At 38.3% G+C, this 248,189-nt stretch overlaps 2 protein-coding genes and 2 long non-coding RNA genes across 12 annotated transcripts; 1 reads left to right on the top strand and 3 right to left on the bottom strand.

Moving 5' to 3' along the window:
* Nucleotides 1-13,257: 13,257 nt before the first annotated feature.
* Nucleotides 13,258-160,904, bottom strand: LOC121314110 (MAGUK p55 subfamily member 7-like). Of its 5 annotated transcripts, XM_041247021.1 has the most exons (21): nt 160,687-160,903; nt 126,714-126,792; nt 115,568-115,737; nt 91,688-91,806; nt 79,624-79,701; nt 76,617-76,697; nt 68,259-68,390; nt 63,798-63,879; nt 63,351-63,436; nt 62,892-62,966; nt 59,970-60,166; nt 59,380-59,444; nt 46,061-46,081; nt 45,951-45,962; nt 41,325-41,366; nt 32,777-32,947; nt 25,423-25,503; nt 22,493-22,586; nt 20,354-20,462; nt 17,727-17,870; nt 13,258-16,576 (listed from the first exon to the last, which is right to left on the bottom strand). In XM_041247021.1, the coding sequence occupies exons 3-21, from the start codon at nt 115,602-115,604 to the stop codon at nt 16,397-16,399; spliced, it is 1,806 nt and encodes a 601-aa protein (XP_041102955.1). In that variant the 5' UTR covers nt 115,605-115,737; nt 126,714-126,792; nt 160,687-160,903; the 3' UTR covers nt 13,258-16,396. The 5 variants fall into 5 exon arrangements, with proteins under 5 accessions (XP_041102955.1, XP_041102959.1, XP_041102956.1 ...); XM_041247025.1 differs by lacking the exon at nt 79,624-79,701 and having other exon boundaries at nt 160,687-160,904; XM_041247022.1 differs by lacking the exon at nt 45,951-45,962.
* Nucleotides 160,905-167,030: 6,126 nt separating this feature from the next.
* Nucleotides 167,031-173,308, bottom strand: LOC121314108. The gene is made up of 3 exons (XR_005950077.1): nt 172,162-173,308; nt 167,222-167,339; nt 167,031-167,073 (listed from the first exon to the last, which is right to left on the bottom strand). It is a non-coding gene; the product is annotated as an uncharacterized LOC121314108 (long non-coding RNA).
* An 18,254-nt stretch (nt 173,309-191,562) lies between these two features.
* Nucleotides 191,563-198,111, bottom strand: LOC121314107. The gene is made up of 3 exons (XR_005950076.1): nt 196,964-198,111; nt 191,740-191,857; nt 191,563-191,591 (listed from the first exon to the last, which is right to left on the bottom strand). It is a non-coding gene; the product is annotated as an uncharacterized LOC121314107 (long non-coding RNA).
* A 42-nt stretch (nt 198,112-198,153) lies between these two features.
* LOC121314106 (WW domain-containing adapter protein with coiled-coil-like) lies at nt 198,154-246,506 on the top strand. Of its 5 annotated transcripts, none has more exons than XM_041247015.1 (15): nt 198,156-198,430; nt 198,627-198,660; nt 199,402-199,597; nt 207,306-207,415; nt 221,695-221,810; nt 221,915-222,030; nt 222,469-222,780; nt 234,379-234,621; nt 237,459-237,581; nt 239,368-239,510; nt 239,617-239,732; nt 242,452-242,638; nt 242,749-242,876; nt 244,921-244,954; nt 245,220-246,506. In XM_041247015.1, exons 1-15 carry the CDS (start codon nt 198,390-198,392, stop codon nt 245,244-245,246), a joined length of 1,926 nt encoding a protein of 641 aa, XP_041102949.1. In that variant the 5' UTR covers nt 198,156-198,389; the 3' UTR covers nt 245,247-246,506. The 5 variants fall into 5 exon arrangements, with proteins under 5 accessions (XP_041102950.1, XP_041102949.1, XP_041102948.1 ...); XM_041247014.1 differs by having other exon boundaries at nt 244,918-244,954; XM_041247013.1 differs by lacking the exon at nt 244,921-244,954 and having other exon boundaries at nt 245,220-246,505.
* Nucleotides 246,507-248,189: the final 1,683 nt, after the last annotated feature.

Here is a 248,189-nt window from a genome sequence, read left to right as displayed (position 1 = left end):
TTCTAGCAGCATGCACCCTCACATTGATTACTAATCAGCTGATTAATGAAACACATACCGGACGCGGATACGCCAGATGCTAGTTTGTTTGTTAAAACTGTTAAAATGGAGAGAAAACAGAGTGGTACATTTAAAAAAAACCGTAAACATTAGAGGTTAAGAGTGTGTTTTTTCCATCATACCCACCCTGGTTGACAAAACTCGGTAGACTCTATTATTACCGGTGTAGTGTTATTTTCGCGCACTGCGCTTCTTTGCGCATGCCTAAACAATGCATAACTTCCGCTAAGAAAACAGGTGCAAGTGCCCATTTAAATCTGTTACGTTAAACTGTTTTTGATGTTTTACGTCTTTTTAAATTTAATTTATCATATTTTTCCACCTTTAAGAAAATAGTATGCAAATAGTTATCATAAACAATACATTGTCTTCTGTATTTTTTTTTTTTTTTACTTGTGCAATTTGCAGTGGACTTTTCATTTTGTCTTATTCATCGTGAATTTTCTGTTTAGAGAAATTGATTGTCTGTTTCCAGTGTAAGTTTGCAAAAAAAAGTATAATTTAATGGTAAATGTACCTCTGTTTGACAATAGGAAAACACCCATCAGGTTGCACCTGGACCAAAAAAATCTGACAGCGCACCACTTACAATGTGACAACATATTGCTTTCTGACGTTACATGGGTGAGGGTTTGGTACATGTACCACATCCTGATGGTGTACCACTTTCTAACGCTACATTGGTGTAACATCAATTTTTGCTACCTTGTCAAAATCTGCTCCCTGTACCAAAAATGTAATCTGTAGCTCCACAGTTTTTTTTTCTTTTGTTTGTTTGTTGGGTTTTTTTTTTTTTTTTTTTTTTTTTTTTGGGGGGGGGGGGGGGGGGGGGGGGGGGGGTGTTTGGTCAAGTTAAAAACAATCCAGCAATTCATCTAGGTGGTTATATAGAGAGCAGTTTGAAAAGATTCAAAATAATATATTGCAGAACTAAAATAATGTTATATAATTAACATTACTTGTTTTTAAACTAAAATCAACAACATGATCGGAATTCACACAAAGACATATCTCTAATAATACTGGGAGAGGGATGGGATTGTACTGTAAAATGCCTTGCCAATCTCAGTTACTTAACCAGACCCTTAATTGAGCTGATCATTTGCTTAATTAAACCTTTTTAATTATTTTCAGTTCTTAAACGTTGCAGAGTTCAAGTTACTTCCAAAATGTTACAGCTAACTGCAGCTACACAGACACATCCATGTAAAAACATCGCTTTAAGGTTTGAATATTGTTTTTGCCACCCAGTGAACTACAATGCATGCTACAGGCTGTTATGCAAAACACAAACGCAAGCGAATGAGAAAAAAAGGGGTCAAATGTTTAGCAAACATTCACTACACTGTTTTGAACCATAGCATACTACACCTGTAAATCAGGTCAGCGTTTTAGGAAAAACAATGCATGCTACTTGCTTTTGTAGTGATATATAAAAGAAAAATCAAACTGGTGTGAGTCAAACCAGAGACAGAAGTTTGGAATTCAGTCAAAGAATATTTGAAGATATATTCCAAAAACAAACTGTATACCAAATTGCCACATAACAAAACATAGTAATTGTATGTTCATCTGCAGGGTGACCCTGCGGTGGCAGGGTGTGCATGAGGAAACATGCATATTATTTAATTCCAACCTAGCTGTCCTGCAGCTGCTTTTTCTTGGATAACTTGAAGGAAACCATGAGCTGGCAAACATGTAAGTGTAAAAATATTTTACTCACAACTTAAAAGTCTTTGATTATGCCTGGAAATAAATCACAAAATATCAGATTTGACATTTTGTACACATGTTATTATTTATATGCCTCTGTCATAAAACTCACACACACACACACCACCAGGACAAAAGAACACATACTTCTTTTTCCTTTCAGTACAATTTGCTACAGTTACATCTTACTAGCATAGAAAAACAGGCATAACAGGTAGCAAAGTTTTTTTTGTTTTGTTTTTGAATCCCCAAAATATTACAGAATGCAGGGATTTTTAAAAGTGATGCTGTAACAGTTAACCATGACTGTATTTAAACACATTGCATTTCAAAGGCATTTCTTCCTTTTCCTGTTGTTGTTTGTTTTGTCTTATATATGAAGGTAAAACTTAATAATTGATAATAAAAAAAAGGAATTTCTCAAGAATATCCAAAGGTACTATGTATTGTGAAATATAAAATACAGTATTATGGGTATAATTATACAGTTATAAAGTATAATTATAAATCTCGAAAAACTACTCACTTCTAAATCTTTTGTAGTCATTTTTGTATTACTTTAGTATAAATACATGTTACTTTGGATTCATATGTTGTTTTTTTCTGACTTTATGTGAACGAAAAGACACACATTTGCCCATTTTCCCATTGGAAATAGTGATATTTTGAAATATCACTGTCCTGGTCACAAAAGCAAAGTTTGTGGGGAATAATAGCCATTTTCTATACTTTTGAGGCATAAGCAATTAGGAAATAACACTTACTACCCAGGAACAAAAAAAATAATAATTTTGTTACACAATGTTATCAAGCCAAGATTTCTGGACAAAGCCATGAGAGCACTCCGGAATTGAAAAAGAACATCTCTGGCTACAAATTAAAGAGGGAGCATAATGTGGATGGGCATGTCAGCAAGCCTGCATTACTGTGGTCCCTCTTATTATAGTTTTCCAGTACGACAGGGATGTCCTTTCAACTGCACGAGAGAGACAATGGGTTGCAAACAGCTGTCCCAACATGACCTCTGTGTGTTTCTGGAACCCACTGACGTCCTGAGATTTTTGGGCCTTCAAATCTGGGTTTGCTTAATTGTGTATTCTTCCTAGTTTGGACAGGATACCATATCATTGTACACAGCCATGCTTAATACAGTGCACACAAACAATACCTTTATCCGGTCCATTAGCACTACATTTCAACTGAACACCATGCAGCATTCTTAACACCTTCACAAAGGCTACCTACCCCTGTATAACGAGGCACATTGCCCTTCATAATCACGTACAGTGAAATGTATTGCATGTTGTGTAGTGTTCAGGTTTATTAACAATGATGTCAGTACCATACATCCCCCGGCCACTGCTGTAAATACAAATCAGAGCGATTGGTGCGATGAAAAGCTGATGACCGTGACTTATATGAGCAGTATGTACAGTAGGGTATAGAATAAGAATTAGCAGTTACATGTTTAATCCCACTTTGATTAGATATGTACAAAAGTGTATGTGTGACATTCTGACAAATGGATGAATAGACAGTCACCTCCATATATCCCCAGAATCAGCTACTCTCAATAATTTTTGCAAAATAATGTTAATACCAAGTTTCATGACAACTGGATAAGCAGTTTTGCAAAAATGAGTGTGTGACAGACAGATGGACGGGTGTATGGGCAAACACCTCCCCCTCTACAGAACTGGATATTTTCAATAAACTTAAACTAAACAATGTCAAAGTTTCAAGATAATTAGATAAGCAGTTCTCTGTGCATATGTAAACATGTGAGTGTAACAGACACTGGGGCAAAACATCAGCAGTCTACAATATGGTCATCTTATAAACTAAGAATTGTTTTTCTACTCTGAGACATACTGTTGCTCAATATTACACTACCATAGAAAGCAAACGGTGCTAACTGGTTTACATTCCCCAGAGGATTTCATTGCAGCCATCCAATGAGATGTGGCATTGTTCTGTGATCCCTGCAGTAGTGCACAGCTGCCATAGTTTAATTAAGCATCATACTTTCAAGACAATAATGCACATCTGCCAACCTCTCTACACTATTGGTGTGACACATCCCATTGCCAACCTCTCTACACTATTGGCGTGACACCACTTCTGTATTTTTGTGCTGTCAAATATATGAAAGATTTAAACACAATACATGTTGTAAAATGTAGACTGCCAGTACTTCTACAAAAGACTATAGACTACCCCACTCAAATCCATTAACAACTGGGATACTCTCTAAATCAAACGAACCATAGTCTGGTGCTCAAGACAGCCACCAGGATCTACATATTAAACCATGTGCAGATGCCTATTCCATTCAAATTCAGTTACTGTAATCATATTTCTTCCAATAAAATAATCATCAAATTCCACAATAATTCATGGGAAGAGCTTTATTCCAACCATTATTCATATGACCTGCAATTTACTGCAACGTGACAGGATGTTTTCTTTTGTACGTATCACTTTACAAAACTAAGCAAATGGTCCATGATGTGTATTACTGGAAACCTGGATCAGTTTCACTTGCACAAAGGGTTTCTTTACAAAACAATCTTTAGCATTCTGCTTTCAAGCTTCAAGCAGGTACACAGTAATCAGCCTATTTAACTGTGTGGATTGGATTACACACTTTCTCCCAAACTAAATGAAATCAGAAATTAAAATTACTGCTGACTAATTTGCCCTCTGAGTTGGAATATGGAAATGGATTAGCTTTGCTTTGTAAAGATACCCTGTTGTTGAGTGGTGGCTTTCAACGAAGCCTGCAGTAGCAACAGAACTCAACACTGGCAGTAAATGAAGCAACTCCAAACATGCAGGTAACTTCAATTTGTATGCATTCTAGAAAGTGTTTTACCAGACCATGATTTATTACTGCAGCACAGATATGTTTTCATTCAATTTGAATAACTTCCTTTTATCTCGGCTAAATGAATTGCACAATTTGCATAAACCAGCGCTGCCTTTCATTGTTTGGCAGTCTTCACTGGTGTCTTGTGACTTTGCTGGAATGACAGCACACAGTATTTTGTAGCCAATAAAACTAGTGATTTCCTAGATCTCGCTAGAGTTTATATCCCTTCTTTCTCCCAGATGGCCTATTATTCAGAAAGTGGGTTCTTGATGTCTTTTCGTCTCCTGCACCACAGCGGGTGGAGCTATTTTTAATCTATGAGTCTAGGATGAACTATGCAGGGCCATGGAAATCAGTCATTTTGAACCCCTGGGGGAAAGAGACAGATGATGGTTGAAGTTAAACTGCATGGATATAAAAGCAATGCATGTGTCCTTGTTAAGCTATTTGAGGTGTAGCCGTTCAAATTTAAGAACTGTGGAAACACTCCAAAGTATTTTGTTAATTGAGATTCAATTGTTTTTTTCAAGGTGTCGTGGCTAGGGGAAGTTTACAGCAGTGTTTTCTGAAGTAAGAACTCCATGTTAATGTAAGTAACAGCTTGGGAGTGCTGAGTTACTAGACTGAGAATTATATGATCTAATTGTTTGGTTTTAGTTTTCTAAAACAAGTGTTTTTTTTTTCTTTTCACAGCTTACAGGCCTACTATAAAATACATTTCCTTATCTCTTATAGAAGAGGGCACTGATAATAGGGCTTTTATTGGCTGCAAAATGCTTTTTTTAAACTTTATTATTTTATTCCGAAAACCTTTACTGAATATGGTTTTACAGTGTAAACTCATAGGTTAGTTAAGTCATGGAGATGTATATGCATCCTCTTTGAGCAGACAAGGTTACAAAGATGATGGCAAAGTTTTTGCCAAAAATAAAACACAAAGAAAACAATTAAACTAGACTTGTGTCTTCTAGTTCCAGTTATTATAATTATTATTAAGTGATAGAATGCAGTTGTGGCTAATTTGGGGTTAAAAAAAAAAAAAAAAAAAAAAAAAAAAAAAACATTTCTCTCAATGTCTGACAATCTTGGAAACAACAATAAAAGACCAGGGAACACTCATTTACCTGCCACTAACAGACAATGAGGCAGACTTAACCCTTTCTACTCCAAATCACCCTCTGAAACAACTCAGTCATTTCATTTAAGGGCTTTGAAGTAGCCTTATGTTTTCTTATTGGCTTAAAATGAGAATTTATGATGTATTTGTTTAAGATGTTTGTTTTGCTGATATCCATTTGGAGTGACGTTGAGTATCTTGCCCTGTTCTTTCTGGGAAGTAAAAACCAGCAGGGATTCCAAGAAGTTAGTTGATTGTCATCTTCAGCCGACGTGGCACCTTCTGTGAACTGCTCTCCTTCACTGTGTGTCAAGAAGCTAGTGGACATTAGGTGGCATTTAGTAATATAATTCTATTTTAAGATGAATATTAAAACAAGCCATAAATAGAAAAAACACACACACATAAAAAGATAACCCACCTTTAATCAATGAAATATGCTGTATCCAAAAGAGATAACTTTCTCTTTTTTATTTGTATTTTTGCATCAAGGTAGTAGAAAGCTTTTCAGCAAACATTTCCTATTTAGCACTACACATTTAGTTTGGAATGCTGACCAGGGTAAAAAGATACACAAATGTTTAAAAGATACAGTAGTATCGCTAGTTAGTTACAACTACTATTGAAGAAAGCCAATCAGCTGTCAGGAATTTAAACGAGTATCATCAGCAAGCCGGTGAAGTGTCTGGTTTGTATGAACACATTCTAGTTTATTTAAGAAGGTATACACAGTCCAGAGATAAGGGGTCAACATGGTTCAACATGACAGTAATGCCGTTATTTGGTGGGGATATAAATTCACTACCAAAGGAATGGTTAATCCAGGCACCTGCCACGGCAATGTAATGGAAGTGGTGTTTTATATAGTAATACAGGAGCTTTGTTACGTTGCACTCCAATTGTGCAATTCTGATTTTTCCCAAAACATACAGGCTAATTTTCAATCATTCTGCACATATAGGAAACAGAAAATGCACTAGTAGGGTAGCATGAGAAGACTTACTACTACAGTAAGATTGAAATACCTTAAAATTCCCCCCCAAGTTATGTTTTTTATTTGGAAGAAATCAAAGCCGTAGTTTAAATATTTTATTGAAATTGAAATGATTCCTTAAAAAAAAAAAAAAAAAAAAAAAAAAAAGCAGCTTACCATAGCGATAAAATAAATGGTTTCCATACCTAACCGGTTGGAAATGTTTTTTAACTATCAATCAATATGATGTTACTGAGATGCTAATGCAGCCAGCAATTTTGGGAATAAAACACTATATATATATTTTTTCAAAGTCCGGTGCCAATGATTTCTTTGGAGATGCTTATTTCTGGTCATATACAAAAATCCAAACTGAGATTTATGCTTCTATGCATTTATGGAAAAAAACAAAAAAGGTCTATATTTCAATATGTACTGCATGACAATAATTGTTTTGAACACGCAATCAGTTTACCATTGCACAAAGAGAAGACCGTTTTGGATGAGTAGTCACAGAGCTTGCAATCTCATCTCACCTGTACTAGTCAGAATCCGTGAGAGCACTGCGTCACACCCGATCCAGACAAGACGTGGCGGCTGTCCAGGACCAGCGAAACCAACAGAATGTAACATTTAGAAAGGAGCCAGCTTTGTACAGAGAGTAGCGAGTATATGGAATGAGATACTGAGCAGGCTGAAGGAGCCAGCTTTGTACACAGAGTAGTGAGTATATGGAATGAGATACAGAGCAAGCCGTTGATGCTGAATGATTGGGATCCTTTAAGAATCAACTAGACAGGTCAATCAGCTACTAGGACCAGAAGAGCACCAAAGTCAATTGGCTTCCTGTTGTTTGTTATTTATGCTCTTATTGGTGTATTTTTTCTTTTACAAAAAAAAAAAAAAAAAAAAAACATTAAAAATGCAACAGCCCAAACAGCAATATAGGCCAATGCTTTAAGTCTGGTCTGATCCTATTCCAATTTCAATTCAACACTGCCTGGAGGTAGCAGCTGGCACCAGTATTCCAAAGGCAGTCATCATATTTAGGTGCATTAAAAAATATATATTACCATTATTCTCAAGCAATTTCTCTATCATCTATGTCATTTTCTGTCACTCTCACTAACACCATCAATGTTTTAATGAGTCTAGACTTCTGTTTTATAACAGTTCTGGAACACACAACTGAGCTCTTTATTCATACAAGAGCACTCCATTGCCTGGCGGAAAAGGTCCTCTGTTTGCCTATCCAGGAGGTCATGCTCAGGCTGAGACCAAGCCAGCTCCTTGTACACACGCTATGCAGACAGAGACCAGGCCAGCTCCTTGTACACACGCTACACAGACACAGACCAGGCCAGCTCCTCATACACATGCTACACAGACCAGGCCAGCTCCTCGTACACACGCTACACAGAGACCAAGACAGTTCCTCGCACACACACTATGCAGACAGAGACCAGGGCAGCTCCTCATACACATGCTGCACAGACACAGACCAGGCCAGCTCCTCATACACATGCTACACAGAGACCAAGACAGTTCCTCGCACACACACTATGCAGACAGAGACCAGGCCAGCTCCTCATACACATGCTACACAGAGACCAAGACAGTTCCTCGCACACACACTATTCAGACAGAGACCAGGGGAGCTCCTCATACACATGCTACACAGACAGAGACTAGGCCAGCTCCTCATACACATGCTACACAGACCAGGCCAGCTCCTCATACACATGCTACACAGACCAGGCCAGCTCCTCATACACACTCTGTTATGACAGCCTCAATCCTGAGAACAAGGCGGCTTCTCAGTCTTCATCACTGTCCTTCAACATTACCAGCATACAGTACTTTTGTTTTTAAGAATATTTGGTGGCAGTGTTAATATAAGGTAAATAAACATTGTGGTTTCTGTGTGTTACAGGTGGTAGCAGTAAAAGGTAGTTAATCTGAAAGGTAAAGGGTCTATGTAAATGGCTTCTAAAAATGTCTTTGGTTGGGGTTAGCGAGGAGGAACGAGATTGTTCCAACTACTGCTACAAGCTGGACTGGTCTGAGAGATTTTTAAAAATGCTGTCCAAAATGTTGAACTGACAACTACCATTTGTAGTGTTTTGCCTGGGAATATAGGAAGGGAATGACCTTAAAGTATATATTTTTCTATAATTAGAACATTAAGGCTCGCCCAGTGATTAACCTAAGCCATCTACAGTGCGGGAGCAAAACACTGGAAAGAGTGTGGTTTTACGGTACTTTGTTTTGTCTAGAACAAACGTGACATGGGTGACATATGACACTGATTGGGTAGCGAAGTGCCAAGACATGCAATCTCCAAAATGCAATGTGAAATTTCCACTGGCTGTTCCTTTGAGTGGGACTGAACTGCTGAGGATCACTTATTATGTACCTTTTTATTTCCAGTCAACTGACCCATTTTTTCCTGTGCTCTTTTCAAGCCCCCTCAAACACCAGTGCCTCATAGCAGCACCTGCAAATAGAAAGATTATTACACAATTCATTCTTTTTAAAGTTACTAGTTTCATACCATAGTTCACTAGACGCATCATTTGGCACAGCTTTCAGTTAATTCAATATTTGGTACATGCATGTCTGTATACAGATTGAACAGCAGAGCTTTATTCAGCAAAGAGAAAAATACAAAGATATTGCTTCCTAACTGCCCGTTTGTCCACTATGACTTTCTCTTGATCTGTTATCCTCTCCTCTCACGCTCACAAAATCTCTCATTAGCACCGCTCTACCCCTCCCCCCTATCCTCTGCTCCTTCCTCCTTCTCTCCATCTGGAACTGCCAGTCAGCCTGCGACAAGGCTGACACATTCTCTGCCTATGCCTTTCCTCTCTCTCTCTCTCCACTTTCTGGTCCTTACAGAAATATGGATCACCCCTGAGAACACTACTACCACAGCGGCTCTTTCCTCTCTCTATGTCCTCTCCCACTGCCCCCGCTCCTCAAGACAAGGTGAGGAATGGGATTCCTACTTTCTCCATCCTGGAACTTCTCGATTGTCTCTGCTCTTTCCTCCATTTCTGTCAGCACTTTTGAGTTTCATGCTGTTGAAGCGCATTCTCCCTGTCATCTGCTGCTTATTGTTCTCCATCGCCCTCCTGGTCACTTCCTTGACAAACTTGACTTCTTCCTTTCTTCTATCGCCACCTTTATTACTATGATTTTGTTAGGCGATTTTAACATCTCTCCAACTCAACTCATTCTGCTGGCTTCCTCCCACTTCTTGACACTCTCTCTCCAACCCTTCCCTTCTCATCCTACGCACAAAGTTGGCTGCCAGCTGGACCTGAGTTTCTCCAAAAACTGCTCTCCTCCTTCCCAGACACTTCTTACCCTACTGACTCATTCTCCAAGCTTTCAGCAGACTGAAACTATGACTTTCTTCTTCTCTCGCCGCAAGTCGTGACTTCTTCTGTCCTATCGTCTCCCGCCCTGCTCTCCCCTCCCCAGCTCTGGCTATCCTTTACACTCCGCTCATCCCATGAGCAGCTGCAAACTGCTGAACAGAGATGGAGGAGATCCAAGCCACCCTCTGACTTAGACAACTACTGCTCCCTCCTCTCCTCCTTCTCTACAGCCCTCACCTCCGCCAAACACTACTACCATCAATCTATGTTCATAGTATATGTAAGCCAAGTAATAATAAAAGGATCAGTCATATAAAGACAAAATGGATCCCAGAACAATTGATTTTGAGGCACTTAAATACAAGTGTTCTGCACAGCAACCGCTCACAGGGATTCTTTACAAGTACTTTTGTTTTTACTTTGATTTACCTCCCTTCCGATCAGTTGGCCAGCCTGCACCACTGGACTCACAGCAGACATGCACCGAAGCTGGGTCAAGCCTGGCCGAGGTCCAAACTAATAACTCCCCACCCCAATCTAAAGACTTCTATGTAAGCACATAAACATTTGGTTTGTCTCACTTACAGCTGCTGCATCTCATGATTTCCCCCCCCCCCCGTGTTCATCAAGATGCGTTAGCTTAAACAGCGAAAGATTTCAAGTTCTGTCGCCCCAAAAAGCCATGTGATCTAATTCAGAGACAATGTCCACTGTACCACAAAGACCATATAACCAACTTACATGTAAACCAACTGCATTATGCACTAAAAACTTTTTATCATTAAAAAAAAAAAAAATGTACTCATTATTACTATTAACATATATACTGTACATCTAGGAACTAGACTTACAATTTTACTATATATATATATATATATATATAGACACACACACACACACACACACAGTATTATGCAAAAGTTTTAGGCAGGTGTGAAAAAATGCTGTAAAATAAGAATGCTTTAAAAAATAGACATGTTAATAGTTTTTATTAATTAACAAAATGCAAAGTGAAGAAAAATCTACATCAAATCAATATTTGGTGTGACCACCCTTTTCCTTCAAAACAGCATCAATTCTTCTAGGTACACTTGCACACAGTTTTTGAAGGAATTCGGCATGTAGGTTGGCCCAAACATCTTGGAGAACTAACCACAGTTCTGTGGATTTAGGCAGCCTCAGTTGCTTCTCTCTGTTCATGTAATCCCAGACAGACTCGATTATGTTGAGATCAGGGCTCTGTGGGGGTCATACCATCACTTCCAGGACTCCTTGTTCTTCTTTACGCTGAAGATAGTTCTTAATTACTTTCGCTGTATGTTTGGGGTTATGCTGCAGAACAAATCTGGGGCCAATCAGATGCCTCCCTGATGGTATTGCATGATGGATAAGTATCTGCCTGTAATTCTCAGCATTGAGGAAACCATTAATTCTGACCAAATCCCCAAATCCATTTGCAGAAATGCAGCCCCAAACTTGCAAGGAACCTCCACCATGCTTCACTGTTGCTTGCAGACACTCATTCGTGTACCGCTCTCCAGCCCTTCGGTGAACATCTGCTACATCCAAATATTTCAAATTTTGACTCAACAGTCCAGAGCACCTGCTGCCATTTTTCTGCACCCCAGTTCCTGTGTTTGTGCATAGTTGATTCGCTTGGCCTTGTTTCCACGTCAGAGGTATGGCTTTTTGGCCACAAGTCTTCCATGAAGGCCACTTCTGACCAGACTTCCCCGGACAATAGATGGGTGTACCAGGGTCCCACTGTTTTCTGCCAATTCTGAGCCGATGGCATTGCTGGACATCTTCCGATTGCGAAGTGAAGTAAGCATGATGTGTCTTTCATCTGCTGCAGTAAGTTTCCTTGGCCGACCACTGCTTCTACGGTCTTCAACATTGCCAGTTTCTTTGTGCTTCTTCAAAAGAGCTTGGACACCACATCTGGAAACCCCTGTCTGCCTTGAAATTTCTGCCTGGGAGAGACCTTGCTGATGCAGTATAACTACCTTGTGTCTTGTTGCTGTGCTCAGTCTTGCCATGGTGTATGACTTTTGACAGTAAACTGTCTTCAGCAACCTCACCTTGTTAGCTGAGTGAAGTACTTGAAAAATAGATGGTGAGTAAGTAGATTCAAGAAAATGCACAGAGTCCTTTTCTTCAATCAGTTGCCAGGTTTATTGAAATATGCAGGGAGTCTGGTCCCAGGTACAGGACAAACAACACTCAAAATTACAATGTTTGCGTGACATTAAATACCCTTCTGTATAGATGGTCCACCTCCCCTTTCTCTGACATTAACCAATGGTCAAGGTAATTTAATTTATTGTGTGAGTGTTAATGTGTGTGTGTCTGTGTGTGTGGTCTAGTGTGACAACCTCTGAACTCAGTGCATTCTTCACACTCCTGGAGACAAAAGGTCCATACATCTGCCTTTTGTTATCTCCTTGCGACCCCCATTGATGCCAGTGGGATTATCTCTTTTGATCTCTCTGAAGTCTAGAGCCTGTTCCCTTCTAGTCCACAGCATTGTTATCTCATTAGCTTGCAGTCATTGTTGGGCAGTTTGTAGACGCATCGTCTCTATCAGTGGTTAGCAGTACATGCAATTTGAACCAAACAGTCTGCTATCTGCAATATTAGTCTCTTTTCAGAAAAGAACACCAGTATAGCTCTGCTAGTCCACATGCGTAGCAAACCCCTAATCAATTCTCAATCCATGTTTTCCAACACTGAGTTTGGCTGTTCCTCACCCAGTTTTATTCCTCCTACACAACTGTTTCTGTTTCAGTTAATGATTGTGTTTCAACCTACATATTGAATTGACAATCATTAGCATGTTTGGTATAATTGTTTAATCTTACACCTGACTACATGCCTACAAAATCCCTGACTTTGTGCAAGTGTACCTAGAAGAATTGATGCTGTTAAGGTAAAGTTGTAAAGTAAGGTAAAATTGATGCTGTTTTGAAGGCAAAGGGTGGTCACACCAAATATGGATTTGATGTAGATTTTTCTTCTATTCACTCACTTTGCATTTTGTTAATTGATAAATATAAACTATTAACATGTCTATTTTTGAAAGCATTCTTACTTTTACAGCATTTTTTCACACCTGCCTAAAACACTTGTGTGTGTGTGTGTGTGTGTGTGTATATATATATATATATGTCAATTGTAAATCTAGTTCCTGGATGTACAGTGGTTAGTGTTTGTTTGCTTTATCTGTTCTGTTTTGGCCAATGTGCCCTTTTCTTTACAACATGTTTTGTTTGGTTAAATCATTTTGTTTTACAATAAATCTGCGCACCAGTGCATTGACTCACAGTACTGTGTCTCTGTATTTCCTGGTCTGATGTCACCCATCAGCCATCCTTACCGCACACAGATTAGCATATTTTTTGGACTAGCTAATGTTACTTTAGATAAAGTACAGTAGTCTCTGGCTAAGAAAGAACACCAAGAAAGAAAGTGATGGGCAGAATCTGGACTCTGTCATCACCCTTGTATGCAACGTCTTCTAGCTTCACAATCCTAATTGAAATATGCAGGTTAAGGTAACATATCCTGCAGACATGAGGTAATGGGCATTCTAATTAACTGGAGACTGGGCAATCCAATAACATATAGTACTTATACATATAAGAATGAATTGGGTGCTGGAAAACCCTGTAATGATGTCTTTGTTCTGTAGCCCATACAGAATATTGATACCTCACTTTAACATAATTAGTCCTACATCTGTAACCGTGGTGATTTCCTTTAACTATTGCGAAGGCTACACGTTGAATCATAGTGAATGGCAGGCAGGGTTTCCTTGCAATTTAAAAACTCCAGATTCTTTCTGCATTGTCGTGAGAATGTGATGCAGCAAGTACCTTCCTCACGCTATATGAAGGGCGACACGTTGGTACGGCTTTAAAAAGATGGATAAATCTCCTGATCACACTAAAAAGCTGCGCAAACCGACCAAAAATGATGTTTTAGGGGTTTTTTTTGCATGGAAACGTGCGAAAGCTGCACCTTCTGTTCACAAGACTTCAGCAGTGAAGATCCCTTTTGTGATGTAACCTCGCTCAGCTTTATACTATAACTAAAGGCCATACCAAGCAATTCTTTATTAACTACTGAGATCTGCTGGAAGTAGCCCTAGCAAGATTATTTGACCAAACAGGAAACATAAGCATACAGTACTAGGGGTTTAGTCCTCTTCATTCAGTGTTTTTTTTTTTTTTTTTTTTATTTATTTTTAAGCACTGCTCACACTGTTCACCACAAAGTCCCGGCCAGCACACTCCCCCAGAGATTAACACTATTCAGACTCTCAGGGTGGCACATGCCAAAACACAATAAAACAGAACAACTAACAATCTCTGATCTACATCATGCAACAAACCAATAAATGCAGCCACAAATAACTATTATGAACTGAAAAATACAGCAATATTTTCCCCGATACACCTTAGTCCCAGCATCAATTTAAATAATCTGCATATTACTCCTGGGTTTTCTCAGGAGCTGCCATAGAGAAAGCGCAAGTGGAAACCCAAATTACCCAAAAGGTATGACAAAAATACAGTGAGAAAAACGTATTTGTTTTTTTCATTGGAAATCCCACCACCAACTCAGCAGTGTCCTTATGAAAGGTAAAGGAAACCACGGTTACATTGATTTATACAGTTAATGATTTAATGTACTTTGTGAAAAAAAATTAATCTGCTTCTCCAGACTTATTGTAAATACAGAAAACTGAGTACAAAACAAGGGACTGTACTGTTAAAGCAACAAAATCACAAAAAATCATTAATTCCAGTAACATGTTTAAAAGAAACTGCACAATGAGCAAAGGAAGCAAGTTTAATCTGAAACCTCAAAGGCTGTACAGTAGATAAGGTTAACATTCCTTGTTAACAGTGATGCAAGATGGATTTCCATATGCTCGGAAGAAGTACTAACAGTTTAGCTGTCTAACATTATAATACAACACTCAGTTAAAAACACAATGTATAATAATATTCATCATCTGTTCAAATACAATTACAGTGCACCTGCTGGTGTGTTGACCTGCACAAGGAGAGGTAAATATATACATGGAATGCTGAGCATGACTGTACAAAGCCAACATCTAGAACAGACACTTCTAGAAACACACACAAAGAGATGCAACTTTCCCTGTTGCATCGTTTCAGTTTTTCACTAAATTCTTCACTTCTAGGTGTTGCAGATATACCTAACTGCATACTACCCCCCCCCCCCAGCCCACCACCAAATGACCAACATTTGAGTTCTGCATTTTAAATAAAAAAATCACACCCTGTTGCATCAGGAGTCACAATTAAACATTTGCTTCAGTAGTAAATCTGGACAAATACAGCAAGAAAATTCAACTCCACCCTAACTATACAAGTTTCAGTAACCCTCTACGAAGTAGTAGCCAAAGCCAGATAGCTTGTCCAGACAAACTGTCTCACACCCTACAAGCAAGGTGGAGTTCTTACACTAGGTACTGGGTGCATCATTACCTTCTGCATGTAACTTCTTAGAAATGCCGCATTTACAAAAAAAAAAAAAAAAAAACGTTTTTTAAAATGCCGGTAATAGTGTATTTTTAAAATGATCTTAACAGCAGTGAATTTATAAACCGCTGCCCTCAAACTAGTAAACCTACTGTAATGAGAACTGTTCCCCACTGCAGTTTTATTGTGTTTAATAATGTTGATGATAAATATCACCACTGGACCAGGGGGCATTTACTGTTAATCATTCAAATACCATTAGAATATACAACTATATAATCCACGTACTAAATGTGATTGTCAAAAAAAAAAAGCGCCAGGTTGCTGCAAAATATGCATATGTAGTTTTAAAAAGCAGTTGATTAAAATAATATATTAAGTTTTCATGTTTAAATAACATTAATTAATCTGTTCTTTATATGCAAAAAATGTACAACCTTTGACATTGCAGAAAAAGAATCCCTTTGGTTTCTAAAACTAATGTTAAAACAATACAAAGAAACAAGACCACACTGGCACAGTGCTGATTGGCAGTTAAACTGGTTAGCACTCCACTTGACAAGATAAGTTCTGTATATTTAAAAAAACAATCTAGTGTCAGTAACTGAATTCAGGTTAAATAAGACAGTAACAAGTTAAGGTGTTGTTTGAATGTTTTTTGAGCTTTTTAATGCCTTGAAGTAAGTGAAACGTTGCATGCATTTGAGAAAGTGAAATGTTGCATGCTTTTGAGAAAGTGAAATGTTTGTTCATCCCTTTTTGTTAAGAGTGCATCCAGCTCACTGGGACCCAGTGAGTCTCCACTTCCAGCTTTTTCAACACAGTCTTCATCTCATTAAAGGCTGTCACTAGATCATCGTTCACAATGACTTTTTCAAACAGATGGCCATGCTGGTTCTCCATCATCTGTGCTGCACTGATCATTTCCTGAAAATCTTCCTCCTGCAAGAAGCACCGTAAAAACAAAACAAATCCAATTACAACACTTTTCTAAATGTGAGCTCTCACACACATGCTGTTTACAGAAAAAAAAATTCCATGCAAGGAAGAAACCTCAGGGAATGTTTATTATTTCCTCTGAGGATTCTGTGCCTGGCTCAGGCTTGACTTTGGTTGGTTAGCACTGGTGCCAGTAATGCCTTGCTACTCTGAGATCAGACTGAAATGAGGACTGGCAGTGCTATTCAGAATACTTGGTTGATTCAAATAATGGATTCAATTATACAGTACACTTAGGTAAGGCGGGGCTTTGATAGTTTAGATCTCAACCAAGCTGACTGGTTGTTGACAGGACAGAAGCCAGTGAGGGGGTGGGGACAGTTTCATCCTTCCAGGTGAATTGACCCAGGAAGTGCAAGACAGTGAAAGCATTGTTTGCAAACAGAAATCTCTTTAGCCTAGAGTACTAAGATATCAAGTTTTCAAATAAAAATACAATTTGGTAAAACACATGTTTTTTTTTTTTCAAAACTGTACATTGAGAACTACATAACAAATGGATGCACATGGGGTAGAAAATGAATGGAACTAGTTTGTTAGCTATAACTAAATAAACTAAGGAGACAAAGGTTTTTATTTCTGAGATAGTTACACTCACACAGTTCTCAAACAAACTAGGTCATCTGTATTAACACAGCAATGTGCCCCCGAACGATAAGCAAAACCAGATCTGACTGACTCAAATAATGTTCCGTATACACACAAACTAGATGTTACAAGGAACAATTTGCATGTTATTGTTTTCTTTGTACTAAAGAGTCTTGTCGTCTGTGTCAGCATCTAAATCACACTGCAGTTTCTACTGAAAGGAAACATCTGTTGTAACCATGCTTGGCCCTGTCTGTCTATCTGAAGATGATCTTTTCAGGGTTGCACATGGCTTGAATAAATGAGTGTCATCTGGTTTTAACAGTGTAACCTCAACCATCACACGACACAAAAAACATGTACAGTTGCTTTCTATTTCTACCTAAAAGGATACTGCTAAAAAGAAAACTTAAAAACACCTGACACTGATCTTTTTTTAAAAGGAGCCCGAAAATCTGAAAAGTTCCTCCTCCCCCACCGGCTGCACCACGGACGGGGTTTTTACCGTGAAAGACTTTGCAGAGCCCCTGTCGTCTTTGCTGGAGATGACCTTGCCGTTTTTTCTGGTTTCTCGCAATCGTTCGATTGGCGGTGGCTTCACAAAAATCACAAAGGGTTTAAATTCTGATGTCCTTAAGTGTTTTATCGTCTGAAAATGAAAATATGACACAGTGTTAAACATGAACCAAGTTTTAAAGCAGCACCCATATAAACCCAGAGTTTGGTCACGCATTCAAATGCATCACACATGCTGTCCCAAAGGGTATCCAGTGAGCAAGTCTGAGGTCGAATCCTCTTCCTAGCTGCCACCCCCCCTCATATTTCCTTTACACTTCTACATGGAATAGACAACAGAAAGCCTCACATATTTCTGGTATGGAATGATGCCATACAAGCTTAGAAGGCAAAAATGTGGAAACCAGAGGCAATTATATTTTATATATATATATATATTTATATATATATATATATATATATATATTTTATATATATATATATATATTATATTTCTATGCAATTCCTGTTGCATAGGAATTTCACACATTCCAGGTTTTACTAGGAGTTTAATCAAACTTATGCAATGGAAGCCTTATTTACACCACTGTCTAGGAGTTTATATCTGGCTTTAAAATGGTTTGGGGGAAATCACTGTCACTGCATCTACATTTTGGACATTTATTTTATAAGAACGATTTACAGTGAAATATGCTAATTATGCCCTATCTGTTTAAAGCAACAACATGTTTAATGTTTAAACTGTTAATGAAAATAGGAAACCTAAATGGGCAAAGCATTTCAATAAATGAAAATGTTCTGTTTTATATATTACTGAAAATGAATAGGACAGTTTAAACATTCAGTCCAGGGCTCTTCATCTGGCAGCCCACAGGCTACGTCGGGCTTGCCGACAGTCAGCAAAAATGAACTAAAACAGAACTGGAAAACAAAAACAGCGATAGTAACCTTGTAAATCAATTTGTGATTCAGACGTGTGTCTGTCTTATTTTTGTATCTAGCAAAGCAGCGCGCAACACACCACCTCTTTCCAGTCACGAAGCCACTCTGCCAGTTCCACTGGGCTCTGCTTATTCTGCAGGGGGAAGGGGGGATTTTTGTTTTTTACTCCTGTTTGTATTAAGTTTTGTTTTTTTTCTGTCATATTTTGAAAGTGATATAAAACGTGTCTCGCTCGACTCTAGCTAGTAAGAACAGAAAACTTGATGGTAAAAATTGTACATTCAACAATGAGTGGACCAATACATTTTTAATTTACCAACCATTCGGAACGCAAAGCCAATGTGCTTCTCGTGCAGGGAACATGTGTCAGTAGTTTAGGAATACAATGTGATTAAGGTGGCTCAAGGAAAGAAGTGCAGTTTTTCGCACTGAAACTCATTATTAACTGTTACAGTATAGCAGTTATACTATTAACATGTCAGACACAAGCAAGGGAGCTGGTGCTGAGTGAATCTCGGATTGAACAACAGAGAGAGAGAGACAGTCACAACTCGACTGCTGTGCGTATGGGACAGGAGAATGTTGTTTACTTTTTTGTTGTGCTTTTATTTTTTTCATTATGCATTCATTTAAAAAATAGACTGCGAAATTGCACTGCACTGTCCTATAGACTTTATTCTGCATTCTATGCCTACACACACTGTACAATAGAGTACTTCTTGTTAAAGAAATGCCAGTTTAATGTGCATACATTCATGTAGATTTATTTTCCTAATCCATTGTTTTTTGAAGCATCAAATGTCACGAGTTGGGCAATTAACCAAACATAGAAACGTGATTTCATTGATTTCCCATATGCTACTGCTATCCCTTTCCACGAGACGAATCTGTTTGTTTTTACTTATTCAAGTTTTCATTTTTGTGTCAGAGGTGGATTAGAAACAAAGACAAGTTTATTTGCTTCAAGTGGCACACTCACATATTGTGTAAGGAATGTTGTGTGCACATTTTTACTATTTTTTTCACTCAAATTCCCTTACAACCACATTGAGTTATCACTCTATTATATTTAGTGCTATATTATAGTATATAATAGTATAACAGTTACACTATTAATGTCACTATTAAAATGTATGTAATGACACTCTGTTGAATAGTCACATTGTTCTATTATTAAATCATTACTCATGTGGTAAAAAGTGTAACTCTTGTTCAATATACTAACATTACATTACATCAGCCCTGATTTAGTCTATTAAAAACTTACAGCTTTAAAAACGTATTAGAGAGACAAGACGAGGCTTCTGGTCTGCAAAGCGCTGGAATTCCTGCAATCTTTACTAGAATATATCCAAAACTCAGCAGCCATGAAATATGGGACACTTTGAAAGGCCTTCATTGCCACCCAGATGTAGAAAGGCCAAAAAGGAAATTTAAAAATATTTTTTAGAAAACATTGTTTAACATCTCAACCACCAATCTATACCAACAACCAAAAAGAGCAACAAAAAAAAAGCAATTTTCTTAATGGACATTTCAAAGCAGATCACACATTGCAATAGGCAAAAGGAAGCTTGAATCAACCAAAAACTGTGAAAAAAATGTTTAAAAAAGCCATTCTGTTGGCCATTAGTATTAACGAAGAACAGAGGAAAACGTTAAGCTGTTTCTTACATGTGACTGCACATCCAACAAGCACACCTTGTTCTTCATCAATACTGAGCGAATAGAGTCAAGGCTGGTTCCATAATAATTTCCTTTGTATTCACCATGTTCGATAAACCTGTGTAAGCAAATACACCACAGAGTCAGTAATGCGTCATTCTAGCAAGTTTACTATGAAGACAACATAATCTGATGCTGAACACTAAAATAAATGTGGACAACCAATTAGACATGGCAGTTACTGTGGTACCAAAACATTCAATTATTTTTGAAGTGGTATGTGCTGCAATAAAGACCTACAGAAAATCACATGATCAGTTTGTTTTTTACTGAAATAAATATCTGCCGTTTTTCTGAAAGCTGGTAAATGAAACTCTAATATTCCCCTGGTTTTGTAAGCAATACAACATGCACGAGAATAAGCAATTGAAACATGAACACGTTTAAACTTGAAGCCCACATTTGACAACTTGATTTAATATTTTAATTTGATCCTCTTCTGGTTACCTCAGTGCCAGTGAGAAAGGGTTAAACACAGACCACAAATCGAAAATACCACAGCCACGAGTCATTTCTTTAATTAAAACTGTACTCTTTTACTATAGGCAATAATTAAATAAAACCAGAGATTTCTGTTATCGGAAACATCAGGGTATAGTTTCCTAAGTTGTAGCATATTTCAGTAGAACACAATTCCAGACATTTTGGCACAATAACGTTTTATGTAATCTTCTACGTTATACTTTAAATCAGTAACACCTGTTTGTTTTAAAGGTAAAAATGCAAATGCCAAGGCTGGCCTAATGCACATTTCCTGAATGAGTTTAGGCAAACAAATATTTTTCCATCACATAATCTTATTTATACAAATGGATGGCTGTAATAAAATATTATTTTCAAATCCCTGTGCACAATATTGTTTTCTGTACGTGCCCAAGCAGGACCATACATTAATATATTTAAAATATAAGGCTGATGTATGGCCAAAACCATGTACCATATAAACCTCTGAAATAAGCAGAAACCCGTACCGTGGTTTTATCCACCTATTATTTTAAATGGTCAGAAAAAGATTTACTGTAAAAAAAACAAAAACAAAAAAAAAACAAAACAAAAAAAAAAGGGTATGCTTGTTTTCTTGTTCAAAGATTTGCGGTTCATTTCAGAAAACACTGACGCAGTCACGCAAGATATGTGAAATGGAAAATGTTTCAATTGGCACAAGGACCAGTGACTGGCACAAGATTTTCCTACTTCAGAAAGTTGTTTTTACCACAGTATGGTGCAACAACTTGTTGTTGACATCCAAACAGATACAAGCTTTGCATAAGACTTCGTTCATATGGAGTTCCATACGCAATAGCCCATAAACACATTCTATGCATATTGCAGACATTACATTGTAGTCATTGCATCATCTCTTTCTAGCAAGTCGACTGTATGCCAAGAATATTATTATTATTATTATTATTATTACGGTCGGCAGTGGAATAGCCTGTACTCCAACCGGTGACCTCCAGGCTATAGGGCACTCCACTCGGAGTGCCTTAACCAGATCGCCTTTATTTTTTAGGAATACTGTAAGTGTCGCAGTGTTCAAACCTCCTCTCCCCCTCCCCTGGGGTTTGATGCCAAGCTTTGGATACAAGTAGTTTTAATTGTCTCAGTGTACTTCCTACATGTTGGTAAAGGGTAAAGGCATTGTTATAGTCTTAAAAATGAGAATACACTGTGGCTTAAATTAAAACAATTTTGGAAGCTGACATAATTAGAATGCAGCAAATAAACCAGGACCCAGGAGCAAAACGTGAGATCAAATTGTTAAGGTAATCAGTGGCAACTGGAAGCTTTAAAATCAATTCCGTGCCAGTGTACTGTACGGTTTCTAAAGCGGGATTGATATGTTGAAATCCCGACAACAATAATAATAATGATAATAATAGGGGGTCGAAAGAGTTATGCTGTTAAGCACAAAATATCTTTAGCTTTCAACCGCAGAGATGGCTGCGCTCCAGTGGGTTCACTGATTTAGTTCAGTGTTTAGGAAGCCATTTGAGATCCTTTATTAATGTGGCACATAAATTCAAGTTCACTGCACTCCGCTTGGGCGGTAAGCCGTGTAGGCTGGGTGTGGTGTACAATGCCTACTTGTTGTTTTGTATATCTGTCTCAAACAGGTGCTTGGAGATGAAGTGGTATTCCACACCGTCAGTCTCCTGGCTCCTCTTTGCTCTCGTGGTGTCTGTGAATCAAATGGAGAAAACAAAAGAAACTGAGGGAAACACAAGTAGTTTTGGAATAATACAATTCAATACACACTGTACAGTAAAAAAAAAAAAAAAAAAAAAAAGATAAAGTAATTCCATCTGATTAGCATTGTGCTGACATTCAAGTTACTGCCATGTATAAAATACACAGATATGTGCTGGCAGTCATAAACGCAGCTGCAGTCACTCACTGTGGTTTAAATGGCCTACTTTTTCTTACCAATTGAAGCAAACACAAATATATATTAAAAAAAAAAAAAAAACCAAACAAACACACACGCTTTTCTTTTCAAGTAATACAGAATGAACCAAATTACACCAAGAATAAATACTGTATCACATTTGCAAGTGATTAAAACAGACCAAAAAAAGAAAGAAAGAAAAAAACAAGATTGCAGTGGTATTTCAATGCAACTTCGCTACATCAAAGGCTGGACTTGGAATGACCCATATCCACTGTGCACTCACATGTAACAAACACAACACTGTTATTGAAACCATTAGGACATATTTGCACACAACTTTCTAAATAAGCAATTGCTCTGTAACTGAATTACATCAAATCAAATATAATCAAATGTAATTCATTTTAGCATGTCAACCTTTTAATTTTTTTTATTTTAATTTTTTTTACAAAAATGTCACGGCAACTCTCGTGTCTCTTTTCAGTACCACTGCTGGATCTCATTTAGAAACATGGCAAGCTGTCATTTGGTCCTTGCAGAAAAAGGAGCTGCTTTGAGGCCCAGAATATGAGGCAGTGGAATGGCATGTAGTCAGGGGTAGAAAAACTATTTCCTCCATCAAGCAAGACTGTCAGGCTGGCCGTGAAAAGCTACAATTATACAAGAAAAGAAATAAAATTGTGCTGGAAAAGGAAACCCTCCCATGCTGGGAGCAGCTCTTAAGAAGAAGTTGCTGACTGTTAAACACTGATCTCCTCCCAAATTATTTATACTTCAAATTATCCACTCTGATAAAAGAAAAAAATACAAATTAAAAAAAATTACAATATTAAACCCGTTGGTACAAAAGCAATGATTTTCCTCCAAGTCTTGGCTGATTTAAACACTGTAGGGCAGTAACTTGACCTCTTTGCCTCCAAACCAAGGTAGGGCACACTGTGTGTTCAATGTCTGTTTTAAAATGTGATGTGTCCGTGGCCGTAACTAACTACGAGGGCACCGAGGTCATGTCCTCAGTTGTTTCTTTTTGCATCATCAATGCTAATGCGCATGTAAAAATTCTGGCAAAGCACAAGACACTCAATTTTCTCTCTTGGTTTGCTCTGTAACATAGATTTGGAGGTTAAAAGTCAGTACCAAGCAGTCATATAAATACTGCCAGCTATAGCTTGAAACCTAAGTTTGACCTCGCTAGAATGTCAGCTCTGGTGAAGACTGGATGTGTCTGAGTTTGGTCCAGCGGGTAGATTTTTTTCATGCATAGAGAGGTGCACTAATGAGGGTGGTTAAAGTAGTTTACTGTAGAAATGAAGCAAAAACAGTACATATAAAAACCATCATACAGGGTGCTGTACAAATAGAAACTACGACTGTGCATATTTAGCTAGTGTAGCAGGCTATTAATCTGCAGGCTCTAGGACATTGTCTAATAAGGATCAGGTGGGACTAGTTAGGATCCTATATATAACATTTTCTTTAATTTAGTCGTTGCCAATGATTTTTACCCCATTTTTCTCCCCAATTTAGAATTGCCAATTGTGTTATTATTAATCCATGTTCACTGCTGCAACCCCACGGAAAAACTTGCGTCCTCTGAAACGTGCTCCTGCCAAGCCGTCTTTTTTCGCGCTGCGGATCCACAGCGAAGCCATCACACCTGTAGTGTCGGAGGACAACACAGATCTGAATGGCTGCACTGCACACCCACAGGCCACAGTGGTGTGGGCTGAACCGTGGACTCCCTGGCGACCCAAGCCCTCCCTACACACATACATACATACATACACACATATATACGTACATACATACACACACACAGAGCATCAAAATAAACTTATCACTATTATAACAGGTATTTTTGAAAAAAAAAAAAAGGTATAAATAATAGACATTGACAAAATGTTTTTCGTTTCTTCTTAATCACTCGATCATTTATCCTTGACCATAACATGCTTGAGTGACTGACTGAAGCAAATGCACTTAATCACCTAATTAGTGAGATAGCTGATTGGACACTGGATATGGAGTAATTTCGGCTGTTTAATTCAGAGAAAATCAGGAGGAAAAAAGCCTGTCAAGCCTGTCAAGAGAGCAGCTCCTTCGTGCAATTGGCATGTTGGAGGCTGGACTAGCGCAGCGTACTGTGGCTCGCAGTCTTCGATGCTCACAGCCAGCAATTTCAAACATGGAGAGACTGTATAACCAGACACACTCTGTCAATAACAGGCCACCAACTGGGAGATCAAGAGCCTCAACACCTGCCCAAGATCGACAGATCATTTTGAGCATCTTTGTGATGTCAACTGATAATCAGCACAATAAAAAAAAGTCACTACCTGCTCTACAACAGTTTGTCATTTTTCGATCACCTCGATTGAATTTTATCGAAATATAAGTGATAAGTTTCTTTTGATACTCAAATATAAGTGATATGTTTCTTTTGATGCTCAGTACATAAACACACACACACCAGCTCGGAGCCATCATTTTCTATAAAGTAAAACATACTGGACATGCATAAGTTTGCAGTGCACTACATGTCAATTGCAATTAATCTTTTTTTTTTTTGTCACCAGATTTACAAAGAAACATGTTCCAGCTATTGGAAAGTCTAGGTGATACTCACGTGGCACTGTCACTCCGTAATGCTGGGGATCGGAAACCAGCAGTTTCCTTTTCAGCTCATTCAATCCCACTCCCACAGGACCTGGAGGAACAAAACACTTTTCACAGCAAGAGCGTCTGTTGCGGGGAAACATAGCAAATCAGGGAAACATACCAACAACTCATTTGTCTGGTGTTTCATGCAGACTTGCAAAGTTAATGCCTACATTACAATTTTTTTTTTTTTTTTTTTTTTTTTTATAAAACTCCTGTTGTTTTTTGCATCAAAGTGACAGGAAATCAACATGCTGTTTATTCCAGATGGCTAACTAAGAAGTGAGTATATAATATCGCTGATTTAATGTCTGAGTAAACACACTTCTATGTGTTGTCAAAATACAAACTTTGGCAACAATAGATTGGTCTGTTTTCTGACATTTCAACTCTTGAACCCACTTATTGAAGCAGTTATAAAATAATCTATCTGACATTTGTTTGGTGGATACCAATTTCTTCAATATACAATACACGGGTGAAAGTGGCAAATGATCATTTTGACTGAAACTCGTGGGACAGGTGAGTGTTTCATTCTAAAAGCAGCACAACAATTCAGTATTTTAATCAATGTCAGAAGCAATGGTCAAAGAATTTTGCGTTTCAGTCATAGGCGCCTAACTTTGTTAAACAGTAAGCGGCAAACTGAAGGTTTGAACTGCTGAGTTTTATTTATTTTGTTAACAATTAAGAAGCTCAAGAAACCAAGCAAACCTTGCTGTTGTGAAATTACAGTTTCAGTGCAAACCTACAAAACTGGGCAGATGTTTCACCATAAAATGTATAGTATGTATTACTGAGCATGTATTAAATGCAAATGCATGCAAGTCTCTACACAGTGCTAGACCTAGAATCCCCACATGTAGTTTATTAAAGGAAAGTATTAAACAAAGAAAAGCAAGTACTGCTTGTTAGAAGGTAATTATATAGGCAGTTCAAAACACGTGCCATGTCAAAAAAAAAAAAACTGTTTTTACTATATATATATATATATATATATATATAAAAAAAAAAAAAGACTTCTCTGAAACAAATGCAAAGAATAAAATTATTTTTTGCCGAATAAAACCATTTCAACAGTATAAACTTAGTTGCAGGAAGGACCAGTCAAGAGTGGTTTCTTGTTTCATACCTTTGTGCTTGCTTCTGAACATGGTCCACTGAGTTAAGGGGCAAAACAATAATGTAACTGCTGCTAGTGCAACAAGTCATTTCTTGCTAGTTCTAAAATATTTATATTTTTACTTTTAATATTCTGGCAAGTTGTACACTTGGTACATTATTTATGTATTTAACCATTGCTAAACAGCAGGGAGAGTACAAGCAAACATTTTAATTACCTTACGATTCAGGTGTGTGCCTTTAAAGAGTCAACTACTGTCATTATTTATACACAAATAAGCTTACCTGACTTGAAAAACGTCTCAAGCAAACGTCTTTGCTTTAATGAGTAGTACACAATAAGCTTCAATACGAAAGCTGAAAATTAACTTTAATAAAGAAATACGTTTTTAGTGAAAAAACAAAACATTTCTAAAGTGAAAAGGGGATTCTGTTATTTTGCAATAGCACGGCTTCAGCGTATTGCCAGTGTTTAACCTCAGTAACATTTCATTTAAACCCGTTCATGGCCCTGCAGCAACATGAACCTACTAACGTCCTTATTTAAAAATAAAATACATAAACAACCGTCAGAATATAACTTAATTAATAGAGAATAAAACAAACTAAACTAAGAATTATCTGGCCTACATTTAATTCATCATTTTTTGGTACTATCCAAACTGCACACTTCTGTTACAGTCACGCCGCTACTCAAGCTCAACTATGGTGGGTCAAACCAATGTTTGTGTAGGGGTCATTTTATTGTGGATTTTCTTTTATTTATTTTTAATTTTGGACTTATGGCATCTTATGAATGACTTTCCTTTTTTTTATTTATTTTTTTTAAAACAGTTTATAGGCAAAACCATAACAAAACACTGAACAACAGTGTGTTTACACCGATCTAAAAAAAACAGGAGTGGCAAAATATACCGTTTGCCTCCCGTGTGCCCTTTGGGTTAGTCGCCTATGGTCTCAATCAAGTTACAGTTCAACAGGACAAAAATATACTAAAAGTTCCCAAGTACATGAGAAACCATTACCCCCTCCTCTCCCAGATTTTTTTTGGCGTTTCTACACGAATCATTGGAATGGATTTGGGAGAGGCCATTTTCAGGCAATTCCGTCTACAGACAGAGCAGTTTCACCCATGACAATACTCTCTACACACCATGTCAAGTAACAGCTCGGCTCTGCATAAATGACATGTCGTGTGCATATTCAATCGACTGCTTAATTATTTCCAATATACAATTGTTTTCACTGCCATTTTTTTTTTTTTTTTTTTTTTTTTAAAACCCTAAATTGTTAGGGCTTTTCACGACTAGTAACAGAAACGGGACTCCAGTTACAATCTGCTACAGGTATGTATTTTTTAATCTTTGGTCCTCTAAATTCTGGGCTGTCCCGAGCTGTACAAAGTCCTTGATGACATGCACATAAAGTGTAGCCTTGGCCCACATCTCTGTTGGGCTTTGAGATGAATTTACAGCATTGGCTCACTTTATAAAACAAAGTTCATGTTCACACAAATAGCTCACAGCTACATAAAGACAGCAATCAATCTTCTTGAGTTTTTATAAAGAAATTCAGTACAGCTCACACTTGATTTATTAAGAAAAGGAAGTGGAGTTCATTTAAAATGTGTTTCAAAAAGACCACAAGGCATGTGGTGCTACTGTACAAAAATGCAATGCATCACGAGCAGCAGGGCTCTCAATGTTGTTCTAGGTGCTGCGCTCACTCAAGCATGTGAATACATGTTTGTATGACCCCTATCTCAGCAGGGGACTGGTAGGTGGCTGCACTCAAGTGTTGTTCATGCGACACGTTTGTTTGTTAGAAACAAAGCTCAGCCGTTTCCGTGGACATGGCTCTTTTCAAGGCTGATATTAAACCACTACCGAATGACAAATTACCCACACTGTGACACAATTGTAACTTCATTTAAATATAGTTCCAGTTTAAACATTTCTCTAATGATTTTTTGCCACTGCAATTTCAGATAAGACTGTAAACATTCTTAAAATTCCATGAAGTTGATTTATGAGGATTTCAAAACATGCTTATTAAACTATTCAGTTAGTCAGACCACAGTCCATTTTGAAATGTGCATGGAATGTTATCCGTAATAACCAAGTAGGTATCTGGAAACTTATTAGTACAATGCAACATTATACCATAGTCTGTACTCTTCCTCCTCAAAAAAGAAAGTGCAGTATAAAAATCAAACAACAAAAAGGGTTTTCTTGTTTTTTATTTTCTTATACTGCACTTTTCTATTCCTGGGAATTTAATACGTATGAGTTGCTGAGTAAAACAACTGCCAGTAAAAGCGTCAAACTTAATTTCTGTACTCAGAGGGATTTGCTTTAGTATTTGGATTTAATAACTTCCAGGCTAAGTGCTGAACACATCAGGTGTAGTTACTTGTGAGGGTCTGTAAGAAGTGTTCCTCTTCTCCAGTAAACCTTTCAGTCACAACTTCAAACATCTCCTCAGCAAGGGCCTTTGAGGCGAGCCTGCTCCGCGAAACTTCAACTGCGAGTCAAAACTGAACCCAGAACAAGAATGACCGGCTAAGCCCATTATTATCTGAAGAAATGAAAACTGTATACATCATTCATAAGATGTCACTTCCAATAAATCCTTGTTTCATTTGCTAGTCACAAATCCATGAACACTATTACATTAAATAACAAGGTTGCTTATACAAAGGATGGGAGGAGTTTTTTTACCTCCACAACTTCAGTCTATTTAAATCAACACATCTGACACAAGCTATTAAACACTTTAGATATTACAGTGCTGTGTAAATGCTGACCCCAACATGACTGCTGACTTGCTATGACAGAATCCCTGCAACATACATCTCTTCAGTTACAATGAGCATGACAGCAGCTATGACAGAGCAGTCACAGAATTCCCTGAAGGATTTAAATGCACTGAAACCATTGAATGGTGAAATATCACTTACACAGGAAAAAATGTAAAGACTTTACACTTGCAGACTCCTCACTTTGAATCAGTGCTAGTAACTTGGCTGCCACTACCGACCATCGTGCACTGCTATACACAGTTTGAAGATGCTCTAGTTTAGGTACCATTATTTATTGATTTATCTTTATTATACACACACAAATATATATATATATATATAATATATATATATATATATATATATATATATATATATATATATATACACACACAACACACACACACACACACACACACACACACATTTCAAAAAATTCCTGGCCTCCTCAGTTTCCATTTTGGAATGTAAAGCTGAATGGAAAACTAAATGGAAAGCATGCTGGCCAAGCTAAGCTAAGCACGGCCTCTCCATCGTCATCTTCAGATGAGTACTCCCTGTTTCTTGGCCCATTTTCCATCCTGGAATTTAAAACAGTGTGGTGTCAAAAATGACTTTGCAAAGCCAGAGCCCAAAGGAAAATAAATACCAGAGATATATAAAGCAGATCATTCTTCTTTCATTGTGTTGGGTGTGACAAAGCTACTAGGTGCTCTCAGAGTTACTTATTAAATTAAAATGACAGTGAAGGCGCTCCATGCGGTTGTGTCCTATAGCCAGGAGATTGCAGGTTCGAATCCAGGCTATGTCACTGCCGACTGTGACCGGGAGTTCCTAGGGGGTGGAGCACAATTGGCTCAGCGCCGCCTAGGGGGAGGGAGGGAGACGTTGGCCACGGTGTCCTCGGCTCACCACGCACCAGCGACCACTGTGATGTGGCCGGGCACCTGCGGGCTTGTATGTGAGCTGCCCAGAGCTGCGTTGCCCTCTGACACTGCAACTCTGGATAACTGTATGGTGAGTCTGCAGTGTGTAAAAGATGCGGGCGGCTGACGGCAGTGTGTAAAGGATGCGGGCGGCTGACGGCAGTGTGTAAAGGATGCGGGCGGCTGACGGCAGTGTGTAAAGGATGCGGGCGGCTGACGGCAGTGTGTAAAGGATGCGGGCGGCTGACGGCAGTGTGTAAAGGATGCGGGCGGCTGACGGCACGCTTCAGAGGACAGCGTGTGCTCAACTTCGCCCCTCCCGAGTCAGCGCAGGGGTGGTAGCGGTGAGCTGAGCCTAAAAATAATTGGACGAGTCTAAATTGGGGAGAAAATAATAAAAAAAATTAATAAAACTGGCGACGACTAAATTAAAAAAACCCCAAAAAAAGCAAACAACTTAAATCGTATCGCGTAACAAACCGAGCATAGTCTGGAACCATTCCCAGCTGAAGCACAAGACAAAAAAAGGTTATTTTTGTTCAGTTTGTCACCTACCACAGAACTGTATCAGAGACGTTTCTCACCTGTGTCAGTTCTAAATGTCTCTCTATTGCTTCTCATTATTTTACATGTTAAACTATCCTAACAGCTGCGCTCCTTTTAGCAAACTGTATTGTAGCAGGGCAGACAGGGCTTGTTTAAAGTGATCACCCGGAACTATACATGAGGGGTGTCGAGTTCCTAAGAGGTGAAACAGCATCAGGATTCCTGAAAACAAGGCATGGATACTGGTGTACCAAACTTTCTATAACCTGCAGTGGTACCCGATATATATTTTGCTATATTGGTGCTTCTTTAAAACTGTGAATCTGAAATGTACATATTGAATAGAAGTGCTTACAGATACCCTTAGGATTAATGGACTATATTAGCTCTATCCCTTTAAATACACTGGAGGCAGGATCTGTTTTAGTACTGTAGGAGGTGTCAACAAGCTATTGAGCCAAATGGTACTGTGACTGTTAAGGGCGATGGCCATTGCTGTGGGTTATTTTACAAGGAGCACCTCTGCTCATGTGACCTCACTTCAGTTTTACTGAACAAAACATTTAAAAACAGCTAAGCCTTCCTATCAGGATCACAGCAGAGGAAAGCAAACCCTCTAAAAGACAAATGGGTTCCCCCAATACGTCACCCTATTGCAGAGGATCTGACAGTGGTTTCCAGTTCTTAAGTCATTGTAGTTTACATTTGAAATTTCCACCTACTCCATACTTAAACAAAAACATGTTTTTGTAATTGACACTTATAAATATCACACTGTGGGTCCTGATGTACGTACAATGTTGTCTAACAAAAAAAAAAAAACATTTTTGAAGAGAGGGAGCATTTACCAGCTACACTTGTTAAAGCGATACTGTAACTTATAGTAAATGCATTTTGTTTCAGGCCCTGATAGGTCCTTTAAAAACAGATACCAGGCAGCCGTACACAGTTGATACTGCATATGAAGCAAGTGTCCACTGACTGGGAACCTTCTATAAAAAACTCTACCAACAATGCCATAAAATCAAGAATAACTAAGTAGCTACAGAGGTAGCATCTACACCAGGCAAGTGCCCAATCCTTTTATCTGGGCAAGTTCACCAAACACCTTTTTAATATCAGGAAATTGTGATTCACACATCATACTTCAAGGACATGTCCAAAAAGCCTACAATGTAATAATAATAACAACTGTACAATTAAATACATTTGATCAAAACTAAATGATGATTAAAGTGCAATAACGTAGTAATTGCTTTGAAAAGTCTTGGTTATTAGGGGTAGGGTTCAGTGAAGAGCCTATGAGGTTTTATTTAGTTATTATGAAGCACGAGACTTAAGCGACACTCAGAATCTCTCTAGGATTTGTCTGTATACACAGTACATGCTGGAGCAATGCACCCTATTTATCATGCACAGGAAGTTTGCTGAAACTTTCCTGCTGTCTGTGTTGTTAGAGCCACGCATGCAGACCACTATTTTTTGTATTGATGAAAAATAAGCAGAAAATTTTGTTTGTGTAATTTTTCCAGGTGTAATGCATTCTGTCACTTCTATAACAAAGACATATTTAATATACCATTCCTGTTATACCATACTTACACCTAAATGATAGCATTTCTTTCTCTTACTTTCTTCTTTTTGAAAATGGCACTGGGGCCGTGGTCTCTACATAGGAATATATAACAGGACTATGTTTCTATACACTGTCAGGTCAGGCATTTATATGCCAAATCTATCAGCTTTTGCACTCTGATTTGATGCCTTGCATTACAATATTTTTTTCAAGCAATAAACCATCTGTATCAGTACAACCCTAACTCCCATCCAAGGCCCAGAAAGGGATTTCCAGTGTGTTGGAATAATGTGCTAACCCGTGCTGCATTGCATTCCTCTCAGAGTACCATCACAGCTGACCATGTGCTTACCAACCAGCACCACCAGCCTGTACTTGTCACTGGACTGTCTCCGGTACGGGGTCACCTCTTCGTATGTCGGTACATCAGCCATGTCGTAATGCTCGCTCTTCTGGCACTCGTACATCGACTTGTTTGTTTTTCTGTCTTTTCTGCTGAGTCGAAAGCTTCTCCGTAAACCAGCTGCAAAATAAACATAGTTTCAGAGTCTTTTGAGGACAGCTAGAACGTACAACATTACAAATGAAAAAACTAGATGACCACACAAAAAACATGACCCACTTAGAAACTCGCAGTTCAACTGCTTTTCAGTAAGGATCTGGACCTTGGTTGTATCAGACTGTCTACTAAGTTTCAAGTAGTTTTGTGGAAATGTATTGAAGTTATTGTGGTAACTGTCAGCAGTAACAGATTTTTTACCACTTCCAACAGCTTTCCAAATGGGGTCTAAATGTTGGTTCTATAGTATCTAACTTTCTATTAAACACAACTAATGTACAGTATACTGTGGTAACATCTCTGGCAAAAGGATGACTGGTAGAAAACACAGCGATTACTACTGTATATAGAAAACAATTTATATGAATGGCAATAAAAACAAATTATGACAGACAACAGGGAAACAATGGCTACAGTCAGCTTTCTTATGTCACTCTGCTATGCTATTGTAACTCTGCTATTATATTATGTCACTCTGCTATGATATTGTAAAGTTACTTGAATTTCAGGAAGCCAGATCTTTACCAAACTGCTCTTGAATTCACACTTTGACTGCTCTACATTTGGTTGACACTGCTGTAAAATAGAGTTGCTGAGGCAATATAGAGTGATACAGCATGTGCAGGAAAGAGCTATGACAAACAATTAACCACAGTAACCTTGTAGTTTGTGGTTGGTTGCACCTGAGAGAAGTAACATTACTATAATTAACACTGACAATTGACAATTCTAATTCGCAACGTAATACAAACAAACTGTAGTCACAAACGCTCTGAGCCAACTAGAGTATAAAAGACTAGGCATAGAGGTGGCACAGACGAGAGAAGCTCCCAATACCTCCAGATCATCAGGACCATGCGCCTGAGGCTTTCTCCAACTGAACATTGCCTTATCTCTGTTAATGCTAGTGGCACGTATTGTATCTAAACAATAATCTTCAATGCAGTATGTAATATTTGGTACTTTTAACTAATAAATGGTAAATATTGTTAAGATTTGAAAAATAGACTGGTCTCACCCTTAGTGTAACAAAGTACACCACCCCTTGTTATACTGCCCCTCGCTATACTGCGGATTCGGACATAAAGCGGTCCTGGAGTTTTTACAGCTTTTATACAGCTCCCCATTTTTACAGTCTAACTGCTCATGCCTTAGCTGCATTATACTATATTATAGAATTACTGTTTGTTTTATTTCGTACTGCACATCAAACAAAAATATACAAAACAATTCAAAACAAAGCATTAATATTGTACTGTTATCATACAGAATGCAGCAGGTTTGTGCATTTGAGATAGGAGAGAAGACTCATTAAATGAACTGGAGACTTAAGTTGATGAGAAGCAATTACTCTCCACAGTACAGGGTGCTGCTTTTTATATGAAAAATGAGAAAAAGTGAGCTGCGTAGAGAATTTATATTAGACCCTGACACCCACAGTAGAAAGAGGGAGTGGTTGTAGTATTTGTTAGCCTATTTGTTTTTCTATGGGTCTCTCGCTATGTCACAGCCATCGATATATAGCGGATTTGTATTGGACCCCGACACCCATGATATTCTGTATATAGTGGGTGGTGTAATTCATTCCATGTTTACCTTAATGTTTAAACCTTAAAACATTAGATGGCACGTGAAGATCTTGTATTTGTTTATGAAGGTGTTCTTATAATCTTACGGTAAACAATTAAACACATTTCAAATAGCATTTTCTTGTTTTGTTACTGTCTCCTAACTTTGTGGTTCTTATCTTGGTTACTCAAACACTATTTTAAATAGGCTATGCTAAGGGGCTTTGACTAAGATTACACAACACACTAAGATTTTCTATTAGTACGACAGCAAACATGTCAACCTGAAATAGAGTTTTTGCAACAGTCAGTTTAGTAGTGTGACATTATATTGGGTCTTGTGAAATATGCATCAAATAAAGCTAAAGAATAAAACAAGGTTGAGGACAAAATGACGTAAAATGTTCCGAATGTTAATAAAGAAAATGGATTTGCACTCTGAAATAAACATGCCTTCTGAAGATATTGACTTACAGTACTGAAAAGTCCAGGTGTCAGTTAAAATAATAAGACACTGCAGTTGGTCACATAATTCAGTTGAGGTGATACATGCTCAAATGTTTCCATATCTTAGAGAAACAATGACTGCTCTCTAAGTACTGCGGCATAAAAGATGGAAGGTTGTGACAGACCCAGAGGCAAAATGGTAAATTTTTAGCAGTATTGGTTTATAACAAAAACAAACAATAACACGGCTCACAACAGACATCCCAGGGCTCCTCCCCCTCTTGCTGTGGGTGCCGCCATTGTGGTTGCTGCTGCTGCCTCCCCATTTTCAGTGTTTTTTTGTTTTTTGTTAAACCTTCTCACTTCCAGATCTGTTGGGCTCCCTCTCCCTTATATATTAGTGACGTGACAATTAATCAATAAATATCCCCACATTCCACATGTGGACAATTAAACACACACACACGCACACCGTCACTAAGGTATACAAGGTTTGACAAATAGCACTATTTAAAACCACTGCATTGTGTTATGGCTGGTGACAAAAATATTAAACTTGGGCTACAAAGAGAGAAACTCCCTCCTCGTTATTCGCCACTTGCTTTGAATACAATATAACACACTATAATACTATATAGAAATTAAAACTTTTGACTACAACCGTATATATATTACATACACTCACTCCAGAGCCTTTGCCATTTTCTACTGATAATATCTTACAGCCACGTCAGAAATTGAACATGTGTGCAAGGCAAGCACCCACAGGCATTTTTCAGCTGGGAATACTAACTTCCTTACTTTCCTGTTTCTAAAAGTTTGACAAACAGTGTATACACGACACTGCCTAAAAAAAAAAAAAAAAAAAAAAGATTACTTCAAGTACTTGTGGATATCGTCCAGGCACCATTCCACCTCAAATAACCGAAGCAATTAAAGGAAGAAATAATCAAAACTTTAAACACTTACATACTTTGACTTAAACATTAGCTTCTGCCTATAAATGACATCATTCAGTATCAAATAATGTTCAGTCGCCATAAGAACGCCAAGTGCAATACACACTGAGTGCCCCACCTTTACAGGTCTGTGGTCAGAAGCCATAGTTATGACACAGCACTCTGTACGCCCACTGTCCTAGAACGGTAATCGCCAGTATTTTTTTTTCTGTTTAAAATATGGATACTCGAATGTGATTCTCTCCACCCACCCCCCATCAGAAATTATCTTGAGCTACATATTTTTATTCTTCCAAAAAAACATCAGTTAGTCCCAAGCAACGACAATTAATTCATCATAAGAAAAAACAAACAAAAAAAAACAAGGGTTTATATGTTGCTTGCTGTTGAAAGTTGAAATATTGTGCCAGTTTTGTGAGAAGGTGCGGAACAGTTTGGGTTTTTATACCATATAATATATACAAACATTTTTATATTTCAGGACAACTTTGGAATGTTTACCATTCATTATTCAATAGTTGATATAAAGGAGTGACTAAAATGCATACGTTTTGCTCTTTTTCTGTAAAACTAAGGCTTCAGTAATGTTATAAAAGTACTGTAATCAGATTGTCAAAAGCTCCAGCTGGTGTGTGTGTAATTCAGACCGCCAGGTGTTCCTCTGCGTGTTCTCTGCAGACTTGTAGAAGACATCTGTAAAAAGAGTTTAAGGGTGGTATGAAACCTTGCAAGGTATTCCTTGGAGGACCAACAGATCACAGGTTAACCACAGCACTTACGCTTTCTTCTCTCTAATGGTATTTGAACATGTTTCTAGAAAGAATGTCCATCTGAACATCAAAATCACCACTGTATTGAAATTACCGGAGGGATTGTGTAATGTGGTTTTTAGCATTTCCTGTTGAGCGAGATATCTTCTTTCTGTTAGGTTCCCCCTTTTGAAATATGACTCTTCCTGACCTAACACCGTACACAGAAATCCAGAAACCTGCCCCTGCAATGAAATTGTAAGTATGACCTGTAACATCCACACATGCAACACTAATCTTTAATGTATATGGCTCCTGTTAAAATCCCATCCCTACAAAGTCCATGGGGCCAGTGTGTAATTGACAATCAAGTTGCAATTACAGTGATTGCATGAATAGGCTTTTGTTCTCATTGAACTGTTGTGCTCAGTTATTTTACATCCGAAAGTAGCACTCAGCTCCGTCTTGTTTCACGGTACTGTTTTGTTCTGGTTCATGATGCTTTAGACTTGACCTGTATGTAATGTGTCTGAGTGGTTTTGGACTTATCCATCTCAGCCACGACACCATCAGAACCAATTAAACACTATTTGAAGGACCAAGACCAACTTCAGCAAACATCCCCAAAGAATTATGACATCACTTAACGAACAGCTACAAATAATATCAAAAGAGGCAGTTTTGGCACAAAATGCAAAGGCAGCTATTTATTTCTATGTCTCTCTCTTTGAAGTTGCCATAAAATTAGGACTTTTATCAGGACCATTTGGGAACCCAACCCCTCTGCTCAAAAAAAAAAAAAAAAAAAAAAATTTAAATACATTTGACCACCTGTTTTTCAGCATCTGACAAATTATAAATAAAACAAATCACAATAAATCACAAACACACACACACACACTGAGGCACTACATAGTCACACACACACACAAACATTTCAATTTAAAAATGCACCACAACAACAATGCTCCTGCAATAAATACAAGTCATGTTGACTTTGAAATTCAGCATTTCCTTAAGAAGATCCTCGTTTCCAGCACCCCAAGGCATCAGCAACAACAGAAAGGAGAAACCTTAAGCAAATGCAGGTCTTCTTGGAACATAAGGAAATATTTAAATGTGAAATATGTTACCAATGTCTTGTTTCATAGCTTGATCACAATATTTCATGTATGGTTTCTAAACTACGAAACAAACTGAAGTTGTTTTCCTCCACATATTCTTCTGCTTTGACTGTGCACCTTTCCTTTTTTTCTGCTGTATTTTCAAATCTGAATCATGATCTAAAGTCAATATTTAAATAGAAAAAAAAAAAAAAACAACATGCATTTGAGTGTGGTTTCCTCCCTTTGTCAGACAATGAAGCGGAATGCAGCAGACTGGCTAGAGAAACCCTAACCCACACTTAGCCTTGGCTGACTACTTATGGAAAAGCAATAAAGGCCACATGGAGAAAGTGGAGAAAGGCCTGCTGCCTCACATGGACCTACAGTACTGTAGTAATCTGTAAAAGGATAGTCCACAGATTGACATCATGGCAGATTCCCACCTCATTCCTGGCTTCCCAGCTCACAATGACTAAAATGTCAATCACAAATAAATCCCCATTCAAGGATAATGTATGAACACCACATTCTAGTGCAGGTTTTGCTATCATGAATAATTAAGTCACCATGACCAGCATCCACAATACTAAGAATTGCACATCATTTATAAAAGATTTCCATGTGCCAAGTTCAATAATGCTAAACAAAAACAGACGCGCGCATTCCAAAATATATCCTAGCTTGAATAAAGAAGGCAAACATGTGCTAAATGAACAGTAAATGGAATAATATCTTGATCCATGTAAAAGTATAACCCAATTAGGGCAAGCCTTGAGGCAATCCTCTCAAGACAAGTTTCATAAAAAATGGATCAATGGCTTTCACGATGTAGTGAATGTACAGAGTAAGCTTGCCACTTTTATTTAGGGCACTTTCATACCTAGTTCACTTGCAATTGATTTGAATCGTGGTTCACTTGCAAACAATTTTTTTTTTTCAGTTAGTATCACAATAGAAAAAACAAAGCGACCTTGAGTTTCTTTTAAAGTGCATTCCAATTGGTTTGTTTGAATCACTTGCAGCTTCATCCAGACTACAGCTCTATTGGTTTTGGATTGCACTTTCCAAACACACTCGGCTCTGTTGCTGATTGCGAGTGCAGAAGTTCTCTCTGGAAAAGCTTTTTCCATCATGCTCAACATGGAGAATAATTTACGTGGATGTGGTTGTGCTGCTGTCCTGCTGTCAGTGTTATTTTGGTTTATTTGGTGCTAACAAATCATTGCCAAGTAACATGTCGAAAGAGCGTCAAGTATTTGTCGGAAAAACACTGTTCTTTAGGAGGAAATGCCGAAGACAATCATGATTAAGAAAAAGATGGACATTCAACCAACTGCTAATACTGATGATGATTATTACTACTGTTACTGATTATTATTATTAGCTTGTTGTAAATGTTGTACAAGTGACAGTGTGGTGAGATACATACAGATGCAACAGCAGCTGGTTTACTAAACTCAGGCAGAGCGGCTCAAATGCTAGTGACTAATGTCAGTACAGACAATACTGCTTTGTCTTGGCACAATATTTCCCTGAGAGTGTATGTGGCACAATTATAACAAAACCAGATGTAATACATGTGCTAACTCCTTATTCTTTTTCATACTTTTCTTGGCTTGTGACAGTTTTGCTACTATGCTGGAAGAACACGCTTGCTGCAGTAGTTATTAAATCTCAAACACTATTAGCGTAATTTCATTGAATAACCCCAGGTTGCACCAGTTAGTAAATCAGCCCCATGGTATTTTTTGTGATGTGCTGTTGTGTACATGTGATATTATGGTGTTCTTGTCTGGTGTGTATGTGTGTGTTTTTTGACAATCCCTACATTGTGTATGCGAGACAAGGGGAGACGCTTTCCTTGGTGCTTGCTGAAGTGCATCACTTCCACGATTTGCTTCGTTGTTTGAAGCGGTTCATTTCCAAGTGAATTGGAATACGTTTTATTTCACATTGCAAAAAGCTGAAAACGGAGCAAAGTGGCAAATGTACCAAGTCCACTTCCAAGGGAACCGAGACGACCATTTCAAGTGATCTCGGTTCACTTGGTTAGATGCGCATCCTGGTGCGATTACATGGCTCTCAGAGGTTTCACATCTCACTCCAAGAGAACCGAACCACACTCAAATCCACATCAGAGAGTCAAACAAAACAGGTGTGAAAATACCCTAAGAGTCTACCAACTGGACAAGAATTGCCACAATCCGATTTATAACAATTTAAATGTATTATCAAGATCATTATCATTCAAGAAAATGCATGACCCTTCATATGTGGAGACACACGCACAAACGCACACTACAGAAGGACACTTTTTAATGGGGAATTCTCCAAGAATGGGGAAACAAGGTAAATGTAGTATCTAGATCGTATCGTCAAGACAGCTGAACCTAATATTGTTGTACGCGCTTTTATAAAATGATGTACTGTACTAAGAATGTGAAGGTCACTACCTGCAGTAACATTACTGGGGTTTGGATTAGTGAGAGCCTAGTAATCAGAAGCAGTGATTACTCAAGGCGTGTACCCCAACAGCCCCAGATTAGCACTAGTCTTACCTAAATTGACATTGGGCAGTCCAAGATTAGTGCTAATCTGGGTCTGTGAAACCAGCCAAACATGTACTGGGGCTATGGAAATCCAACACCATTTGTACAAAACACTGTCAACAGAAACGATAAATCAAATCAAATGAGGCTTGAATGAAACTGCAGAGGGAAAATATTATAAAACAAAATTGGAACTCTAGTTCATTACTGACCACTCCTTCATACAAGACACTCTAATTAAAGGCTAAGTAGAGGGGAAAGTGCATGAAAAGATCAAAACAGACGCAAAAGCAGAAATGACTAAAAAGAAAGGCTTGTAATATACAGATACAGTATATTTATACAAACAAAATGTGTCATTTAAGCAAAGTAGACATGACAAACCAAAAAGGGTCCATTAGAGGTTTTTGTGGTATGAAGAAATTCACTATTCTGGCTTATTTTCCATTCCAAAATTCAAAATATAATCACCTTAAAATGTATACTAAAAGCAACCAAAAAAAACTTAAATACATACATTGATAAATATAAATCACGATCAATCAGATAAAAATGTATAATTCTATACAATGTCCTGGGAAAAGTATTGGACGATTAGCGCTGTTTTGTTGTTATTTATTTAATTATTGTCAGACTCATTATTTAATATTTTGGTGTCCCTGAATAGATAATGGGTCTCCTCTTCAAAAATATGCACAAGGTTTTAAATGCAGAATGACTGATGTTTTAATACCCAAATACCTTCAAAACATAAAAAACACACACATACAGCAGCAGTAAAATAAATCATGAATTAAAAAGCAAAAAGGCTAATAAAAATATATTCTCTTTTTTTATAATTGATGGAATTCTTATCTAATAGCATCAGACAAAATAAGTCACATTTACATTTTACCTGTAAAAGGTGTTCACAAGCAGGACAGCAGAGAAAAGAATAAACAGACAGTGTGGAGAAATGCTCACCTATGTAGAATCCGTTTACATGGGGACCACTTTCAGCATCTTCTGGTTGAAGTGTACAAATCACACACAGAGGAACAAAGGCCAGGAAAAGAAGCAGAAGAGTTAGAAGCCCAGACACAAATGCATAGACACAGTGAGCACCCAATACAAGTATAAGCAACAGACGTGTACTTCCCTCCAAAAGGCACGTTGGCTTTTAAATTTGAATCTTTGGGAAAGCTGTTTGTTACACAGTTACTTCAAAGTAACTGTAACATCTCGGCAATCCAGTAAATTGCTTGTTATGTCCGCTTGCTCACAGGATCTGGCAGGACAGTATATACTGTACAGCACACACCTCTAGATTGACAAGGGTATATCCAATTGTTGTTGATCTGCTGTAAGTGCTGCTGCTGCTTAGAGCAGTGTTTCTCAAACTAGTTTACCGATTGTGACCAACTCTTACTAATGTGCACATCACATAGTAAACCAATAAGCAACGTACGTCAGAGATGGCAGAAGACTTCGTCCAATAATATGCAAGCTTAAATAAAAGGCACCAGTCACATAAACAGCGTCTAGTAGAAACTGTGACATGCCAGGACGTGCCATCAGTAAGATTAAGGTTACGAAGGTGCATGGTAATAAAAAGAAAAAATACATAATAAAATAAAATTCGGAACCTTCTCATGCACCACCCCCCCAGGTATATTATGCACATCCCAGTTTGAGAACCACTGGTTTACACTCACCAGAGAGGGTTTGAATAATGTAAAGAGCTCAAATAGAAATGTAACTGTCATGAAATGGGATATAACCTCTTCTAGCCCGAAGGACCTGAGCCCTGTGTGCATCAGGCCTGCCCAAAGGATCAATACGAGTGACGCACAAGGCTCAGCGCCAGCTTCTTTCAGGCCTGATGCGTTGGAGTGAGGGTAATCGTTACATTTCTATTTCGGGGAACCAGGGTTATGAGAATAACCCAACGTGTCCTTTCAAGTACAAAATGTAACCAGTACCAAATGGGATACAGTGCCCAAGCCTTCCTAAGCACCTGCAGGAAGATAAACTGCCTTCAGCATTCTGGCTGAGGACCGATAAGGGTCCATGGCATATAGTCCACAGTACAGTGTATATGTTGCAAGGGTACACTGAGTAACCTTAGGATTTAACACCAGAAGTCTGAAAAGGGTGTATGGCTAAGTACCCCAGTACTTAATGTGGAACACGATAAAAATGTGTTAAAAAGCCAAGACTGCTCTTAACACTTTGGTCCCAAAAACAAGGTTTTGCTGATTTACGACACTCAGGTCGGTAGAACATGGTAAAAGTATGAGGTGTGGCCCATACTGCAGCATTGCAAATGTCTGCAACAGATGAGTCTTGGAATAATGACCAGGAGGTTGCAAGGCCTCTTGTGGAGTGACCAGTGATCTTTTCTGGTGGGGGCAGGTTGGCTAGATCGTATGCAATCCTGAACGTGTCGGCAGTCTACCTCGACAGCCGCTGTTTAGACAAGGCTTGTCCATGGAACTTAGACCCCAAGCAAATAAACAATTGCTCGGATTGCTGCCAACCTGGGTGCAGTCAACATAATACCCCAGTGCCCTAACTGGACAGAGCGTATGGAACTTTCTCTCCCTGTCAGACTGGAAAGGAGGTGGATGGAAGGCCTCCAATTCCACTGACTGGTTGATATGGAAAGCAGAAATGCTTTTAGGGAGAAAAGCTGGTTTATTGCAGAGCACAACCTAGTTCTGGCCTACACAAAAAACAACAGGCTTTCCCCACTGAGAATGCTTGCATTTCACATACCTGCTTAGCAGAGGTAATAGCAAGGAGGGAAGCTGCCTTTAAGGACATTCTGAAGCATCTCAATGACTTTGTCAGATAACCCGAGACGGCTCAAAAGTCTCTGTTCAGGGGCCTGACCGTAAAGCAGCAGAGCTGTTGGTCTAGATGCCAAAGAGTCCCTCGCTCCTGGCTCAGTTTGGTTGCGATGGGCCGACAGCTCCCACGGCTGACCGAACAGGAGATGTCCCAGTGTCAAGAACCAGGTTCTCCTGGGCCACTAGGAGCACCCAAGCCCGATCTTGCTGGAGCTTCTTCACGCACAGTGGAAGCAGTGGCAATGGTCACAGCGACTCCGACCTCTTCAAACGGCCTCGGTTGGGTAATGCCTTCACGAACACAGTCTTGCAGTGGAAGGGTTTCATGTAGTAATTCTCTCCATGGAGCGGACGCTCTCCTCCTCGATGTCAACACAGCAAGCTTTCGTTCAGCACCCGTCTGTATGGCAATGGCCGTGCAGTAGCCTCGAGCTGTGGCACAGAAGCCTTTTGAACTGTGTGCAGCCTCCCAGGGCAAATTCCTAAGGCTGCTGGCTCGTAGAGCCTGTGGCTGCTGCTTATGAGCAGGGCACCGATAATTCGCTGATCTTTAAGTTGCACACCATGAAAATGGTTCTGTGCATTAGCTCTAGCAGGAGCTGCAGTGGCCCAAATCTGTTTCTTGGGCCGAGGGTGCCTGTTCGCCAATGTTTAGCCGGCTTACGGGGAGGAGGCGTGCCAACTCCTTGGAAGACTCCAGAGTGTTTTAGCATCCACTGCCAGCCTAAAAGTATGTCCAGGTGTTACAGGTGCATCCAGTAATGACGCTTTGTCCTGGTCAGGCACTCGAGCCTGACTGATCCTGAGCAGGCCAGAGCTGCCTTCTTGCCACCACCAATGCATCCATGTACCTTCACAATGCCTGCCCATTGTACCAAGACCACCGGATCAGGTGGTTATTGACCAGGCTCAGCTCGTCTAACTGGAGGGATGAAGGCCTATGGTCAGGACAGAGATTGAGGCAGCATGGACTGGTAAGCCACCAGTATGCTACTGTAGCTACCAAAATGCAGAGGCCATATTTTCAGCATCATCTCAGTGACACGGGATTGCTTACTGGGACATGGAAACCTCAACAGGTGGTAACTGGGCAAGGCCCAGCTTATCTGCATTGTGCACCCTATAGAAACTGTCTTCGCACCAGCTTCGACAAAAGGGACTGCCACTGGTTCATAGCTTCAAAAAGCCTTTCCATTTGCCCTGCAACCTGGTCAGTACCAGAATGCCTGCTGTGGTGGCTCTCTGAGCCAGATGAAGAGGAGGAGGATTTAGAGAAGCACAGGCTCTTAGTCAGCTCCTACCCCTAGATGATCGCTTCCTAGTAACAGGGAGTTGGGACTCTGCTGACCACACAGTACGGAACGAATGGGGCGAGTCATGCTGCGCTGGTATCAGAGATGCAGAGCAATCCCTGGAACAGCGGGCCAGCCTGCTTTCCAGTGTCCTCTTTGCAAAACGAACGCAAGGGCTGCAAAAGCTGTGGTCCTTAACTGCTCTTCCTAGGCAGTGGGTGCCCCTGTAGTGCAAGGGTGAAATCCAGGCATTGTGCCTACTTTGGTACCGATCAGTTCAAGAGTACAGGCTCTGGTACCGATCAGGTCAACAGTACAGACTCTGGTACCGGCTCTGGTACAGACTGTCCAGATCACTGGTACAGGTTCTGTAACCAGGACAAGTGGCGTGCAGATGAAGACCTGAAAAAGCCACTGGCAACTGCAAGCATGCACTGTTAAACGGACAGGGGTTGTAGATCGCCTGCTACTAGAATAATCTTGTAGCCTTCGTTGTCAAAAAGCAGACACAGCAACAGTCAAAAAAGCCCTTAACACTGGCCATGTCTGTAGCACAAAAGCTGAGCAGGTCCTGTCTGTGTACATAAACAGACGCGCATTGTGTTTCTTAAAGAAAAACTTGATAAAAATTATATATAATATTTATATAAATAAATAAGTAAAGGTGCTAGCAAGAATTATATCAACTCCCAAAGAGCTGAGCAGCAAGGGAGAGAGTGTGGAAGCTTAGCTGCAACAAGGGACTGAATCCCAGGGAAGGGACGGGGGCGAGTCGCTGGCTTCCCGCGGTGCACAAGGCCAAGGAGGGGACTTAATCAGTACCCAGGCAAATAAAACAATTATATGGATACTTTAGATGCAAAATTATTTCAAATTATGAAATGAGAGAGAAACTGAATATCGACTTTTCTCCTTAGTTTTGACAAGGCCAGAACTCACTCCTGTCTCAGGTGAGCTGAAAGAAGAAATGGCGCCGAGCCTTGTGCGTCACTTTCCTGTGGTCAGAGACGACATCTGACATATACAGTGCTCTTAAAAGGAGCAGCTTTGACTGAAGTCCTCAGGTAAGTCAGGAAATAAGAGATTATATCCCATTTGGTAATTACATTTCGTACTTGAAAGGGAACTACAAATGGTTGATCAAATCTTTACATATTATACAAACCTCTGGGAGTCTAGTAAAAAAAGTTTACAGCAACACCCCAGTTGAACACGTGTGATGCATTTTTAAACATACAGATCTCTATCTATACAGTATGAGATTTTACCAAGTGCGACAGAAAGACAAACAAACAAACAAACCAACCATGAGAAATCATGAAAGAAGCAACACAAGACAGCAAAGCACCTTTTCAGGTTTCTGACATACATGAGAAGCACTACTTCAAGACTATGGACATTTGATCCCAAACCAGTGGATTGTTCTCTACATGTCTACTGGGTGAGACTGGATGAACAAGCAGTACCTTCCATTTCTTCTGCGAAGCATATGGAAAACAAAATGAAAGTCATTAAAACAAATGTTTAAATAATACTGAATTAAAACAATGAATCAAAATAAAAAAATGACACCTACCACTTTTAACAGTCCCCTCGTCTTAGAAAAGCAAGAAAAAAAAAAGTGTTTTTGTTAAAACAAAAAAAACATTACGCAACAAACAAAACTAAACAAAAAAACACAATGGACAAATTTAAAATAATCTACCGATGCTACTGTAGATTAGTGATTAAACTCATCTACTTTCCACCCAATTACAAATGAGAGTAGAAACCGAATGAAAATCAACCAGGCAGCGGCACACTTGTGGAAATTCCCTCACCTTTACAAAACAGATAAAACTGAAAACAATAGGCACCATGGATGAGCTTCACTGCATGTAATAATCAAGGCTAAACTCCTGCAACCCATTACTGCTCAACCTTCAGCCCTGTCAAATTGGTACCATGCATCAAGCATTCCTTCCCCTTTTGTCTCCATTTAAATTATCTGCTGAATGTGGCACGCCAGCTGCAAGATGCTACTAACTGAATAAACTGGGTTACATCTTGATTGAATGAATAACATTTGGCTGCAGTTAAAAATGTCCTTTTGTTCATGTGCTCCCAATTCCATGAAACAAGCTTCACACTGAAATATCTTTTGTTGCTGTTGTTTTAGTTCATCTCCAAGATTTACTGCTTTTAGGGCTGCTTGCAGTGTCACCTGGTGCCATGATATCAACCAGAACCATCGAACAGACTGCATTTAAAAGAGAACAAAACTGTGTTCCCCAAACTACATCCATCAGGGACATTGCTGGGATGTCAAAACCCCAGATCTCTATCTCTAACCTGCCCGCCACCCCAGAGGTACTTATAAATAAGGCTTCTGATTTTCTGTGTTTTACCCCAATTTATCTATTTTAATAATGAAGCCACTTGTGAATCTCAATCATATGTTAATAGCAAAATTGATTTAATTAATGCTTTAATTTTTTTTTTTCAGTGAAACTAAATAGGCTTTTAAAAAAAATCAGCCAAGCCTTAATTTTTCATTTACAAGCAGAACGTACAAACAAGATTGCAGCATGTTAAGCGACCAAGCTATTAAAGCTATAAAGAACAATAAAGCATTTTATGCTGAACACACTATTACAATTTGCTATGTGTAACTGTATTTGCATTAATAACGTTGAGTTAAATGGGCTTTTACATCGAAAAGCAGAAGTAGTTGTTTAACAGAAAAAAGCATAAAGTAATTTTACTATTAACAGGTTCCTCAGTTGTGATTGAGATACAAGAATGACTTAACTAGTATCAACTGAATTTTTAAAAAGGACAGTAGAAAAGTGGTAAAACACTGAAAATCAGACACCCTACTTAAATAAACGCTCAATTCCACTTCATAGAAGTTTAATAGATTGTATTCAGTGGAATTGCCCTCTGACGTCACAGCCCGGATGTGTGCAAAACTGAGCAAACCGTGTTATTTAGGAGTACAGAACAACATGGGCAATGTCTCTGAATAAATTGATCATGTGACGTACAATTAACATGGTTTTCTAGGAAATCTTTATATGATCTGACTCCTCAAAAGTTACACTATTCTAAAAAGGCAAACAAGCAGAAAACACTTTAAATGCTATCTTTCTTTTAATGGCTGTACTTCCTTGTTCCTCAAATTATAAATGTTACTCCGGGCTCCTGGGGATTGGTGGCTTAGGTTGGCCAGGGTGTCCTCGGTTCACTGCGCACCACCGACCCCTGTAGTCTGGCCGGGCACCTGCGGGCTTGCCTGTAAGCTGCCCAGAGCTGTGTTGTCCTCCGACGCTGTAGCTTTGGGCTGGCTGCATAGCAGGCTTGCAAAGTGAAAAGAAGCTATCGGCTGAATGCACACGCTTCAGAGGACAGCGTGCGCTCGTCTTCGCCGCTCCCGAGTCAGTGCAGGGGTAGTAGCGGTAGGCTGAGCCTAAATGCAATTGGGCATTTCAATTGGGTATTTAACATGTAAGGGTCATGTATTTGGGGGTCCCTGGTATTAAGGCACTGGCTGTTGATGGAGTTACATTCTTTTATATGATCCAACATTCATTTCAGTACCAAAAGGCATATTTGACCCCACTGCCACATGAAGGCTGAACAGTTCCTGACTGGGTTAGGCACTGTGGACTGCGACCTGGCCCTTAAGCACTGGGCAGCCAGTTTGAATTTAGCTTGTTTCACCAGTGGAACGCACTTGTGAATTCAGTTAATGTAGGACCTTCAGGGCATCGCAAAACCACAATGGAATTGTGCAAAATTAAACACAATGACTGCATCCGTTTTGAAAGAGAAGAGGGCCCCATACTAAATATGCATTAACCCTGGCTCACCATCAGTGGCCAAGGCTGCTCCCCAGGGAGGGGCTTAGGTACACTGCCAGGGCGGTGTGGGGGTGCGCAAAACACTGGCCTGTTGTTCATTTGGATTCAGTCTTTATTTAACTTCTGTATAAAAAATACAAATAAAATAAAAAAAAATAAAAAAATTGGATGTTTCAGTAGGCGCTGAGAGAATTGTTAAACTGTTTAACAAATAGCAAATGCCAAATGCTTTTTTTTTTTTTGTTTTTTTTTACTGAAACAAATCCATATTTTTTAAATCAATGGTGTTATATTTATATTGCAAAAATAATAATAAACAAGTCTACAGACGTGACAAGTTGAGCCTGCACTGTGTTTAAATTGGTACAGTACGTGACCCTTCCTCAGTGATTACAGAATCATTCATACTGTGGCAGTGTAACATATTGTGCAACTTTAGGATTCTTTTAAAGTTTTACAATCTGATTGTCATAAAAACAATGCATAAAATAAAGTAGAAATTAAAGGTTTATAATAAAACAATAAACTATTACGTCACGTGCACAAAATGAAAAATAACAAGCAAAAACTACTTTGCTACAGCCTGCAGTCTTTTTTTGTATTTTGAAACCAGTTCCTGGCATCTTTCCAGAGACATTTTGCCCATTGTTCACACATACAGCTTTGAGTTCTGCAATAGACTTTGAATTTCCTTTTTGCAACAGCAGCCTTTAAGTGAATCCACATCATCTCGATTGGACTGAAGTCTGGGGACTGAGATGGCCAATCCATAACTGTAACCTTCCTTTTTCTCCAGAAATTCCTTTGTAGACTTTGCAGAATGCTTAGGGTCATAATCCTGCTGGACTACAAAGTGTCCAATAAGCCTTCTAGCACTGGGTAACAAATGAGAGTGCAAAATGTCTTGATATTTTGCAGCATTCATTAATCCTTCTACAATACAAAGGTCGCCAGTGTCTGAGGAAGAAAAACAAGCCCATCCCATCCCATCCCATCACACAACCTCCACCACACTTAACACTGGGCATGATGAACTTTTCTTTAAATTCTTCTCTCTTCCTCTAAACATAGTATTGCTTTTTTAGTGAAAGTTCGATTTTGGATTCGTCTGACCATAAAATTTGGTTGAAGAAATCATGAGGCTTCTTCAAGTATTCAGTGGAAAGCTCCAATCGCTTTCTTTTCTGTATTGTTTTTAACAAAAGTTTGCATCTTGGTTGTCACCCATGGAGATTCATCTTGTTAAGGTATCGTTGAATTGTTGGCTCATGAATTTCTTCACCATCTTCTCTCAATTCTTGTGTCAAATCTTTTGAAGTAATCCGAGTATTATGCCGGGCTGCTCGAATGATTCCTCTTCAAGATTTTGAAGAAATCTTTCTTGGTCTTCCACACCTGGAGCTAGTTGCAGTAGTTCCTGTTCTCCTGTGTCTGTCAATAATAGCCCACACAGTGCTTTTTGGTAAGCTGAGTCTTTCTGTTATTTTTCTGGTAGTTTCTCCTTTTTTGTTTAGTTTTATCACTTCCATTTTGAGATCATTGCAGTACTCTTTAGGTTTAACCATTTGAAATATGTTTATTGCCCAAATACTTGTCAAAGTATGAAATTAGTTTTTGCATGTTATATTTCATTATGCATGTTATGTAATAATGGTTTAATTGTATAGCTGAATCTTTAATTTATATATTTCAATACAACAATTAGAAATTATAGAAATCACTTGCTTTGTGGGTTTTCTATTTTTTTTTTTAATACTTTTAAAAATGCTCAAATACTTTTGTCTTCAACTTTATGTATGCATGTACTGTATGTATGCATGCATGTATGTATATGTGTATGTATGCATATATGCATGTATGTATGTATTTATAAAATTAGAGATCGGCACAGGTACACGGAAACCTGGGTTTTAAATTACCCAATGTCACCTGGGTCTCTTTTTACTACCTGGGTTTTGATTTATTAATTTCAGAATTTAAAGAAAATGTAGAAAATATGACAATACAGTTGAACTGCAGGTCTCTGGCCGGCATAATAAAGACAATGTTAAAACAAGCTTTTAATGCATTAACCCTTTTCTTAACTGATAGGATATCAATGTTTTACAGAAAACAATAAACACAGCGAGCTGCAAGTACACCTCAATAATAATAATAACTGCTGCAACTATTCTCAGGAACTAAATTGGATACAAAACATCAGAACAGGGCTCTACAGTGCTGCTAATTTGGTCACATATGAGAAAAAAAGGTTGACTACAAAAAAAAATGTCAATTGTTTTTAGCTGACAGTACACAGAACAAACAGTCATAGCTCAATGGTAATGCACTCTGAGAATAGAGTTTACTGGTGTCCACTGCCCTCTGTTAATCACACATTAACAAACCCCACACCCTGCCACTTTCACTGGTTTATCAGTGCGATGGCTACTCGTTTCCAGACAGTCTGAAAACCTGTCAAATCAAGATAAGGAAAATAAACTATTTTCATGGGATTGGAGAAGTTTCAAAAGAAAACCGCATGAACAAAATTCAGATATGCTGGCGTCTTAACAAGAAATGAGCCATGAAGGTATTTTTTTATTACTATTATTTTTATTATAATTATTTAGATTTTTCCAGTACTGAAAAAGGTTACACAAGAAGGGTCTAAATGTACCTGTACTATATAGTACTTACATTTGTATCATGAACATATGCGATTTATTTTTAATCAGTACCCAAAAAAGATCAGGGTACCCGGTTCTGGATTTTCTACCTGTACCGACCTCTCTCTCTTATATATATATAAGAGAGAAAGAGCGACTTAAGATCCTTTAAACATTCCAAATAAAATCCAATAAAATTCAATAAAGGTAAAACACAACCAAAATTAAGATTCCTACTGCCTCAGCAGAATTAAAACATCCTAAAATACATCATGTTCTCCTTAAAAACAGATTTTAAACAGAATAAAAGGATCATAAAAAAAAAAAATCAATAAAAAACAGTGTTTTCTTTCAGTTAAAAACAGATTAAAGCCAAAATTAATAAAAACACTTGAAAACAAAACAAAAACATTTAAATTAGAACAAAAACTGGAGCTCCCCCTCCTCACTCACATCACACAAGGCGTCTCTCACACACCACCTCTCCTGGAAGTCCTCCAGATTATTATTTAGTTTAGAAAATTAAAGATCCACTTTCATCCGGCTGACCACCAACACCCTGAACTGCAGCATGGCATCAGTCAGCCTGGTCCCTGAGATCCTGTTCTTTCTGGACTTTAAAATGGCTAATTTTGCCTGACCCATTATAAAATTAATTAAAACACACCTACCTCTCTTTTTAAAACTGTATGGAACCCCAAAGATAAAAAGCTGTTTATTGAACTCCTCACCCAGGTCCTGCAGGAGCTCCTGCAAGAGATGGAAGAGTGGTCCTAGCCTAACACACTTGCTGTACATGTGGAACACTGTCTCCTCTGCAGAGCAGAAACAGCACTCTGAGCTATTACTGGAATCAACTCTGTGGAGAAACCTGCCGGTGGACACAATATAGTGCATGATCCTCCAGTACAGGTCCCCCCGCTTTCTTGGTGAGGGGCAGTTTATACAGCACCCTCCATACTGGCCTGTGCCCCTCCTCTACCTCCAGACATGCCCTCCACCTTGAATCTACCAACCTCTTCAACTGGTGAAAATGTGATATCTTCACACACAACTGGTAGATTTTCTTACTCCCTGTTGTGTCAAGAGTTAAGTCTTTAACTGTGTTAAAGTGGAGTAGCATTCCCTCATTCCCTCCATCCCCCTCTCCTTCACCTACTGCTGGACACACTAGCAACCTTGTAAAGATGAAGTCTTGCCTCTGCCCTGTGCCGCTGGACATCTCCTCCCTCAAAGCCTCCCTGAGCTCGGGGGAGAGAGAGCTTCTCAACTTATTAACCATTTTCTCTGCCAGCCTCTCAGAGTGCCAGCCCAGCCGCCCAGCCAGCTGTGTAGCAGTTAACCAGCAGGAGAGGTCAAGGTTGATCAAATGGCTCAGTCTGATCACTCATGCCCTCACAAAACCGGCACAGAGCGTCACTGACTGAAAGAAACGCACAGGGAAGAGCGGATTGAAGAATAAGGGCTCCTCCAACAGGACCTTGCCTGTCAGAGACCCCTCATCTCTCTCCATCCTCACTGCCCTCCAGGCATCTAAAACACTCAAATAAAAACAAGGGATACCTATTTTAGCTAATCCAGTACTCTCAATTAAAAACAGGTGTTTGCCTATCCCCAGCCCCCCTACTCTGCTGAGAAAAAAACAAGCCAGCCCCTTCCACTGAGCCTCCTCCCCAGCTTACAGGAGCCTCTGAACCGCCTGCGGTCAGAAGGATGCTACCCTGCTGGCAATGCTGACCAGCCCCTGCCCCCCCTTCATGAGTGGGGAGATACAGGACTGCTGGCCACAACCAATGTCTCCCACTCCAGAAGAACTCCAGCAGTATTCTTTGGAACTCTTGCATCATACCACAGGGAGGGTCCAGACACACCAGCCTGTGCCACAGCATGGAGGCCACCAGATTATTAAAACACCAGGACCTTTCCCCTAAAGGACAGCTGGGCTAGCAGTCCCCTCCATCTCTGTAGCCACCCCCTCACCCTGTCCCACCAGGCCCTCCCAGTTTTTCTGCACATAAGTCTCCACTCTGAAAAACACACCCAACACTTTTACACCAGGGCCAAACCCAAAGGCTCCCAGAGTTTTAAAAAGGTATGTGTGGTTGACCCTGTCAAATGCCTTCTCCTGATCTAAAGAGACCAGCCCAACATTCAAATCACATGTATTAGTCATTGATAAAAAGTTTCGAATTAAAAACAAAAATTATCAAAAATGGAGCTTCCCGATATACAGTAAGTTTGGTCCATGTGAATTACAGCTCCAATACATTTTTTTAATCTATTGGCTAGTCATTTTGAAATTATTTTAAAATCATAACATAAAAGCGAAACAGGTCTCCAGTTTTTTAACAAACACAGGTCTCCTTTCTTGGGCAGTAATGTGATTACTGCCCTCCTGCAACAGAGGGGCAGTTCTTTATCCCGGAGGCTCTCTCCCAGCACCTGCAAAAAGTCCTCTCCAATCACAGTCCTGAATTTTTAAAAAAATTCAGTGGGCAGTCAGTCAATGCCAGGAGCTTTTCTGTTTGAAAGCTGTGTAACAGCAGTGGTCAGCTCCTGATATGGTAGCGGCTTATCTAATTGATGTTGTTCTTCTTCTCTAACGGTGGGCAAATCCTAAGCTGCAGGTCCATATCCTGTTGGTCACATGGCTCTTTACTATATAATTCAGTATAAAATTTTACAGCCTCTCCGCTAATCTCCTCCCGGCTGTACAGCTCCCTGCCGCAAGGTATCGGGATGCAATGCATCTGCCGGCTGTCTGCTCTCCTACTTTCCAAGCCAAAAAAGAAACTGGAGGGGGTGTCCATGTCTTTCAGTTCAATGAAGCGAGAGCGCACCAGCGCCCCCTTCACTCTCTCCTTCAGCAGGCTGCCCAGCATGTCTTTCTGCTCCCTCAGGATTTGCAGGGTCTGCTCCTGGTGGTCTATGTCCAGGCTGCTCTCTAACTGGAGAATTTTAGGCTCCAACTCTCTCACCGCTGCATTCAATGACCCAGTTGAATTGAGTGTGTATTGCTGGCAAAAGATTTTAATCTGTGTTTTGCCAATGTCCCACCACTGCCTCATATTTTTATAGTGTTTTTTCTTTTTTCCATATGTTCCAGAATTGCTTGAATTGCTTTACAAAAACTGTGTCCTGTAATAACTTTACATTAAAATGCCAGTAGGAGGTGCTGGGAGAGTCAGTGGTAGGTATTACTGTAACTAACAGGCAGTGGTGGTCAGAAAGGCTACTGGGAATGATCTTGGCTTTAATGAATTTATTCAAATGAGTGTGTGACGTGTAGAAGCATTCTAACCTTGCTCTATATATTTGTTGTGAGCGACAATGAGCCCAGGTGTATTGCCTTGCATTAGGGTGCAGACACCTCCAGACATCAACCAGACCACTGAACTGAAAAACTGCAGATAATTCACTGGAGGACTGGGGATTGGGCTCCTCATTGTTTCTATCCATAGTAAAATCAAAAATGGTGCAGTTAAAATCCTCCCACTACCACAAAATCATCATTATCAACACTTGAAAGAGCTTGCTTTAGTTTGGTAAAAATTAAAATACGTTCCCTCCCCTTATTTGGTGCATAAATATTAATGTCACCCAACCTTGCTCTCACTTTTAATAAGCTCCCCTTTTCAATCTCTTCAATATCTAAAACTGTTGCTCCTAGGCTGGGCTTAAATAAAATTGACACTCCTGCACTAGTGCTTGAGCCATGGCTCAATACACATGACCCCTTCCACTCTGCCAGCCACGCCGCCTCATTCTCACTGTCTGAGTGCGTCTCCTGCAGCAGCGCTACCCCCGCCCGCTTCTGCACTAAAAACTCACACAGCTGCACTCTTTTAAAAGACTGTCTGCAGCCATTCACGTTAAAAGAAATAAAAACGCACTTTTCCATAGCGGCTAAAAATATTAAAACTGACAGCATAAAACAAGCAACAATAAAAAAATTCTTAAGAAATATCCATTAAAAATATTACTATTTGGCAACATTAGCGATCTTTTTCTTAATTATCTGAACATATTTTTTAAGACGGTACCTTTTTTGCTGGTCAAATTCCTCTAATGTTTCCTTTCGTGTGACGATGTGTGCTAAGTGGAGGAACAATCTCAGATCTGGGAAGAAGTTTTCAATTTCAACCCCCCTTTTTCCTTTTGTATTCTCCAAGAACTGTTTAAATTCATCCAGGGTACAAACTTTTTTCCCCCCTGTTAACGGGTTGGCTATTGGGGATGTAAGCGAGGAGTCCGAGAGCTCCCCCTCCATTTCCTCTGCTCCGTCCTTGCTGTCTGTGTCGCCATCCACGACTGTCCGTTCCTTCACGGCTCTCTCCACCTCCACCGCCCGATCTCCTCTTCTCCTCCCAGCACAGCCGTCACCGCTAATTCTGCCTCTGTCTCCACTTGCTTGGGTTCAGAGAGAGCTGGGTTTGGAGCCTGTCACTGTGCCACTCCCCTCTCCCTCCATATCAGGAGGAACAGAAACCCCTGCCTGAGACTGCAGGCTCCCCTCCAGCACAGACTCGAGGCTCTGCTCCGTTCCCCATTCGCTGTTAGGCAGATCTGCAGCTTCCTTATTTTTTTTTTTTTTTTTTTTTTTTTTTTTTTACCATGACTCATCATTTTCATTAACTTCATTTTGTGAAGGACCGTGGCTGTGGTGTCGGCGGCTCCATTCGATTCGGCGGCTCCCTGGTCTCTGCAGACTCCGGCTGCCGCTGCGACGGTCCTGCTCACCCCCAACATCCCCAGCCTCCTCCCTGCCATCAGTACCCTGCTCCTGCCTTTCCTCATTTCTATTTTTTCTCAAGCAGGCTCTCCTTTGGTGTCCCTGTTCCCCACAGTTAAAGCACCGCATTGTGCCTGAGCTGACAAATACAACACAGCCCATACCCTCCACACTGAAGCTTCAAGCGACATCAATCACCTGCCCCGGGTTATTCAGCAGTAAAAACGCCTGTCTCCGAAAAGTAAGGACGTGCTTAACATTGGCATTTCTACACCCTAATGGAATGTTTTTAATTGGGGACACCAGCTTGCCATACCATGCAGGTTCATTCTCCAAGATCTCATTTTTTAAAAACAGCAGCACGTTAACCATAATAACCTTGGTAACAGGGGTTACTAAGGGAGACACTTGAATAAAATCTCCTTTCACTGAAAATCCTTCCTCCACCAGTTGATTGACCAGCAATACCTCTTTTAAAAAGATAACAAATCTCTTATTCATATGGGAAGCCGACACTATGTTTTCATAGCAGACTACCTCTCCTACTGCCAGCAGGCACACCTCCACCGACACGCCGGTATCCGGCAAGCAGCTAACCCCATGTCGGTGGCTGAGAGACCCCAGCCCGCCAGAGTGAGATCCCATAACGGGATCTATACACACACACACCACACTACTCAGTAAGCAGTAAAATGCAAACCAAAACAAACAAAACAAAGATATATAAACAAAGCTAAATGATTAACAAATAATTATAGAATATTGCAAAAAATGTTAGCAAAAAAACACCCTCCTACTGCACCAGCGTTCAAACGCTACTGCCTCCCTGCAAGCTCTTCCCACAATCCTCCACGAGAGACAGAGAGAGAGAGAATAACAGATGGTTTCAGTGCGTTAAAAGGAAAATAATTTCATCTACGGTTTCTGTGAAGTCATAAACTACGAGATCGACTGTGTAAAAGTCGCCCCCCACCCCCCCTTTTTGAGACAACAATTTCAGGAAAAAGCCTATAGATCACACCGGTGTATAAGTCTCTCCCCCCTTTTTAGGACCCCCTAAAAATGCCTAGAAAATACTCACACAAAGGTTTTTACATAATTTAAAAATTGCCACAGAAATCCAAGATGGAATTATTTTCCTGCAACTCACTGAAGAAGCCCATCTATTATTTTTTATAATATATGGATACCTTTGTGATGCTAATATCAAAGATGACGAGGTTTTTTTTTTTTTTTTTTTTTTTTTTTTAAACCACCACAAAGTCAGTGTCTGTAGTACAACAATAGACAAGGAGGCTGTTATGCTGTTCCTCCGATGGTACGAATGTAGAAAAAAAAAGTGATGGTCTCGAGGAGTTGAATGGGTCATAAGTTCATATATATATATATATATATATATATATATATATATATATATATATATATATATATATATATATATATATATATATATATATATATATTATATATATATAATATATATATATATAAAATTTTCCCTCCCCAAGGAAAGAGCTTGGACCTTGTGTTCCTAAATACAGCAGTCTTGTCCAGGGATCCCAGCACGGTGTGAAACAAGCACATCAAATAGATTATTATATATCTACTTTCTCTTCACTCCTTGCCCCCCCCACCTTCCTCTATCTTTGACTCTTCGACTTTGCCCACTTCTCCCCCAAAATCAATGATATCCGCAAACTCTTCAATATCTCGGTATCTGTATTCATGTTTTTTTTAATTTAAAATCGCTCTTACCCACTTATAGTACTTACTACATTCTCTTATTGATAGTTACTCTTATAAGCTAACACTTTTACAACAAGTCTACTGCTCTTTGACTAATTCGCTCTTAAATGTATATATCTACTGTATTCTTTACTTTGCTCTTATTTGAATTTGAACTTACTTTCTACTGATTTTACTGTACTTTGTAACTGCTCTTATCTATAGTGTGATATTTTGTAACAACTGTAAGTCACCCTGGATAAAGGCGTTTGCTAATAAATAAATAAACAAACAAACAGATAAATAAATAACAATGTGCATAATGAAATTCTACTGAGGTGTATTTCAATAATATATTAGTCATGTCTTAAGTTTGAAAACAACTGGTCTATGTAACCTTTAAAGGACTGAAGTCCAAATCCATTGTGTTCCAATGGTATTCTCTGTAAACTGAAGTTAGTAATGATGAAATCATCTGCAATCAACCACTAATGTCCCTTTATAATCAGAACTGGGTCCATCAATCCTAATTTAGTATAGTTAAAGACACTGATTTCCACATAATCAACAATAACGTTGCAATGCCAATATTCAAAATATTCCCTTATGTTCGACACAAATTAAGATAAAGATGCAGTCTGTGGAACGATTTCCACTTCCTCATCTATTGTGAAATCTGAAGACAGATTTATTAGTTCAGTATTAAACAAAGAAAAACATACTTATTCACATTTTCTATTAAGTTATTTGTTAAAATACTGCTGTGTGTGCAAATAGGACTAAATGTATAAAAACACATGATTCTGTTGGAATGTCAATGAAAACATGGTCACCGTCACCAGTGTCAATGACAACAGTAGTGCTACTTTGGCATGTCGCTTTGTTAACCCACTTGACGTGACAGGGCCTTCTTTTCGCCACTGCCCTCCGTGCGAGGTGGTTCTTAGCATGAATACTGGATATAAACTCTTCCAGAAGCTGCTGTCTAAAACAGACTAAAGAACGTAGGAGAGCGACTGGCAGCTGACCAGGACCCGCCTGTCTGGTAAGCTTTGTGGCATTGTTAAAAAACATTTCCAATAGGATGTCAGACAGCAAAAACACACAAAAACCAAAACAGTTTCTACCAAAAACAAAACAAAAAAAAAAAACACATGGGGGGAGAGAATAATACACTAACAGGACAGCCATCACTTGAAGCATCAGATTGTCTGAAACTATGCAAATATCCTTAAAAACCACCTTTAAACTCCATTTACCAGTCATGAAATTTCCTAACTACAATGGTAAATGCAATGAGCTTAATGATAGTACCTGCCTTTATTACAATCACATTCTCGCTGGACACGTGTGTTACTGTACACCTAATAAGCAGAGCACATTGACGAGATGTCCTGTTAAAGTGAACACAATGAGACATGGTGGTGTGCTAAAATGTTAGCCATACAGCTAGAAATCAAGCAGGTCTTGAATAATGGATAATGTGATATGTACAATTAACATTTTTTCCTGGGGCATCTTCATATGATCAAACACTATACAAGAGACACAATATTCCTAAAAAGCAGCCCAACAAACACAACTTTTCATAAATTAAGGTGTATATATAAACGACCATCTCGGATGAAATCCAATTGTATACCAAGAACTGCAAATTTCAACATTTTAAAAAATATAAAGGAAGCGATAACAAATAAAATTGTAGAGAGTCCACATATTTTGCTACTACTTTTCTGTCAACAGTACTTAGATGGCATGTATGGTTCAATGCAATGTGCTTTAGGAAACCATATGAAACTGATCTTGTTTGATATTAGGCTATCTACAGGTTTTGCCAGTATCTAGACTCTCCTCTAGCTCTACAGAGGTTACACCTGCACTTCTTATGGGTTGTGGTAAGGGTCTAATGGGACGATTAGTATCCCTGTCAAGTAAAATATGACCTTACATAATCTTCTGTTTGAATTTCTTTGTGGATGAACAAGGGTTACGGGCCTTCTCAGTGCAAATCGCCTGGAGGAAAAACAAGAGAGCACAATAAAACCATCAGTTTTTAACAGCTTCCTAGGGATTAATAAACACTTTCTGCTATGATACTGAGAACCTTCTTAAATATTCAAAAAAGCTAAAAAAATAAAATAAAAAAAAGCTACATAGATAGATAGATAGATAGATAGATAGATAGATAGATATAGATATATAAACAAGGCACAAGGCTTTTTATTCAGGAGCCACCAAAATAAATCTGGATGACTGAATTTTCAGTCACCCAGCCATGCCAAGAAACTGCTAGAGCCCTGAGCAGATTAAGCAGACACTGATGTGCTATTTTCCATGTTCCTATTCCAAAGTGGATCAGTACCAGTGCTATCATTTTCTGTCATTACTCATTTTAAGCCAGACATGCAAGGAAATCCAAACTATTTTGGCAGAGGGATGCAAAGCTCATTCCTCATATTGACAAGTGGGGAAGGGGCAGAGGGGCTGGGCCCTTGTTTGGGAGTGTGTGTTTTTAGCATCAGCTCCTCTGTAGCTCACCTCTCCTGGAAGTGTCTGGAAGGGATCAGGCCTGCTCGGGCGTTGGCATCACCTTCCAGTTTGGCCTGCCACCAGGTTGCATCATCCAGGCTCATGATCTGAAGGACATCTCCCTTTTTGAAAGGAAGCCCAGCTTCTTTACATGGGATCGCTTTGTCCTCATTAGGATCATAGTCAAAAAGGGTTCTGACAAACATCTGGAAGGAAAACATTTCTTACATTACCTACAGCCTTCAAAGCACAACAGATGAAAGGTTCAAATTCTGTTGTTACCACTATTATTGCTACTACCAACACAAAGACAGTGATTTTTATTTATTGTATTAGATAGAAAGGTGGTAAAAATAGGATTCACTTTCTGGAACGCTGGGAGAAAACAAGACTCCAAAAATGTAATTAATACAAAAGCATAAAAAGTAATTTTTATTTTTACATTGAACCGTTACTGTCCTCAGTAACCAGGATAGCGGCTCTCTGCCTTATTTAATTCGGTTCATCAGTTCATTCCCCTTAGACATGACAACATAGAACCATACGAGTTTACATTTATCAAGGTCTCTACAAAACGTGCAATTTGCAAATGAAGAATAAAACTGTTACTGTTAATGTTACTCACGACAAAAACTAAGCCACACCTTAATGAGTCCCTACATTACCATTTTGAGCTGTTTGTTACCAGTTTTGTAAAATTAAATATGTTAAATAAAAAGAAGTAATTTGGAGAAAAAGTTTTGAAAACTCTGACTCAATACACAAGTGCAGTTTAAAATAAATAAACAAAGTTTATAATAAAATACCCAATATGTTTTTTATTATTTAAAAAGAGCAATTCAGTTGTCAAAATGTTTGGCTTTAAACCAGTTTTGGTCTCAACTGAAAATCAAATGTTCATGCATTCCGCAACAAGGGACAAACATCTGCAGAGGACTCTGTGCCAGACTCCAGCTCTGAGGAGGGCTATTTGTCTCTGCTCCACACTTCAATACTTGACCTAATGTTACTTTTGACACCTTGTTGTGAAGATAATTAGGGGTAATTTATGATAACATCTGTGTGAGGTAAATTCAAACAGCCTCTGGTGAATAAAACAACAGAAAGTGATATAAATATAATACCATAATCTCCAAGATATAACATGCACTCGTTTACAAATACTGGCAGCATTTATATACAGGCTGCATGTTGTATATAAAACATGCAATACACTTGGGTAATAGTACACTATACAGTACACATACTGTTTTCAGGGATGTAACCCAAAGCATCGTAGTGTTGTGTTTTTTTTTTTGTTTTGTTTTTTTTTTTTTTTTAAATCAGATTCTTCTTATGATGCAAGTGCTTTATCCAAGCCACATACACAATACTGTATGTTTATGACTTCAATGAATATCCTGGGCCCTCCGATCACTGTCCTGAGCTACAAAGCACAGCTTATCAAAGAACACAACTGAGAGAGGTTCCACACAGCCTGGTGACTCATCCCTGCAAAGCATTACAAGAGCACCTTATAAAATAAAAGCTGTTCTATTTCTAAAGCTAACAATGTTTTAGAAAAGCTGTATAAAAGACTAAAACAATATTTGTGTTATTTCCAAAAAAGGCAAAAAAAAAAAAAATTATTTAATGACATGCACTGGAAGCATTTTATACTTCAAGGTGTAAAAATGTAGGCCCATTCAGAAAAAGGACAGTGTGATTTGATCAAAACAGCCTGACAGTGTTTAGTGCATATTTTAAAATAAACTGCCTCAAACCTTCTGACTTTCACCCGTTACTTTCAACTGTGGGCATTTTTTCCAATGATGCAAGCCAGAATCATCTAAAATTAGGCATCTGCTGCGCTTGGTTGGGGAGATGTCTGTTGATTAAACCTTTGAAAATAAAGTCCAACTCACTGCCAGTTTCAGTGGATTCATTTTAAATAACAACGTTGGCAGTCAGGCTGAACTATAAAAACATGTTAAGTTTTCGAAAGCAAGTTCTTCCAAAAGAAATGAGATGCATATCAGCTTTCCAGTATTTTTTTAAAATCTACAAGCAAAGGGAAATGTCAAGAGCATTTATTGTTGTAAGTCTTCTCCATACAATTCTCAAAACATGTGGAGACCCAATTAATTTTTAAAAATTTTAAATTAAACATTTAAGCTTATACTAATGTTATGCCAAACCAGTCATATTCCTGTAGACAACCAGACTTAAGACGGCAGCAGTGTCCCAAATTAATTGGAGGACACTTTAGGAGGCAATATACAGGGCAATACCAGCTTGGTAGACAGACAGATAACTATCCAACTAGATAAACAAAAATTCAGGACACAGACTAAGATTTTCAGAGCTCCACTTTGAGCAATGCCTCTGAAGCACAGTAGATTAATTTCTCCTGTAAAGAAGCATCACATACAATGCATTGCTGTAAATCGGATTCCATTTTTCAGTAACGGTACCTTTTTCAAACAGGCAGCTAAATGTAGGCAAATCATTTAGAGTAGCAACATCAAAAAAGGACTATGTATTACATGTAAAACTAGAGAGCGCTTCAACAGTGCAAGTCAAACCCACACGTCACATGAAAGAGCTTTTTATAGCACTTTACTAGAAAATGGTGTCAGGAGAGAGAAAGAGTCGGTTCGATAGCTGGATCTTCAAATAAGATTTCAAAGTGCAGCCAGACCACACCAAACAAAAAAATATATCCCTATAAAATGTAAACTGTCCCTGAGAAGTAACTATTTGTAACTAGTTACAGTTTTTAATGTAATAAGTTACTATAACTAGTACAACTCTGTCCAAGTAACATGCAACTGCAGCAGGCAGACCATTCAACTCCCAGGCACCGGAGGCAGGGGGTAGGAGAAGAAGTTGAACTGCATTGTTTAAAAATGTGTGCAACACAATCAATATAATCTCTCTGGCAGGAAATACCTTGGGCTCCTTGCTGTTTGTGTCCTCGTTGATGCCTGGTATGATCTTAAATATTATTGCCCCTTGTGACTGGGCCTAACACAGGGAAACAAAAAGAGGGCAATAAAGAGGATTCATTATCCTTAATGTAATGATAGAAAAACTTTGGCAGCAACAAAAAACTACTTTCTGTTTTTGTTAAGATAACAGATTAACTGCCATGCATTTCACAAAGTGTAATTTAAATAACAGTGCCTTGAACATTAACGACCCCTGACTTGTTTCGTTTGACAAAGTTTTTTCGAATGACAGTAAATCATGTAATAAACTGTCTGCCTTACACAACTCAGCAGAGCACTTCTGGTACAGGGCAACCCAGACACATTTAAAGCAAATGCATGCCACTACAAACAGATCAATCTAAAACTGAATAATAAAAACAGATCTGAAAGCAGCAGGTGAATAATAACTTATTCATACCAAAATGTGAATGATTTCCTCAGGTTTCTTATCCTCCACAGGAATTCCATTCACTTCCCTCAGCTCATCCCCCACATGGATTAGACCTGCAATTCAAATAAAGAAAACAGCAACACATCCAGAAATTAAAAAAACAAACAAAAACAAAACAAGAAAGAATAGATCTAAGATGGGAAGAGGTGTGCTAATAATATTCCACTCATTACACAGTACTGCTTCTAGATCATTTTATTTACAGAAATCTTTATTTACAGCTAGTTTTAATTTGGATGTCTGGCCCATGCTACACAGCTGTATTTCATTTTTTTTGCATTAGAAATGTTTGTATGAAGTAGTGACAGGCAGAATCATCACCCGAGCACAGCCTTCTGGCTACTTTACAAATGAAGATATGGGTTAATGTATATTTCAGTATGTATATGAATGAATGAACGAACGAACACATACCACTTCTGTCAGCGGCGCCTCCTCTCATTATTCTTGCAACAACAACAGCTCCTGTGTTTTCAACTCTTTTTATTGTTGCCCCCTACAAAAAAAGAGAAATAAAATAATGGCTTCACCTCTGCTCCCGAAAATAATTCCTACCCACAAAAAACTGCATTGACCCTACAGCACATTCGCCCATCCCATCTCTTACTAGAATGTGTTAATCTTGCTATAGACATGCACAGAAAACTCCTCATAACCAACTGAACTTCAAGAATTGTTCAGCCAGGGAGGGAAAAAAAATCAGTCTAATACAAAAACATGGGAAAATCCTGGAAACTTTCTTTTGAGCACAGTGGGGTCTATTCAATTCTTAAGAGTGTGCCATCTAGATCAATTGAATAGACTTCAGTACCTCTAACGTACGCGGTTAATTTAATAGTCCCGTGGCTGCTTTGTGGGGGGAAATGGGAGGAATTTGTATAAAAAATGTAAAAAAGCACAGCCATTTTTTAAAATGCTACTTTGCCGATAACGAACCCCACCCAATCATATGACAGGTAGCCATGATAAAAAGTAAATGCAAACACACAGGGGTAATCAATAAAATGAATTCTTCTAATGATTCCACCAGTGTTTAGCCCAATTGAACTGACCCACCACTACAGAAAGTGTAGACTGTGGTGTCCTTTATGATCCATAGGGTATGTTCCTATCATCTGGTGCTTTAACTTGCAACCTTCACAACAGATATGCCTAAAATGTTAATCCACAACAAGCCAACCAGATGGTTTATTAGTTTCTAGTTCCTTTCATGGGCACCACAAAAAAAAAAAAAAAAAAAAACACAACATCCTTGTCACTAAATCCTACAATACACAACCAACAGAGAATGTGTTTTCAAATAGATAATTTATTTTGCAGACTATGCTGATGTAAATGATGTACTGCATTCCATGTCAGCGTCCTTCAGTAAATGCTCATTGAAAAGTGAGTAGAGAACCAAGGGGAGTTTTAAATATGGAGATCAATTATCCACAAGTAATGTGATATCAAGGAGCTATGTACTTCCACGATCAGTTCCATATGCACTCATTACTGTAAGACTAAAGTATACGTGCTCCTGAATGTTTTTTTTTTTTTTTTAAACATATCTTTACAGTGAGAAATACTCTAACAGTGCACTTCAGTACTGGACAGATAAATCTAAGACAGGTAAACACCTCCAGCACTTCAGATGACAAATAGCACATTATTGCACTACAATGGCGGGGGCATCCTCTGGACAAATTTAGATATATACATATCACAAGCTAAAAAAGGCTATCCACTCTGGTCTTCACATCACAAGGGATATTTTCCAGGACACTGACAGAAATATATATTCCTGACATGGATTCTCCCGAGGGAACAGAGACAATCTCTTTATATGTACATGTATGTGTCCTGTTTTACCCCACTCTGACCATTAACTTACTAAATAGCTAAAAAGATAATCTTCCGCTCATCAAATATATGAAAATGACTTTAAAATGACCAAACTATGTAAAAGGAGCAAAATGTTACCCATGTTCTATTTACAATGAATTGTGAGTGGTCTAGTAAACCCCCAAAACGCAGCACCAGTCCTGGCCGTAACCACTGCAGAAACCCATTATTTGGGGCGAATAAAGGACACATCTTTTTTTTTTTTTTAAAAGATTTTAAATTGACATTTAACTCTAATAACAGAGCTAAACTAAATTTCAGTTCATATTCTGAAAAGTATCTGGGTTGTATTGTACTACAGTTTGTTCAGACAGACAATTTTGCATAGTTCTAATTTGTTTTATAATCGTTCCAAGAATCTGACTGACAATATTCTCATAATCTTCTCAATCTGCTTCTTGCTCTGCTCACTCGCTCACAGCAAACACGTGCAAGATTACCAACTCTGTTCTCATTTACTGATTTTTGGCATTTATTATACTTGCATTAATCACTCTATACAGACTATTTCGACATATTATACTGGACAGAACTTGGGCTGCGCACAACTTTGTGTTCTAATTTAATGTAGTCATTCGTAAGTTAATCAATAACACATTATTGTAATAAAATATACTACTATTCCTTTATTCTGCCTGCTGGACATATGTTTATGCCCATTCGGAAGATAATTATTTCATTCTCTACATTTTATCAAATAAATCATTCAGATCTAGTTTTGGGATGAAAAGAATGGAAGTTTGAGTAGAGATCATGGGGATTTAGTTCTAGCGTTTACAAAAATATGAAGTCAACGACTGAAAAATGATAGCAATTAATCAGTGCTACCACACACAATCCATCAATCTAATCACAATAAAGTAAATAGACGAATCACTGAGAAACGAGGCAATCTAACCAAGATCCCTGAGGAGGCAGGCAAGTTATCTCAATCTCCAGAACGATGCCACGAGTTTCAATCTGTTCAACATAAATTGCTTTGCCATTCCTTCATGCTTTTAACAGGAGGAAATCAGAACATTTAAAAAAGCATGTCTCTTTAACTGTGTGTGCTCTGAACTAAAATGTACACGATATTAGGTGAACAGTACAGTCAGTTCTTACAGTAGCTGTAAAGGTATTCTTGCTAAGTGATTAGCTTCTGGACTTTCCACAGTTTTCATACATAACTGATTTGGGTGCAGTAATAAATTCACCAGCCCGCCTCCCTTTTGTGTTAATGATATATTGTCATCCATTTTATCATAAAAGGTTACATGTATTTATTGTTATACATTTATCTTTCAGGGCTCCCCTAATTTAAATGTTCATAACACAGCGTTGCAGTATACATGGAAAGTTTGTATAGAGAAACCAACACAAGTGTGCCAAAAGAAGACTGGCTAGACTACCAGTAACCATGTTCGTGTTTTGTTTTTGTTTGTTTTATAATTAAAATTGGTTACCAATGTAATGGTTTGCTCTAGTTTGCATCTTTGATTCCTTGTTTGTTTTCAAAAACTGCACTCACTAAATAAAACTGAAAGCCATCCTACATCCCCAAACAGTTATGTTATTTAAAGCTGCTACATTTCCCCTCTCCCCCTTCGTACACATACACACAGTGTAGTCATTGGTAATTACGCCTGTGGGGGCCAGTTTAAGTCATTTCACCAACTCTGATAACCCATGTTAAACAAGTGCTGTGCTCCATGTCTTACAGGGAGGGGCATGCACATTGCATCATCTTACGCTTGTCAGTAGTCCTTTATGTGTTCACCCTCCAAATGTGGCTCAACAGTTTTTTACAACATGAAACCAGTGAGACGTAACAATTTACTTAAATGTGATTAAATGCTTTTTGCTTTTCCACTGAGCTTTAAAAACACAAAACAGATCACATTAATCATTGTCTAAAACATTTTCCGACAGATGTTCCAAGGTGACAAAACAATTGTTTTAATATTGCACTAAATGTTTCAGTGAGACTTGACCTTAATCGCTGCCTGGCACTGTTTTGGCACAGGAGACACTATGGGTCTGGAAAGTCTCTGCTCACGATGCTTGAAATACCTGCTGTACATAACACTCTCTGAGAGCTCCAGCGTCTTACTAGGCAACAGTTTTTAAGTGATACATTGTGAATAGTTTGTTGAAACATAGATATGTTAAGAAAATGGTGACAGGAACAGTCTATATTTGCTAAATGATGATGCTGTTAAAAAAGTAGGAGAGGTGTTTCTGAAATGGCCAGATTGACCGCAGCTTGACCACAGTTGTACTGAACTCAGAGACCAGTATCTTGGAGGCCTGGGTGATCAGCATAAGCCCTTGTACCAAAACATGATGTGGAAAGAACAAAGCAGAATGATAATTACCTGTTTGATTGGCATCTAAAGACTTGCTTTATTCTTCTGTTCAGCATGTTTGTTGCAATATTTTATAAATAACATTTAAAAATGCCATTTAAAGAAAATGTAGCTGGCGTCCGATTCACATGTCTGTGTGTGTGTGCGTGTGTCCGTGTGCGTTTTCGGTTGAGTTTGGAGTGTACTCTATATATGGATTTTCTGGGGCTTTGGTCATAATAGTAGGATCTATAATGCAAATTAGGATAATTACTGAATTCATATTTTGAGTGCCTAGTATATTTTGTAATTAACTACAGCTGAAGATATAAACTTTCACAATTCAATAGTATTTTTTCCCTAGCAAAAAATAAAAAATAAATAAATAAAATATGTTTTTCTACAGTGTTTTGCGATGGTTTAAACCTAGCTGCAGCAGTACATGCACTATTTACATGAGCTATTTTACATTTTTAACAAACATATTCTCAAATTAAGGCTCCTTTGTGGAAAAACACTAGAGCCCAAATGGCAAAGAACAATACTGTGCATCAATACATGTAAAATGACTTTGGATATAAATTGGTCAGGGGCTATGGTAAGAGTCGATGCAGTTAAAAGCTACTGTAACTTGATTAGTTTCTAAAACTTGAATCTGAATTACTAGTGGCTCCTTATTCTTGACCAGGCGGATAATCTTCACTGAATCTTCATCATCATCAATATCATCTGGCAAAGGAGGCAATTCTGGGTCATAGCTCTTCTGAGCTACTGTGTCATGGACAGAAAGCAAACTCTGGAAAACAGAAATCTTTCTCGTTTTCACAATGTTTATCATACGAACAAAAAATATATATATATATATATATATATATATATATATATATATATATATATATATATTATATATATATATATATATATATATACACACACACACACACACACACACACACACACACACACACACACACACACACACACACACACTATATGTATTACAGTTTGTATTACAGTTCTTTGACTAGGAGATTAGGAGCTGTTTGATCAGCCAAGGTGTCTATTTTAGCAAGAACTGCTGCCCTCTAGTGAACAGTAATGCACTGCCAGCAAAACAAAAGCAACCTTGATCGAAAGTGGCGGATCACTGGATCTTACTTCTATTAAGGCACTTTGGCTGATCAAGCCCCTGTTACATTTCTCTATGGCAACGTCTGAACACATGTGAAAGCACCATAAAGTAGTAAATTGCTATAAGAACTCAGAACGGTTGCAAACTGCACAAAAAGGTAAAGAGTCAGTAAAAAATAAAACAAATACATGAAATGTAATAATTTATTATTAGCTTTCTATATGGGTAATTCATTTCAAAAGCACTCGTTTACTGCAATAGGTTTTAGAACTGAATCAAAGTATATTTGAAACCTGTTTGTTGGTGAATATACTGCTGATGCATTGTACACTCAAACTGGTAACTCCAAAACTCCATTAGATTTTATATATATATATATATATATATATATATATATATATATATATATATATATATATATATATATATATATATATATATTTTTTTTTATACTACTTGAAAAAATACTACTTAAAAACAACTGATGATAAAAAGGCTGAAATAATCCTATTGAATCTTTATACCTTATTCTGAGGTTACTGATATTATAGTAAAAACTTCAAACCACAAAATGAATTCAAGCTGTATTATTTTAGAAAGCTACAACTCTAATGGAGAGGTAAGGGTGGAATTTCCAAACAACACAGACGAGAAGTAATCCTCCATCCTCTTACTGTACTGTAGCAGGCAAGCAATGCAGAACAAACACAGCCCTTTTAAAAGCACTCCTGGTGATGCAACAATGTTATTTGACAAGCCCACTTCAATACATAACTACAATTCGGCTTCACAGAAACGCCAATCACCCATTACCTCTTTCAACAGCAGAGTCCCAGGACTGTGTCAGAAGAGAGCGCTTACACGGAATGCAACCAACCTTCACAGCAGGACTTCTGTTTGACAGGCCCTTTTCCTTGAGGTTAAGGAGCGCCTGCTAATGGCCTTTTCAATTAACCCCGTACTTGCTTGTTTGTTACATCGGAAGCTGTCCTGCCTTGATCACATTTTTTTAGTGTTCCCCCAGAATAGGTAATATACTATAACAAAAAAAAAAAAAGAAAAAAAAAGAAAAATAGTATGGGGCAGAGTTGTGACCTACTTGTTGTAAGGTAGTATACAACTATGGGCAAAACTTCTGCAACACCTAGAATTATAGAATTGAGATGACATAATAATAATAATAATAATAATAACTCAAATGAATCAGAATTTGGATCTTTTATTTAACATCATGTTGTCAAAAAAAATACAAAATGATGCCGCACAAGTCTAGCGAGTGTTACTATTAGTGCAGTATTTCATGTTCCACTTCACAATGTCACATTGATTTGTCACTTTTTCATTAAAATATATGGAAAACTACAACAGCGGTATATGAAAGACTTTCTAATGGATGCATGCTCCTGTTCCAGAGAATGCTATCCACTTTGACCTGGTTGAAACGTAGTGCTCCTCATGCACTATATCTTTGTTGATGGCTGATCTTTTTGATACATTGAGGTGATTGGGATTTATGATTTGCTTTTGACTGCCATTTCTCTTTGGCAAGTCTCTCTTGTAAAATCAATTTTTCATGCGTTTGTCTCTCCCCTGTGCTTCAGCAGGCTTGGAAGTAAATTAGTAACATGAATCATATGTACTACTCTGCGTTTATGGGGCCGATTGCAAATGAAATATACTGTATATATACACATATTTGAAGGCAGGACAATTGTCTCCTCAGGGATACCCAGATATGCAGAGGGCAAAGAAATGCATGTGGTAAAAGCAAGTGTGAAAAAGACTACATCTGATAAAGTACCAGTTACCAGACCATCTGGGAAGACGGTTTATGCCTTTAAAAATGTTTTGAGAAGACATGCATGTACAGGTGATCGGCTGTCTGATACAATTTTTCTACATTTTCTTTTCACCATTGTGTTGGCCGAAGTAATTTCACACCCTTTCCTTTCTAAGAGCGTGTTTTATGAAGTGAGTTTCAGAACTGTCCAAATCAACCTTTACTTGATTTAGTGTAATATAGTTTAATGTGCCTTTTCATATTCAAGTAATGTAAAAAACTGTTTTTGTAGTGCGGTTTTCTTTTTCATGCCGATAAATGGCCAATTTCAAATATAATAAGACTGATACTGTTACTATTGCATAGAGCTATTATTCAAACTATCCATCTGCTTGTGTTTTATTTGATTGAGATATAAAAAGGCCCTTATATAAAGTGCCAGTCCTAGGAGATCTTAAGTTTTCCCTCTATTCCAACGGTTCTCAGCCAGGGGAGCGCGTCAAACATTAAAACGGTAAGTATTCAATTAATAACAATAATAATAATAATAATAATAATAATAATAATAATAATTTTGAAGACTTTAAATGTGATTCCTACAAATTCATACTCATTATTCTTACTTAATTTTTATTTAACCACATTTAAAAGCAGAGAACCAATTGAGCGAGTTTAAGTTTAAGCATTAGCTACCCGCCGCTTTGCACACTGTTCAGTACACAAAATGGATCATTTTGTGGTGCTTGAAAAGTGCTTTGTGATGGTGGTCCACTATAAAAGCCACCATATAAAAATAAAGATGATTATTATAAGCAAGAACAAGTATTCCACAGTGTCTGCCAAGTGTCTGAAAGCTTCTTATGTCGTGTCATACCGCATTGCTAAACTTTGCAAGCTGTACACCATAGCTGAGACATTTGTTCCATTATGTTTGGGGAAAGCTCTGTCCTGCAGGTTGGTGAAATTCTGTTTTCAAATGATACAGTGAATCACCAAATTTCAGAACTTGCCAGTGATGTAAAATCTAAACTGCTTAACTACATCAAGATGAGTAGATTTTATGCCATACAACTTGACGAGACAACGTATATCGCTGGAGCTGCACAACTGCTCGTTTACATCAGATTTGGATATGAAGAGTCACTTATGGAGGAATTTCTTTTTTGCAGACCTCTTCTAAATCGCACAACCGGCAAACAAATATTTGCAATGTTAGATAATTTCATTCGTGAAGGTATGCGCTGGGATCAATGCATTGGGATTTGCAGTGACGGAGCTCGATCCATGACGGGGAAGCAGAGTTGTTTAGTCACTCGAGTTCAGCAAGTGGCCCCCGTGCTAAATGGACACACTGCACGATACATAGAGAAGCCAAATAATCCATTTTATTAAAGCACTGCCACTTCATGCACGTTTATTTTCGGTTCTGTGCCAGGAAATTGGATCTGATCGCCAGCACCTACTATTTCATACCGAAGTAAGATGGCTATTGAGAGGGAGGTACTTCTATGTCTTTTTGATCTACGTGAGGAGGTTAAAACCTTATTAATTGATGCCCAGTCTGATCTTGTTAACCACCTTCATGATTGTTCTTGCTTACTTTGTAGATATATACATATTTTTTAATTTAGTAGTCGCCAATTAGTTTTTTGTTATTTTCTCCCCAATTTAGTAGTGTCCAATTATTTTGGTTTAGCTCAGCTCAGCGCTACCACCCCCTCGGGAGGGGTAAAATCGAACACACGCTGTCCTCTGAAGCGTGTGTCGTTAGCCGTCCGCTTATTTACACACTGCAGACTCACCGGCCAGACCACAGGGGTCGCTGGTGCGTGGCGAGCCGAGGACACCCTGGTCGACCTAACCCTCCCTCCCCCGGGACGCGCTCCACCAATTGTGCGCCGCTCCCTGGGAGCTCCCGTACTCATTCAGCAAAGGAATAGCCTGGACTCAAACCGGCAACATCCAGACTATATTTTTGACCGTCTGAACTCATTAAACGCGTCAATGCAACACAAGGACCCAAATATCCTGCTCCTTACAGACAAGGTAATAGCTTTTGTTTAAAAAAAAAAAAAAAACACAACTGGACATTTGGGCCAGTCGACAGTCGGAAGGAAATTTCGACATGTTTCCTACGTTTTCAGATTTCATCCAGGATTGTGGCGCCAGTGTGGATTACAATGATCTTAAAGCCCTCATTGATGAACACGTCACAGGACTGAAACAACTGTTCAGCAACTCCTTCCAGGAGGATGGCAGTTCACTTGTCTGGGTTCGTGATCCGTTCGTCACTTCAGTTGGTTCAACCAATCTTTCCAGGGAGATGGAAGAACAGTTTATGGAGCTGACATGCAACAACATACTGAAGCTAATTTTTGGCACCTGTTCTCACACATTTCTGGCTCTCAGTTGCACAGGAATTCCATCAGCTCTTTACTGCAGCAGTAAATGTGCTTCTACCTTTTGCTTCCTCATACTTGTACGAGGGTAAAAAAATTGTTATGTTGGGGTGCGAGTTAAAGGTTGAGAACACCTGCTTCATTCAAATATTTTTCTAAATGTTCCTATTTCATTACAACCCTGAAGGAAAACTATCGTGACTCTCTTTCAATCAATATTTCTTCTCGGCTTCAAGGGAAACTTCATCTTACAATGTTGTTTCTCCAGCAGCCACACACACATATTTGAGTGCTGGCTAGGAAGCCATTTAGTAACTGCTAACTGTATAGACTGTCAGCACCCCCAGCACTGTAGAGGATAGAAGGTGTATCTGAATGTACCCAGACAGCTGCAGGTGGGACCAGTTAATTGAACAGAGCAATGTGCTTGAATGCTATCCAACACTTTGCTATAATTGTTACTGTGTCTTCTAGTTTGTGGTTTAAAAGACTTCAGTACCAAACTGTACATCAGACTTCAAATACAATAAGCCTCACTCATTAAACTTTGTTCTAATAAAAGTACAGACTTGGGAGATTGGGGAGAATACAGATTTGTACAAATCACACAAGCTCAAGCTTAGTTCCTTTTTACAAAGGCAGAGCAATGATGGATCTGAGGCTGGTTTCACAGACCCTGATTAGCACTCTTCTTGGACTACCATAGTTAAAGTAACATTAGTTAGTCCAAGCCGTGTGCTAAATCTGGGGTCTGTGAAACGAGCCCACAGTGATTGACAATCAGCTTGTGAAACAACCCATAACACTTTGTTACTACAGTGAACTAATCCCTTGATTACACTAGATTTTTTTCTAAATCAGTATAGTCCTGGATCTTTTTCAGGTAGTTTACTACAGCCTCAATATTAAGGAACACCATAGTCAGAGTATAATGTGTACACTTTTGCAAATATTAGGAGCTATACAAGGTGCACAGTATACACAAGTTAAAGTATTCTATATAGTCCACTGTGGTGTTTTTGCTAGGGTAGTACAGATGCACTTTATAGAAAGGGATGCAACTCAAGGATGCTGACAAATGCTTGTTCAACAAAAGGGTGTGTGCAACACTAACCCATTCTGATCATGAGTGGAAAACAGTTCAAAACAATTATCCGTACAAAAACTGTAATTATCACCTACATGGAGGCTTGGTGTTTATTGCATCTTAGGGTGGTCTCACACAATGGGCTGCAGCTCAGCCCTGATTATATGCAACAGAAGCCAACAGACAAAATGTAATATGTTGGCATAATTAAACTGAATTAGATTAAATGCATGACCCTGACTCTTAGGATTAAAAACTCCACTTTTGTGTGGTCTTACACTGAATCAAATGCTATCACTGGGTTACACCACCTTACACTGCAGCATGTGATGCATTACTTATTGACTGATTACAGGTGCTGACATCTTCCAACATAACCTTGGAACATGTTTGTGTTTAGTTTAAAATGAGCTGTTGAGCAGCACAAAGCCTAACAAAGGGTAAACCAAACCTTCTGCCAGGCAGGGGGGTAGATTATTTGAAAGGAGTCTAAGCTCTGTGGATTCATCAATATCTTCAATATATATATATATATATATATATATATATATATATATATATATATATATATATATATATATATATATATATATATATATATATACACACACACACACACACACACACACACACACACACACACAGTACTGTGCAAAAGTTTTAGGCAGGTGTGAAAAAATGCTGTAAAAGTAAGAATGCTTTCAAAAATAGACATGCTAATAGTTTATATTTATCAATTAACAAAAAGCAAAGTGAGTGAACAGAAGAAAAATCTACATCAAATCCATATTTGGTGTGACCACCCTTTGCCTTCAAAACAGCATCAATTCTTCTAGATACACTTGCACACAGTTTTTGAAGGAACTTGGCAGGTAGGTTAGCCCAAACATCTTGGAGAACTAACCACAGTTCTTCTGTGGATTTAGGCAGCCTCAGTTGCTTCTCCTTCTTCATGTAATCCCAGACAGACTCGATTATGTTGAGATCAGGGCTCTGTGGGGGCCATACCATCACTTCCAGGACTCCTTGTTCTTCTTTATGCTGAAGATAGTTCTTAATGACTTTCGTTGTACGTTTGGGGTCGTTGTCATGCTGCAGAATAAATTTGGGGCCAATCAGATGCCTCCCTGATGGTATTACATGATAGATAAGTATCTGCCTGTACTTCTCAGCATTGAGGAGACCATTAATTCTGACCAAATCCTCAACTCCATTTGTAGAAATGCAGCCCCAAACTTGCAAGGAATCTCCACCATGCTTCACTGTTGCCTGCAGACACTCATTTGTGTACCTCTCTCCAGCCCTTCGGTGAACAAACTGCCTTCTGCTACAGCCAAATATTTCAAATTTTGACTCATCAGTCCAGAGCACCTACTGCTATTTTTCTGCACCCCAGTTCCTGTGTTTTCGTGCATAGTTGAGTCGATTGGCCTTGTTTCCACGTCGGAGGTATGGCTTTTTGGCTGCAAGTCTTCCATGAAGGCCACTTCTGACCAGACTTCTCCGGACAGTAGATGGGTGCACCAGGGTCCCACTGTTTTCTGCCAATTCTGAGCTGATGGCATTACTGGACATATTCCGATTGTGAAGGGAAGTAAGCTTGATGTGTCTTTCATCTGCTGCAGTAAGTTTCCTTGGCCGACCACTGCGTCTACGGTCCTCAACGTTGCCCGTTTCATTGTGCTTCTTCAAAAGAGCTTGGACAGCACATCTGGAAACCCCTGTCTGCCTTGAAATTTCTGCCTGGGAGAGACCTTGCTGATGCAGTATAACTACCTTGCGTCTTATTGCTGTGCTCAGTCTTGCCATGGTGTATGACTTTTGACAACTGTCTTCAGCAACCTCACCTTGTTAGGCTGTTCCTCACCCAGTTTTATATTTTATATTTTAAAGATTGTTCATCAACCACATTTACCCACACGTTTGTGTCCATTTTAACTTCATACTTCAGAACTCTTGCTTATTTCTCTCGAGCTAGATAATAATCTCATTGTATAAGCATGGGTAGTCAGGAACCCTGCAGTCTACAATCTCCTTAAGACTGCTGTGTCTAATCCTCACTGGCTGGACGTCATTATAATAAGAAGCTCAGACGACAAGGATAATCCTCATTTATTACAGTTCAGGAGTACAGCGCTACCTAATTAGCTGCCTAATATATTTATTATGATGGATTAATACAGTACACAAACCTCATCCTACTGACTGCAAGGGAAATCCTTGTAAAAGTAATTGTCATATATTCAGAAATCTAGGGGAACCAATTCAGAAGCGCATTAATGGTATTTATTTATGAAATGGATAGGATTATTACCACAGCTTTCATTCTTGAATATGAACCAAGGCTAAGGGCAGCACACATCACTTGCAAGAAGACAGAGGACAGGACTTGTTGGACATGAATATTGTAAATATTAGAAAAGAGGGATGCATAGCCACTGTCTACCCAACGCCTGTTACTAGTTTACTGTAAGTAGACTTTTGAGTACAGTAAAGGCTGCCACAAGAACTGACCTCTGGTCATTTTCCCATTTGTTTCCCATTTTGCATGTTTTGTGTAGAATGCCTTTCCTGATATGGCAGAGTGTTTGTCACTGTACGTGCAGCAATGAGGGTCTCCTCACCTTGACATGCGGTCTGGACAGCAACTTCAGCAGCTCTCGAGTCTCGCTGTCCATTGGCTTGCTCTGCAGATCCTCAGCCAGCTGTGAGAGAGATTGAATTGACACAAAGAGCATTAGCGGGAGCATTGTTTTACCCAGTGCGTCACTGACAACCCAGAATCTATCTTGTTCAAGGTTATTACTTTCCAGTGTGTTCAAACAGAAGCCAGCATGAAGAAAAACAGACCATCAATCACGGCTCTTCTCTGCTGGCCCTCAGTGGACCCGATTTAAGACAGGGCTTTAGGCTCAGACTAACCACAATAATCATATCTGGCAGAAGAGACGTCCAGATCACAGTCTGATTTATTACAGCCAGGGAAAATCCCAGCACTGCATTTCAACGAAGGGCTGCTGCCTGCAGACAAAGACCCACTTGTACAAAAACAGGATTGGAACTTTTGACACCGTCTGTGTAGAACAGTTTTCAGCAGGAGGTGGTGAAAATAAGAGGGGAAGGAAAAAGGGCTTGCAGTGGGGAACAGGCTGCCACCTACTAGCCCATGTCAATAACAATAGCTCAGGGCAAAGGTAAATGTAAAACAGTAAATCAGTTCAACTTGCACTTTTGCATATTACAGGAAAGACAAAGGCAGATTCCAAATAAAGGTTTTTTAATATATGATCATACTAGCCATTACATCTGCCCATCGCTGCCTCCAGTCTACATTTGGGGGTGACTAATTACTCTGCTGAGGTAAGACAGCCGGTTTAATGAAAGGTACAGCTGTGACTCAAAACCATCATCCACCTTCCTTCTCCCCGTCGCTGCAGCTTGGTCTAGCTTTGTGTATTTTTCCATTTTCAGCATTCCTCAAGCAGACAACACACTGATTGATGCCCACAGTGGCACAGCTGATTCTGCACTCCCTGGCAACCCGCTCCCCAGTTTATCAAACCTCGGCTGCTTACACAAGAGAGGCGCTCGCAGAAGTCATTTACAAGAGCTTTTGGTGGTGGCAAAAAAAAACATCTAAAAATGTTAGAGCTGTGTGAAAAAAAAGTATTTCTTCTTCATTTTATTTTATGGGTTTGGTTCAGTTTTTTTCTTCTAATGGTGAAGAGGATTATTTGAAATAGACGTGGTTTGTGTACTGGGCTGCAAGCCTGAATACGCTGGATTGAAGCCCCTCCTCCCGCCTCGCTATTCACTGTAATTGGTCCAGTTTAACCTCACTAAGAATGGAGAGGGGCCAGGATATTCGGGTATCCAGGTATACACTGCATTAGGGTCTGTCTGGTGCACCAATGTCAGTTGCCCACAGTCAGAACCACAGAAACATTATCCAACAGGAACTGGCTTATGACAGCTGGTTAAGGCTCACGGCAGTCTACATTTTATATCTGGAAGCAATATCATATGGAATGCATTAAACGTAATACATAGTCATAAGGTCCTCAAAACTGTGGCCCAACAGCCACACCTGCTGGGTGGAGATGGGACTGGACGGGCTAGGAGGAGTTCACCTGAACCACTTTGTGGCAGTACTGCATCGACAGACAGGCACTCCATTACACTCCTATAATTCAAGCTGCACACCAGGGTATTTGCACAGCTCGCAGCGTCAAAACCGGCTCCAAATATGAAGTTGTATACTTAATTCAATGTGTGCTGCATTTTTCTTTTCTTAACCTGTTTTAATCAAATAATGTTTTGTATTAAATAAAACAAACATTTTTATCTTAGAAAACCAGTTTAGAAAATTTTATGAACTTAGTTTAATCAATCCAGCCTTTACAATTCTCAATCTCATCATCATCAAGGTGTTCAATGTTTAAGCCTATACCGTTATTTGACAGCGCACAAGCTCTCCCTTATATGGCTTTGGCCATAGCACAGAATCTAACACTGGTTACACTTGAATTCATTGGCTTTCTCATAACCTTTAATACAGTAAGCCTCCTGTTGCGACACAAAAGAGCTGTGGAGTTGAATACTGAGCACCAGTGACCTCTCTCTGAATCTCTTCTGATGGAGTCACTCTCCTGTTGGTCCCTGAATGCAAGTCTAGTACCTGTATCCCACATACCCAGGTTCAAAAGAAAACATTGACTTTCCTTTGAAATATACACTGGCTGCCCTTCTATAAAATCCACAGGCCTTTTTTTCCATTTCAGGCCTAATTATAATGATATATTACTGTACTTTCGTAAAAAAGGAAAGACATCCTTTTAAGCACTTTGATTACAATAAACAGACCCTGGGATTTTTAAACAACCACAGATCATTTAAGTGGTGCCTTTCCCCTTCCTACCGAGACTGTCCTGTGGTTTTTACATGTGCATATGCAATAGAACAGAATTTTACATGCACCGAACAGTGAGTACAACAGAGATATGGCAAGTCCATCTTTCTTTTTGTTTTTTTTTTAGGGGGAGATAGGGATGGGCGAAAAATTATGGTCACAGGAAATGAACCACTTCATCAATGCTGGCTATTTCAATAATTTATTTAAGGGAATATGAAGTAATTTGGAAAAGCCTTAAGTATCTATAAATCACTCCAGTTCAATATTACAGGTACTGTACAACAAGCCCTTTCACTTTATTTCATGCGCCTCATTTCTTTTGTGTTTTTTTCTCTTGTCCAGTCAGTGGGCTGGTTCCCCCATCCATCTTTATTTTTCTTATGCATTCCTCTGGACTTTGTTGCCCAGAATACCACTGGGTTGACACTCCTACTCTCCCGGTGGAGTTCTGCCCTGGATTTTCTACTACAGAGCTGCTAAAGCTGAACAAGGGCTCTCTAGATGCAGTGTTTTTGCAGCGGGCAAGTAATCAAAGTCGACTAAAGTCAACAGCCAGCACCAACAGCTGCTTTTGGAATAAAAATAAGTTATAAAATGTAAAGGAAGCAAACCCTCATATGACTGTGTTCATTGGTTGTGAACCAGATTTGAAGTTTGTTTGTATTTTTTTTGGCGGAGGGGGGTCGGGGGGTACAGTGATTAAAGCAAGGGGCACTTACATCATCCGCTAAGGAGGCTGCAGTGTGAAGGACAGGTGATGGGCATTGCTTCTCAAACTGCTGGAGCTTCTCATGAATCTGAAAGGCAATGTAATATTATCATTTTTTTTTTCAAGTTCAATACCCCAGTGGAGAGAAGGTTAGGGAGTCTGGTGCCGTGCAAATGGAAAGTGTGGGTAGCTGGGGTATCTGTTAACAAAAGAAACATCCGCTTGGAAAGCTGTCAAGGGCCCTGGCTCATTAAAGCAATTGATCATTTAAACATCAAACAAAACAAAAAAAAAAAGGATTTGACTTCTACAAATACAGGTTCAGACAGAGAAAATGAGTAGTACATACAGAGGCTTGCAACAGACTGCCCTGGAGGGAAGTATCGCCTTTCTTAATTTTTTTTTAATATGCGCCTGTAATAAACTTTCCTCAATAAATGTATATATATACAGCCACATAAATACAAATGCAAATGCAGGAGTTTTATCTCCCCCTCCACCCCCGAGAGGAATAAGATGGCATAAACATCAAATGTTCCAATTGTTTTATCGCTCTCAGAAAATGTACATTTGCATTTCACAGCAGGGCCCTGTGTTTTAAATAAAACAAACACCATACCCATACATTAATTGGTTAAACCTCTTGAGATGAAGAACCTAGATTGAGAAGAACATCCATAACATGTACACACCCAGAACACAATGACTTACAAAAGGAACATATCATTTTACACAGGCCACCCCACTACTCACATTGACTGTCAAAGTTCAAATACAAATTCACTTAAACCTTAGAATTTTTTTTTTTTGTGGCAATTCTTGTATGCCAAAAAAACAGTGTTTCAGGTAGCCTGAACTTCTGAGAAACACTGGCTAAGCTAGAGTGCAGCAACAGTGTTCAAATCCCAACGCTACGTCTTTACTGCTCTAGATATAAAACATTAAGCATTATGTTTGTCATTCTCTGAATGCTGAGAAGCTGCCAACCCAGACAGTCCATATACAATGCCAGAGCTAATCTTGGTAAAATCATTAATTTAAACAGCTACTGGCTTTGATGAAAACAGAGGTCCAATTCAGATATCCAAGACAACAAACATGTGGTAAAGTCATCCAGTAATACTAAGGGTACCCCAGCGTGAGTCGCACAGGGCTCCGTGGCAGTACTGCTTGCTGGGATGGGGGAGTCTACTGTATGCACCCTTTAACAAATAAAGTTTTGTTATCATATCAGGATTATAATTAGGCTTAACACTGCAAGCTGCGAAACACAGTCCCCTCTTATAAGGGGTAATGATAAAAACTGTTTCAAATCAGATCAAATTAAAAGAAGCTATGGTGGTGGGATCTAATCCAGCGAATGACATCTGGTTTATTAGTTTCAAAGTGTCTGGTTAGTTACTGTGGAATTTTCTTGGACGATGTTAGATTAAATACTTTATTGACTGCTCCGGATAAAATCTAATAGACAGCCTGTCTGTTAAAGAATGTGCATATCTATTTAAAAGCCATTACTGAGTTTTTTACATCTCATAGCACAGATTCTTCAGGCCTCCAGTGACAGAATTTTTTGGCAGGGTCACGAATAAAATGGAAAAACTACACTTCACTGGAATAAAAAGGGAGTCAGTTTGTAAAAGCATAAAAGTGAGCGTTAAAGAATGCAAACGCGAATGAGGAAAGATTAATAATAACAGTAATGTCATAAACTGACAGTGCCAAGTTTATTAAATAGACAGTTGCTTATTTTATCCAGAATTTAGCAAAGGTTTGGATGGCTCTATTCTCCAAGTGGACATGTCACAAATGCCAGTATTGCTGCAAACACAGTAATCTTTAAAGGTTTGAGGCACACAAGAGGGCTAGTAGGAGAAGACCCAAGCAACATCAAGCTGTACCTCGCACTCTGAGAGATGAAGACAAGCACTCGAAAACAGGCAGGTCTGCAAGCACCGGCCAGTCACAGGTGCGCGTTGAGCCAAGGATTCCCCAGTCGACCTGAATCCTCCTTGCCCAGGCGGCGCTTGGCCAATCGTGTGCCTCAGGGAACTCCTTGGCCAATCGTGTGCCTCAGGGAACTCCTTGGCCAATCGTGTGCCCCAGGGAACTCCTTGGCCAATCGTGTGCCTCAGGGAACTCCTGGGTCACAGTCAGTAATGTCATTGGCAGTTTGAATCTCCCAGCTACAGGGCACATCCTGCACTCTGCGAAGAGTGCCTTGACTGGATGCACCACTCGGGAGCCCACTAAGCTACTGTATTTTTAAATAAAGATTTTAACTAACAGTGTGCTAGGTGTGAAACAAAAAACCACTGAAGGTAAGGAAATCAGGGATATATATTCTACCATAAAAGACAGTCTTCTAGAAACAAACCAAATAATTAAATTTGACTTCATGTAAAGCATATCTTAAATATCATGGCTGTCTCCTGTTTTATGTGTGTGTGTGTGTGTGTGTATGATTATATATATATATATATATATATATATATATATATATATATATATATATATATATATATATATACACACACACACACACACACACACACACACACACACACACAGTACTGTGCAAAAGTTTTAGGCAGGTGTGAAAAAATGCTGTAAAGTAAGAATGCTTTCAAAAATAGACATGTTAATAGTTTATATTTATCAATTAACTAAATGCAAAGTGAGTGAACAGAATTAAAATCTAAATCAAATCCATATTTGGTGTGACCACCCTTTGCCTTCAAAACAGCATCAATTCTTCTAGGTACACTTGCACAGTCAGGGATTTTGTAGGCATATAGTCAGGTGTATGATTAAACAATTATACCAAACAGGTGCTAATGATCATCAAATCATTATGTAGGTTGAAACATAATCATTAACTGAAACGGAAACAGCTGTGTAGGAGGAATAAAACTGGGTGAGGAACAGCCAAACTCAGCTAACAAGGTGAGGTTGCTGAAGACAGTTTACTGTCAAAAGTCATACACCATGGCAAGACTGAGAACACCAACAAGACACAAGGTAGTTATACTGCATCAGCAAGGTCTCTCCCAGGCAGAAATTTCAAGGCAGACAGGGGTTTCCAGATGTGCTGTCCAAGCTCTTTTGAAGAAGCACAAAGAAACGGGCAATGTTGAGGACCGTAGACGCAGTGGTCGGCCAAGGAAACTTACTGCAGCAGATGAAAGACACATCATGCTTACTTCCCTTCACAATCAGAAGATGTCCAGTAATGCCATCAGCTCAGAATTGGCAGAAAACAGTGGGACCCTGGTGCACCTATCTACTGTCCGGAGAAGTCTGGTCAGAAGTGGCCGTCATGGAAAACTTGCAGCCAAAAAGCCATACCTCCGATGTGGAAACAAGGCCAATCGACTCAACTATGCACGAAAACACAGGAACTGGGGTGCAGAAAAATGGCAGCAGGTGCTCTGGACTGATGAGTCAAAATTTGAAATATTTGGCTGTAGCAGAAGGCAGTTTGTTCACCGAAGGGCTGGAGAGCGGTACACGAATGAGTGTCTGCAGGCAACAGTGAAGCATGGTGGAGGTTCCTTTCAAGTTTGGGGCTGCATTTCTGCAAATGGAGTTGGGGATTTGGTCAGAATTAATGGTCTCCTCAATGCTGAGAAGTACAGGCAGATACTTATCTATCATGCAATACCATCAGGCAGGCATCCAATTGGCCCCAAATTTATTCTGCACGACCCCAAACATACAGCGAAAGTCAATAAGAACTATCTTCAGAGTAAAGAAGAACAAGGAGTCCTGGAAGTGATGGTATGGCCCCCACAGAGCCCTGATCTCAACATCATCGAGTCTGTCTGGGATTACATGAAGAGAGAGAAGCAACTGAGGCTGCCTAAATCCTCAGAAGAACTGTGGTTAGTTCTCCAACCTACCTGCAGAGTTCCTTCAAAAACTGTGTGCAAGTGTATCTAGAAGAATTGATGCTGTTTTGAAGGCAAAGGGTGGTCACACCAAATATGGATTTGATGTAGATTTTTCTTCTGTTCACTCACTTTGCATTTAGTTAATTGATAAATATAATCTATTAACATGTCTATTTTTGAAAGCATTCTTATTTTACAGCATTTTTTCACACCTGCCTAAAACTTTTGCACAGTAGTGTGTGTGTGTGTGTGTGTGTATATATATATATATATATATATATATATATATATATATATATATATATATATATATATATATATATATATACACACACACACACACACACACACACACACACACACACACACACACAGAGCTGGCAATTTAAAGACGATTGTTTAGCTTTAGCACTTTAGCACTGGAGCATAAAAGGGGGCATAAATCGTCCAGAGGGTCAAGGGTTTAACTAAACTAACATGCACCTGGTGAAGTTGCTAAAGGGAGATTACAGAGCAATATTGTGTTACTGTGCTAAGAGGGCCTGCTCAGGAGCACTGAGGCCCTGTTTATTGTCCCACCAGACAGATTCTTTTGACCTTTCTGTATTGCTTCCATCTGGCTTTTCTAAGCCATATCCAATTTCTCCACCGACTGGATTACTACTGCTAACCCATAGCACCTCATTAGAAAACAGACAGTGACACGCTTCCATTGCAAGAAAGCCTGTCACTCCTATCAGCTGCCAAATCTGGAATAGAAAACGTAATGCAAATAAAAAGGCAAACCAGTGGAGGATGCAGGTAGTGTGTGTAGAAAACAGTTATTTTACATTTGTTGATAAAAATTACAAACAAAACGATGGTACCGCAATAGGATCTAAATTAGGAATGCATTTTGCCAGTACATGCATGGGGAAATGGGAAGAACAATTACTTAGAAAATCAGAAAGAGAACCTTTAGAATACATTCAGTTTGTAGATGATATTTTTGGGGTTTGGACACATGGAGAAGAATCTCTTTTCCAGTTTCATAAAATGACAAACTAAATACACAGTAATATTAAGGTGGACCTTCGACGGACAAGGAAAGAAATAGAATTTTTAGATACCGTAGTAAAACTTGAAGAAGGTTCAATTGAGACTGACCTCTTCTATAAACCTACTGACATGCACCAGTATTTACACATGTCCTCTGCACATCCAATACACACTAAAAGGGCAATCCCAAAGGGGCTAGGAATAAGAATATGAAGAATATGCTCTAAAGAAAGTGACTATGTAAAACAAAGACATGTATTAAAAACAAATCTTAAAAAAAAGAGGATACAGAGAAAGAATTATAGAGACAGAGTTAAGAGAAGTGGATAAACTAAAAAGAGATGATCTACTATATTACAAAAATAGAGATAAAAAGGTCAAGAGAGTCCCATTAATAATGATGTACTCTAAACTTTCGCCCAATATTTCTAAGACAGTTTGGAAACACTTGTGTATTCTACATAATTCAGAAAAGAAACAATTTTTTCAATTTAAGGCCCCAGTTGTAGCATTCAAAAGAGAAGCTAATTTAGGTGATATTCTAGTTCACAGTAAACATAAAAGAATAATTGACAGAATAGGTTCTACAAATACTTGCACTAGTACATGTAAAGTTTGTAAATACATGGGCAAAAGTAGAAATATAATTAAACATAAGAACACCACATATCCACTAAAAACTAATACCTACTGTAAAAATAGCAATGTTGTTTATAGAATAGCCTGTGAAAAATGTGATGAAATAAAATATGTTGGAGCGACTGGAACAACTTTATATAAAAGAATTCAGAACCACCTTTCATTAATTAGAAATAAAAAAATGAATGAGCCAATAGTACAGCACTTCACCAGTCAAGGACATGACATAAATTACGTCAAGTTTGTAGTATTAGAACAGCTAAAATTAGACAATGCGACATATAGAAGAATAAAAGAAAGTAAATGGATAAATAGACTGAACACAATTAAGCCAGCGGAACTCAACAGAAAAGAATGAACTAATTAATTCCAATAAATATATAAAAGTTAAGAATAATTAAATAAACAAAATTAATTCAAAAGTTGTGCATGCTGATACGCTGGGGAGACCATATCAAGGCTGATCCTCAGAGCCAGCATTGCATGATAATATAAATATAAGTTTATATAAAATAATGTTAATTAGAATTAATATAGATTTAAAGATAAGTAAAAGTGATGTCACATATAGAACACCATTACATCATGTAAGAATAAATCATGGATTTGAATATAAACAATAACAAGTAGTTGTCATGCCGTCAAACACCTATAAATACCTCCAATGTTTTGATTCAAACACAGGCTCCCTTGAGAAAAATATGTACAACATATCGAAACATTGGGCAGCTGGCTCTGAGCTATTATTTATATATATATATATATATACACACACACACACACACACACACACACACACATATATATATATATATATATATATATATATATATATATATATATATATATATATATATATATATATATATATATATATATATATATATATATATGTGTGTGTGTGTGTATATATATATATATATATATATATATATATATATATATATATATTTTTTTTTTTTTATAGCCTTAAGTTTTACACAGTCCAGGTACTGTACTGTACATAGCAACTCAAATAAACATGTTCAATTACAAGGACATCCTCTCTTACTCTGCCAAAGTACGCTCTGAAGCTTTTAGCATAATATTACAACACAAAATGACAAACATTACCGAAAGGGTTTTTTGTAATATAAGCATGAATGACTGCATTTGTTAGCTCATTCCCACCTAGCTGTTTGTCTGCAGCATACTGCACAGGAACCAATCCCAATGTTGGCAGCAGTTTTATCAATGTCACTGGATAAAGCCAATGCTTAGTGAAGGATTTGGTTGTACTTGTTGATTCCAAGCATCATTAAATTTACTTTTTTCTTTGGTCAACATCAATGAAGTATAATCCTTCATTACTTCATCAGCTTACTAATACACAGAAAATGTCCTTTTTGAAGACACTGTGTTGAGAGAAGTCTAGTACTCACACAGGGCTTGTACCAAAGTTTAAAATACGAATGGAAAATATTACAACGCATTGAAAACAGGCTAAATTAACATTAGAAGAAATAAAATACATAATTCTGGTGATGGGCACATCATAAATTGTGGAGTTAAGTTTACTTAACATAGCCTTGTTAAAGCAACTGCAATTAATGCGAATTTTCTATTTGATCTGCACAACGAACAAGACTGTTGTACTAAATAAGCACCAGAATGTCCAAAAAAAATATAGACCTGCTCTCCCAGTAGTCTGCTGAAGTAAAAGTGAGTCTTTCTTTTTGGTGTTTCAGTCAGTAAAAAGCCTGAGAAGGGGGTTATAGGAATGTGGTTTTCCACGGAAAAGCGGACACAAAAAACCCCTAACATTACCCAACACATACAAAAAGAGGGACTGGATTTTGTAATTGAACACAAACACTGTCTAAAAGATGCACAGGATGTGATTTAGCTTGTTTGAATTTGGATGGTGATCTTTGTATTAAGGCATCTGTGCAGATATTCCTCTTATAAAACACAGTCCTGCTCCTTGAGTACCTTACCTGACCTTGCAAGAGGAGTTAAACTTTCCCCGTAATGATGCAATTTCCGTCACACTGCACTCCAACAAACTGTCTTGTTCTGCAATATCCCTTTGTCTACAGCTTTGTTTTATAAAGAGCTTATTTCACTGGTCAATGCTCAGTTCTTTTGTTTCGGTGGTTCTTTTCAAAGTTGGCAATCAAAAGGCAAATGGTTAAAGTCTAAGGCTTGTAACCAAAAGGTCACCGGTTCAAATCCCACCTCTGCCACTGACTGACTCACTGTGTGACCCTGAGCAAGTCACTTCACCTCCTTGTGCTCCATCCTGCAGATGAGATGTCAAATCAATGTCCTATTGTAAGTGACCCTGTATATAATGCACAGTTCACAGCCTACCTCTATAAAGCACTTTGTGATGGTCCATTATGAAAGACGCTACATAAAAACATATTATTATTATTAATTATACGCAAGAATCACTAAATTCTGTACAATAAATCTCTCGGTCAACTCAGAAGAGCTTGAAAAACAGTTTGCAAGCACACCACTGGATTTGGCAATTTCTGTCCAAAATTGAATTTCATGCCAATAACAAATCAGGATTGCTGCGTGTACTAAACCAAACATATGCTTACATTTAATTCCCACAGAGGCTCACTATAACTTATTTATATATTCTTCATATAGGGTCTACTGAACAAACAAACATATAGATACACCGTGTGTGCCAATCAGGAGAATCAATAAGTCCCATTTCTGCAGTTGGAAATCTCGGTCTTACAGATACTCAGGTAATGTGATAAGGAAAGGCTGACGTAGAAACCCAGCAATACCCTTCGTTGGTTACACATTACTTAAACTACTTATCTGCCATCATCTGCATGTGTGAAACTACAGTAAGCATATCTATCTAGTCTTACGAATCTAAGTGGCAAATTATATATATGTATATATATATATATATATATATATATATATATATATATATATATATATATATATATATATATATATATACACACAATAAATGGCACTGTGAAACTGACAAGAGTTATAAGTGTATGATGTTTTTTTTTTTGTTTTTTTTCCACGCAACTTTCAGCATGTAAAATGCACTTTTGGGAAATCTGCCCGGCAGATTTAAAGCAATGAAAGTGTTCCTACCTGTGTGTGCTCTTAAACATTCACCAGCATCATTTTAGCATGGGGTTGTGTTGCTGACATTTTTATTCACACATCAAGGGGTAATAAAAGAATTAGAAATACATTTAACAACATTGCTTGACTTGGTTTGTCAGGTAGAAGCAGAATTTCTCTCAGGAACATCTTAGTGTATCCACCTCATGACCCTTCCTGCAACAATGCTGGTGCTCCGATAGAAACAAATGGTGTGTCATGGGAACAGAAAACTACAACACCGTTGCAGGAGGGAGCAAGACCTGGATATACTCTTTCTCCTGGCGAATGCTCTTGAGTAAAAGGGGATGCATGTATCCCCCAGGTAACAAAAATATCAACCAGGACTAGGTTTTAAAATACAATGCTGCAATACGGACAATGTGGGTTACAGCAAATCATGTGTTTCTAAAACACAGCAGGGTGTTTCTAACAATTTATAGCAAAAACTAGAAGAAACTAAATCAGGTAGACAAACACTGAGTCTAATGTCTTCATCATCTGTATTTTTACATGACTGTCCTGCATTATAAAAAATGTTAAGAAAGGTTGCAACCAGCCCCAGCGTGCAGTTTGGACTTGATACTTCTCTATACAGTACGCATTTGTCAAAACAGATCAAGACAAAACGAACAGGGATAGGGTGAACATGGCAAATACTAATTGTGTGTCTGGTCTTACACATGCTTATGTGCAGCTGTCTGACACTTTCTCTTGTCAAGCCGTCCTGCCTGTGGTACTAGCAGTACAAGCATGCAGGATTGACAGGGGATTTTTCAAAAATTAGGAAGGTGAACACTGACAGCTTCTGTATGACTGGCTGTCCGTTTAGCATGTCAGATCACTCCAATATTCTCTTTATTAGCATTGAATGAGTCTATTGCACAGCCTTGCAAATGCTTCTGGAATTTGAGAGCTGGTTTATTATTTATAGTGTGAGGCTGATGTAAACCATGTACACCTGCATGCTTAATTTGTCATTCTGCCACACAAGGTACATGAACTCTGATACCCAGTAATTGTTTCCTTTTAACTGAAATGAAGATTCATTTACTACTGACACGGTTACTGTAGTTTCATATTTACAATCAGTTTTTGTTAAAAACAGTTAAACAGGTTGAACGCTATTTCAAAATAAAAAAAGAAAAGCTGTCTATTTACCATACCAGTTACCAAATTAAAGTCTTTAGTGAACAAGATCCGTACATAACTCTATAACATTTCAGAGATTTTAAGATTCTTTCATGAAATATTGTAATCTTTCAGTTCCCATATTTATACCATGCAGGACTTTTTAGTTTATTACCTCCACCATTCTGCAGCTGGCAGAGTGTGGTTTCTGACGACTGAATTCTGGTATTTCCCTCTCATTTACTCTCTGATTCCTGCTCCCTAACTGCAAGCATGTGCTAGACTGTGCTGTGTCCCAATTGGCTATGTTGCTCTAGCCTATTGTCTGGTACTGTCAATTGTGGCTACCCAGCTAGTCCTTTAACATACCAGCACCCCTGTGTTTGGCACAGTAAACAACAAAATACATTCATTTTACAACCTTTTTCTGTAATAATGTATATTACATCATGTACAAATCTAATTGAAAGCAGAAAAACAAACTCACGCTGGCCCATATTCGCAAAACTGAACGGCATGTTAAATCAGACAGGACCGTCTTATCACCATAGTAACAGATTGTGCAGCACTGCCTTATTCACCAACTGTCTTTACGGGCTGGGTTCAAACACCAGAGATATACACAACAGCACCTTGTGCTTCCTGAAGGCTTTTACCAGTACCGTCCCAATATTTTCTTTTTTCTTTTTAAAAAGAACCCTTATTCTGAAAGCTTTTGCGGCATGAAATGTTGCCTACAGGAGATCAATAGGCTCTGTACAAAAAAAAACCCAAAAACAAACACAAAAACAATACACAATACAAATCTGCTGTTATTTCAATGCTATCACAATGCTTTCCACTGCATCCCGATTCATGTTTAACATGGTACTGTAAATGTGTGCAACATTATATTAGGCCTCTTAACAGCAGAAGCACTAGTGATGCATCTTGGAACGTATTCCAAACGTTGGCATATGGCAGAATCACTGATAAAATTTTGTGAATGAGGCCCCATGTGTGGGTGTGTGTGAGAAAGAAAGAAAAAGAAAGAAAAAGAGAAAAAGAAAGAAATGCAACAAGACACTAATCTTGAAATTAAATGGTAGTGACACATATTCAACCACAAGTGTGTAAGACTGCTATGAATAAGTTAAATACTGTTGGATTGGTATGAATGTGGACATTACTTTGGTAAGACTAAAAAAACACATTTTCATTAAAATAATCAATACATGTTCTAATGTACAGGTTTGAACCCTGCTTACAATAATAATTTGCTGAACGGCTGTCACCTTTAAGCTTGTTTGGGACATGCAAAGTTGAATAACCCCATCATATTAACAGGCAGATCCTTCCCTCTGCAATGCCCAGGATAAATTATTCTGTCTCTTATCTTAAAATGAGTTAATACAATCAATCAATAAATCAATAAATAAAATAAATAGACAGCAATGGTCTACATGCTGACCTAGACATTTCAGACAGAAAATAAGCATATTCATTACACCTGGGAAATGCCAGGGTTAAGGTCGGAAAGGGTTAAATTGTTCCTAAAGAACATTTTAAAATTGCAGCGAGACACCAGGTTAACAAGTTTGTGAAAAGCCGGAGCAAATCTTTCTGTAACAACCAACCGCAAAAGGAGGTTAAAACGACATATCCAGGAATGCAAACACTAAGGGAAAAAAAAAAAAACGTCTTGCTTCCTCCTCTGTCAGCCTTTTTAAGTATTCTGTAATTTTGAGGTCTCTCATGCACTCCTAGTTAGTGGCACGTTATGACCTGAAGTCAGCTTTTAACAAGAGTGTGAAATAAGAAAAACACTGTTTTAAGTAAAGACTTAACCAAAGTTGGTCACTTCATCTGGTTCTTTATCCTATTCTGAACACAAACATTGTCTCGTGCAACAACAATAACAGCAAATTTAACCACGGAAAATCTTTTAAATCAGAAAGTGATCCAAAAGCCACTCCCTGCTACTGTTTCTGAAGCACCACCAGACAAGGGCACACAGCATGTGTTTGCATCGTTAGTACACTTTGCCAGAGTTAAAAGCTATCAAATGTGATCACCTAGGTATTTTTGGATCTACTTGAGCAGCTTCAGCCAAAGGAATGCTATCAGTGGCGCTACTGGAATAAGGTGCCGTTGTTTGTGAGGGAACGAGAGGCTGGGCACTTTGCTTGGTAGACCGTCTAGATGATGCTCCATAACACATTTTCCACATATTTGTTCTCAGAGGGCAATGGAAAGTAGGGTTACCTTCATCAGGGAATGGAGACTTTTTTCACCAAACATATCTCGAAGGAAGGTCTGGTCTTCCTGCCTGTCCACATGTGGCCGGAGCTGAGAAGGCAAGGCAGCCAGCAGTTCATACAGATCTGAAAAAGAAAAATTTTAAATGTAGGCGCACTGACCTCATTCGCTTGAAAGCAGATGGTTTGCCAAGAGTCATTTGTAATTAACAAGAAAGATCTAGGGAGGTCTCATAGCAGCCTGTTTTGGTCTTATTTAAGCTGTGTATTACACATTTGAATTAAATAGCTAAAGCAGAGTTGCAAACCATCCTTCCCTGTCAATACACAGCTCTCTGGCGAGACTGCACTAGAGTAGCTTCTATAAGCTGTTGCTGCTGTACAGTATGTCATGTCAGAACAAAACGTTTCCCGTCATTGTTTCAGCTTTTCCTTTACATGTTTCTCCAATTGTAAGGATTTTGTACAGTAAGTTTTGCACCCAATCTCACCAATTCCTGTTTTGACTTTATCATCCACCACTACAACAGTCTTTTTTCACAATTTGATCATTTACAGTTACAGAATAATTGTACTATTCTATACTGTAGCTGGATCCTTTACTAATTCACTACTCTCAAGCAAAATCAAGAGTAGCACACCACCCTTCCCTCCATATGCAGCCAGTGGGTACATCACCTTAAGACAAACATTTTAAAAGTTTTGATGTCTGTTGGTTGGTTGCTCGTCTACCATACTTACTAAACCTGCAACCTCCACGTCTACATGCATGGCTCTTTTAATCCATTATGCTTCTTGTACATTTCCTCATAGAAGTACCAATCTTACCAGACCCAACCTGCTTCAGGCTTTGAATCCAAGGTGGCACTTTGGCTAAAGTGTACTTTGCATGCATTTTAAAGGGTTTTGGATAATATAGTCAGCCCTGTACTACTGTATAGGAAACCCAGAACTGCACGGACATCTGAGTGGGAATCGACACAAGGGAGAACGCAGCTGTGATGCATATGCTTTCTTCATTCATTTACAGCTCTGAAATCTGGAGAACGTGTGGCATATTCTAAAAGATTTAGGGGATACAGGACGATGGGGAGCAGAGGTATATGGAAAATGTATCTCAACAGAATCTCATAACCTGTTATAGGTGGGCTGTGTAGCTCAATCTCACAATTTTACTACACACCACAGCTGTTAAGTCGTGCACTTTATTGATTCCACACATTAAAAACAAAATCTACACAACTGTATATGTTTAACAGAAAACAAAAATTACTGTTTAAAACAGCAGAAGCCAGTGTGACCTGCTGGTTAGATTTCCTCAGGCAATCCAGGTTTTAAATGATATCAGTTTCTGGCTCGTTGGCCAAGTAAAATTAAACTTCACCCCCTTATGCCTCAACTAAAAAAACAAACAAAAAAAAAAAAAAACACAGGAAAAGCTGGGCTCACCAGCATTTGTAATGGAGAATAGTTGGCTATGTTTGAAATTCAAATAGATAAAAAACAAAAAGTAATTTAGTCAGTGGGCGTCCACTGATTCCACATACAAGCCAATATCCCAGAAGCTCGAGAGTGGATGTCAGGGAGCTACCAGCCTGCAGGAGGACAAAGGCACCAGGCGCTCCCCTGACTGTATGATTAACCCTGTGCACCACACAGCCATCTCTTTCCAGATGAGTCTCTCAGAGACCCCAGCTCCTATATTTCTTATTGCCATTTGTTATTGTCAACTGAAGCAGCTTTCCCAAGCAAGATCATACAGTACTTACTGAGTTAGGAAGCAGTTGCACCAAGCTGCATTTCAGCAGGGTGTCAAAGTCACACAGATAATGGACTTTCAGATGTCACAGGGAAGCAGTAACCTACAGTACAGCACAATAGTGCCGGGAGTTGGGTACACAAAATAGCACACAAATACTGTACCGATCTGATATTCTTTGTTTTTACGCACCTGCAGCAGGTTGTGTTACTGTAAAAGGTACTGGGACTCAAGTGCTATTTAACTAACCATGCAAACTGAACTGACAACAGTGATACGACACTAACTTGGAAGGCCATGGCCAAGTAAGTCTCAAATCCTGATTGTGGACAAAACACACACACACACACAGTATTGATTTGGTTATCTTCATTGGTGTTCTTTTAGAGTCTAAAAGGAAATGATTGGACCAACTGTAATGGAAACTGAAGTTGGCTAAATGCACAAAAAACACAAAAAGAGCCAAATTATTATCACGGATGTAGGAAACATTTGGTCTCAGGCACTGGCCAAATGAGGCTGCAGCACAGCCCGCACCAGGAACGTGGTGTGCTTGATTCTCCAGTGGGATTAATCCACTGTTCACTCCTGTCTCTCGTCTAGTAAAACATTCTGCTTTCCCAGGACTCCCCTCTCCTCTGTCCAGGGAGCTGTTATTTACAGTGTAGCTATTATTACCAATTTAAACATGCGCTGGTCTCCATCATGTTAACAGATTAAGCTGATATATTTAACGTGCAGATTGTACTGTTCTGGATAACAAAGGAGTCATTCACAATTATGTACTCCAGTGTTCTCTTGCTAAAAAGAATGACGAAGCTGAATAAAAAAAAAAGGACAAAGCTGCAGACAAGATGAATATTTTAAATTAAATTATACATTGTGTATGAGGAAAAAAACGCACACTATACATGTCAACTTTTGAAGCGTGTTGCAAGACTAATATAATTTTTGCTAAAACTGTAAAATGAGCCCACAATAAGGATGTAAAAGAATTATATTTACATCTTTTATTCTATTTCACAGTCATACGTAACATATACAGTACACTACATAACTGCTCAAAACTGACAAGAGGATGCCAGTGTTAAAAAAAAATCTATTTTAAGAAATCTAAAGAGAAAAGATAACTACTAATAAAAACAAAAGAAATAAGCAAGATTGGTCCCAACATACTTACTGTATTTAACAAGGAAGCCTGTGACAGTTACTATTGTAAACAAAATGAAAACATTTGAAAACAAATATACCACCTATTCAGGGATACCAAGATATTTAGTCAGCAAGCGGCCTGAACAGGGTATAACAGGCAACAAATATCTCACGCCCAAGCCACACAATCCAGCAGAGGTGCTCCAATAATTTCTGGAGCCACTGTTCAGTATACATGTTTAATATTTTAAATGGTAAAAATGTCGGTATAGTGAAATACTCCCCTCAGAAATATTTTCCAGGTGGTAAAAATCATACTCCCAAATGATTTAATATTTTGTCTGTGACATTGTAGCGGAGTAAAAGAGAAGAAACTGATCTAACTTAGCATGCAGTCTGCAGGTGCTGAAGCAGTGATAATAATCAGCAATACATCTGTCACGCTTTTACTGAGCTTGGACTTCCTTAAAGTGAATATTTCATTTGAATGTTTGTGCTTAAATGTATCTGGACAGTTTAAATTGCAGATCCCATGTCGATTTTGGATTCTATGCAAGACAATGTCACTGATTTCATCATTGAGATAAGGAATTAAACTGGCCTGCCAATTTGGCACAATACGTAAACACCCAAGTGCAAACAGTAAAGCTGTTAGCACCTTGGATTACAGGACATGTGTAGGCATTTAATTACATTGTAATAACTGGGTAACAAACAGTGGTTTCAGTTTTTACACAGTAACTTATGCAATTACATGGTAATAGTGTTGTGGACAACATGGTAACCATGTGTATTTGGCCATTTTGTCACTCCACCAGTAGTTTCCTTACAAGAGCAGGAAGCATTGGAAGTCAGCAAGTTGTTACGTCCCATGTTAATGTACACGTTTATAAATATTTGTAAAGTGAAAGCCTTACTTTCCTTTTTATTAACACAAGTGTATTGTTCAGTTGTCTTGTCTATTCAATCCTGGGTCTTCTCTAGAAGGCCACCTGAAGTAAGTTCAATTGCATCGAATTGATAACCAACATTTAAACCAGAGACCTAGAGGTGAAAAGATTTCTATCCAACTGCCAATCTGCTCAGCCATCCAGCCCACTGGTTTGTAGATACAACTCAAAGGGTGGTTCAAACTGAGTAGTTTCATAAAATTACAAGCCCCGAGTGTATAGGTATTGAATGGTCACTGTAGCCTTAACAACTGCTTCTTTATAAGAATGTGTTCTGCAAAGCACACCGACTTGTGTTGTAATTGGCGTTGCTTACTAAAGCACTATCATCGCATGAGCTGTTTTGTAATTATTACAGATTTAAAAGCAGCTGCTTTGGTTGTAAATTGCATCTCTCAACATCTCACTTTAAAGACATTGCACTTCAAAAGCAAAAAGCTGTTTTACAAAAAGTTTAAAAAAGAAACTCATGGGAATGCATACAACACACTGCATAGCCATTTTTACTGAAACTTCTCATTTTAGCTGGCAATTGGTAGATCAAGCATATCGTTGTACTGAAATAGAGAACACTACTTGTATTTTACCTTTCATTGTTGGAAATGTTATTATTGCAATTTAAAATAACTTTCACCCAAGAATTAAATCAATAATTGCAAACACATATATATGACAGACTAAGCAAAGAATATTGTGAATAGTAGTGGGCAGATTTATCAAAGTCTAAACATCAAAATATGATTTGCATTATTTATTTATTTTTGTGAAAGCTAACCTTTACTCTTAAAATTGTGAGATAAACTGCACACTCTTGGTTCTTAAATTAACATTCTGAGTTGCTTGTTCGTAGAGTTAAAACTAACAGTTTTGTTTCTAGACAGAAAATGGTGCAAACTGCAATTCAGTGTAAAGCTCCAGGAAAGTCAGTTAACAAGAGACAACAACAAAGATACCTCCATACATGTGCGAGAAAAATAACTAAACTAATATATGACCGAAAAATTGTACTTGTATTCTCAAAACCACATGTTACAAGCTTGTATAGATATGAAAACAGTATTAAATTATTGTTTGCTATCCTCAATTTCTATGTCTTACAGATGCAGCAGACTACTGCAAAACTACTCTATGGTCCAAAATTCCTAGTGGTGCCGAGGTGCAGCACACCAGATTATATTCAGAATCGGGCACCTTGTACTGTAGCGCTGAAAACACAATCGCTGTCCAAGTGTCCTGTTCAGTCTCAAGAATAGAATCCCAAATGAGATCTAACTCATTAAAGTAACAGAGCGTTGCAGTCTGTGACACATTGCAGATACTTCAAGATATTAAATTACGACAGTATTATTAGTGGGATGTTCAATCCAAAGGATGGCTAAAAAAAACAGGACAAGGACAATTATATATTGCACCATCAGAGGAAAATACAGGAATTCTGTAAAACTGCACTGTTGATATAATGAGTAACTGTGTGATGTATACTGTGCTTGTGGCTTTCTGTTATTAAAATGACATGTCCTGGACAGCAAGCTGATTGAATATAGTACCCAAGAACAGTAAGCCCTTGAATTGACTGTCACTGGAACCAAGTGGTCACCTGCTCTAAACTCAGAAATGAGTTTGTTTTTCAATACAAGTAAACGAAAAGGAGGCACTTTGAATGCACAGCCACCTGTCTTCAACAGCAACAAATGCACCAATGTTCAGTCCCTTTAATGACCAGTCAATTCATGCCTTTCCAAGGGTGACATCTTCCAATCCAATGTTTTAATACAGAAGTTATTCTTATACCTTTTAATAAGACATCTTTAATTAATCTCTCTCATTTATATATATATATATATATATATATATATATATATATATATATATATATATATATATATATATATATATATATATATAGACACACACACACTTTAAACTAAGTGGAAATTTTCATTCTGATGTAATTGGAAACAGGGATCTTTTCCAGTTGCAACAAATTCTTGTGTTACAGTACTGTATTCTTATGGAAAAATGTTAGTTCCTGGGAGGAGAATAAATGGCTCTAAATCGATAAAAGTGCTCCCGTTGCTATGCTCACTGCAGATTCCAGATGCTCAACATTCTTGACATCAGTATGGAAAAATTTACTGTTAGTCTAGAGAAATTTAATATCACCATTCTTGTCATATCCCTCATAGCTACATTATTAGGACAGGTCTGTGGAAGCTATGAACCAGAGTTAAATGAGAAAAAATATGGAGCCTGGGTTTCATTATTGTTGCTTATTATGAAACAATTACCTTGCTTGGAGTAGGAGGAAGGGAGGCTAGAAGGGGCTACAAAAACGTTACACTTGTTTGTGAGGATGTCTGGAAAAGGGTTTTTCTTTGGGCTATCTATTCGTCTGTCTAGTACTCCAGGCTATCAAATGCAGGGCTTGAGCCCGATCATTTTACTGCTAAAAGAGCATACAAGTATGGCCCAGAATAACATTGTAAACTTTTACAGGCTTAATAAAAGCGGGACAGAACCAGCCTTTAAAATCCCCCTTGTCGAAAGGTAAAGCCATCAAACAGGTTGCCTTCTGTTTGTCTTTGAAACGGGACTTGTACAGATCTATACTATGACTAATAGAAAAAAGTAGATTTACAGAAAATACAGCATAACACTGGCTCAGAAACAGCCAGACAGAACACAAAAAAACAATGAGCCAGTGAATTGTATGAAGTGTTGCTAGAGTAAGTCACAGGACCAGGGGTATGTAGGGTAACAAACAGGCTTCTCTCAGTTAGCGTGCAGTTGCAAGCACTCTCTCACGGTTAGCCTCTCATGTGGAATAGTTATTTGTTCCCATTCTATTGCAGTTTACACTTTCTGAAACCAGAATCATGGGCCAACTCAATTAACTAAAACAGACTCCTGTGTACACTAACTCCAGGAGTTCATGTAATCTTGAGATTGTTACAAGTATTAATGGAACAGGTTGCAAGAGAAGCCTGACTGCAAAGCCCCTGGTTTCCCAGTCCCAATGGTGGAGCATTTTATTATTTTTCTTTTTTGCCTTACATTTAAACTATTTAGCTTCCTTTGTTATAGTTTAATTTGTTAAAGCTGTATTTTGGTGAGAAGAGAACCATTAAATAAATGTTCACCAGCATACTACCAACACCATAATTATTGATTTCAAAATGAAAACCAGTTAGGGATTGTTTTATTTGAAACAAGTTTAGGATAAAAATGAAATGAAGATAACAGTAGTCTGATATTATTACTACTGGGGTATCATGCACTTAACCCTTTGCATCCAAGAGCACGGATCAATTCATTATGTGGCCTAATTTTGATCAGGAGATGTTTTAATGTGTGCCCTGTTATTTACAAGCATAATAATGACAAACAGAGCGTACTGAGCATTTAACATTTGCTCTCTACACTTCAGTAAATGCAAACATGACAAGCAGCCCCTTGCACAGTTAGTGTGCTGTGAGCCCATCAGTATTTTACAGTCCCTACCTTTCGAATACCCTGCTTCCAGCCTATCCAGTAAGGTAAAATTATTTTCTTAACAAACATTAATTAAGAAGTGCCTTGTAAAGGTGCTGAAGAGCAAAGAACCAGCAACTCCTACAGCACAGTATAAAAATCAGCAGCTCTCGCCAGCCGCCCCATTGTCATAATCTCCAGGACAGCAATATTAAAACCACAATGGTAACAGCCATGCAAGAACTACTGAAGCAATGGCATCTCTACAGGCACAGCAGACTTCACAACATTTCTACTAGGAGAACTTACCAACAGGAACATGTGGTCTTGAATACTATATTACACGGTTATGAAACTTCTCTTTTAAAAGAGACAAAGAGCAACATGTGTGCAGCAGAGTGTGCCCTGGCAACAGGCGGAGTTATCTTCAACTGTGCTTTTAACAGCTCTCCCAAATGCAAAAACGACAGTATGGTCTACCACAAGAACTAAAGCAAGCTACAAAAACAGAATGTAAACGGAGCGGTATCAGTTCTCACAACTCCAGTCCAAACTCTGGATATTGAAAGCAGCAGACAGGCCTGCAAGCTTTTAAAGTCACCGAATTGTCTGCTCAGACTAACCGTAAACCCCAGGAATGTCAAATCGAGAAGGTTAAACACAGTGGTGACTGGTGAACTTTGGATCAAGTGGGGCGTTGCAGAAAAAGTTAACAAATGCATACAGTACAAGCCGTTTTCACATCGATTCTTTCTTACCATTGAAATGATTAATATGCTTTGATGCTATGTATAGCCAGTATATTCGCATGTGGTGAATTAATTTATTTATTTATTTGTTTACTATGTAATTTAATCAGCTAAATGTATCTACATAGCTCTATGTAGAACGTATATTAATACGAATATATTTTAATTAACAAAAATAGAAACATCATACGTATAATTAAATGAAGTAAAGCGGTTAAATAGACAGCACTGGCCTACTTATACAAGAATTTTGATCTTTAAGGGCAGCTATCTTCTCAATGGTTCTCCTGTTGAAGTCTGGTATCTCGTTGATCAGAATCTCTACCGACAGAATCGACCCTGGTTCATCGTGTTTCTTAAACGTTTTTATCCCCTTTATTTGCAGTAATGTTACAGTTTCTAAAAATGTATCCTGCAGATTTAAGGAACTGAAATAGTGCCATGGCACGACTAGCACAATGAAATTTTGGCTTCCTGTATATAACAAAGTTCAGTGCATAATCTTTCTTTATTAAGCACCGGATATGCTTACCAGTTAATGCTTCATTGGAAAGCATTGGTTGCGTCTTTCAAGCAAGTCACTTTGCACTCACCAGATGGTTTGCGAATGCAAGGCATTCCTTTGAAATTGCACTGACTATTAGTATGTCACACATTTCATTTTAAACCCGATCGTCAATGCATTCACGCACTTTGTTGATACTTCTGATAAACTTGGCAGTAACTCTCTCAGCGTAGATTGTATCAGTGTGTTGTTCCTGGAGCCGACCATACAACACGTCAACATGGGGCATTATATCGCAAAAAAGAAAAAGGAACTCCCTGTCTTCCAGTATCCAAATAAACCCCCTGGCTTTGCACTGGACTCAAAAGCCCCTGAACTTTTGATTGTCTTCAAGCATTGAAGGAAGTCCTCTCTGTGCTCGTAGACAACATTATCTGTCTGAATACAGAAATCCCATCATGTTGCTTTCCCTCTCGGAAGCCTCCTGCTTCCTACGGCATTCAGTACCTCGGCCCTCTTTGAAGATGCACGAAAATACAGCTTTCTCCATGTTTAGGTTTAGCTAATGGGCATAAATTCACATTAGGAGATCTGTTCTTCACCTTCCTTTGAACCCCGCCAGTTTCTCCATGCAACACACTGCTACCATCGTCGCTTTGAGCAATCAGCTTTTGTTTATTACAGTGCTCCAGGAAAACCAAAGTCAGTTGATAAAGTAAAGCTGTAGCAATTGATTCTGCACAAGTCTTTTAAGTCTTTTTTTCCATCAATATACTGATAAACCAGTACTGACTGACACGCCAGTGGTATCGTCAGCTTGTATAGCCACACATTCGGTGCTTGTCAACTGCTAGACAGTGTGCTCCCTAATCACATCTAGCATACAGTGGAGCACTTCATTCTGAATGGGTTCCGAAGTGCCCTTAAACGCTGTGTAGTTTTCACAAGCTTCTCCATTGCACTGCCTACATGGATACAAAATCCACTACACCCCTAAACACTTCAAAAGATGACTTTCATTATGACCACGTAATTCAAAAAGCACCACAAAACCACAGAATCGATTAATTTAGACAGAGCGTACCGATTTCTTTCAACCACCTCGTTAGGCTTTCTTATCCCGATAGGACAGCTTTCGTCCAACTGTGTTGTAATATTTACACTTAACATCGCCAGCTTTATTATGTTGTCTAAGTGGGATTTACATGATTCGTGTTTTAGTTTTTTCGGAAAGAGTCATTCACTCCTATTTGCGTCCAAGTCACTTCACCACCAAACATCAAGCAGGGAAAGCAGAACAATGACTCGAGAAGCACTGCCACAAAGTCACTTTTTTTGTACCAGGGAGCTGCAAACTGCCAAACATGCTCATTACCCCTGTCTTTTGAGGACTGCTCCAGGACTAAAAACAGAACGATGAGGTCTTAATCTTTTCACCTGAAGCTTATCTTCATAACTCAGTCCCAGGAATGGTTTCATGAATAACTAACTGTATTCATCTTGTCTACTGGTACAAATGAGCAAATGACAAATATATATATATATATATATATATATATATATATATATATATATATATATATATATATATATATATATATATATATATACACACACACACACACACACACACATATATATATATACATACATACATACATATACACACAGTGCCTTGCAAAAGTATTCAGACCCCTGACCAATTCTCTCATATTAACAAATTACAAATGGTACATTGAAATTTCGTTCTGTTTGATATTTTATTTTTAACCATTGAAACTCAGAATCAGTTATTGTAAGTGCTGGAAAACATGGATTGAGAATTGATTAGGAGTTTGCTACGCATGTGGACTGGCAGAGCTATACTGGTGTTCTTTTCTGAAAAGAGACTAATATTGCAGATAGCAGACTGTTTGGTTCAAATTGCATGTACTGCTAACCACTGATAGAGACAATGCGTCTACAAACTGCCCAACAATGACTGCAAGCTAATGAGATAACAATGCTGTGGACTAGAAGGGAACAGGCTCTAGACTTCAGAGAGATCAAAAGAGATAATCCCACTGGCATCAAAGGGGGTCGCAAGGAGATAACAAAAGGCAGATGTATGGACCTTTTGTCTCCAGGAGTGTGAAGAATGCACTGAGTTCAGAGGTTGTCACACTAGACTACACACACAGACACACACACATTAACACTCACACAATAAATTAAATTACTGTGACGGAAAGATGAGTTCTGGTGATAAATCTTCCTCCCAACCTGTGAGGGCGCTAAAGAACGGGAGGAGAAGCATCTGGAAGGGCTGGCCTGACAGTTCGTTTCCGGGTCAGGGAAGTGGGTCAGCCTGGATGGAAGCGCGACTCTGTTGTAAGACCGTATTGATTTGAGAGATAAACGAGAGGCAGCTGCAAGTAATAAGGCAGCTGCAACCGTTTATCTCGATATCATGCGGGATTACATATAGGGGCCAGGGTAACGCTGGTCTTCTCCTTCGTTTGGGTAAATGTGCGGAGAGAGAAGGAGCGAGAGAGGAGCTCTCGTTGTTGCAGAGAATTACGTGTTGTGTATTGTTGTGTTTGTTTTGTAATTGTCTGCGTTTTGCACCACCAGACAGTTAACTCACCTATCCGGAGCTGTCGACCAGGGTCAGCACAATCCGGATCACCACTGCACGGAACCGTCACGAAATACAGTGTCTTCACCCACCACAAGCACGTCTGCACTCACCCAGGACTGGTGACCGTGTGTTCGTTTTGTTCGGGACTGTGTCTGTGTTATTGCTATCCCCGTGCTTTACACATTGTTGTGTATAGCCGGGGATTTATTATTTAACGGTCACCAGACCTGGATTATAAATAAAAGCACCTTTTCACTGGAAACTGTTGTCTGCCTGTCACTCCTGCATCGCATCACCGTTTTACCTGTTCCCCTCCACTAGCCACTTTGCCACACGTGGTGTCAGAACACGGGACTATGGACCGCAACGCGCTGGCGGAGTTGCTGCAGGCACTGGAGACCAGACGGGATGCAGAGGAGAGACGGAGGGAGGAGCGCTATACGGCGCTCATTGAACGGGTAGGGCTGATCGTTGCTGCAGGAGCGACCCCTACCGGAACATCATTGATGTCGGCCCCGAAGGCACGGGCCATGAAAATGACGGCGGAGGATGATCCGGAGGCATTTTTGGTGGCGTTCGAGCGGCTGGCAACCGCGGCGGGATGGCCTCGGGAGTTCTGGGCAAGCCAGCTAGGACCTTGCCTGATCGGGGAAGCGCAGGCAGCTTACCAAGCCCTGAGCGACCAGTACGCCACTGACTATGACCTAGTCAAGCAGGCTATCCTCCGTCGTCTCAACATCACCGCGGAGACCCACCGGACGCGGTTCCGCGAGTACCGGAGAGCCCCGGAGACACGCCCCAGGGTGGTGGCACAGCGGTTGTGCGACCACATGGTCCATTGGCTGACCCCAGAGAAGAAGACCGCTCAACAAATGGGGGAAGCCATTGTGGTGGAACAATTCTGCCATGTGGTCGGCGCCGAAACTCAGGCGTGGGTACGGCGCCACAACCCTGACACCCTGGAGGAGGCGGTCAAATTGGCCGAAGATTTTGAGGACTCTTTGACGTCAGCCCGGGTCGGGATCCTGTCAGCCCCTGCCCTGCTCAGGAACCAACCTCTCCCTCCCTCTCCTCCAACACCACCACCATCACCCTCGGTCCCGGCACCCAGACCTCCCAGACCGCCGACCCCGTTGGGCCCCCTTGCCTCCCCCCCATGGAGACCGAGGATGGCCCCCAGCTGGGGTAGAGGTGTTGCCCCTGCCCCGTTGCCCTACCAGCAGCGGGACAGATATTTAACCTATGCCCCCTCTGTCCCTCCACTCTGTTTTAGGTGTAACCAGCCAGGACATAGGGCCAGGTCATGCCCCGCTGCTATGGAGTGTGACGTGGCTGCATGCAACTGGACACCTGGAACGGGTAAGCAGGGGGAAAACGGTTGGGAGGGGCCCTGTCTGATTGACGTGGTTTTAGGGAATGTGAAAACCCACGCGTTAGTGGACACAGGGTGTGAGCAGACCTTGATCAGGACAGCTCTCTTGGGCGGTATGTCGTGGCGGCCACAAGGTCAGGTGGCCATCTCCTGTATCCATGGAGACACGGCGGCATACCCCACCCTAAAAGTATATTTATCGGTAGGACCGATAAAACGTCACCTTGTAGTCGGGGTGGCGGAAAGGTTGCCGCACCCAGTTATTCTGGGCCGAGACTGGCCAAAATTCAAAGAATTGGTGCAAATAATGGCAGTCTCAGCCACACACGTAAACGTGGCAGAAAAAGGGAAAAAGGAACGGATTGGTGATGTGTTTCCTTTTCATCCTGAAATGTTTTCCCCTCTGTTCCGTCCTAGAAAAACAAATAAGGAGAGACGGACCGCGAAATGGGAGGGAGCGTCTTTGAGACAAGGCTGGGGTCTGGTGGGAGAGTGCTGTAATGGTAACAAACGCCAGTCGAAGGGAGTGGGAACGCAGTGCGACCGAGAGAGCGAGGTTACTGGGCCGACTAGGGCAGAGGTTATTCCAGCCCCTCTCAATATACCGGACCCGTGGTACTCAAGCGCGGACCTAGTGTGGGGCCAAAAGAACGACCCGTCACTGGTGCACGCTTGGGGGCAGGTCCGGTCCATTGAAGGTAAGGATGTTGATGGCGCTGGGCCGCTAGTATATCCACATTTCAGTATAAAGGGGCAATTACTATATAGGGTAAACCTAGCCGCGGGCACAGGACAGCCTGTAACACAATTATTGGTTCCCCCGTCTTGTCGGACCGAGGTCATGAGGCTGGCGCATGATATCCCTTTTGCGGGGCACCTCGGAGCCGAGAAGACGAGGGAGCGAATATTGGCTCGATTCTATTGGCTCGGTCTTCATACTGATGTGTCGAAATATGTAGCCACATGCCCAGACTGCCAGCGAGTAGCGCCAGGTCGAGTGCGCCCCGCTCCTTTGGTCCCACTGCCGATTATTTCCACTCCGTTCGAGCGCATTGCAATGGACATAATGGGCCCTTTGCTACCTTCTGACTCTGGGTATACGCATATATTAGTAGTGGTGGATTATGCAACGCGATACCCAGAGGCAGTTCCATTGAGGTCCACTAGTGCAGCTGCAATAGCCACCGAGTTAGCGCAGATTATGGCTAGAGTAGGGATCCCCAAGGAGATTTTGACGGATCACGGAACCAATTTTTTGTCCAATACGTTACAGCAGGTGTACAAAATATTAAAAATACGTCCCATCAGGACGTCCGTTTATCATCCACAATCGGACGGTTTGGTTGAACGTTTTAATCAGACCTTAAAGTCGATGCTGAGGCGATTTGTAACACAGGAGCAGAAACATTGGGCATCGCTTCTTCCCTACCTCCTTTTTGCGGTGAGAGAAGTGCCGCAGAGTTCAACGGGGTTCTCCCCCTTTGAGCTCCTGTACGGCCGGCAGCCTCGCGGCATTCTCGACCTGCTGAGGGAGGGGTGGGAGGAGCACAAAGGCTCGTCTAAAAATGTAGTGAAGCATGTGCTCCTACTAAGAGATCGCCTGGATTTGGTCGGTCGTTTGGCCCAAGACAACCTCAGATCGGCTCAGCACCGACAACAGCAGCATTACAACAAAAATGCACGGATTCGAACCTTTCGACCAGGGGACAAGGTAATGCTGCTACTTCCCTCATCTGAATCGAAACTGTGTGCTAAATGGCAGGGGCCGTATGAGGTGATTCGGGCTATAGGGAAAGTAAATTATGAAATTAGACAGCCCGATCGCCGAAATGAACGTGAAATTTATCATGTCAATTTATTAAAGCCCTGGCAGGCAAGGGAGGTCTTATTTATAGCCCCAGGCAATATGGAGGATGATTTAGGTCCCTGTCCAGAGACCCCGAGCACAAGAGCGATTTCTATGGGGGAACAATTGGTTCCGGATCAGCAAAGAGAGCTGCGTAAGCTTATTGAGGAGTTCAGCGATGTTTTTTCTGACGTGCCCGGCAGGACAAACTTAGTTGAATATGACATTATCTCTCCACCAGGTGTCACAGTGCGAGAGAGACCGTACCGGATCCCGGAAAGTCGACGAAGTGGCGTTCGCAAAGAGGTATGGGATATGCTCGAGCTTGGGGTGATTGAGCCTTCCAGGAGCGAGTGGTGCAGTCCGATCGTCATAGTGGCTAAGAAAGACGGCACCAACCGCTTCTGTGTGGATTTCAGAAAGGTGAACGCTATTGCTAAGTTCGATGCATATCCCATGCCTCGGGTCGACGAACTTTTAGACAGACTGGGAAAAGCGAGGTTTATTTCCACTCTGGACCTGACGAAGGGATATTGGCAAATCCCTTTAACCCGCAGCTCCAGAGAGAAAACCGCATTTTCAACACCAGAAGGGCTGTTCCACTTTAAAACCATGCCGTTTGGGCTACATGGTGCGCCCGCTGCCTTTCAGAGACTGATGGATCAGGTTTTACGCCCACATCATGAATATGCAGCAGCGTATATTGATGATGTGGTGATTTACAGCTCCACCTGGCGAGAGCATTTGGCTAGGGTTGCAGCCGTTCTTCAGTCTCTAAGGGCAGCCCGGCTGACAGCTAACTTGAGGAAATGTGCGTTTGCCAAAACAGAGACTCAATATTTGGGATTTTTAATGGGGAATGGAAGGGTGAGACCTGTAGTCACCAAAATCCAGGCTTTGGTTGATGCAGCGATCCCCAAAACCAAGACTCAGGTGAGGTCACTACTGGGCTTAGCCGGTTATTACCGCCGCTTCATCCCCGAGTACGCCACAGTGGTTAACCCGTTAGTCGACCTCACCAAAAAGAGTGCTCCAAATTTAATTAAATGGTCAGCTGAGTGTCAGGGAGCGTTTGATACTATTAAGCGTACACTTTGCCAGGCCCCCACTCTTATCACACCAGATTTCACCAAGAGATTCATCCTCCACACCGACGCATCGGATGTAGGTTTGGGTGCAGTCTTGTCCCAAAAAGTAGCTGGAGTAGAGCACCCGATATTATACCTCAGTAAAAAAATGTTACCTCGGGAACGCAACTACTCCGTAGTCGAAAAAGAGTGTTTGGCCATTAAATGGGCTACTCACTCTTTACGATACTACCTGCTGGGACACTCATTCGATCTGGTCACAGACCACGCCCCACTCAAGTGGTTAAGCACAATGAAGGACAGCAATGCCCGGATAACTCGGTGGTATCTGGCATTGCAGCCCTTCATGTACCACATGGTACACCGTGCGGGGAAAGACCACCAAAATGCGGATTATTTTTCCCGGGAGGGGGGAGTAATGGGGAAGGTAGATTTAGCCGAGTGTTCCTTCGGCTCCACTCTGAGCGGTGGGATATGTGACGGAAAGATGAGTTCTGGTGATAAATCTTCCTCCCAACCTGTGAGGGCGCTAAAGAACGGGAGGAGAAGCATCTGGAAGGGCTGGCCTGACAGTTCGTTTCCGGGTCAGGGAAGTGGGTCAGCCTGGATGGAAGCGCGACTCTGTTGTAAGACCGTATTGATTTGAGAGATAAACGAGAGGCAGCTGCAAGTAATAAGGCAGCTGCAACCGTTTATCTCGATATCATGCGGGATTACATATAGGGGCCAGGGTAACGCTGGTCTTCTCCTTCATTTGGGTAAATGTGCGGAGAGAGAAGGAGCGAGAGAGGAGCTCTCGTTGTTGCAGAGAATTACGTGTTGTGTATTGTTGTGTTTGTTTTGTAATTGTCTGCGTTTTGCACCACCAGACAGTTAACTCACCTATCCGGAGCTGTCGACCAGGGTCAGCACAATCCGGATCACCACTGCACGGAACCGTCACGAAATACAGTGTCTTCACCCACCACAAGCACGTCTGCACTCACCCAGGACTGGTGACCGTGTGTTCGTTTTGTTCGGGACTGTGTCTGTGTTATTGCTATCCCCGTGCTTTACACATTGTTGTGTATAGCCGGGGATTTATTATTTAACGGTCACCAGACCTGGATTATAAATAAAAGCACCTTTTCACTGGAAACTGTTGTCTGCCTGTCACTCCTGCATCGCATCACCGTTTTACCTGTTCCCCTCCACTAGCCACTTTGCCACAATTACCTTGACAACTGGTTAATGTCAGAGAAAGGGGAGGTGGACCATCTATACAGAAGGGTATTTAATGTCATGCAAACACTGTAATGTTGAGTATTGTTTGTCCTGTACCTGGGACCAGACTCCCTGCATATTTCAATAAACCTGGCAACTGATTGAAGAAAAGGACTCTCTGCATTTTCTTGAATCTACTTACTCACCATCTATTTTTTTAAGTTACTTCAGTAAGGTGACATTGGTTTTATGTTGGGAAATATTTTTAAGAAAAGTAAAAAACTGAAATATCTTGCTTGCATAAGTATTCAACCCCTGTGCTGTGGAAGCTCCCAGTTTGCACCGATGAAAGAAATTGCCCTAACGAGGACACAATTACCTTACCTTTGGCCTCCACCTGTGAACCATTAAAGTTGCTGTCATATTTTCTGGATAAAAACACCACTTTTGAAGGATCATTGGTAAGGCTGTGAATCTGAAGAAAAATGAAGACCAAAGAGCATTCTACAGAAGTTATAGATAAAGTAATACAAATGCATAGATTAGGGAAAGGGTACAAAATAATATCCAAGTGTTTGGATATCCCAGTGAGCACAGTTGGATCAATAATCAGGAAGTGGAAGCTGGATCACACCACCCAGGCACTGCCAAGAAAAGGACGTCCCTCAAAACTCAGCACTCAAACAAGAAGGAGACTTGTGAGAGAAGCCACAGAGAGGCCAACAATCACTTTGAAGGAGCTACAGAGTTCAGTGGTTGGGCGTGGAGTAATGGTGCACCAGTCAACCATATCAAGGACTCTGCATAACACGCCTGTATGGGAGGGTGGCAAGAAAGAAGCCGTTACTCAAAAAGTACCATCTGAAAGCACGTCTGCAGTTTGCCAGAAAGCATGAGAGTGACCCAGCTGCGATGTGGGAAAAGGTTTTGTGGTCAGATGAGACCAAGATAGAGCTTTTTGGCCAAAACTCAAAGCGCTATGTGTGGCGTAAACCTAACACTGCCCATGCCTCAAGACACACCATCCCTACAGTGAAGTATGGTGGTGGCAGCATCATGCTGTGGGGATGCTTCTCATCAGCAGGGACTGGGCATCTTGTTACAACTGAAGGAAGAATGGATGGAGCAAAATACAGGAAAATACTGCAAGAGAATCTGCTTCAGTCTGCTAAAAAACTGAAGCTTGGGAGGAAATTCACCTTTCAGCAGGACAATGATCCCAAGCAAAGGTCCAAAGCAACATTGGAGTGGCTCAAGAACAAAAAGGTGAATGTCCTACAGTGGCCCAGTCAAAGTCCTGATCTCAATCCCATTGAGAATCTGTGGCACTATTTGAAAATTGCGGTCCACAAGCGTTGTCCAACCAACCTGAACAACCTGGAGCAAATCTGCCAAGAAGAATGGGCCAAAATCACTCCGACACTGTGTGCAAAGCTGGTACATACTTACCCCAAAAGACTTAAAGCTGTTATTGCAGCGAAAGGTGGCTCTACCAAATATTAATGTGTGGGGGTTGAATACTTATGCAAGCAAGATATTTCAGTTTTTTATTTTTCTTAAAAATATTTCCCAACATAAAACCAATGTCACCTTACAATAATTGATTTTGAGTTTCAGTGTTTTAAAATAAAATATCGAACAGAATGAAATTTCAATGTACCATTTGTAATTCAGTAATATGAGAGAATTGGTCAGGGGTCTGAATACTTTTGCAAGGCACTGTGTGTGTGTGTGTGTGTGTATATATATATATATATATATATATATATATATATATATATATATATATATATATATATATATATATATATATATATATATACACACACACACACACACACACAGATGCACAATGAAAACACAACAGTCTAAGTTTTACATCAATGGCTAATTGAGCACATACAGTTGAGAGAAGTTGCCCAGAAATTAGATGTTCTGCTTCAACAATCAGCAGACTAGTTTAGAGAAACCAGGAAACCGGCTCTGTGAGGGACAGGTCAGGTCCTGGAAGGCAGAGGGTCACATCCGACCGATCTATCTGCGTAATCGTTTTCAGACTGCCGTGGCTACAGCAAGAGTAATTTTAGGAAGTAGTAACCCGCGCATCATCAGAATGACTGTAGCTTGCCACCTGCATGAAAATGATTTCAGGGGTAACATGTTGACAGCTGACAGAGGAAATCGGCATCTTCTGTGGGCTACAGAACATCCGAGGTGGCAGCAGAGGGAGTGGGAGTGTTTTATTCACCGATGAATGCCGGTTTGCCCTCGACAGACCTGACGGAAGACAACGTGTGTGGAGACGTCATGGTGAGCGTTATGCTGACTGTTGCGTTGTTCAAGCCAACCAGTGGGTCGGTGGAAGTGTGGTGATGTGGGGAGGAATCTCCTTTAACACAAGAATGCCTTTGGGCCGATTGAGAGCAACCTTACTGCTCAACGATACATTGACGAAGTCCTTGAGGGAACAGTTTTTCCGTTCCTGCAAGCCAATCCAGACGTACTGATTTTCCAGCAGGACAATGCAAGACTACACAGTGCTAGGATTACAATTGCACGACTTCAAGAAAACAATGTCCAGGTCTTGCCATGGCCAGCTTTTTCTCCTCAACTGAGTCCAATAGAACATCTGTGGGACGCAAATCACCAGTACCATCCACAGGAGACTACCGCAACTAGCCAACCTTCACCAGCTGGCTGCAGCTGCAGAGGAAGAGTGGCAGAACATCCCACAGCAGTCTATCTAAGAGGCTGAGCAGGTCTGTGCATCAGCACTGCCAGGATTGTGATAATGCTCATGCCCGATACTAATTTTATAATGTTTTAACTTTGAGTGTCACGTTTCATACTAAAAACGTATGATTCTTTGATCTGTATTTTTGTTCACATTTTCTGTGATTTTGTTTGATAGTGTCATTTCATAAAGCGCTTTATGATGGTGGTCCACTATGAAAGGTGTATATAAAAATGTATTATTATTATCATCATTATTAAAAATATTTGATTAAAACCATGATACCCAAGTGTTGCGTTTCTTTTGTGAATCAGTGTGTGTGTGTGTGTGTGTGTATATATATAAAAAACGTGGAGGGGAGACACCCTAACACCATCTATACATGAGCCACCACTTAAATTCATTCCGCTGGTCCACAAACAGCTGGACTTCATGCTGAAAACAACATGTTCCTAAAATCTTTTCAACATTTTCGATATGGGGTTTCAAACCGACTTCATCTCCTGGCATTTCTTTAATCTCGAGTTACATTGAAAATGACGGCTGAAAATATACTAATAATTTAGTACCAAGTCGAAATTGCTTCTGCAGGTTTTTCTAAAGAATTTATTCCTCCTTTTGTCAAAAACTAATGTTTAAGTACTTTCATGTACAGTTAAAATGAAATTTATAGTATATGTAACAGTTTGTACAAACTGGGTCTTGACAGGGTAAGTTTTTGTGCCAGAAGTCAACCACTGAAGTCATTAATATGAAGGAACATATATTAAGTGACATGCACTTTGTAAAACATAATTTTCATATGACAAGACTGACTGATTAGCAGAAGCCTTTGTTCTAGTAGTAGCAGGGGTAGTATTATGACCTCTTCACACTTGTTTCGTTTGACACTTTGATGCAGATTTAAGTGTGGTTCGGTTCTCTTGGAGAGAACCACGTAATCGCACCAGGATGCGCATCTAACCAAGATCACTTGAAATGGTCGTCTCGGTTCCCTTGGAAGTGGACTTTGTACGTTTACCACTTTGGTCCGTTTCAGCGCTTTGCAATAAGAAACCAAACATATTCCAGTTCACATGGGAACAAACCGCGCCAAAGTGATGTAATACTTTGGCAAACACCAAGGAAAGTGTCTCCCCTTGTCTCACATATACGCAATGCAGGGCTTGTCAAAAAACACACACAAACACCAGACAAGAATACCATAATGTGGCACGTAGACAACAGCACATCACAAAAACAAAATACTATGGGGCCAATTTATTAAATGGCTTAGCCGGCGCTATTCAATGACATCACGCGAATACCAGAGTTTGAGATTTACTATTACACCATACGCGTTCTTTAAGCATAACAGCAAACCTGTCACAAGGCAAAAAAAAAAACATGAAATGACAACTGAATACTGATTTAGCACATGCATTGCATCTGGCTTTATTAGAATTGTGCCACATACACTCGCAGGGAAAACATTGTGTCAAGACAAAACGGTACTGTCTGTACTGACATTAGTCACTGTTGCATTTGCACAGCTAAATTGCAGTTGAGAATGTACAAATATATTTCATAGTCATGATTATCTGACATTTCCTCCAAAAGAACAGTGTTTTCCCAAACGCTCTTCGGCATGCTATATTTCTGCAATGATTTGATGTTGTGAGCACCAAAAAACCAAAAGAACACAACATCAGCACAAATGCAGCATGTCAAGTATTCTCCATGTTGGGCATGATGGAAAAAGCTTTTCCAGAGAGAACTCCTGCACTCGCAATCAGCAACAGAGCAGAGTGTGTTTGGAAAGTGCAATGCGAAACCAACAGAACTGGAGTCTGGATGAAGCTGCAGGTGAACAAACAAAGAAATTGGAATGAACTTTAAAAGAAAAGTTTGAATTATTCTGGTGCGAAATGAACCGAAGCAGACCTGAAAATGTTTCAATTCGAATCACTTGCAAGTGAACGAAGGGTGACAGTGCCCTTAATGAACAGCTCTGCATCTCAGGATTTAATAAACCTGAGTGAACTGAGATCTTGTACCCTGAACCAGATTACGCTCGTACAGAGTCTTTGTTAACCCTTATAACCGACATGGTGTCTGCCGATTCTAATACACGCTTTGTAAAATGCATTGGTAATCATATGAAAGAACATGTGCTGGTAATGTCAATCCAGTTTGCTGGCGGAGAGACTGGCATACGCAGAGTTGATAAGGTAACTCCACTTTGCTGTAAGCTTAAAACAATTGCATGGGAAGGAATGTATGGGGAACAATAAAAATATGGTAAACAATTAACCACAGAAACCTTGTAAAATAAAGTAGTTTGTGGTTGGTTGCAGTTGAATGGAGTAACAGCTGAGTAACTAATTTATATTATAAATAGTAAGATAACAGAAACAAACTGAAGTCATGTAGTCTCTGGGCCTACTGAAGTATAAATACAAGCTTTAGTGGCATACACAGACAGAGAAGCTCCCAAAAGCTCCAGGTCACCTGGACCATGAGTGTAGCACCTAAGGGCACTCAATTGCCTATCTCTGTTAATGCTAGTGGCACGTATTGTATCTAAATAATACCACTTAATGAAGAATGTGATGTGGGTCTTTAGAAATAATAAATGGTAGGCATTGTTCATTTCAAACATGGTCTGGTTCATCCTTCCAGCGTAAGTAGTAGTTAATTTCAGGTTTACCTACATTTATTTAATCTTGCACATTAACGAGTCTGGGAGTTGTCCAACATGGCCCTTGTAATGAGTTGCCAAGACATACTGAAATCTCCCATCAACCTTTGTTTTAACTAAGTTCTTTTTATTTTTATTTAAATACAGTTCATACTGTTTCATATAGATGATTTAACCTTCTAAATGCTCACATGCACTTTTAATAATTATTCAAAATTATAAAACCCAGAATAGACTCTTCAGGTGAAAACATATACAATTACTTTATAAGTTTTAATGGGGGACACCAACACAGCACATAGATCAGAAATGTAAACAGTAACTTATGTTGAAAAGTTTGTAACAAGCTTCTTTCTAGTATTTCACAAATGTGTGTTTAAAGTTATGGATGCATTTATTTAACAAAAAAAACAAAAACACTGGAGCACTAAATTCTGTAGCAGTTCAAACCTGTTGGGTGTTTAATAAAAGTCTTGCATCATGTTCACACATACTATAGTCACCTGTAGAAAATGTGAAATGTAGTTTGATGACTACAGGGGCAAGAATTACAGTCAGTAAAACGAATAAAAAGGCAGGCATTTACAAGTACATGTTCTGAGATTAGACATCCTAACAGGACTGAATGGATATACAGCACATGGTATCATTACTGCTTCGATCATTCCCGGAACTCCTCAGAACTAAAAAATATAATACATTTCAAGGAATATTAGGTCTGTTTTATAATAGTTTGAAAGGGAACACTGAACGAAGACAGGGAAGATGTTCATATGCAGAACAACAAAATCCAGATATGTCCATGCTTCATTATTACATTTCCTTACTGTTTAACTGCTACATCTTACACCAGCTAGTTGAGAGCATCAAAAAAAAACGTTGTGTCGAGATGACAAGAAAATTTCTCTCAAGTGATGACTTCCGTCTCCCTGACATCTATTTGGTTTCAATGATAGCTACAGTATGTGTGTTTCTGGGGGAGACGTGAACTTTCACCGCCCATCCAATAATTCCTGGGGTGTGTGGGAGGGTTCATGAGCACATAGTATTAAGAACAGTTAAACCTGAATCCTGATTCCTGGGCCCCTTGGATATTAAATGCAGAACTCAATGGGTTCTCATCCTGGTTAAACACTAAAGAATGTAATTGAACAGGACTTTGTTCAAGATGACCACAAAAACAGATTTTGCTACACAGGAAAATTGTTTTGTTCAGTACTTTAATCTGCCATTTAAAATGTCATTATATCATCTTCACGCTTTACTGTTAGACAGATGCCTTAGGCAGACATAAACTGGAATGGATGCTGCCTGTCTGAATGCATTAGTCATCTTAAGGTTTGACAGATACCGGTACTATTAACTAAAAAAAACACAATGCAGTATGAACTAATACATCCCATCACAAACAGTCAACCAATTATATTGTCTTGTGTTGCAGATTTGAACCTTAATCAAACTCTTCTTATTAAAATGTTTCAACTCAAATGTTGTAGTCTGCTTTACTGAATGTATGGATGAAGGATTGATTCATTTAGTTAGGAGATACTTAGAAATCATGAAAGAAAAAGCCCATAACATATACTGTACGAAGTTTGGTTCTCAAAGGCACACGAACAAGGAGCAAAGCAGGGGAGAAAACCTGTGGTGAAAACAGGGCCTGGACTCTCCTTCAGTGCAGACAGAGGCAGTTTTAATGGCTTCCAGCAGTACCCTACCCTCTGTAGAAAGACATGAGGCTGACAGAGTTTACAGTACCTGTGTCATTTCCAGGTCCAGTTGATAACGCTGGCATGATTCCTGCCTGCGGAATATCACACAGGACTGCCAGAGTAACACTCAATAGCCAGAAAGCAGTATTCAATTTCTGTTCAACCACTCTTCGCCAAGTTGTCTCAGCGAAGATTTAGGCCATTTGCAGCAGCCCCCTAGAAAAAGAGTAAAAACATCATGTAACAAAAATACAGAACAAGAGCTGCAGCATTCTGTCAATGTCAGAGCTCTTCTTCATCCTGGGTGTCAAAAGAAGACTGTGTGTTCAAACAGCTCTGGCCTTTATTGCAAAGAAGAAACGTCTTTTCAAACCAAGCTAATAAAACCACTGCAAACCAGCTTACCATTAAACACTATATACTCTGCTTCCTCAAGATATTTATCTCTACAAAAACAAAAAACCTCTTCTAATCTAAATGAGGGCCAGAAAATCCTATAAATGTGCATATCTTGCTGTACCAAGTTTTATGATTTTTCTTGGATTCAGAAATTCTTGAAGACAAAACAAGAAGAAAAGGAGAAATTCTGTATTTAGGAAAAAGCAGTAGGGTGCAGGAATGGCCCAGGATTCCAGTGCCTGAGCAGCCTGGCCTCTCACCTCTGCATGAAAGCCAGCCCCTGCAGGCGGTGCTACTGTATTGTGAGGCTGGGTGAGGACTGCACTTCAGTCAGGCAGGCGAGGCACAGCACACCACACCTTCTGTGACTCACAGAAATCCCTTACATATGACTTTACTATCACATATTTCACTACAGCACAGCATATAGAAACACAGCATCTGGAGCCAAGAGAATTCCTTGATTTTAACAAATACTTTAATTGCGTTGTCTCCCTAGGCTTTATTAAAAACTGAATTAAAATAAAAACTCTTTCTTCCCCATTTCCTTATTAATGGCTTAAAAAACCAGCATCATGTCACAAATCATGCTACCATTATTTACTGCTGTATCTATTTTAACTTCCCAGCATTTCCCCCTCTTGAGGGAGCCCACACTGTTTTTAGGTTACACAAATCCTATAACATTAACAATGCATTTAATTTACTCAAGCCATCATCGGCATGTTTAGAAAGGAAGTAAAAATAAAAGCTGGCTTTGTTCCACATCAAAAACATTAAAAATGATTCATATCGATCGTAAAGAGATGTCCTTATTATCAAAGTCAAGTTTTAACTGGAGGGATGTAACTGATAAAAGGTCAAGTAAACTTAATATTCTTTATCTAATCATTTACAAGCAAACCTAGAATATTTTTTCATGAAGAAGTTTAAATCTATAAAACTGAAAAAGGACTAAAAGCCAAATAAGACGTACCCCTTAAAGCAGGGTGGAACCTATTTTTAATATAACCCCACCCCACCGGTGTCCAGTAAGGAGGATTTTTTACAGCCTGCAGTATGAATCGAACACCAAACCACAACTTGAGTGGCTCTTCTTTGCTGTAGCACATGTGCACACAGATGTTATCACTTGCAGCAGGCACTCTCTCTGTTGCAGCAGCTATTCCTTCTCGTCAGTCACTTCCAAACACTGCTTCTCCTGCAGCTCTTCAGCACACCTTCCATCACGAGAAAGCATCCGCCTGTCAGAGGCAACAGCTCTTCCAAGACTATCCTATCCATCAAGTGTGCTGTACAGTACCTACACTTCCAAGAAAAACGATCCTTCACAGCCTGTGAAACGCTCCAAGAACATCTCCAAGGAAATCCTTCAAGGAAAATGTAGCCACCATTACAAAAGTATCCAGCTGTCAAAGGTATCTCTCACATGACACAAAAGACATGGTCTATTCAACTGGTCGAAAACAGGGACACATCCAAATACAGTATTGGCAACCTTCAATATCACTAAACAGAACTCATAACTGAGGTGTTTCATATCTTATACAGACAGAAATGGGACTCATGTGCACGACCTGAGGTTTGAGTTTCATCCCCCTGGAACAGAAATTTGAAATGGTCTCCGTGCCAGGAATTTGATCCAATTGAACAGACCCTGTTGGCTAACATGCTGAGACGTTACCTTGAAAACAACATTGGAGTCTTAAAGCTATGGCTGTGCTATCTAGACTGTAGTAGTCGAAAGGTCAGCCTTGAGGAAAGAACTTTCTACTGTACTGTATCATGTGTACCTTTCGACTGTACTGCATCATGTGTGCCTTTCTACTGTACTGTATCGTGTCCCTTTCTACCATACTGTATCATGTGAACCTTTCTACCGTACTGCATGAGTGACAAGTATGGCGCCTGGATTTCTCACCAGATTCTGAAAGAATGATTTTGTCATAGTTTTAAACAAAGGGTAAGCGATTCTCCAGCATGGTGTGCAGGAATACAAGTCTGACATATGCAAAGACAAGTCAATCAAATACCCATCGCTGTTGATATGCATTCTTCGTAGTGGTTAAGATTGTTCAACCAAATAATGCTCATCAGGTTTTTCACAAGCAACATTTAATTTTCTATTACTGCATTGTGGTCTACTTGTACTGTGGCTGGAACGTGGTTAGTTTGTGATTATCAGCAATCAATTATCTTTGAATAGCACGCACATTATTTTCAATATCCACAGGAATGTGTACTGTACTTTGTTGCACTAACCAAATATTATAGCAGATCTATTAATCCTCATTAAATAGAGTAGTAAACTTACTGGCTGTCAGGTGAAGTTATAAGCATCTTTCTCATTGTTACAGCACTGCTCAAGCAGCAATACAAGGCAGTGCTTTAAAAGCAGAAGTCCTTCTGGCTCTAGAAGAGCAATAGAACGTCAACAGATATCACTGACAACCTGTACAGTCATACAGAATACATTTCCTGTTATTTATTTATGTATTTGTTTATGCTGTATCGGCTATATTTAAACAAAATATATAGTTTTATTTACTATCCAACCTTGCCTCACTTATTTTCTTGACCGATTCCTATATTAAATACGTACTGTAGACTGAGCCATAGTGAAAAATGAAATGCCCCTCAGGCAGACTTGTTATCTCCAGGGTGCAGTGCCCTCAGCTTCCCTCGGGTCAATAATTTTCTACTACAGCCCTCCTCTCCAGTCCTCTCCAGTGTGTGTATGTATGTATGAGATTAACAGGTACTTGCAAATGTGTTCCACATGTAATTTTCCCTACAGATGATGTTTCAGTTAGCCTGTATTTGACTTTGCACCAAACCAAGTCAATTTCAATGACCTCATCTGGCAACACTCCACGCTATATTCCCTTTCAGGCCCGAATGCTCCACAGGGAGTGCAATTACAGTAGCTGACTTACGGTTAGGGAACCAGGCTGCAGTTCACAAGGTCATCATGGGTGGATTTGAGCACTAGCACAGATACACATCACAAGCCTGCCTAACCTCTGCTACAACTCTGGAGGAGAAGTACATAGATGGGGCAGAAGCTGACCATCACACAAGGAACAACCGATTCAAAAGTAAGTGCACTGTGAAACTGCAAACACACATTCTAGTGACAGAACTGTATACACAGAATCTAACAAAACGCCTATTTGTTGTTGCTTAAATTACATCCCAAAAGCTTTTTTCTAGCAATATTAAGAAACTCAAAATTAGAAGCAATGCATTTTAACAAATGGGGTTTACAGAAACCTTTACTTGACAATTCACAGAAAAAAAGAATTGTAATAGTAACAGCAGCAAAAGTAAAAATGACAGTAACAGTAATAGAGAAGCAGCTAGCAAAGTTTATGACTATCCAAGACAACACTTTCTCAAGCAGACTGTGGTTGAATACAAGCCAAAGACGCTCCTAGCGGTAACTCAAAGAAATTAAAAGACAGGAGCATGTCTCAATAACTTGTGCTTGACTCAGGGAGAAAACATGCCAGGGACAAAGCATTGCTGCAGAAACCTGCTTTCAAAAACAGCCAGCTTTTATCATCTGACAGGCTCAATTACTTGTATTCTGCTTCAGTTCTTCTGAAATTAAAATGTGTGTACCTACACCTAAATACAAAGACAGACATACTTTTAGCGCACCAAGTGAATGGCAGATATGACAGAATGTGGTTTGGAATTGATTTGCCGCAATGCAGAAATACCAGCTGTTACATTGCATCCTCAGAGGGATTACCAAATATTCAAAAATTGAAGTCCAATACATCTTTCCATAAAGAGAGGACCCTAACAGCAGTATCAAGAGCACCCGAGACGTTTGCAATACCCAACTGACCTGTAACAACTGGCCTTTTTTTTATTATTAAAAAGGCATCTTTCTAAATACCATTATTCCAGTTGTACCTTGCTTCTGTATATAACAGAGACATCTGCCATGTGGAAAACTTGAAAGTAATGCAAGGTATTTTTGAATTTCCACCAGGCCCTTAGTAACCTATTAGCCTCCTGTTGTACTGTCGCCATCTAATGGGTATACAAGGTACTTCACATGCTTTTCAGCTATGTTCAGGTATAATATGTTTTCCTATAACAGAAAAAATGGTTTAGTCTTTTGTCTATTGTAGGTGTGTTTGAAAAACTTAGCTGGTAATCACCTCTAGAAAAGGAGTGAAAATCACAATCTTGAAATCGGGTGTTCTGCTCCCAAAAATGCATTAATAAAAGCAACAGGGCTCAAATTCCACTGAATCCTAATAAGACATAAGGCAAACATTAGGCATGGTAATAATGACATCTCTTCAGAAGAACTCTAACCCCTTTTACATATTATTCATATAATTTATGTATTTAGTCATTTTTCAACGGTTTTTTTGCTTGCATTATAAATTGTAGTGATTAAAAATGGGTTATTTTTTTTTTAAGTTTTACTACCACCCAAACAACCCATCTCCTACTACAGTATACTCCTGAAGAAAAAAAATACTTGTTAAAAAACTGTGTTCAGCGCTAAACTACTTCACCTTAATTACACAATGTATAAGTATGAACCTTCAGTTTAGGTCATTTAAAATAAGTTTCAGTTATTGTGAATTTCCTTTTTAGAGATTATATATATATATATATATAGACACACACACACACACACACACACACAGGCTCTCAAAAGTATTCACCCCCCTTGGACTTTTCCACATTTTATTGTGTGATAACATGGAATCAAAATGGATTTAAATGTTTTTTAATTGGAGTTTTTGCCACTGATCAACACAAAAAAAATACATAATGTCAAAGTGAAAAATAAAATCTACAGATTGTTCTAAATTAATTACAAATACAAAACAGAAAATAATTGATTGCATAAGTATTCACCCCCTTGAGTCAATATTTGGCAGAGGCACTTTTGGCAGCAATTACAGCCATGAGTCTATTTGGATAAGTCTCTACCAGCTTTGCACATCTGGATACTGCAATTTTTGCCCATTCTTTGCAAAAATGCTCAAGCTCTGTCAAGATGGATGGGGACCTTTGGTGAACGGCAATTTTCATCTCTTTTTCCACATAGTCTCAATTGGATTGAGGTCTGGGCTTTGACTGGGCCACTCCAGAACATTTACCTTTTTGTTTTTAAGCCACTCAGTGTGGCTTTGGCTGTATGTTTGGGGTCATTGTCCTGCTGGAAGATGAATCTTCTCCCAAGTCCCAGGTCTCCTGCAGACTTCAGCAGGTTTTCCTGCAGGATTTCTCTGTACATTGCTGCATCCATTTTGCCCTCTATCTTCACGAGCTTTCCAGGCCCTGACGCAGAGAAGCATCCCCATAGCATGATGCTGCCACCACCATGCTTCACGGTAGGGATGGTGTTCTCAGGGTGATGTGCGATGTTAGGCTTGCGCCAAACATAGTGCTTAGCATTGAGGCCAAAAAGCTCTATTTTGGTCTCATCAGACCATAGAATCTTCTTCCACTTGGTCTCAGTCTCCCACATGCCTTCTGGAAAACTCTAGCGGAGATTTGATGTGTTTTTTCAACAATGGCTTCCTTTTTGCCACTCTCCCATAAAGTCCAGTTTTCTGAAGCACCCAGGCTATTGTTGCTGTGTGCACAGTGTCTCCCAGCTCAGCTGTGGAAGACTGTAACTCCATTAGAGTTGCCATAGGCCTCTTGGTGGCCTCCCTGACTAGTGCCCTTCTCGCCCGGATACTCAGTTTTTGAGGACGGCCTGTTCTAGACAGATTCACAGTTGTGCCATATTCTCTCCATTTCTTAATAATGGACTTTACTGTGCTCCGGGGGGTATCCAATGCCTAGGAAATCTTCTTTTATCCTACCCCTGATTGGTGCTTTTGAAGAACCTTATTCCGGATTTGCTTTGAATGTTCTTCATCTTCATGATGTAGTTTTTCTTAGGAAATGTATTAACCAACTGTGGGACCTCCCAGAGACATCTGTATTTAACCTGAAATCATGTGAAACACCTTAATTGCACACAGGTGGACTCCATTCAACTAAATGTGACTTCTAAAGACAATTGGTTGCACCAGAGCTTATTTAGGTGTGTCATAGCAAAGGGGGTGAATACTTATGCAATCAATTATTTTCTGTTTTATATTTGTAATTCATTTAGAACAATCTGTAGATTTAATTTTTCAGTTTGACATTATGGACTTTTTTTGTGTTGATCAGTGGCAAAAACTCCTAATTATATCCATTTTGATTCCATGTTATCACACAATAAAATGTGGAAAAGTCCAAGGGGGCACAAGGGTTCCATACTTATGAAGCCACTGATGTGTGGGTGTGTCACCACACACATGTGGTATATATGTTATATATAATATATATATATAATTCATGTTTTTTAATGCATTTCAAAGTACATACCATTGTTTGTTCAAACTGTCTTAATGGGTAATTTCACAGTAAAACAGATTTAAAAAAAAATAATAATAATTTATGCAATAATTCCATCAATTTTATCAAATATAAAGTTCATCTCCTTACTTGTTTCACATAAGGATTGGTTGAAATACTGATTCAGGATGGAAAAAATAACCCTTCTGTATGTATTGTATTTAATTAATATCAATTAGGTATTTATATTCTTATAATATAAATACACCTGTCTTCAAATCAAGCTCAACCACACAAACAAATATGCTCATACTAACTAGCAGGATTTGTATATGTGGAAAATATAATATTAAATAAAAGCTTTGTTCACTCTGCTTGCCCAGGGTTTCCTGCTAAGCTCAGTTAGTTTGTGAGATTTTACGGCTGCCGGATGAGTCTGTCTACAGGGATATGTCAATGTTCATGTGTCTCCTTCTCTAGTTGTGAACTTTATATAGGATTGGGGTTCCTAAATAAAATGCACTGGCTTCATCTGTATAATGTTATTTGCTTGGCACAAAGAGGACTATTGAGACTTTGAGCTTACACTGCCAAAAAACAAAAAAAAACTAATATATAAGCCCACGTGGTGCCACAGTGGCAGTGCTCTATTAAATTACCCATGTCACTGTGTGTACTTTCTGGTGAAAATAAATACTGTTTGTTTTTTTTCTAAACTATGATAAGAGAGCATTTAAACATATGTTAATAATAAAAAACGTCATGCAATTTGGAAGGGTTTATTTTATTTTATTTTATTTTATTTTTTTTTAAGAATGCTGTAATCCTGTTCTATATACAAATTAAATCTTTGGTGCCTGTTAATTCATTTTGGGAACCAGAACAGCTCCAGCCTGAAGAATGCAGTAGCAGAAGCAGTATATGCTGGTTGCAGAACTGTATGAGAAAAGAAAGCCAGACCATTTACAGCAGCTCTGACAGCTGCACAGACCTGACGGAAATTGGAAAATAAGTTGGAGTGTCTCTTCCAAGATCTTGCCGAAAAAAAAAAAAACAGAAGAATTAGAAATTAACAACATTGCTCTTGTAAAGCGAAGCTTGATTGGAAGCTTCCACGCGCAGCATAAACACAACTGCAGATTTAATTTGCCAGAGGGATACCATGAAAGAGAACTGCAGAATACAAAAGAAATCCAAAACAGATCCTTCACCCTGTAGTTACTGTACACGACTCCTCTCAGAACCACTGTAGTGCGTTCAAGCGGTCAATTGAGGTCAGCTTGAAACATCACTACAGCATGACAGTCTTTCTGATTGCATTGTGCTCTTCACAGCTATTTGTAACATTGAAAGCAATTTAATGAAGGCTACTCCCTAAACGGGCATGAAAGAAATATATATTGCCTGCATGATGCGATCTCTAAATCGAAAAATGTGACCTGACAGATTAACCAGATGACAGTATATTACAACTGGGTTTTATTCAAGTTTGAAATACAGTAGGGTTAGATGAATCATTACTAGTTTATTTGCTTCTCGTGGGAAAGGTTGAGCTAGGCATCAGCATCCTTCCTTACTCAACTAAAACCAGTGAGGTGGTTTATAGAGGTGTAGCAGACAATTAATACTGCTGCATGTTAAACCCTTTAAGCAAAATCTTGTTAAACAACCCAAAATCCAGCATCATATAGAATTCTCTGGCAACAGCAAAATGAAGGACTCGTACAGATAGAGCTCAACAAGCCTCAACACTACAGGCATGGGTTATAAACATGTCAAACACCTTTGTTATAAATACTGCACAATTAAATGAAACACACACATATACATATTTAGGTTACATGTTTGGGTTATTTTCTAGACTAATAACCTGTGTGGAATTTCACAAGAGTTCTAAAATTCTTTCAGTGGCAATCTCCGAAAGAACCATGGTGTCTCCCTGATTGTGGTAGAACGAGGATTCCCTGCAGATGACCTGCAGAGCTACTGGAGTAAGGTCAGTCAATATAACTCCAGGTATTACAAACACAAGACCCAGGGGCTATAAACAGGCTCCACTGATTAAGCTCTTATTCATCTACTGTTGTCTGGTCACCACTTTCATTCTGCATGGCTTTAATTGCATGAAGCTTAGAAACTCAGAATTCTCTCTCCACTGTCATGAAAATGTTGACAATGTGCCACATGCCCAGCACTCCTCACGGTATAAGTGCTGAGCCTTCAAGATGAAACGTTGTGCAAATTGAATAAAAAACAAGTCTGACAGCTACTGTACACTGAACCTAGAACAAAAGACTTCCACAGTGAATATCTTTCTACTAACAAAAAGGCTGTACCAAACAATTCTTTAACTAAGAACTGCTGAAACTAGCCCCTGGCAAGCTTCTTTGACCAGATAAAAAGAAATAAGCATAGAACGGGGATTCATCAAATTCAGTTTAGCATTCACGTGATACTGTTTGTACAATCTTTACAATAAGTGCCATTTGCAGGTGACCCCTACAATTGCAAGCACTTTATCTGCTTTGAAAGCAAGGTAATAAAAACTAAAATTACTGCAGCTATTATAAAGAAAGATATTGACAATAAAAAGAGAAACAAAACAATAACGTTAAATTCATCATTAAACTGGTGAGAGCCTTACCCTGTCCCTGCACATTATTATTATTATTATTATTATTAGTAGTAGTAGTATTACTGAACTAGCAAAGTTACTGTTCATTAGAAGTCTTTAAAAAGGTCATTCTAATAATATATAAATCTGCAGTCTGAAATGCTGGTGTAAAGCAGGAAAGTGCAAAGCTCTCTCTTACGGAATGTCGGTATGCTTTTTGGGTAATATACAGAGCATTAAGGACTAAGTAGCAGGGTTCCGAAAAAACATAGCATTACACATCCCCACGTGCTGCTACGTACGTACTGTTTAAATAATGAACCTGGAATTTTTCTTTTCATGGCTAAAATCCAGCAACTTTTTACACTTGTAACTTAATTAAATTTCATTTTCACTGATGACATCTTTTTACAACTTTTAAACTATATTTCAAATCTGTTTTCAAAATGGCCGCTCTAGTGCAGTGATGATAGTGTAAGGATTACTGCCCACACTGTCAAACACATAACAAAGGAATAACGATCAATGATGTGGTATGGAACAGAAAAGCCAGAACTTTTCCAGCAGTGATTCAGAGGACAGATCTCAAACCCCACTGCACTAGAGAGGCAATTTTGAAAAGAGCTTAGAAACAGAATTTAAAAGTTGTAAAAAGATGTTAATGAAAATTAAATGAAAAGAAAAATGACAGGTATGTAAAAGCAGAACGTGGGGATGTATAACGCTATATTTTCGGAACCCCACTACTTGCTCTGTCCATGTGACAGGGTGTATGTTGCCAAGGAGACTCAGAGACCATAAACGCTGTAGTTAAGCGCTTACGCTGACATTTATTGACATTTCACACACAACTACAAAAACAACAAAACCCAGAGTCCACCACACCGGTCCTTCACCAGCACAATTCTAACACTATTTATACACCTGTGGCTGGAGCCTACAATAATCACTTAAACATGTATTCACTCTGGCAGGGCTTCCACCCAGCTTTTATGCAACTGTCCAATTATAATTCTTTTCTTTATTTTGAAACGAACGTAGCAAGCTGCAAGGCCATGTTTTATTAATATATACACTTTTTTTTTGGTTGCCAAGCGAGGCCATTTCATGCTATGGCCTTCAAAACGCAGAGCGTTTTAATATTAACTGGACTATTTGCATTTATTGAAAAACAACAAAAAGGTGTGACTTATTCTTGCATGTAAGATAAGGCCATCTTAGGAAAGCACTGGGAAACCCTTGAGCCAATGAGATTGAAGACAGGCAGGTGAATGTCAGAGATGCCCATTCAGAGCTCTATTGCATGCTTTCAGTTCACTGGCCTGCAGCAATTAACATTCCTCAGTACAAAGTATTTCAATACAATATATCACTATGTTTCATACAAAACTACAGTGCAGACCATTTTATGTTTGAACCAACAGGGTTCTTTCAAAGAAATCAAGGTCTTAAAGCATTACATAACTGAACATGTTGCTATTTGTTTATTGTATCAAAGTTTTATTCTAAAATAAAATGTATTTAGTGGATATCTAAATCAATAGCCATTGCAAACACTACTGAATTTCCCGAATATCCCTAGTGGCTGTACAGGGACTGCCTTGTGCAAGTTCTGATGAGGTCAGCACGCCCGGTTTACTGTTACAGGTGTAGTACAGTACCTGGCTACTGTTACAAATCCTCAAAACTGCATATAAATATTGTATACGCCAATATGGTAACTTGCATGCAATGCTGCAGCTGTAATCCAAGAATATTTGTGCATCAGAGGTGATGAGTCTTAAAAAGGAAAATGAAAAACACTCACTTGTGCAATCCTGTAACATGGAGTCTACAGTAGAGTTCTCCTACTATCCCTCTCAGCACCGAACAGCAACCTTGGCTTCCTGTGGAACAACAAACACACACATTACTGCGGCAGCATTTTCAACACAAAGAGCTTTTATTTTTCTCGTTCTATGTTTATATTATCTTATTTTCTGAGTTACAAGAGAATGGTTCTGGCTACGATTGCCCCCTAGCACAGATACTGTATCTGGCCCCTGAGTTGATTCAGCTAATCTGCAGTTAAATTAAAATGCTGTCTTTTTATAAATAGTCTTAGGTGTGTGAGCAGATCCAGGACCTAGAAATTGCAATTAAGAAGGGAGTTTAAGACTGGCTGGCCTTGTCTCTATGAACAAGATGATGAGAAAGGGAGCAGGGCTAGCTCGGTAACTATAGCAACAAATGTTAGGCCCACTGCACAACCAAGAGTGACTAGAATCCCAGGTGCTGGCGCCTCCAATTCAATTGAGCTATTGCAAGTAACTTCAAGGCAGGGAAGAAGCTTTCTTTGCTTCACAGAGTTTGTTTAGTCAGTCAGGAAAAAGTGAAGCTTGCAGTAACCAACTGATCCAATCAGCATCCAGCAAAACAACCAATAACAACAAACTGTCCGGTCCGAGTCATGAACAGCAGCGTACGACAATCTGAACCGCCAACTGAAAACATGAGAGAAGGTGTCCAGAATGGCAATTAACAGAGAAGGAAACTCGGATATTGTTTAAAGGACTTCATTGCCACTGCAGAAATGAAAATGAACAAAGAATGAAATAGAGTGGGCTATCTGACTGGGAAAGGATACTTCTACAGGAAAAGACAGCTCTCCAGTAAATAGGATTCTTCTCCTGGAACAAGCATGAACAACAGACCACTCCCTCACCTTGCTGCTACATCAACCCTGCAAAATAATAATCCCCAGTTAAACCACTGCATAGAAAGATTCACAGAAACTAGACATGAAATACATCTGTATTTATTAAAAGGATAAAGGGGTGTGGTCAAGACTTAAATGGGGCTAGATTAATATATGATGAGTCATTTAATAAATAAACTTAAAACAAGAATAACACAATGAGCTATTGAATTGCTCAAGAGATGCTGGATTTTTCTCCAGGAACAAATGAATGGGTGTTCAAATATTTTTGTGCCATGGTTCTTATTAAATAATATTTAATTATAACCACAGAATGATAAATTAAGTATGATTTCGTAAGATCCCATTATTTAGAATTCACTGAATTTATATCAATTTATTTAACAACTCTTAAATATTCAAACAGTTATCCTGCTTGCATATTCATATCATTAGATCTGCTGACTTAGTGTCATTAGTTATTATAGAAAAAACAAAATAGACAACTACAAAATGTTTGCTATTACAGTACATGTAAATCAATATTTAAACTGAAGCCGAGATGTGATCCGAATATTATTGCTTACTGAGATTAATGTGCTGATTTATGCAATTTTAATATTAGCAGCCTTCTCTACCATATATTATTCACACGCTTTTGAGAACATGTATAAAATATATAAAGTGTTGTGTTTTATTGTGCAGTTATATCCTTTGCGATCTGGAACTCATTTGAGAGAAGTTTGTAAGAGTTAAACCAGCACACACATTAACTAATTAATTATCTTTACTTGAGTATCTCAACACCAATTCTCCCTACAGGGTTATACACAATATTTTGTTTTTCATAAAATGTCAATACAAATAATTCAAACAGAATACATTGATATTTAAAATACTTCACTCTACCAAAAAAATGAGGTATAGTTTTGACCTATGTTTGACCTATTTTACAGTTCTCATGACATTCAGAATATTGAAACAATTAATTTTTAAAAACAGCAAAGAAGGGTATCCAGTAAAACAGATGCAATATATCTTTGATTTACTTGTACAGTATTGAGCAATAACACCAAGATACACAAGAGGGCAGTCTCATCTCAGATTTCTGTGAGCTTTAAACACAAAGGTAGTTTTTATGCTTAAAAACAGTAGAAAGACCACTGTGTATTTGGTAGTACTGTACTTCGCGCTCCAGATAAGGTTATGGGTCTGGGAGTAACTTAGGCTCTAATTTTAACACAAAGTAAAATGTGTTTTCAGGGGGTAAAATTCAACCTTGAAGTCATGAGTAATCTTGATAAATACTGTACAATATTTAATGGTAATGAGGTAGGCATTAAAAAACAGCCTTCCATTTTAAAGAAATAAATAAAATAAGGAAATGGATTCATGTTATAAAACAGTTTATTTAATATTATAGGCACCTTTTTTTAGTGGTTGCCTCTGACGATGTTTCCAGCTGGATGTGTAGCTGGACTGGGGTGCTTACCTTTCAACTTGTGTAGCTTCCAATTATTCTTATTCTTACTGTGACAAAACAGGCCTAGCCAGAGATTGGATAATGTTTGTTGGGTTGGTTTTTCTTGTGTACAGTTTCTTAGTAACTGAAGACGATGTATTCTGGGAGATGTAGTTCTTCGTGAGTTTTAGGGGAGGCAGATAAGCTGTGCATCAAAATTGCTATGTGTATTTTTATGCATTAAATTTAAATTTAGTGCATATTTCTAATTTATTAAATGCAGAAACATGGCAGGTAAGCAGTTTATCTCGGCCACTGGTACTACTGTTCATATTAAAGGAAATTCTCCCCTAACAAACAGCATTCACATCAAAACACTTCTGTATGCTATACTGCAAGTCTTTCAGCATTCTTATAATAATCCAAGCAACAGAGAAACATTTTACACTGTGCTTTCCACAGCTGTCTCAATGTGCTTTTTAAATGTGATAAATGCAGCACTGTGTAACATAGCAATACGCGTTGGAAATCGGACACATGCCAGTGCCACAAAACGGGGGGCGGAGGGAGGGCATACAATAGGGTGTGAAACTGGGACATTAAAATAGGATGGTATCCTTCCAAGTGTAAATAACTGAGAACGTTTTTCACCTGTTCAGCCCTTTAAATATGGAGAGTGGTGTTTAACAAACTGGCTTAAGTGTGGAGCCCTTGCCAGCGTGGGGAGGTAGCTGCACCTAAAACTCATCCAACATTTGCATTTATTACAAGCCATTCCTTAAGATGCAAATATGAAACCTTCCTTCAGTACCCATGACCTTCTAGGAAAATTTAAAAAAAGTCACGTCACACCAGACTTCATTTAAATATAGTAATTCATTGCATAATCGGGCTGTGGTGGGACCAGAGTAAAGGCGAATATGTATAAAGTCGGACAAATGAATCCTGTTTTAAATACCTTTATACACAGCTGTAACAATTACTATATTCACACAATTATTGTTTAGCGATTCAGCTTTTATTAGGGCGATCCCCAGTCCCTTGTTTAGAAAGATACAGGGTATTAGTGACTGTGACTGGGTAGCGGTCTGCCGTGTGGGTGTGTGCATTCACTGCCGAGTGACGGGCAGGAGATTGACACCGAGGTTGAACTTGATACATCCCACAGGCGAACAATATCAACACACTGAACAGCTCACCATACAACACAGTGTGCGCAAACTTTATTGGGATTCGCTGAACTAGTCTTCTCCGTTTGATAATAAACCAACTCCGGCTAGGAGCCTGGCTGTTGGCGGTTTTGACTTCTTTACTCTAACCCTGGTTCACACACACGCACATGAATTTCAGCTTCTAGCCCAGCTGAGGTGAATACATGGAGCCTTTTTATACCCAACACCCCACTGGAACAAACCTACCTGCTGATTATATTCCACACCTGGTAATCACACACAATATGTAGGCTCTCCTAGGAGTGTCAGGTACTTCATTCATTAATTACAATAATACACACTACAATATACATTTACACAAAAAACCCTCTTCATATGCAGGACTCCTGCCCTGCCACAGTACTATATACATTTATGTTAGTGTCGGGTCATTTGCACAGTACCAAAATGAATAGGTTTACAGGGAACTATTTTTTTTCAATTGTAAGCACAATTCGTTCTCGCTTTCCTGTAGCCATTCTGCATTAGTGCTGTACACGTGGGTGGCGTTGCTGAAGAGCTTGACCATGGTGATAAACGGTTAGGGTGGATTTGTGAAGGATGGATATACGACAGACTTCTGTACTACTATTAGCTACAACGTACAGTAACGTGTGGAGGCTGAGGTGTTATTTGCAAAAATATTACAACTATAATACATTATTTTGTTTAAAAAAAAAAAATAGAACTACAGTACCAGTGTCAAACATGCAAGATCTAGTCCTAAAATGATAGGGATGTGGTTTAACTTTGAAGCATGCTTACGAGCAGGTAGAGTAGGGAATGCGCACTACAATATGTTAAAATGTCTTTTTAAAATCGCCCTGGTGGGGGAGAAAAGGGGGGCAGCTTCACACAACCTCTCTGGTGACCTGTTCCCTTCAAATACTTTGTTATTCAAAGCAACTGGGTACAGTGAATAAAAAGCTGGGCTACATCGCGCTGTCCATGCAAGCCGTACACTTCCAGAACTTGACAAACACTGCACTGCTTTGTGCTTTATTTCCCCCCCCCCCCCCCTTATTATAGCCAACCTGTTTAATTTGTTAGGACATGTCCCGATTCTTTAACACGCACAAATAAAGGCTCCGATTCAGGCAGTATTTCATACCACAGAAGAAATGTAATGATATTCTACTGTATCACTGCAAAGTACTCAAGCACTTTGACACATGCGGATGTGTTCATAATCAACTAGGGTTAATGAGGACTTAAGTGGTTTTAAACTGATCTCATTCATACTGCTACAATGAATGGAGTCTCATTCCTGAGAGAAGACCCAAGAGTAGTGTGTAAAAATGGTATTTGATCTTCGGCCTGATATCAATTGATAAAATGCCTGTTGCTAGGCAACCATCAGTTCTTACCTGCTGACAGCAGAAGTGTTTCCCCTGTGGGTGCTACTGTAACCAGATATCTCCATGCCAGCAGTAGCGCTGAGGCTGTAGGTTTATACAGCACATTTAATGGATTTCCTCCGATTTCTGCAACAATATTAGCAACGAAGGCAGGATTCCTTGTTGTCTCCACACTTACACTTCACATCATACCAAACAAAAAGAAACTCTTGAAAACAAAATACGGTTTTAAAATAAATTCCTAAAATAGAAGTTCATTTTACAGACCTGTACAGTACAGAGAGGCAAAAGAGAAATTTATAAATAAATAAGTTGGCTTAAGGCCTTGATTAATCCTGGAACTGTTAAAACCCGAGTACCTCTTTCCTGAAGTGACCGACGCAAAACCCAATGTTTGCAGGCAGTGTGGTTGGGAGTGCTGGAAGTCCCTAGGCTGCCGTGTCTCTGGCCTCAGGGGCTTGCAGTGAAGAAGAGACAGCAGCTGACCCTGTTAAGAAAGGCCAAGCTGAAACCACAGCTCTCTCTTCTGAGCTGTTCAGGCACTCAGCAGGACAAGACAGAGCACAGTGCTTGCAGGGCCCAGTTGTGGGGAAGCCTGTAGAAGCAGCTTCATTAGTTTGTCTGCTCAAGAGTTCTGGCAATCAGTACGATGCCTGTATTGCCACACACATTTTAGATATACTTTCCTTAAACAACATGGTTTGTGAAACTGGAGAGGTTCAACATGCTGGCAACAGTCCCAATGTGCAAAAGACAACACGTCTTAGCATAAGAAAACAAGAGCCTGCCTGCTGTCGGTACAGAGAAGCAACCTGACAGTCGAGACCCGCTCAGCAACAAGAACACTTACAGGGGCACGGCACAAACTCAGAGTAACCTTCTTCTATCAAGTGGAATCAATACATCTGTTAACACTGCACTGGAATACATGGGGGTACCAAAAAGTATTCCACTGTCAGTAGGTACAGTACTGAAGTGCTATTTCTTGTGAAAAGTACAGTATTGTCTATTAGTTTAAATGAAGTGCTCTGATACGTTGCATTTTGTGTGTGGTACATTATCTGGGTCACTTCACAACCTGTATTGTGCAAAGGAAGCTCTAGGGACAAGTTATTAAAAGAATGGTAACAGAATAAATTATCTTACCATGTAAATTATTTGCATGCAGTACTTCACCAATTAATTTCCCACAATTCATACTCCCTTCCCTCTTCTGAGGAATGCTGAGACAGCCAAGGCCCAGGAGGGAAAGGAGCAGCTTCTGATTCTTGGAGAAGCAATGTGTGTCGACTTAATGAGTGTGAGGCTATAAGCTTGCTTCCATCTGAAGAAGCCTGCTTAAGGCATCTCTTAACGACTTAACTCTGGGAGCATAAGAACAAGATTACAAAAGTGAAGAACGTTAAAGCTGCCTATTCCCTTTAATACAGTAGAACGTGAATACCAACAGTGCTGTCTCAGCTGATTAGGTTGCAAACAGAGTCGTCATTAGATGCCCTCTAAAGCCAGCAGGACCTCAATCTTAAAAACTACTTTAAATGGAAACTTCAATTTTAAGTAGCCAAAAGCAATCCAGTATAACCTAATAGCACAAATACCTTCATACACACAAATACTTTGTTAGTGTATTGAAGCAGTAACATCACCTGCAGCTGTTGTTTACCTTGTCTTTCATTAATTTCCCTCACCTTCAGGCATATTACTGCTGTGGTCAGTAATGCTTTAAAAAGGTTCTTGGAGACAAAACTGCCTAAAATCACAGAAGTACAGAGGTACAGCAAGACCAGCAATGGGCCTGTCCAGTAGTTCCTTATACTCAAGAGAAAGAGTACTGTTCTGTAAGGAGATACTGAGACAAACAGCATTGACCCAACAAAGTGCAGGCTTTAAAACCACCTCTTTCTTTTCTTTTTTTAATTCTATGTTCCACTATCAATACAAGTCAGTATCAAATTAACAAGATCACTTTTTTGCAGTAGAAACGATTAAGCTGCAGTACTGTACAGTAAGTGCAGGTTGGTGTGAATGCCATATTGTTTGCACTACTTAACAAATGAACGTCTCAATTACATGGCTCTCTGTGGCGTATTGTGAAAAACCAGAGCACATTGGCTGCATAAGAAATTCCTCTTTTTCAATTGGGAAAAAAAAAAAAAAAAAAATGGAGTTCCAAGTAAGAGTTTTGATCAAAACAGTATTTGGCAGTCACTTTTTTTTTCCCCATGTTGATACAAATGAATTAGGCATGGTACAGCACACTGTTTAATTCTGCCAAGGAATCCAACAGAAAAGTAATAATACATTGCTAAAGTTATTTATTACAGTGCACATTGCCAAGGAAGCCAACAACAGCAAACACACAGGGTGTCTGATGAATTACTGTGCACAGGGGTCTAAGCCAAGTTCCTACAGTAGCACTAACTGGCATGAGAACTGAAGATGCATGGAGACCCATCAGAGACGCTACTGTACCTCCATACCAGACTGACTGAAGCGCACTGCAGAACAGAGTGTGAGGAAACTGCATGCTGACTGGCTTCACTATGCCTGTGTAAATAGCCAACTTCATTTCAGAGTTTATTCACTTTACAGTCGTTATCAACTTCAGTTTCTTGTGCTGCTGTTAATTAAGAAAAAAAAACTAGAAAAAAAAACCCACTTAACTGTTGTAATACTAGCCCTGTTCCATGCTCTGCTAGAGTAGGATATATATATTACAGGAGTTTACAAAAGAACATGAAATCTATTGTTTGGGTAAGCTACTCATAAATATATAAAGACAGCAGGTCCAAGCTGGATGATTGCCAGTCGTAGCATTAACAAATTCTTAACATGTTTGCTCCACAGGACCACTCTGAAAATTAAAAAAATCAACTGAAACAATACTTTTAAATTGGTTTAAAAAGACCCCCCCCCCCAAAAAATAAATAAATTAATAAATAAAAAAACAAATACATATGTAATAACTTAAACATAGGACACAGCAAGATAGCAAATGATACAAAAAAATAAAAGCAAACATGTATATCAGCTCTGCACAGAAAACATGCTATGTAATTATTTATTTACCATACACAAGTCACACAATGAACACATGTTACTGTATACAGTAAGCAAGGGATGCAATTAATTAAACAGGCAATACCATGTTAATCTGCTTATCCCTAAACCAAGGGATGTGTCCAACCAACATGGTCCCCACAACAAAACAAAAAACACCCCTCATTAATCCACTGGTCTAAAGTTAGACCCCAAAAGTCCACAGATTGGTTAATTCCAAGTTGTGTTCAATGTGTTCACAAGGGAAAGCAAATCCACTGTAGTACAGAATACTACATTGTGCTGTTTATGTATGATAGCATAATCAAACAATCACATTTACATTAAAGCATCCAAAAAACAGATGGCATTTCACATCAGATTGAATGTTGCCTTTTGATCAGCTTCACTTACCAAACATGGGTCTCTTTTAATCACCCAAATACTTAATCCTCAATAAAACTACCTTGGGGATGTTCGGTACAGGAGCACACGACGCTGCACCGCACTGCACTACTGTACAGCAGATCCAGTTCATTAGATGCATGTTACTGGACTCGGCCTGTTGGAATGCTCTGGGCTGTCATTGACCTGCTGAATACCAACCATTGCAGTGCCCTCCTCTCCCTTCTCAACGCTAACCAGGATACCAAGTCAGCTGGGGGGGGGGGGGGGGGGAGCAATCCCAGCGTGCACAGCAGCACTGGATACATGACTGCTTCTTTGTAGGGAGTCTCCTGGTCTGCACTACTGTATAGAAGCCAAAGTACAATATCCTTAATTGTGTGCTGTTACTGGTCTAGTGTTAACCCATCACAGCCCAATGTCCCATACATGGGCTACTATATAAGCAATGTTATGTGGTGTGCTGGTGGGATTTCATTTGTACTGCATTACAAAGTCTGATAACCTTAAAGCTCCTTCCTAAACTTAAAGCACACAGTACGTTTTCTAAAACCCTTCAAAACACACACTCTGTCCCGATGCAACTAGAATATGTCTGATCATTCACTTGCCTTAATAAAAATGAATACATTTCTCATGATTCACCTATGGATTCACTGGGGGAAAAAGTTTACCAATTCATTGCAAGTAGCTGGTACAAATACAAGGCATGTAATGGACAAGCTGAATTGTTACTATCTCAGTATTTCAGGTCAGAGGGAGGAGACTCAATGACTACAGGCTGGCTGATCCGGACTGTTTCATCAGCCCTGTTCAATAACAGTGACTAGAATCATACATCATAGCTGCTCTCCAATTCAATGTCAGTTGCTCTTTGCTAAGCACCTTTAAACTGACAACACAAAAAACAAAACAAAAACACATGGCGTCTATACAGCTCCGCAAAAATTCGGGCTTTACTGCTAAAGATTAAACATCCTAACAGCTTATTAGACGGACCCTAACAATGTTAAGTGGATCTTATTCGCATGTCTGCAGAAGTCACGATAGGGAAAGCATCTTGTTTTAAAAAAAAAAAAAAAAAGCACAACCAACTGAAAAGCAGTTCAGGGACACCCTCCGGAAGGTTTTTGAGGCTACAGTATTGGTGCAAATTACATGATTTAAAACAAAAACAAAACAAACAAACAAAATGAATGGAACAGCATGGTTGTGTGATGTACTGCGATAACGCTCAAGCTGAACCCTGCAAGCCAAATGAAGTCACGGTACCTGCGCTCCATAGGGGACGACCCTTTTGTACCTCGCTTGAGAACCGCGAGGTTGATGGTTGGTTCCTAGACCTCTAACTGTTTCTACATGAGCACTATAAGAGCTGAAGTGCATTTTAATAACTGAATGAATACTGATATTAAATTGGCAATATTCCCACTTGTAATCAATCTTACTGTCATCCACAAAATGAACATGGGCAGAGTGTGACGAAGGATCCGGTTTCATTTACACAGTATGAAACGGATACAAAGTCAGTGCTGAGAGATCACGTTCCTATTAAGAAAGACAGCAATTTCCATTCCTATTACGGAAATTAGATTCGCTTTCTGTGATCCGAATTCCTACAATTAAGCTAACATTTCAATGGCTGAGTGTATGTTAACAAGAAACAGCATTAAAAAGAGAAACCCACTAGTTTCTTCTTGTCTGTACTGTACCTTTCATTCTTAAAATACAAAGCAACAAAATATTCCAGAAAATGAAACACTGTACAGTAAACTAGTAAAACACATTTCACACTGCAGGAGAGAGGCAGAGCTGTATAGTAAACTAGTAAAACACATTTCACACTGCAGGAGAGAGGCAGAGCTGTATAGTAAACTAGTAAAACACATTTCACACTGCAGGAGAGAGGCAGAGCTGTATAGTAAACTAGTAAAACACATTTCACACTACAGGAGAGAGGCAGAGCTGTATAGTAAACTAGTAAAACACATTTCACACTGCAGGAGAGAGGCAGAGCTGTATAGTAAACTAGTAAAACACATTTCACACTACAGGAGAGAGGCAGAGCTGTATAGTAAACTAGTAAAACACATTTCACACTACAGGAGAGAGGCAGAGCTGTATAGTAAACTAGTAAAACACATTTCACACTACAGGAGAGAGTTAGAGATTAAATCAAGACGCAAGAGAGCAGTTTTCTACAGCAACAATACATTTCAAGAAATTCGATTGGCTCCTTGACTATTTTACTCAATTTGTTATGTCTAGTTTAGAGGTCAGAACTCCTGTATAAAGATTAAAATAAATGTACGGTACTTTTCACTATGGACTGTCATCCACCATCAACTGTGCACTATAATTGTTCATTCCTGTCTAGGAGGACATGCAGAGCCCACAATGAAATGGAGTGTTTATTCTACAAGTGGCCTGACAGAAATAAAACTTTACACTGGTCACCCATATGGTATTTTCCACTGGTCATCCATACAGTATTTTTCAACTTGGCATCCATTACTCATAAGCAGGGGTGAAATTCTCAACAAAAAAGTGCAGGTTCTCATATGCACTGCCAAGTGTAAACATTTTAAAAATTGAACCAATTTGAGTGGCAAGGAATAAATACTTCTAAAATGTGTAGATATTGGCAGACACTTTTCAAATACAAAATAAGCCTTAAGTAACTGATAAAATATAACCAACTCAGCATAAAATACTGAAAGCTTTGTACCCTCTGCGTGCATCACTCAGTCATGAACTGTGATATAACACGGGATTAAACCTGAAATAAGTATGAAGAAATATTGCACTATGCAGCAACTACTGTAACAGGGAGTTTTGTTTCAACACATAATAAAAAAGAAGGTGATACTGTAAAACAATTGTATACATTTCAGCTTTTGTTTGCTATTACTTTGAAAACGTGTCTATGGCCGCAGTTTACTGCGAAGAAACAGCAATGGCAAGGAATGAGAAAAAAAAAAAAAGTACAAAATAAATAAAATGCAGTATAATCATAAATCTCGAAAAACTACACTTCTAAATCTTTTGTAGTCATTTTTGTAATACTTTAGTACAAATACATGTTAATTTGGATTCATATGTTGTTTTTTTCTGACTTTATGTGAACGAAAAGACACACATTTGCCCGTTTTCCCATTGGAAATAGTGATATTCTGAAATATCACTGTCCTGGTCACAAAAGCAAAGTTTGTGGGGAATAATAGCCATTTTCTATACTTTTGAGGCATAAGCAATTAAGAAATAACACTTACTACCCAGGAACAAAAAAAAAAAAAAACACAATTGTTACACAGTGTAATTAGGGAGTCAAGATTCAACTAAAATACAAAGACAATTACAGCTTGTCTAAACTGCCAACTACCGTAAAACCCAATGTATAAGTCGCCCTTTCTTCTTTTCGAGACAACAATTTCAGGAAAAAGCCTATAGGTCACACCGGTGTAAAAATCGCTCCCAATACCAATAAATTTGAAGGAAAGAAAGAAGGAGTAGGGCACAGTCAACTACAGAGCAACATACTAGAAGTGAAACTGTACCAGTGTCCATAATAGAAAGCCTTTAGCATAGATGCCAACGAGTCATAAATCATAACAGAGTCTATAACAGATCTGACAAAAGAGTTATTCAGTTCAATTCAGTACGCAAAGACCTAATGAGAAAATTGTACAATTCTTCAAAACTGAACATAACCCAAACCATGAGTTTGTCCCAAGCCTGCAAAACTCAAACATGTGCACAGTTTATACCTCAATTTTAACCCTGTGTTATTTAAAAGAAGAAAGACTGCCCCCTACAAACACATTACATCTGCCGCCTCTATTGTATTTGACTCATTCACATCCCCCTGCCTCCCCTCTCCATCCTTGTCCTGTAGCTCACCCTGGGTATGACTGTATCTCTTATGGGAGTCGACTGCCTTGTCCAGCAGGCCTGGTGGTCGACCTTCAAACCAAGTGGGCGTGAGACGATTGTTCATTCCTGTACACTGCATAATCAGTAAATAATAATGATTCACATGTTTGTGTTGTGGGGTTTGTCCTGATCTACTGAACGTTAAACCAGATCTTAATCTTACAATTATGAGGATAGATAAAGAAGTACACCTGAGCTGGAATGATCTATACATTTAAAAACACATTAACATTTAAAATGCAATAATTCCTGTCCTTCACAGATTCATTTAGGGCAATTTCACTACGTTGGGTTCAGATTGATCAGTAAATTCCCCGAGCATTAGCCTATCATTAAACTCTAGATTAGAGGTAGTAAAATGTTAGATTTTAAGACTAACTCCTGGAACGATCAGCAGCAGATGTTACTGTTGCAACATTTTAATTCCATTACAAAGCACAAGGTGAATATTTGTAGTGTTTAACTGCTATGAAACTCAAGTTAATGTTGTTACATATAGTAACATTCAGATCATGGCTGGATATACTGCAAGATCTGGGCTAAATGTCACTTGCAGGGTCTAACTGTGACCTGCAGTGTTTGTAAAAGACACTCGTATTAAATCATCTACTCATTGAACTACATTTCACAACTTGAAACTCACACTAAAGGCCCTGTCCACACTATGCCTTTAAACCATATTAGTTGTCTTTAAAATGGCTTAAAAAGTGCCGAATACGGTTTGCGTCTACACTACGCATCGTTTAATACCGTACTCGAAAACCAGACTCGAGATCACCTCAGGGTTGAGTTCGGTTCTAAATTAAATCACACCAGGAAGTGCAGTTTGTCAGAATTGTGGACGTGTAATACCAAATAAAAATGTGTGTGTCTCCTCCAGTATCCCAAAATGCTTTCCGATATGTTTTGGTGCGTGAACATTACAAATACAGTACTCAGAACAGGCGCCTGAAGGAGCTGAGAAGGACTGTCAGTACTGCTGTACCGCATACAACTTCTGAGGCTTGTATAGAACTTCAGAGTTCAAAACAAAACGCACACATTGTACCTTGTGTTTAAGAAACAAAGCCATAATGTTCATGCTAAGAAGCGCTGTGTCTTCCGTGGGCACAGGCTCCATATTTGCCAGATTGTAAATATTAAATCCAGTGCATGATGTCATATCAAGTCCCACAGTCCACTGTGCTGCTAGGAACTGTAACTGGACTATCTGAATAATGTTTGTACGCATTAAGCCTCAACATGAAAAAGTACTTTAGTGTGGATGCTTTGAGCTGGATTAATTAAAACAATTGAGAGTATGGTTCTCATGATTGGTTATGTAGTGTGGACAGGGCCTAAATTTAAACAGATAAAAGGAATTTGATTTCACATGATTTCTTGGACTTTGAACCCTTAATTTAACCAGTGACCAACAGAGTTAGGGCAATTTGTTACTTAAGTAAAGCGTTACAGTAATAATATTATGCTTCTTAGTAACGAGGCAATACAACACGTTCAATTTTTGATGGGGATAAATATTAGTTACTTTCCACAAAAAATAAACAAGCTTGTCTCGTTACCTTATCTCTGTTGTGCACCTACATTGGTGGCATTTTTTATTTATTTTTTTAAGCCAAAAGAAGTATATTTCAATTCAGTAACCGTAAACATGAACGGCTATTTATTGCATTTTCAGTCAGCACGACCATAACAACTGGGCTTAAGGCAGTCAAAGACTTAACTTTCCTCGAACACATCGAAACCCAGAACACAACAGCTCTCTTTACAGGCGTGCACACAATCAGGATAGACTGTACTGCATACATATGGAAAATACTACAGTATACTCGATGTACAGACATATTTATCTACAAAATACATGCATGTATCTATTACATTAAGTGAAGTAATTTATGCAACAGTGTCATTTTTTCCTGCTTCATGTAGTTGCTTTTTCTTTTCACTCCTCCTGACTGCCACAAAGTTTCATGTACTTAAATGATGTGGCACATAAAGGTAAAGATGCTCTGTGTGGAGTGCAGGATGCGCCCTACAGTCTGGATATACTAATAAATTACATAAGCAACACAACAAATTCAGCCACACAGCCAAACTAACATCAATGTTAGTTTTTTGTTGAATCAATAATGAAAATAATTGATTGCTATGTTAGTATTATCAAGAATGACGGATTCTATTTAATAAAAAGGGTAGCCTACCTTGTATTTACATTCTTGATGATTCCTCTGGTTTTGATGTCACAGAGCTGCTGTAACTGTTTTAGTAGTTTATTTTTTGCTGCTTTTGTCGAAATAATAATACAAGTCAAATCAACGGATCTTCCGCTGACAGTGGTAGTTTTGCAGCTGCATACTGGGCTGCAAGGTATACCAAGGACATCCCTGTACATATACATTTTCATTGTCCTTGCGCACAATCGCACCTTAGTGAACTCCAACTATAACAGAGGCAATGAGGCATTATAAGCTCACACATCGTTGCCATGGGATGATAAATTTCTCCAAATTTCTGTTGAGTAAATTAAATAATGTTCTCTCCAGTACTCTTAACCTCTTGTACTGCTGGTCGCAATGGTAACTGAATGACGATTTTACAAGACACCCGTCATAATATAATATCTTATTACAACTGGGTACAGTTGACTGGTTGTTGTGTCACTGCTGCCGTCCATGCTCAATAAAAAAATAACAAAGTGATAATTCTGAGGCTAAAGACTTTGACGTGTCATTTGAAAGGGTTTCGGTTATGGCAGTGGTTTTTCTGCAGCCTGATCTGCACTTGCTGGCGATGTTTGAGTCCAGAAATGCTGCTTTGCAAAGTGGAGCGACATGATCTGAAAGCAACTGGAAGATTGTGCTTAACAACAAAGTTTGCAAAAAGTGCCTCTGCCTTTATCATTGCATTATCTTTGCCTGTACTCGCCACAAATTCACGCATAGATTTATGATTTCCAATAGATTTTGCAAATAGTTTTTTGTCCCTACATGAACGATGCAGTCGTAACGTCCTCTGTGTTTCACAGAGAAGTCAGTCAGTCAATACTCACAGTAAGCATGCAAGTCAGAGATTTTACTTGTTTTAATAAAAGGCTGTTCTGTAGTGTATTCTTGTCTATATTTCTGGCAGGGCAGTCGACTTTTAGATGGAGGAGAGTAGGACATTTTTTATATCTGGCTAGTGATGAAACCTGAACGATTGTATAAGGCAACATTTCCACGGCAGTTTCTCCGAGACCCCCTACACGGTTGCGAAGCAACCCGGCTCACCACTTTTAGTACGTTAGGTAAAATGCCACTACATCCAGTTACAGCATTACTGCTCCCAGTACAGTAATTTTGAGTTACCCCATCACTAAAGGACTAAACTAAAGAGCCTATGATTTAATGGTCTGCGCTTTTAAGGGTTTAACACCAACTGTCCTAGAAAACCGATAAATACCAAGGACCCTTCCTACAATAAAATCCATCAGAACACTGTAAATTATGGCTGGTCATAGCTTCTTTTAATATTCATAGTGGTCATAGCTTCTTTTAATATTCATACTTGTCAATTAGGCAGCAGCTAAGAATACCATTTTTTCTGATCAAAAAACAAAGTATCATCTTCTGAAGGATATCATAAATTGAACGGTTTGGAAATATGAAGAACAACATTTTAATGGTCACCAACACACTGGATTATCATCAGGCTTGTTCAACTTCAAAGAACACTTGGAATCTCAGTTCACAAAATTCACTTTGGGTGCTTTGGTCAAAGAAATATTACATGTTACAAGAAAAATCTTTTAAAAGATGATGACTTTATTTCTTCATTTAAAATTCTTTAAGAACCGGCAGACGTGCAAGCACACACGCACTGTAGCTAGCTGTGTTTCTCGATGTGTATTCAAACACAGTTAATTACATGTTTCTATAATTAATTAGTTATTATTACAATTAGTTAATTTGTTTGTTAAAAGGGAAAAAGTCAACACGACAATACAAATATACACAAGCTGTTTTTGCAACAATACTATTACAAAAATGGAACCAATGAAAGTTGATGGAGATTCAGTTCCAAGTACTTGTATCCATTTAGCTTCTTTTTGTAAAATGATTCCATCACAAACACCACCCCTCCTTGGATTAAGCAAGAACAGTTTATATAACCCTGCAAATACAAAGTCACTATATCATAGAAGCAGCTTTGTAAAATAACTGCAATGAAAGGGTAATTTTTTTGTATGATACGAAGGATTGTACTTGATGGAGAGAGTCATAAAGCACACCTGTGTACTGAATACAGTATATAACACAGATCACGATGCGCTAGCCACAGAGCACACCTGTGGACTGAGTACAGTATATAACCCAGATCGCGAAGCACTACTCAGAGCACACCTGTGTACGGAGTACAGTATATGACACAGATGGCGAAGCACTACTCAGAGCACACCTGTGTACCTGTGTAGCGAGTACAGCGTATACCCCAGATCATAAAGCGCTAGTCAGAGAACACCTGTGGACTGAATACAGTATATAACTCAGATCACAAAGCGCTGGTCAGAGCACATCTGCGTACCGAGTACAGTATATAACACAGATCACGAAGCGCTAGCCACAGAGCACACTGGTGTACCTGTGTACTGAGTACAGTGTATAGCCCAGATCACGAAGCGCTAGTTACGGAACACCTGTGTGCCGAGTACAGTATATAACCCAGATCACAAAGCGCTACAATCAGAGCACAGTGTATCGATTACAGTATATAACCCAGACCACAAAGTTCTACAGTCAGAGCACACCAGTGTATCGATTACAGTATATAACCCTGACCACGGTGCTACAGTCAGAGCACACCAGTGTACCAATTACAGTATATAACCCAGACCACGAAGTGCTACAGTCAGAGCACACTGGTGTACTGAATACAGTATATAACAGATCATGAAGCGCTAGCCAGAGCACACCAGTGTACCGATTACAGTATATAACACAGATCACGAAGCGCTAGCCACAGAGCACACTGGTGTACTGAATACAGTATATAACAGATCATGAAGCGCTAGCCAGATCACACCTGTGTACCGAGTACAGTATATAACAGATCATGAAGCGCTAGTCAGAGCACACCTGTGTACTGAGTACAGTATATATAACCCACATCAAAGTGCTACTGTACGTCTATCATCCAGAAGAAGAAAAAGGTTATATGACCCAAATATGGTACTGTAGCCATCTTAGGTCACAGGTCAAAGTGAAGGATGTTGTCAGATTCAGAAATGGTTGATGCGATATTAGCATGCAGCTCTGCAAATCCATGCTGTACAGGGATGCACAACTACTGCCAAGGACAGTGGTACAGTACTGCATTCCAGTAAAGACAAGCATGCTGCTAACATTTATCTCTAGCCATAGCTGCAAATACAAAATTAGAGCCATGAGTAAAATCATAAAGCACATTACATTACCTTAATCCACGACAGAACGTATGGCAAAAACCTTCAGTAAGACATAAGGACAGGGAATGGTGACCGTCTAGCGAGGAGGAGAATCAATTCAATTCCAGGTACCCTCCATTGCTTTTTGTTGCATCTGTTTACATTAGCACTTCAACTTTACTTGTTACTGTCAAATACAGTAACAAACCATATATTATTGTACTTTTGTGTGAACTATAAATAACCTTGCAGAGTTTACTAATAAATATATGATGACAGATTCATGGTCCCGCAAATACAGAGAACCAGACTGCAGAAAGATTAAATGATTGAAAATGCATTTTTAAAACACGTAATATCTTCCTTTTCAACTGTATCATGCTGGTTAAAACCCTCCCCTCCCCAGCTATGTCAGGAATTCCTGTTATCTCCCATGAATACTTGAAGCGTTTGACGAAAGTAAGATAAAACCATACAATCTAAAACAAAAATGAATGAACAAGCATGTGCCAACCTAGAAATTCCCCCAGTAACTGATACGCATTCTACAAAGGCCTCTTTCATTCTCTCCCCCCATGTATTACTATCTGTGTGTGTGACTGAGGCTTCTGATACTTCATTAAAAAGAGGCTTTTAAGAGATTATATATATATATATATATATAATATATATATATATTATATATACACACCACACACACACATTATATATACATCACACATATATATACATATATATATATATATATATATATGCTCCCTTGAGAAAGATATGTAGAATATATTGAAACATTGGGCAGCTGGCTCCGAGGTAAAATATATAGTAACGGAGGTGAGCGTCTCAGAGTTCTTTTCAGCACAAAATCTAACTGTCACACACAGAGCTGGGTATAAACGCACGGTTGCGTTTTTATTTACACACAAAATAATTAAATGAAAAGGAAGAACACTGTCAGGAACACCCTAACTATAAAACAGGACAGCTAAGCTGTTTACCTGTTCAAACAACCAAAACTGCACAGGTTTACAATAAAACACGTTTTGTTTTGAAAAGAACACAGAACTTTTTCTTCATTCGACACACAGTCGGGACTCTCCACACAGCAGAGACCCAGAAGAGACTAGCTGCTCTCTTTTTATACTCTGCACCTGGCTAATTTACAATGCCCCATCGTCTCTCTCAGGGAGCTCAACAGCTGATGTGGGTAATTTTCCAGCCTTGCCTGTGCCCCTGCCAGCATAGCAGAGCGGAGGCTGGCTGCAAACCAGTGACTCGCTCACCAAGCTCACTGGGCCAGTAGGGAACACGATCGTGCATTAAAGGAGAACTCTATTCCACCAGTATGACACCAGGCTGCTGTGCCTTTACCAGGGGAGCAATACACAGGTACCCAAAAACAGTAACATTAAACATGATAAATCACTTCTATTTCTGAACCAATTGAAGACAGACATAGTCAAGTAATTACCTTTTTTTTTTTTTTTTTTTTTTTTTTTTTGTACATCAAGTGTTTCATCGTCCTGTGTGCGTGGGGTTTACAGTCTAGGGACTAAAACAAGACACACAAAAGTAGACTGCCTATTTTTAATACACGATGAAAGCTGAGCTCATTAAAAACGCCTTGCAATGACAGAAATAGATACTGTAACTCCTTACATCAGTAGTTATCTATCTTCATATAGTAAGACATACGGCAACATTGAAATTTCCAAGCAATGCACATAAAAAAAACAAGGAGGAGGCAACACTCCCATTCCCCATGGTGTGCCTTGTAAAATATACAAATACACGACCGCATTCTAATTAATATGGTATTGATGTTGTACAATGCAACAGTTCAGCAGCTGCATGGCATGCCTGTGACCACATAAAACTCTTCTCTGCACCCTCCTCTTTAGCAGTGTGGGAGAGAAGGCTCAAGAGAAACAGACAATTTCACAGATTTCTATTCAGGTTTAACTGGCATTCACTGTGAAATGAAATCCAGTAGCCCAGCAGTATTCTATAGTACAATTCCCAGACACTTAACAGACTATTTGAACAGTTCTACCGGTGTCTTTTTAGACAAGCTATGCCATCCAAAAACATGTCACGCTGGAGCCTCCAGGCTGCAGTGCTGGGAGAGTCCAGGCTGTTGCTTCGGTCCAGTCCAGGTGCTGGTAAAGGATGTTGAGCTTTAACAACAATGACGTTTAATCCATAAAGCAAAGGCCACTCTGTCAAGCTTACTAACCGTCATTCTGGGAGTGGATGATATCTAAAAATACATTTATAATAGTTTGAGACGTTTCCTATTCCCCCCCCTTTTTTTTAAATGATAGGTCATTCCCACACTGCCGATGAGAGACAATGTCCTCAAACACATGACGAAAGCCCGCTATCAACACTGCACATAATGCTGCTGTGCGGATACAACAGGAGGACGTTGGGTACAATCCATGTGGCTTCTACAGTTAATCATATAGAAATGAGTGCTGTCCAACACAGGCTCAATATTGGGTTTTTTTTTTTATTATTTTATTTTAGGTGGTCAAGTCAAATATCCAGTATCCATACTGTGGCAATGTTGCCCCGCGCCCATGTGTATTTCTGTGTTGTATGTTACGTGTTGTGTGTTAATGTTGGTGTATAGTCATTGGTACACAGGATATAAATAGGGTCTGTGTAATACGAGTGTTTAAAATGTATATTTATATTTAGGCATGAGGATTGCACAGCACTTCATGTGCAGGCAAAATATAATATGTGAGCACGGAGAATGGCACTTTATTAATTCACACGTAGTAGTACAGAGACACCAATTGAATGATTGATTAGCAATTGAGTCTCAGTATAGCTGCATAAAAGCATTATGTTTTCACTCACTCTGGGTTGTGTGTTCAGGTGAGTGGAGAATGGGATTGGAGACTGAGGTAATAACAGATATCATTATAGCAGCTCACCGTTTTTGTCTGTGTAGTCCTTTTTGTTTGTCTCTGTTTTGGCTGCCAGTGCCATGTCCTGTGTTTTGTTTGTCTTTACAACCTTTTATTTTCTGTCTGTTCAATTATTAAATGCTGAGCACAGCTCAGCTTCACCAAAATTCCTCCTCTCTGTTTATTTTGTGTTGGTTCCCGTTTCTGGTCTGACGTCACCCACTGCAGCCATCTTTGTGACACACATACATAGCAAAGCCAACAGCAAATGAATGTTAACACTGTTAATTATGACTGGTTCCCCATGAGACTATACAGTAATTAATTTGTTCTAGTTCTTAGGCGATGTGTGCTTGGTTTCAAGGATACTTTCTCGTATCCTTAAAGCTGTTAAGGGGTTTAAATCATGTACAACACTGTAGACAAGGGCTCAAAAAGTTTGAATATGGATGTTTTACTGTAAAATAATGCCTTAAAATATAGTGATTTCAAATATTTTGACATTCAGCTTCAGGGTTCTCCCCAGGAATTCCGTACAGCCGGGCGGCAGAACATTATAGCCGGAAGCACTTTAAACAGAAAAATAAACTTGCCTTACCTTAAATATATAACGACAAAATAATTTAGATAATGTATATTCTTTCGTTGACTATTTCTGGTTGTGCTTTTTTATGTTCTCCATTTTCTTTTTCATTACTGTTTTTTTATTCTGGTAAATTACCATGCTTATGTAGGCACTCTACGATTTGACCGAGGAAAGATAACCCAGGTTTATTGGAGTTATTGGACCGGTAACCTTTTCACTTCGTTTTAAGCTTAATTACTGAGATAACTGCGTCATTTAAATTTTTTCTTTACGTTTTCAGGGCATTTTGTTAATGCACGACTATTTTAGTTTTTCGCCGTGCAACATTTTTTTTTAATGCAACTCTTCGTTAACGCTTCATTTTAACACAACAGTGCTCACACAAGTCTGGTCAGCATCATAACTGTTGCATGAAACCGCAGTGTAATAATCCAGCATCGCTGCACTTAAGCATTTGTATTTGTACCTTACAGCACAATAATATGACAAAAAATGGACAATGATAATACCCGAAAATACTAAAAAATTTTCGTAAAAGCAGCCAGCGCAAATATAGTATCAGGAAATTGATTGCACCGATCGCCGGCTTATTTCGACCCCCTGCATTCATACTCACTATTTTTGTTTTGAAAACAATTGGTTATTTTTTTAGCAGTCATTTTAACGTTTTAGCCTCTCGAAGTGCTTAATACAGAAAACCCGCCCCTTCAACTCTCCGATTGGTTAAATGTTGTGTCAAGACGTTAACACAGCTTTCACGTTGTTCCAAGACATTTTTTTCACCCAGCAATGCACAACTGATCTAGTCTGCTAGAAGCGCAGTCAATCCTTATTGTTAAAGGCACAGTAGCATCTGCAAGACTGGCGGATCAGGTTTTCTCACCCGGGAGGTGACAGCCACTTCGTCAGACGGCACGCCCGGCTAAAAAGGCCTGGGGAGAACCCTGAGCTTTACAATTGCTCCTCGTTTAAGAAGCTGCATTACACTACACTACTGCATGCCCATGAATAGTACAGAGGAGAAGCTAGTTACCATGGCCATTTCTGTCTGAGCTACAGCTAGATACCAGGCTGCCTGAAATTACGGCAAAGTTAACTCTGTAAACTGCTGCATCTAAGAGCAGAGACCCTGGCTCACTACAACTTTTTCTAAATTGCTGTCTATTGTAGTCCCAGTAGAAGATTTCATAAATACACACAAGCCTCGACAATCATTTACTGCTCCAATGACTATTCGCACCGTCAATTATTTTTCAAAGAAACTTAACTTTAGAAGAGACTCATCCTTCAGCCAAAGCAAATTCTATGTCATTATTACAATGAATCTGTAGGTCATATCTGTGTATTATATACTGTAGTGAGGTGGACGCACAATAATCGTTGGGGAATTTCTCCCCTTCCTGTTACTTGACTGAAGTGATGGAAGCTCATTGTCAGTCTCTGTTTTTCTCAGGCTGCTGTGCGAGGTACAAGTTCTAGTTCAGTCCACAGATGAGCACATATTGGTCTGAAATCTGGCAGATGGGGCTACTCAGCTGATTAACATAAGAACAGAACAGTTTAAGGAAAGGGTGACTTCACAAAAACCTTCTATTCTAATAAAATTAAACAAAGATGACCCAGAACAACATGAGAACAATCCAATGTTACTGGCAGTCTAATCAGCAGTGACTTCCAACTAAACTTAAATCAAGCCAAAACTTTGAGAATTGGTCACCCAGTTCTCCCGCCTGTCTTTGTACTGCAATTCTGAGACTATTACCATGCGAATTAAAAAAGGTACCGTCCAGCTTCATTTCCCTCTGCATTGTCTGGTGGCCAACATTTCCCACCAACTAATAAAAAAAGGCAGCTGACCTTCCCACCTGAACTGCAAGAATGGGTCAGAATTCTTTCAAAACAAAGAAGTCTTCCAAGTGTTCCAACATTTCTTTCTATTAACGACAGAAGTTTTGATCAAAGGGAAAAGGGGAGGAAAAAAAACAAGCCATACTAGAATACATGCTCTGTGCAGTGCTGAATCTGACAGCACCATCAGACCTGGCTTGTTTCCAAGAGGAATGATCAAATATACTGGATAAGATCACACAGAAAGGCCAGTGTTCCTCTTGCAGCGTTACACAAAGCACTGTGTAACACCCCATGGTCAACCGCTGTGGGTCAACATGAAGTCGGACAGCTTCGGATTGTTAATCACATTACGAAGGGCCGGTTCCAAGGCAAGCAATTTGAAAAAGCATGCAAAAATGAATTCCCCTCTCCCAAGCCCTTGATTTCTGCAAACAGAAACAAGAGGACCATACCAAATTGGAAATAATGAACAATGAGTTAATATGTGACTTAGTAAAAACCCTTTTGCTCCATTACCTTGACTGGAACGCCACTAAACCGTTTCACATGCACAAGTTTGATGGAAAGACGGCGGACAGTCAAATTCAGCATCAGTGTTCCTCTGAGCTTAATCATTTTAAACGCTTAATTTTCAAGTTGCTATGACAGTTTTCAGTGAGAGGTTTGTTTAAGACAGAGATAATATGAATGATACTGTATCTACAGTATTTCTGTCTGTTTTTCAGTTAACAGCAATTCTTTCTTCACCTTCTGAAATTTTATTTGTGTTTAAAAGGCATCACATACCGGACTGCATCCTCTCAGTATTACAATTCACAAAGATGAGCTTCAGACAGATTAAGATACTGTACTAGAACTATTCATCAATCCTTAATTGGGACTTTCTGGTGCTGCATTGAACTGTTGGGATGGCGGGATTTGTGTTGTTCACGCTCTGTGTGCCTGTGTAGCTGCAGAAGCCTGGTTCCAACAAGGTCCGCTCTTTCCCGCCTGCTGGACTCTGTAAGGTGCAGCCTGTGTGCTGTTTTGGAGAGCGTGCTGAGAGAGTGACAGCAGAAAGAGCGAAGACCATTTGCAAGCTGAAACAATGGCACTTATTAGCGCCAATCCAATTCAGCAACAGTCTTTCCAGACAGACATATATATAGTGCCTTGCAAAAGTATTCAGACCCTTCCTATGATGTCCCATTTTGTGAAATTACATGATGCATACACATTTTTTTAAACTTAATAATTTATTCAAAACGTGAATGCTCAAACTGAAGACTTCTAAGGGTAAGATGAGTTACAATAAATGTCAGCAAAATCTAAAGAGAAAAAACTGAACTATGTTGATTGCATAAGTATTCAGACCTGTCAACTCAATATTTGGTGGAAGCACCTTTGGCAGAAATTACAGCCGCAAGTCTTTTTGGGTAAGTCTCTACCAACTTTACACTGGCTTGGTGCAATTTGTGCCCATTCTTCTTGGCAGATTTTCTCAAGCTCTCTCAAGCTGCTTGGGGATCACTTATGGACAGCAGTTTAAGTCTTTCCACAGATTCTCAATAGATTTCAATTTAGGACTTTGACTGTGCCACTCAAGGACATTCACGTTCTTATTCTTTAGCCACTCCAGTGTAGCTGTGGCCTTGTGCTATGGATCATTGTCCTGCTGAAAGGTGAATTTTCACCCCGGTTTTTAGCAGACTGAAACAGGTTTTCCTCTAGTATTTGCCTGTACTTTGTTCCACCCTTTTTCCCTTCAATCCTAACAGGCTTTCCAGTCCCTGCTGAGGAGACGCATCCCATAGCAAGATGCTGCCACCACCACGCTTGACTGTAGGGATGGTATTGACTGGGAGATATGCTGTGTTGGGTCTGTGCCAAATGTAACGTTTGGTATTTAGACCAAACAGTTCCACTTTGTTATCATCTGACCACAACACCTTTTGCCACATTTTTGCAGGATCACTCAGATGCTTTGTTGCAAACTGCATGCAGGCTTTGAGACGGCTTATTTTTAGTAATGGCTTCCTTCTTGCCACTCTGCCATACAGGATGCTTTTGTGAAGTGTTCTGGATATTGTTGACTGATGCACATTTTCTCTCATCTCAGCCGTTGAACTCTGTAGCTCTTTCACAGTTGTCGTTGGCCTCACAGTGGCATCCTTCACCAATTTCCTCCTTGCTCGGCTGCTCAGTTTGGAGGGGCGGTCTGACCTAGGCAGTGTCTAGGTGGTACAATGCACCTTCCATTTCTTGATGATTGCGTAGACTGTGCTCACAGGGATATTCAGAGACTTCAATATTTTTGTACCCTTCTCCTGATCTGTGCTTTTCAATGATTTTATCCCTGACTTGCTTTGAAAGCTCCTTAGTCTTCATGGTTGAGTCTTTGCTTGAAATTCACTACCTGACCAAAGAATCTCACAGAGACAGATGTTTTTATTCTGAAATCATGAGAACCACTAATATTGAACAGACAGAGGCCATTCTATTAATTGTGTGGCTTGTTAAGGTCATTTTGTGCACCTGAATTAAATTTAGGTTTGCCACAGCAAAAGGTTTGAATACTTATGCAATCATGGCTTTTCCATTTTTATTTCATATTAATCATCCATTTACTTCTTTCTTTTTGTTTTTGCTTTGAATGTGTAGAGTAGGTTGTGTATATAACACATCTTAATTCCTACTTCAAAGTGTCATGACTGCAAGCTTTAAAGCAACAAAATGTGAAAGCTGTGAGATGGTCTTTTGCAAGGCACTGTGTGTGATTTTATATATGTACAACATATCGAAACGTTGGGCAGCTGGCTCTTTGAGCATATATATCGTATTACTTCAATTTGGCGCCGCCCTCGTACTAAAGACGCCCTCCTATTGACCCCACAGTCATATATCAGCTTTATAATAGAGGCCGCCCTCGAATAAATGCCGCTATCAATAAAGAAACATTAAGGTATTTTTTTCTCCCCCTACTAAAAAAAAAATAAAATAAAAAATCTAGCCTCAATCTAGCACATAAATTACAAACTAATGCACACACACATAGCAAGCACATTTTATGTAATAGTAGTACAGTTCTGAAATAAAATGCAAGATAAACTACGTACAGAACAGCAGTCCTTCTGAAGTTCTTCTAGGTGACACTTGTTTTGTTTTTAGTTCACCTGTAAATTCCCTTACAAATAAAAACAATGTGCTTACTATCTATGAGAAGATTTAATTTCGGTTTCTCTTGCAGAGAAATTACAAACAAGTTACAGTGAGAAAAAAAATAAAGAGGAGGATATATTGCAGTTTTTACAGAAATCAAACTGATATTCTGAGGTAATTTTTGGTGCAGAAAAACAACTGTGTCACACTCTTGGATTTAACTGCCACAACAGCATTGTCCCGCCTCTTAACAACCAATATACACTCCTGATTCGCTGCTACAGTACTCCTCTGACCTTCCAACTCCCACCTAGTAGGCTCTTGGTAAGTGTCACCAATAAATATGCTGTAGTCAAAGTAGGTTAGCCACACACGCTGCTTCATACAGGTAAGCTACCGTATTACAGAAAATTAGCAACTGTGATGCCTCTAAAATGTCAAATCTGCAGGGTATTATTTTTTTAACAGTGGTCAATTATGTGTGCTAGCATATACATTCATACACAGTATATATTTCTGTAGCCCAGCAGAGAAGTTTTGTCTTTGCCTTTGCCCAAACAACTGCCACCAGATCATGCATTAGAGAGCACCTTGCTAGAATCTAACCCTGGACCCCAGTCCTTTAAATAAATGACTGCCTCCATTGCTCAGGTATCTGACTCTTGGTCTAAACCCCCTCTAGGTGAATTACACAGAGCACCAAGCTTTGTGACTGCTGTGGAGTTTACTTTACACCCAGATCAGGAGACACAAAGGCAATTTTCCTATAAAAACATATTTAAATTCATTCAAATTCTCAAAGAAAAAAATGGAGGGAAAAGGAAGTAAGGCAGACAGGCCTTAATGCAACACTTTTAACATGTGACAGACCTGCTTAATAAAAATGAGAGAATATCCAGACCCTTGACTAATTATATAGTTCATTTGTTCTTATTGTTGCACTTCAGTTTGGCCACCAGTACAGTATTTGCCATGAGACAAACTAAGCTGTGGTGTACAATTAGTGGTTACGTGTTTTTGTCTTTTTTAATGAAACCCTAAGTAATGGATTCTATATTACTGTATAATATTAGTGTTCTCTTTTTAAAAATCATTATTACCTGCACTGCACATATTTAATCCAGATAAGTGCTGTTGGCATTTGTGAAAGCTTTATGTCACTCCAAGTGAAGCTGCAGTATCATTAATGCAACTGAATTCAAACACTTTGAATTCATGCGCCAGAGTGAGAAAAAAGAAAACATGTAGTTCAGTAGGAGGGAAAGAAAAGCAAACCAGCAAGGAGATAGGAACTAAATACTAAGATAGAGGAGGACTTAAGTCTAAGAAAAAAATCTTCTGCTGATTAAAGAAAATGTAACAGATTGCTTTGGTGTGCATCTTGAAATTACAGACGTCTTACACGAAACCCACAAAAAGAAGCAGGAATATACTCACATTATGTTTTAACTGCTGTATAATATTTAACCATATTATGAAAGAAACTCTCTACCATATTACACAGCGTACTGCTTTTTATTTATGGATTAATGTGCTTTGCCGGCTATCTTTCCGGTACACTTGTTTTTAAATTATACTGTATATGATCACTTTCACCTCTAAATACATAACAAATGTTTCTGTCAAATCCCTAATAGACCAATTTGCAAAAAAAAAAAAAAAAAAACAAAAAAAAAAAACTATCTGTTCATAATCCACACGCGCTGGCCAGGAGCATCGAGATCACTCAATACTTTCTAGGGCAAAGGCAATTGAGCGTACCTAACACTCTGTGCTTGTCAGGCACACACTCAAAAGGGAACAGAGCCATCGCCTTGGTCCTTCTTAGTTTAATAATATTCACTGTTAAAAAAAAAAAAAAAAAAAAAAAACTGGAACAGAAAAGCAGCCCCTGGAAATAACAGCTATAATATACAACTGCATGACAACCAAGAACCCTCCCAAGCAGTCTCCTGGGAAACCTGTGCTCACTGTAGTACAGCAACAGAAAGAAAAAGTCACAACAGCAGATGGATTCATTTGCAGCTACTGTATCAGAATCTGTTTTTCATCTGACAAACTCCGTCATGAAAAACATTTAAAACTTCCAGCAGAGAACTGCCATTCCATCTCTTTGAACACAAAAGTCTGAAATAAAACTTTGTATCATTTTTTATCAAATAAGTTAAACAAAAAAAAAATAATGGTTCGGTCCAGGATTGGTATGAAGTACTGTAACGTTAAAATCAATTTTCTTACTTCATAAGCGCTAGTGACATTGTTATTCATCACCCTTACTTGGGTCTTTTGCAATCTCCTTTATACCAATTAAAAAAATGGAAGACAAGCCAAGAATCAAAAGATACATGAGACAATATTGCTAATGAGAGAGGAATCTGTCAAAATTCTTACCACTTCCAAGTATTACAAAAGAACAGATTTATTATTCTTTAAACAGGATATGAGAAAGCTCTTCAGACATTGTACTCCAGTAGATACCAAAAAACAGAAAATGGGCAGTAGATATTATGCAGTACTGTTTACAAAGTAGAAGGAAAATAAATGATGAATTAAAAAGGCCTAATAAAAAACAGACTATCAGCAACCTTTAATAACCCTACACAACTTCTGCACTAAAGCATACAAGTGCAGTGGCCATTTCCAACCTCTCTACTATACCTACCTTCCAACTGAGATTGTGGTTGTTATAAACTGCGCTGGTTATTTACATACTACTTCATTCATTATAATTTATTTGGAGAAAATCTATTAACCAATTGGATTCACACAGACAATGGACACTGGCTGAATCAATAGCAGTAATAGTCTTTAAAAAGGTTAGAGGTTTCTGTACATGAATGCAGGTACCAACTGTACAGTAAATACGTTTGATGGACAATGGTGACTGATCACCAATGTATGTGATTTATACAGTTAAACATCAATTTAATTGTTACTGAACTATACATCTCACCACCTTGTTTCTATAGAGATACTTTCCCCCCTTACAAATCAACTGACTTCATGTACAGGGATGTAGTGGCACAAAAAAGGGCAAAAGCTGTCCTAAAATCAATAACAGTACAATATAAACAGTTAGCCTTTACGTTACGTTTAATTAAACTAAATACTAAAGAGTCCAAATACATATACTAATAAATGTTTACTACCAAATGCTACTAACTTAGGTGGCACAGTTAAATCAGTTTCTTGAGTAATACTAATACATTTACCAGTTTTGCCCTTTACTTTTTCCTCATAAGAAATCCAAAAGTTGTTCACGCTTTTGTTTTGTTGAGCATCAACAATTTACTCGCACCCTCCACTAGTGTTTTCTACTATTATAACAACCTTGACTTGCATAAAAAAGGAAAAACATTGAGTGAAATAGCTTACATCACCCAATTTTCAAGGTGTGGTATCTGAAGCATAATCAACAAGTACAGAGAAACACAATCTGTAATTGACAAACCAGGACTGGAACACCCAAAAAGCTGTCTAACAAGGATGAGCTATACTTGAACATAATATCCTTAAGGAATAGAAAGACGACAAGCATTGAACTGACAACAGAAGTGGCAGAAGGCACAGGTGTCGTTGTCCATCAAATCAACAGTACGAAGGTCACTCTTGAAATCAGGACTTAAAGGATGTGCTGCAGTAAGAATACCTCTGTTAAGAAAGGGGGCCAAGACTAAAAGGCTAAATATGCTCAAGAACACAGAAATTGGACAAAGGAACAATGGTCAAAGGGGCTTTGGACTGTGTCTTATGCCAGTTCTGTTGTCAATTCAACTCGTCTGTCTTGCAAGAATATGGATCACGTAAAACTACCAAACTTAGCATAATGCACATATTTTAAGTATTCTACTCTTAACTTGTTGCATCTCAATTGATACTGTACTTATAGTAATATAATTTGCACTCACTGTAAACTATACTGTATTTAAATTGGCTTTACGTTGTAATCCTGCAAGTCGCCTTGGATAAAGGCATCTGCCAAATAAATAATAATAATAATAATAATAATAATAATAATAATAATAATAATAATAATGGATACAAATTGTGACTGTGTGGTGAGCACCCATGGTCCGTTTGATGTGGAAAGACACAAAAAGACTTCAAGGAGTGAGTGAGCAAGCAAGCAATGATTTACCAGTCACCAAGGAATCATATTTTAATATATAAATTCATCACGAAAGAGGAATGACATTCATATATGTGTTGGTGCATATCTAACTGTATATGTGCGCTAAGGTCCAAGCTATGAAAAGAACACTGCACTGCATAAAGAACCCACAACACCCACATCAGATGTGTTTTACAAGCAGCGTTGGTTCCAAAGCAGCAAGCAGTTTATTCCAAAGACAAAGCAATCAAACTAAATTGTTACTTTATTTTAAAAGGAAGAAAGATGGGAGAAGTAAAGGATATCAAAACCATTAATAATGGTGTCTAGCAGGTCTTTTTAAAAGTGTGGGTTACAAATTGCCATTCAGCTGTTGTACATTCTAAACTCTAAACACAAGGTTCTGTTTTCCTTCACACATGAACACACTGAAAGCTAAACGATGCATGATGTGGTTCTGTCAGATACAGCACATGACCAAAACCCTGGAAAAAGCATTCTTCACCATCTGATTAAAACAAGCCAAGCTGCCAAAGCCGAAGATTAAGGCTTCTGTTAAATACCCTGGGATTGCATTCAAACAAATAAAACGTACATTTGAAAGATGAACACGGCAAAAAATACCAAAAAGCATAAGTTATCTTTACCACAGATGTTCTTTGTTTTTTTTGTTTTTTGGTAGAGTACCATACTCTTAAAAGATGATAGCAGTGTTCCAAAGCATTATCTGGGGATAGTGATGGTTTTATTCTTAAGGTGTGTAGTCCTAATGCTGGATACTTTAGTAGCACAATATACAGCAATAAGTAAAACAAATCATAATACTAATGAGGTTTTAAACCATTACCAGACACTTTAGTGTTTAAAGTCTTCATACAGTATATCCTTACACTGCATTAACAAATCAGCATCATTTACAAGCAAACAGTGCGACTGCAAAGGGGGGCTGGCAATTTGAATACACATTCAACTAAAGAGTCCTTTATGCAGCGGTATCTGTTCAATATCATGTCACAGTTTATTATCAAACACAGAATTTACAGTAATTATAAGCAACTATGATTACCTTGGAAGGGGTACTGAAAGGATACAGTTGGTACAACACATTCATTTGGTAGAACTATGCAGGTCCTAGGTGGTTCAAATTAAACATTATAGGTTTGAACAAGGAACTGGCATGATATGGCCAACTCTGCCCACCCCTTCTATAGTGCGTTGGTACTCAATTGGGCTCTTCATATTCATTCTGCAGTACTTCCAAATATTTATTTCAACAGTCCAGTCTCTTTCCAACAAGGTCTATAATTGTTTACTTGAACCAAGACAAGGCAAAGTCAGAATGGACTGAATGAGCCACAAGCGAGTGCAGCACTGTACCACACTGCTGTAGAGGAAACATTTAGAATTAGTAAAGCTGCACATTAAGGTGTTTTGGTCCAACTGCTGAAACACAGACCAGCCATAAAAACAGTGATATTGAAAATCAAAGCAAACCTACTGCATTAGTGATATTAAAATACTCTGTGTGCAAGAACAAGCATGAAAAGCGGCCCCTTAATTTGAATGGTTAAACTAGAAAAGGGAACTGCATGTCTAACAGGGGTGGGTATTGGGACTGAGGATCTGTATTGCAATATATTGCAATACTTAAGACAATACAGTGATATGTATTGTGATACATATTGGAATTCAATGCCGAATTATGCAGTTTTTTTTGCACCAAAATAAATCTACATACATAAACCATGCTTTTTGTCATTTTTATGGAATTTAAATGATTCTAATGTAATATGACAAATTAAACTCTAATATGAAATGACCATTAACTCATTTTTGTTGGATCCTCTGAAGTACGTCCATGTGCTCCCAATTTAATATGAAAAATAGAAAAACAGTGCTGGTTTGGAAGCCATTTAAAATTCTCTAAAAACATTGATTTTAAATGTAATTTTTAAATTTGTATATCTTTATTTTCATTTTATATTAAACATGTTTTTCAAAAGTGCATCCTATGACTTTGGCCTATTTTTATTATTTCCTACCCTGTACACGACATGGGCTCACAGTGATGAGGCACTGCAGTCTGGGTCTGCGGTACTTTAGACATATCATTGGAATCTTGAGCTCGTGACACGCACTAGCACGGAACACAATGCCCACTGGGACTGGCAGGTTAATGCAACATAAGTAGGACAGGGCGAGCCAAAGCCTCTTCCTCCTAATCCCCAGCCAGCTACATGGTGCTCATTAAACAATCTGTAACAACTTTGTATCTTATCCTCATCCTGGAGCAATTAAAGTACATGATCCTCCTCACGTCAGGGGTCAACCCCTGCTTGCCATCCTCAACATATCATCTGAGCAATCCCACACTCCCCCTGTCTGTACAGCACATTAGAAATACTTAAGAGGAAATACACAGTCCTTCAATCATGCAATAAGTGCCCCCAGTACAGTAGCAAGAGTGAAGACATTCCTAAAAATGACTGTAGTACAAACCTCACTGACGCCATCGACAACAGTAAAACAAGGTTACTGTATGTACTGCTTCCTTTTTGGATATGCCATTTATACATGCTCAGGTATGTAGATAAAAGCCATTAACTGCAGGAAAATATTGGTGGCTGTTGAAATCGACATATTTAATGAATACTGCTAATTCTTACTGTTTATAGACCCCCAGAACCCCCTGCTATTTATACCATATTCCTTTATAATTATACACAAGTGTTTTAATGTTATTATTTCTGTCCACTATTACTGTAGCATACAAAACATTCACTGCGCCACAACACACACAAGAGTTTGTTTCTCTTTCCCATCCCCTCTCCATTGACAAATGTAACGACCAGCTTTGAAACAAAAAATTGTAAAATGACGAATCCAGCTAAGTTTTAGGATAAATATTAAGACAGATACATCCTTTCAGAACAGCACTCCTCTTCCAGCAACAAATTCTGCGCTGTGTGTATTTAACCGTACAGTAAACCTGCCTGGGTTAGGCAGCCTTCAAAAAGAGTTCACCATTTAAAGGGTTTTCTGAACAGTTTATTCTAAAAATACCACTAGCGTAATGTATTTATGTATACACAGAGGCGTCAACCAGCGACCAGCAACCTTACCCCATGAAATTGAAATGTGCTAAAAATAAATAAAAATAAATGAATACAAAATATATAAATACATAGTTCCTAAGCATGTTTACCACAGATGGCTGATTGATTAATTTCTAAATTGTTCTACCTTTCAGGACCTCCACAAAAACTGCGAAACGCACACAAAAAACAGGGACTCTCTCATAAACTTACAAAATTGCAGGGTGAAAATTGACAAGACATGCATGTTGTACTTTCAGCAGCGAGACCGTGTTAATGAAAACCCTACAAAACAAGTATCCTTACGATACAAAGGGGATTCCTACAACATACCGAGCTCTGCGTAAGAACAATGACAGTTCACCACAAGAAAGGAGAATGCTAAAAGTTAAAATAACTACTTGTTTGGTAATAAGGTATTGTTGATAGTAAGTATGTTTCAATACAGCTTACAAGTCTACACATCGAGTATATCGTAAATGCTCCTAAAACAAACACAGCCGAAGCGAAGCAGTCACACAGTCACTACTCTCAACAGACACACGCATTAGTACACAATTGGCTACAGAAATCATACCTGCGTGCGTTCCTGTCTTCTGCTGGTCTACTCCCCGTTTTGGAAGCCTGCAGAAAAACTCGATCTAAGGTCTTTTTTTCTTTTCTTTTCCAAGAGACCTTCCCCTTCCCGAGTGTTTTTTCCCCTAACTAAACAGCAACCGCATCCTTGTTTTCCGACACGACCTAAACTGAGACGCCCATTATTAGTCCCTCAATCAGTCACTGGAACCAGCTAGCGGAAGCTTGGGCCTAAGTCCGCCCCCTGATTGGATAATTCTCCACCTGGACGGCAGCTCTGTTGCTCATAAAACTGGGATTTCTATCAATTATTGTTGGTTGTTAGAAACTTAAATTTAAAGATAGATTAATGTAATTTTTAAGATATATTTATATTTCAGGGATGCCACTGTTTTTGTGGTGTATTTGTTTTTTTTTTGTTTGTTTTTTTAATTATAGAATATTCGGGTGGTCTTTATTATACGTATCCATTATGGATCTTTTTTGACTGTACAACTTAATATAGCAGTTAGATAGGACATCTACATATATGCTCAAATAAATGACAATTTCTGATGCAGTCCAATTAGTTACTTATAAGGTGATTTTTTTATTCAAGTACATCGTTAATAATATATGTCTATGGGCACTGATTGTAATAAAAAAAAAATACAATATAAAGATATCAGACAAACCTTAACAGGTGCATTCATGGACTCTCACTTCCCAATAGCTCGCCAACATGAACAAACCACATTGCAATCTCTAGGGGGCAGTGTTGCGACGCTTCAACTGAAACTGCTCGAGGAACTGCAGCTTTTTAAAAAATGTTGCGTGTTAAAGGTGTACTAAACAAAGGTTTAAAATGCATGTCCTTACCTCTTGTTAGAAACGTTATCGTCGGGCCTTTGTGGTTGTGTTGAAAGTGTATTTGTTCTACTCTATATGGGGTTACATTTTCACGCACAATACTTGTAGGTTTATACGTGTAAAAATGTAAACTTTTAATTCCCTCTCGTGTCAGTCACAGTGAGACTGCCCTACAGCGCAGGAAGTGATTAAGTGCAAAGCATACATTTAAAGGGATACTATATTCCATTAATATTTGATTAATATTTCACTGTTAACTCCTCTGCATCATTATCTGGTCTTGTTTCTGTTTAGATCCTTGCTTACATGCTTACTAACTATTGCAGAAAAAACAAAAAGGCTGATTCACACTGATTGGAAACATAAGCTATTATCTGTAAAATTTGTGTGTGATTATGTAGCAAAGTGGGTCTGCTGTTATGTATAGATATGGTCACAAGTTTTGCAACACTTACAATTTTAGGATTGGGACAATTAAAAAAAAAAACTATATGAACATAATTTAGATCTTTTATTTAACATCATGTAATCAAAGAAACTACAACATTATATCACAAAAGTCTACCAGAAGCCATAAGAGTAGTACAGCATTTCGTGTTAGATTTTGAAATGTGTATGGAAAACTACAAAGCGGTATGTAATTCAAAATGTTAACATTATTCAACAGGCTTCATTCAACTTTATGAAGAAAAATTACCCGTAGTTAATTCTAAAGGTTGATGAAAAACTTTTGGCCATATTACACATGAATGTTAAAAAATGAACTGAACTATATATATCATCTTTATTTCATTGGTCAAATCAACAGTACGAAGGTCACTCTTGAAATCAGGGCTTAAAGGATGTGCTGCAGTAAGAATACCTCTGTTAAGAAAAAGGGGAACAAGACTAAAAGGCTAAAATATGTACACCTGTACCTTCAACCAGTTCTGCTGACAATTCAACACTTGTCTTCTTTCTAGCTTTTTGGGTCTTCTAGTCCTGGGTTTGCTAATTACAGAGGATGTTTCTCTGTACTTGTTGATTATGCTTCGGATACCACACCTTGAAAATCGAGTGATGCGAGCTATTTCACTCAGTGTTTTTCCTTCTTTATGCAAGTCAAGGTTGTTATAATAGTAGAAAACACCACTGGAGGCTTTGAGTAAATTGCTGATGCTCATAATGCATCAGAGGTGAAAAATACAACACGTCTAAGACTTTTGCACAGCTGTGTATGTCTATATATTGTTTAGAATTTCATGCTTGTTTGTGTGTGTGTATGTGTGTGTGTTTAAGTTCAGTAATTGCACTGAATATGTGAGCGATTAAAAAGGAAAGCCAATCTAACTAATTATTTACGTCTAATTAACTGACCTGTGCTGTTTAAAAGCAAGAGCCTGGAGAACAAATGAAGGGAGGCTATATTAAGTGGTCATGCACACACTTTACTTCAGTTTTAATCACAAAAATTTAAACATTTAACTTCTGGCATTCTATTAGTTTTATTAAAAGGCTGCTATTTGATTAGGTTGTGTAGGAAGCTACTAATAAAGACTGAGTTTCTTAGACTTGCAACCAGCAGGATGGTACAGTAAAAAAATATAATAATAACAAATGTACAGAAAGCCAGACACCCCCCTGTATCCCCAGAATTGAATGCTCACAGTATCTTGTGCTAAATAATGTTAATACCAAGTGTTATAACAATTGGATTAGTGGTTTTCTAGTGCGCAAAGTGTGATATATATCCTCATTCCCATCTCCTGCGGTAGAGAAACACGTTTTCCAAGTTCACAATGATGTAGTTGAGGGTAATCACACACATTATTTCAAAAGGCAAATCAATTCATTTTAACATGCACAGACATGTGCTGAGGCCTTTCAGTGTGTAATGTGTTATGTTTCAGGCATAGCAGAAGAATGAGCCATTCAAAACTTATATACAGAAAAACAAAACAAAAAAAACATACATTTCAACTACTAATGGAGCTTGAAAAAAAGTGTGATACTGATTGAATTAGTGCTATGAGCAAGATGCATTTAAAACCCCCTGCATGCAATTCTTTAATCCAATTCATTTTACCCTCTTGATTAAAATAAACTAATAACATAGCTATATTTATTGTGGTTTGTATGAAGTGGAACTCCATTCCACCATGAATGATAACATGTTGTGTTGCTGTTACTGGTGAAGCACAGGATTTTGAAGCTGCCACTGTTAGGTCATTTAGACAAAGTTAAAGGTCATGTTTAGATACATGGTAAACAAGTAGGTTAAAATGGCACAGGGATGACTCTGCAATGACTCTTCTGGAATCCTTCCTTGAGTATCCTGATCTTGTGTGAAAACTTCTAGATAGTATAGTCCTGTTTCACTGCTGGTACTTTTCATGGTTCTATGCAACATGTACAGAATCATAAGTGTGCCTTTCTTTTACAGACATATTTAAACAGAACTAGCTCCCCCTTGTGTCTATTTGGATAAATTACATAAAACCTATAAACTTGTGCAATAGTACCGGCTGCACTCTGCCACAACTGCAGCCCCCATCAAATTCAAATAATAATTGTAATTTTAGATTAGTCTTGTACAGTCGGATAAAACTTTATAGAGCACCACAGCCAATCTCCAAAAATATAAAAATCAAAGCGCAGATTTAAATGAAATGACAAGAGCTGCTTCGCTATCTAAATAAGTCTAAAGATATTCAATTGACCAATTTAGAAATACGTCTGTCATCAATAAATATTTAGGCACTGTTCTTAAATATTTCCACAGACTAACAAACTCGATCTTCACATTCCAAGTATAGTTTATTCCAGATCATCATTTCAATCTGCACATTGACAGTTTAGTAGGTGGCACACCCAGCCCCTGAGCCAAAAGATTCAACATTATTAAGGCTGGTAAACCGTTGCGTTTACTGCTGCCAACAAGCCATTTTATTTCATATGCAGTGTTTTAATTATACATAATTGTGTTAATAGGTATCCATTTTAAATAAACGAATTGCCTTTTCCATGATCAATGGAACAGTGCATGATTTTCAAAGCTTGTGCCCTGGACAGGCAAGACATTTTTTGGCTTAGATCTAACAAATACATTTTTTGGTTCACAAGGCCAGTCTGTTGAATTTCCATTAATTATTCTGGTTTATACGCTGATCTGGCTCCATAAGCAGTAGCATGGTCCCGTTGTGCCATTGGATCTTGCTGTTTGAAGAGGGCCCAATGATTTAAGCTCTTTGTGGCATCCCACAATCCTCGAGGCTGATGAGCCCCTCGCTGTCGGTGTGGCTCTTGCCGTGGAGCTCCTGGCTTTGCTGACTTGTTGTTGTTTCTGCTGCTTCTGCTTCTATGTCACGCAGGCCTCAGCCCTTTGATTTGAGCCAGCCACACTTCCTTGCTGCAGCCTTCAGTCTCTGACCAGCTCCCCTGTCCACTGCTTCTGATTGGTGTGCTAGCCCACTTGAAAGGACCCTCCACTCTCTCTACCCACCTGTCATCACTGAACGTATTTTCATTTTGGCATGACTCATGCTTCCTCATCACTGTTATGGGGAGCCTCTGAATCACCAACATATAGGCCGGAAAAATCGGGAGAATTAGCAGGAAGTTGCTATTAACAGAACTATTGGCAGGGAGGCTAGCTTTGTTGCAACAGCGCTAACACAACTGGGCGAGTGACGTGCTGTCGTTGATCTTGGCCTGCAGCACAATTGCATCCGCAATCTGCAGATTTGCCTTCTTGCACGAATCTTCAGTCTTCAGCCAGTCCTATTCTACTGCCACTGACACCAGTATCCCTGCCCAGGCCTTTTTCCAGCTCTGTATAAAATCTCAACACTCACACCAAAACAAAACAAAGCAATAAATGTAGGGGTCAGGGCAAGATAATAGAAACCCACACAGGTGCTGTTGATAATAGTAACCCACACAGGTGCTGTTGATAATAGAAACCCACACAGGTGCTGTTGATAATAGTAACCCACACAGGTGCTGCTGATAATAGTAACCTACACAGGAGCTGTTGTTAATAGTAACCTACACAGGAGCTGTTGATAATAATAACCCACACAGGTGCTGTTGATAATAGTAACCCACGCAGGTGCTGTTGATAATAGTAACCCACGCAGGTGCTGTTGATAATAATAACCCACACAGGTGCTGTTGATAATAGTAACCCACACAGGTGCTGTTGATAATAGTAACCCACACAGGTGCTGTTGATAATAGTAACCCACACAGGTGCTGTTGATAATAGTAACCCACGCAGGTGCTGTTGTTAGGGCAGGATTTGCACTTCCTATAATAATCTGACACTGGGCACTGATGAAAGTACTGTGGGATAACAGGTTATTGATATTATTATCTCAGTTTTAATGAAAATGTGATGACAGTTATCAATCAATCAGTCTTTATTTTATATAGCACCTTTCATAGTGGACCACCATCACAAAGCGCTTACAAGATGCAGTAAATACAAGAAAATCCATAATACTTGAAATACAGAGAAATGCATAATACATGATATACAGTAAAAACAATACATAATACATTAAATATAGTGGAAAGTACATAATACATGATAGTAGCATAATACATGAAATAGTAGCAGCAGCTAATAGCAGATATCAGGCTTAGCGTATGGAAAGCCAAAGAGAACAGGCGGCTCTTGAGAGTTGATTTAAAGTGACAGACAATGGGAGCATCACGCACCAAAGCTGGGAGAGAGTTCCAATGAGTCGGAGCCATGAAGCTAAAAGAGCGGTGTACAAGGGTGGTGCACTTTTGCTTGGAGATAACAAGTAAGCCAGAGTCAGAGGACCTCAGCTTGCGGGCAGGGACATAGCGAGTCAGCAGGTTGAGGATGTACTTGGGACCTGTGTGATGAAGGGCATTGTAGGTGAGCAGGAGAGTTTTGAACATAATCCTGAACTTTACAGGTAGCCAGTGCAGCTGGGCAAGACGGGGGGGGGGGGGGTGATGTGATCATGTTTTTTACATCTGGTAAGGATCCTGGCAGCAGCATTCTGAACTAGCTGCAGTCTGTTTATGGTGCATGCCAGGAGACCACCATATAAAGAGTTGCAGTAGTTGAGTCAAAACAAATGCACAACAAAGTATCTTCACATCCAGGAGGGAACGGTAGGGATGGACTTTGGAGAGTTTGGACAGTTTCCGAGGTTCAGGGCAGCTATATTGATAAGGAATTCAGATTTGTTAGTGTTCAGTTGAAGAAAATTGGTAGACATCCAGGCTTCGATGTCTTGAATGCAGGCAGAGAGCCGGACCATGGAAGAGGGGCTACCAGGATCGAGTTGGGTGTCATCAGCATAGGAGTGAAACATGAGGCTGTGTTGGCAGATGAGATGACCCAAGGGAAGCATGTAGATATTGAAGAGAAGGGGTATAAGAACAGATCCGTGGGGGACACCATTGCGTCCAGCATAAAAAACAGACTGCATGTGTCCAGATAGGTAAGAGGACATCCAGGAGAGACAGGTTCCAGAGATTCCGACATACTTCTGAAGGCGGTCAAGAAGAATGCTTTGATCTAGGGTGTAAAAATTATCTTAATCTGAGTCCTTCAATAACACAAAAAGCTGACTTCTCTGCCAAATTTGCAATTGCAATACAAGTAAATCAACCATAGAAACAAGAAAAAAAGTAGATTTATAATATCTATAAGTAGCTTTTTGTACCTGCAGCACTCTGTTCTGTGCCAGGCTGGTCTCCAGGATACGGCTTCTGCAGCAATAATGAGGCTAAAACATTGGAGGAACTGCCTCTTGAGATAAGGCATCCTGTTTTCACAGACTGCTGTGAAAAATAGTAAGTCAGACACAAAACATGTCAATATTACATTGCGTTTGCATGCACATTGAATTAAGGTTTTCAATGTATTTATTTTGTGGGTGGTGATGGTAGAGGTTTTTAATGTATTTATTTTGTGGGTGATGGTGATGGTAGAGGTTTTCAATGTATTTATTTTGTGGGTGATGGTGATGGTAGAGGTTTTCAATTTATTTATTTTGTGAGTGATGGTGATGGTAGAGGTTTTCAATGTATTTATTTTGTGGGTGGCGATGGTAGAGGTGTTCAATGTATTTATTTTGTGGGTGGTGGTGGTAGAGGTTTTCAATGTATTTATTTTGTGGGTGGTGATGGTAGAGGTTTTCAATGTATTTATTTTGTGGGTGATGGTGATGGTAGAGGTTTTCAATGTATTTATTTTGTGGGTGGCGATGGTAGAGGTTTTCAATGTATTTATTTTGTGGGTGGTGGTGGTAGAGGTTTTCAATGTATTTATTTTATTCAGATTTGTAGTTATGTTTTAAAAGGTTTAGAATGATGGTGCTGGGTCATAGAAGCCTGGTTCTTAAAAGGTTGAGAAAGGCGAATATCCCATGAAAGATAATTTAAGGCAGCTGAGACTAAAATAGGATTACCCATGTTAGGGGAAGATGTAAGGACACGTGCAGTGATTTGCAGCTGCAAAACTCCATATTGCTGCCAAAAAACATGTTCAGTTGGCATAAAGTGGGATTTTTGCAGTCACTGAAAATGTGGCGTATGTAAAGAATGTTTTTTACCTGCCGTTCTGCACCCGCTGTCAAATTAGCACTTTTCCATCATTAATCCATGTAAATGATATTGAAATACATTCAAATGAAGGATAGATCATGGAATTGGGCTGGGATCTGCAATACTAAGCGGGAGCAAACATTACAATGAGATGTAAGGATTTTACCTTGCACTTGGACAATTGGTGACCCTTCAAAAACCAACTGCAAGCCATTATAGATGCGAGTAATTAAGAGCTGTATAAAAACACCCCCTGCGGAGACCTGTCATTGGCCTGAGGATGGCTGCTGTGGTGCACTTCCTGATGCAGTGACGCTTGGCTTGTTGAGGACAGACAGGAAAACCTTTGCCGGAGAATGGCAAGACGGAGAAGACCCTTTTCATCACCTGGTTGACTGTCATCCTGACAACACCGACAGAATTGACTTTCTCCATTATAGAGGACCATATGGCCTTTTTGGTAGCATAACTGATGTTGGCTGAGGCTTTTCCAAATAACTCAATTTCATGCCGAGTGACCGTAAGGACTCTCAGCTCCTCTGCAGAAAACTTTTCTTTTTTTTTCTGTGCGTCAAGTGGACTTTGCTACTCTTCCTCCGACAAATCTCCTACAGCGCCTACTGCTCTCTGTACTCCTAACTCACCTCACCTCTGGGCTGTAGGTGCGGCCAACGCACAGGCTGCCCGCTAGGCAATTTGGATGTTACATCTTTACATCAGCTCTGTTTGTCATTAAGTTTCAATTATTAAATGTTGTATACAGAATTAAATAACAGCCAGCAAATGGTGTATAAGTTCAATAATGACCTAAAAATTGAATTTAATAAAAACACAATAATAACATAAGGAAAAAGCATATATTTGTATGTCAAACAATTTAGTATTTAACCCTTTACCACCCTGGATATGTTCCCATACCTAATTTAAGCCTAGTTTCTCAATGTCAAATATATTGGACACTGGGCAGCAAGGGGTTAACTAGCTTGAATCTGAGCATCATTATTTTTTTATCAAATGCTTAAATTCCCATTATCGCTAAACTGTTGGGTATTTTAGGAAAGCATGTACCTGCAAAAATATTCTAAATACATTGGGTAAGTTGAAGCACAGTTTTTGTTGTTATATTTTCATGTTCGCTTTTAACACTACCATAAACAAATAGGTAACAATCTTTATCATTTTAAACAGCTCAGGTATATTTAAACTGCATACCATTTGCAACCTGCACTTTAAAACAATACTGTATTGAACTGCAGAGGATCCATTTAAATTCTGCACAGTTGTTGTGCAGTCAGCACAATAGTTTTTTGGTGTGTCTGAAAATAAGGGGCAATCTCACAAAGGAAGACATTCTACTGTAGATCTATATTTGCATACGTTAACATTACGTAACATGTTAAGGGAAATATGCATGAGTGAACCACTACAGCCATTATCAAACACATTAAAGATTAGATTAATTCAACAAACAAAAAACTCTTATTTGTTTTACTAACTTCGTCATATTTAAATAACTAAGCAAACAAGATAAGCTCAGAGGTTACTTACAGTAAACAGTAGTACTAAAAATAAATATGGTAACAATTTCAATAATTATTTATTTTTTTTGCCAATGCCTTTTATAATATAGGGCTGTTAAAACGCAATCCATAAGTCCTTTGAACTCATATTTTTTAGTTCTGGGACAAACATGGATTTTTCATGTTAGCAAAATTATTTCAGAATATAAACACATATTCAAATATACTGTAATTTTGAATGAACTGGAAAACAAAATTATAATTCATACAATATTACAGGACAGTAGACAAAACATCAGGTGTAAAATAAACCTATAACCCTGTAACATTACCTGTTTAGAAAAGACAATATTTTTTTATGCATATTAGTATAAATTTGATTTCATTTTCAACTCATTTTAAAGCCTAGCATCTCCAGTTGCATACAACTGATGAACAACACATACTGCTAGATGACCAGAGTGCCGTTCCTATTTCAAAATCATTTACCGATCTGCACTCTCAGCAGTATTTACAGACCTGTAGGACTCATGGGAGGGTGGTGGTACACTTCCTGAAGAGCAAAATGAAAGCAAGTCATTTGCATTCATTCTCATACAAACTACCCACAATGCTTTTGCTTCTGGAATGACGCACCCTTGTTTGCTTCAAAGTTGTTATCTTGTGGAAAGCCTGGTTAACCAAACTATATTTGAACAAAATTGTATCTGGATGTTATTTCTCGTAACAATTTTCTGCCATCTGACAGCCAGTCCATCTTCATCCTTTTTTCTGTTTTTTTTACCTGGTCTTTTGCTAATGATTTAAAGTCTAGGAAATCCCCATGATACAATACATGCACACGGCATGGCTGACATCTGGCAGCTCTGACAACAGCATAGTACCCATCTGGAGTGGAAATAGAAACTCTCTTTCTAGCTGTCTCCACAGCTGCATGGACACTATCACATTCCCTTTGGCTATGACCAGATTCCATGAATATGTGGCCAATCACAGAACATGATGCATGTAGCACATTGTACTAAAAACTACATTTCAGTTTTGGCCTCCACAAGCGTCAGAATAAAGAACATGCTTCATATCGGAATGCAATGTTTGCAGGTAGTGAAAAACACAGGTGCTAATTTCAGAAGATCCATGCCCCTCTTCTGCTTCTTGCCACAGAAAACAGCGAACATCCCTACTTTCTGCTTCATAAACTGTTATAAGTGCTAAACTTACGAGAATAATACAAACTGCTTACTTTAGTCCAGGGAGTAGTCAAAACCTGCTCCACATCAAAAGTCACAACCTTTAATGGTGGATTTTGTTGTTCGTTTTCTTTATCTTCCATTCCTTTTCACATTTCTTTTTAAAAATCCATGTTTCAATGTACTGCCAGCTGGTATATTTTCTACTGTAGTGGGATTCCATTTTTGGAAATGAATTGATGAGTTCCCTCATTGTGTTCTTTTTGTCTTCTGGAATTCTGCTCCCTGGAGAATGGTTACCTTTTGCATCACTCTTATTAATTAATGTACCACTTGTAAGAGCACACCTGGAAACATTTTTCAGATGTCAAGGGTCTTAAGAAAAATGTCATGCAAACTCTAACTTTCCTATCATCCAGAGTGAGACTGTACTCTAAAGTGTTTTGCCTTTTTGAGCTAGGCTTTGTAGTGGACTGCCTCTTTTCCCTTTTGAAGACATGGTTTATTTTTAAATCTTGCTGCCTGGTTTTGTCAGCCATGCCCCAAAACCTTCAACAATCCTTTACCTGCCTGACTCTTGAACATTGGAACTGCAGTATACCTGCACGCTGCACAGTCTTTCTCTTTACTTTCTCGCTGGTTCCCTGGTATTGTGCTTACCTGATGACTCTTGTCCTGTATTTCTTAATCTTTTGCATTTCTTATTCTTTTTGCAGTTTTCTGGGTTTCTCTGTCTATTTCTTCCTCTTTGCTGATCTAATTGAATGGGATCATTTTTGTCTCAGATGGTACCTCCTGTACATGTATCCTGGCCTAAAGGCAAAGCAGTAAACTCTGTTCCAAGTGCTCACTTTCAGCTGCTTTGTGTAGGCCCTGTAATGCTGGCTGACCCTTGCCTACTGTTGATCTTTCTCTATGGTCTCTCACATCTGATATGATTGCTGGATCTGTCTCATCTGATTTGGACTCTAAACCTGACCTCTCTCAACATAAATATTGTTCCATACCTAAATAGATATTTAGGATGCCACTTACACTGTGCAATGTACACTGTAAAATGTATTTGTATCCAAAGCTACTCATACTACACATGACTCTAGCAATCACTACAACAATACACCATTTAAAATGACAGCAGGATTTTCTTTATGACTTACACATTACTCTGTTAATTTGTTTAATCAACTTACAGTATTTTAATATTGGACTTTTTTTTTTTTTTTTTTTTTTTACATAGTTAATAAATCATTATTTGTCATTAACATATAAAGGTAAGGTCAAATGTTTACACATGCAGCCATTTAACATGAATTACACTTAAAGTACTACTGTGATATAATAATTTACCAGCTTTTCCAGTTTCCATTGTCCAATTCTGAAGTGGATTCTTTGTCTGATCCTTCATTAAACTCAGTAAAATATCCTTTGCACATAGATTTTGTTTTACACAATACTTTTATTGACTTCTCTTTTCAGCCATCTTGGCCTATCTACGGTCACATGATCCATCCCACAATGCAATACTCAGTGCTAGCAGGCCGTGGGAACACTTAAGCCCTCTTTATTCAGTGCAGTTTGTGATTTTAGTTAGGTCCTGTTGGTACTGGGTACATCTCAACAAGAGCTTTCATATGATATATTGCATGCACTTAGGCACCGCTATCAGTTTCCAAATATGTGGATCGGAGGCGCCTTTAGCACCTTTGCTCTTAGCCACGATTTTATTTATGTCCCCAATAATTACTTACAGCCCTGCATTTACAATAGAGCAATTAGTTTTAACCCAGAAAAAAACGTTTATATTTGTATTTAAAAATAAGTAATTTAACAGAGTTCACAACAGACACTGCGAAGCTGAAACTGAAGGTTTGAAGTGTTGAAAAGGGCACGACAGTGGAAAACAAAGCACGGTGCCGTTCTGGCTCTCCAGCTGCATGGAGAACAAACGGGGAATGCGTAACGGGCTTTGCGAGGAACAAACCTGAAAAGTACTTTCAGAGTTATGCAATACAGAGTACAGTACTACGAGTACTAGATGGATGTCCCTCTAGATGTCGCAGTTTATACAAAAAATACGTCTTGTTCTGAAGAAGGCCAATAGCGTTTCTATCAGTCCTGTTCAGTTTGCGGCAATTTTTCTCAAATATAACTAAAAATGCTTACTTGTTAATATGCAATCAAAAAACGCAATGAATAAGTAAACTGTAAACATCATAACCACTACTACGACTAATAATAAACTCGTTCCTGAAAACCCTATTTGTTACTAAGAAGACACTGCAGAACTCCGGCAGAACTGTTTATTCTCGTGCCCGGAGAGGTGAAGAAGAATACAGTTTGGATTGAATGACCGCTACCGGGAAACACCCACGGAGTGGAAACACCCACGGAGCGACTCGCTGCCCATTTACTCTGGCTCTGACAGCGAGAGAGTGACGCATTTACGAAAGCGCTCGCTGTCTGGCTTCGCGTCCCGGAAGCTGGCTGTCGGAGTTTGCCGAGGTCGGTGTCGGAGTGTCCGGATGCGGTTCTCGGAGGGGGAGGCGCAGCGGCTGTGGGGCTGAGCTTCGCTGTTGTGTAGATAGGCGCTTAGTTCAGTGTGTGCGAGTGGGAGATGGACCGAGGGCGCTCTTCCGTTTAGCGAAGCCGTAAAAAACATCTCACATACACAAAAAAAAAGTATACAAATAATAGCAGATACAGTGACGCTAAAAAACCTAAACAAAGTAGTTTATCTTTCACATCCACTCTACACACACACACACGGCATTGATGGTAATGTATGCAAGGAAACAACCGAGACTCAGTGATGGGTAAACAGCTCAGTATTTTTATTCAGACTTTCTTCTCCCTTCTCCGCTTTGACAAATCCGCCATTTTTGTTGGAAACCAAAATAAGTAGAAACTTAAGGAAGCGGCTTCGGATTTGCAGCTCTCTTGTAATGTTTATGCACATTCGCATGTTAGTTGACACCCTTTAATTATTTTTTTTTCCTTTTCTATTTCTAGGTGTAACGACCGAAGGGATTCCCAACCCTATCAGGTACAAGAAACAGAAATATGATTAAAAGACGGGGGTACTCTAGCGCAGGCTTTTGAAGCACCTACAGGCCTCGGTGCGGAAAAATATAACGAAAAGTAACAAACCCAAGATAAAAAATATTAAGGGAAAAGTTATTTTGACAAATTTGACATAGTTTCATAGCCAGACCGACTGCGGACGGTTTAGAACGTTGAATAAAAAATTTAATAAAAAAAAAAAATGTCAGTTTTCGTTTTGTGCAAGGCCTGTATTGTAGTAATGAAACTATATCGGATTAAAAAAAAATGTTACTAGTATTTAAATGTTATAAAGTTAAATGCTGAACTGTAACATTGACGTGTTATTGTTCAACGTAGTATTTGCTGACATTTTGTAAATAACAAGTACCATTTAGTGACACAAGTTCATTTGCATTGGCTACTATAACTAAATATTAACTTTGTTTTGGAAATGAATGTTGATATGCATGCATGCATGCTCATTAAAGTGCTTTTGCGTTCGATGTGGCGTTTAAACAGTACGGTTTACATTAGTGACGTGCATCTCGGATGACACGCAGCACAAAACAAAATATTTTCATGCATGCCTTTGAACACTAGATACTTGTCTTAGTTTGACAGAATGCATTCAGTTATATTAACCATATGTATTAAATTACATTTAAATGTCCTTTATTTAAGCCAGGTACAGTAGTTATTTACGTTTTTGCCTTTGTTTTAAGTATTAAAACTTGTGTTACAGACTCTTAAATACCCATCAAAGAGTCACCCTGCCAGTGGTGATCACCGTCATGAAAAGATGCGAGATTCTACAGATCCCACGCCACCGTGCAAAATGCTGCGGCGGTCTGACAGTCCTGAAAACAAGCACATTGACAACACGGGCCATGGCAAGGCGAAACCTACCCATACACAGAGAGTCAGAGAGAGAGATGGAGGTAAAAACAAACATGCTGACTACGGTTTCATGTTCTTTAACATTATAGAGGTAATGCTTAGCTGGACTAATGTGTAGGGCTTACTGTATTGCACTATATTGGAGGTAAAGTTATAGTTGCTTTAAATAGGTAGCCAATGAATGGATATGCCTACTTGCACATTCAAGAGTGCATTTTAGTAGGTGGCCGATTTTTTTAAAATTAAACTTTACTGCATTGGTGTTCTTGGGGTTAATACCTGTATCTCAGTGAAACATTGTCATCAGCCTGAACTATAATGCTTACATTGCACTATCATTGTCCCTGTTTCTTTATTGACACTGACAATTGCAACAAATCTTCAAAGGCTGAATAAATACAGAAATAGTGACCCTGAGCACAAGAACATAATTTAACCATACCAAGCATTTCAAGTCTTACCTCTGTGTGGCTTTTTGTGTTGTAGAAACACTGTCTGAAGGCAGTGTGAATATCAGTTATTTAACAAATTATTTAATAATTTATTTTTTATTCTATTTTATTTGCAGACAAAAATGGTAGCCAGTTAGGCTGATTTATGTCTCTGCTATGCTCAAATTCTTTACAATATGTTAAACACCTAAATACCAAAAATAAAATCTTAACAATATTTTCACCACAACACATCACTGCAAAACATTTTCTTAAACAAACATCTTTGAAGACCAGTAGTCTTTATCACTGACCGATTTAGAATGAAGCATGTAGAAAAGCTATTGGCTGAACTTGAGTTCAAGCAGTAATAACACAGTAGAGGGATATAGTGGAGGTGATTTTATTTTGCTTGTTTCATATACTCTATTTTTCCATATACCTTAAAGTGCTTCCTAAAAGGTGATGTAACTTGGTATAAACATTATTTAGCATACATTCTTGGAGTATCAGATTGTGGCACTTTGTTTTTTTTTTTTTTTAATAATGGAGGTGTTTATCTGTACTGTCAGTCAGTTTTTTTACCTGAAGAATACATGTTATAGGAAATCATGTAAACCAGTAATTTAGATTTGACAATATTATATAATGCCTCTTTTGCATAGCTAATGACAAAGAATGTTAGGACATTCTTCAGCACAAGCTATAGCGCATGTCAGTCTTTGAATATATGGTGTGGTGTGTCTCTATATATGCTTTGGATGTAAGTTATCTACTTCATGATACCAGCTCTAATTTCTGAGTTACAGCTATGATGGGAGAGTGCTTTACAGGACACACTTGTTGGTACTAAGGTAGTGGTCCTAAGTGCCTGTAATTTTGGTTTTGTAATAAGATCCATCAACTTTAACCTCAGATGGAGATTTCTGAATTTGTTTTTAGCATATGCTCTTCAAGAGTATTTAGTGTCTAACCATACAACCTATGGAGTCTAATCTTGTCAGTCTGAGTCTTAAGTAGGGTTTGACCTGGCCAGTAATTGGAAGGGAGAGGTCCAACATGGGGGTGAGTCGGTATACTGGGTTGTTGGGTTCAAGGACGGGGGAAACAGAGCACAGCATTATGGGTCTAGGCAGCCCAGAGGGAGGCTGTGAAAATGACTTGTAACTGAGTAGATGTGACCCCCCTGCATAATTCATAATCATTAGTTTAAGTGATACTTGTGCAATATTTGTGTCAATGCACAAAAACCCTGCAGATTTCCAGCCAAGGTTTCCAGTGAGTGCTGAGGTTAAGACTCGAGTGCTAATGCTGCAAGGTATTTGTTCTGTTTTTACTTGAATTACTGCCTCAGCTTTTGACAGCAATTTAAATGCTGCCTGTTTGTTTCCTCACATAAAAGCTACTTTGCTGTGCCTGTGAGACAGCTCAGTACATTATGTGATGCATGCATCAACTATTCCATTTATATTGAAGAAAATCTCAATTACAAACAAAATTACATATTTTACTAGAAATCCAAACTATCAATATGTTAACAAGATCTTGTAGACGGACACAGATAAGAGGGCCTGAAAAAAAATATTTATGACTTGAAAAGATACCAAGCATATCGACTGTATTTTAACTAGCTTGCAGGATACAGATAAGATATTCAGAGCTGTCAATATTACATTTCTGTCTATTTTGCAAGTATAATGTTGACATGATATTGTACAAAATAAAAAAATGGTAATGTACACATATAAAAAACACTGTTTAAATAGACAGCTCACAGATGTACATGTCTGGTTTTGAATTTCCATTTGTTGTTAGGTTTATTGGCTTCTGAAGCAGTTGCCTTAAGTTTGGTTACTGTACTGCCATGATTCATTTCTACAATGTGTGAGAATAGAGAACAAGGTGTGTAAACATTGCCATAGAAATAGAGGACTGATTCATAAAATCACTGATTACCCTGTAAGTACACCTTGCTTAATGGTCTGTAACTGTTTGTGGTTGAATCACACTTCTGCTTAAATTAGGTAGATAAATAAACAGTAGCAGTATTAATATTCAAAACACATTTGTAAGATTTCCTGTCAGGCAATTTTTTCAGAGCAAAGAAATGTCTGTTAGGGAACTGCTTGTTTTTTTCTTCAGTTTCAAGCACTCATGGTTTTATGGCAGCTTAATTGAGGTAAAATAATCTGTTTGAAGTTCAAATACACAAAGCTTTGGAAGCACGCCACAAAGTACAGAAAATGCAACATAAAAATAACTTGATACAGCTAAAGATACAACAGGAAGGTTTCCCCCTGCTAGATATATATCTATATAATATTATATATATAATATATATATATAATATATATTATATATATGCCTGTTCCAAATTTATTGGAAGTCTTTCAAAGGGTTCCAGCTGAGCTTGCTCCTTCAACTAAAAACACCCATTGACAATTTTGATATTGCAAAATAGCACAAGCAATAACTGATAAATGTTATCCCCAATTATTGTAAATGTGTTAAACAAACATGTTGACTCACCATTATCTGTCATTGTCATGATTGTTTATGCTAAATTTCTGCCTGTTTATTACTGCTGAAATCCTGTATCTGAGAGTTCAGCTGCAGAGGGTACTGGTTTGGCAACAAGTTTTACTGACATAAGCTAGATTTAAAACTGCAGCATGGTGTATATTTATGACTGGGTAACAGGGATCTGTATTTTTCAATGGGGAAAGCGTTCAAATTAAATACATCACAGTTGCAGATGAACACATACAAACATTGGAAACTTTGTTGTGTTTCCGAAAAGAGAATCCACCCACTAATTATATACAGGATCAAGCTGTCCCTTTAAATAGCCATCTTCGTCTATGCCTCCTTGTCATTTCTTTGTTTGGTGTTTCTTACCTGGCATTATGGAATCAACTCATCCAAACGTTAGTTCTCGCATCTCTGTCATCGACAGTCTTCTGTCTTCAGCTCGGGGACCTAGCAAGCGGACTTCTACTAGACTAACAGCACTGGTGCTTCCCGAGAGGATTTCATCGCTCGGCTCATTTAATCTAACCCCTCCACTTTCCAGCCTGCCTCCTTGCCTCAGTCTATTCCCGATATTGTGGTTTCCCCAGCCCAAACTCCTCAGTCTGGTTTGGATTCTCATGATCCCGTCCCAAACCCCTCAAGTTCTACCAATGCCATTTCCAATGCAAACATCTTTCAAGCCCTTCAATCACTTCAAACCAGCCTCTCCTCAGTTTCGATTCTAATTCTGCATCTCTCAGTTCCTCTGCTGCTGCCATTCAATCCTCTACTCCAGTGCATCTACCACTGCTCTTCATTCTTTCAACCTCTGCACAGCACTTTCTAGCTCCGAATCTCCAATCTACACCTACACCTCAGCCTGGCAATTGTTCCTCAGATTCTGTTCTCTATTTCATTCCATGTTTTACATTGCCTTCTGAACATTACATTATTAAATCTATCACTTTCTGCGCCACCGAATGAAACTTGTCCCTCCCTACCATGCATCGCTACTTATCAGAATCACAATATAACATAAGAATATAAGTTCTTCTTCCCCCTCTAACCTCCTTCCCACGGATTCAAATGTTCGTACAAGGCATCCAACGATCGGCTCCCAGTCCTCCATCCTCCAAACTGTCCATTATTAAAGAAGTCCAAGAATTCCTTGTTAACACTCTTTGCTCTGGCTGTTCACCCCATACAAAGACCCCCTCCTGGAAACAATGTTCGTCTTGGCATACTGAGACAAATTCAGCTCTCAGAGCCAGGCTTTTGATCCCTCTTCTGACCTCTGAATCGAAGATCTTCATCCTGAGGTCATGTATTCCTTACATTTAAAACATCCTGACTGATCAGGAAAGAAAAGGGGTATACATATATTTATTTAGAACAAATTATATTATTTGTTATTCCTCTGCTCTTTTAGTTACTTGTCAATGTGCCCAAACTTCAGCTCATCTGAACCCCTTTTCCTCTCCCCAGAAGGAACAGCTGTCTCCAGGAATTGGTTCTGTGACCATTTCCGTACATTTCTTCTAGGCTTTGCAGTTCCTCCTGATAATTACTCCGGATATTCCTTCAGAATCACCACCACCACTTCAGCTGCTTCCAGGAACATTTCTCCTCAATTAATCAAGACATTGGGGCAATGGACTCCTCGGGCATATGAACTTTATATATGGAAAAATGTCATTTTAGCTGCACAAAGACTCTATGTCACTTAATGCCACTTGTCCTGCCCGCTGGCAAGATATTGTTCTCATTTTAATTTGCAAATTTTTCTTTTTTTTTTTCTTTATTAGGTAGTTTGGCCAGCATAAAGGGCCAATATCGAGCTCCAGTGATCAGACCCTGAATCAAAATCATTAATTTCGAGGATTTTTCTTTTCTCTATTCTACAAATGTCATTTATTCTAATCATGGGCTGGGCGATTTCAATTCTGTGTAGCAAGGTAGGCTAGACAGCCTTGTCCTTTTGGAGGAAGGTGGCATTAGTTATCGTTCAATCAATATACATTACAGCATATTTTGGCCAGCGTATAGGGGCGGCGATTGAGCTCCAATGGACAAGGCCATGGGCCAAATTATATTAAGTTTCATTATGGGCATGGTCATTTGTCAAATGCAATAAGGAATTGTTCATTTTTAAATCTTTCATGGATGTCTCCTTTCTGAACAACCACTGTATTAAGATAATGATGCATATATCACTCGATATTGTGTATTAGTTGTATAGACACACTATTTCTTGTCATTCTGAGGATCTAACTTTTTTCTTACTAGTGTTTCAAGATCTAACTTTTTTGCTGATATCTTGTGGGCCATCAAGTAGTTGAAAATTGTAAAATAAAATGTGTGTGTCTTGCTTCCTTTAACACATGCACAAATGTGTTAAAAATGAAGGGAGCTCTGTTTATTGGATTATTGTTACAAACAATGACAGGAAAAAAAAACTATATGGGGAGCGTGTTTTCAATGTTGTGCTTACATCAAATAACTAAAACATGAATGCTAAAGTACCCTTAATGTGCTTTGGTTCAGGACATTCTTAACTGTTTGCAAAAAACCAAAAACAGTGATTATTCTGAATTTTGAAAGCCACTGCTGCTAAATGCACTTACATTACCATAACACATACACACAGAGATAAATCGTTTGCTGAGGCATGGGCTTGCCAATAGTCACTAGAGAATTGAGTGTTCCAAATGGCTGATATTACTGAAGTGCAGCTTGAGAACAAGTGACGTAGTAATCCGGCATATTGCATGAGAAAATGACATTTCCTCATAGTAGATTGGTTTACTTGTCCTGCACTCACATGCCCTATCCCTGGGTAATCATCTCCACACTCAAGTGCACTTCATACCTTATTTACCACACTGCACTGATGTTTACTCTTTATATTTATTGGATTTTGGTCGTTTGAAAACATTTTCATTTAGATTAATTTCCCCACCACTGAACGTGTGTTCCATGCTTTGCATTGAAACTAGCAGATTGAAGTGAAAGCTTGGAGCAGCATTATGTATAATTGGAAGTATCTAGTGAATTTTCCAGCATCATCATGTTTCACTGAGCTAAGAGCAGCAAATGCGTTGTAAATTGAAATCATCAGAGGCTAAAAGCTTCACTTGGTGGGATGTCTTTTTTCTTCACATAATTTTCTTTAAGTGGTCATGTAGTGTAGATGAGTATTAAGGATTTGACTGTCCAGAATATGTTTTCTTTGCAAACACTGCTGTTATTTAACAATGTCTTACTTGTAATGATTTCGCACTAACTGAAGTGTTTATGAGCATGTGTAATGTACAATCTCCATACCTTGAGAAGCCATTGATACTTATATACACGGAATTTGTCTTTAAAACATATGAATATAGTTACTGTTTAATACACCTACTGTTTAATCATTTTTAATTAAAGAAATTAATGAAAACACTTGCCATTCACTTGCTGTTCCCATAGGATTTGACCTTTTCCCTGCTCATTTGTTTTTGTGTCACTAACTTGGGTTGTAATAGTAATAATATCTTATGACCCGCAATTCAATAATTGACCAGGTAAGTGTGATGACAGTTGCCGTGGTGCTGGGCATGGGGAGGTAGGGTATTTTAAATAAAAACATCACTGACTAGAACATACAAAGAATATGATTCTGATCTTTGAATCATGGGTAGTTTCCAAGAATATGCATTCCAAACATACACCAGTCAATACCACATTTGTTAACTCACAGGTCTGGTAACAAAAAAATGAGAAAACTACTTCAGTTTCTCTTTTTTAGATTTTAGAAGTTAATTTTTTGTAGCCTCTTGTATTCAACAGTGAAAGGATACTACACTATTTTGTACTGAAAGTAAAAACATCTTGTATATTCTTTAATCTTAATTAATTTTATGTAATGGAACCATAATATCCAGGTCTTACCTGCTCCTTTTTTTATTCTTAGTGAATTTGAGCTAGTAAATATTAACTAAGCACATGCAGGTTAGCAAATATAAACAAAAAGTCTAGAGAATATATGTAATTTAAAGAAATTAAAAAGAAGAGACCCAGACACAAGCAATAGCATCATAGGTGGACAAGGGGTGAGGTAGAGTCTTAAAAATGTTGACAGAATAGCATCATTAGCTACTGATGCAGGGATACAGTACAGATTTAGCATTTGAATCATGAATGATTTGCTTTATATAACATGAAATCTCTCCTATAAAAAAAAATTGTAGCTGCACAAAAAAAATTGAAGAGGATAGAATACAACATTAAGGTTAGTATCCTATAGACACATACTAGTCACAGGAAATGTTCGCACACATAGCACAGGTAATATAAGTTGTAACACAGTCGGGAGCGACGAATTCGTGGAAGTTAGATAACGTTCGAAACACTCTCAAGGTACAGAGTTGCGTAACTCTAGCGGAAAAGGAGGGAGTGCCTGCATTGACCTTGCCTTTATGTTTATTCTAATTTATATGCAGCAGAACAAATCCCCAGTGGGGATAGTCTAATACAAACATCCTTCTAATGCAATAATAAGCTGATATTCTTCATACTTCCTAAATGCAGTTTCATTACATGGTTCCACACAGTACAAACAAATTTATAAATTAATTATCAGCTGTATAAAAATAGAAACAAGTTACATTTCAAACAAATCCCATCAGGTAGATCCTTGTGTCATCATGATGATTAATTCCACATGGATTATATTAAGATCCCAGTTAAGATTGATTTGGCCTGTTTATTTAATAGGAAGCAACGCCTTTATCTATTTAGACATTGGAAACTGGTAGTAGCATTAAAGAGCATGTTATACAATTTATTTTGACTGGGTTCATAAGATTTCTGACCAAATTAAAAGGTAACAAATCTTCCACTAACCATTCCATGTGAAATGGCTGGTATTTCATTTAAAAAGTTTAAAGCATTACAATTTTAAAGCTTTTCTCTAAGATACATGATTATTTAATTTCAGATGTACTTTGATTGCCCTCATTCATGTCTTCTTTTCTAACCCCACATCCCATTTGACTTTAAAATTGCATTTCAAATGAAAGCCTTCTGAGTAGTTCAATGACTTTCTGTGTGCTTAGTAAATATAATAACACAACCGGGGCGAGTTCCTGACAGATCACGTTAAGCGGTTAGTAAACTAAAAGACCTAAGAATATGGGCGGGACCACAAATCATATAACCATAACCCATAATACGACTGAAGAGTAAGATTGTTTTTAAAAATGTACCAGGGTTCCCTGTGGAGCCCAGAGGTTTTGAAGCACTTCAGTTGTATTAAAGATAATTTATATTTAATATGTTATTGTAAACATGCTGTGTGAGAGGCAGGAATTAGCTAAAGACTATTTTTATATGAACAGCAGGTAGCAGTCGCTGAAGAAACTACTTCCTTGCCAGTTATTAGGGTCCTCATTGTAAATGTGGACCCTTCGGCACTGATTGTGTCCATCTGACCACCTGTATGTGGTAAACACAATAACTGTCTGACAATCTTCTCCAAACATTTATCATCTACTCCAAGCCTCCTACTGACCTTTTACATTGCAGGTTGAACTTTAAAACAAGTCCCTACATTTTTATTTTTGGTTTTATAAAGCCATTCATTCTATCCAAAAATTTCACGGCCCACACTTAGGATGTGCCCAGAGCTTCCTGACTGCCCATTAAACGCTCTGAGGTTTCTTTACATGCCTGCTGGCAAATGAACATCCAAAGATGGTCATTAGTCACTGACTTATCTCCAAATTTTAATAAGCACACTTTTATATGTATGGTCTTTATTCTTCAACAACAGCTACAGCTACCCTATATTACTTACTTAACAGATTCCCCATTAGTGGTTCTTATGGCTTCTTTATCATAAAATAAATATTGTATCAGGTGTTACTTTTTAATTTCTTCTCTTTCTACTTTTGCACCTGTTCTCGGAGTGTCATTTTAACAATTGTCTACTTATTGGACTGCAACAGATGGGCTCGTAACTTTGAACCATGATGTACATGTGTACACACTTACATGTATATATACTGTACATGCATGCATATTACTTGAGTATGGCTGAATCGTGAGCTAATAAATCATCCCTGATAGAAATAATTCTTACAATATTATAACCGTTTACCATCCAGTATTTGCAGTATACAGTAACTGGAAGCACTCAACAGCTAATGTGATATAACCTATAACATATTCTGAATTATAACAATGACCTTTCAGAAAACAATGTGTTTGTGTTGTACTCATGTTGAAGTGAGTTTGTTCTGAATAATATACAGTGACTTGCGAAAGTATTGACCCCCCCCTTGGCATTTTTCCTATTTTTGTTGCCTTACAACCTGGAATTAAAATATATTTTTATTTGTATTTCATGTAATGGACATACACAAAATAGTAAAATTGGTGAAGTGAAATGAAAAAAATAACTTGTTTCCAAAAAAGGCTAAAAAATAAATAACAGAAAAGTGGTACGTGCATATGTATTCACCCCCTTTGCTATTAAGCCTCTAAATAAGATCTGGTGCAACCAATTACCTTCAGAAGTCACATAATTAGTTAAATAAAGTCCACCTGTGTGCAATCTAAGTGTCACATGATCTGTCACATGATCTCAGTATATATACACCTGTTCTGAAAGGCCCCAGAGTCTGTAACACCACTAAGCAAGGGGCACCACCAAGCAAGCGGCACCATGAAGACCAAGGAGCTCTCCAAACAGGTCAGGGACAAAGTTGTGGAGAAGTACAGATCAGGGTTGGGTTATAAAAAAAATATCCGAAACTTTGAACATCCCACGGAGCACCATTAAAGCCATTATTAAAAAAATGGAAAGAATATGGCACCACAACAAACCCGGCAAGAGAGGGCCGCCCACCAAAACTCACGGACCAGGCAAGGAGGGCATTAATCAGAGAGGCAACAAAGAGACCAAAGATAACCCTGAAGGAGCTGCAAAGCTCCACAGCGGAGATTGGAGTATCTGTCCATAGGACCACTTTAAGCCGTACACTCCACAGAGCTGGGCTTTATGGAAGAGTGGCCAGAAAAAAGCCATTGCTTAAAGAAAAAAATAAGCAAAAAAACGTTTGGTGTTCGCCAAAAGGCATGTGGGAGACTCCCCAAACATATGGAAGAAGGTACTCTGGTCAGATGAGACTAAAATTGAGCTTTTTGGCCATCAAGGAAAACGCTATGTCTGGCGCAAACCCAACACCACTCATCACCCAAAGAAGACCATCCCCACAGTGAAGCATGGTGGAGGCCGCACGTTATGCTGTGGGGATGTTTTTCATCGGCAGGGATTGGGAAACTGGTCGGAATTGAAGGAGTGATGGATGGTGTTAAATACAGGGCTAAATTCTTACAGGGTAATTCTTGGGGAAACCTGTTTCAGTCTTCCAGAGATTTGAGACTGGGACGGAGGTTCACCTTCCAGAAGGACAATGACCCTAAGCATACTGCTAAAGCAACACTCGAGTGGTTTAAGGGGAAACATTTAAATGTCTTGGAATGGCCTAGTCAAAGCCCAGACCTCAATCCAATTGAGAATCTGTGGTATGACTTAAAGATTGCTGTACACCAGCGGAACCCATCCAACTTGAAGGAGCTGGAGCAGTTTTGCCTTGAAGAATGGACAAAAAACCCAGTGGCTAGATGTGCCAAGCTTAAAGATACATACCCCAAGAGACTTGCAGATGTAATTGCTGCAAAAGGTGGCTCTACAAAAGTATTGACTTTGGGGGGGTGGGGTGAATACTTATGCACGCTCAAGTTTTCTGTTTTTTTGTCTTATTTCTTGTTTGTTTCACAATAAAAAAATATTTTGCATCTTCAAAGTGGTAGGCATGTTGTTTAAATCAAATGATACAAACCCCCAAAAAATCAATTTTAATTCCAGGTTGTAAGGCAACAAAATAGGGAAAAATACCAAGGGGGGTTCAATACTTTTGCTACTCGGGTGGGTATATATATTGTAAACAATCCTTCCACTCAGTTCATTGCCCCTTTAAAAGCAGACTCAAGACACTGAAAATTGAGTTTTCTGGCGCTGACGCACACTTTTAATAAACAAAACAGAAATAAACACCTAACACTTTTATTTATGTGATACAGGAGGTCTCGAGACTGGAATTGTGTGTCCACCGGATTGCTGGTGTCCTGTCGATGTCGTCATTGGATAGTATGTTTTTTTGATGTGTTCAAAGTGTTTGACGGAAGAAGCTTTGCTGGATGAGAGTGTGTGGTGTCAGCCCGAAAAGTAGTCTTCGGGACTCTTCATCCGAAGGAGAGTTTATTTACGTGGAGCCAGGTTCAATGTTGAATCGTGGTCCACGCCCCTAATTGATTGGTGGTTATGTTTTGTTACTTGGTGGTAAGTTTTTTGGGATCGGGTTAGTGTGGTTGTCCAGTAAAAGTGTACCCTAAATCTCCCTCCGCTTAAATTGGGGAAGGGACGATAGTATAATAATAAAACTCTCACAGGTTCGTTGCCCCTTTAAAACGTAGACCCAGGACACAGAGTTGCAGTTTAAGTGCTGGCGTGCTATTTTTAATAACAAAATAAACACCTAGCTCTTTCTAGAGCCCGAACTAAACAAACAGGAACCAATCATGAACATAATTTAGATCTTTTATTTAACATCATGTAGTCAAAGAAACTACAACATTATATTGCAAAAGTCTACCAGAAGCCATAAGAGTAGTACAGCATTTCGTGTTAGATTTTGAAATGTGTATGGAAAACTACAAAGCGGTATGTAATATAATATGTTAACATAATCAGTTGCCGAAGTAAGTTGAAAACTTTCTTTAAGCGCCGCTAAATTAAGATTTCCAACTACTTTTGAAAACCGGTATAAATGGTACTTACAAATTTTTACCTTGACTTGATATATATAGTAGAAATTCTTGTCATTGTCCATCAAATCAACAGTACGGAGGTCACTTTTGAAATCAGGACTTAAAGGATGTGATGCCTACCTCTGTTAAGAAAAGGGAACAAGACTAAAAGGCTAAAATATGTACACCTGTACCTTCAACCAGTTCTGCTGACAATTCAACACTTGTCTTCTTTCTATCGAGAAAACCCAGATTGTATCAGGACCCAACGATGTAATGTGCCTAAAGAGACATGAAACAACTAATAAGAAGCCTATGGTGTCTGGAACTTTTAGCTCCACTACGCGCGATACAGTGATCACAAAAAGGAAGAAATACGGTTCAGGTTCAACAATATTATCCTTTATGTGGTGACCTAGAAACTAATTTAACGACTCACGAGTATCCTTTTACGTAGCTCCACTTTTTATGTTGTGCGAGTTCTGAAAACGTGTCGACACATACACGATATATAACCAATCTTTAAAAGACGTTTTTGTGTGTGTGTATGTGTGTGTGTTTAAGTTCAGTAATTGCACGTGCAAAATATGTGATCGATTACCCCCCCAAGCCGGGGTAATTTTTCCTTTTCGGTAGATTGATTAATGGGGGGGGGGGTTTTTCTGGGGTTCTACCTTCAAAGGCGTCTAATTAACTGACCTGTGCTGTTTAAAAGCAAGAGCCTGGAGAACAAATGAAGGGAGGCTATATTAAGTGGTCATGCACACACTTTACTTCAGTTTTAATCACAAAAATTTAAACATTTAACTTCTGGCATTCTATTAGTTTTATTAAAAGGCTGCTATTTGATTAGGTTGTGTAGGAAGCTACTAATAAAGACTGAGTTTCTTAGACTTGCAACCAGCAGGATGGTACAGTAAAAAAATATAATAATAACAAATGTACAGAAAGCCAGACACCCCCCTGTATCCCCAGAATTGAATGCTCACAGTATCTTGTGCTAAATAATGTTAATACCAAGTGTTATAACAATTGGATTAGTGGTTTTCTAGTGCGCAAAGTGTGATATATATCCTCATTCCCATCTCCTGCGGTAGAGAAACACGTTTTCCAGGTTCACAATGATGTAGTTGAGGGTAATCACACACATTATTTCAAAAGGCAAATCAATTCATTTTAACATGCACAGACATGTGCTGAGGCCTTTCAGTGTGTAATGTGTTATGTTTCAGGCATAGCAGAAGAATGAGCCATTCAAAACTTATATACAGAAAAACAAAACAAAAAAAACATACATTTCAACTACTAATGGAGCTTGAAAAAAAGTGTGATACTGATTGAATTAGTGCTATGAGCAAGATGCATTTAAAACCCCCTGCATGCAATTCTTTAATCCAATTCATTTTACCCTCTTGATTAAAATAAACTAATAACATAGCTATATTTATTGTGGTTTGTATGAAGTGGAACTCCATTCCACCATGAATGATAACATGTTGTGTTGCTGTTACTGGTGAAGCACAGGATTTTGAAGCTGCCACTGTTAGGTCATTTAGACAAAGTTAAAGGTCATGTTTAGATACATGGTAAACAAGTAGGTTAAAATGGCACAGGGATGACTCTGCAATGACTCTTCTGGAATTCTTCCTTGAGTATCCTGATCTTGTGTGAAAACTTCTAGATAGTATAGTCCTGTTTCACTGCTGGTACTTTTCATGGTTCTATGCAACATGTACAGAATCATAAGTGTGCCTTTCTTTTACAGACATATTTAAACAGAACTAGCTCCCCCTTGTGTCTATTTGGATAAATTACATAAAACCTATAAACTTGTGCAATAGTACCGGCTGCACTCTGCCACAACTGCAGCCCCCATCAAATTCAAATAATAATTGTAATTTTAGATTAGTCTTGTACAGTCGGATAAAACTTTATAGAGCACCACAGCCAATCTCCAAAAATATAAAAATCAAAGCGCAGATTTAAATGAAATGACAAGAGCTGCTTCGCTATCTAAATAAGTCTAAAGATATTCAATTGACCAATTTAGAAATACGTCTGTCATCAATAAATATTTAGGCACTGTTCTTAAATATTTCCACAGACTAACAAACTCGATCTTCACATTCCAAGTATAGTTTATTCCAGATCATCATTTCAATCTGCACATTGACAGTTTAGTAGGTGGCACACCCAGCCCCTGAGCCAAAAGATTCAACATTATTAAGGCTGGTAAACCGTTGCGTTTACTGCTGCCAACAAGCCATTTTATTTCATATGCAGTGTTTTAATTATACATAATTGTGTTAATAGGTATCCATTTTAAATAAACGAATTGCCTTTTCCATGATCAATGGAACAGTGCATGATTTTCAAAGCTTGTGCCCTGGACAGGCAAGACATTTTTTGGCTTAGATCTAACAAATACATTTTTTGGTTCACAAGGCCAGTCTGTTGAATTTCCATTAATTATTCTGGTTTATACGCTGATCTGGCTCCATAAGCAGTAGCATGGTCCCGTTGTGCCATTGGATCTTGCTGTTTGAAGAGGGCCCAATGATTTAAGCTCTTTGTGGCATCCCACAATCCTCGAGGCTGATGAGCCCCTCGCTGTCGGTGTGGCTCTTGCCGTGGAGCTCCTGGCTTTGCTGACTTGTTGTTGTTTCTGCTGCTTCTGCTTCTATGTCACGCAGGCCTCAGCCCTTTGATTTGAGCCAGCCACACTTCCTTGCTGCAGCCTTCAGTCTCTGACCAGCTCCCCTGTCCACTGCTTCTGATTGGTGTGCTAGCCCACTTGAAAGGACCCTCCACTCTCTCTACCCACCTGTCATCACTGAACGTATTTTCATTTTGGCATGACTCATGCTTCCTCATCACTGTTATGGGGAGCCTCTGAATCACCAACATATAGGCCGGAAAAATCGGGAGAATTAGCAGGAAGTTGCTATTAACAGAACTATTGGCAGGGAGGCTAGCTTTGTTGCAACAGCGCTAACACAACTGGGCGAGTGACGTGCTGTCGTTGATCTTGGCCTGCAGCACAATTGCATCCACAATCTGCAGATTTGCCTTCTTGCACGAATCTTCAGTCTTCAGCCAGTCCTATTCTACTGCCACTGACACCAGTATCCCTGCCCAGGCCTTTTTCCAGCTCTGTATAAAATCTCAACACTCACACCAAAACAAAACAAAGCAATAAATGTAGGGGTCAGGGCAAGATAATAGAAACCCACACAGGTGCTGTTGATAATAGTAACCCACGCAGGTGCTGTTGATAATAGAAACCCACACAGGTGCTGTTGATAATAGTAACCCACGCAGGTGCTGTTGATAATATGGTGTGTCCTCCGACAAAACGATAATCATTGGATGTGTCCTCGCCCAACTCTTCTTATTGGAATCTTGGGTGGTGCCACAGTATCAACTATTGTATCATTTGTGGTGAATTGTCCCACGACATACTTTATCTATTTGGTGCGTCCACGACAAACTTTAGGTTATTGGTGTGCCCCGACAACATTCTAATTGGGTGTGTCCAGACAACTATTTCATTGTGGTGTGTCCACGACATAGATATTATCATTTGGGTGGTCCACGCACCCACTATTATGTCGATTGGTGCGTCCACGACCCAAGCAATCCTCACCGTCGAAAATGTTGTGAAGGTATTATTATTAGAATGTGACCAGTGACCTAATTTCCACTGACCCGATAGCATATTATTGATATTCTTATCTCAGTTTTAATGAAAATGTGATGACAGTTATCAATCAATCAGTCTTTATTTTATATAGCACCTTTCATAGTGATCACCATCACAAAGAGCTTTACAAGATTCAGTAAATACAAGAAAATCCATAATAGTTAAAATACAGAGAAATGCATATACATGATATACAGTAAAAACAATACATAATACATTAAATATAGTGGAAAGTACATAATACATGATAATAGCATAATACATGAAATAGTAACAGCAGCTATAGTAGATATTCAGGCTTAAAGAGCATTGAAAGCAAGAGAGAACAGGTGGCTCTTGAGAGTTGATTTAAAGTGACAGACAATGGGAGCATCACGCACCAAAGCTGGGAGAGAGTTCCAATTTCGGGACCCTCTACTAAGGTACAGTCAGCCTCCGGTACTGTGTGTTTTCTCGCACCCCTGTTACCCACCAGTGAAAACGGACACCTCTCTGGTTCCTTCAGGTCTCAGTCTCTCCTCCGAGTCGAACGCCCGTCCACTGTATCGATACGAGCGTCCAACTCCTTGGTACTTGGGACCTGTGTGATGAAGGGAATTGTAGGTGAGCAGGAGAGTTTTGAAAATAATCTTGGACTTTACAGGTAGCCCGCCCCCCGGTAACCGTTCTCGGGGGTGTCCGGGGGGGGGGGGGTGGGGGGGGGGGGGGTGATGTGATCATAGGGGGGGGTGATGTGATCCATGTAAAGAATGTAGACCATTACTAGGACCGTCCGTCGTAAGACTTGATCCGACGGACAGACAAAATCCCACAGTACTGGTCCTCTGGTGGTATATTTCTCCAACGTCATCAACTCAGTGAGGTGTTTACGGGTGTTCATAGAAGTGTTAGGTCCTCCCTTCGCCATCCCTACCTGAAAAAAACCTCTTTTGCCCCCAAAACGCGTGTCAAAGGCTCCAAAGTCCCGGTCAGATATAACTATTCTTTTAAGATTTGTTATTGTTCAGTTGAAGAAAATTGACGGACATCCAGGCTTCGATGTCTTCTTCGTGTCCCGTTCTCAGGGTTGGTACTTCTACCCGATGGTCCTACGACTCAACCCAACAGTAGTCGTCTATCCTCACTTTGACTCCGACACAACCGTCTTACTCTACTGGGTTCACTCGTACATCTATCACTCTCTCCCAATATTCTGGTCTGAGGCACCCCCTGATAACGCAGGTAAAGTCCAGCATAGAAAATAGACTGCATGCGCATGGATAGGTAAGAGGACATCCAGGAGAGACAGGTTCCAGAGATTCCAACATATTTCTGAAGGCGGTCAAGAAGAATGCTTTGATCTAGGGTGTAAAAATTATCTTAATCTGAGTCCTTCAATAACACAAAAAGCTGACTTCTCTGCCAAATTTGCAATTGCAATACAAGTAAATCAACCATAGAAACAAGAAAAAAAGTAGATTTATAATATCTATAAGTAGCTTTTTGTACCTGCAGCACTCTGTTCTGTGCCAGGCTGGTCTCCAGGATACGGCTTCTGCAGCAATAATGAGGCTAAAACATTGGAGGAACTGCCTCTTGAGATAAGGCATCCTGTTTTCACAGACTGCTGTGAAAAATAGTAAGTCAGACACAAAACATGTCAATATTACATTGCGTTTGCATGCACATTGAATTAAGGTTTTCAATGTATTTATTTTGTGGGTGATGGTGATGGTAGAGGTTTTCAATGTATTTATTTTGTGGGTGGTGATGGTAGAGGTTTTTAATGTATTTATTTTGTGGGTGGTGATGGTAGAGGTTTTCAATGTATTTATTTTGTGGTGATGGTGATGGTAGAGGTTTTTAATGTATTTATTTTGTGGGTGGTGGTGATGGTAGAGGTTTTCAATGTATTTATTTTGTGGGTGGTGATGGTAGAGGTTTTCAATGTGTTTATTTTGTGGGTGGTGATGGTAGAGGTTTTCAATGTATTTGTGGGTGATGGTGGTGGTAGAGGTTTTCAATGTGTTTATTTTGTGGGTGGGTGATGGTAGAGGTTTTCAATGTATTTATTTTGTGGGTGGTGATGGTAGAGGTTTTCAATGTATTTATTTTGTGGGTGATGGTGATGGTAGAGGTTTTCAATGTATTTATTTTGTGGGTGATGGTGATGGTAGAGGTTTTCAATGTATTTATTTTGTGGGTGGCGATGGAGGTTTTCAATGTATTTATTTTGTGGGTGGTGATGGTAGAGGTTTTCAATGTATTTATTTTGTGGGTGGTGGTGGTAGAGGTTTTCAATGTGTTTATTTTGTGGGTGGTGATGGTAGAGGTTTTCAATGATTTTGTGGGTGATGGCGATGGTAGAGGTTTTTAATGTATTTATTTTGTGGGTGGTGGTGGTAGAGGTTTTCAATGTGTTTATTTTGTGGGTGGTGATGGTAGAGGTTTTTAATGTATTTATTTTGTGGGTGGTGGTGGTAGAGGTTTTCAATGTATTTATTTTGTGGGTGGCGATGGTAGAGGTTTTCAATGTATTTATTTTGTGGGTGGTGGTGGTAGAGGTTTTCAATGTATTTATTTTGTGGGTGGTGATGGTAGAGGTTTTCAATGTATTCATTTTGTGGGTGGTGATGGTAGAGGTTTTCAATGTATTTATTTTGTGGGTGATGGCGATGGTAGAGGTTTTCAATGTATTTATTTTGTGGGTGGGTGATGGTAGAGGTTTTCAATGTATTTATTTTGTGGGTGGTGGTGGTAGAGGTTTTCAATGTATTTATTTTGTGGGTGGTGATGTAAGGATTTTACCTTGCACTTGGACAATTGGTGACCCTTCAAAAACCAACTGCAAGCCATTATAGATGCGAGTAATTAAGAGCTGTATAAAAACACCCCCTGCGGAGACCTGTCATTGGCCTGAGGATGGCTGCTGTGGTAGCACTTCCTGATGCAGTTTATGCTTGTAGCTCTGTGTTGAGGACAGATGGTGCAGGAAGAAGCCTGGTTCTTAAAAGGTTGAGAAAGGCGAATATCCCATGAAAGAGAAGGAGACCCTTTTCATCACCTGGTTGACTGTCCTCCTGGTAACACCGACAGCATTGACTTTCTCCATTATAGAGGACCATATGGCCTCTTTGGTAGCATAACTGATGTTGGCTGAGGCTTTTCCAAACAACTCTTTCATGCTAAGTTGCCTCAGTGGTAAGGACTCTCAGCTCCTTCTAAGAAAACTTTTCTTTTTTTTTCTGTGCGTCAAGTGGACTTTGCTACTCTTCCTCCGACAAATCTCCTACAGCGCCTACTGCTCTCTGTACTCCTAACTCACCTCACCTCTGGGCTGTAAGTGCGGCCAACGCACAGGCTGCCCGCTAGGCAATTTGGATGTTACATCTTTACATCAGCTCTGTTTGTCATTAAGTTTCAATTATTAAATGTTGTATACAGAATTAAATAACAGCCAGCAAATGGTGTATAAGTTCAATAATGACCTAAAAATTGAATTTAATAAAAACACAATAATAACATAAGGAAAAAGCATATATTTGTATGTCAAACAATTTAGTATTTAACCCTTTACCACCCTGGATATGTTCCCATACCTAATTTAAGCCTAGTTTCTCAATGTCAAATATATTGGACACTGGGCAGCAAGGGGTTAACTAGCTTGAATCTGAGCATCATTATTTTTTTATCAAATGCTTAAATTCCCATTATCGCTAAACTGTTGGGTATTTTAGGAAAGCATGTACCTGCAAAAATATTCTAAATACATTGGGTAAGTTGAAGCACAGTTTTTGTTGTTATATTTTCATGTTCGCTTTTAACACTACCATAAACAAATAGGTAACAATCTTTATCATTTTAAACAGCTCAGGTATATTTAAACTGCATACCATTTGCAACCTGCACTTTAAAACAATACTGTATTGAACTGCAGAGGATCCATTTAAATTCTGCACAGTTGTTGTGCAGTCAGCACAATAGTTTTTTGGTGTGTCTGAAAATAAGGGGCAATCTCACAAAGGAAGACATTCTACTGTAGATCTATATTTGCATACGTTAACATTACGTAACATGTTAAGGGAAATATGCATGAGTGAACCACTACAGCCATTATCAAACACATTAAAGATTAGATTAATTCAACAAACAAAAAACTCTTATTTGTTTTACTAACTTCGTCATATTTAAATAACTAAGCAAACAAGATAAGCTCAGAGGTTACTTACAGTAAACAGTAGTACTAAAAATAAATATGGTAACAATTTCAATAATTATTTATTTTTTTTGCCAATGCCTTTTATAATATAGGGCTGTTAAAACGCAATCCATAAGTCCTTTGAACTCATATTTTTTAGTTCTGGGACAAACATGGATTTTTCATGTTAGCAAAATTATTTCAGAATATAAACACATATTCAAATATACTGTAATTTTGAATGAACTGGAAAACAAAATTATAATTCATACAATATTACAGGACAGTAGACAAAACATCAGGTGTAAAATAAACCTATAACCCTGTAACATTACCTGTTTAGAAAAGACAATATTTTTTTATGCATATTAGTATAAATTTGATTTCATTTTCAACTCATTTTAAAGCCTAGCATCTCCAGTTGCATACAACTGATGAACAACACATACTGCTAGATGACCAGAGTGCCGTTCCTATTTCAAAATCATTTACCGATCTGCACTCTCAGCAGTATTTACAGACCTGTAGGACTCATGGGAGGGTGGTGGTACACTTCCTGAAGAGCAAAATGAAAGCAAGTCATTTGCATTCATTCTCATACAAACTACCCACAATGCTTTTGCTTCTGGAATGACGCACCCTTGTTTGCTTCAAAGTTGTTATCTTGTGGAAAGCCTGGTTAACCAAACTATATTTGAACAAAATTGTATCTGGATGTTATTTCTCGTAACAATTTTCTGCCATCTGACAGCCAGTCCATCTTCATCCTTTTTTCTGTTTTTTTTACCTGGTCTTTTGCTAATGATTTAAAGTCTAGGAAATCCCCATGATACAATACATGCACACGGCATGGCTGACATCTGGCAGCTCTGACAACAGCATAGTACCCATCTGGAGTGGAAATAGAAACTCTCTTTCTAGCTGTCTCCACAGCTGCATGGACACTATCACATTCCCTTTGGCTATGACCAGATTCCATGAATATGTGGCCAATCACAGAACATGATGCATGTAGCACATTGTACTAAAAACTACATTTCAGTTTTGGCCTCCACAAGCGTCAGAATAAAGAACATGCTTCATATCGGAATGCAATGTTTGCAGGTAGTGAAAAACACAGGTGCTAATTTCAGAAGATCCATGCCCCTCTTCTGCTTCTTGCCACAGAAAACAGCGAACATCCCTACTTTCTGCTTCATAAACTGTTATAAGTGCTAAACTTACGAGAATAATACAAACTGCTTACTTTAGTCCAGGGAGTAGTCAAAACCTGCTCCACATCAAAAGTCACAACCTTTAATGGTGGATTTTGTTGTTCGTTTTCTTTATCTTCCATTCCTTTTCACATTTCTTTTTAAAAATCCATGTTTCAATGTACTGCCAGCTGGTATATTTTCTACTGTAGTGGGATTCCATTTTTGGAAATGAATTGATGAGTTCCCTCATTGTGTTCTTTTTGTCTTCTGGAATTCTGCTCCCTGGAGAATGGTTACCTTTTGCATCACTCTTATTAATTAATGTACCACTTGTAAGAGCACACCTGGAAACATTTTTCAGATGTCAAGGGTCTTAAGAAAAATGTCATGCAAACTCTAACTTTCCTATCATCCAGAGTGAGACTGTACTCTAAAGTGTTTTGCCTTTTTGAGCTAGGCTTTGTAGTGGACTGCCTCTTTTCCCTTTTGAAGACATGGTTTATTTTTAAATCTTGCTGCCTGGTTTTGTCAGCCATGCCCCAAAACCTTCAACAATCCTTTACCTGCCTGACTCTTGAACATTGGAACTGCAGTATACCTGCACGCTGCAGTCTTTCTCTTTACTTTCTCGCTGGTTCCCTGGTATTGTGCTTACCTGATGACTCTTGTCCTGTATTTCTTAATCTTTTGCATTTCTTATTCTTTTTGCAGTTTTCTGGGTTTCTCTGTCTATTTCTTCCTCTTTGCTGATCTAATTGAATGGGATCATTTTTGTCTCAGATGGTACCTCCTGTACATGTATCCTGGCCTAAAGGCAAAGCAGTAAACTCTGTTCCAAGTGCTCACTTTCAGCTGCTTTGTGTAGGCCCTGTAATGCTGGCTGACCCTTGCCTACTGTTGATCTTTCTCTATGGTCTCTCACATCTGATATGATTGCTGGATCTGTCTCATCTGATTTGGACTCTAAACCTGACCTCTCTCAACATAAATATTGTTCCATACCTAAATAGATATTTAGGATGCCACTTACACTGTGCAATGTACACTGTAAAATGTATTTGTATCCAAAGCTACTCATACTACACATGACTCTAGCAATCACTACAACAATACACCATTTAAAATGACAGCAGGATTTTCTTTATGACTTACACATTACTCTGTTAATTTGTTTAATCAACTTACAGTATTTTAATATTGGACTTTTTTTTTTTTTTTTTTTTACATAGTTAATAAATCATTATTTGTCATTAACATATAAAGGTAAGGTCAAATGTTTACACATGCAGCCATTTAACATGAATTACACTTAAAGTACTACTGTGATATAATAATTTACCAGCTTTTCCAGTTTCCATTGTCCAATTCTGAAGTGGATTCTTTGTCTGATCCTTCATTAAACTCAGTAAAATATCCTTTGCACATAGATTTTGTTTTACACAATACTTTTATTGACTTCTCTTTTCAGCCATCTTGGCCTATCTACGGTCACATGATCCATCCCACAATGCAATACTCAGTGCTAGCAGGCCGTGGGAACACTTAAGCCCTCTTTATTCAGTGCAGTTTGTGATTTTAGTTAGGTCCTGTTGGTACTGGGTACATCTCAACAAGAGCTTTCATATGATATATTGCATGCACTTAGGCACCGCTATCAGTTTCCAAATATGTGGATCGGAGGCGCCTTTAGCACCTTTGCTCTTAGCCACGATTTTATTTATGTCCCCAATAATTACTTACAGCCCTGCATTTACAATAGAGCAATTAGTTTTAACCCAGAAAAAAACGTTTATATTTGTATTTAAAAATAAGTAATTTAACAGAGTTCACAACAGACACTGCGAAGCTGAAACTGAAGGTTTGAAGTGTTGAAAAGGGCACGACAGTGGAAAACAAAGTACGGTGCCGTTCTGGCTCTCCAGCTGCATGGAGAACAAACGGGGAATGCGTAACGGGCTTTGCGAGGAACAAACCTGAAAAGTACTTTCAGAGTTATGCAATACAGAGTACAGTACTACGAGTACTAGATGGATGTCCCTCTAGATGTCGCAGTTTATACAAAAAATACGTCTTGTTCTGAAGAAGGCCAATAGCGTTTCTATCAGTCCTGTTCAGTTTGCGGCAATTTTTCTCAAATATAACTAAAAATGCTTACTTGTTAATATGCAATCAAAAAACGCAATGAATAAGTAAACTGTAAACATCATAACCACTACTACGACTAATAATAAACTCGTTCCTGAAAACCCTATTTGTTACTAAGAAGACACTGCAGAACTCCGGCAGAACTGTTTATTCTCGTGCCCGGAGAGGTGAAGAAGAATACAGTTTGGATTGAATGACCGCTACCGGGAAACACCCACGGAGTGGAAATACCCACGGAGCGACTCGCTGCCCATTTACTCTGGCTCTGACAGCGAGAGAGTGACGCATTTACGAAAGCGCTCGCTGTCTGGCTTCGCGTCCCGGAAGCTGGCTGTCGGAGTTTGCCGAGGTGGGTGTCGGAGTGTCCGGATGCGGTTCTCGGAGGGGGAGGCGCAGCGGCTGTGGGGCTGAGCTTCGCTGTTGTGTAGATAGGCGCTTAGTTCAGTGTGTGCGAGTGGGAGATGGACCGAGGGCGCTCTTCCGTTTAGCGAAGCCGTAAAAAACATCTCACATACACAAAAAAAAAAGTATACAAATAATAGCAGATACAGTGACGCTAAAAAACCTAAACAAAGTAGTTTATCTTTCACATCCACTCTACACACACACACACGGCATTGATGGTAATGTATGCAAGGAAACAACCGAGACTCAGTGATGGGTAAACAGCTCAGTATTTTTATTCAGACTTTCTTCTCCCTTCTCCGCTTTGACAAATCCGCCATTTTTGTTGGAAACCAAAATAAGTAGAAACTTAAGGAAGCGGCTTCGGATTTGCAGCTCTCTTGTAATGTTTATGCACATTCGCATGTTAGTTGACACCCTTTAATTATTTTTTTTTCCTTTTCTATTTCTAGGTGTAACGACCGAAGGGATTCCCAACCCTATCAGGTACAAGAAACAGAAATATGATTAAAAGACGGGGGTACTCTAGCGCAGGCTTTTGAAGCACCTACAGGCCTCGGTGCGGAAAAATATAACGAAAAGTAACAAACCCAAGATAAAAAATATTAAGGGAAAAGTTATTTTGACAAATTTGACATAGTTTCATAGCCAGACCGACTGCGGACGGTTTAGAACGTTGAATAAAAAATTTAATAAAAAAAAAAAATGTCAGTTTTCGTTTTGTGCAAGGCCTGTATTGTAGTAATGAAACTATATCGGATTAAAAAAAAATGTTACTAGTATTTAAATGTTATAAAGTTAAATGCTGAACTGTAACATTGACGTGTTATTGTTCAACGTAGTATTTGCTGACATTTTGTAAATAACAAGTACCATTTAGTGACACAAGTTCATTTGCATTGGCTACTATAACTAAATATTAACTTTGTTTTGGAAATGAATGTTGATATGCATGCATGCATGCTCATTAAAGTGCTTTTGCGTTCGATGTGGCGTTTAAACAGTACGGTTTACATTAGTGACGTGCATCTCGGATGACACGCAGCACAAAACAAAATATTTTCATGCATGCCTTTGAACACTAGATACTTGTCTTAGTTTGACAGAATGCATTCAGTTATATTAACCATATGTATTAAATTACATTTAAATGTCCTTTATTTAAGCCAGGTACAGTAGTTATTTACGTTTTTGCCTTTGTTTTAAGTATTAAAACTTGTGTTACAGACTCTTAAATACCCATCAAAGAGTCACCCTGCCAGTGGTGATCACCGTCATGAAAAGATGCGAGATTCTACAGATCCCACGCCACCGTGCAAAATGCTGCGGCGGTCTGACAGTCCTGAAAACAAGCACATTGACAACACGGGCCATGGCAAGGCGAAACCTACCCATACACAGAGAGTCAGAGAGAGAGATGGAGGTAAAAACAAACATGCTGACTACGGTTTCATGTTCTTTAACATTATAGAGGTAATGCTTAGCTGGACTAATGTGTAGGGCTTACTGTATTGCACTATATTGGAGGTAAAGTTATAGTTGCTTTAAATAGGTAGCCAATGAATGGATATGCCTACTTGCACATTCAAGAGTGCATTTTAGTAGGTGGCCGATTTTTTTAAAATTAAACTTTACTGCATTGGTGTTCTTGGGGTTAATACCTGTATCTCAGTGAAACATTGTCATCAGCCTGAACTATAATGCTTACATTGCACTATCATTGTCCCTGTTTCTTTATTGACACTGACAATTGCAACAAATCTTCAAAGGCTGAATAAATACAGAAATAGTGACCCTGAGCACAAGAACATAATTTAACCATACCAAGCATTTCAAGTCTTACCTCTGTGTGGCTTTTTGTGTTGTAGAAACACTGTCTGAAGGCAGTGTGAATATCAGTTATTTAACAAATTATTTAATAATTTATTTTTTATTCTATTTTATTTGCAGACAAAAATGGTAGCCAGTTAGGCTGATTTATGTCTCTGCTATGCTCAAATTCTTTACAATATGTTAAACACCTAAATACCAAAAATAAAATCTTAACAATATTTTCACCACAACACATCACTGCAAAACATTTTCTTAAACAAACATCTTTGAAGACCAGTAGTCTTTATCACTGACCGATTTAGAATGAAGCATGTAGAAAAGCTATTGGCTGAACTTGAGTTCAAGCAGTAATAACACAGTAGAGGGATATAGTGGAGGTGATTTTATTTTGCTTGTTTCATATACTCTATTTTTCCATATACCTTAAAGTGCTTCCTAAAAGGTGATGTAACTTGGTATAAACATTATTTAGCATACATTCTTGGAGTATCAGATTGTGGCACTTTGTTTTTTTTTTTTTTTAATAATGGAGGTGTTTATCTGTACTGTCAGTCAGTTTTTTTACCTGAAGAATACATGTTATAGGAAATCATGTAAACCAGTAATTTAGATTTGACAATATTATATAATGCCTCTTTTGCATAGCTAATGACAAAGAATGTTAGGACATTCTTCAGCACAAGCTATAGCGCATGTCAGTCTTTGAATATATGGTGTGGTGTGTCTCTATATATGCTTTGGATGTAAGTTATCTACTTCATGATACCAGCTCTAATTTCTGAGTTACAGCTATGATGGGAGAGTGCTTTACAGGACACACTTGTTGGTACTAAGGTAGTGGTCCTAAGTGCCTGTAATTTTGGTTTTGTAATAAGATCCATCAACTTTAACCTCAGATGGAGATTTCTGAATTTGTTTTTAGCATATGCTCTTCAAGAGTATTTAGTGTCTAACCATACAACCTATGGAGTCTAATCTTGTCAGTCTGAGTCTTAAGTAGGGTTTGACCTGGCCAGTAATTGGAAGGGAGAGGTCCAACATGGGGGTGAGTCGGTATACTGGGTTTGCAGTTTACCGTAGTTTAGGTACATTGTGGTATTGGCAACATCCCTGTTTTGCGGCATCACACATATTGTAATTACGGTATGTAATGATGCCATGTTTGTGTTCCTATGAACAATGTGAAGGAAACAGTCATTTACATTTGAATAACTTATTTTTTTACCCAACATCCCATAGAGAACAAGTCTCAAGTACTGCTCACCTTTCTCACCTAGCTTCACCAGTAAAACAAATAGCTTTGCACGCAGGTGGTTATCAACTTTAGGCTGTGTGGGGCCCTAGAAGGTGATAATTAAGTGTGAGGTCCAGAACATTAAATGAATGCTACAGTAGCAAGCCTTATCTTTCTTAGTTTATAGGTGTATCATGTAATCATATGCACCTACATATACTAACATTGATGCGGAAAATAATATTAATTATATTAAAATGTTTTAATGAATACTTGTTTTGGTTCGTTTTGTTAAACACTTATGTAATTAACAACTTTAAAGCACACAGAATTCCAGTCTATTTAAAACATATCATGTATTCACTTTTTTCTAAAATGACCATGCCCAAGTGGACCAATTGAAAAATACTGTAATGCCTCTAGTGACTATAAGTGGGTTCTGACAGGTCAGAGGCTAAAATAACCAGGCAGAAATAATTATATAACAAAAAAATCCGTCTTTGACACGTGACACTCTGTGTGCAATGTCCCTTTGTACATTCTTTCTTTTTTTTTTTTTTATACAAATTAACCCCTGGTCATTACAAGTATTTTTTTTTTTTTTTTTTTTCATATTATGTTCTAAATTACGTAAGAACATACATTACAAATACTTTTTCTTAGCTTTAGTGGCAACAAAGTCCTTTATCAAATTTGAGTATTCTAAATTCTTGGCAACTTTGCTCTCATTTGACAGTATCGGCAATTTTGACAAACTTTTTTGGGTCATGGTTTAGCGCAAACACGTCCTTGATCAATTTCCACCCCCACCCCTCAATTAGTTTAGTCTGTTACAGTAAATATTAACAATATATGCCCATATCTAATCACAAACATTTTGTAATATTTTGTTAAAAAAAAAAAAAAAAAAAAACATCTTATCCATGCCAAGACATAGCAGCCTGTAATATTAAAAAAAAAAAGTAAACAAACGTACTTAAAAAGAGGTTATTTTAGATGTGGGTAAATGTAGTTTAATTTGTCATTATTATATTATGAATCCATTCAGAAATAGGGGATTTTACTCAGTAAAAATTAAGTGTAATTCACAAAACGGCGAATGGTATTAGAAACAATCGTGCTGTATAGTTATATAATTGCTAAACACCAAAATTGCTATAGGACTAAGAAACCTGAGACAGCAGATCTGAGGAGCCCACACGTTCGACATATTAACGAAACAGAAGCTCATTAATTATTTGAATTGCATTAATGGATTTGATTTACATTAGATGCGACAACTGATTTAGTTTTAACATAAATCTGTGATTATATGCATCTAACCAAACCAAAAATGTTTTTAATTAACATGTGATTATAAACTACCAAAGCTTTGTTTTCGTGATTTAATGAAGGCTTGTGAACACGAAACATTTTTTTCTAATGTGGTGTTACCTGTTGTTTACTATTTTTTTACCCACATACCTTTTTGACTTGCTGAAGAAAGATCTAATTGATGACCGCTGCAGCATGTTTGCTACCACTTTCCCACACGACAAGCAAGAACCTTCTCTCCTGTGTATGTATATGTGGATGTGTGTGGGTGGGTTATGTGAGTAGTCCAGACTCCATGAGAAACTACATCATCCTCTATGGTTGCTAAGGAATTAAAAAAAACAATTATAATGTCTACTGGTGCTAGGTTTTAATGTTGCTGGGGCTATATGAGGTAAAGCAAATTTGAACCCCTGAACGGTTTATGCGCATGTGACAAGCACATTAAATCTCACGGCAGTCCGGTTGAGCGCGGGGGTCCTCTGCGGTCGCCTCGCTCGCCATGCCCTAAGGCCGGCCCTGATCGCAGCTAAAACATAAATATAATCTCGCAGGACACGTCAAGAAAGTACTGAAGAAAAGTTAGATGAAGATGTAAAGATTTAGCTGCATAATGTATTAAAGCTATCTTCACTCTTAATGAGGCTTCATTATAATGCTTCCTAATAAGCTACAGTAATGTTTATTGTCTTATTCATAGCCCTACTAAATGTAAGTCAGTTTATTTTAAGTGTGACCTGATTACTGTATTTTGATGGTGATTTTGGAGGAAACTTGTATGTCAGTGACATAGAATACAAGTTTGTGTCTCAGTTTATTAGCAGAGACTTCTCAAAGTAGTTTTTTTTTTTTTTTTAAAGATATTTACAGTTTTCAAAATGTTTTAGATAAGGGAAGAAATCTTTTTTGTACAAACACTACATGTGTAATAACATAGGGAGCTTACTTTTGCAATATCGTGTGAACTGTTGACATTTCCAGTAACGTGCACGAACTGCTTGGTGTTTAAATATATATATATAAGAATATATATATATATATATATATATATATATATATATATATATATATATATATAATGTGTGATATACAACATAAACTGTTCTTGACAAATAAAAGACAACAAACAAATAAATAACCTTTATTGGTAAATGTTTGTTTTGTTGAAGTAAAAAGCAAAAATAGGATCTTGACTGAACATGTAAAGAACTAAGCATAAATTTTACCGTATTTATTTTTGATGATAGGAAGACAATACTACAGTATCTTCTAATGGAACCACACATTAAAACATTTGTCAGTTAATCTTGTCTCCTTTCCAACCCCATAATTTCCATTTGTTTTATGCAGTAAAGCATACTCTAACCTCATTCTTGGCTGGCTTCAAAAACACGATTTAGAACTAATCTTGGATTACTGTAACCAAATTACCATTACTTAGTCCAAGATTTGTGTTAATCGCGTGAACCCTGCAGTCTAACATGTATAGTGCAAGTCAAGTAACTACTCCATAAAATATTTTATGGAATTGCCTCATTGACGTTATACATGTATGCAATTACTGCAATTTTTTTTTTTATACCAATGGTTGATTCCAGACCAATAGCTCCCAATATTTTTCTAATAAGTGATTTCCACGCAAATACCTTATGACATGAGGACTGTAGAGTAGGGATGGAATGAATTGGTTAAATATTGCACCCAATATTCCCTGCAATCGGCTATCCTGTTTATACCACACGTTTTATATATGCAGATTTAAGATATTTGGTTTATTTTGTTGAAACCTGTCGTGATTAACAGTAACCGAACAACCGCAAAGGGTTGATTGATGGGCGGAGGTTTCACGGTCAGTGCCTTAAAAAGGAGACGCATTTTCTAAGGTGTCCTAGTGTCCTATCAAAATGCACATCCATTTTTTCTTTTTAATGATGGTTCTCGCCTTTGTTTATTAGATAGTTGTGTTTCTTTTTGTGTAGCTAATATTGAGTAACAAATGGTTTAAGCCAAATTTGCTAAGCTTTACGCGTAATGTTACCTCCTTAGGTAGATTTCGTACCAGTATCACTTCCTTTTGCAGGATTATAATTTGATAACTAAGAAGTACAAATTTTTTTTCAACCACTTTAGATTGGCAGCTTCATTTTGCGTGAAGCAGTTTCACAGGCTTCTGAATAACTTTAAAAGGAAAAGACAGGTGCTGTACTTGAGAAAGTAACTTGGGATTGTACACTATGTCAGTAGAGCATCACCCCTTTGAAACTAGTTTGGAAGTGAGCATAGCAACAATGTTTTTAAGATAAAATATACCAAGAGTTTCTCCAACAGGACTCTTCTCTTTGACCTGTCACCTAAGATTGCAGCCATATTGGGGTCAAGTGTTCCAGGGATAACACGTCAAGCTATTGGCTTCAGTACATTGCTCTGTATTACAAGGTTCAAGTTCAGTCCTTGGGCTTATACAAAAAAATTTAACCATTTCCTTACGCATCTTTTTTTGCAAAGCTGAAGCCCCACAGTGTCAAAGCATTTTCTCAGAAACCTTTTGAGGTAGTGATATATTCAGGGCTATATTAACCCTTTGTCCTAAATGTTCCTTTGCTAAGAAATTGACCTCTAACCTAATATGGCTGCCAGGTTTTCATGTGACTTTTGAAAGCTGCATAGAGACAGTACTGAGTTATTGTCTTAATGGTACACAGCTGTATTCTTTTGGATTTTTCTTCTGTTATCAGTGTTGTCCAGTAAAAATTAACCATTTAACTGCTGCATTGTTTTAAACTATCCATATCTGTGACAAACTGCATTCTTTGACATCGGGTCTTTATAGTTGGTACACAGTATTTTATGAGTTTTGTTATAGATGAACATTAACCATTTTAGTGGCATATTGTTTTTACTTCTGGTCATCTGATCCAGTATACTTGCTTTACAGCTGCTGTATTTTATGATGCACTCAAAGTTCCATTACAAGATTGGTGTCCAGTAATAATAAACCATGCTAGTGCTACATTGTTTCTATCTCTGGGCATATCAATGTCCATTTTCAATCATTAATTTTGCAAACCATTAATATGGCATTCCCTTTCAATTATTCACTGTATATGCTTGTTTTTTTTTTTCACAAACTACCATTTCTCTTAAATAATAAACCTGTTCCATTGCTCATATGAAGGGCTGTAAGAACTGCTGGGTACTGTGATTAGATCATCATTACCTTTGTCATGTTGGCAATGGAGGGTGTCTGTTTTTGAAGTGGCAGTAGGAGGCAACCCAGTGAATCCCATGTTTGATTGTATTGCTGGATTTAGTTCTTGGATACATGTTATTAGGTTTGAACCTTATCACTTCCATCCTGAACTTTGGACTAATTAATGCATAGTGTGTGTTTTTTAATTTTTTTTATTTAAGAATGCAAACAGTCTGGTGAGATTCCACACAAATGGCGGGCTTTGTTTTACAAAAGGATATGGTCGTATTGGTCACAACTTATTTGATTTCACAGATTTATCAACAGGGATTTTGTTTAGTGACTACACAGCAGGTATGCAGTACTTATGCTACCTTTTTTTGGTAGCGGTCCATGCTTTGTTTGTAGGTAGAGTAGCTGCATGACGGATGAATCTCGCTTAACTGATCATTTAAAACTCAATTCTCTATCATCCACATTAAAAGAAAAAAACACACACACATATTGCTGGTGATATAATTATAACTAGGGCTTCTGATTTTCGGCTTTAAACGATAAAACGCCCCTGATACACCAATTTTAATTTTTTTGTATATCCAATACACACCGGAAGAACACTGGAAATGATTACTCAATTCACATTGACTTGACCCCTTTCCCAGTGAAAAAAAATCAATCGTAAAAATACCTACCAAAAAGAACTAGCATTTACCAGTGCAGTTCGTCAATGTCACTCCTTCCTGACTTGTATCTCGCATTGATTCGTCCTGAATACTTTAAACGCACCCAAATTACTGAGTGACAACAAATTCCTAACATCTTGTTTTAAAATTCCAAGATTTAAAACTACATGTTTTTGCAAGGTTTAAAACTATTACAGTACATAGTATTTAAACGCTCATAAAGCCTAAACACACAACCCCAGAAGAATATGCCCATGACCATAAGGATTTTGTTGTGGAAGACAAAGGAAAGAAGGTACAATTGAAGTGTGCAAGTACTGTCTACTTTAGATATTGTGACAGAAAAAACGAAAGTAACTGAAAACAGTAATTTATATACTGTATGAAAAGCGAGCCCAGAAAATAGATTTACATATTGCTGAAATAGCTAAAAATAAGCACCAAAAAATGAAATTAATAAAAAACCGAAAAACACAAGCCCTAATTGTAACAAACTGTGTTATGAACAAATTACAATGTGAAATTATACTTTCCATAGTATACAGACTTGGATCTGTGTAATATGCAGCTTCACAGTGTTTCACTGTTCCATATGCTGCCCACCCCCTCCTTTCTTAATGAAAATCTACAGATATATGTGCATATTTACCAATGCCAGTGGCACCACCTGTGCATTTAAGCTAGTTCTGGCAGGAGAGGAGAGATGCATGAGTGGTGTAACTTTGGTTGCAAGTCCTGTATATTGGTACTGTGTCTAGAGATGAGTGAAAGTAATCAAAGTGGTCTCTTTCCTTGTTTTCACTGGAAGCTCTACTACTGTAGACGGAAGTCATATTGTCATTAATAAAGTACTTGCCACTTTTTTCTTCTGTTTCAGGCACCAGTTATTCTCCACAAGAGAATTCACACAACCACAGCAGTGCTCTTCATAGCTCAAATTCACATTCTTCTACTCCAAGCAGTAATCCAAGTAAAACTTCAGATGCAGTAAGTATATGTTTTGTCTTTGGAAATACTCTTCATACAGACTCTTTGATGTGGAAATTCCACTGGGTGGGGACTCCTCTTTGTAAATCCACCACCTCTGATGCCGCATCTCCAGCTGCTGGGATCTTAAATAATTTGCATGGCTTTTATTGTTAATGTAACGGTACCCTTTGATTGTCCTGTGACACATACAGCTTGTTTCTCAAAGACCTAATGCTTTGAAATGTTGGATTTATACTCTGGGAAATACCTTCATCAATGATTTCTTAGGTCAAGTTTGATGGTGGAAAATGTAGCTGTTTTGTGACTGCTGGTGACTTATATCTCTGACCTTATCTGACTGCCAGGTTAAACAACTTTTTAGGTTTCTGCTTTTTATGATACACTAAATTCGTACACAGCTGTATTTTTAGGATTTCTCAGTGGTGTTCCTTTACTGGTGACCAATAAAAAAATAAAATAGTTCACTGCCATACCTTATTAACCTTCTGGCACTGTGGAGCAAGGCATAGTACATCAGGGCTCCAGACTGATATTAAACTGGTCTCCAATGTGACAAAAAAATTGGCAACTGTTTTCTTGGGATTAGGCACCATTGGCACCTGTAACAACAAAATGCTTTATCACCCTTTTAAAAATGTGACATTGTGAATGTGCAATGATGTTAATCTGTAGGTATTGTGTGTATAAAATTTAGCTTAAGTAATTGCAATTTTGAACAAGTACAACGAAAAATAAAACAAATACAAATTTGAAGAGTTCTGTGTTGCACACTTGCTATTAACAACATACCTGAAAAATTAAAATTAAGAATATTTATAATGAATGAAGGACTGAAATGCAAAGATCAAGAATTAAAAAAAAAAAAGGTGACTGTACAAAGCTAAGTTTTCTTTGTTTTCTCCAATAAACCACTGTTGTCTTTTGACAGTTGTTATAGGGTACCTAAACAAAAGTTTTTGGTTAACACAAACAGATTTTCATGTTGCATCTTGTTTAGTAGCTGCAACTATGAGATACAGATTTGGTTCTATAGTTTACTGTGTGAAGTTTGACAGTGATTTAATTGTGCAGCAGCTTTTCTGCCATTAAAGCAAGCACAACAATTTAGTATGTTATCGTAGTGAAAAAAAGTAAATGTATTAAAGCAGTGTTGGCTGTTGCAGGGAGAACAGTTTATTTCTAAAACTGACCATTTGAATAATGGTGGAAGTAGAAGTCTAGAACTACAATTGCGAAGTGTACATCTACCCAGACACAGATAGCCAGAACAGTGTGCTACTGAAGTTACTGCTGAGAAACTTTTAGAGAATTAAAATGTACTGCAGCTTACTTGATTGCAGCTGAAGAACTGCTATTCACTAAGTGTAGCTGTTGGATTGTGCTTATGAAATAATGGTTTGGAAATATCAAGCAAATGTGTAATTTTGGTAACAAGTGGCACAAGTTATATTTGACTAATTGTTTTAACCTAAGAGCCATTGTTAACAAATCATCTTGAAGGATCACGTCTCAGATCATTTTAATTTTGTTCCAATTGAAAAGCATTGCAAATCTGTAAATTAGGTGTAGTTTTATACACACATCTATACATGTTGTTGCTGAGTCAGCTGTCCATTTCATATTCTGAAAAAAATGAATAATGGTCTTGCTAGTATAATTTTTCTGTAGCTTTTTCAGCTTCACTTACTACCATCTTGGCCAAATGGATTTCTGCATGTTTACAGTAAAAGTAAGTTTTAATAAGGGTCATGTTCTCAGTGCGGTCTGCGTGTGGCCTTAAAACTGATGTTCAGATGCAGAGGCAGAGAATAAGTGTGTGATCTAAGTCTTCAGAAAGGGAAAAATAAAAAAACCTTTGGTTGCATCGGTTTTGTCTACTTGGGATTGGGATTCTGGAAACCAAAGAAATTACAGGTAGCAGAACAATTTTCTTGGACTTCATTAGAAAATCACTCTTGGTTGATGGTACCGTATATTGATCACTGTCTCAGTGATGGCGGGTCCCGGGCTTGGTTATTTTGTCGTAGGTTTGGAAAGTTGGGGAACCCTCGATATAGAGGACACATTTTTCCACATATACTCTAGCTTAGTTTTGGGATAATTGGTAATATCACGATAAGTGACGATACACACAATACGAAATTTTTACAATGTAGCATAACTGTTATGGTAATGATTGTATATCGACTTACTATGGAATACTTTACACAATCAAAAACAAACCCCTTGCTATTTAAGAGGCATCTAGAACGCCCTTTTTGCAGTTTGTGAACTGATAAGTCTGATGAGTCTGATAAGCACCCTGTCACACTGCAGTGCCAGGACCGTAGCAACCAAGCCAACACATTTTGATTTGAATTAATCCACACAAGATATTCTGTTTTTATTTTGTAATACACCACTGAGAATCAAGTGTGTATTTTTATTTTTTGGTGGAACCAGACTAAGGGCGGATATGTAAAAAGGCGAATAAACGAATCCTGTTTTAAATACTATTATACACAACTGTAACACTTGCTATATTCACACAATTATTGTTTTGAGATCCAGCTTTTATTAGGGAGATCCCCAGTCCCTTGTTTAGAAAGATACAGGGTATTAATGCTTGTGACAGAGCAGCCGTCTGCCGTGTTGAATGCATTCACTGCTGAGTGACAGGCAGGCGATCGAGGCGGAGGTTGAAGCAATTCTCCCCGCAGGCGAACAGGAATTATTTACATAAAGTCAGCACACTGAACAGCTCACGTGACACTACCAGCAATGGTTGCGCACAGAGCATGTACAGCATATTGTACTGATACTATGGTAGGATCTACAATCTCTGAACTAATCTTTGTTCAATAATAAACTGACGTTGCTGAAGAGATTGTGACGGGTCACAATCAGGACGGATTACTGTATTTCATTACCATATACAGTAAAGGGCATATGTGAAACCAGTGCATACGCTTGCATTCGGGACTGTTTGTACAATGGTCTCAATGTGGATACTCAAGTATAAATGCACTTAAGGAAAAATAATTAAATATTTGTCATTTCATTGGAAGCTCATGTGAGTGTAACTTAGATGTGAAGAGATTAAACTTTACCATACAAATAAGATACAGCTTTCATTTGGGACTGTAGTATGTGCATGCTTATAAATACATTTTAGCAGTACCGCTAAATGATTTATGTTGTACATGATTGGGGTTGGATTTGTGCTTTGCATTGATTAGCTGGAAAACGTGTTGCAGTAGTGAGCAATCTCGTAGAGTAGGTAAGTTAAGCGGCATGCACTGCTAATTCAAAAAGAACCGGAGGTTTGTTTTATTTTTACCACCTTTTGATATGTTTTTTAAGCTACCATGCCTGTTAATGAAGGCTGTACCATGTGGAAGTTGACTGAGAAAGGAGGGCTATGACAGGGTTAGAAACTAACAATTTTGGTAGTAGGCCTAAGGACTAGTACCTTTTGAAACTTCCAAGTCCTTATGTGATGTTCCGGAGTCGGAGTCAACAGCTGTTGGGGTTCCTAAAATATTAGGCTTAATTTATTGTAGTAAAGTAACAATAAACATTAGTGCTCCAGGGGTGTGCAATTTTTGAAAAACTTCTTGTCCAAGGGACAGAATGCTAGAAACATGTATTTTCCCCCTCACTGGCACACAAAACTTGCACACAAAAAATAATACAACTTGTAGGGTTTTGGTTTTATTTAACAGTGAACACAGTCAGTCAGTGATTAACAGGGGCGTATTTGTAGCCTTGTAGCTTGACTGGTTCACTAAATTCTTAGATACAGAAAAGGTTCTGTGACCTCAACAAATATATAACATACTATAAGGAAGTGTTCCTTTTCAGTGCAGTATGGAACACATTTGCTAGTAAATTTAAGGAACATACTAAGAGTACAACTGTAATAAGCAGTACTTAGTTATTCAAATATAAAAATGTCTTCTGCCTGTCTTTTTGCAATTTTCCTTTAAGCTGAATTCAACTGGTGTAAAGGTGTTTTAGTTTGAATCACAGATACTAAATCATTGCCAGCTGTTACTGGAATTTTGATTTTCTTGACTATTTTTTCTAACTGCTGATTTTTTTTTATTTTTCAAAAATGTCTGCTAAAATGCATACTATATTTACAGTAGGCTCCATCAAATTCTGCAAAGACTTTTGTTTCCATTATATACTTTTAAAACATTGTACAGCTATTTTTCCTTTTCTAACATCTTGCCCTGCATTACGCTTACTGAAAATTAAATACATAATTTAATTGATACATACACATTGCCATGAGATTTACAGTCTGTATTTTACAATATTGTATAATCTCATAACCATTTCATTTCTGTCATTATAAACATTTGTCAATCTTCATGTTTTAATAGTTTCACAAGTTGATGGATTATGCATATCCAATAAATAATATCACTTCTGTTCAAATCTAGTAAAAAAACTGTATAAATCCCCACATTTTTGTAAATTACTGTTACACTTAAGATGCAGTACACTATTAATTTATTCGTAGCCGTACTTTAAATGTAAAATTTTGGTATTAAACTAATTCTACATTTTAGACATCAAAACCGTATAAGCGTCAACACAACATAGCTGAAGTGAGTAGCCAGGGCTTTATTTTCAAAATTAGCGCATATAATGCATGATGTAAAAAATGAGAAACTATAATAAAATCAACATTTCAAAACATATTGTGTAAACTGCTATATGCACATACAAAATTATAAAAAATTTACAAAAACATAGCCTTTTTTTCACATTGGCCTACTGCATAGCATGACTTCAAAAAATGAAAAAATAAAATAAACATTTCAAAAGAGAATATTGTGTAACCAGCTGTAAACTGGTTATATGTAGGCCTACATACACAACTGTAAAATCAAAATAATTTATAAAAAAAAAAAAAATCTCTGTTCACATTGTGTAACAGGAATGCTCAATCAGGGAAACATACTTCAAAGTAGCCACCATATTAGAGTAATCCGCACAGATGTAACGCTTATCAACTGCTTGTGTGCATTTACCACATACTGCTCTTCCACACTGGACATGGGTGTCAGAAGTTTTATTTTTATTACATTTAGTTACCTGGCATTGTTTTCTGTTTCGTGTGTCGCTTGATGCGCACTGTACTTACCAGTCAGGTTTGTTTTTGTTTTGTTTTTTTCTTCATCTGTTTTTGCTAATTACTGTGAAATAAAAAGAAATGTCATTGGTAACATTCCTCCCTTTTCCTAAGTACAATATTGTCCCCAGTCTCTGACCAGCTGCAGGGTGAGTCCTCTTTGCACAGGTCGCGGTAGGGTCCGCTGCCAGCCAGAATTGATCCCAAATTTGACAGGTTTGTTTGACATGTAGGCTATTGTGTCCAGCGACACAGTGCTTTTGTCAAACAGCTGCTTATCCATGTAGTGTTTTATGTTTAGCTTGAAACCAGCAATGCTGTTTTCAATGAAGTTGTTCCAAATTTCTGATGCCCAAGCAAATATCTGTGATTGCTCTCAAATCAAAATGCAAAAATCTCAAGATTTCTCGAAAAATTCTTGTAATAGTAATATTGTAAGACAGCAGACTATATGCTCACGTAGACAGCCAGATGGCACCTCTCCAAGAAATTGATAAGATTATAATAGATTTGGATGACACGTATCTAGACTTCAAGAGCAATATGGTCATCTTGCACCATCCTGCCTTGAAAACATCACGTAATCCTCCTTAACCCTGCAAGTGCCGACCTGGGTATTGGCTGCCTCTTCAATACATATAAAATATAGCATACTGTAGGTTATATTGACAAAAAAAGCATGTATTGTAACAAGCCTTCAAAATGACTTTTGGCGGTTCTAGGTAGAAGTGCTTAACTTTTATTTTTGCGATTTTTGACTTTCAAACGCCGTCAAGGTATTTAATATGTGTATTTAGGAAAAGTCAAGAACAGATAACCGCGGATCATTAACACACGCACAGTAACTTAAATTTTAAAAGTGAGAACTGTCAAAATGACTGCCGTGGCGGTTCTAGTGTTGAAGGTCAACCTACCAAATAAGTGTGTGTGTTCAAGCAATTGGGCTTTTTCAAAAAAGTATGTTTTGGGTTATACCATACATTCAGTTAAACCATGATAATTAATACTTTTAATGCAAGTAATCACACAGACAAAATTCAATGAAACACATTTGCATATTTCAAAATAATGCAAAATTCTGCATGACCAGGGTATATGAGGGAAGTTTTGTTCTGAGAGACTCTTTGTAAGCATTATGAATGTTTCTTCACCACTTCTACACCCCACTAGAAAATTATTTTCCTGCATTTAAACGCAAGCCTGTGAACGTGAGTTTTATGTGTACACTTTTGTTAAGCACTTTCCCACAGCACTACTGAGAGACACAGACATCAGCTAGTCCTCCTGAGTTTGAATTCACCACGGGCGAGTGTTAGTTTCTAACCCTGAGCTATGCATCCCAAGCTGAAGACGAGGGCCCTAATTAAAATCAAATTCAATGGTGGAGCCTTCATCGAGAGGGCACTATCGCTACTAGAGAATTTGAAAAAATGTTCTTTAAAACAACACTTTAAAACCTAGATTTACCTTGAACTTGTAATGCTTTGTCGGGTATCCTTCAGCTGAGAAGCTTTAGGAAAATAGTCCCATAAATGTTTAACTCGGTTATTGAAATTTTGCTTTTAAAAACGCAACACGGGAGCGCTCCAGCACACCTTTTTGATTTTTATTTTTTGAATGTCTTCACTTTTGGTGCAAAAACAACTGTTGATTTACTTTGGCAAGGACTGAGAGTACAGTGGTAATTGTTTTTGGAATGCTGTTTTGTAAATTACCAAACACTGTATTAGTGCTTTGTTTTTAATATTTGCAATAATTCACTGGTTGTATAGTATACATACCGTGCTGTGCATTGGTGTTTTATACACTGCTAATACAAAGTAGTATAAGAACTCCCTCCTGAAATTATATTTTCACATATCTGATGGTCCCCTGGAACCAATTGCTTTAGGTATGTCGGGTTCTACTATATTTGAAAAACAATCTGCTGCAGACTGACAGTCTCTGGAATCAAGTGTTCTGTGTTGCAGACAGTGAGCGAGGAGGTTAGACAAAACATTTGGCTTAGATCAAAATCTTTTCAGATACATACTTTCGCTTTGAAAAAGGCATTCCCACAAACTTTTGGGTTTAGTTGGTCCAGTGATTAGAGAAAGGGGCTTGTTACCAGGAGGTTCCCATTTCAATCCCAGCTCAGCCACTGACTCACTGTGTGTGTGACCCTGACCAAGTCACTTAACCTCCCTGTGCCTCGTCCTTTGGATGAGACATGAAACAGAGATCCTATTGTAAGTGACTCGGGGCATGAAGTTAAGGTCATGAAAAGCAAGGCAATGTTGCCTTTGTTGGAAAATTCAGGGTATTCAATGGCATTCTAGGGTGCAAAAAGGCAAAACATAAATCCAACTTAAAGGCACCAAGGCGATTTTATACTCATTCATAAAACAATGAAAAAAGAAAGGCTGTTATGTTGATGAAATTAATTCAAATAGACAGTTTTCTGAGTGATTCACAGACTAAGTTACAAAAATAAAATATAGGTCATTTTTCTATTGTAAAAATACAATGGTATAAAATCCAATTTTAAAAATAACAACTTTTATAATGAATAAATACAAAGCATAATTTGGCAAAAAATAAGTATTCGGGGTGTTTTATTTATTTATTTTAAACTAAACTGTGACATACCACTGACTGATATATAAATTGGATTAGAGGCTTAGATACAGCCTTAGTGATGCATCATCACAAATAAGCGATGCCAGTGAAGGGAAAGTTAGATAGCTTTTCAGGCACACTGGCTGAAGATTTACCCATGGCAGGACTTGCAAAATTTTAGTAGTGGTACTTGCCCTTCCGGCAGCCCATTGTAGACATTTGGTTGCCAAAAAAAAAAAAAAAAAAAAGTCAAGTTGCCCATAATTGACCTATAGACTGTGATTTGTACAAAGTACACTGTACTCCAATATAGGTACAGTATCTTGGGGTTCGTACACTTTTTCAACATCAAAATTCCATACTTTTCCAAACTTCCATTTGTTTTTCCCAGACTTGTGTTTTAATTAGTTTCTACTAGTTTTTTGAGTTATCCACATAGATGGGCAGCCTCAGAGTATTATAGCTTTTTGATCCAGAGCAGAAGTTGCTCCTGGTTTTCTAAAAGTATTTGTCAGAATCTGGAGGTGTGTATCTAGCAAGAGACAATGCAGGTATGCAAAAGAGAAGAAAGATACAATCTAAATATCCAATATTTGGGAACTATGTTGCATTATTTACAAAAAGAATATACAAAGTTGTATACTGCAAGTATACTTGTGCCATAATAGAATAGTATAATGGTACCAAAAGTATACTAAAACCAGACAATTTTGGCACAAGTATACTTGCAGTATGTTACTTTTTTGTAAGGGATGATACTAGATTTTGATCCAAACTTCTTTATACTCTCTCTTAAATGTTGAACACTATGGGAGGTGAAAAATAAGATGTGCACTTGTTATATATTAAAATGTGCAAGTGTCGTAAAACAAAAAATAATTGATTGCATAACTTTTGCTATGACACACTAATAAGCTCTGGTCACCACAAATCTTGGCTAGAGTTTGCCAGAAGGCATGTGAGAGACTGAGACCAAGTGGAAGAAGATTCTGTGGTCTGATGAGACCAAAATAGAGCTTTTTTGGCGCAAGCCTAACACCACACATCATCCTGAGAACACCATCCCTACCGTGAAGCATAGTGGTGGCAGCATCATGCTATGGGGATGCTTTTTTCCTGGGTTGGGGAATAACATTAACGATTTAATAAAGGTAACAACAAGATAACAAAATGTGATTCTTAGTGAGCAGAGTACAGTAGCTTGTAATTCCAGTCTAGCTTTGTTTAAAAAAAAAAAAAAAAAAAAAAAAAAGACTTCAATATAAAAGCGTATACTTTGGCTGTCGTTTCCATTTTACCTTTCATGTCACTGGAGCAGGCAGTTATGTGACACATACCAGTGCGTTGACTGGATAGGATTGCTTGAGTTGTCAGGGGTGTTACGGGGCAGTCCTTGCGGGATTTGGTCCCAAGCATTGTGTATGTCAACCTGGAAATCGCTCAAGTTTTACCAATGAAAAACATTGATCCCTCTAAACGTGTTTTACTGGGATGATCTGAGAGCGGAATCTCGATTGAGAAGTAAAAAATTGGATTTCCAGTCGGGCAAGCAGCCAAAAAAAACACGTTGTCCGACAGATTTTTTTTGGTTGTCCCGGAATGTCGGGCTATCGATTTTTTGCGAGCCTTGCATGGCTGAAGCTTGACAGTGATAGTGGTCAAATGAGTTGTTCAAACTGCAGTGTCTGCTGAATTGTTTGCTAACTACTGTTCAGTGTTCCCTCTAAGGCTAAAATGCACGCATTTTTCGCAGTAACTGGCAACAACCTTTGCACTCGGTTTACTAACTTGTGCAAGTTATCATAAATATCAATCTTTATCGAGACTTCAGCCTCCCTCCCCCATTCTTACAAAGCATTAACATAAGCATATTCGTCTGTCTTGCAGTTGATTCTCTGATTTCCCTATTTGAAAATACACATCACATTAGTGTAGAGTTTGCTCGGGCACCAGCGAATCTACTGGTACAGGGGGGCGAAGCAGCTGTTGGGCAATTCTGCCTAGAGAGTGCTGCTCATGAACCTGACAGTTTCTAACTTGTCATATAATTGAATACTAAAATCAGTGAAGCACAATCTTCCGGCATTATTTAGAACTATAAATTCTCCCGTGAACCTAAATAAAAATCACAATACTCGCACACTGGTGGTTTTTGTTTTATTTCCCTTTTAAAAAACAACCATTTCAGAAATCAAAGCATTTTGAAACTGGTAAAAATGTAATCTGCACATCAGTCTAAAATACACATTTTAAGTGTATAGTAATTGAAGACATACCATGGCCAGTTTTTTTTGCGAGTTTATTCATCATGTGACTTCACTAAGGTACTGCGCTCAAGGCGTTGCTTTCCTGAAGTAAGCTAAATTAATTGCTTATTTCATATTTTAGTTTATTTCGTTTCACGCTACCTGCCTTTTAATGAAGCTGTAATTAGCAATTTTTTAAACCATGTCCGTTTCTTAATTGAATTATATTTTCTGCCAATGAAGAAATGAGGTGAAAACTGTTTTTCTAGCTCTACAATCCTTAAAGGAAATTGATCACATGCCTGTGTAAAGGATGTAGTCACTACACCACACACCATTGGTTTCATAAAGACATTCTGTCTGGAGACACGCCTCTTTTAAATCGTGCAAATAACACTGCAGAATTAGGAAAGAAAGTCAAGACAATTAAGTATGTGTTTACATTGAAAGAGGCGCTATTTAAATTACAATTGGGTAATACATAGCCGTGAACCTGTTTTAGAGCAACAAGTCAGTCAGCATGCCTTTATCAGTGTTTTATATTTTATCCTGGTTATTATAATGCTAAACTTAATTTCTGGAGTACTGTACATAGGATTACTCTCACATGACATTGCTGGACTGTTACTAAACTTTCATATTTTTATTGTTATTGTAAATGCCAGCAATAAGCTAAACGTCTTTTCAAACCACCTTTTATTTGTAGACTGAACTACTGTGTTGGTGGAACGGTGTAAATATGATTCTTACAGCTGTGCTGGACACTTGATTTTCTGAACTATTGTAATATAATTCTTAGGTTTTCCTGCTTATTTTAAGGCCAGCAATGAGCCAAGTGATGTCTATAAACATTGACAGGTTTGAAGTGTCTTCAGGTGCTTACAGCAACAAAAAAAAAAGAATTATGGTAATATTAAATTTACTTATTTTAACTACCAACATTTATATTTGTTGAAATGCCAGATTTAATTATTAATATGTTGATAAAAAGTGGGAACAAATAGAGTTGGCTATTTTTGAAAAACAAAATTTGGTATTCCCAAGAATGGAAAGATGGATACAATTGAAGTCAGTGCAGATGCCAGTGTTTTATGCAGTAGTTTAAATCAATTTTATGCAGGCCACCAGTTAAGCATGCAGTCTATAACTATGATAACAACCGACAGGGCTGCATAGGATTGGAGGATGTTTCAAAGTCGCAGCCACAATAAATGTCTTGCTAAATTTAAAGTAAATTGTTGAGATACTTGTGTTTGATATATTGTTTCAAAATTGTATGATGCAACAAAAATATATTAAAAGGGTCGAAATAGAAACTTAGTCAGGCAATGGAGAGTGCTCTGCATCACAATGAACAGCTGGATGTGTATAATGTTAGATGTTTGCATTGGAGAGCCTTTTATAGTTTCACAGTTCTGGAAATTTACAGTTACAAAAGATTTAGTTTTGTTGTGGTGCACTGCTGGACACTCTATTCGGGGGGGTGGGGGTGGTGGGGGGTTATGCTGTTTTTAAACATACATATTCTTACCCCTTTGATGAAAGCACGTGTTTTACTAGTTAAAGCAGAACTATGCAAGATAGTGAATGTATTACACAAAAATAAATGAAAACAGAAATAAATCCACTTCTCAAGATTGTGTTTTGTTCTCTTCTACTCGTTTCATAACACAGGGAGCTGCTACTTGAACCATGTCATAGCTACTTAATCAGTTTTGTTTGTTTTTTTTGCTTTTCGGTGTAATAATGAGCAAAACTGATAATTATCTACCTATTGTGTGTAACAAATTACAATACAGCAAGAGACATTGAAATGTCTATATAAATTAGCAATTTATATACACTGAAGACATGAAAGGAGTCAGAATGTATATTGCACTGTTGCATTTTAAGTATTGCCATTTTAAGCCCGTTCATTCTCAATTCAGTTTAACTGTCTAATCTTGTCCTTTCTGCAGTACGTGACAACTGGAAGTTCATATTAATACTATTATTGTCTGTTTCGACTTGTTGTGCAACCATTATTTACCTGAGCATTAGGTAAACCTGAACACTCTGCTGCTGCTTTACAGCTCTTGCTTTTTTTCTTTTTAAACATCTGAGAGAACATGGTGTGCGGACAACAAAATCAGTGACACTGCTAGTGAACGTGTGATTGAAATTTCCTTGAAGCTTGGTCATACTGAGCTCAGTCTAACAACATCCCTCCTGTTTGTCCGCCATTAACCCTTTGCCGTCTATTTATTCAGAGTTTCTCAGGCGCATCAGGTCCAATTCATTTTCACACGTGCTGTTTAATTTTTTTTTTTTTCCAGACTAAAACAGGTTTAAAAGCTGTTGAATTGCAAAAGGACACTCAGTACTGTATCTACAGCCCAGCCCCACCCCTTGTTCGCTGTATTTATCACATACCTCTTCATAGTAGTGCATACTGATAAATCCTCTCCTGATCACTCGTGTTTATCACCAAACTCCTCAATAATGCGATCCAAGTCATTATTTTATTACTATAACATCTCAAAAAGCTCTGCAAATGTCCATGATATTTGAGCGCTGGATGCAGAAGCAGCTACCTCCTTTGTTATGTCCATGTTCTCTGTAGTGGATGGGGCTATGAGATATGCCCCCCCCCCCCTCCCCTTCTTTTTTTTTTTCTTTGTTTCATTCGGCCATTGAAAGGTTCTCTGTTTTTCTGGAGAAAAAACAACTAGAGACCTGTGCTTTACACAGACATCGGACTAGAAAGGGAAAATTGTAATGTCGGACCTGGTTCAACATAGGACCGCAAAGGGTTAACCGATGATACAGTGCGTCTTTCTTGTGGCTTAGTGCTGGGAGGTGCACAGTAAAAAGAATGGCAACAATAATACATTATGATAATGAGTCATTTTCACGCAGGATGAGATTAAACAGAGAATGGGTCAGGTGATGCTATGAAGTTTTGTGAATGGGTTGTAGATCAGATGTGCTGGTGCTGACGGGTAGGCTTACAGGCAACTTTTGCTGTTACAGGCAACTTTTGCTTAAGGTGTGGGTTTTTTTTTTTTTTTTTTTTTTTTTTTTTTAAATGAGGCATTACGGCAAGCAATGTGATGCATAGTTTACCCCTAGTTCACTTTGGATGAAAGCGTCAGCTACATGATTAAATAAGAATAATTCACTTTTCTAAGGGATCTTTTCTGAAACTTGTGTCTTGCTGATTGTTAGAGAAGTTTCTGATCTACTGATCTACCTGTACTGTTATCCTGTGAGATTATTAAAAACAGCAGTTACCCTTTCAGATCAAGACCATGGCAGAAAAATGACATATTAACTAACATCCTTGTTTTGAGGTTTACGTTTCAGTAGAGGGGGACCTACGCATTAGAACTTACTAAAATGAGTAATTCAGATTTGGTTTGCTTTTCTACAGTTTTACTTTTTTTCTTTTTATATATAAAACAAAAGCTAAAGCTAGACCTCTAACTGAATGTATCTTGTTGTACAGTAGTCCCCTGCAGTGAAACGCTCTAATTTGGGGGGTGAAAGCTTGGAGGTTTAAAATTCTAGTTAGCCTTCTGTGTACCTGCTGTGTGGTTCTATAGATCAAAGGTACGCAACCAAACTCTGATCACGGGCTGCATATCCAGAAACTAGTTTAACGTAGTGTTTATAACAATTTTTGTATGCAATTCTGCTTTAGAATTACTGTTAATTTTATTTTGTATTGCATGATACACATCAAACAAATATAGAAAACAATTAAAAACAAAGCATTAGTATCTTACTGTTACCATATACACATGCATTGCACAATAATACAAAGCAAATGAAATATCTACTTGATGAAGTGGTTTTTATTTTAGCTGGTGAGTTTAGCAGGTAGCAAAAGGCACAGGGCAGTGACGTGAGCGACAAACCTATGTTGAATTGATTCATTCAATGCAGCGGGTTTGTGCATTTGAAAATGAGAGAAGACTCCAACTAATTAAATTATTTGGAGACTTAAGCTGATGAGAAGCAAATACCTCTGCAGTACGATTTAAAACGGTATACTGCTTTGTATACAAAAAAATTGAAAAAGCAAGTCAGCAAAGTTGAGAAATATTTGCGATATATTCGTAAGTGAAAATTGAATTGATACACTGGACCACAGTCAGACGATAACGGGCCACAGTTTGCGTTTCTCTGCCATAGACAATCTACAACTTCTGTCAGAACTAATTAGAAGCCACTTTATTATGAAACTGTACAAATGTTGCTGTATGATGTTAAACCTAATGTGTGTGTTAAACCTTTTATTACAAAACATCTCCTTATTCTTGCAGCATTTTGAACCTGCAGATGACTGGTCAGAACACATTAGCTCATCTGGGAAGAAATACTATTACAACTGCAGAACAGAGGTTTCACAGTGGGAAAAACCCAAAGAGTGGCTGGAGAGGTACTTCATTCTAAAACTATTCTATCATCAACATGTTGCTTATGGTGTTTTAAAGAGACTACATAGTTACATTTTTAATTGTCTTTTTTTTGTTTCCTTATCAGAGAGCAGAGGCAAAAAGAAGCTACAAAAATGGCAGTCGTTAACAGTTTCCCAAAAGATAGGGATTACAGAAGAGAAGCCATGCAAGCGACTGCTACGAGTGGTTTTTCCAGTGGAAGTAAGTAACTGGTTAGTTTTGCATACAGTTGGTAGGCAGAAGTGGTCACTTCCGTTCATTTCACAGAATACAGTGGTTTTTGTTGATGTGCTGTCATTGGTGGAACTGCACTGGTGAAGTGGATTGCTAGATAATGTTTCAATATCTGTGTGACTTGGTAATGATTGACATACTCCTTGACCCTCTTGAAGATTGCAAGGTTTGTTTAAATTGAAAGTTTGGTGGCCTCGGTGTTGAGGACAGAGGTTGTAGTAGGGGACTGAAGAATCAAGACTTTAATAAAGTTCCTTTTAATAAAGCAAAACACATGCGTCTTGTTGTGAGACAGCAGTAGGTGGCATGATACTTTCTGTAGGCCGTCGCTACTGTGAACACCATTCTAATGTTTACGTTTCCCCTTTATTTTCATTGCAACATCACTTTGAACGTGAACTAAAGTGGAAGAGAAGCATTCCAGTGAGGCCGGTAATGCGCACCCTCAGAATATTTTGTCTCAGACAAGCAGACACAATGACAGCGACTACAGACTGCCCAGAGCAGAGACTCAATGCAGTGCTGCCCCAGAACAGCACAACAGCAAACCAGTGGTTCTGCCAGCTGCTTCTGCCCCAAGCACTGTTTCTTCTAGTCCCTTTACTCTACTACCTGGTCACCAGCCAAAGAAATCCTTTGCTGCAAATGGAGCTGCTACTTTATCGAAACTGCCACCACCCACATCCTCCACCCCAGTACAGAAATCTGAAAGGAAAGGTATGTATAATATAGACTATTTAAATAGTTTATATTTGGAAATACGAGCCATTTTAATTACCATAGCGGCCTTAGCTTGATTTCGTACACAATCCAAGTGAAAAATCTAGTTAACATAATTAAGTTTGCAATCAAAATTCATTGTACAGTTAAACCTGTCCCTTCACCTGCATTAGATTAGTAATTAAGATTAAAATCATAATTACCAGTGTAGTGTTCAAAGTCCTTTGGCAGCCCGTTTTTTAATTGCACTTAAGGATTTCTTTGACTCTCCTCTCGCTCGTCCAGTGTTCGGACAAGTGGTTTGAAATATGATATGCACTGACCGGTTTAAAATCCAGTGTGGACTCGCCTCATGTTCTTGAAGAGTCATGCTGTGTGTAAAATGTGTAAAGCTCTAATTTACAGGCTCCAGGCTGGGGCTAAAATGGTTGCAAGTGTGAGAAAAATTTGTAAAGTTTTTGTAGGGGTTAGGCTCATTGGCACCTGTAACAGAAAGCTGCCTCTCCCATTTTAAAACAGTGTGTCAGTATTTGTGAATGCGCTATGACGTCAGTCTGTAAGGGGAAGTAATTGAGAATTAACCTGGAACGAAGACCCTGCGGCTGTCCGTGACTAGGATTGGCCACCCCTGACTTAGTATTTAATATTGTACATAGCAGAACCAACTTGCTGCAATTTAAACTTTATTTTTACTCAAAAATAAACAGTAGCATGTAATCATAAGAGCTGTCTGTGTGACATGCTGTCAGATCAGGACTTCACTGGTACTGAGCATGGGAGCTGCTGCACTGCAGCATGCTGTTTCCCATATTACACTGTACACAATTAGCGGTGCCGTCATAAATTCCAGACATGACACTTGAAAAATATAAACATGCAGAGTTCATTGCAGTCATCCACTGCATAGATTAGCCATTCAGCAGAAAAAAATAAGCAAGTACAGATGTTAAATTGCTGTTTTAGTATCACTTTAGTGTCTTAACAAGTTGCTGTATTTTAAGTAGTTGAATATGTTAGCAACCAGCTTGCTCCTGAAGTGGCACCAGCAATTGGCTTTGACTGAGGAGCCATTGGCTCCTAAGGCAACAACTGTGTCTGGAGCCCTGATTTTGTAATTTTGTTTTAAAGAAATGTTTTTTATAGCATATATAAGAAACAAAAGCAAAACAGGTCTGACGCTTATTTGACCAAAAGTCAAATGAGCACAAGCAAATGAGACACTTGCCAATACCCTACTGATTTCATACTCATGTATTTTGTGAGTCCCTAGATTGTTTGATCATGGATGTCGTACAAAAACAATTAGCCCCTTTTAATAGCAAAACTTTGCCTTGGTACTGGTATTTAAATTGTGGGGAAACCTTAGCGTTTCCATAAATATATTTTAAGGGCAATTCTTATACCTCCCATTAAATCTGCATTTAATGGCACATACTCTACCGTTCAGAAATAAAGGGCCTCATTTACGAAGTGGCACACAATTAGTGTGCACGTTGATGATTTTCGTATTTACTATTGCAGTTGTATTCATTATCATGCAAAATAGGGGGCATATTATGGTGCACTGATTTTATTGTGCCACACTATGGTGTTCAGAATGATTATGTGATTTGTATGGTGATGCATGATAATGCACCCCACACTGAATAGCTTTATTCACACTGTATTTACCAAAGTGAGTGATAATTGGCTTGTTTGGAAACCAGGCACTGAGTGCTCCAGGACTCAAGCACCAGTGGAGGAAAAATAAGGTCCTGCATAGTGCAAATAAATCACCTGTTCTGTAGTGTGGATGCTTTACAAGCAGCGTTTTAAAAAGTAAAACACTCACTGGCATCTCTGAAAAACTGAAGGGCGATTCTTCTTATATTCAGATCCATTTATACAAAGTCCCCCAGCTGTTTTGAAAAGATCTGCCTTTTTTTTGTATTTGTTATGCTGTCGGTATCCAACCTGGCAAATTCTACTGTACTTGCTAAAGAGAATTCCCCCACTGCTAATTAAAAAAAAAAAAAAAAAAAAAAAAAAAAAAACCTAGCCACCCAGCTAACAATTTAATCCTGAGGGCTACAGTGAAATGCCTTTAATTTGGCACTTTAGTCAAGACTGTGTGTGTACGTGAGTACATTTAGTTATTGTAGGTAGTAATTCATAGTTATTTAATCACTCACAGGCTGTATCCCCCAACTCCACAAACCAGCCAGCATTTTTTGTAAGAAGCAATAAAATAAGCATTTTATTTTTTATCAGTGTCAATTTTGGGCGGAGCTTCGTGGTTTGCAAGGTGACACAGCAGATTCCTGTCGCCCCGTCTGGCGCTGTCAGTGTCAGTTTCTCAGCACACAGTACAGTATTTGCTCAGTAATCAACCAGAAAAAGGTGCAAATAGTTGATTGATTGATCTTTAGGAGCGTTTACTAAGGTGTCTTTAAAAAATAATACATTTATATTTTTTTGTTTTACAAAATCTAAATTTTATTAGTATTTTATTTTTTTTTATTTGTTTTAGGAAAATAAAATGTAAGCCTAATATTTTTTGGGACTCCTAGCTGTTGATTCCAACTTAGGCACGTCACATAAAGACTAGTAAGTTTCAAAAGTTACAATTTTGTTAGTTTCTTACCCTGCTGCACGAGTTACAGGATGTGTCCAGTGAACATTAACTGTTTCAGTGCCACTTTTAAATTGTCTGTCAATTTTGTTTTTGTGCATAAAACTGATTTCTTCTCATGCAGCTGTGGAAGGGAATACATTTTACTAACATACTTGTTTTATTCACTTGTATGATTTCTGATTGTTGAAAATGATTAATGGTATCGTTGGTCAATGGTGATAAATCAGGCACCATGCTGGATAAGCCAAACAAACAACTAACATTGAAGTTCAGCATGTAGTAGAGCCGAACTATGGTGTGTTCGTATCCATTTCATATAAGAGTCGACTTGGTCCCTGTAAGTTTTGGCTCTGACCAGCTTCAGTAATAGGAGTAGCTCATATCTATATCTATCTATCTATCTCTATAGCTATATATCTCTATCTATCGCTGTCAATTAAATAAAATAATCGCGATAATAATGAGATTTAAAATATATATATATATATATATATATATATATATATATATATATATATATATATATATATATATATATATATAAAATCTCGGTTTTAATCACATATTAAATTGACACAATTACTACGTCCATCTAATTTTAAATTTGTTTCATTACTGATGCTATGATCTTTAACTGTAAATACAATAGTTTAAAACATAGTTATGTAACCAGGAAATTTACCCTCTGAGACTGTGTGACCAAAATTTACTTGGGGCAATGATTTAAAAATTTCACATACAACCAACACAATAAAACATGCTGTTCAAGTATGATCGGCAGCATACAGAGATCAAAAAACAGAAAATAGGATATCTATTTTTAAATGCGATTGGACTGAATTTTTTTTTAAATAAAATTATAAATATGTACCTACAGTAAGCACTTGTAGGAAATGATCTGTTAATTGTGAAGAAAACATACAGAAAAACCCCCATCATATCCAAAAACTGAAAACTTTAACAAGAAAATTGGTAGGCTTTATGTACTACGTGTGCAAAAAAAAAATCTGCAACGCAGGCTACTCCAGTGGCAGAACTAGGCTTGGAAATGTTGGTGGGCCCCAATTTAGTTTGGGGATAGTTTACATTTCACAGGGGATAGTTTACATTTAAAAAAATTAAAACCCCTCAAATATTTTCCCTTTAAATCCATTTAAAATGTTTGTAGTAGATAAATGTACATATATCCACAGTGAATACAGTTTAAAAAGCCGAAGTGAGAATACACTGATGTTACATTTTTAAGCAAATATTAAATAAAATGAAACTTAGTAAATGACTTTCCATTGCCTAGCTAGTATCCTCTTGTCCGCACTCCACCTTACAAGATAAGGCGTCAAGCTTGCTGTTGAATATTGCAATTATAGTCATGCTCCAGAGAATCGCACAGGTCTCTTTCAGACAGTAGGAGACACAGCATGTTCCTTAGCGACTTCTCAGCATTGAGGCTTGAAACATCTGTGTTCCACCTATTCACGGTGTACAGGTGGTCATTGGGATTAAACCTCTTTAAGTGCATGCATATTTGGAAAGATACAGCCTATTGCTTTGTATTTAGACACAGCCCAAATTTACCACCCTCCAATTTGAAGGAAAAAAAAATCAAAAATATGCATTTACAAAAATGCAACCTCAATTATGCCGTTGTATTGTTCAAAACTGACACGAAACAGTGTAGATTAACCACAGAGCTTGTTTATTGTGCTGCGCACTGTATACTTAAGATGGCATCTTTGTCGTACACACACCACTCACTCACTTACGCCATCCCATATCCTGGCAACAGCAAGCACGACATGGCATCAAGCAACATGTAACCCAGCAGCCATAACAGCACTGAACATGGGCTGCGTTCCTAAATTCAATGCTGAGAAGCAACAATCTGAAAATCGTTCCTAAACTCACTGTTACGATCTAGTGACAAGCAGTGTTGGCTCAACGCTGACTCAATGAACTCTCCTACTGAGCTGGTGAGCTGCTCAACAGAAAGATGGCGATAGGGATCTGATCAGCATTTTTAATCTGTCCAAGCTGGTACTGTTTGATATAAATGCTGAAACTGTAGACGTTTCTCTTGGTATTCCTCAGGAAGCTTGGTTTATTTTCTCAGCAGTGTCACAGTGCTGCTTATGTATTTGGGCAGACTCCTTTGTTGTCTTTTCTTAGCAGTTAGTCACACTGCTGTTTGTGTACTCGGGTAGTCCTGTCTCTTGTTGGTGATTTTTAATACACGCATCACTATACTGTACTCAGATTTAAGATGCAGGCTGTTTTTTGAGAAGCAGAAAATGGTTAACTCCTGTCTTAAATTCGAAGGAATACGGTACAAGTGGCAATAATAAATAACTCTAAATTAGTGTTGGATATTTTTTCCCCACAATCGATTTTGCACTTTGTTGAACGAAGACTGAAACTTCAGCTTCCTCCATATTAACGTATAAAGTACATGCCAGTTCTGTAGACTTTATTGTTGAATGTGTCTGATTTTGGCAAGCATGCAGACTCTGCTGTATGTGCAATTGACAGCCCTACAGTAGTAGGGCAGTGTAAATATATAGTTTGTCTTACTGTATTTTTATAGCTGGCATGGTCAGTATTTACTGTAAATGGGCAGTTAGAGGGGGGGCTGTGTTACCGTTACTGCCGCTAATGAGAAATGATGGTAACTAAATTTCTAAATGTGCTTGACAGACCAGGTCATCTGTATATACACAGCTGAGAGTGAAAAATGAATGCTTGTGTATCTACAGAGAATAAAACGAGCAGATTTCTTCACTTATTTGTTGGTGTTACAGGTTGTAAGGAAGACGGGTCAGGTTTGGTACTGGTCAAAACAGCCTATTTATTTGTTGTACCTACACTTCACAGGTAATGATTCATTTAACAGTGGTATACACCCATGCCTGAAACTGGGGAAGATACTGTGTATGACACGATTGAAAATTTGCGACGCAAGTTTTCTGATGTGTATGTGCTAGATAGAGGTTAGTGTTGAGGGTTTGAAATGCGTCTGCTTTGAAATTTCACACAATTTTTTTTCTAAAAAGTGATATGCCTGCACAAGTATTACAATGCTGCCATTGTGTAAAAAAAACAAAAAAAAAAAAGTTGTTTATGCTTCTATAATGCTGCCATTGGGGGAGACAAAAATGATATGTTGTGATCTATAAACACGTTGTTTTATTTCAATTCTATTGAAATACTGTTTCCGTTTTCCATAATCACAGTAAAGTGTGTATTTAAATAAATATAGAAGAAATCGTTTTGAAAACCATCCAAATTGCTTATTTGAGCATTTTTAACCTGGAAATTGCCAAAATAATGGTGGTTAAAACTTGATGTATACAGTTATTGATATACATCTGTTTTAAGTTGTGTTACTAATGTGTATCTGTAATAAAACAAAAGAAAACTATTTGTGAATAAAACTAAATTATAAAATATGAATTTCAACGAATATTATATATTGATGGTTTTGGAGTTAGGGTTCTATGTTTAAAAAAATAAATAAATTCAAACACACCCTGTGCAAACCATTAATAAAATCCATGTTTGCTGCTGTTTTGTATTTGCTTCATTTATAACTTGAATGATTTATACTGTGATAAGTGTTACTGTAGTATTTTATTTTTTTTAAAGGTTATCATACCGTGGAAATGTTATACCGCCCCATCCCTAATGCACGCAGCATTTACGTGTAGCTATGTAAGTCAGCGATTGAGATAGAAGCAAGCATGTAAATTGATTACAGCTAAAATGCAGACAATTGTGAGGTGAGCTATGTTCTGTAAAGACTAAACAAAAAATGCATTGGAGAACAGAAGTTTACCAACTTGGAGGCTTTCTTTTACAACATGCTGTTTATTTCAGAATCGTGGAAAATTCTATTAAAGCCTGGTTCATACAGTACTGTTGCAAATGAATACGATACGTCCGTCACAGATTGCTAAAAGCTTTGCCGCTTCACTATTTGAGCAAAGTGGTTGCAGCTGTTTTCACTTTTAAGTACAGACTGCATTTGCGAAACTGGGTATATTTACATTTAAGTAGATGTGCTAAGTATTGTACCTCTGTACAAGGGGCTTCACTCTGCAGTTCATTTATTCAGTGCTTATCAGGTGCGTCGGGTCCAGTTTATTTTCACATGCGCTGTTTATTTTACACACGCTGTTTAAAATATATATTTTTTCAGAGTAAAACGGGTTTAAAAGGACACTCAGTGCTGAATCTACCGCCAAGCCCCACCACTTGTTCGCTGTATTTTTCACATACCTTTTTATAGACATGCATACTATAACATGATCTCAAAAAGCTCTGCAAATGCCCATGTTGTTCTTTGAGTGCTGGATGCAGAAGCTGCTACCTCAGGGCTCGCAAAATTTTGGTAATGGTACTTGCCCTTCGGGCAGTCCATTGTCGACATTTGGTTGTCTAAACAAATGTTAGGTTGCCCGTAATTCACTTAGGGACTGTGATTTGTACAAAGTACACTGTACTCAGTATAGGTACAGTGTCTCAGGGTATCTCACGCCAAGGAAATGCATGTACATGGATTAGGGAGTGGTTAACATGTATAAGACAGAAAGTACTGATTTAGAGGAGAAACTTCAAAATGGAGTGAGGTAACCAGTGGAGTACCACAGGGATCAGTATTAGGTCCTGTTCTATTCCTAATCCTATATTTTAATGATTTAGATTCTGGTATATTAAGCAAACTTGTTAAATTTGGATACGACACAAAAATAGGAGTGGCGGCAAACACTGCTGCATCAGCAAATGTCATTCAAAATGATCTAGACAAGATTCAGAACTGGGCAGACACATGGCAAATGACATTTAGTAGAGAAGTGTAAGGTACTGTATGCAGGCAATAAAAATGTGCACTATAAATATCATATAGGAGATACTGAAATTGAAGGAATGTATGAAAAAGGCATGGGAGTTTTTGTTGACTCAGAAATTTCTTCATCTAGACAATGTGGGGAAGCTATAGAAAAGGCCAACAAGATGTTTGGATATTTTGTGAAAAGTTGAATTTAAATCAAGGAAAGTAATGTTAAAACTGTACAATGCATTAGTAAGACCTTGTCTAGAATATTGTGTTCAGTTCTTATCACCTCGCTACAAAAAGGATATTGCTGCTCTAAAAAGAGTGCAAAGAAGAGCGACCAGAATTATTCTGGGTTTAAAAGGCATGTCATATGCAGACAGGCTAAAGAATTCAATCTATTCAGTCTTGAACAAAGAAGACTGCGGCGACCTGATTCAAGCATTCAAAATTCTAAAAGGTATTGACAATGTCGACCCAAGGGACTTTTTTGACCTGAAAAAAGAAACAAGGACCAGGGGTCACTAATGGAGATTAGACAAGGGGGCATTCAGAACAGAAAGTAGGAGGCACTTTTTTACACAGAATTGTGAGGGTCTAGAACTAACTCCCCAGTAATGTTGTTAAAGATGACACCCTGGGATCTTTCAAGAAGCTGCTTGATGAGATTTTGAGATCAATAAGCTACTAACAACCAAACGAACAAGATAGGCCGAATGGCCTCCTCTTGTTTGTAAACTTTCTTATGTTCTTATATATTTTTTCCAGATTTCCATTTGTTTTTACTAGACTTGTGTTTTAGTTAGTTTCTGCAAGTTTTTTGATAGTTATTCACGTAGATGGGCAGCCGCAGAGCATTATAGATTTTTGATCCAGAGCAGAAGTTGCTCCTGGTTTTCTAAAAGTATTTGTCAGAATCTGGAGGTGTGTATCTAGCAAGAGACAATGCAGGTATGCAAAAAGATATGCTCTAATAAATGTCCAATATTTCGGAATTATGTTGCATTATTTACAAAAAGAATATACAAAGTTGTATACTGCACTATACATGTGCCAAAATAGGACGGTATAGTGGCACCAATAGTATACTAAAACCAGACAATTTTGGCACAAGTATACTTGCAGTATGTTACGTTTTTGTAAGGAATGATATTGGATTCTGATCCAAACATCTTTATACCCTCAATGTTGAACACTATGGGTGGTGAAAAATAACAAAAATGAAATAACAAATGTGCACACATTATATGTTAAAATATGCAAGTGTTGTATATTAAACAAGTGAAATACTTAATACAGTACACCCTCTGTTTGGGTCCAAAGCCTTTTGTTCGCTATAGTAAATGGGCAATCCAGAACGAACAATATAAGCTGCTGGAGTAAATTAAGGAAGTCACCTTGGATAAAGGCATTATCTAAACTATTAATATTTGTACTGTTTTATTCTTAGGTTTTCTTTATTACAGTATTTGTCACTACTAGCATCATAATAATAGCAATGAGATTGTGAATAAAAGTAGAATTACAAGTACAGTACCTGTTTGTGGCTGCATCCAGTATTCTGGCTATATCCTATTCATTGAAGAACACAGTACACCCCCACCCCCTATGTTGATGTTTTATTTCCCTTTTTTTTTTTTTTTAAACGACCATTTCAGAAATATCGTTCTCGAGTGTTTTGAAACTGGTAAAAGTGTAATCAAAATATTAATTTAGTCAAATACACATTTAAGTTTTTGCAAGCTGAGTTTATTCATGTGACTTCAATCACGTGTCTCTGCTGAAACTTATCGTGGCAGCTGCACCAACGAAGAAAAAAATACAGTCTCAGTAAAAGATGGAGTAAATACCATTCAAAGATGTTGCCAGTCATGAACACGTAGAGAACAAGAAAGCAAATAAGATGGCAGGAATGGTAAAGCACTGCATTCTTCTGTGCTGAAAATCTAAGGTACTGCACTTGGACAGCCAAATTAATTGTGTTTTTAATTGTTTAGTTTTTCTTTCCATGCTACCTGCCTTTTTACTGTTAAAACTATAATTAGCAATATTAAACCATGGCTGTTTTCTTAATTGCATTATATTATCTAGCGAAGAAACAAGCTCAAAGCTATTTTTGTAGTTATACATTCCTTAAAGGAAATTGATGGTTTTACTGTTTAAAGGATGTAGTCACTACACACTTTTTTTTTTTTTTTTTCAGACATTCTGTCCAGAGACCCTCCTCTTGTTAAATTTAGCAAGTAACAAGGCAGAGTTAGCAAAGAAACAATAAAATGCTAAACCTAATTTATGGAGTACTGTACATAGGCCAGCAATGTTATGCGAGTAATCCTGTTACTACACTGTTTCATGATAATTTACCCTTCTCAGTCAATGGCATGTTGCCCAGTATCTAAAAAACTTTTCGTAAAGCACTAACAGGTATGTCCTGTGGTGTTTTTAGGCATAAAAACAAATGTCAGCACATCTGGATCTTCATACTGATCTTTTAAATTATAAGTTAACTTTGACTTAATATAAAAGTAGGCCTGAATGTCATATTAACTTTTAAAAAGTATGTATCATGCCAAATACCATTATGTAAAAAAAAAAAAAAAAAGTGTAATTCATTTTTAAACAATGTTGCAATTTCTTTTGTAACATGATAAAAATGTGAATGGAATTTCGTCTCTTTAATGAACAATACTAATACTAATGTCCGTGTTAGGTCTGTGGTGCACGGCCTCTGTGTATTGCTCAGATCTGCCCCCCTTTTTTTTCCAGCTCTTCAGGTCTCATCCGGTAATTTGAAAGGTTTTCTCTGTTTTTTACGGAGACAAAAACGACTAGAGAACTGTACTTAACGTCTATCTGTTCTACAAACATTACTACTAAAAAAATTCTGGTTAAATGTAACCTTCAGATGGTGAATTACAAATAAAAATACAAACCTGTGACAAAAAAAGACTGACTTAGAACATATGAAGTAAATCCCCTACCTAAATAACTATCGATAAGCGATCAGTCTGACAGGTAATTTATCTTTAAATACAGTAAATAAACCAATATGCAAGAAAACCAGCAAACATGATGTCCTAAGTATATTTCTAATGTATGTCGTGGAATATTATTAATGGATATGTGAGCAAGAATATAAAAAATAAAAGAACAGATTCAAAATCAAATTATGAATAGTCTTACCTTCTGTGTCTACAGCAAAAATAGGATCCAAAAGCTCTTCATCCTCTAAATCGAGGTCCTCGCCTCCACTGGAGTAATCCACAATTCTCAAAAACTAACTGGATTGTAGCCTGGGTATTTCCTTTGCGAGATTGCTTGCAGAATTCCATTTTACAAAATGATCTCTGTCTTCACCCCTAACACCTGGGTTCAAAGTTCAAGCCTTCACTTCAGTCCATGTGACTGTTTTAAGCTTGTCCGTACACACATCTCATTACAGTGCCGTTTTATGCAATTGAAAAACAAACCAGGCAGTGCTGTGAAAGGGTTAAAAGGCATATTAACCAAAAAAAGTGGGAAATTGCATCTTTTGATGTTCTTGCAAAAAACAACAAAAATGGTCACATTTGCGACCACTTGTCACAGTCTGGAGCCGTGATGTGTGTTCTGGCAATATGAATTGCTGGCCTCATTGGCCAATGATGAGAAACCAGGAACTGTGCTAATTAGCTGATGCATACCAAAAATAATTTTAAAGTTTACCAAAACACTTAAGACTTAATGTGTCCTTGCTGTTCCTTTTTTTAAATTGATACGTGTGGAGTCTTGACTGTATTTTTGCTGTTTTATTCTGTGCTAGATATTTTTTGTGGCAGAAGGATGCCTGTAATTCCATGTCTGTCCTGAGTTTGGTTGTCTGGCCTATGGTTGGGAAAAGGTGTGGGTATTTATTTCCCAGTGAAATGTACATGCACAAGTATTTGTCACTGCGTACAGACAAAGGTTACATGCAGGCTATCAATACTGTGCACAGACAGTAATGTTGCCGCAATTTTTTTGTGTAAAATATAACAAATGAGGTCCCCAACAGTCCAAGTAAGCGATAAAAAAAAAAAAAACCTTTTGTTTAATATTTGAAAGTTGGTACTGTACACTTGTAGTTTTTTTCAAAACTTATGAAATTTCAAGATGTCTTTTGATTTATCTACAGAATCTGCACAGACGGAAAAGCCTGCATCCCATTCTTGTACCTCCCAGTCTTCCTCCACTTCCAGTTTGACCCCCTCCGTGACACAGACTTCCTCCGCTTCCACAGTCCCTGTTTCTCCTGTCCCACAGTCACCTGTTCCTCCATTACTCCAGGACCCAAACCTCCTGCGACAGCTTCTGCCTGCATTGCAGGCCACCTTGCAGCTTAATAATGCTAATGTTGATATGTCAAAAATTAATGAAGGTAAGTGGGTTTGTACAAATATTTTGTTTTTATAAAGAGGCGTATGCATCAATTTGATCTTCAAGATTTATTTTTTTGATGTTTTATTGGAGATTTCTACTTTGTGTTTGAAACCAGATTGTCAGACTTAATCCCTTGCTAGTTATGGAACTACAATCCACATAGGAGGCATATTTTAGACCTCTTTGCAGTGAACATAATCTGTGGGTTGCAACACATTAGTTACAGCTAAATTGGTATGCTGGTGTCCTGACTGCTGCATGAAGGACTTAATAAATAGCTGTTTTCAGCAACCCTCTCTTAGTTAACCTTGATAGGCAGCTCCCAGGCAGTTTGTAACTTGTCTTGTTAATGTCAAATATCCTAGATTTCACATTCCCCAGCTGCAGATGGATCTCTCCCAACAACCCCATGTTTTCAGTATTTTAATGTTTGCTCAAGGCCCCTGATTGCAGTAGAATATTTTTCAGTTACACCAAATTTGTTTTCCAGTTCTTGGTCACTTTGTTTTGACCAACAATGCCAGACAGAGCCAATTGCCTGTATCACCTCATACACACAGCAGCCTGCTTGCACTTTCCTCTACAGCTTGCACCCTACCTTTCTTAACCTTTTAAATGTGCTGTATGCTTTAATCTATTTTACTCCCAAGAAGCATGTGGTTAACTTTCCTTGGGTTACTGTTTTTTAGTTGGTTTCAATATAGGGTTTATTAACTTGTCAGTGTGTAAGTTTGTTTCTGTGGGCAGTTTAAGACTCGAGTAATGTTTCTGATCCACTACTGTTGAATCTGATCTGAATCTATATATAGATATATAGATAGAGACACACACACACACACACACACACTAGGGGTGCACCGATAAGATTCTTTGCTGATACCGATATCTGATGGTTATCTACCCATATCGGCCAATACCGATAATAAATACAGTGCAGGTAAAGTACTAGAACAAGACATAGGTCCTATATTAAAATTTTGTTTTCTAATTATAAATGTTAAACAATTAACAGATATAGTTTACTTTTTGTATTTCACAAAAATGAACAGGTATTGTTTACTTTTGCATTTGCTTCAGAAAATGAGTATAAAGAGTAGTTGTATTGTGTGCTTCTCAGCAATTTATACATTTGCTTTACAACAGTCATACAAAAATAACACTTTGCGTTTGACTAGTAAAACAATTCGGTAGAAAAATATATATAGCCTAATGTGACTAACTTTTTTACAGCCACTTGCTGTCAAACATTGCGTATTATTATAACTTCGACCTATACTGTACAGCAGGAAAAAAAATTGCCTACGCGATGTCAACTACAGCAATGTTCGTTAAATTCTTATTTTAAGCATACGCTGCTTAAAAATGCGGCACAACTTAAAAATGTCATGAGAATAGCCAGTTACATAATTCAGTCAAACTTGAATTTGTTACTAAACAAGATGGCACAGTAATCAAGTCCAGCTTCAAAATGCTGCCTAATACACCCACATCCAGTGCAGATTAAGATAAACAAACTGAGCAAGATAAGCAAAATTACAAAAGGTAATTCCCACTTAATGTTTAGAGAGCCCACAACTCCTTGGATGTTAGGGAGATTGTTGTCGTTGCTGCTGTAGTCCTGAAGTGATGCCAAGCTGCCAAAGAGAGATGGAGCAGAGGCAGTTTTGTAAGTAAGTGTGCACTGATGCTGCATTTGAACAATAATTTTCTTACAAATAATAAGCACCCTTATATATTACAGTTTTGTCAGCCTGAAACCAACTACAAAGCATTACTTAGGGTGAATGTTAGTCTGGTAACTGTATAGACTACATGTACTCTAAACTACTACTACTAATTATTATTATCACTGTTATAATTGTAACAACTTCAACTATTAATGTTATTTAGACACATTTTTTTTAAGCATCATAATAATATTCTACTCGCAGTACATCATTGGATTTAATGTAGCATCAAGTCTGTTCTGCACACAACTCGCTATCCTATTGTCCTCGGACAAAAATAAATTTAAATAAATTAAATCCAAATACTGCTCTTTTGAGATGCATTTGCTGCATTTTGACCGCATGTTCCACAGCACTGTTTTTTTCCCCCTTATTGGTGCCATGCCGATAGACTACCGATTATCGGTGCGCCCCTTGCACCCTACATATAATATATACATGCACACTGTTCTACAACTAGGTGTCCTTTTGTTGTGAATTCTATTCTGGAAACAGTTTAAACGTCCAAGTAGGATTATTTTAGTGGATTGATTAGCATTACTGGTTTGAGAGTAAGAAATTGCTACATTTGTACAAAAGTATGGATTAAGTTGTTTTTTGTGCAGCATAACAAGGTTATGCTGTGTTGTGTACAAGGTGATTAGAAAGTAAGTTTACAACATCATTGATATGGTGTGTTTGTGGTAAACTTACTTTCTAATCACCCTGTAACAAAATTATGTTGTTTTGAGTAAGATGTCATCTAACACACTATAAAGGCCTTGGTACTTTTTGTGTTGTAGTTGTAATCCCTGATGTGTTTTTTGGAAGAGGTAATGTTGAGATAGTGTTGCTGTTACACTCGACACTACTATCAAAATACGTACAGAAGCTTCAAGTGTTGCTGAATTCACACAACCACACAACCTTTTCTAGGCTGGTTAGCTTCTCCTGGAGAGTTTAAGAAGTCCGAGGTGTTATCTGGAGGGTTTTTAGTATTTTCGGGAGACCGATCATTTGCATTTTCAGAGTTATAGTTCTAGTGTTTGAGGGTTTTAACCTGCTTGTAAAGCAAAAATCTATACCTTTTTTTATGCATCTGTTTTTCTGTGTTTTGTCCCCCCTTTAGTTCTTACAGCTGCTGTCACACAAGCTTCATTACAGTCTATGCTTCATAAGATTCTCACAGCTGGACCATCTGCTTTCAACATCACTACTTTGCTTTCCCAAGCTGCTCAGCTGTCTACACAAGGTATGACTGCAAAGGAAATTGTGCTACTTCCAGGTGTATTTAGGTCGACTTTTCATGGCTGTAGCCAGTGCTGCAGGTAAGGTTTTGGGTCGTTGACTAATTTACCCTCCAATTTAGATAATATGCAAGTATATATATTTTGGGTGAGTAAAGTGCAACATTATATTGAAGTTATCAGTACTTTTCAATAAATACTGCATACTTTTAATGCTAACTTGTGGTAGGCAAGTGTAATGTTACTTTGAACTACTGTACAAAAACTTGGTCTTACAGTAATAACAAACAGCAATAATTCTTTGCTTTATTGGCCACAAACAATATGGATGTAAGTCAAACACAAATAGAGCATTGTATTTAATTCCAGCAATGCAGGTGCAATATACTTAACAGTCTGTATGCAAAAACTATATATTTCTAAAGAAACGATGATGCTGTATTCCTGATTGATCACATTGCAATAGAAATATAAAGTATCCTGACACTTTCCAAACACAGAATATTGTATTTATTATATAGATTTACCTTCCAAAAAATCAGTTTACAGATAGGTAAATGGGTAGGTTAGATTGAGAGGGATTAAGACTGCGCCAGGAAATCAAGAATCCAGGGGCCCGTTTTGTAAGTCTGCAATTGTGATGAGGTTGCAAGAGTGGTTGCATGGACTTTGAGGTCCTTGTTGCGAGCGTTTCATAAAACCCATCGCAAGGGTCATCACTTGCGATCCCTTTTAGCGATTTGCGCTGTAAAAAAATCATTGCGTTTTTAGTTCTAATTTTTTGATCTAATAAATCACACAAATTAATTCTCTGCTGTTGGCTGTCGGTACTTTTGATACTAATTCTGAGTCTGTATACGCGTCTGAGTCTGCCCGGTCCCTAAATACTCTCTCTTCCCATACCTCTGCCATATCGACGATGTGCTAGTAGTAGTATGAGAGCTATGATATCTACTAAAATGATTTGTGATGAAAATTACTGCTTGCGTTTGGCCTCTAGCACTGACAAGTTTCTGAGGAAACCCTGCGACGTCTCAGCCGTGCGAGAGTTTTATGAAATTACTTTCATTACTCATGAAATTTTAAACATTGTCATTCCTATTTAAAACACTCTTTACGCAGCTTATCTGGAGCTCTGGCTGTAGCTCTTTCATTTATATTATGCCATGCTCAGTGTTCATTTCAAGGTTTGTTGAACATGAATTGAAAATTGTTATAAATCATATAACATACAATTGTTACAGTTGTGTTTGAATGTATTGATGGTTAGTGCATCATTTCTCAATTAGGGTTGAGTTATGAGGATACCCATATTTGCAATGAATATTTGGATTTGAACATCTGGAATTTTGTTCAGTTGTTTTTCTCGCTTATATTCCTTGATTGGAGTGTGGAAGGAAAGATGCTGAGTTATAACTTTTATCAAGTACAGGAATGCTAGGGACTTCCAGTAAGCTGCAGTCTCTTGCAAATCTGATTATGCAAGAATAAAATACAGCAGGAACAAGTACACACCATGTTCCAGATCACACCAGAGTATATTCAGCAACATAATTGCAATACTATCCTGATGTCATCCAAACAAATTGTGATATTGTATATTCCTGGGACTATTTTAATGCACAGCAGGTATTGTCAGTGTTGTAACTAAAGGCAGCATTTTCTTTCAAATGTTAGATGCATCTGGTTCTATTTTGGACCACAGGTGGTCGTTTTGAAAGATACAGATGAAAAAAGATTTTTTGTAAATGTCTGGTAAAAACGTATTTTATTTTTTTTCGATTTTTATAGCCCAGCAGTCTAATCAGTCTCCAATGTCATTAACATCAGATGCTTCGTCACCAAGGTCATATGTATCTCCGAGGATAAGCACGCCACAGACAAATACAAATAAGTCTCTCATAAATACACCTCCAGTATCATCGCAGCCAAAGGTACGTATTTATAGTTAAGCACTGAATAAACTTGTAATGAAGATGGACCAGCTTCTACAGTACTGGCTTATGTGTGATGGTTATTTTCTACATCTCCTTTATTCAGGTTAGTACACCTGTAGTGAAACAAGGACCAGCTCCACAGTCAGTACCTCAGCAGCCTGTACCTGTTGAAAAACACGGGCATGAACCCGCGTCCCCTCGGACTCTTCATCGGTCAAGGTAAGGACCATGTTGGTGGGTATAAGTGATGTAGGATTTGTAGCTGGAAAGTGTTTTTTGACACTAATGAAATGAAAGTCAAAAAGTTTTAAAGTAAATCCGTTGACAAGAGTGCAGTTGGAACTGTGTGTGATGGGCAGTAACTGGCTTTTCTTCCTGTAAATACAGTGCCTATAGAAAGTCTACACCCCCTTGAACTTTTTTCACATTTTGTTCAGTGCCTCAGTTTTTTCCACTTATCTACACACCATACTCCACACTATTAAGGGGAAAGAAGTTTTTATTGAGAAAAAAAATTATATATTAAAAATACAAAACTGAAAGATCATAATTGGATAAGTCTCCACCCCCCTGAGTTAATACTTGGTAGAAGCACCTTTGGCAGCAATTACAGCTGTGATTCTGTTGGGATAGGTCTCTACCAACTTTGCACACCTAGATTTGGCAATATTTGACCATTCTTCTTTACAAAACTGTTCAAGTTCTGTGTGCTTTGGGTTGTTGTCATGCTGAAAGGTGGACTTCTGTCCCAGTTTCGGCTTTCGTGCAGTGGGCAGCAAGTTTTCGTCAAGGACTTCTCTACTTTGCTCCATTCATTTTCCCTTCTATCCTGACAAGTGCCACAGTCCCTGCCAATGAAAAACATGATGCTGCCACCACCATGCTTCACAGTAGGGGTGGTGTTCTTTGGGTATTGCGCTGTGTTGGGTTTGCAGCCAAACGTAACACTTTGCATTTAGGCCAGAAAGTTCCATTTTAGTTTTGTCAGACCACAAAAGTTTTTGCCACATGGCTACAGAATCTTCTGAGTTTTTTTTTGGAATACTTCAAACGGGATTCAAGGTGGGCGTTCTTGAGTAATGGCTTTGTGGAGTGCTTGGGATATTGTCACATGCACACTGTGACCAGTCTTGGCTATAAAAGCCTGTAGCTCTTCAAAGTTGCCATTGGCCTTTTGATAGCCTCTCTGATCAGTCTCCTTCTTGCTCGGTCATCCAGTTTAATGGGGTGGCCTGATCTAGGCAGGGTCTTGGTGGTGCCATACACTTTCCACTTAATAATGGTCTTGACCGTGCTCCAAGGGATATTCAAGGCCTTTTTGATATTTTTTTATACCCATCCCCTGATCTGAGACTTTCAACAACTTTGTCCCGGAGTTCTTTTTGAAAGCACCTTGGTTGAGTCTTTTGTTTTGAAATGCACTACCCAGCAGAGGGAACCTACAGGAACTGCTGAATTTATCCTGAAATCATGTGAATCACTACAATTTAACACAGGTGGAGGCCGCTTAACTTGGTGTGTGATTTTGAAGGCTATTGGTTACAACAAATTTAGGACTGCTATTACAAGGGGGTGGACACTTATCCAAGCAAGCTTCCAAACCAATTTTCTACAAATTTCTAGAATATTTTTTCAGTTGTAAGTTGTGGGTAGGATGTGTAGATAAATGAAAAAAAAAAAAGAATTTTAATGCATTTTAATTCCACTTGTCACCACTTTTCTGATACAAAGCCTATCTCTTCAGTGTTATTGTATTTGATTATCAATCGCAGCCCATGTTTTGTTTTTTCGCAAGCGCAAATCTTTCCATGCACATGGCTGTGTCAGGACAGTGTGTCCACGCCATGCTCCAGGGCCTCAGAGAATGCAGCAACAAATAAACAAACAAGAGCAATTCCAGCTACCGAAATGTGAAACAGTTAATCATTGAACAGTTTTAGATGCTCTGATATATATATATTTTAATTTGTGATCTTCCTTTTGTGCATTTTCAAGTGCACTGTGAAGTTAGATCCTTATTGAGCAGCATATGCCATTTTGAATACTGTTTAAATTCTGGATAATATTATTTTTTTAATTTTTCTGAATCTTTTGATAAACTGCATTGCCTTTAATGTTTTTTGTCATTCTCTGCATGGGTAACATTTTGATTTAGTTTTGCTATTGGGTCGTAATGTGGAATTTACAAATACCTGCTACAAATGAATCCCTATCAGATTTAGGAGTGTACTGTACAGTCTGCATGTCTACAGTTGTCTTTTTTGAAGAGATATTTTCAGAGTCATCGTTCTGTATTAAAATACTGTTAAATATAGTACTGTAACCAACGAAAGTACATCTAAATGGAAGCCTGTATTTTGAACCACAGTCCTTTCAGCTGCGTATTTGGCATTGTATTTTTTGTTTCCTAAAAAAAAAAAAAAAAAAAAAACGGACAAGGGTTGAAACGGGTCAAAGTGAAATAATCAGATGTGTCACACTTTTTTATAACTTCCGCTGAAGTCAAAATGTTAGTGTCGGATACGCAAGTGCTGACTAATAGTTTTATGGTTAGTAAAATCCTCTGTTGCTTTAATGGAACTGTAAAAAATGGTGACACCACCTGCTGGCAGGTTCAGGAATTGCAAGCTCCTTTAAAGTGCAGGGGTTGCTACTTGTTTGTCACCATGCGACCATAATTTATGCATTTTGAAAAACCCACACCTAAGTACAAGTCATCTGTTGCCATTACATTAACTTTTGTACATTAGTATTTGTTAATGTTACATTAGTCTGTTTGTTGTTTAATTTAACTTGTGAATAACGTATATTGTGAGTATTTATATAAAGTTTGAGCTATCCAACTAATTTGTGTGTTCTGTTTGGCCTTGAAAAATATTCCTGATTCCTTAAATCTGTTTACAGAGAAATGTTCTGTTTTATTTTTGCTATCCCACAGTAGTCAAAGGAGTCCGTCACCTGCTCCAAACCACATCCCTAGCAACAGTACATCAAGTACAGCATCTGTGCCACCAAGTCCATCTGCAAGGCAGACGTGTACATTTACACCCACGCTAGCAGCACACTTCAATGAAAACCTTATAAAACATGTCCAAGGATGGCCTGCCGACCATGTGGAGAAACAGGTATAGCGTTTAGCTTGTATTTTTAGAATTCCAATGCAAGATTGTAATTTGAAAAAACTCTATTTAAAGAAGCTAATTGCATGATTGTTCAAACAAATTATGTATTGCAGGCATCAAGATTACGTGAAGAAGCCCACAATATAGGGAGCGTTCATATGTCTGAAGTTTGTACTGAACTAAAAAATTTAAGATCATTAGTTCGAGTGTGTGAAATTCAAGCAACGTTACGAGAGCAAAGGTAAGATTTGTTCTCTCTTTATTAACCAGATTTTTCAGGTAAAAGTAAATGTGGGTTTTTTTTGTTTGTTTTTTTTTTTTTCCTCCTCATTGCGAAATGAAGTTCTAAATTTGCTGCAGCTTAATGTGTGCCTTGACCTCTGGCCTAATATGGCTGGCCTATACAGCACACTTTAATATATTCTCTCAATATTTGGTACACGGCTGTATTAAAGGATTGTGTCAACTTATATTACAGGTGTACAAAAAATAAACAGTTGTGTTTACGGCCACAGACCACACACTTTACTGCTGTGTTACACGTGTGAGAACGCCATCTTATTCCGAGCTTGTCTGACAGCTGATTCGTATTGCTGTTTATGCTCTGTAGAGTGGTGGTTGTTATTGTTGTTATTATTATTTCTTGGCAGAAACTCTTATCCAGGACTTACATTTATACAAAGTATCAAATTACAAATGATCTCCTTGCAAATTATCACATTACAAAATATCACGTAAGAGCAGTTGTAATGCACAATAGGATCAAATTCAAATAAAAGCAAAATAAAGAATACAGTAAATAATTGCATTTAAGTGCAAGTTAGACTAAGAGCAGTTAACTTATTGTAAAAAAATATTTGAATTAATATAAGAAACGTCCAGTAAGAGCAAATATGGCAAATATGATGATAAATGGCTGAGAATGCTTTCACAGAAGGAGGGTAGATTAGTAGGGGTTGCAGAGAGTGATGGGGAGACGAGGTATTGAAGAGTTTGCGGATGTCTGTGATTTTTGGAGGAGAAAGCCGAAGATATCAGTTGAGAGAGGACGGTAGAGGAGAGTTTATGGGAATTGTTAGTAGAAGACAGAATGATAGAATGGAAGTAGGAGCGTTTGGCAGGGGTGAGTCAAGAGAGGAGTGAGTGATGGAGATGCAAGGCAGCAGGGAGATTTGGTTTTAATAAGAAATTGGAATACTTATCCAAGAATTTGTCCTTGGGCACAAACATTTTCTTTACTTTGAAAGCAAAGCACTTGTCCCACATTATGTCTGCAGCTGGTGTTTGCTAGCACTGTATCCAAAAGTGGCTGCACCAAGGCCATAGCTCTGTTCTGTTCCTATTTGTATAATATTGTGGTGTCTTTGAAAATAAAGGTACTAGTGTTGGATTAATAGAGAAAGCTTGTCTTTTCATTGTATTGTGATCCAGTATTATGCATGAACCAGTCTTTATATTTACTCAAAACAATTATTGTAAAGTCTTTCTGTAATCATTTTCAAGTTCATCACCCCGGATAAAGGTGTCTGCTAAAAAATAACTAATAATAAGTCTAGCAAATTGGCAATATTTGTGGTATGAAGAGCAGTTGTATTCATGAGGACATCCTGAGGTATAACTGACAAGCAACAAGAACTCCAGCCAAGATTTAAAGGCAATTGGAGACAGCTATTAACCACTTGACTGCCAACCTTTATTTTTCCTTTTAAGGTATAAATGTGAGTTGATTTATTTTACGGCAACTTTTATTTACACCTAAAGGGACTAACAATTTTAAGGAATTTCTCCTGTTTATACAGTTTCATGGGGTTGATTAGTCATTGTCTCCTGTTGGTTTAAGATGCTTGCTTCTGTAGGGCGTAGGAGTTTTCAGTGTAAATATGAGCGGCTGGAATTTCAGAATATCGCCACAAAGAATCTTTTTGTATCGAATGTTTTGCTTTTTACAAATGACTCCATTCCTGAATATTCATACTTTGCTGCACATCATTGTTTACAACTTTTGTTGTCACGAAATTCTTAAGATACAGAACCAGCAGCAAGTTCAACTAATGAAAACTGTAAATAACCAATAGTTGAAAATTAATTTATTTTCTTTCAAAGTAAACGGTTACAGAAAAAGTTTTTATTTGCTTAAATAAGTGGTGGCATTCTGTTATGACTGTAATCCATCTCATTCCCTCAAACATTTTTTGTTGATCGGAGGAGTTTCAAAATTCCTAGCCATGCAGAAGCGGCGCAATGCTAGAGTTGAGACATTCTATCTTTTTGCTTTACTCCAGCAGGACATACATGGTACATTCAGTGGCAGTCAAGTGGGTAAGCTACAAAGAATAAATAATGAACCATAATAATGCACCAGCTGTTCAAATAGAATTATACCTTGTGAAACAGACAATACAGGTTGCTATGGTTTGAAAAAATATGATCATAAATGTTCATTAAAAATTGATTTCCAAAGAGTAAGCTGTAGTTCCATTTCATAAAACAAAACAAACTTGAAGTTCTTGACGTTCAGATTGTTGATGCTTTCAGTATTAATGGAGTAATGTACCCCATAACATGTTTTTTTTAAACCCCACAGGATACTGTTTTTGAGACAACAAATTAAAGAACTTGAAAAATTGAAGAATCAGAATTCCTTTATGGTGTGAATTTGTGAAAAATAATTGCACATGGTTGGAACCCAGGAACTGTTGATCCTTTTGCCCAGTCTTAACACTTTTGAGCTGCTATTTGGTATGCTTTGGACCGTTGGGCTGGGTAGGAAGTATGTGGCAGGGGGAATGATTCAGGGGAATTTACAAGATACGAATTTGTAAAAGTCCTTGAAATGTAGATTTCTTGTAGATGTATCCATGTTGTAAATAAGTTTTGTAGAGTGAAGCCATGGGAAGCCATGCGTATCAGCTTTGACTTGTGAACTAATCAACGCTGAGGTGGCTAAATACCCAGCCTTTTACATGTTAACCTGTCTGCAGAAGCTTTTGTTAATGGATCAGTGAACCATTGCCATTGAACCAAAATCTGCATGGAATATGGGGGACAAATTTAATATTTAATTTTATGAACGACTGAGTTTTGATTATTGTTAAATTATAAGAGACTATACTTTTTACGTTTTTATTTAGTTCAGTAAACTATGATGCGAGTCAAGGTGGTTGGTGAAAGGATAGTGGCCCCACATTTGACAAGCATAGCATGCCCCGAAGCAATGGTTCAAGGCTCTGTTTCATCATTCAATGACCCCGCATTTACTAGGATAAATACCAGTGCCTGGCTGTGTGCATTTAAAGCTGCAGCACCTTGGAACAGTTTGGTCAAAGTAACAAGCAAGGGATATAATCTGATTCCAACCACCCTGTCTGGAATATTGTTGCATACAGTTTCCTCATTGCAGGGCAGAGATTAGTTTCTTTTATGTGCTTTTTTCTTTTTTCTGATTTTCAGTTTTGCTCCATCCTTTCCTGCTGCTGATTTTTACTGTACATTTTAACTCTCTCTCGAGGTTGTTGTCAAGGCACCTTGGTTTAACCAAGTTTTCATTCCTATGTACAGTTCCTAAAATAAAATAAAAAGTTGTATTAAAAGTTGCGGTGATTACTAGTATATCCAATATGTCGTATACATAAATTATTGCTACATATTTTCATTTGCACCCTGTAAGGATGAAATGCAAGTGCTTCTGGGACACACGTGCACTGATGAGCAGTCGAAGTGACAGGATCCCTGTCCACTGAAACGGGGATGGGGATTGAAAAGAGGCTGGATGTGAAATGTATGTATTGTAATAAACAAATGTTAAAAGAAAAGGCACTGCTTACTTAATTTTATTTAGCCATTGCATAGGGATAGAGAGAGAGAGAGAGAGAGAGAGAGAGAGAGAGAAGCAGCCCTCAATATGGGGAGCATTCATATGTCTGAAGTTTGTACTGAATTAAAACATTTAAGATCAGACATATATATATATATATATATATATATATATATATATATATATATATATATATATATATATATATATATATATATATATATTAGCCCATCTTGTTTGAATGTCTTTCTAGGCTTTTTTTTTTTTTTTTTTTTTAACTGTAAAGTATTACATTTTTGTATTCGGACAATAATTTCAACAAGGATAAGCTGGACCTCTCTCCTGTGATTTAGGCTGTTGAGTCCCCTGCTATTGTAGGACCTTCCTTTTGAAGGCTGTTTGTGTTGTAGCTACCTGCAAGTCCAGTGCTGACTGCTGTTCTCTGCCATCACAATGCCACAAAGTCTGTGTAATTGGAATGCACCACTGTTCAGAAACAGTGGAAGAGCTTAGCTTTGTATATTGTTTCCTAAAGTATATTTAAAAAATAAACTCTTACCACAGGATACATTTGCCTTTTCATTTTGTAGTTTGAAGGGATTTAGAATTACAGGTACTAAACCGCACCTTTTTGAACAAATGTCAAATGGTTTTTATTTAAAAAAAAAAAAAAAAAAAGTTTGGAGTTTTCTTACTTTTGTAGTTAACAAGTGCCCACTGAATTACACTTAATTACATCAAATATATTCAAAATGATATTGACCAAAATTTGTGCTGGAGCAATGGATTGAACATGACTTTTGTGGAACACACAACCCCAAGCTCCAATGGATTACTTTGGATCTACCCAAAACCTAGTCAAGCAAAGAAATATTGTGTATAGCCAGCAATGTCCAACTAAGGCATTAGCAAGTGTGTACTCTTGGCCTTAGATATATATTTTACATCATTCAAATGACTTCATGGAGATACAAGTAAGTATTTAAATACAGTTTAGAATCTACAAGCAGTGTGTCACACAGATGCCTCGTAAATAAATGTAAAGTTGATGGCTGTCTTGTTGATCTATAAAAAACACTTGTAAATATTTTGTTTCCTTTGTTTCAATTTCGATTAACTTTTTTATTCAGCTTTGTGGTGTGTGTTTGTAACACACTTTATACAGACGTATCCTATCTAAAGCAGTGCCTGTATTGTACTGAAATCTAAGTGCAGTCAAGTGAAACCAGCCAATTTATATGAAACTGGGGCCTTGAGGAAATCCAGATTTGCATGATTTGCTGAACTATGTTTTCCTACATTTAATGGATGTCAGTCTCTAGGCTACGTTGTGGTAAACTCACTTTCTAATTGCCATTTGTGGTTAGGGTTGAATTGCAAGAGAGTTGTTTTGTGTGAAATTTACAGTCTGTTTCAAGGCACTATATATATATATATATATATATATATATATATATATATATATATATATATATATATATATATATATATATATCTATATATATATATATATATATATATATATATCTGTTATCCCCTACACACCATGAATTGTAATTACCCACATGGAAATAGCTTTTATTTCACAGCCTTTTTTCTTTCCAATTCACTTTATGCAAAAATTGAAAGGATCACAATTTCAGTCTTTAAAGATCTCAATGTACACTGTTTCATGCCTGACACTTGAATTTTAAATTGGGACTTGGAAGCTTAATCACTGGTTTTAACTAGTAATTCTCA

The sequence above is a fragment of the Polyodon spathula genome, chromosome 4 (assembly GCF_017654505.1).
Source record: "Polyodon spathula isolate WHYD16114869_AA chromosome 4, ASM1765450v1, whole genome shotgun sequence".
NCBI lineage: Eukaryota > Metazoa > Chordata > Actinopteri > Acipenseriformes > Polyodontidae > Polyodon > Polyodon spathula.
This window is presented reverse-complemented; position numbering and strand designations above follow the sequence as displayed.

Bases quoted from the DNA above. Each gene is read 5' to 3' on its own strand.
- LOC121314110 (XM_041247021.1), bottom strand. From the start codon at position 115,604: ATGCCAGCGTTATCAACTGGACCTGGAAATGACACAG. The intron at 25,504-32,776 runs GTAAGCACATGG...TTGTTCCTCCAG, and splicing joins CAGGCTGGTGGTGCTGGTTG to GTCCTGTGGGAGTGGGATTG. The intron at 22,587-25,422 runs GTGAGTATCACC...TTTGATTCACAG, and splicing joins TTACGGAGTGACAGTGCCAC to ACACCACGAGAGCAAAGAGG.
- LOC121314106 (XM_041247013.1), top strand. From the start codon at position 198,390: ATGGTAATGTATGCAAGGAAACAACCGAGACTCAGTGATGG. The intron at 198,431-198,626 runs GTAAACAGCTCA...TTCTATTTCTAG, and splicing joins CAACCGAGACTCAGTGATGG to GTGTAACGACCGAAGGGATT. The intron at 239,511-239,616 runs GTACGTATTTAT...TCCTTTATTCAG, and splicing joins CAGTATCATCGCAGCCAAAG to GTTAGTACACCTGTAGTGAA.